We start from the raw sequence: 205,007 nt of genomic DNA on the forward strand, positions 1-205,007 counted from the left end.
ATTCACACAACTATCTCCTGCACAGCTCATTTAACCCCAAACACCAAATACTTTCCATTTTTCACAGTTCCTTCGGTTACGACAACTCTGTAGTGATGACTTGGATTTCCAGAACCAAGCACTCAAATGCACTCCCTTTTCCATAAACAGAGGATACCCCACCCATGTTATTGACAGGACACTCATCCGAGCCAAAAACAGCCCCCGGACCATCAACTCGATCAGGAGCCCCCGGCCTAACAACCGTATTCCTTTGGTACTTCCCTTTCACCCTAACACACTTTCTACCCCCAGGACCATTAACGACAACTTTTCCATCCTACAGGATAATACCTCCATTGGGGCCCTCTTTTCTGACCGCCCCATCATCTCATATCGCCGACCACATAACCTGTGTAACCTTCTTGTTCACAGCTCAGTTGACCACCCTCAACAATCATCCACACCAGGTACTTTTCCCTGCAACAGAGCTCGTTGCATCACCTGCAAGTACATATCTACATAAGTACATATCTACTGACCAGCTGCATCACAGTCTGGTACAGCAACTGCACTGCATCCAACCGTAAGGCACTACAGCGGGTGGTCAAAACTGCCCAACACATCATCGGCAGTGCCTTACCATCCATCCAGGAAATATACAACACCAGGAGTCTGAAAAAAGCCACCAAAATAACACCCAGTCATAACTTGTTTGTTCCCCTACCAGCTGGCAGAAGGTTCCAGTCACTTCAGTCGCACACATCTAGACTCCAAAATAGCTTCTTCCCCAGAGCTGTCAAGTTGGTGATGCCCCCACTCCCTCCCATCATATTATGATCTCTCCTAACGTCTCCCTATACCCACAAGGACTGTACTCCTACACAACTACACGCACATGTAAGCCGAAATTGTACTGTCCCCTCGATAGCCCAGTAAAACTGTACTGGTCGTAATATTTATTAATTAACCATTCTATTTTTAACCATAGTATTTTTGCACTGTTCCAAGAATTACCTTGCACTGTTTTTGTCCTGTTATATTTTCTCTGTTTGTGGAATTTTGCAAAGTTCTGATTACTTGACTACATGTTATTTATGTTATGTTATTAACACTTTTCATTATACTATGCACCTGTGTAAGTATAATGACAATAAAGTTGAATTGAATTGAACTGAATTGAATCTACCACACTTATTCAAGCAAGGCCCCTCGGGACAATTCAGGATCACCCAGGCGACCTCTTGTAGCTCTAGCAGCCTCATTTACTGAATCTCTCGCAGGAAATGCCCAGCTATCTAGGTTGGGAAAAGCTGAAAGGAGACTAGGAGACTACTTCAGAGAACATTTTAGGGCTGTGAAGATTAAGGATTTCTCCAAGCCCATAGTTTCTCATTTCACCTCAGAAGGCCATGATCACACTGATCTCTCAAAGAAGGGTTTCTTAACTCCCACAGCAGAAAGACATCAGAAACAAAAATTATCCTGAAACTTGGTTCACACCTTCCCTTTTCTCTCAATGACAGATTTGTTTTTTATGTAATCTTCTCTATTCACATGCAGGTTTCAACTTCACACCTCTCTTCACCTCTCTCCACTGCGCACCAGCTGAGTGGCCTCTCTGACTCTCCCCTGCTCCCGCCTTCTCTGCTCTCCCAGATTTTGTTCTCCTATGCTATTTAATCTTAGTTGTCTGCCCTGTCTTTCTCACACCCAAAGAAGGCTCCACAGTCGAAACATTGTGTTTTTTCTTCTCTTTTCAGCATGGAATAAACCAATTACTTGTACCTTTAGATTACAAGTAATCTTGTAATCTTTCAGTGAAAATATGTATCCCTTATAAACAGCACCGGTGAAGAACACTTCATTTTTACCACCACTGCTGAACAATTGGTGAACAAATTACTAAATCATATTAGAAAGCCTCATGTTGGACTTCCGGTTAGGATGCGGACGGGAATGGCAGCATAATACGGATCACCGCCCGACAATTTTGTAATAAAGCCCTGAAAAAGTTTTTTTTTTCTACACTACGTTTGAAAAAATAATAACTATGGCTGAAGGGACCGTCAAGAGAAGCAGGAGAAAACTACTGACTTTGGAAAATGTCGAAACTGCGACCTCTGACTGCAGTCGGAGCAGCTCAGCGAGTTCTGAACAAGATGGCGCAGACACCAGTCTTCAGAAAATATTATACGAACTTAGAGACTTCAGACGGGTCAATAAATAGTAGTTTACGGATATTAAACAGGATCTGAGCAAGATTAATAAGAGACTAGATAAGGCAGAGGGAGGGATCAAGGAGTGGAAACAAGGGTCTTAACAACAGAAACTGTGATAAAGAAACTCTTGCAATGACAAATTACTTTTGAAAAGAAATTAACAGACCAGGAAGGAAGATCGCGAGAAAACATTTGGATTTACAGAATCTCAGAGAATTGGAGGGTTGCTCCATGGTCACCTTCCTTGAAAATTTGCTGAGGGGGGGGATCTTGATTTACTGAAGGACGTGGAACTGGGAATTGAAAGGGCACATAGAGCATTAGCGCCAAGACCTAAAGGCCCTGACGGCAAACTGCGCTCCATTGTCACCAAGTATTTAAGCTACAAGGTTAAAGAGGAAGTGTTACGTAAAGCTTGGCAAAAGAAGGAACTTTTCCGTAATAACAAACGATTTTATGTGGATCATAATTACCCACCGACAGTACTAAAAAAACGTATGGAATATTCTGAAGTAAAAACGGTGTTGAAATCACAGAAAACAAAATTTTAGACTCCATTTCCAGTGAGGCTACAGGTATTTTACGAAGATGGAACCCGCCTATACCCTTCAGCAGCAGAAGCCACAAAGGACATGGCAGAGCGGGGACTTAAAGTACAAGTTATACCGCCAGCACCTTCACTGGAAAAAGAAATCGAGTGACTGTTAACTTGGCAGAAGGCTGGCAGACAGGGTGGCCCTGGGAAAGACCAGTCCTCGAAAAAGCAATATATGGAGGAAATACAGAGTTTCAGGCAGAGATCCCCCTCGCAAGATTGAAGAAAATGGATACAGTGAGTTGTTAAAAGTCAGTTGGGATTTAATTGTTTAGTTTTTTTTGGAATAAGTTTCCTGTGATCTTTAAGAGAATTTGTAAATGTCGGGATAGATATCTGGTGATTACGACTAGAGTCACTTTTTATTTTTCTGGTTACCCTCTTTTATCTTTTTATAATACATGTCTGGATTTGCCATCGTGCCGCCTGCTTGCTCTCCTCCAGAGGAGAAGGACTTCCCTAACGGACTTTCCTTTTCTTTTTAAAGAAAAAAAAAGAGAAGCCCATACAGGGTTTGTTTGAAAAGAACCCCACAGTTGGAAGAAAGTACTGTGAACGAGACGGAGATGGATACAGTTTTAAGAGTCTTTGGTTAATGTTTTTGTTTATTGTGTTTTTTGTTTGTGATGCATTATTAGAAATAAATGATGGGAAGAGGATGTTTAACAATTTAAAACATATGTCTTATGGGAGAGAGTTTGAAAGTTCTACCACTTACATAAAATATGTCCAAGCAAGACCTTAAAATAGTTAATGGAGTACTTAACCCTATTAAGAGAAGTAAGATTTTGTCTAAAATGAAGAAAGAAGGGGCTCATATTGCATACATTTGAGTGTACTGGAACATGAGAAATTAAGGAGAATGGGTTTCTCAAAAATCTATTTCTCTTCAAATAAATTTGGCCATAGGAGAGGAGTGGCTATACTGATATCTCAAAAGGTTCAATTTGAGTTGTTTACAGAAGGTAAAGATAAGAAGGGGAGATATGTATTAGTATTGGGGAAAAATGGAAGGGGAATTACTTAATGTATATGCCCCACCTGGTCGTGATTTAAATTTTTATTAAAAAATGTTCTATTTCATGGTTAATGCACAAGGAATACTGATTTGTGGAGGTGATTGGAATGTGCGTCTTAACCCTGTAGCGGCGAGGCTTATTAATAAGAAAGAATTAAGTGTTCTGAGCCTTCCCAAATGAGGCCCCATTTCTCTGTTCATCTCTGTGGTGCAGCCACAGAGAAACTATTCATGCAAGATGTTTTCTTTTGATAAGGACAGCTCCCAAAGGGGGATGCACTTAGCTAAGCCTGGCTATCATGATCAATGGTCATCCATTGGCGCCTATCTGTCTAGGGAGTGCCAGTTGGACATCTGGACTGCATTACTAAGTGTCAGGACTAAGTGACTCATATCTCACCTTGATCAACCAATCAGGGACTGGTAGGGCCGAGTAACCCACGTGGGACTAAAAACAGGCAACACGGAGATTCCGATTCAACAAGATTCAGATTCAACAAGATTCAGTAAGATTCTGGAGAGGATTCTGTGGACTGTTCAAAGGAGAATTCCAGGGCAGGACGGCCCAGGAGCAGAAGGCTCCCAAGGGCAGGACATTCTCGCAGCGCGCCTCCTGACCATCCTGAGACTCAGCCCGGACAACCACGGAACGGCCAGTGTGTCCGAGTGCCAGAACTTTCCTTTGTTCTAAGAGTCTAGAGTGGAGGTTGCCAGAGAGTAACCAGCAGCAGGCCTCGTGAACAGGTCGGAACTGTGGACAGCTGAATCACTATTCAGAACTAGCTCTTCATCAGGAATGAACCGGTCCTCTTCCTGACTTGCTGGGACCCACAGTCATCTTTTCTCCTGTGCACAAACTTTGCTAGTTAAAGCCAACAGTGAGCATCAGCAGCGCACCGTCGCAAGCCGCACAGCACAGCCTGGCACGGAGCCAGAGAGCGCGGGTTGGACAGCAACAAGCCTGCAACTGTTTCTTTGTGCCCGCAGGAGATCTGAATCCCCAAAGATTGGATGAGTATTCAACTTCAATGCATTACAGCTCGAGAATTCAATTGTTATCCAAACCAGTTGATATCAATTTAATTCCTAAGAGTTATGTACTTGTTTGAGTATCTAATGTAGAAGTTGTAACCAAGTTCATTTACCAAACGGTCTTAATGAATGATATACTGAACGTATGTCCTCTCGATATATGTAACTCTTTGTAACTGACCGAATATATACCTTTTGTATTCTGATAACCCTCTCGATAAGATCTGTTAGGTTTACATGCATATTCTATGTATTAATAAATGTATCCTCGTGTATTAGTACCTGTGTGTGCACGTTGTTTGAGTTATGTCGCATGGTTGGATTCTTAAGCCATCAAAAGAATCAACTTTGTGATTTACTGCTACAATTAATAATTGTCTCAGTAAATGCCCAAACCGTACAGAACTGGTGCCTTCAGAGAGCCACTTTGATTACAGATTTGGCGTCCCTGAACCGGTTTTCCCTACATTATTTGGCGTCCCTGGCACGGGCGTGGCAAGACTGAAATGAGTCAACCAAGCGGAATAATTCAAAATTAAACGCCGCGGGTTTCATACACGACAATACAGTGTGCTGAAAGCCGAAAGAAAAAGTTCCCCTTGCTCTTTAAGCAGTGCTTGATTGTTTTGTGATCTTTTGCAATCTACCGGGTTGATTGCATACTTGATCTTGTGGTTTTCTGTGGTAAAACTGTGATTTCGTACTTTAACCTAATACTCTTTAAGTTTAACGATGGTTGCAAAAAGGTCTGAATTCGAGTCGCTATTAAACACTCTCTCTAGCAGCGACAGGTCTGACCACGATCTCTTCCATATCTCCGTCAGCGGAGAAGCTAGGAGAATAAACCTCCATTCTCTGAGAGAGCTAGCGAAGGACATAGAGAGATTTGACCCCGCAGTGTCAGAGAATAATATCGAGAGTTATATTCAAGACCTCAGGTATACCCTGCAGTACCTGCCAAACGCCACAGAACAGGAGAAAGTGTTTCTGGTCAGGAAAACGACCAGCAGAGCTGTACATGAGTGGATGGCTAGGCAGATGAAAGAAGTCTGCAATGACTTTGAGCAGCTATGTCAAGCACTTATCGAAGAATACAGTGCGTTTATTGACCCGACTGCCGCGATAGCCGCCGCACTTAACATTAAGCACGAGAGAGCAGAGTCCCCTCGCGAATATTACGAGAGACTTAGACGAACTTATTTTGCAGGGCGAAATGATGAGGGTTGCGAAGAGAACACACATTTCAAGGGTTTATTCATTGCGAATCTCCACCCATCAGTCAGAAAGATGATCTTAATGCATACAGATGCACAGACCATGAAAATGACTGATATTAAGAGATTCGTGCAGAAAGCCTGGGAGTATGATGTCCAAAGTCGCTCTGAGCAAAAAGCTGTTAAAGCGACTGTGTTCGCCGTCAGAGCCAGCAGGCTTAATTCCCCCCTGCTCGAAGGAGCACAGGCTCCTGAGCTGGCTAAGCCCCGTTCCAAAGCACTCACACAGGACCGCACCCAGCGTCCTAAGTGCCATGAGAACACCGGGGGAGGGAAAGGGCTAGAAAAAGCTGAACAAAAGGATTCAGTAGCCGCCCGCCTGGCCAGGCTTGAACAAGCTTTATTAGGACAGGGACAACCGCTCCCCAAGGCTGCCGGAAGCGTGAATGAGCTGATACTCTCCACTGGAGGAGGCGGAGACCCGCCCCCTCTCCCTCCCTTAGTCTGTCTGATTGAGCGGAAGGGTTCCTGCCTGGATAAGGTCAGCCACTCCCAAGTGAGTGCTGACTCCACCCCTGAAGTCACAGAGCAGGCAGTAAAAGGCAGAGGAAAAGCAAGAAGCTTTTACCTCAAGGCTGCCATGGGAGATGTCTTACCCAGTGAGACACTGATTGACACTGAGGTTGAAAGGTGTTTGATGTCACACGGCAAGCTCAAACGAGTAGAAAAAGAAAAGGGCATGCGACTCAGAGAGGAACCTTTGGTGGATCACCAGAAAGGCAAGGTGTGGAAACAGGTCAAGGCTCCTAAGCCTTCTGTACAGAAGGAAAGGGGGGCCAAGAGGCAGACTGTGCTCACACAGTGCCCACCGAACACAGAAGCCTATGTGGAGATTCCTTCTGTTCCCTCTGGACAAGAAATAAAAATATTTTCTTGTTCCCCGGATATACAGGGAAGTCGTGTCCCAGCTGAAGTCCCAACAGCCTCCATGCCACAGGAGCGGTGCTCCAAGCAGCCGCCTGATCCACCAGGTAAAGCACACACCTTTTACATCCCTAAAGAGGAGCAGATCTCCCCACCTGGCGATGAAAAGGAGCTTTCCCTGTGCACCCTGGCACCCAAGAGGGGTCAGGACCACCACCCTGCAGTGGTGGAAGGGATCCGGATGGCAGGAGAGCAGGTTGGTGATGTAGCCCTCACCCTTAGCCCTGAGAGGTCCTCTATTAGTGAGGATCTGCTTGAGTAGCTGTCGCTGGGCCACCGCCAGGTGCCCCTGCTGCAACATTCACAGGTTAGACAGGAGGTCCAGCTGGACGCTGAGACAACTGCGCTGTGGACACACCTGATCCCAGATGCCGATTCCCTCTGCTGTGACCCAGGGAACCTGCAGTCAGGTAACATTATTTCTCACAACTACCAGGTAGTGAGTGAGACTGACCTGATTGTTCCTGCCTCAACGGCAGGGTTGCCAACACACCCAGTCCCCCAGAAGGGACAGGGAATGAAAGCCGAGCCGGTTTTCTTACAGCCACCAGCTCAGTCTGTCAGTCTGAGTCTGACCAACAGTGGTTCAGCCAGACTGGAGCTGGATGGTCAAGTCACCCACCTGCCAGTGCAGGACATCGCAAAGAGGGGTGTCAGAATCCCCGCCTGCACTGACATGGGCCTGGTGAGTGATAGTAAGTTCAAAGACAGTGAACTAGCTATCCCAGTGCTGGGGCAGCTCCCTGAACCCCTAGCGAGGGAAGGGGGGAGCGAGCAGGTGTCTTACACCCACGCCCAGCGAACGATTGTAAACATGCCGATAGAAGGATTCCTCAATCAGGAAGTGTGCAGGGTGGACCTGAACAGTGAGAATAGGGTAACAATCCCAGATCACCACTCAGCCGAGGGTAGGCATGCTCCACCGCTGCACCGCCCCCTGCAGGGTTCCTAGAGCACAGGCATGAACAAATCGAAAAAGCAGATGCCCTGGAAAAGGAGGAGCAGCATCAGCAGCTGCGTCAGATCTCCCCAGATTTCCAGGATGTTGGTGCCCAAGATGCCACAGGGCATACTGAGAAAGACACCATGTACACGCTGCGCCAGCTTAGAAAGGCAACAGTCACTCAGAAGGAGATGACTGGGATCAGCCACCCGAAAAGACTGTTGGGAGGACTGATTGCTGCTGCCACTGTTGCACATTTGCTATTTCTGGTAGGTGTGTGTGCTACTGGCACTCTCACCCTGACTGCCCCAAGAAGGCAGGTGTCAGAGATGCCAGAGGGTAGTGACAGACTGTATCAACAGCAGCAAAAGTTGGAAAGCTTAGGGAAAACCCTACAGGCAACTTCCTATGCAACAGGGTTAAACCTTCCCCAACCAGTGGACATGATTGTTGGTGTTATACAGTGGGTTTATGCTTGTGTGCAACAGGCCAGAATGTTGACACAAGACCTGTTAAGGGAGTTTAGTGCCACTGTAGCCAGTCTAACCACGGCACAAATCCCAACCCACTTGATTCCACTCTTCTCAGTAGAGGAGTGCGTGACATTAACCCCATCGCTCATAGCTCACCCAGAAGGCAATCCAAGATTGAATTCGGTTCCAAATCTTGAGATGGGTATGGCTACCAAAGCTATCCATTGGCTGTGTCTAAACGATTCACCAATGAAGGGTGTAAAGCTATTAACGAGCAGAGGGAGGTTAATGAACCCCACGAAGAGCAGGTGGGAAGTAAATGGCTGGTCAGCACACCACATTTAACAGACACTGTGACTTGTGACAGGTATGATACAGCTACCACAATGCAGCTACCTAACCAATAGTTTTCCTGTAAGTTTCCGAGGAGGCCATAGTACAGCATGGTAACTTAACACTGTACGGTCTGGAACCAGACAACATAAGACCAAACTTGAGGTCTTGGATGCCTTCAGGTGCCACACTATTGAATTGGATAGAAATCCAAGAAACAGTAAGCCCTGAAGAGGTACAGGTAGTTAGTTTGCTTTAATGGAACAAACCTCCAAATCACCCTAGCAGATACCCAACACAGGTGTTGTGGTTTATCGGGGGCTGGGAACAGGAACTGGTGTTATTGTAACACTGCTGCCGGTTAGCTGGATCATGACTGACAGTGTACTCTGAATGATGTACTCTCACATCAAGATGTACTCTGGGTAGCATGAATGAGTCAAAGGTAGCATGTCAAAAGAAAGGAAGTGACTTCTCCCCAAATATCTACTACAGAGGTATCAGATACTGACAGTGAACTTCCTGATGTGTAATTCCTAGACTGAGATAATGTCTCCTACCGTGTTTGTACATACTCCAGATGTTATTGTAGCGGCGAGGCTTAATAATAAGGCAGAATTAAGTGTTTCTGAGCTTTCCCAAATTAGGCCTCATTTCTCTGTTCATCTCTGTGGTGCAGCCACAGAGAAACCATTCATGCAAGGTGATTTAAGGTCCAAGGACAGCTCCCAAAGGGGGATGCACTTAGCTAAGCCTGGCTATCATGATCAATGGTCATCCATTGGTGCCTATCTGTCTAGGGAGTGCGAGTTGGACATCTGGATTGCATTCCTAAGTGTCAGGACTAAGTGACTCATATCTCACCTTGATCAACCAATCAGGGACCGGTAGGGCCGAGTAACCCACGTGGGACTCTGATGCCCATGGAACTTTCAGCCAATCAATGAGCTGAAGTTCCTCCAGGTAAAAACAGGCAACACAGAGATTCAGATTGAGATTCAACAAGATTCAGACAAGATTCAGAAGGAATTCAAAGGAGAATCCCAAGGGCAGGACATTCTCGCAGCGCGCCTCCTGACCATCCTGAGACTCAGCCCGGACAACCACGGAACGGCCAGTGTGTCCGAGTGCCAGAACTTTCCTTTGTTCTAAGAGTCTAGAGTGGAGGTTGCCAGAGAGTAACCAGCAGCAGGCCTCGTGAACAGGTCGGAACTGTGGACAGCTGAATTACTATTCAGAACTAGCTCTTCATCAGGAACGAACCAGTCCTCTTCCTGACTTGCTGGGACCCACAGTCATCTTTTCTCCTGTGCACAAACTTTGCTAGTTAAAGCCAACAGTGAGCATCAGCAGCGCACCGTCGCAAGTCGCACATCACAGCCTGGCACGGAGCCAGAGAGCGCGGATTGGACAGCAACAGCCTGCAACTGTTTCTTTGTGCCCGCAGGAGATCTGAATCCCCAGAGATTGGATGAGTATTCAACTTCAATGCATTACAGCTCGAGAATTCAATTGTTATCCAAACCAGTTGATATCAATTTAATTCCTAAGAGTTATGTACTTGTTTGAGTATCTAATGTAGAAGTTGTAACCAAGTTCACTTTACGAAACGGTCTTAATGAATGATATACTGAACGTATTTCCTCTTGATGTGTAACTCTTTGAATATATATCTTTTGTATTCTGATAACCCTCTCGATAAGATCTGTTAGGTTTATATGCATATTCTATGTATTAATAAATGTATCCTCGTGTATTAGTACCTGTGTGTGCGCGTTGTTTGAGTTATGTCGCATGGTTGGATTCTAAAGCCACCAAAAGAATCAACTTTGTGATTTACTGCTACAATTAAAAATTGTCTCAGTAAATGCCCAAACCCTACAGAACTGGTGCCTTCAGAGAGCCACTATGATTACATATTTGGCATCCCTGAACCGGTTTCTTACATTATTCATCCTGTTTGTTCCCAATGCTGGTTCCGGTATGAATTCTCGAGGAGTAATGTAGACATTTAAGATTAATGTTCTAATGGCAAGGGACATCACTTAACTCTGTTTTGTTTTGAAGGCAACAACGCCTCAGGACCTCGTGACCTTCAAAAAGGGGGGATATGTAGCGGCGAGGCTTATTAATAAGAAAGAATTAAGTGTTCTGAGCCTTCCCAAATGAGGCCCCATTTCTCTGTTCATCTCTGTAGTGCAGCCACAGAGAAACTATTCATGCAAGATGTTTTCTTTTGATAAGGACAGCTCCCAAAGGGGGATGCACTTAGCTAAGCCTGGCTATCATGATCCATGGTCATCCATTGGCGCCTATCTGTCTAGGGAGTGCCAGTTGGACATCTGGACTGCATTACTTAGTGTCAGGACTAAGTGACTCATATCTCACCTTGATCAACCAATCAGGGACTGGTAGGGCCGAGTAACCCACGTGGGACTCTGATGCCCATGGAACTTTCAGCCAATCAACGAGCTGAAGTTCCTCCAGGTAAAAACAGGCAACACGGAGATTCAGATTCAACAAGATTCAGTAAGATTCTGGAGAGGATTCTGTGGACTGTTCTAAAGGGAATTCAAAGGAGAATTCCAGGGCAGGACGGCCCAGGAGCAGAAGGCTCCCAAGGGCAGGACATTCTCGCAGCGCGCCTCCTGACCATCCTGAGACTCAGCCCGGACAACCACGGAACGGCCAGTGTGTCCGAGTGCCAGAACTTTCCTTTGTTCTAAGAGTCTAGAGTGGAGGTTGCCAGAGAGTAACCAGCAGCAGGCCTCGTGAACAGGTCGGAACTGTGGACAGCTGAATCACTATTCAGAACTAGCTCTTCATCAGGAACGAACCGGTCCTCTTCCTGACTTGCTGGGACCCACAGTCATCTTTTCTCCTGTGCACAAACTTTGCTAGTTAAAGCCAACAGTGAGCATCAGCAGCGCACCGTCGCAAGCCGCACAGCACAGCCTGGCACGGAGCCAGAGAGCGCAGGTTGGACAGCAACAAGCCTGCAACTGTTTCTTTGTGCCCGCAGGAGATCTGAATCCCCAAAGATTGGATGAGTATTCAACTTCAATGCATTACAGCTCGAGAATTCAATTGTTATCCAAACCAGTTGATATCAATTTAATTCCTAAGAGTTATGTACTTGTTTGAGTATCTAATGTAGAAGTTGTAACCAAGTTCATTTACCAAACGGTCTTAATGAATGATATACTGAACGTATGTCCTCTCGATATATGTAACTCTTTGTAACTGACTGAATATATACCTTTTGTATTCTGATAACCCTCTCGATAAGATCTGTTAGGTTTACATTCATATTCTATGTATTAATAAATGTATCCTAGTGTATTAGTACCTGTGCGTGCGCGTTGTTTGAGTTATGTCACATGGTTGGATTCTAAAGCCATCAAAAGAATCAACTTTGTGATTTACTGCTACAATTAATAATTGTCTCAGTAAATGCCCAAACCCTACAGAACTGGTGCCTTCAGAGAGCCACTATGATTACATATTTGGCGTCCCTGAACCGGTTTTCCCTACAACCCCAAGCTCAATTCTACAAATATATCTTCTCAGAGAAATAAGTTATTGCATAAAGGGATTAATGTACTGATAGGGTAATGGGAATAATAGCTCTTTGGAGAGATTTCTATCCAAGTGGGCGAGATTACACTCACGATTCCTTCCCTCATTCAGTTTATTCAAGGATTGATTATTTTTTTTATACACAAGAAAGACAGACATAGGATTCAACATTGCGATATTGGTAGAATTGATTTTTCAGACCATTTACTGTGTCATTGTCCATACGATTAAGTAATAATCGTGGAAATACAACATGGAGGATTAACTCCAGTCTGTTGAACGATCCACAATGTAAAGCACAGATAAAACAAGAAATAAAAATATTTTTGGAGCAGAATGATAATGGGGAAGTGGTACCAGAGATGATATGGGACACATTAAAGCCATATTATAGGTTATAAGGGGGAAAATTATTGCTCTGAGCAGTCATAAGAAGGTGAGGCAGATACAATTATCTAATCTGAATATTAAGTTAAAAGAGTTAGAGAAAAAACATCAAGTAAAACAGGATTCAAAAATCATGCAAGAAATAAAGAAGATTAGAAACAAAATAGATGTCTTATATACACAGGACATTGAAAAAATATATATATTTACTAGACAAAAATATTACGAGTCAGGGTCAAAATCACTTAAGCTGTTGGCAAGAAAATTAAAAAAACAACAGACCGATAATACAATATATAAAATAAGAGACCAGAACTGTAATGGTGTATTATATAAATGGGAAGAAATCCAAAACACTTTTATAAATTATTACAGAAAACTATATACACAACCCCATTCAGAAAGTGAAGAAAAGATGGATACTTTTTTGGAATCTCTCAGTTTACCAACTCTTACGGAAGATCAATATAATATATTAAAAGAGGCGATAACACCAGAAGAAACGAATTCAGTGATTACGAGCCTCAGAGCTAATTAATACCAAATCTTCTTTCTGCTTGTAACTTGGCATTAATTGATGGAAAAATGCCCCTCTAGCGGCGAGGCTTATTAATAAGGCAGAATTAAGTGTTTCTGAGCTTTCCCAAATTAGGCCTCATCTCTCTGTTCATCTCTGTGGTGCAGACACAGAGAAACTATTCATGCAGGCTGATTTAAGGTTTCCTTTGATTTAAGGTTTCCTAGGACAGCTCCCAAAGGGGGATGCACTTAGCTAAGCCTGGCTATCATGATCAATGGTCATCCATTGGCGCCTATCTGTCTAGGGAGTGCCAGTTGAACATCTGGACTGCATTCCTAAGTGTCAGGAGTAAGTGACTCATATCTCACCTTGATCAACCAATCAGGGACTGGTAGGGCCGAGTAACCCACGTGGGACTCTGATGCCCATGGAACTTTCAGCCAATCAATGAGCTGAAGTTCCTCCAGGTAAAAACAGGCAACACAGAGAGCCTGAGAGATTCAGGAAGATTCAGTGGAGAATTCAGTGGACAATTCTAAAGGGAATTCAAAGGAGAATTCCAGGGCAGGACGGCCCAGGAGCAGAAGGCTCCCAAGGGCAGGACATTCTCGCAGCGCGCCTCCTGACCATCCTGAGACTCAGCCCGGACAACCACGGAACGGCCAGTGTGTCCGAGTGCCAGAACTTTCCTTTGTTCTAAGAGTCTAGAGCGGAGGTTGCCAGAGAGTAACCAGAGGATCCACCTGAGGTTAGCACCAGCAGCAGGCCTCGTCAACAGGTCAAAACTGTGGACAGCTGAATCACTATTCAGAACTAGCTCTTCATCAGGAACGAACCAGTCCTCTTCCTGACTTGCTCGGACCCACAGTCATCTTTTCTCCTGTGCGCAAACTTTGCTAGTTAAAGCCAACACTAACTAGCTGGCCAGTGAGCATCAGCAGCGCACCGTCGCAAGCCGCACAGCACAGCCTGGCACCGAGCCAGAGAGCGCAGAATGGACAGCAACAGCCTGCAACTGTTTCTTTGTGCCCGCAGGAGATCTGAATCCCCAAAGATTGGATGAGTATTCAACTTCAATGCATTACAGCTCGAGAATTCAATTGTTATCCCAACCAGTTGATATCAATTTAATTCCTAAGAGTTATGTACTTGTTTTGAGTATCCAATGTAGAAGTTATAACCAAGTTCATTTATGAAACGGTCTTAATGAATGATATACTGAACGTATGTCCTCTTGATATGTGTAACACTTCGTAACTGATTGAATATATATCTTTTGTATTCTGATAACCCTCTCAATAAGATCTGTTAGTTTATATGCATATTTTATGTATTAATAAATGTATCCTCGTGTATTAGTACCCGTGTGTGTGCGTTGTTTGAGTTATGTCGTATGGTTGGATTCTAAAGCCATCAAAAGAATCAATTTTGTGATTTACTGTTACAATTAATAATTGTCCCAGTAAATGCCCAAACCCTACAGAACTGGTGCCTTCAGAGAGCCACTACATTTACATTTTGGCTATAGCAACATTACACCCCCATCATAGAAAGAGGCTATTATCTCAGTTATCCCTAAGGAGGGGAAAGATAGATTAGATTGTGGATTGTTCAAATAATCTCAGTCCTTAATGTGGATTATTAAATTTATACAGCAATACTGGCTAAACGAATTGAAAAGATTCTCCCTCATTTGATACACTATGATCAAACAGGGTTTATTCAAGATAGACAAACCCATGATAACATTCGACGCACATTGCATATCATGAACCATATTCAACAATATAATTTAGAAGCTTCTTTGATGAGCCTAGATGCTGAGAAAGCTTTTGACTCTGTTAGTTGGAAATAACCCTATAGGGTCTTAGGTAGGTTTGGTTTTTGTGAAAATATGATCTAAGGTATTCAAACCTTATATGATAGACCAACAGCATGAATTAAAATAAATGGGTACTTATCTGATAGAATAACTTTAGAACGAGGGACTAGACAAGGCAGTCCTTTATCTGCATTGCTTTTTGCTCTATATATAGAGCCACTACCTCAGTGGATATGACAAATTATCAAAATAAAAGGTATTTCTATACAAGGGAATGAGCACAAGATAGCACTGTACGCAGATGACGTTTTATTATATCTGGGGGATCCCACTGGTTCATTTCTAATGAAACTCTTAGATAGATTTAGTTTGCTTGCAGGCTATAAGCTAAATGTTCAAAAAACACAAATTCTAACTTTTAATTACAACCCTCCCGATTTTTTAAAAAGCAAATACCACCTTAAGTGGGACCAAAGTTCAATGAGATATCTAGGAGTATATTTACCAAAATATATTTCTGTATTATCCAAGAGTCATCCAGGTGGATGCTGCACATTGGTGGTGGTGGAGGGGAGTCCCCATTACCTGTAAAGCGCTTTAAGTGGAATGTCCAGAAAAGCGCTATATAAGTTTAAGCAATTATTTATTATTATTATTATTATTATTATTATTATTATTATTATTAGCAACAATTAATTATGGACCCCTTATAACTAAACTTAAAGCAGATATATTGAAATGGTACCTAATCCCTTTTATGAGTTTCAGTTCTAGAATTGAATCTGTAAAAATGAATCTACTGTCCCGATTACTCTTCCTATTTCAAGCTCTCCCTGTAGAAGTCTCTGCAAAACAATTTTCAGAATGGGATAAGATGATTTCTAGGTTTATTTGGCAGGGATGAAAACCTAGAATTATATTTAAAACATTGCAACTTTCAAAAGATAAAGGTGGTATGGCTTCACCAAATTTGAAAGATTATTATTATGCATCTCAAGTTAAACCTCTCATTAATTCTTGTAATCCAGAATATCAAGACAGATGGAAAGATATTGAATTATCCTTTTTAATAGCCCTCAAATTCAGGCATTATTAGGTAATAGGAATTTAGACAAAATTACTGAAAAAATATTCAATCCATGGATAAAGTTTCAACTAAGGACATTGAATACGATTACAAAAGAGTATAATTTAGATGAGGCAATAAAGATACTCAGATGGTGCGCCTATGGTACAGAGTTTAGACCAAATAAATTGGATAATAGATTTAAAATTTGTATCACAAAAGGAATAACTGCATTTTGTTATATAATTGATAAGAATCAGTTACAAAGTTTTCAGTATTTAAAGGAGAAATGCAATTTTGAGAATTCAGATTTATATAGATATCTTCAAATGCACCACTATTTTAATAAGATTAGAAGGGGAGATTTAGATATTGTTAATGATGGGGTAGTGAAAATAGTTACAGAAGCCTACATATCAGAATTAGGTAAAGGTATTATATCTAGATTATATAAACGTTTTAGGGGAAATAAATCATTTTCTACAGAGTACATAAAAGTAAATGGGCGAAGGAGAGTGAAGTTAGAATTTCGAATGAAGAGTGGCTTAAAATTTGTGAATTTGTGAGATGTACTAACTCGCATTTATAGTGAGAGTTTTGCTGAAAAACATTGTTCCATTTTTCATTACTCTGAGTCAGAAGGTGCACCATACTGAGAAAAACTCTAATTTGTTGGAGACTCTAATTTGCGGAAACCAAGGTAATCATTGACATATATTCTGGAACTGCCCTAAAATAAGGCTTTTCTGGAAGGAGTTACATGAGGCCCTGGAAACTACATTTGAAAGGAATGTACCCTTTACATTTGAGGCTTTATATTTTGGTAAACTGGATTTTGATTGGAGGGGAACTGACAAATATTTGTTTGGAATCCTTATATCAGCAGGGAAGAAAGCTATAACAAGAAAGTGGCTTCTCACAGATCTACCAACAATGAATGATTGGATTGAATTAATAAAGGAAATATATATAATGGGAAAAATTCACTAAAACTACAAATGAAAAAATGTGTCAAATATTGGTCTACATGGGTTCAGTACATTAAACCTTTAAGGTTGGATTTTGTTGAGATACAAAACAACTGATCTCCTCCCTTTTCATATTCATAAATGTATACATCTTCCTTCTTTTGAATGTATATAGTTTTGTTTAAAAGTTATATAATTGTAAAATACTAGGGGAACAAACAGGAATAGACAATTTTTGCCTGTGATGTAAGGCTGAATAATGGTGGGTTTTATGTAAAACACTTTTGTTTTGTTCTCTAAAATAAGAAATAATTAAAAAAGAAAGTCTCATGTTAAGTCTACACAGACTTCCAAGCACATTTCCTTATCATGAAACACTATAAGAGTGCCACTCACTACTGTCTAGCATCAGATGTGCTGAGCGTCTTTGACCTGATGCATTAAATGATAATAACTGAAATTAGTAACAGGAGGAATCACGATTAGAGAACAAAGAATGAAGTCATGGAGATTTGCAGTCTCACATGGAGGAAGGGCTAAAAACTTTAGTTACTAGTGAAACAGCAATTGACTTCGGAATGAGATCAAACATCAAAGATCAAAACAAAAGTGATGAGTGTGTCCAGGCGCAAAGGCAGATAATTAAAGATTAGCACTGAAGGCAAAAAGGAGGAAGATTTGTCTCTATTTAGTTAACTTTATTACATCAGATGGAGGATGCTCTAAGGGTGGCACAGTTGTTAGCATTCCTGCCTCAACCACCATCATCCCAATACCAAAGAAAACCACAGTGACATCTCTTAATGACTACCGACCGGTGGCACTAACACCCGTCATCACGAAGTGCTTCGGGAGGCTGGTCATGAAGCACATTAAGGACACCATTCCAGACACACTGGACCCGTACCAGTTTGCCTACCGGCCCAACAGATCCACAGATGACACAATCTCCATTGCCATACACACGGCCCTATCCCATCTGGACAAAAAGAACACATAGGCAAGACTACTATTCATCAACTTCAGCTCAGCTTTTAACACTATCATTCCAGAGAAACTAGTCAAGAAACTCGGTGCACTGGGTCTCAACACCACCCTCTGCAACTGGATTCGGAACTTTCTTACAGGCAGACCTCAGGCTGTCAGGCTTGGAAACCACACCTCCGGCACACTAACTCTAAGGTGTGTGCTTGGTCCATTACTCTACTCCCTCTACACCCATGATCCCCAACCCCATCATCGAGTTTGCTGATGACACCACAGTTGTAGGTCTGATCACTGACAATAATGGAAGGGCCTAAAGGGAGGAGGTCAATCCCCATACAATGTGGTGTGAAGACAACAACCTCACCCTCAACTTCAGCAAATCCAAGGAGCTGATTGTTGATTTCAGGAAACTGCAAAACAGACATGCCCCTATCCACATCAAAAGGACTGAAGTAACTTCAAATTCCTTGCCGTCCATATCACCGAGGACCTCACATGGTCTCTCAACGCCACCTGTCTGATCAAGAAAGCGCAACAGCGCCTGTACTTCCTAAGACGGTTGAAGAAGGCTTAGATATGTCCCCAGATCCTCACTAACTTTTACAGATGTACTACAGAAAGCACACTGACTGGTTGCATCACAGTGTGGTACAGCAACTGCAGTATTGTTGACCGCAAAGCCCTATAGCGGGTGGTGAAAACTGCTCAGTCCGTCACTGGGGTTGCCCTCCCATCCATACAGGACATTTATGACAGATGGTGGTTGAGGAAAGCTCTAAGTATCATCAAAGACCCCACACACCCCAGCTACCGACTGTATGACCCTCTACCATCTGGAAAACGATACCGGAGCATTCAGGCCCGGACTACCAGACTCAGAGACAGTTTTTACCCCTGCACTATCAAACTATTAGACTCCCAGCCTCTCTCACCTCACCTCTCACCTATGATCTGAACCTCACAGTGCCTTCCTTCTTACCAAAAAGGATCTGGCGAATGCTGATGAAATTATGTTGGATGGAGAGAAAAACAAATGAAGAGGTTCTACGCCAAGTGTGAGAGAAATGTGAACGTGTCTCTTCGTGAAGAGAAAACAAGTCCTGACTGGCAATATGAAAGAAGCAATTGAGGAAAAATTCCTAGGAAGAATGTTAATGTTCAATAACATCTAAAGAGAGAAGAGAGCTGCTGGAGAAAAAGAAGATGTACTTCATGCTGATGATGTGTTACACTCACAGCCCTTGTGTTTCCTCTGTTAGCTCCTGTAAAAGTATCTACTGTATCTACATGGAGTCAGTAAGCTCTCCCTATGTTCACATGAGTTTCCTCCAGGTATTCCTGTTTCCTCAAGTCAGTCTGGCTATTAAATTGAAAACACAGACACCTGGCATCCATTCAGGCTTGCAGCCTTCCTTCTGTAACTGCAGTCATCTGAGTATCCTAAGTGATTTTGCTGTGCTAAACCTGTATTAGAGCTTTTAGTAAAACATAATTTAGCTAAAATGATCACTTTTTTTTCTCGGCAAACCTAATTTCACTCATGTTTCCAAATGAAGTTGAAGAATATGGAGAATTACAGAGCGTACATATTTCTCTATACTGCTGTTAGCCATTATTTTCTGATTGTCTGCAACATGCAATACGTGCTAGAACTGGATTTGATTTAAACAGTTCTTTGATTCGAGACAAACATTTACTGTATACAAGCAATAAACTATAAGAAGCAGCTAGATGCAGATAATACAATTAAGGCAGCATGGTGGCACAGTGGTTAGCATTGCTGCTTTACAGCCTTGGAGTTAAATTCCGGACCTATCTACTGTATCTGCATGGAGTCAGTATGCTCTCCCTATGTTCACATGAGTTTCCTCCAGGTATTCCTGTTTCCTCCCGCAGTCCAAAGTCCAAAGGCATACTGGTAGGTTAATAGGTTTCCAGGAAAATTGGCCTTGGTGTAACTGTGTGTGTGTGTGTGTGTGTGTGTGTGTGTGTGTGTGTGTGTGTGTGTGTGTGTGTGTGTGTGTGTGTGTCTGTTTGCACCCTGTGTTGGACTGGCTTCCATTCAGCACGTACTGTATCCTGCTTGGCTCCAGCTACCTCATGTCCCTAAATTGGATGAAGCAATTAGAAAATGTATGGATGGAAAATACAATTAATATAGTGATGTGAATGTTACCATAATTCACAAAGTTGGAAAAAAACAAAGCTAGAAAGAAGTTAAATTAAACCCCAGTCATTTTCCAAAAATTAAAAGAGTCTTTAACAATTTTTTTATCATTTTCAATTTCATAAGAGAAAAGAAAGCATTATGATAGAAAAGGAAAGGTCTAGTTTTTCAAAAACATTTTTGAGACAATGACCTAAAGTTTTTAACACAACACAAGAATTCACAGCTGAACTAAAAGTGTTAGTTTCACTTACAGTGAAATCTTTGAAGAGGTGAGCTGGGTCAAACTCAATGCTATGAGTGATGAAATAATCATTGACACAGGACAGAAGAGTCATTTCTGGAAGAGAAAATATATCCATGAATTGTTTGATGGAGGGACCCTGAACATATAAATATCAAGGCTCTGTTACATTGCTCTGGCTAGATTTTCTCTAGATATCCAGTGCAACCTAACAACCTTCATGATCCTGCTTTCCATACCGGTCAAAACACAGGAATTTCAATAAACAAAGATTACATCTGGAATAACCAATTCTTTTTTAAAATATGTACAAGTTTCAATGTAAGATTGTTCATATGCACAAAAACACCCCTAAAACATGGATTTTGTAATTGAAAATGTATCAAAACTACTTTAATCAAAACTGCACTTAAATCAATATGTAAAGCAAGTACCTGTTTGTATTACATGTAGATTGCAAGCTTTTTTTTGTCACATTTCATCATTACGCAAAATGATATACAGTATACCTTCCCATAGAAATCGCTCATCTGATACAAGGGGATGTGCTGAGTCCCTCCACACATCTCAGCAACTTCTTCATCAGATACAGGCTGCAAGCCCCTACCAGAGATTGGTACAGGAAATAGCATCTGCTACTCAGCACATGGTTAATAATAATAATAATTAATAATAATTGCTTATATAGCACTTTTCTGGACACTACACTCAAAGCGCTTTACAGGTAATGGGCTCCCCTCCACCACCACCAATGTGCAGCATCCACCTGGATGATGCGACGGCAGCCATAGTGCGCCAGAACGCTCACCACACATCAGCTATCAGTGGGGAGGAGAGCAGAGTAATGAAGACAAATTATAGATGGGGATTATTAGGAGGCCATGATTGGTAAGGGCCAATGGGAAATTTGGCCAGGACACCGGGGTTACACCCCTACTCTTTTCGAGAAACGCCCTGGGATCTCTCCACAGAGAGTCAGGACCTTGGTTTTACTTCTCATCCGAAGGACAGCACCTGTTTTTACAGTATAGTGTCCCCGTCCCTATACTGGGGCATTAGGACCCACATGGACCGCAGGGTGAGCACCCCCTGCTGAACCCACTAACACCTCTTCCAGCAGCAACCTTAGTTTTTCATTAAGCAGATGTGAACTGACCAGTTCTGATTTGCAGAGTGATATGGCTGCTGGTTAATGTACATCCTGTCCTCTTCAGGTACCACAAAAGCTATTTTAAGAGACATAGCTGATATAGTTCATGCAGCCATTATATTCCGAAGCTTCTCAGTTGGCTTTTCATTTCTTTGGGTCAGCACATAAAATACAGAGCTCTGATGAGTCATGTCATGGGGCTTTTTTTCTTTTTTATCCCAATGTGTATGAAATGATCCTCTGTTGGCTCCTTTAAGTGCAATTCCTTTAAGTGCAAGTGGGCGGAACAGTGTCTTTGTAGCAAAGGATCTGCTCTTGTGGCTGGAATTTGCCGGTTCAAATCCTGTGGCCGGCAGAGGAATCCTACTCCTTTGGGCTCCTGAGCAAGGCCCTCAACCCCAGCTGCTCCAGGGGGTGATGTACAATGGCTGACCCTGTGCTCTGACCCCAAGCTTCTCTCCCTGTCTGTGTGTTTCATGGAGTCAAAGTTGGGGTATGCGAAAAGGATGAATTCCTAATGCATATAAGTATAAGTCTATAAGTTGCAAAAAACTAATTGTTAGATAAAGCTGCAACTCAAAACTATTTATGTCTGCTTAGCAGTAAGTGGCAATAAAAAGGAAAATGTGTATCATCATGAAAGGCAAACTGAAGTGAATTTAAAACATTAACAACCAAGGAAAACATTCAACTGAAGTAGCAGGCAAAGAGTTACCTATATGCCGTTCCAGACTGAATGTAGTGGAAAGCATCGATCTTCATCAGAAGGCTCTGTAAAGAAGACTGTTGTTATATTGATGGAAAAGTATTTCTGATCAAACATTTAAATACAATAACCAATGAACCTCAGAGTTTCTGCCACTATGCTAATATTTGCTACAGCTTTTTCACTTACGTGACAGCTTGTTGTGAAGGGCTCTTTAAATATAAAATTTGATTGGAACGTTTATGTCACTTGACAACTGTAGCACCTTTGATGCATACAGAACATGAGTACATTTGTACATTTGATAAACAATGAACCCATCAAGACTTGTACAGCTTTCAAGACTCAAAACCCATCCAGAGAACTTATGACCTAGCAATTGAAAAGTCAGTTACCTTCTGCACATCATAGTGGAGACCTCTTATAGCAAACATAAGAATATATTCATAGGTCCTAATGCCTTTAGGATACTGCAAATAAGAGAAAAGTAACTATAAATGCAAAACAGATTAACCATATTTAATTAGCTTATTCTGAAAAGACAAAGACAAAAAAAGGAGCATGCCCAAGGCTGTTACTCTTCATTAGTGCTGAGAGTGTATTGTACCTTGAACTCTTCAACCAGGATTTCTTTGGCAGTACTGAAGATCATTTTGTGCAAGGAACTTGAATACTGAGTGAGGGTGTAGTCATATTCGAAACCATAGATCTCAACTTCACCCAGGCGGATCTCATTGTTAGCGTATATTGTGGCTGGATTCAGGAGGTTACACACACCAGGGGGCAGATCTGAAAAGTAAAGCATTTTACAATTAAAAGCATTTTACAAACAAGTCCATAGACCTGTACCGAGGACACAGAATGTTTTTCACATATTATGGAGAACAAACTTCAAAAATATGTTTAGCTAGATGTCCTGAGAAACAACAATTTCACTTTTATCAAACAATTGTTTCAGCATATACTTAAAAGAGCACTGGTAGAGGTCATATCAGTGACTGTTCCCAGCAAAAACTAAACCACTTTATGTCAAGGCTAACACAGTTTCACAGTTAATACCAACTGTGGGATTTCATCTCAGAAAGCCTAAGGACAATCTGAAATTTTCTCCATAAATGAAGATGAATTAGAGGGCAGGGAACTAGTTTTAAAATCTGAATTGAAGATTTTAAAATATACTAAACAGGGTTGCTGTATATGTACTGTAGTTATGGACAGCAAAATTGAAAACTTTGTCAATTTTGTCAGCACATAATTACCACTTTCAGTTCAGGCCTGCTGACCCCAGTGTTTCTCTCTAACTACTGTAAAACCGTATAGCCTTTTGACATTGGGATAACAGTTTGCTTATCAATGATTTATAACTATTATTGTTCTCTAAAACACTGCAATAAATACAGTGAGCCATTGTGTACTTAAAGATCAACCAGAATACTTGCAGAAAGTATTCAGCAGTTGACAAAAATGTGCCTACATCTGTATTTTTATCTCAATCTTAAAAGAAGTATCCAAAATCTCAAAAGAACCCTACTAAAATAAAATAGTAATTTACATTGAAAACGAACATGGAAAACAGACAAAAGTGCTCTGTATGTTCTAACTTACAAAACTGTGGTTATGTTTAGTCACATATCCGCTGCGGCACGTCCACATCGCACAAAGCAGCACTTTGTCCAGCACACCAGTTGTTCAAACCCAACATAATAACACGCTCTCGTCTACTGTCCTCCAATGAAATGGAAAACGCTACCAACACTCCAAAATAAATAACACTTAAAGGGCAACATTATACTGTCTTTAAACATCGTCGCCTGTCGAGACTTGCCATAAACAAGCCTTTTTATTTCATTATATCTTGCCCAAAGATACGTTGTGCTGTCTAATCTTTCAGCTGCACTGCTAACCGAGCTGCTGTAGTCGCCAGCCTTCTTCAAAGCAGGGTGGTGGTGATGATGCCGAACGCACCCTGTACACTTTCCTTCTGCAGCAGCTGGGCGGCAGGCTTTCGTGCTGCATCCCGCAGCAGAAAACGATGGAACGGCTTCAACACCCCAGTTGCCATTTCTGGGTATGAAGTAAAAGGAGAGCGTGGCACTTTTTACAGCATTATGCTTTTAACTTGATAAAGGCACTTTCGCTTGAATGGGCAATACGTGGCACAACCCCCTCCGGTTCGGGCAGCCTGAATGTTATTTGACAGCAAGCACACAGAGGCTAGAAAGGGTTTCCAGTTGTTTATCCAACAAATTGCAGCACCCAATCAATACCTCGTGGTTCAACAGTATCCCAAACCAAGAAGAGTCGAACACGAGATCTCCACCCTGCCCTCCCTGTCCTGCAGTGACTTGCAGTTCCTCAGTCAACAGACAAAAAGAAAACATTGATGGAAATTTCTGCAATTAGAAAAACTCACCCTCAGAGAGCTGCGTAACGTTAGACAGCATTCATGATAAGTATTCTGTTTCTGTGCGTTTGAGATAGGCACCATAGGTCTACTTTAATGTTCCGTCTTATTTGATTAATTTGAAAAATGCTGTCTTGTAAAGCCAGGTTTAAATTAATGCATTAATGTAATGAATTAATGTAAAGCCATTTGAATTAATATATAATGATTTATGAAAAATACCTAAGTTCTTAGTTTAAAAAATTGATCCATTACAATATTATGTTCAAAATATACGGCCGTGTATTTTGTGTCATGGGGTGCTCCTTGGGGGCTGTGTTTACTTGAGTTATGCAATCATGTTCTGTGTTTTCCTAAACACAGCAGAAATAATATAACAGTCATCACAGATTGGCAAACTGTTTGCCTGGACACTCATCACTTACCACACAGTTACAGGCAGATGGAGAGACACAAAACAAAGGAAGGAGGGACAGTGTGCTGTGATCCATGATAACTGCACTGCATACAGCCATTTTATGTGTCCCCTATTTAAGTCCTGAGTTTTTGGCAGAAATATAATATTATGGGGACATCCAGGGGAAGGTGGAACCAGGTCTGTGTCTTTTCCCCCATTTCTTTATTTGTTGCAGACAGTAGAGTAGGGGGAGTATAATAGAAGATATTGTTTGGGACTGCTGGAACTGAAGAGGACGCTATATACAATTGAGGGACTGTGCTGTGTTGTCTCTGTCTTAAGTGCAGAGGAAGGATGTACACTAAGATACCAGACTGATCTGAGCTGGTTTGGGACAGGGGTGTTGCTGGATGTTTTGGTTACTCTGCACCACAATGTTCATGTTTTTGTGTATATGTCCCTTATGAATCTTTTTTTTCCTGCATTCTTTATATTGATTACACTGTGATAATGTTTTGTGGTTGATAGAGGAATAAAAACTATTATTTCATATTCCTGCCTTGGGTGTGCTGACAGTTCTGTAGAATCCAATGAACCTGCATGGGGAGAAGGGCCCCAGCACCTTTAAAACAGCTAGGTGGTGAATTCAGGACTATATGTGGTGATACCTTTAGCACAAATGCTTATTTCTCCAATAAGTGTACAATTCCAAAAGATCTTTACAGAGTCTTGTTCAAATCAAAATCTATAGTCACTCCTGAGGGGAAAGCTCTATACAGGCGCCGCACTCCATGCGCCCCAATAGTCCTGGGATGCTCTTCTGGAGGTGCAGGAGGATATTCAGCTCACATTGGAAAGCCTGTACACATCTCCCCTCCCTGTAAGAGCTGGCAACCTGCAGTGGAAGATCCTGCACTCCACCCTGGCTGTTACCTCCTTTAAATCTGTAGCTAGAGATTTAGAGGGAAACTCAGTTTTCCACAGCTATGGCATCTATTCTCACCCAGCACCCATATTTAGTCTTCTTATCTGGCTCTTTATCAACCCCGACCTAGTCTTCTGTACTACTATCTTTTCAAGATGGGTTACATTTAAAAGAGGAAGAAAGCTACCCATTTCTTATCACAATGGAAAATCTTACGATATCAATACAGCAGCAGGACAAAGCTGTGGGGGCGGTCCATGGTGTTTAGGGCCCCCAAGGGCGGCACAAACGCTAAAAGAAGTGCTTCAGCAGGATATCAAAATATCAAATGACTAGCACGCCTCACTGAGTAATGAAAATGGGCTTCAGTGTACTTGAAACAGTCTTCTCCAGGCTGATATTGTCCATAGTACCTATATTAAACCAGGTTCACCACAGTACCTATCACACCTAACCATGCTTCAAATTGTTTTGTGCAATCATATGAAAGCTTGAGCAAAAATATCAGTACTTATCTAATTTAAATTACACAGCCTTTAAAACAAGCAAATGATTAAATCTGAGAAATTATTTTATTAAAATCAACTGAGAAGTTAATTTCCATCAAACCTCTTCAGTGTACAAGGTAAAACATTGTATTACAGAGAAAATAATGTGGAAATTAAGCATCTTTTCTTGACCAAGGGGGAGACATGCTCTCTGAGAACTGATATGTAGCCAGGCAGTTCATTTATCCATTTGCTTGGTTTGCCAGTCCCTCCTCTGTCTTCTTCTGATAGTTTCTCTCAGACTGTTTTCTCCTGTAAACATCATCTGGAAAACAACAACCAAATGCACCTTTATGACAGTAGGCGACTTGCTGCATATTGCATTATTAAACGAAATTTAAAAGTTAATTAACATCAGTTACATCAAAAACTCAGTTGAAACGTTTAAAATTTTAAATTTTGATAAATGAAAAAATGATATTTCTCGGATCATTGCAAAAACATCGGATTGTGCAGTTCATCACTCAAGACAAACGCTCCAAATAAACGTAGAAATGTTTTAGGATAATTAGAAAAGCGGAGCGGTACACATTAAAATGTATACCTGACGTGCTATTACTAAAACTTTTAGTAAAAGAAGCTTTATGTGCTTTATGTTGACTTACAGAAAGTCTCCTTCCCGATCCTCACATTGATCATAATCCACTCCATCACTCCTCCCAGAACGAAAAATAGTGGCAGGAATCTGTACGTACCAAAGCGACGCTTTCCCGGAACTAAGCTTAGTACATATCTAATGCTTTGACTGTTCAGAAGCATTTTCTATTTTTAATACACTTCAGGAAACTCTGAATCTTACGTCGAGACAGGAACCGTAAATAATAAACACTGAAAACACTTGTTAAAACATTTTAGTGGGTAGACTGAACACCATGCAAAACTTCCATTGCTAAGGCAGACAAGTTCGGTTTGAATCAAACTGCAACTAAAAAAACTATTCCCCAGAACGCGTTCTCTCTCTGAAACCTCTACCACTTACATCAACACCACCACCACAAAGAAAACGCTTTCTTTCACTTCCTAACAAACTAGTAGAAGTAGCTACGGAACCTCTACGGGGACAAACATCCCTTTTTCTCCTTTGTTATTGAATTCGATGATTACCATAAGCACCAACATGTTATGTTAAAAATGTTTGTCGTTACCCTTCGTATGGAAGCCTATGGAAGCCCGTTTCCGCCAGGGAAACGCAATTCTGAGATACTAAGTCGGAATTCTGAGTTGCTAAGTCGCAATTCTGAGATACTAAGTCGGAATTCTGACTTACTAAGTCGCAATTCTGAGATATTAAGTCGGAATTCTGACTTACTAAGTCGCAATTCTGAGATACTAAGTCGGAATTCTGAGTTGCTAAGTCGCAATTCTGAGATACTAAGTCGGAATTCTGACTTACTAAGTCGCAATTCTGAGATACTAAGTCGGAATTCTGAGATACCATAGCGCGTTTTTTTTTTACTCCCTGGCGGAAACGGGCTTCCATACATACTTCAGCAATTTAATTATATAAATTTATTTTTTCAGCATGTTTTAATTAAATAAGAAAATGTTAGAAAATGTTCAACATTTTACTTTAAACCTTGTACTCATGATCAAGTTCCTCTTTTTAGTGGAGTTTACTGATGGATGTTTTTTTTGTATATGAAACTCCTCACATTTATTGGCAGCCCTTTCTCTCCGTTGTTCATCATAGGTAACTAGCACTGAAACAAATTTGCCAAATACAATATCACAATAGTATATACTCTAGTGCAGTTTTTCTCAACCTGCGGCCTTCAACGTCCGACCCCTTTTTAATAAATTAGATTTGTTTGCAGTCGATTCCTTCGATAAAAAATAAAAAAATAGAACTCGCAGCACCAATAAGAGTGTGTTCTAGTCACGTAAACCCGCTTTTGAATAGATTTGCTGGTGATCAGATTAATTTTCATTCATCTTTAATTTCATTAAAGTGCTGCACGTAGGCTATAACGTCCTGAGTCCTGAGCTTTGTCACCAGTTGGCTGGGTATCATGGAATTTAATGCTGAACTGTAGTCCACAAATAACAGGGAGTGGTAAATTGTTTCGGAGTGAGGTTTTTCATGTATGGTGTTTTTACTTTGTGTGTTTCGTTCCTTTGTTGTTCCTTAGGTTGATTGTTATAAAAGAAGAACCTTTGGATGGACCTGTTTCACATGCGCTTTATTTTTCTCTATAGGTATGTTGCTTTGTTTTTTTATTTTCAATAATCAGTGCACGAGTCATATGTGAAAAAAACTTTTCTGGTGTTTTTGTGTTAGTGAATAGTTCTATTTCTGGAGTTGTATCTGTAATTAATGCTTCTTTTACTGTATGTATGGGAGACCTCCTGGGAAAAACTAAGGTTGGTGCTGGAAGTTAGTGGGGCCTGCAGGTCCATGTGGGTCCTAATGCCCAGTGTAGTGACGGGAACACTATACTGTAAAACAGGCGCCGTCCTTCGGATGAGATGTAAAACCGAGGTCCTGACTCTCTGTGGTCATTAAAAATCCCAGGGCGTTTCTTGAAAAGAGTAGGGGTGTAACCGCGGCGTCCTGGCCAAATTTCCCATTGGCCCTTACCAATCATGGCCTCCTAATAATCCCCATCTATGAATTGGTTTCATTACTCTGCTCTCCTCCCCACTGATAGCTGATGTATGGTGAGTGTTCTGGCGCACTATGGCTGCCGTTGCATCATCCAGGTGGATGCTGCACATTGGTGGTAGTGGAATGGAGTCCTCATTAACTTTACTCAAAGTAAAGTGCTTTGAGTGGAGTGTCCAGAAAAGCGCTATATAAGTGTAAGTAATTATTATTATTAATCGTTATAAAACAAGAACCTTTGGATGGACCCATTTCACATGCGCTTTATTTTACTCTGTAGCGCTCTCCTGCTGGTCCAGGTAACTCATTTACGTAGTGAACACAACGCAGAGCTAGGACATTGATTTTGGCGGGTTTGCATCTGCTACACTAGTTTGTATAAAATAAGAAAGAAAATGAATCAGTTTGTTGTAAGGGGTTAAAAACGACATGGGCCAGAAGAAGAAAATGTCAATAAAACAAATACAGACAATGAAACGTGCAAACAGAAAAAAAAGAGTCGGGGCATCAGCGATGAGGAAAGGAAAGTACTGGAAGAATGAAGGAGCAAATTTGCCTTGATTGATAAGAGATTGGCAGCCTTTCTGTTTGCTTTGTAATAAAATTATTGGCGCTTGCAAAATGTACAATGTAAAAAGATATTTTGATACTACTCGCAAGAGTTTTGACCAGCAATACCAAGTGATAAGTCTCTCAAGATAAGTAATCTAGAAAAAGCTGCTATTGCTGAGCAGAAAATCATGCAAGCTACTTTAAAAGTGTCCCAAGTGGTGATGCTAGCCGCGTTCAAAATGTCATGGCTACCCGCTAAACATGGCAAACAATTCAGTGATGGTGAACTAGTAAATTACTGTTTTCTTGAATCACAATGCCACTTTGAGGACTTGAGCAACAACAGAGAGATAATTCACAGGATAAAAAGTTTACAGCTAAGCAATGACACAGTTACGTGATGAATTGCAGAAATGTCTGAGAACCTGACAGCACAGCTAAAGGATAAAGTAGCCGCTGCTTCTGCCTTAAGTTTAGCTGCAGATGAATCTGCGGATATATACATGTTTGAGAGACCTTCATCTGGAATCTCAACTTTGTTGTGCAGTCACACAATTAGAGCCCGACTACGTGGGTTTGGTCTCCTCCAGGCAGTATTAAGTATCCCATTCATGTGAGTACTATACTGTCAGAGTTAAGAATGTTAAGAATATATAGTGCCTTGCGAAAGTATTCGGCCCCCTTGAACTTTTCAACCTTTTGCCACATTTCAGGCTTCAAACATAAATAAAATTTTTTATTTTATGTGAAGAATCACCAACAAGTGGGACACAATTGTGAAGTGGAACGAAATCTATTGGATTTTTGAAACTTTTTTAACTAATAAAAAAAATGAAAAGTGGGGCGTGCAAAATTATTCGGCCCCCTTGCGTTAATACTTTGTAGAGCCACCTTTTGCTGCGATTACAGCTGCAAGTCGCTTGGGGTATGTCTCTATCAGTTTTGCACATCGAGAGACTGAAATTCTTGCCCATTCTTCCTTGCAAAACAGCTCGAGCTCAGTGAGGTTGGATGGAGAGCGTTTGTGAACAGCAGTTTTCAGCTCTTTCCACAGATTCTCGATTGGATTCAGGTCTGGACTTTGACTTGGCCACTCAAACACCTGGATACGTTTATTTGTGAACCATTCCTTTGTAGATTTTGCTGTATGTTTGGGATCATTGTCTTGTTGGAAGATAAATCTCCGTCCCAGTTTCAGGTCTTTTGCAGACTCCAACAGGTTTTCATCCAGAATGGTCCTGTATTTGGCTGCATCCATCTTCCCCTCAATTTTAACCATCTTCCCTGTCCCTGCTGAAGAAAAGCAGGCCCAAACCATGATGCTGCCACCACCATGTTTGACAGTGGGGATGGTGTGTTGAGGGTGATGAGCTGTGTTGCTTTTACGCCAAACATATCGTTTTGCATTGTGGCCAAAAAGTTCGATTTTGGTTTCATCTGACCAGAGCACCTTCTTCCACATGTTTGGGGTGTCTCCCAGGTGGCTTGTGGCAAACTTTAGATGAGACTTTTTATGGATATCTTTGAGAAATGGCTTTCTTCTTGCCACTCTTCCATAAAGGCCAGATTTGTGCAGTGTAAGACTGATTGTTGTCCTATGGACAGACTCTCCCACCTCAGCTGTAGTTCTCTGCAGTTCATCCAGAGTGATCATGGGCCTCTTGGCTGCATCTCTGATCAGTCTTCTCCTTGTCTGAGCTGAAAGTTTAGAGGGACAGCCAGGTCTTGGTAGATTTGCAGTGGTCTGATACTCCTTCCATTTCAAGATGATCGCTTGCACAGTGCTCCTTGGGATGTTTGAAGCTTGGGAAATCTTTTTGTATCCAAATCCGGCTTTAAACTTCTCCACAACAGTATTACGGACCTGCCTGGTGTGTTCCTTGGTCTTCATGATGCTCTCTGCGCTTTCAACAGAACCTTGAGACTATCACAGAGCAGGTGCATTTATACAGAGACTTGATTACACACAGGTGGATTCTATTTATCACCATCAGTCATTTAGGACAACATTGGATCATTCAGAGATCCTCGCTGAACTTCTGGAGTGAGTTTGCTGCACTGAAAGTAAAGGGGCCGAATAATTTTGCACGCCCCACTTTTCATTTTTTTATTAGTTAAAAAAGTTTCAAAAATCCAATAGATTTCGTTCCACTTCACAATTGTGTCCCACTTGTTGGTGATTTTTCACATAAAATAAAAAAATTATATCTTTATGTTTGAAGCCTGAAATGTGGCAAAAGGTTGAAAAGTTCAAGGGGGCCGAATACTTTCGCAAGGCACTGTATATATTATATATAAGAAAATCCAGGGAGTAACTGCAGTGTACTTCAGTAGTAAATGTAGAGGTTGGAAAAGTTATGGTGTAGTGCACAAGGTTTCTTGAGAAATAGGATGTTTCGAAAGGAAGTCCTTCATCAGCTTTGCATGCAAAGTGCTTCTGAAGTTGCACAGCTGATGATGGACTTCCATCCGAAACATCCTATTTCTCAAGAAACCTTGTGTACTACACCATAACTTCCAACCTCTCTCTATGTATATATACACATGATTAATAGCTATTATGGATGCAGATAAGGTAGGCCTAGTTGTGATTAATACAGTTGCAAGAAAAAGTTTTTGAACCCTTTGGAATTACCTGGATTTCTGCATTACTCATAAAAATGTGGTCTGATCCTCAACTAAGTCACAACAATAGACAAACAATCTGCTTAAACACACAAACAATTGTACTTCTTCTTGTCAGTACTGAACACATTGTTTAAACATTCACAGTCCAGGTTGGAAAAAGTATGTCAACCTCTAGCTAATTGGAGTCTGGTGTTCCAATCAATAAGATGAGATTGGAGGTGGGTTGGAGGTGCCCTGCCCTATAAAAAAGGCACACAAAGGCTGATTACTGATAGAGTCTGCTCTTTTCAAGAAAGAGGTGTTCATATGATCCATGCCCTGATCAAAAGAAATACAGACTGTAGGAGAAGAATTGTAGAGATGAATAAAGCTAGAAAAGGCTATAAAGGCATGTCTAAAGGCCTGGGTGTTCATCAGTCCACAGTAAGACAAATTGTCTACCAATGGAAGAAATTCAGTAATGTAAAGATCACGGCAAGACCGCAGCTTGCAATGCTGAAGGAGGTAAAAAAGAACTCAGTTGATAAAAAAGGTTGAGAACCACTGTTCTAGTGGCTGACAAACCTTGTTCTACAAAGCTGTAGTCTAGCAGGTCTTGTAGGTCTCCCTTAAATCATAATATGTAATTAATATATAAATAATAAGCTTCTCAAAATGCTTTACAGAATGACAATAATAAAACAACACAAGATATGCACAATGAGAGTAGATGGGGAGGACTGAATACAGTAGGGGGAGAGGGGTAAAAAAACATAACCAGTTAAGTAAAGGCTCTTCTAAAGAAGAAGGTTTTGAGTCTAGATTTTAAGGAGTTTAGAGAAGGTGACTCTGTGATATCTCTGGGGATAGAATTCCGCAGCTTTGAGGCATAACAGGAGAAGTCCATGTCACCCATAGACTGTAGACGGGCTTGGGGGACAAATAGGAGGGGACCAGAGAAGTGAAGACTGCGAGGTGGGGAGTACGATAGTAGCTCAGACAGGTACTGAGGTGCTGGGCTATACAGAGCCTTATAGGTGAGCAGGAGGATTTTTGAAGTAGACTCAAAACTTGATAGGAAGCCAGTGCAAGGACTCCCTCAGGAACACCACTTAAATCTGCCAAGAGAGACAAGGTTACAGTGATTAGTGAGTTAAGACCATCTGAGAGCAGTGCAAGAAACTCCAAACAGTCTCAAGACGAGAAAGTCTTGAGTCTACTTGCTCGTCTTAAGACTTTGGAGTTTCTTATACTGCTCTCAAATGGTTCAAGTCTTACCTCACTAATCCATGGCTAGTTAACAGTGTCAAAAGCAGCACTGATATCAAGAAGAAAAATGGTAGAAAGAGAACCAGAATCAGATGCTATTAGAAGGTCTTTAGTGACTTTGACCAGGGCAGTTTCTGTTCTGTGAAGTTGTCGGAAGCCAGACTGGAGGGGTTCAAAAAGGTTCATTGCAATGAAGTGTTTATTTAAGTGAATTGTAATAGCATGGTCTAGAATTTTCGGTTCTGGCTGAGACAGAATGCTGGTGCGTTTGGCTGCCGTTTCTCTCGCCTATTTTCATTTTTATCTACTTTTTATTTACTTTTTTTTTCTCTGCCATCCTTGTCGATGCCGACCTAAAAAAATGTAATTTCTCTAACGTGCCTGGAACCCACTCCGCTCCCCCCTGGCTCCCCGAGACTGGCCAGATTAGCACTGCTGAACACCACCTCTGTGAACAATAAGGCTCTTCCCATATGTGACTATATTACAGAAATAAAATTGACTTTTTGTGCTTTACCGAAACCTAGGACAGACAAAATGATCTCCTATTCAACCAGTGTGTCCCTCCTGCGTGTGGGTTGTTCGACCTCCCTCATCTTTCAGGCAGAGATGGGGGCATTATTGTTAGCTATACAGTAATCTTCTTTACAATTCAAGTCTATGTTACTGTTCATCTTATCTCTTTTGAATGTCTTGTTTTAAATGTCTCTATTCCCCACTCTACATCATTGCCACAGTTTATAGACCACCTAAAGCTAATGAAACCTTTTTAGGGGAGTTTGCCGATTTACTTTCATTTTTATGCCTCAGATTTAGGAGGATCCTTATACATATTGCCTCATGGTCTTCCACTTTGGCTAAGGATTTTCTAGCTCTGTTGGGATGCTTTGTGATCATCAATTTGTAAAGACTTGGAACTCATGTGAGTTTTGATAAATTAATCAGCTTAAATGGCTGTTGCTTGTTTCACTTTCAAATACTCTGTGTAGTTAAAAGTGAGCAATTCACTTGAAGTGTAGAGAAAATACGGGACAGTGTCTCTTCTGGACTAGAGATGGTCACCCTGAGTCTACATGGTAATATCTGTTGCTAATGCAGCTACTTTATTGCACAGAGTTGTGGAGTGATGGAGCCTGCTGTTCACTAAATCTTCACAAAGAAAATGGATTACATTTTGGCATCTATTACCTTTTTCAGTCCTGGTCCTAAAGAGTCAGTGGTATCATTTGGTTTTCTATTCAGCTGAGTTCTGAATGCCATAATTGTGTAAATAAGTTAATTAAGAGTTACTTAACATGCTTTCTTGATCTCAGCTCATTGTCTAATAAAGAATGCAGGACTGGGTATGCAGATCCATGGCCTTCTTACAGAGTCTGAAGTTTAGACTAACAATATAATTATTGCTGTATCAAAATCAAATCAATTGATTTTATGATAGTTGTATTCTGCACCTACAGTTTAGATGGGCTGAAAAAATTAGATTATTTTTCTAGCTGAGTTTATAAACACCTCACATAATCTGTAATAACCAGAAGTCAAGAGACAGAATTTTCTCTTTAAAGCCTTTTATGAAATGTTTATTCCATGTTTAGTACAACATACTAAGCATTTTGACCAAACACTAACCAGATAAGAAATTAAACATCAATACAAAACAAAAAATAAAAGAATGCTGTTTGGGGGGGAGGGCAAAAACATGAAAACCAAGCTTATTTTGTCATCTTAAAAAAAATCAAACCAAACGGCTTTAATAATGTACAATATAATGTTACTGCTTTTCGTGACCCATATATCTCATATAGAGCTGGTAGATGGAGACATTTAGACAGAATTGCCTAAACATTTTGCAGGTTATAATTTTGGCGGATGTTTAAAGTGTCTCGTAGCATCAGGTCCCGGAGACGCCAAAGGGCGTCTGCCATTGTAGTGTGAGCCCCCTTACTCTTCAGCCAGTGTGAGGGGAGACGGCTTTCCTGCTCTTTCGTCAAGTGTACGTCTTTCCTCCGAGCTGAGGGAACAGCATACATTATATCAAGCAGTCCAGCTGAATACTGAATACCATGTGGTGTTCATTTCATCACCACGCTTATTATCTATGATAGGAGCTCTAACAGTTTGCCTCTATATAGCACTGTTATTGCAAAAAGCATCACCTGCACTTTACACATAGGAGGGGACCCACTTACCCATCAGAGCTAGGCCTAGTCAGAATACTACTCTTATGAACTGTATTGTCATTCCTTGTTCACCAAGAACTTGAAATACTTGTTGACAAAGTACTTAGAACCCTGGTTTAACACCCAAACCAAAGGACTCCTATGGCAGTGTCTCATTTTCATACAGGTATAGAAATTCAGGTCCAGAGGAAGGGGCACATACTCCTCTAGCAATACCACTTACAGAAGCAATTTGGTGTAGGTACCAGCCTGGTTTAGCTTCTGAGACATGACTACATCTGTTAACAAGGTAATAATGTGCTGTGTGTTGTAGGTATTCCATTAAGCTGCTAATGTATTCAATACTAATAATCTAAACAACAAAATATACCAGTGGCAGTACTGTCATATATTTTTAATAGTATAAAGAAAGTCAGTATTTGAATTCACAAAGCTATTCAATGATCTCATGTCAAATGGTGCCTGTTTAAAGATAACAATAATCTAATGATAATGATAATGAATCTAGGATTTAAAAGTGAAACAAAAATCTAAAATATTTAACAAGCATTTTATTTTGTGCGCGGTTTAGTCTTGCATGAACTTCATCTCCAAGTGGGAACATGAAATTACATGTGCTCTTACCTGTAAGAGTGTGGTCCCATCTGCTCACTGTGCCAGACTCGGCACTGAGCCCCTCAATGTACTTCAGATAGGCCTCAGAGTGCAGCAGGCGCTGTGTCTTTGGAGGCGGAGCCACAAACATGGGAGTTGAAGGCTGCTGCAGAGCCGGTTGTCCTGGCTGACCCTGCCCTGGGTATGGAGGGGGTGCCTGCTGGCCCTGCCCGTGAATTCCCATCTGAAACAGTCAAATAAGCAGTGAGACCTTAAGCCTAAAATGTAGTTGGCTCCACATGATTTTAGGATAAGAGTATTTGAGAGAAAGAGAACCATAAAATTATTTGCTGAAGTGTAAGACTTTAGTAAGGAAACATGTTCACAAATGAAAGAACATATGTCTGTGACACATGATCTTGTGCTTTTTTAAATAAATGCATTAGCTGTTCTTTAAAAAGGTTTCATCATGGAGTTAAAACAGATAGTCTTTCATAAAGCTCATCACCTGCACCATAAAAAAAACTTTTAGCTTTTTGTTTTGCTGTATACAAGATGCTTCCACATTACACTTAATGACCACAAAGTGCATATTCCTGTAAAGTACAACGGTGCCTTTACATGCTCCACAGTGCAGTACTTTTAATATAAAATGTAGTCTGCACCCATTTTCACACTCAAACAGGTCATTGTTTGAGGACCCCATTCTCCACCTCGCAGACCCTCTTTGTCATTCAAGGACGCCAAGCGGCTCCACATCAACCACAGAGAGAGATCTTGCGTCAAACATGCACTCCAAACACAAGGATGCTTAGTTGGTTGGTCGTCCGCCAACTGTGCAACTAGTGCCTCCTATCTGTGAAACATCTCCTGCCCCAAACATAAGAATTCATGGACTGACTATGACTCCCCATACACAATACTGTGAACCTTACCCCTGCCTGAGGGAGCTCCTTTTGGCTGTACTTTTGGTGGTATGAAAGATGCTATTTAAGTACTTTCAAAGTGGGGCTTGGAAGGTGGGCCAATCTCTTAAACACCCATGTACCAGGATACCCTCCTAGACAACCTTTTCATGGTCTTATACATGGCATGGCAGATCATATAATTCTGAAGTCTGAAGTCCCCTCAATATCCAAAGTGCATCTTTGTGGGCTTTCCAGTAACACATTCCAGTATGAGAGTCACCAATCCTCCCAGACTTCAGAAGTCTATAGATCTTGGCAGGCATCAGTGCCTATCTCCACAAGAGCAGTTGAGCAGCTGTCCATATCCATAATGTCAAGGCTCTGGGATCTGTGTCATTTTCTGCCCATCAAAGTCTTAGTAGCAAGTAGGCTGTAAGGTCATCAGCATGAACATTGTGTTTCCAGACAAACAGTGCTATATGTCATTGACACTTGTCCTGAAGGCATATTTGGTATCAGGAAAGAAGGGTGACCTTGGAGGAGCTCAGACACTACTTATAGCATAGATGGCACTCCATATAGGAGACCCCACTTAACATCTCCTGTCTTCTTTATGGCCAGAAACCCAAAGTGCTACTCTACCACTGTTGCCCAGTACTAAAGTACTAAAGTAAAAATGTACTCATCCAGACAGAGAAAACTGAAGTACGTTAAGTTAAGTCAATCAAAAGAGAGGTGATTCTACCCTATTTCTCTGGGCACATAATTGTTTCCTGTCCCTTAAGGCCATTTGTCTACCCAGAGTGACCAATATGGTAGCAGACATATTATATAGAGGTAGGATGGACCCTTTGTTTCCGAGGAGTCTACAAACTTCACACTGTGGTTCTCCATCAAGAACAAGAAGCATCCTATAGGAAACTTGTATTCATGCTGATGCAGCAACTGTGGCAGATACCCATCCTTCAGGATCAACTAATCCAGTACCCCCTTGGGTCTGGAGCCAACACTGAGTCTTGCTCCTGAGCATCACAGACACTCAGGGCTAGGGTCGTCAGAATCTTCAACATCCCAATTGTTGAAGACTGCATTCTTTTTCAGGGGTCCAACCTTTTCATGATGCAGATATTAAGTTCAAAAGATGTTATAAGAACCTTTTCTTCAAACGGACTATTCTGTTCATGGCAAAGTTTACCTGCTGGCTGTAAGGATTTCCACCGCCGGGACTTCCTCCCATAGAGTTCACACCCTGGCCTATAACACCTACAGCAAAGGGCACAGCAGACATGGTTAGAGACAAAGAGCAATTACTTCTGGACCTAAAATCACACAATATTATGATACTGCAGCAACAGCAGCTATACTACATTTCCTACTATACTGGTACTGATATGTAAAAACACCTTGGTTAAGAAACTGTATAAGATAAATAAAATATATTCTGAAATGGCGATTTCTGAATGACCTAGACAGCAAAGTAGTCCCCCAAACACAGAGTGAGCTCTGGAATCCAATGTCATTCTCCAGTTGCCTGCAGGATTGTTGTGGTGTCTGTAATGGATGTGTCTCTAAGTGGCACTAGCCGTGATGCATGTGACTATGTTGTGTCTTGGACTGGTTCCATTGGAGTCTTCATTTCCTCTTTCATCTAGAGTGTAGCCACGGGGTTCAATGTCATGTGCCAATCTGTGGAAAATCTATCAAAATTGAGTACTGAAGAAGAAGTAGCAGCTTCAAAAATATTTTAAAAATATTTCTGTAAATCAAAGTTTGTCCTTAGGAATGGTAAAAGAATGGTTAATGGACAATGCATGCACACATCCTACAGTATAGTCTTTTTTTTCATAGGATAAATTCACAATCTATTTGTTGAGCCTTTGGCCCAGCTGGTCAATAGTTACAACTGCAGAGGGTAAATGAAGAGCAAGGATACATCTTACTCAATTAATGGAACACATTATAAACTTCAGACCCGAATGTCCTCAATCCACACTACTGTTTCAAACAAAGAATCACAGAAAAAAATAATAGCATTTTGCTGTTGGTTCTATGAATGGCTCCTGTTTTTTAAATCTGTAAGAAGAATGCTGTAACTCCAGTTTTTCAATGGGCATTCAAAGCTTAAAATAAAAGATTATAGAGCATGTATTAGCAATGCCTTTTCACATGCCTTTGATGAGTTTATCCATTCATTATCAAAGAGCTGTTCAATCCTAACGAGAGCTGCTGTAACCCAGAAGCACAGGACGCAAGCTGGGACGCCACCTTGGATGGACATCAGTTCATTGCAGGTACACACAGGGATAATTTAGAGACAAAGATTAAACCTAGTCAGCATGTCTTTTGGCAGTGGGAGGAATCCGGAGAAGGTGGATAATATAATCCATGTAACTCTGGGAGAACATGCAAACTCCACACAGATGGCACCTCAATCCAGAAACAAACCCAGGACCCAAGGATCAAACCACAATACCACCCACTAGAAGAGTACATGTAGCAATCAAAACAAATTACTTCTGAATAACAAAGATTTGTCTTTTATGCTTTTGGAAATTTAGATCACTTTATTAGCCACATACAATTTCTTGCATTAGGAATTTGTCTTTTCACATACTCTAGCTTGCTCTCCATGAGACATACAGACAACACAGACAGGGAGAGAGAAGCTTGGGGTCAGAGCGCAGGGTCAGCCATTTATACAGCGCCCCTGGAGCAGTTGGGGTTAAGGGCCTTGCTCGGGGGCCCAATGAAGTAGAATTCCTCTGCCGGCCACGGGATACGAACTGGCAACCTTCCAGCCACAAGTGCAGATCCTTAGCCACAGGGCCTCCGCTCTGCCCAACCTTATTATAGGTCTCCATTAAGTTGAATGTGCTAGTCTAAACAACTGCAATTTACAAAGCTGTGACTTAAAGATTTATTAGTACAGTAAGTCTACATTACAGGAAGCCCCTAACAGAGGTTTTAAAAAGAGAGGTAGAAGAAGCAACCTCCTGGTGAAAATGATTATGTCCTTACCAGAGAATGGGATGCCTGGGATTACTGGCATACCTGGAGGAAGATGGTGGGTTAAAGGAGGTACCCCCATGTGATGTGGCTGCATGCTGCCCATACTGACCATGCCGTCAACTGAGCCCTGTAAGGGCAGCATAGGTGGCCCAAAGCCACCCATCATGCCTTGAGGGACAACACAACAAATCCATGCATCAGTACCATGCACTCACTATCAAAAGTCATGCACTAGAAACAAAGATAACAGAAGTTAAAATATGGTTAGTGCGTAAGATGAACAGACTTGTTAGCTGTAACATAAGTTAGCAAAAAAATCAACACAAAGGTTAAAAACATGATTACTTTATGCACATGCTGTTGATGATATAAAAAAGGAAATGGTTGTCACTCAAATTTCAAATGGTGAAAATGACAACATGTAGCATTAAACTGTTTATTTGGGTGATGTGACAGCTGTGGGACCTTAAGAGGACATAATTAAAAGACACTAGAGATGGGCATTTCACCTGAGGATACAGAAGCAAGTAGACTCGGGAAAACCTTGTGAGCAGTTTAGCCTGATCCTTTAAGGTAAAGGGTGCAGCCGTGTTAGTGAGTGGTTACCTGACCCAGGAGTTATGTTCTGATTAAGCATTCCCATTGGTGTTGGTGGGGGCACCACACCCATGAGTGCCCCAACAGGGGTACCAGCTCTAGGTGAAGCTCCCTGCTGCTGTTGGGCTGCACGCTCTCTTTCCTGCTGTTCTGCAACTTTGGCTGCCCGCTCTGTAAAGCGTATGAGAAAGACAGTGACCTCACATAATCAACAATCATACATTTTAACATTCTACATAAGCAGCTCTAGTAGGTTCGCAAGTGTGTGGCTTCCTTCACTTTGGAAGTCAGCTGGCTGCAGGCTCCATTTACCTTCGTACTCAGCTTTCTTGGTTGCCTCCAAGTTTCTCCATTCAGTGCCTACCAAGCGACTCAGCTCTCCAAAAGAAAAGTCTGGGTGCTGGGCCTTTATCACTGCTCTCATCTCGCTGCTGAACAGGATGTACCCACTCATGTTGATTTTCCTTTTAGATCCCTCCTTCTTTACACTGCCTTTTATAGACTTCGGAGTTGACTAGTCCCAAGAGAAAAAAGGAGATCAGCTCAATGTCTGTACAGTTCTAAATGTCTTGAAGCAAATTAAGTCATTTTTCAAAAGCATAGATGATCAACACATTCCCTCACAACTAACTTTGCAGATGCTGCATGTGTACTGATGTGGACACAAACACACAACAAGAAGTAAACCAGTAATCTTTGAATGCAAGCATGACTACATTGTGGAAAAAAAGCTTTTGAGGTATCCTTAGATAAGACACTCACCTGAGGAGGGGTATAGGGCATGATATCCAATTCACTGGCTAACGGGGTTTGTAACTGTGGCATGGAAGGGGTCTCTGTCACCTCTCCATCCTCTTCCCCTATCTCCTCCATCTCATCTTCAACTCCTTCCAGTTCTGCAAACTTGGCCTCCAGTTCCTGGATCTTCTTCTCTAGCAGAGGAGACGGCTCTTTCTGAGGCACAATCGGCTTCCTGTCGGGCAAAGAGGAAACCATCTGTCACTACAATATATGGCACAACACAACATCAACACAACTTACATAACACCAGAAATGCACTTGGACTGGATAAGCTGGCCCATAGCACATCTTATTTAAAAAAAAAATCACAATTTTAAACACAACAAAAATGCAATGTAAAACACTGGCCCAGTGCTCATTGGTTGGCCATTGGTCACCAGTAACTTAAACCTGGAATTATACCTTTTGCCCAATTGTTACATGAGACTATCTACTGATTTCAGTTACATGGGACTCAAACCCCTCAGTTTATTTCATGAATGGACTAGCTCTGGATGGTTTTAAATCTAAAACATGGTTCTCCCTTTCTGTGTAACTGACGTTGATGTTGGTTCTGTTTTTAATTATGCAAAACATGTAAGGTTTCCATTTAGTAAATGAGACCCCAGCCAGAAATAAAATCCACAAAGAGGTCCTAGAGAATAGAATTGGGAAACTTTTGAAGTTCCAAACTTAATGCTTCCTACAGATGCTAAAAAAACCTGAGCCTGTGTCTCACTGAAGCCTGGACCATTAAAGTACACTCTGTTACCAGATGATTCACAGGAAAATAAAAAGAGAAAGCTATTACAATAGAAGGGTCACTAGAACATTGAGTTATAGAAGTGTATACTGTGAACAGTATTACTTCTTGACAACTGAAGGCATAAAGAAGACAAACAAAAATATAGATTTGAAGGCTGAGTCTACTGCACACCTACACTTCAGTCTTAACCAGAAAAACACCATCTAATGGAGTGCATTGAGCTAAAACATCAGCAGCAAAGACCATATCTGATTATTGCCACCAAAGTACAAACATGCTGCAGGTAATCTAAGTGAAACTGGTATGAAGATTTTCACAGCTTTTAAAGATTTTGTTGATGAATACTAATACTGAAATAGAAATGTATATACAGTACCTTACAAATATATTTTGGCAGCAAAATAAAAACAATTTATTGATTTACAGACATGCAATTTGTATTTATGGTCAAGAGATTAAAATGAACTATCTTCAATATAATAAGATTATTTCAGGGTACTTTCGTGCATACCTTTGATTATATTAGAACAAGAATACACTTTGTGGTAGTTGTATTAGAGTTTTCCTTGACAGCTCTCATCATTTTTTCATCATTAACTGCAGAAGCTTTTCTTTTTGGATTACAGTCTAAGATGATTGGTAATTATACCTGAGGTTTCTTTGTTTTTCAGTACATTCTACATTGTTGATTTTATATGCCCGATTACCATGCTCTGTTTCTGAAAACATCAGAAACATTTTTTCCTGCTTTTATTTAACCAAAAATCTGGATTTCATTTTTACTTTTGACTCCAAACACTAAAGGCAATGCAAGACAGATTCACAGATCTTCATGAGTCCAATTACCCAACAAAAAACATCTGAGCAGCAAGAGACATTCTTACATACAAAATAAATAGGTTTAATACTGTCCGTTTAATTTAAACAGTACAACTGAAAAGGTTTTACTAAAAATAAAATACTTAGTAGCTGTACATATCAACAATATAGGCCAGAATTGTTGGATACTTAAACATGTATATTGATGAATATTAAATTAAAACATGCCATAATTATACATAACACTTATAATGGTAAACTCACAGCCATATTGAGCAGTAAGTTTTTTTAACCCCTATTACATACATGTTCTGATATTTAAGAGAGGTGTGTCATCAGATGATTGATAAAGTATTTTAATCTCAGGCATAATGTTACACAGCCCATTTTAGCTGCTCACCTAAAATAATAGATTTCATCATCAACCACTTTGGCAGAGAGGGAGAACCGCTTCAGCCCCTTAAACTTCTTCATCTGCTTATCCGTATCATTGTAGCGACTCTCACAGAGTAGGACATCATCCTCTGACACTTCCGTGGGCCGACAGGAGAGATAATCCTTAAACGAAGACACCACACACTTCCCTGGGGAGAGGGGTGGAGAAACATCAGTGACAATCTATCCAGACTCATAATAGTGGATATAGTTATGTACACAAGGAACAAGAAGGTATATTGTAAACATTATACATAACATATCGCCATTCTTTTTCTAAAAAAAAATAGTGGTACTATTATTATAATACTATGTTCCCTAGTATTATACCAATAGTTGCCGGAACAGCCTTCAGGAAGTGATACCCCCTATGAGGCCTATATACAGTGCCTTGCGAAAGTATTCGGCCCCCTTGAACTTTTCAACCTTTTGCCACATTTCAGGCTTCAAACATAAAGATATAAATTTTTTATTTTATGTGAAGAATCACCAACAAGTGGGACACAATTGTGAAGTGGAACGAAATCTATTGGATTTTTGAAACTTTTTTAACTAATAAAAAAATGAAAAGTGGGGCGTGCAAAATTATTCGGCCCCCTTGCGTTAATACTTTGTAGAGCCACCTTTTGCTGCGATTACAGCTGCAAGTCGCTTGGGGTATGTCTCTATCAGTTTTGCACATCGAGAGACTGAAATTCTTGCCCATTCTTCCTTGCAAAACAGCTCGAGCTCAGTGAGGTTGGATGGAGAGCGTTTGTGAACAGCAGTTTTCAGCTCTTTCCACAGATTCTCGATTGGATTCAGGTCTGGACTTTGACTTGGCCATTCAAACACCTGGATACGTTTATTTGTGAACCATTCCTTTGTAGATTTTGCTGTATGTTTGGGATCATTGTCTTGTTGGAAGATAAATCTCCGTCCCAGTTTCAGGTCTTTTGCCGACTCCAACAGGTTTTCATCCAGAATAGTCCTGTATTTGGCTGCATCCATCTTCCCCTCAATTTTAACCATCTTCCCTGTCCCTGCTGAAGAAAAGCAGGCCCAAACCATGATGCTGCCACCACCATGTTTGACAGTGGGGATGGTGTGTTGAGGGTGATGAGCTGTGTTGCTTTTACGCCAAACATATCGTTTTGCATTGTGGCCAAAAAGTTCGATTTTGGTTTCATCTGACCAGAGCACCTTCTTCCACATGTTTGGGGTGTCTCCCAGGTGGCTTGTGGCAAACTTTAGACGAGACTTTTTATGGATATCTTTGAGAAATGGCTTTCTTCTTGCCACTCTTCCATAAAGGCCAGATTTGTGCAGTGTAAGACTGATTGTTGTCCTATGGACAGACTCTCCCACCTCAGCTGTAGTTCTCTGCAGTTCATCCAGAGTGATCATGGGCCTCTTGGCTGCATCTCTGATCAGTCTTCTCCTTGTCTGAGCTGAAGGTTTAGAGGGACGGCCAGGTCTTGGTAGATTTGCAGTGGTCTGATACTCCTTCCATTTCAAGATGATCGCTTGCACAGTGCTCCTTGGGATGTTTGAAGCTTGGGAAATCTTTTTGTATCCAAATCCGGCTTTAAACTTCTCCACAACAGTATTACGGACCTGCCTGGTGTGTTCCTTGGTCTTCATGATGCTCTCTGCGCTTTCAACAGAACCTTGAGACTATCACAGAGCAGGTGCATTTATACAGAGACTTGATTACACACAGGTGGATTCTATTTATCACCATCAGTCATTTAGGACAACATTGGATCATTCAGAGATCCTCGCTGAACTTCTGGAGTGAGTTTGCTGCACTGAAAGTAAAGGGGCCGAATAATTTTGCACGCCCCACTTTTCATTTTTTTATTATTTAAAAAAGTTTCAAAAATCCAATAGATTTCGTTCCACTTCACAATTGTGTCCCACTTGTTGGTGATTCTTCACATAAAATAAAAAATTTATATCTTTATGTTTGAAGCCTGAAATGTGGCAAAAGGTTGAAAAGTTCAAGGGGGCCGAATACTTTCGCAAGGCACTGTATGTGTAAGCAATGATATCAATGTAGTGTTTTAAATATGTACCATTACTCCTAGGAAAGAAAACTCTGACAAGTGCATAGAAATAAACATTTTAGCTATTGAAGGTAGGTCCCATCGACAGACTGCAGCTCAACTTTGTGTTTCATCTAGTGCTGTGTGTTTTACATCTGGGGAGTGACTACTCTTGAGAAGAACTCCTAAACAGATGTCAAGTTTTTCAGGAGAAATATTTATTAATATGATGGTCCAATATGGATCTTGGGAATGACTCACTGCAAGTGAAAGAGATAATGTTTTTCAAGAACAGCAAGATACACATTAGTACAACATGGTCTTTGTGAACCTGTAGCCGATAAGAGGAGAGAACAAACAAAATGAGTAAAATGGTGGGATGACCAAACCTGAAAATGATGTTAAAGATCAGTTCAAGTTTGAGCTGTCTGGCAATAATCAATGCTAGCTTTTTTAATACGAAATGCAGGGTAAAATAATCTGTGTGCAACGGCTACAGTGAGGCATGGGGTAGATCAGTGTGGGGCTGCATCTGACCCAAGGCTATTAGATTTTATTATAAAAAACAAGGGTTCCTTCACTGCTGAGGGGCACAAGCATGCTTTGATCCAGAATACAACTCCCTGAGGAATGCTTCTTATAGGGCAGGGATTCATCTTCTTCAAGACTAAAACCCCAAATACACAGCCGATGTGGTGAAAAACTATCTGGAATATAAGCATGACTAACAAAGATGCCTTCACCTGTCTGCTGTCCTGATATGAGCATTAGAGGCCATAAGGGGGTTTACACAGATGGATTTATGGCAATGAAGCAATGTGGATGAATTGTGTTTCCAGGATTTTGGAACTCCATTCCATAGCCCTGAAGTAAGATACAAGATGTGAAGACGAGGCTAATTTTAAGTCCTTTCTGCATGAAGATTAGACTTCTAAGGCTGGAGTTTATGGCAGGAAGGGGGTTAACTGATGAGGATTCCAGATGCCAGCTAGGAAAACCCCTGGGGACGTAATCCCTGACCATTTGGCCAAAAGGCTGTAATCTGGCGAAACACATTACCTCCCCACTTTACCATAATAACAAGTGACATCAGAAGCGTCAGGAAAACCCTATATAAACTGGAAGTTTGTACCGGCACTTGGAACAATACTTCTGTTTTGTTGTTTCTTGCACGAAACAAGACTTCGGTTCTATTGTTCCTTGCATGCAATAAACTCATCTGTTTAACTTCATTTCGCGATCCAGAACCTTATTCTTTCTGTTACAACAGCCCTTTACCAATAAATTGGGTTTTAGCATGAGAACATGTTAAGGATCTGAAGAAAGCAAAGGCTCCTCCATTTACGAGGCAATTAATCTGTCTTTGTATATTTTCTGTAATAATACATTGCATGCACATATTATTCATGTTTATACTTATTTGCAACATATACCTGGTTTTCCCTTTGTATCCATAATCAATACAAAATGTGACCTTAACTTTTGAAATAAACTCCAGTCTTTTTGGTGTAGGTGAGTAATAAATACTATGTAAAGGACAGTTTTAATAAGGCTGCAATTCTAAAACTGTTAAAGAAAAAAGGTAGGACTCTATGATCTATGAGAGGTACGCTGCTGGCTAAGCACTGTTGAAGACAGAGCCACCATGTTCTTGGCTCCCAGCAAAAAGTCACCACTGAATTTCCAGCAAGTCTCTGCGGAGCTTGGAATTAGTCAAAAAATATGACCAATTTGGGCACACTGGTATCACTTGCAGTGCTGTGAAAAAGTAAGTACACCCCATTAAAAGGTGTGTGTTTTTCAACATATTTGCATGTATCGATATTTGATCTTCATTTCAACAATACTGATAGATAAAGGTGATCTCATTTAACAAATAACAATTAAAAGTATTCTTTGCAATCATGTATTCAACAAAATAAGTCAGAAATGCAATTGTCTTTTGTGGAAAAAATAAATAAACCCCCTAGCTACAATAGCTGGTGTTGCCCCCTTTGGCAGAAATCACTTCTTGAAGGCATTTCTTGTAATTGTCTATCAGTCTCCTACATCAACTTGGAGAAATATCTGCCAGTGGTTTTAAATTTTCTCCATTTGTAGATGATCATTCAGACAGTGGAGTGATTGGCTACAAATTGCTTGGAAATTACTTTAAAACCCTACCCAGACTCACTGGCATCAACAATATATCTTCTGAGGGCCTCAAAGAGCTGTTTTGATCTTGGCATGATATAGCCACAAACCTCAATTGCTAAGACCAAACCAGACTGCAGGTTTCTGATGTTTATATAAGGCAGTTCCCTCCAAGTTACTCTCTAATGATGTTCTAATTATTTGCACCTGTTTTGGTGTACCTGATTCCAATTTTAGGAATTTCAATGCAATGATAAAAGCAGGGGTGTACTAACTTTTTCCCCACAAGGAAATTGCATTTCTGTTGATTTAAATATTAGTGGGACAAATTAGTGAAAAATGTGATGTTTCAATGTTATTTTTTAAAATTAGATCACCTTTATCTATCAGTACTGTTGAAATGACAATCAAATATCCTTTTGTCCAAAAATGTAAAAAAAAGACAAACCTTTTCATGACGTGTACTTACTTTTTCACACCACTGTATTGTGCCTTGGGATCACATCAAATTGGGTATGTGTATGGAAAAAATAACTGGAGAATGTAAAAAAAGCCCTCTGAATTCAAATCGATTCCCTAGTACCTATTGGACCTAATGCAGAATACCTATTACGCAGGCCATAGGGCAGGTTTCCTCCAGGTTACTCAAGAACACCTCCTTCTTGTAAAACATTTTTGTTGGCTCATGCTCCGTCTCTTCTGGGTGGATAAAGATAGGTCCTAAAAAGTATGCAGCACCATCACGAACCCACATCTTCTCAATCCTACAGTTGGAAAGGGAAATTCAAAGTCACTACTAAACAAACCACACAAAAGCAAACATTTTCTAAAAAAATGATAAGATATGCAAAAAAGCAACAAATAAGAGATTGATACATTATAGTGCAATTCCAAAACCAATGTCTGTACACCCACAGAATATAAATCCATCAGTCACCCAGGTGCGTGGACAGCCATACCTTCCTACTCTGTGGCGCACTAAGCCATGCGACTTGATGAACACACAGTCACCCACTTTCAACCACATGTCATTATAATGCAGCTGTTCGTAATACTGGCAACCCGGCTCCCCACTGGGCATTTCTACTGGTACATCTTCTCTCTCCTAGAAACAGATATTAACAGGGACAAGTAACACCTCAGTGCTGTTTATTGTGCATCTTGATTTTCAACTTTAATCCTGTAGTATTCAAGATAGGTACAGAAACATTTCTTAATACTTATTAATTTCTAAATATACACAGCTCATTTTGAATTACCTATTGCTTCTCAATGTCTTAGCTCACAGCAACGACTCACTGTGAAATCCATGATGTCTTATGGCAGACTCTGGATGACCACATATCTCACTGATGTTAATGGAGGTCTGCAGGTGCCCAAGTGCCCAACAGACAGGCACTCTGTTGAGAGTAATTCTAACTGACTAGTTGAATCTGGATCAAGTGACAAGTAACTTGACCCAGGTCTAACATAATGTCTGACCCACAGAACTCAGCCTGTGAACAGGGTAAGTATCTTTTCTAGAAAAACAGCAACCTCTTAAAAACATAGTATTATTTTAGTTAGTAACATAGGGCTTTTCAAAGACAAAACTATAATTACTGAAATTCTGTATAGCAATTATGCATTTTCATGCATTCAAATTAGACAGCTAATGATTTTGTTTCTTACAATAATACTTTGAAGGACATTAGGTATGTTCTATGTAGCATGCACTTTTATCTTACAGCCAATACTGACCTTATCGATGATCCCTTTAGCATCCACTCCTCTACCTTCCTCGGCCATTTCAGGAGTTTTTTCCTGTTCATGTTTTGTAGCATTAGCAAACATTGAAGCCACTCGCACAACAGGCAAGGGCACATCCCGAGGGACAAACCTCACAGAACTGACTGGCATGGTCCACATTTTGATTTTCTTAAAGGATTTTGTCTTGGCTGAGTAACGGGACTCGCAGACAAACACATCCTCTGGCCTGAAGCCCTCTGGGTGTAGCTTAAAGTACTCCTTTAAAGGACAGAAATGCTCTGGTGTTATTAACACTTAAGAAGAAATTGAAATGTAAATAGGCACGTTTTAATTAAAATTAAGCAATTTTAAAATTCCTAAATTAGTACACAAAAGTTTGAATTAAGCAGTGCTTAAATACTAGTCTTATTTCAATATTTTCTAGAAAGCATTTCTACAGAACCGAAAAAAAAATACATTGTTTATACAAGGTAGTGTTGCATTTAAATGAGAAAATTGAGTTTAAACGCAATAATCACTTTGTGAAAATATTGCTACTATATAAATATATTGCATTATATGTCAATAATACTATTCTGTGCAAAGTACAATTGACTAATAACAGCAGAATATTGTCACACTCCTCGCAATAATTATACTTAATAATTTTCTCATATAAACCCAATACTAAACTAACTAAACAAGATTTAGTTTTTCTGTGGCGCTAATAAGCTTCCATTCAATTAGTTGCAAACACACAAGATAAATTCCTTTTTACTTGAGAACAGAAAATGTAGATACTAACCACACAATTCTATACATACCTGCACATCTAAAACAAGAAACAAGCAATAGTTTGCCAACCCCTATAACCGATAAATTGAATTGCCTACTGCCAAGAAAACCCAATACTCTTCCAATGAAGTGTCATTATAACTGTGAACTGAGCTGCATACATTTGTCTGACAGGAAAAATGACAAACTTCTAAAGGATAGTCAATCACTGAAATAAGCATATTAAAAAGAAACAAGCTAAATCAACTGACAGAACCTTATATACTGTATAAATATATGTATATCCATTTATAAACACATATATGTGTACTAATGGAATACCATGGGCATCTCTCTGAAAACGCAGAATGCAACTACATTTACCTTCACAAACATCACTACACATTTCCCAAGTATTTTGCTAACAGGCACTTTGTTGTAGTAATCACTCTTGAAAACCTCCTTTTCCAGGAACTTCCGTGTAGCCAGATGGAAAGTTTCATTCGGCCTGTAGAACCAACAACCATACAGCCACTTCTCCCCTGCATTGTGACAAAACATTAATGGTTATTAAGTTTGCATTAACAATACATTTTTGTCAAGATAAAACGGCAGAAAGCATTTATCACGCAAAGACTTACCAGCATCATCCTGCCAGAGCCGCTCAATACAGACAATATGAGGCTGCAGGTTTGGCTCAGCTGGCTCCACGTACACGTAATCTCCGACATGGTACATGCTGTTCTTAAAGCTGCAGTCCTGACTGTAAGTGCGTTGTAATCCAGACTGCCAGCCCCCACCGGAGTGCTCATCACTTTTCTCAGCTTCTGAAATGGCAAGAAGGAGACTATGGATTTAGAGCTTGTTTTAAAAAAAACATCAAGAAACTTTTTTTATACTCAGCAACTTCCTAAAACTACTGTATTCCTGTTGTATTTCTTTTCAAAATGGCTCTTTGATCACACCCACCTTTCTTTTCTTCTTCTCTCTTCAGTTTGTCTTCCTCCATCTCCTTGGGCAGCTTTTCCTTCTTCTCTTTCTCTACATCATTGTGCAAGTGCTTGGTCGTGTAGCTTAGGGCTGGTGACAGTAAGATCTCTCCATTCTTGCAGAGTTCATCTCTGATCTTAATGAAGAACTGCTGAAGCTCTACAGCATCTTCAAAGATCTCAGAGTCTGTCCTGCAATACAATTCACAGAGCATACAAGCTTGCTATTTAGCGCTTTTCCATTATCAGCTATCCTTTGGCCCTGAACATGGCAAACTGTGAGGTGTCTAATGTTTCTTTGTCACTTACCTGTAAAGAAAAATGAATGTGTATCAATAAAGCTTGATAAAAGGGTTGTGATATCAAATATTTTTACCTGTGCAATCTTCTTGCTTTCTCCAAAACCTCAAACATGTGTTCTTGAAAAACATCCAACCTCCTGTAACGATTGTTCTCAATGCTGTTGCGGATGATCTCAAAATTCAAGAGAGGCTTGTTGGGGTTTCCAGGGTCTCGTGACGGAATCTCTGCCAGGGAGTCACTGTAACAGCGTCCTTCATCGTCCTGGTGGCTCAGCACAGACACGAACAGGTTATGGATCAGTTCCTGTATCAACATTGTAACATTGGGAACATGACTTTCCTCCCCTCCTTCCAAGTCCCTCCTGGTCTCCAAAAGGACCTTGTGAAGCACAAGAGCATCTTTGTAAATCAGAGACTCTGGCTCATTGTAGGTACAGGCATTGTTGAACATGAGAACAAAGTCTTCCACCAAGGAGTCCACATCCTGGTACTTGTTGGCCATCATGTGGCTCTTGATCTTTTCCATGTCAATAGGCTTTTTGATTGTCACATAGTAATCCGGCAGCTCCTGACGTGAGGGCAGCCTCAGGAAGATGGCACTCAGCCGGCGCCCTCGCTTGTCTGTGTAGTTTTTCACAGCTTCATACAGCTCGTTCAGCTTCTGCTGGAGAGGTGTCAAGTATTTTGACTTTTTAGGAGAAATGCCACTCTTCCTGCCTAAAAAAATGGAATAGATGATGATCAGGTATGCTGAATAAGCACCAGATAGTATTTAGTTAGTAGTAACAGAAATGTAAATCATGCATCAGGCTAGACCTGACAAATCTATAATAAAATCATTTTAAAATAATAGATTTTGTTTACTTGTAAATTTAAACATTTGTAAGAAAATCTCTGAAGACTTATTCTATTATTTGTTTTGTCATGTTCTGTTTTTAGGCAAGTAATTTATTTAGTAGATGCATTAACGACTCCAAACATACTTATTTTCAGTTTTGGAGAAGCCATGTCTTCATCCTCTGGTAACGGTCCCAGCTCTTTCCTTTTCTCCTTCAGTATTTTTTCCAGAAAGTTGGCATCATTATAGACCTTTTTCAATAAAAATAAATCAGTTATTACTTTGATAACACTACATGACACTTTATTAGTGCAAAAATTGTGACACTGTGGTCTGTCCCTTGATTATATTCAAAACCATTAGTTATCACTTCCCATTTCTTTCTTTGTCTGTGAGTTCCCATTTTCTGTTCGTATTTATATTTGTTTTTCTTTTGTGTTCTTTCTCAGATTAAATAAATTTGTTAAATAATTACATTTCATACAAGAAAAGTTTAAATTAGACAAAGTGTAGTTTCTCTCAAGAAAATGTTCCAAAAAACAGCACACAAAGGTAAAAAATGTTTAAAGACATTATAACCTGAGACAGGAAATGAGGCAAACACAGTTAACAGCAAATTGGTTGGGCTATATTTTTCACAGCTTGTTTTTTTAACACTGCAAGACAATTAACTTTCCAGGGGATCTGTATTCCCACTTATACTTAACAATAACCAACCAATCAATTCATTAGACAGTTCTATTGGTAATCATCCCAAATAATTATGGGCATGAACACAAAAAGGAGATGTATTCCCAGGGTACATTTACTATGTGTGAAGTTCTTCATCTGCTGCTTTGGAATTAAGTATTCTGGGTGATTTTATCAGATAATTATCTTTTAGCTCAGAAAATATATTTAGAGTTACATGTGGTTGAATGTTTTGTCACTGTCCCTTAAATCTTTTATGCCAATAAAATATACAAAAAAACAGTAGTAGAATTTCTTGAAAGAAATTTTGAAGAAATGCAAGATAACCATTTTTCCAGTTTAAAAAGGCTAACAGATATTTGAGAGTTGTTACCAATTTTGTTTGTTGATGAAGTGTACCTGCTATGGACAAACTTTAACAGTGCATCATTTACAAAACAAAACCAAATTAACACACCTGATTATGCTTACATTTAACAGCCCACAACATGTACTTTATTTATATACCTCTTTATTTTCACAACATATTCATAATTCAATAAATATAATTAAAAATCAGATTATATGTTAAGGTCCTATCAAATCCATACAGTTGCATTTTAATTTCCTGAATTATTCTGCGCAGGGATCAATGCCAAAAGTTCAGAAAGAAATACCACAAATATTTTAACTAACAAGGAGCTAATAAATTGTTGAAATGCAATGATGAAAATAGCACACTGAAATAAGTGTTTAATTGAATTCATGCAAGATTATATTGGCCATTTGAGGTTCGTAACTGCATTACTGATAAAATGGTATTGGATCTGTAGGGGGTGATGGGCATTTAGCCATTCTTCATCAGAAAGCTGCCTATTCCTGTGAAAGGACTGTGGCAACCTAGAGTATATCCAGGAAGCACATGGTGCAAAGTAGGACTACACTCTGGGTCCATCACAGTGTGTACACACATGGGGGAACTGATCTCGCCAGCATGCCCCTGGGAGGCAGGAATAAACTGCAGCGCACACATAGAAAGGCCATTCAAGCACTCTAACTGCCATGCCACACATGAAGAAGATAAATCAGTAAGCACTTTTCAACTGCTCATTGAGCTCTTTTTTAGAAAGATGTCTTTCAATAGTACAGATAAAAAATCTAATCATCTGTATGTTTCTTGGTTTCCAGCCTCAAAAGTTTTTTTAATTAAAAAAATCTATCACTTTAAACCCCCTCAAGCAGGAACTTGCCAACACATACCTGTGAGCCCTCCTCGTTGTAATGGCGAGCATTGCGGAACATCAGCTTCATGTCTTCCATGAATGCGTCCTCGGTGAGGTACTTATCTGAGCGGATGTTATGCTCGATTGTTTTCAGGTCCACGGGCTCCAGAATGATTTTGTAGTAATCTGGGTAGTCCTTCTTGGAGGGCTTGACCATGAAGAGATCACACAGTCTCCTGCCAGTGGAAGCCTCTCGAGCCTCTGTCACAGCACTATACAGGATCTTCAACCGGTGTTTCTTAGCATTCTTCTTCATGCTAACAAACACACATTGCAAAACTGAATCATCAAAAAATATTGTCACAGTTTTGGGATTAGCAAAATGTTTGAAATTTCTAAGATGTTTCTTTCTTTCTCATTCTAAAGGGGTGATACAATGAGCACGGTTTAAGCATTTCCTTAGACTCTATCTGTCTATCTGATCCACTCACTTGAACCCGGGCACATTGACCAAAGGACCAGGTGAGCTAACAGTGAGCTAACAGTGTTACTAATACATAAATTATCATTCTGTGTGAAGTCATGAAGCCAGTCTTCACGGGGCTGGGTCAAAGTACAAAGCAGGGCTCAAGGCAGGAGCATGGAGGATAAAAAAATAGCATATACAATAAGCACAGGGGATAATCATCTCCTGAGGAGAGAGTGACTAAGAGGTAACTGGGCCACAAGAAAGAAACTTTCTACAGTCTGTCCAGGTAATCTGAGCACTGGAGGAGAACTGGACTTGAGGCTTAAAATGAAAGGATTGCTATCTGATATTGACGGAATTACAGATTTCTTATATTGTAGAAAGATAAAGGATTTTAGTTGGTGATGCATTATTTTGAATAGTGATATTGGTTCCCATTTCTTTATCAACCATTCTAGATAGAAAGTTAGTCCTGGGCATGATTCTTATTTGTTAGGATTCAGATTCCCATTTTTGTTCTGTGTCTAGATTCTAGATTCTAGAGAAAGTTCTACTGTTATGACTGCTGAAGGCAGGACTCTGGTACTAGCGCAATTGCAAATGTCTTTATAGAGTTGGAAAAACTGTGTGCATTGTATTGTAAAAAGTATGAATTTGACTTGTTTAAACCTGTTGCCTTATTATTACATGTAACCAAGTTGTGCTGAAGAAACCAAGAACACATGTGCTGAATAACAGTTGGTTTTACTGACTGTAGGGGGTTTCATTATTCATGATACTTTTCAAATCTGCTTGCATAACAAGCGGTTGTCGGGACTTGACTGATTTTTACACTGATTTATCTTTTCTACTCACAGCCCCATTTATAAAATATATTTCTCATACAAAAACTTGGTAGTATTAGATTATGTCTTCAAATGATTGCATTAATGTTCTTTCAAATAGTTCAGTTCATCTGAAAGCATGGCTCTAGTTTCATGTACCAGGGAAGAATATATCAGTGCCGTACTGCCTCTCCCTTACCTGTGAGTTAGCAATAGAGGAATTATCATTCAAGTGCTCTGATTAAATATTTTGAATTATGAACAATACCAACTTTGGAGTTACTCAATTAGATTAAACTCCAATTTGCATATTTGGTAGCAAGACAATTTTAGCTTGTTGAAACACAATCCTGCTGTTTTTTTCTAAGTTGTTCCCTCACTAAGTACTAAGTACATGATGACAAAAACAAGTTATGATAAAGAATACCTATTTAAAAAAATACCTATAAAAAATAGTACCTCTTTCTCTTCGCGCTGCCAGTGTCCGATGTGGCAGAAGACAGCATGCTGTCTCCATCCTCAGCCTCCTCTCTCCTAGACAGCTCCTTTCTTTTTAACTGAAAATAATTATATTCCAGGAGTTCCGTTCGCTCAGCGCAGCGCAGTAACATTAAAAACTCCAGCAGCAACTCTGCTGCACTAACAGCTCACAGAGCTGAAAATTTAAAATACTCTCAACTTACACCAGAATGATCTGTAAAAAGTACATTTCTTAAAAGCAGGAGAATCCTTGATTGTGTCCTTCGCTGGTAGTGATAAACATTTGAAAATCACACCATTTTTGTCATGACAACCTCTACATTTTATAGAGGGGCCCCTCCATGTCAGATGAGAAGACACTTTTGACTATTGCTATGTACAGAAAGCAATGGAAATCATACGCTGAAGTAAACTAAAACATCTTTAGAATTATTGAAAATAGAATACTAAACAGCTATCTATAGGAGAACAGAATAGATCCAATTACTGAAATTCACTGGTATCAGATTTAAGGTTGAAATTTGTGAGCATCTGATGCAATAATATGCACTTCTAAAACAGACAAATGTTTTAAAACAGCTAGCACACATAAAAAGGAAACAGTCCTATTATAAAATTGAAGGGAGACCTATTTAGACAGAATCATTTAGCAGAAACAAAACTGAGCACAATACATTTTGAGGCTTAAACACTAAGTTCTGTCTCAAAGCCCACTTGCTTAGTTTGTAACATTACCTGCAAGATCTGCTGCAGTTTCATAACACGTTTGTAGATAGCAGAGTTGGGCAAATTATACCGTTTAGCATTCTCAAACATCAAGTTTAGGTCTGCATCGATCTGGTCCACACTTTCATATTCATTATTCCTCATCTTGTTTCTGCGGAAAACAGACAATATTTAGGAGCCTTATACAGCACTTCCAATGCCTATATTACCAACATTTAACATTTACATTAACATTTACACACCATTCCTGTGCTATTATCTGAAATGTTTCATGTCACTGCAAAGCCTGAATACATTTCCTATTTTATTTATATGAAGGAAATAAAATCTTAAACAAAAAACACATTAAGAGGTCTTTACTGATTTAATATAAAGGTACAAACTGTAGACAACTAACAAATGAATAAAAATACACTAAGTATTTTGAGAAATACTACTGACGCTGCACATTAGCATGCACACCTTATTTGATGGAGGGAAATGGGTTGCTTTATTTGGTGAAAGTAATCTGGATATTCCTTTTTGGAAGGCAACTGAAGAAAAGGCTCAGCGATGAGCTGTCCCTGGCTGTTGCGACCTCCCCGCACTGCTTCATACAGCTGGAAAATGGGGTTGTTTATGTTCATGCAGGAGTTTATGCTCTCTGCCTCAGATTCCACTTCATCGTACCGCACTGCTCCTGTGGAGAGACCAAAAAACATTTGCCGTAACAATTACATGGCCCTTGCACATGTAAATCTCTACAATACCTTATTTGAATTTAAAAAACTAAATTAAAAAAATAAAAAATGTAAGTGTTTCAGTAAGTGCATATACTGAATCCCAACAAAAAACAATGTTATTAATTAATATGGGAGCATAAACTGTGAACATTTTAAAGAGAAGTGGAAACTAGAACTTCAGAGAATCATGGAGCCTGATGATGCTCTTCCACAGAAAGGTGTTAGGTGTTTCTTACCAGCTAGAAGGGCATCCTCGTCGCTCTCTGAGCCATACTGCAAGGCCATGGTAATAGCTGACAATCGGTCTCCTTGCGCAGATCTCCTGTTTCTGTCAAACACATGATTAGTCTTAGATGGATCCACCTATCGTCCAGTCAGAGATCTATACATCTCACGCAGCATTACTGGAATGTAAGACAAAGGCACTCACAGTGTCTTTAAAAAACCTGCATCAGATTTATGAATGCGATTATGTTATACCTGATTCGGATACTTGATTTAGTAGGTTCTGCATGCTCAAGTTCAGCCTTTTTCTGAATGAAGAGCTTCTTTATATTGTTTGCATCCTTGTATTAAAAAAAAACAGAATAAATACAATATATTGAAAAGAGCATTAAAAGAAATCATATGTACACTGTCAGTTTAAATAAATGTAGTTAAAATCTGCTTTTTAAATACCATACTACTTACTGTACCTAAGCATAAGCTTAAGTACAAAGTTTAATATAATGAGAAAATAAATCTTTTGAGAAAAAAATCTACAAACCTTAAAAACCTGTGATCCTGGTTCATTGTATGTTTTGGCATTTTTTGTTAGAAGATCTATGTCCTTTGCCATTGCAGTCACACTCTTATAGTGTCCCATCTAGAAAGTAACATAGCCACTGTTATCCACAATACAAAAAACATTCATAAACAAAGATAAGATAAGATCACTTTATTAGCCTTATACAATTTCTTGCATTAGGAATTCGTCTTTTCGCATACCCCAGCTTGCTCTCCAAGACACATAGACACAGACAGGGAGAGAAGCTTTGGGTTAGAGAGCAGCGTCAGCCATTGTACAGCGCCCCTGGAGCAGCTGGGGTTAAGGGCCTTGCTCAGGGGCCCAACGGAGTAGGATTCCTCTGCCGGCTGCGGGTTTTGAACCAGCAACTTTCCAGCCACAGGCGCAGATCCTTAGCCACAGTGCCACTGCTCCCCTCCCCCTAACCAAAGGCTGTGCTTTCAATAAGAATTAATGTGCCCATCTTAAATGGGCAGCTGTGTCAGTGTTCAGGGAGCAAAGTAACAAGTAGATCTTAACTAAACACTGAAAAGTCGAAAGAACACGAAGTGTGAACACAATACTCATCAGCCAAAATGTCTCTTCTTTCTTTCTACTTTTAAGTGTGGAATTAACTTTGACTTGTTCATCAATGTCCATCACTGACACGTTAAACTAAGTATCAGAAAACTCTCACCAGGCTCTTACATACCTGTATCCTCTGAGCAATGGTCTTGAGATCTATTGGCTCCTTAATTATGGCATAATAGTCTGGGTAGTGCTATAAAAAACAGGGTTATATTAAATTCTGGTTCAAAAAGATCACATTCATCATCACACTAATCATTAGTGTGATTAGTGGGAGCCCAATGTACAGCATCTTACCACTTTGGAGGGCAGTTTCTGAAAGAGTTCACTGATGAGACGTCCTGACGGCTCTGTGTGTGTCACCACAGCTTCAAGTAGTTGCTCTAGAACCTCCTTCAGACTGTTTGATGCAGTCTACCAGGAAAAAAAACATAACAGACAAAATCTATTCAGCTCAAAAGAGTATAAAAATAAATTCAAACATATTCCCCCAATAAAATGTTTTATACAGTTGCAAGAAAAAGTTTGTGAACCCTTTGGAATTACCTGGATTTCTGCATTAATTACTCATAAAAATGTGGTCTGATCTTAGACTAAGTCACAATAATAGACAAACACAACCTGCTTAAACTAATAACACAAACAATTGTACTTCTTCTTGTCAGCACTGAACACATCGTTTAAACATTTACAGTCTAGGTTGGAAAAAGTATGTGAACCTCAAGGCTAATGACTTCTCCAAAAGCTATTTGGAGTCAGGTGTTCCAATCAATAAAATGAGATTGGAGCTGTGGGTTGGAGGTGCCCTGCCTTATAAAAAAAGCACACAAAGCTTGGTAACTGACAGAGTCTGCTATTCTCAAGACAGAACTGTTCACGTGAACCATGCCCCGATCAAAAGAAATATCAGAGGACCTTATAAGAAGAAGAATTGTAGAGATGCATAAAAGGCTACAAAAGCATGTCTAAAGGCCAGGGTGTTCATCAATCCACAGTAAGACAAATTTTCTACCAATGCAGAAATTCAGTACTGTTGCTGCTCTCCCTAGGAGTGGGCGTCCTGCAAAGATCATGGCAAGAGTGCAGCTTGCAATGCTGAAGGAGGTGAACAAGAAACCTAAGGTAACAGCAAAGGACCTGCAGAAATCTCTTAAACTTGCCGAAGTCTCTGTTCATGTCTACTATAAGAAAAACACTGAATGGTGTTAATGGAAGGACACCACAAAGGAAACCACTGCTCTCCAAAAAAAACATTGCTGCACATCTCAAGTTTGCAAAAGACCACCTGTATGTTCCACAACGCTTCTGGGACAATGTTCTGTGGATGGATGAGACAAAAGTTGAACTCTTTGGCAGAAACGTGCAACCCTTGGAGGAAAAAAAGCACTGCACACCAACACCAAAACCTCATCCCAACCGTGAACCATGGTGGAGGGAGCATCATGGTTTGGGGCTGCTTTGCTGCCTCAGGTCCTGGACAGCTTGCCCTGAGGCATAGAAGGAACAATGAATTCAAAACTGTATCAAGCAATTCTACAGGAGAATCTTAGGTTAGCAGTCCTTCACCTGAAGCTGAGTAAATTAACAACAGAAGCAGAAGACAAGTCGTGTTCTGGAATGGCCAAATCAGAGTCCAGACTTCAACCCAATTGAGATGCTGTGGCATGACCTGAAGAGAACTGTTCATGCAAGGAATCACAGAAATATCAATGAACTGAAACAGGTTTGTAAGGAGGAATGGTCTAAAATTCCTCCTAACCGTTGTGCAAGTCTCATCAGCAGCTACAGGAAACATCTGGTGGAGGTTATTGCTGCTAAAACAGGTTCTACCAGTTACTAAATACAAGAGTTCGCATACTTTTTCCAGCCTGGACTGTGAATGTTTAAGCAATGTGTTCAATATTGAGAAGTACAATTCTTTGTGTGTTATTAGTTTAAGCAGGCGCTGTTTGTCTATTATTGTGACTTATTTGAAGATCAGACCACATTTTAATGAGTAATTAATGTAGAAATCCAGGGAATTCCAAAGGTTCACAAACATTTTCTTGCAACTGTAGCTATCTCACAAATGCCACTCACAAGGCAGACACAGAAATGAAGTTTGTTAACAATTTTAAGTTGACCTCTTTGTCAATCACCTTTAAAAAATATTTTTTTCATTTTTTACTATCCCTACATACCAATATGCTGTCCACTGTTTCTCACTCTTTACTTCATTTACTTACATTAGAGAAGAAGTCAAGTGCAGCGTTTATTACAGTTTTTCAGGTTGTTGAACATTCCTTTCTCCCATGGCTGTCAGAATCCCCCCAACAAAGACTCTGCCTTGTCCAATTTGCACATCCCCCCGCCCTACCCCCAACAGAGACTCTGTCACATCTGAGTGCACTGCCCACTGCCTCCCACACCACAGATCCTCACACCTCCTCTTCTGTAGATGTTCCTGGATTTTCCTGGGTGTCCTCTCCATCCTCATCTTCCTCCTCATAATCTCCTCTTTGAACAAACTCATTCTTTGTGCGCAGGTACAGATCCCACAGTCTACAGGCAGCTTTATACTCTGGGCTATCGGCCTAAAAAGCCAAAATTCATTTTAACACATCCTGAAAACCATTCAGGTATTATAACACAAGACCACACACAGACCATCACAAAATTCATTACACCTAGGAAACATTTAAGGTTAAACCATTCATAGACAAAATACATAACAATAATTCTTCAGAAGAACTCTTCCTAAACTGTACCTTGTAGTAACTCTTTGCATTGTTGAACATCAACTGAAAATCAGAAGTTAGCTGCTCAACATCATCATATTCCTCCATTTTCAACTTCTGCTGTATCTTCATCAGATCTATGGGCTGTGTGACTACTTCATAATAATCTGGCTGGTTTCTGCAAAAAAAGGGAAAATTAAAGACAGCTCCACTTAAACACACTGAGACCATCTTTCTGTAACAATAACAAATCTTGTTCAAATCTTGTTTGGCCAGCAGCCATAACACTCTGCAACTTACAACTGACAGCCCACTGAAACTAAGAAGGTGTGAGTCTGGTCAGTACCTGGATGGGAGACCTCCTGCGAAAAACGAAGGTTGCTGCTGGAAGAGGTGTTAGTGGGGCCAGCAGGGGGCACTCACCCTGCAGTCTGTGTGGGTCCTAATGCCCCAGTATAGTGACGGGAACACTATACTGTAAACAGGCGCCATCCTTCGGATGAGACGTAAAACCGAGGTCCTGACTCTCTGTGGTCACTAAAAATCCCAGGGCGTTTCTCAAAAAGAGTAGGGGTGTAACCTCGATGTCCTGGCCAAATTTCTTATTGGCTCTTACCAATCATGGCCTCCTAATAATCCCCATCTCTGAACTGGCTTCATTAATCTGCTCTCCTCCCCACTGATAGCTGATGTGTGGTGAGCGTATCATGCAGGTGGATGCTGCACATTGGTGGTGGTGGAGGGGAGTCCCCATTACCTGTAAAGCTCTTTGAGTGGAGTGTCCAGAAAAGCGCTATATAAGTGTAAGCAATATTATTCTTATTAAATCTGCACAGAAAATATTTCTATTTTTGTAGTACTCAACAACAGGAATAATAATAATAATAATAATAATAATAATAATAATAATAATAGTACATATTTCTACTTAACCCACCTTACACAGTATAAATGAAATAATAAAATGAGCCAAGTTTCATTGACTGAAAATCAAACAAGAAGCTTCCTTAGATTAGGAAAATAATGTTTTTGGAAAGATCAATTTATGCAGAGAACAAATGCTTTTTGGGTTGTTTTTCTGTAACACTTCATATTATTTATGTTACTTAAGAGAAACTTCCTTGGCACTTGGCACGTTATGCATTTAAAATAGGCAGTTAAGCCAGCAATATCAGCAAGAGTAAAGCTTCTACCTTCGTTTCGGTGCTCTCAGAAAGAGCTCACACAGCAGTCTCCCATGGTCATCCTTGTAATCTCTAATCGTGTTATAAAGTTCATGGCACACTGCAATCTGCGAACAGACACATACTGTAAAACTCGAAGAAATACTAATACTTAAAAGGACTTTCTGATTGTGCATAAAAAGCAAAAAAAACATCACAAAGTCACAAAATATACCTTGTGCAAGTAATTAAACTGATTATAGCTCCAAATAAAAAAAAAAAAATTAGGTCGCAAGGAAGTGGAGCATAACCTTATGAGTAAGGTTCACAGGTGCAGAGAACTTAACAATTAATGTTTCAATGTTCTCTTACTCCCCAAAAAACTATATCTACTGTGTTTTATACAAAAAACATAGGGAAACGGTTTTAAAGTCTACATTTAACAGAAGCCAGTAAATGATGTGCCATTTCTTATACTGCGAGTTACAACAGCAGTGTAATTTTGAAATGACCCAATTCACCCCTTAACTCAAGGGCTCTCAATCTGTGTAATCAGCTTCGGTGCATGTAATTGTACCTACAGCTCATAAAATTGGGAAGTCTCAATGTGCCAAAAGCACAGTTGTTTTATTATACACAGACTTTGGAAGGTAAGTAGGCAGCAACAGTGTTTCCGCTGTGCATCACATTTGTAAGGCTATTTCTCAATAGTGAACAGGTTGAGAGCCCCTGACTGTTTGGCATCAGCTTCATTAGTGGAAACCTGAAAGCAGATCAAATTAAAGCAAAGCCAAGACTGTCAACAAAAGCCAGGACTGTTAGGGGGAATTGGAGGAGAAATGCTAACAACTGTGGGGTCACTTTTCATGATCTAAACCATGTATTTAACAAAAATCTCTGTTCTCAAATAATGTATTTCCATTTTAGTTTTTTCCAATATTTAATTTGATAAAGTTCCAATCAAAATTAATGAATAAAAAAATAAAACATATTGTCACATCAGGTTTTGGGTTAATGGAGTGATCTCTAGACTTGGTATGATTTAGAACATTAAAACTGACCCCATTAAGTCTTATGCGCTATACAAGGTTAGACTATTGAATGTAAGACACACCTTTTTCCGCCTGCTGTGCTCATTGTCTCTTTGTAAAGGCGCAACAATACTTGGAAATCCACTTACTGGATCTACAGTAGGAATATTGGAAGCTCTTCTCCTTTTTCTGCTGCTTCCAGGACCTGGGGTTGAAGTCTGCGCATCATCAAAGTCCCCCCCACTTATACTACTGGAAGGGGAAGTCGCCCTTCTCCTTTTGGACCCCATAGTAGCAACACCTTCAAATTGATGCACAGCAATCACGAATTACATACAGAGGGTACATGTAATATTTATGGTTTCTTGGGTAACAAGGTAGAAAAAAAAGTGTTTAGATCTATCTTTTATCGGCTAGCCACACGAAGAGCTGACAGATGCAACATATTTGCGGATCTTCCATTCATTAAAATTAGCCTAAACTCACAACTGATGCAACCTCAAACCAAGTCCGAATCTGTAAATTTTCAACAAAATACAGTACTGGTAAAAAGCGAGTACTGACACCTCAGAATTAACTGAGAAATTAAACTGTTTCAATGGTAAACAGTGAGCGAATGCTATCAAAAACAGTGAATAAGAAAAAAAAACATAAAAGTTGAGGTCTCTTACCTCTGTGAGAAAGTGATTTCATTACTGTACACAAGCGTCAACCTATTCCTGTATACACGAGTTTCTATGTAAGTTGCTCAAACGCGGTTTTGACAGCTACAGAAACACGCTCACATCCATCGAGAAAAACTCTTCTACATGTAGAATACTGTAATAAAAAAAATGTTAACTACAAATATGTACAGCATGAAAATAAAGAGCACGCGGCCTGTGTATATGATTGTGTTTGGAAGAAAAAATAAAATGCTAAAATTTAAATTAAAAATATACATTTAAAACAACCATTTGGATTTTACACTGGCGAGTCACATTATATTCGTACGTCAGGAATACAAGAATCTACATTATTGCATGGTTGAGGTAATTTTAGAAAAGCAGTTTTTTTCAGAATCTAAAAAAAAACTCGCGCGTTTACGTGTTAATCGTAAACTACATATGACAAAACGAAGACACAATTTCAGCATTTGGGCTAATGCTACACATCGGTAACAAAGACAAAGGAAAGGCCGACTGTTTAGCAGTTTAACACCGTGAAATGCGAATATACTCGCATCTGATCGTGTATTTTGAAATACAAAACGATGACGAAGACTTCTATCGATCTTACCTGTTATCTAACAAACGTAAATAAAATGGGCCGATTAAAAATGTAACTGTTAAACTATTCAATTAACAAAACAGGAAACGCGAAGGAAAGCAAAGCCAGTAGCAGTGACTCCTCCCCAGCAATCGCACACCGGATCAGGAAGTCGGACATGTTTCTGCAGTAGAGCAGTAGTTGAGCACGTGTTCGCGTTGGACTCAAAATGAAGAGACCGAGTATGTGTAAATGTGTTAATATTGTAGTTTTACACGCTATATTTTTTTTATAAATCCTGTTCTTTTTTTTACGAAGTGTATCCCTTTTAAAATGATATTTGCTTAACAAGTTGAATGGTTGATTGATATATATATCTGGTTCTTCAAACAGCGTTTACATTTTCGTTTAACTTTTTGCTTAAGATCTTTCTGCAATGTACATGATGTTAAAGTTGAACGTAATTTTAACTGTAAATAAGACTGATAATAAATGGCTATGTTAAAGATATGTGATTTTTCAAGTCCTACCAGAGCTCAACTGACTGTGTGTTTTACAGAATTGAAGAAGGCAAGTAAACGGTTATCATGTGCCAAGCGTTACAAAATCCAAAAAAAGGTAGGTGCACATTTATTTATATTTTATTACTTTTCTGAAGATTTTTAGTTATTTTAATGAAGGCCGTCAGATCACGTTTCTCTTGTCATGCACGCTCCCGGTGTGCTGGCTATTTGTATTCGTTATCTAGAATGAACGGCCATAGGCAATATTTGGTTTAATACATTTCATTCTTATTCTAGGTTCGCGAACACAACAGGAAGCTACGGAAAGTGGCAAAGAAGAAAGGAGCAAAACGTGCTAAGAAAGATCTTGGAGTACCTAACAACGCTCCTTTTAAAGAAGACATTCTGAAGGAGGCCGAGCAGAGGAAGCTAAAGGCAAGATTACTCACTTTTATCTAATATACTTAATATACTTAATATCTAATATATTTTATCTAATATACTTAATATCTAATATACTCGCTTAAGTACCAAGACAAGTATTACATGTTTTAAGTTAGTTTCAAAATGTTTTGGGTAAAGTTGTAATTAGCCCGTTACAGCAAGCCATTAAATGAAAGCCCAGTATGATACAAAATGAATTATAGAAAATCAAGTAGGTTGCATAGGCTGCAAAGGAACAGATAAAGGCTTATTCCGTAGTGAAAAAGAGACACAACATTTCGGCTGTGGAGCCTTCTTTAGGTGTGCGAAATAAACTTTTTCTGTTCAATGGTCACCTTGTTCATGGAGCAAAATATGTATACTCAATTGGTTCCTGGATTTTTTTTTTCTCTTTTGCTTAGCTTGAAGAACTTAAAGAGAAACAGAAGCTTACCAAAAAGAAGGAGCGTGAGAAGAAAAGAAAACTGGAAGTTGCCAGTAATGACCCAGATGTCCCAGTTAAAAAAAGCAAAAGGGTCAGGTTTAACACTGTATTATGTGTTGTCCTCTTTATTGGGCACTGTCTTCCATCAATGTGACAATGTGGTTTTTTCCAGGAGGCCCCCGGGAAACTCACAAAAGGCAAAGACAGAAATTCCAGAAAGGTTTTGTGCAGAGAGCTGAACAAGGTGAGGGAGACTTGTGGAAAGTGAGGTGGTTCTCAGTGATCATTTGCTGATTATATGTAATGTAATGTTTCTTTATTAGCCCTATACAATTTCTTGCATTAGGAATTTGTCTTTTTGCATACCCCAGCTTTTCTCCATGGAGACACAGACACACAGACAGGGAGAGAAGCTTGGGGTCAGAGCGCAGGGTCAGCCATTGTACGGCGCCCCTGGAGCAGTTAGGGTTAAGGGCCTTGCTCAGGGGCCAAACAGAGTAGGATTCCTCTGCCGGCCGCTGGATTTGAACCGGCAACCTTCCAGTCACAAGCAAGATCCTTAGCCAAAGAGCCACCGCTTCGCCCATATTTGCTGAGCTAGTGAGCTTTTCAGAGTGGTCTGTGCTGACGAGTCCACCTCTGCTCCCTTCAGGTCATCGATGCTTCAGATGTAATTTTGGAAGTTCTGGATGCCAGAGATCCCATGGGGTGTCGATGCCCACAGCTGGAAGAAAACGTTTTAAAGCATGAAGGGAAGAAGCAGCTTCTCCTCGTGCTGAATAAAATCGGTTAGTCACAGATCTCTTCAAAAGAAATTTTTGCAGCTTCCCATTCTTGTTTTAAGTTAACATCCATTATTGTGAACAAAATAATACTGCTGTTTTTTTCTTGGCTTGTAAAAGTGAAATTCCATATCCTGGGATCTTCTTTATCCTTAGATCTGGTACCGAAAGATAATGTGGAGAAATGGCTGCAGTGTCTACAGCTTGAGTTTCCTACTGTAGCCTTCAAGTCATCAACTCGGGTTCAGGACAAAACCGTGGTAAGAAGTTGTCTTATTTAGGATTTCGCATTACATAGCGAAATAAGGACATATAAGTTACATAAGTTAACATAATAAGTTACAATTTGAAACTTAAGAGAAATTCATTTCTGGACAGAAAATAAGAAACACTTTTTTTTATTTAAAGAGCAGGGCGAATCTGAAAAAGGTTTTCTTTGGAGGTGTTTGAGTCCCAAACTCTGGGCACTTTTAAGAGGTAATTAAGTTTACCTAGCTACCATACTAGGAAATGAGCAAGATGTTCTTGATTGTCTTCTCCTTTTGTTTGAATTTTATAGCAGGAAAAGAAGAAAAGAGCTGACAATGGAGTAATTGATCTAACTAGAGGGGTCACTTGTGTGGGGAACACCTGCCTGCTACAGCTTCTTGAAGACTATTGTCAAACACACAAGCAGGGGAACACAGTGAAAGTTGGCATTGTTGGTAGGATGTTCAGAGACCTATTTGTACCAATATTAGGCCACTTGGCCAAATCTTTTGTTGCATTCTGTGAACTGCGAACAATTTTTGTAATGTTACTTTGTTGCCTGTACCACTGGTTTGCACATTTTCGTTAATTTTACAGTGTGATACGTGAAAATGGAGACTTTTTAAAATGACCTCTAATCCAACACCATTATCTGTGCTTTTCAGTGCAGCAGTGATGTCTTTTTCTTCTGTTTTTGTAATATTTCAATTTTTCCCCAGGCTTTCCAAACGTGGGAAAAAGCAGCCTGATCAACAGTATGAGGGGAGTACCTGTTTGCAATGTGGGAGTACAAAGAGGGATTACAAAGTAAGTTCTCTGTTTGGGAAGAGGGAGTAAATTATATTAATCTGATTAAACACAGGAAATTGTGTAACCTTTTTTAGTTCAGATAATTTTTTGTTGCTGTCTTCAGGTTTGACCAATGGGGGTTGATAATGAAGCATGATGACATTTTTGCTCTGACTCATCCATGGAGTCTATGTTCAATCCAACACTGAGCTTCATTAACCTCGACATTTGTATTTAGTGTCATGGGAGAGTAGTGGCTCTACAATGATGTAGATTTTATTGTATCACTTTGAGAGCTTCATAATTGATAGGCAGGCACACAGTAAAATTGACCTGTTTTTAATACTCCACAGGTGCATGCAGGAGGTGCACATCAGTAATCATGTCAAGATGATTGACAGCCCTGGTATCATCGTGGCTCCGTCTAGCTGTACAGCAGCTGTGGCACTGAGAGGCCTGCCAGAGACTCACCAGCTACAAAATCCACAAGATGCGGTCGCATCCCTACTGAAGAACTGCAATAAACAGCAGGTAAAAGAGCAGGTGGAGACTGGAGTGTACTGTGTTTGCTTAAGTGTTTTTTGCACTTAAGATTTAAGTTGGAATATGTGCAGATAATATGTTTGAAAGATCAGTGAGTGAGAAGTGAGGAGAATTCTTATCAGTCTTTCATGACTGTTAAAGATCCAACTCTGATATTGTCCTCTCAGTAATTGGACTAGATCTTCATCCTGTGTTAGATAAAGCAAACAATTTCTGAATTGATTTTGTTGATTATTCTCCCTCATTTAGATAATGCTTCAATATACAGTCCCTGACTTCAGGAACTCCCTGGAATTTTTGACATGCTTTGCAAAGAAAAGAGGTTTTTTGCAGAAAGGTGGTATTCCAGACATGGAGAAAGCTGCTGCAACATTTTTGAGTGATTGGACTGGGTAAGACTCAGAACGACTATTACATTTAACTTACTCATGTTTACAAAGAACTTGCTGAGTGAGAGGTGAGGATAATCCAGCATGTCTTGAGATAACCCTAATCACATAAGATCCAACTCTGATCTCACTACATACAGCAGTGTAATTTGTAAACTGGACATTGAATGGATTCTGCACAGGAAATAGTAGTCCAGCTCCATGCATCCATGACGTTAGTGAGGGCAAGACTTTTTCTGTAGAGATTAGTTCGTAGAAATAATTACAACAGAGAGGCTGAAATGGACTTACTGTAGGTACCAACTAGTAATATGTGCATACTGCTAAGCCATTAAAAAATGTAACTTTTGATCAGAATGAAAGCAAACTGAAAATAAGTCCTCACCTAGATTATGTGGTTTCAGTTTTCCTTTTGTTTTGATGTTTTGTATGCTTAACTTTATTTTGCATTTTTAGGGCTAAACTTAGCTACCACTCTAAACCACCAGAAGGATACAAACTTCCCTTTTACCTCTCTGACACAGTTGTGGCAATGATGCAGAAGTCCTGGGAAAGGGACAAGCTGCAGAAAGGGAACATGGCAACCATTGCTGGTGAGTTCACATCCAAAGGCTACTTTTGTGCAGATATGATATGATTATTTTTTATATGAAAATGTTACATTTAAGAACTAAAAAAGTGCAATTCTGAAAATGTAACAATTGAGAATAGTTAATTTAGACATTGAGTAGTCATTTGTTTTGCATATTTTTAGGAACTGATGTGAACCTTAATTGTTTGACAGGTGTGAAATGTCCCACTTTGGCCAGCAGTGTAGTGTACCTCTCCCCAGGAGCCACATCCGGACTTGTAAATGAGAGTGATCTGGGAGAGAAGGAGGACTTTGAGCTGTATGGGGAGGAAGAGGAGGTATTGCATCTTCAGAGTTATCTCTATGCACTTTGAAATCTATGAGGATTTCAAGACATTTGCTTGCTGTGAGAAATGAGGATATTATATAGTCTGGATTTATTGATGAAGACTACAGATCCAACTCTGATCTCACAACTGGAGCAAGTATCTGAGATCTATAAGTTTTTTTTTTATTGTTAATAGTGTTTAATATTTACAATCTAAGAATGTAATATATAATATTGTTTCGTACAAAAAGGCATAAAAAGAAAAGTACAGACCTGGAAATGAAAATTCAGAATTTTTGCCTAGTCAGTCAGAATTTAGATTACAGTAATTTGCATGATGAATTACAAGAACTGCTTTTCATTTTAGCTTGAATTCATTGACATTGTTCCTCAACCCAAGAAGAGCTTGAAGGAGAAAAAAGAAAGTGGAAAATTGCAAGCAAAGACTTTGACTAAATCAAACAAAAAAGCAATCGGTAAGTAACCACCAAAGAATTTTATAACGGGTGAATTTTGTAACTGAAGCACTGCATTCTTTCTATACTCGTTGTAGTCTTCAACATTTTCTGCCTATCTTCTGTTGAACAGACAATTCTGCTTCCAATTCCATGCTGATGGTTTGAGACAATTAGAAAATAGGAAAGTAGAGGGGAAGGAAAAGATTAACCTTTTACTTTTCCGAAGGATTTCTGAAGACCGTGTCCGCCCGTCATGCTTTGTGTAGAATATTTCACATGGCAAATGTAAACAAGAGATCTCTGCATTAGATCTCTCCATTAAACGATGCAATATGGATGTTAGTTGTCTAGTGTATTGGTATTTAATAGACTATGTTGAGCAGTGCATATCTGAGTTTCCACTTATTATCACTGTCACTTTGTACTGATGTTCTAGGTGGAAAATGGCCCAAGTCTGTTAGATAACAATTGACCTCATTCCACCATAATCACAGGCTGCAGATGAAATCCTTTGAGATTATAAAGAAGGTTAGCTCATTTAATGTCAAGCTCATTTACAACCCCAATAGTTCAAATATCTGATAGAAGTATAGTTTAATGATGCACTGTTGGTGTTAATGGTGTTAACTGATATTGCTGTTTGCAGTTATGAATAGTATTTTTTAAAATATTCGGGCTGTAGGTTTAGGAGGCTGTAGGAATGAGCATTAATCAGAGGTTGAATTTAAAGGCTATGCAGAATGAAACCATAACCTCTTATGAGTACTCAACGCCACTCTCTTTCTACAGGAGTTCCTTCACAACAGCAGTTGCCACAGATTCCTGTTCAGGTGGACATTTCTACAGCAAAGCAAGATGATGATATGTATGACTTTAATATAGATTTTAACTGAATTTACATTTAACTCTTATAAGCCTCTTCAGTTATGTGCTGATGCTTGTGAATGAAAGACTGACTAAGTTTTAATTGTGTGATGTATCATGCAATTCTGATCCTAACAATAGAATCTGTACATATACTGCATCAATGCTTGTACATAAAAGTGTAAAATATAATGGCATTCAAAATCTCGTGTTTTACAAGTTATACGAGTGGTCTTCCATTGTAATACATTTAGAAAATATCTTAACATCTGTTTTTTTATTTACTTGAAAATAAAGCAATTTAAAACCTAAGTTTATTTATTGAACTTGGTTGAAAAAAAGTATTAAAAATCTACCTCTACCAAAACAGAGGTGAACCAACAACCTAACTCCCATAGGCATTCAAAATGTAACCAAGTTAAGCTCTTGACACTAAAGGGTACTTTTATTGTTATCTGGGGACAGGTGTGCTCACACTTCTTGGGTTAAATTGGTCTTTTAGTTTGTACTGGATTAATTAACAGATACACAGCTGGATTACATTCTTTTACTTTACTAACGTCATCCAGTACCTAAATCATCACTTAATGAATCTGAAAAACCTAATATCAAAGCTATAGGGTTATTAATCCAGAATGCATACTAGTACATGCTGTTTTCATGCTCAAAAAGTGATGTTTGGTATCATAAGTGGTTACATTGTTTAAAATAAAGATAGTAGCTATAGGGAAGGCATCTACACAATATACACAATAGGTGCCTTCTGCTCACTTCTGATTTCTCTAAAGTGTTCATCTCTAAAATGCAACCTTTTACATTTCAAGTGAAGATGGAAATCCATCCTTGAAAAAATTCTGAAAAATTGAAAGACAAAACAAAAAGGCTTGAATAGCACCTGTGACCTGACCGAAAGCTCTTTTTTACCACATAATCCTAAAAGCTGGGTACAAAACTAGTTTAACACTACATTACAAAAGGTTAAAGTGCAAGAGCCAACAAATACAAAACAATTTGGCAAACAACTCTATAGCTGAAATAATCCCTTAGAAATCAGTCACATGTGTGTGTATATATAGTTCTTAAACTGAAGCTCTGGTTCACCTCCTCTACTGCCATGCAACTCGGCAAAACGTAGCTCTAAAGTGTTGCATGGAAAATGGTTCCTTTGAATACAGTACTGAAATAACTTTTAAAGTCCACGTTCCTGAGATTTTACAAACAAGTCATGCAGTACGCGCTTCAATGCATAGTCCAACTTGCTAGAGGTTTTATCAGTCTTCTGTGTGTCTTCGTATAGGATGAAAGTTTCCCATAGGGTCCGGGAGATACCATTTGTCCCATATCTCTGAAAAAGCCGATGCCCTTCCCCAAGGCTTGTAATGGCCATTCCAGTGTAGCAGTTTGGCAGCTTTTATAAACTGAGATGAATAACGATTTCCAGCTCCAACTAAACCTTACAAGATAGAGCACAGGTATAAAAGACGAGAAAACAACCATTTACATCTCCAGCTACTACTGTAAGTACTGTCAGTGTGGCTTTTATAATAACCTTATGACTTACAATGGCAGATGCAGAAATTTTTTTTGTGTTAAGCCACTGAAATTTGGAGACCATCCTTTTAAACATCTTACAGGCAGAGATACACTATAATTATAAAGATAGCTGACAAAGAGTCCTGGGTGGGATTATAGAAGGGATCAGCATATCGATTGCCATATGCTTCAAAGTCCCAGAAATAAGGATAATGGATAAAGAAAATCTAGATTAATGTATATAAGGATAAAATTCATACATATTTCAAAGTGAAATTACACATTAAATCAAGTTATGCCAACTTATTCAGGGCCACAAGAAAGGTTAATGACCACTCTGTCAGAGCAGTAGGACAAAGTTAAACCTACCAAGGTGTCTGACGTGCCACATGGGATCAATGCTGGAGTGCTGTTTGTAAAACACGATTAGTAACGGTGGAGTCGTAATACTGCCAGCTAAGGTTCTACTGTACAGGTGTTCTCTGCAGAGAAAAACAAAATGGGGAAAACGCTGCAGGTTTTCAATATTATAACTTCTGAATATTCTGCATTGCTACTTTAATCTGAAAGGACAGCATCGCTACTTTACATTCTTGAGGGTTTTAAACTTACACCACGTTCAGTTCCATCCATTTTTCCAACTGCTTTGTGATGTTCTGTTGTTTCCACTCTGTGAGGTTGGCAACAAAAACTCCAGGGTTGAAAGAACAAGTGTTTGCCCGCATTCCAAGTTTTCTTATACTCTCCTTTTTAAAGTCCAAGAAGCCAATGTAGTTCTTCTAGGGAAAATATGCCAGTAGTATCTTAAGTAGAAAATAACATACCCAACATAAAACTGCCTGTTTCCTGTAATAAGTCATACAGTGCAGCAGGGAATTGATCATTCTGTTAGTTTATTGATATTCAATACATCATGAACATATGTAACTCAAAAACGGCAAAAGAAAACAACAGGGTCTGAAGCACCCAGAGCAATTCTGTGTGGAAGAACAATCATAAATCCCCCCTTCAGAAGTGCCAGAACCTCAGCACATGGAAGAGTCCAGTGGGTGTGATCCAGTGGTTCTCAAATCCTGGTCCTGGAGTGGCCCTGTGTCTACTGCTTTTGCACCAGCTGAGTACTTAATCACAGGTTAGATTATTTCAATTTTCGATCTGACAATTTATTATTAGTTTTGTTTTGGATCTTCAAGGGGAACTATAGTCCCAATTTCTCAGACCGGTTATTAAATCTCAGTTACTAAATTGACAGTATTGCAACATTTTACAAATTTTGAATTAAGCACAAAATCATGAAATTTGTAAAGGAATGTAAATTGCCACATTTTCGCAAACCCCTGGTCTCCCTGGAAATAGTTCTATTGGATTAAAAGATGCATTTAAAAACCTGCTTTTTCTATTTCTAGGAAGTGTCTATTTTGTCATTTGAATTGGAGGTTTTAAACGTTATTGTGTACATTTTACATGCTGATTCTTTCTAACCCCAAATATAAAATAGCATTTCAGTTTACCATTAAAACTGAATGAGATTTGTGCATGGTACATGAACCTGTGCTAATTTGTGAATTACAGGATTGTCCTCATTCAGATGTGCCAAGACAAATATAACCAACTGGACTTAAGCAAAATTAAAAAACACAGACTCACTATTAAAGATGTCTTATAGGATAATTCCCAATTGTATTCATAATTCATTGATCACTGTTAAAAGCTGTTCAGATAGAAATAAGTGAGAAAACTCTTAATTGTCAAGTTGAGGACAAACTGCAGAAAGTTCTGTGTACTGAAGGTGCCGGAAATAATGCATTTTAGAGTAGTTTCTGAATCAAGGACTGAGTACAGAAAACAGTCCAAACAGAAAGCACTGGTGATTAAGGCTCCAGTTAGAACTAGTAAACCCTAAAGACACAGGAGACCACAAGATCAGGATTGTGAACCACTGATCTAATCCCTTCCAGAGAAGGATCTAGAAAATATTATTTATAGGAGTGTAATGTGAATGTGAACCTCTTGATTTACAAATTTCAATTATACTTACGACCAGTGATTTTTAGATGATTTTGCTGTATACAGTGTTAAGAGTAAACTTCTCACCTTTAGTTGGGTAGCTATTGTGCACTCAAATCAATTACAGTAAGCCCCCCTCAAACAAGTTTCACTATATATTTATAGAAAAATACATGTAACCAAAAATTCCATGATCCCGGGGGGACTTTTTATAACCTAGGGTTGATCCAGGAAAATAATTCCTCTGGGCTGCATGCCTGCACACAAGATCTAGTATTTTTTCTCACATCTATGCTCTTCCACGGCTTTCATGAGCAGATTTGTGCTACAACCAGCATCCAGTTTCCCAGTCCATGCCTCGCTTCTCTTGTGCTTTAGTGTTTTGTTGTACATGAACCTTTGTGTCATCTGTTACAATTTGTAGTATCTTATTCTCTCATTATGTCTGCTAAATGCAAGTTATCAACCAGCAAGAAAAACAGAAAAATGACTTTGGCTGAGAAAATGAAGATTCTAGATAAGCTATAGGCTGGAGCATTCTGCAGCTTGGTATGAATCTACCCATACAATTCGAAAAAGTGCTACCATTAAAGTTCTAACTTCTATGAATGCTCAGTCAGAACTAATAACAACTTCTGCATCTCCTGATATTCCTGTGGCTGCCAAAGAGTCTGAGGATATGGAACAAGATCCACCAGTCTTCAAAAACTGACAAACCGCAACAGACATCATCATCATTACTAGGTAAGTATATAAAATTCATCATAATCTTTATGAGCAAGTGCATTTCTTATTAATGTTTACTGTATGGTTAAGAAGGCCTTTTCCATATTATTTTCATATATTACTGCATGTAACAGTGCTATGTTCTCCAACAGTACTGTATGCACTGTTAAGAGATCTTTTTTCTCATAACAGGTGAACAAACTGTGTATGATTAATTTAGTGTGATAATGCAATATTGTTATCAGATGTACTTGATATTGAACTTTTTTTTTATTCGAATTTTTATTAGTAAAATTAGTTTGTAAATGTGTAAAAAAAGACAGGTTTGTAGGCTTAAATGGGGACTTTTTACGGCCGTGTTCCCCTATCCCAAAATTTGGAATAAGGTCTTACATTCCAATGTAGACATCCACTAGAGGATGCCTGAGATCTTAAACACATGTAAATAATTTCACCAGGTGTCTGTTGGAATGACAGTAACCCCCCTTCCAAAGCATGTATAAGAGGAATCTACATTGGAAGGGGGCTAGCAGGGGACGCTCACCCTGCGGTCCATTTGGGTCCTAATGCCCCGGTATAGGGATGGGGACACTATACTGTAAACAGGCGCCGTCCTCCAGATGAGACGTAAAACCGAGGTCCTGACTCTCTGTGGTCATTAAAAATCCCAGGGCGCTTCTCGAAAAGAGTGGGGGTGTAAACCCAGTGTCCTGGCCAAATTTCCCATTGGCCCTTACCAATCATGGCCTCCTATAATCCCCATCTATGAATTGGCTTCATTACTCTGCTCTCCTTCCCACTGATAGCTGATGTGTGGAGAGCGTTCTGGCGCACTATGGCTGCCGTCGCATCATCCAGGTGAATGCTGCACATTGGTTGTGGTGGAGGGGAGTCCCCATTACCTGTAAAACGCTTTGAGTGGAGTGTCCAGAAAAGCGCTAAAAGTGTAAGCAATTATTATATTATTATTAATATACTCTAATCCAGACACATGCATGAACATACCAAGGTCAAAACCAGTCTTGAAATGTGCAAGATCCAGACAACCACATACAACCCTTGAGCCGCAGCGCGCTGAGTACCTGGCTCCCCGCTCCTCGTACGATGCCCTTGGCAGCGGTGGAGTCGCAGTCATCAGAGAAGGCAGCAGCATGCCCAGCCTTGAGTGGCGTGTTGTACAGCTCCTCGATGTCTCCTGAAATGGAGCAAAGGGTCGACTAGTGTCAGAGGCGCTGCGTTTACAGCTGTTTCCATTCTGCTTTGTACTCCAGATTGCACACGCACTTCTTTTGAGCTTTAAACCATTGCAACTGAACTCCGTCAACAACTCAAAATCACAGCGGCCCCTATATGAAAATATACCAATCCATTCACTTCCTCTCAGCAGTTCTAGAAATGTGCTTTCATTTGAAGTCCTCTTTCATTTTCAACATAACTCTTCTTGCCGTTTTGATTGTTTTAAAGTAAGCACAACTTTCAGTTTTCTTTTCTACCAGTACCTTGAACAATGACATCATCATCCATATAAATTGCTTTCTCTGCATCCGGCACAAATACAGGGAGATAAAATCTTGCAAAGGTTAACTGTAAAACAATAATCAGAAAGACAAACATTGACATTCAAAAATCTGAGGTCCAGTGAATTAGCGTTTAGAAAGCAAACTATCGCCTTCCTTCCTCATGGTGGAAGGGTGAGGCAACTCATTTTGCATGAGAAAACTGCAGGGGTTTCACTACACATTTTCTGGTTCAGGTTCTCCAAACAAATCTGTAAGCAAATGACATCTGAAATACACTGACCGGTTTAACTGCTTCCGTTTCTTGGGGATTCTTGGATACTTTCCCCTCCAAAATACGAGAGTCAAATGGTAGCATTTTGTACTTAACAGCTTTCAGGGCAGTTTTGCTGAGCCATGCTCTGAAATAAAACAATATTTAAAAAACATTTTATATTCAAAAGACATTTGTAATCCCCCATTATTGGAACACTATTAACAGTAAAGCCTGCAGTAATCCACAGCATATCCTGGAGGTATAAGGGGCATGGTGGGACATTCTGGCATACTCCGAGAAATCCCACATTAATACAGAACACACAAACTACAAATGTGAGAAGGTATTTCAACACTTAAAATTCAAGTACTTACTTTAAATGATCTACGGTATCATTCATTGTCACAATATGGAAGACGATGTTGGACTTGCTGTTGCTGTAGATACTGTTCATTGCTGCTATCAAGGCTCCCAGTCTCTCCTCCACAGCAGTGATAACCACCGGAATTTCTCTTCCCACTCTCGCAACCTCAAACTTACGAGGAGCCTCAATGTCAAACTCAGACTCGTGCGGTAGTCCCACGTGAGCCGAATCTACGAGAAAAGAAAGCAGGTACAATTACTCCTTTCATTGATAATGTATAATTACGCAATGAGGTTTTCCTAAAGTCGAACACCAAGACGAAACGAGTATAGAATTCCTAGATTGAACTGTGCTTACCGGAGCCTTCCCTTCTTAAAAAATCATTCAGATTTATGAGGTTGCGGTGCACAATTATCAAAAATGCTACTGCAATCAGCACCAGAATGACAACGTTAACTGCAAAAGAAAGGGAATAAAAAATAAATTACAGTCGCACGAAAAAGTCCGAAAAAATGCATTGATGAGTGGAAGAAAAAACTTACCTCTTCGCAACGTCATACTCTCCCACTGAAGTGCTCAACGCCCTAGGAGGAAAATGGACATTCCAGCACTCTATCAGCAAACTTCAAGAACCCAACTTCAAAGCCAGATATCGATGCCGAATACTACATGCTACACAAATGACTGCAACACAACGTATCGAAAACAATTAAAAACATAGGACACGGTTGTCTGTCTCCGAATCGAATGCCAACTACATTTCGTCTGTAGTTGTGAAAATTCATAATGATCTCACACTTGGACAAGAGAGAACTTGGAGAAGAAAGAACTTGGCCGTACCATCAGTAAGGAACAGTACAATCACATGCTGGTTGATCTCTAACATCAATCATGAACGTAAAAATAATACATTCGTAAAAACTCTGATATTGCACTGAGTCAATGCAAAGTAAAGTCTGAATTTTTACTTACCTTACACAATACATAAAACCACTACTAAGCCAAAGTGCCAACTCAACATCAACAAAGCCGTTTCGGCTAGCGTGCAAAAGCCTAACAAAATTAGTTGTCCACGAAGTGCCTGAATCTTTCTAATACATATAAATCCATAGCACTTTTACTTTAAAATATATTAAAATAATTTATCATCAAGCATACTTAAATTTATTTGATCATTTTATTGACCTTTTCACACAGGATATTTACAGACAGTCATAAAGGGACCTTTGCTTTATTACGTACCCTTAGTAGACACCGCAGGCTTGGTTTAGGATACTCAACCTCATTGAGGCTGTGTCTCTGGTGCTGTACTGCGGACGCTTTTGAACACGGCATTATCACATTTATCGGGACAGACACAAGTCGTGGAAAAATGGGAATCTGTAACCTCATAATCTTCATCAGTGCAGTACCGGACTGTTACATACTGTGTAGTATAAAAAAAATTAAAGCGGTTTTTATTTTAGTGGAAATTAATTAAAGCTTGCATTAACAAAAATTCTGGCGCCTAACTTTATTTAATCAGAATTCTTCCATTAGTAGGCTTCCCGTAGTCTGAATTTCGGATTGTTACAAATCTCATATTGAAGTAAAAAAAAATAGAAATAGAGCGTGTTTGTTAAGCAATAAAAATGCTATGTAAGACCAATAACCGCGTCTGTGTGGCAACATTTGCATCAATGAAATGCAATGAAGAATGATATATTTTCTATTCACGTATGTTATTTTTTACCCCCCCACACCCACTACCAAGCCAGTCCCTAGTATCTCTGGAACAACCTATGAGGGAGCAGTTCATGTTTTAGCGCTCTTCTACAGTCACAGCAGATCTTGTTTTGCACCTTGTATTTTAAACTAGAGCATTTGTTAATATGACCACTGAATTCTATTTGTTTGGCAATACCTTTTAGTCTAAGACAGATGACAGCTAAAGATTGATTAGATAAGAACGTAATTAAAAAACAAAAGGAAGTGCGCCCAAGAGCTCTGGTGTCTAGATCCCTGAATTCCATGTCATGTATTCTTTTCTTAGGATGTCCCATGGACACAGCGTTCAGCCAGCTGTCTTGGGATTTGGTTCCCATCTCCCAAACACCTCGGTGTAAAGATGGTTCTACAATTAATATCCTTAATTCTTCTCAATTAGGTGTACAATTATGTCCTCAAAGAGGTTTCAGGATTTTGAATACCTGAATTAAGGGACCTCTGCTTCCCTGATCCCTGAACAGAGGTTCAGGTTGTGCAGTCTGCCTGTATATTTATCCCTTCAAGCATGGGAGTAGTCTGGTTGCTCTGTTTTGAACTGAAATGTCTTTCTTGCAGCACAGTCATTGAAACTCATCAGTTTTTTTTTTCAAATAAGGCCTAATTAATATACAGTGTAATTATAACATGATTTGTTTTCATTTTCTAGACTCCTAGTTAGAGGCCAGTACCTAAGTATTTTACTGACCTTTTTGCATTGTTACCCCATCCAGGCCAGGAGTCCCAGTCTGGGATATTTTTTAGGTGACACATCATCAAGTTTCGAAGATCAGTTACCAGATCAGTTAACCAGGCAGCTTGTTAAATATATTAATATAGAAATCTTTTGGAACAAAATTCTGAATACTCCTCAGTCCTCAAGGACCAGAGCTTTCTTAGTAGAACAAATTACTTGATTAATTGATCAAAATCTTTGAGGATTCCTAATCTTTGTTTGACCAGTGATTTGGGGTGAGATGCGGACTATCTGGATTGGGACTGTCCAGATTCAGTTTAGAGACCCTTCCTCTATTTCAAAAAATGATGAGCCACATGATGAATCACCATAAACTCCTAAATACCTTCCCTACACTTCTGGGCTGCTGTGTCTGCAGGTTTTCAAGTTTTCAAGGTGTCTTTAACAGCAGAAGTTCTTTAATTGGTCCAAATTAACCAATGTTGGGATAATTTCAGATGGACTTGTGGATTTATAGGAGTTTAGGGTGACTGTGCATGTCTGTGTAGTGGGGTGATGGAGGGAATTAATTTTCAGATTCTGGTAAACTGGGGGGAGCCTGTAGGACTTGTGTGTAATGACTATGTATGTTTTTTATGTTATGGTATATTTCTTTTTAATGTAAAGTTTATTTGTACTGTTCCTATGTTATAGGTAATAATAATAATAATAATAATAATAATAATAATAATAATAATAATAATAATAATAATAATAATAATAATTGCTTACACTCATATAGCGCTTTTCTGGACACTCCACTAAAAGCGCCTTACAGGTAATGGGGACTCCTCTCCGCCACCACCAAAGTGCAGCACCACCTTTTTCTTCTGCGTGTGTAAAACAGCTGCTGCTTGGATGCCAAACGAATTACTGAGAAATCAAACAACGAAGTACTACCGTATCACATCATAGAACAGACTACCAGGACAACAGGGGAACTCCTGGTGTATAGGAAAGATCCGCACCTCCTACCTCACGAAACCTTCCGTTGATTACCGAAGTTGCTGCGAAACGACACGACATCTTCCGTTGTTTGCCGAACGTCGCTTCGGAACGACACGTAATATTCCGGGGACAGAAGAGTTGTCAGTGCGTCTTACACTTCAAACGGATGTGGTTCGCAAAATAGTATTGGTTTTTACATAAAATTGTACTTCCTTGTTTAGTGATTAAATTAATCGTACGTTTTATAATCTTCACGGGTTGCAGGATGCTATCTATATTCAGTAAAATTCCTACACATATGGTAAGAAGTTCGTTTTCCGATTGTTGTTTTCCTCAACGAAATTTGCGAGCAAGTGCAGGTCATTTTTGAAAAATCCATCAGCGACTAGTAATGCTGACATTATTTATCCTCGGTAGTTAATTACAGATACCGTTGTGGAAAATTATAAGTCTAGTAATTCATACTTCATAATTCATTACATTGAATTCTTAAACAGTTTCTTCATTTTATTGGTTGTGAGGAAGCAGACATTGAGTTCAGAATATATTCGGTTGTGTGAAAAAGACTTTCTAAAATGTATGTTTATGATATTGTATTCAAGTTTATCTACAAGAAATACTTTTATTGTTTTACTTTCAGGATTACAAAGGACAAAAATTAGCCGAACAGATATTCCAGGGGATCATACTTGTCTCAGCAGTAAGTACTCGCCAATCATTGTGCAATTTGACTGCAGTCTGTTGATCTTTATTTAAAACGTATTATGTAACTCAAACGTCCGTTTTATTTTGCAGATTGTCGGCTTTATTTATGGACTTATTATTGAGCAGTTTGGATGGACAGTTTACATTGTTTTGACTGGGTTCGCCGTTTCTTGTCTGGTAAGCTAAAAACTGAGCAATCTGTGAACTTCCAAGGCAACGTATTACCAGAAAAAACAATAAACTTTAAAACAACAGTGTAGAAATATGTACCATGGAGTGGTATTAGTAAAACTAAATAAACTAATACAATAACATAAAGGGAAGGCTTTGGTAGTTTATTTTTTATAGTTATGAGTGATCATTAAATATAATCAGGTTTACCTTTAAACTAAAGGTAGTGGACAAGAAAGTGGAAATTCCTGGGTAAGTGGGGGACGCCACGTGTATTGAAAATAGGATCTCTTACACAAATGTAACATTCCTGCATGCTGAGGGTCCTGTATAACACTGTTGGATAACATGTATAACAATCGCCTGGTTGCCTATACTTATGGCTGGAAGAGGGGACCTTAGTATCTTTGTCTGGGGGCTGTTTGATATGAACATCTGAGATTAAGACAGCTCAACTTGCGGAAGTCTCATACTGTAGGAAGTGGTGTCAAAGATGATAAAAATGAGTTACATTTTTAGCCAGGGTACAAGCAACAAGTTTAATCAGAAACAGTCTACCGAGAAGGTCAGGGATTATATTTCTCCATGTTCTCAATGCACAGACAGCTCTAATCTAAAAACCTCTTCAATCCTGAGTGATTGGTGTCAATAGTGAAGGGCTCTGGTTATACAGTAATTTTGAGGGTGAACTTTATAAGCATGGTTTTTGTACATCTATTGTCAGCACTAATTGCTACTTAATGGTTTTCAGTGATCATCTGCTCCCCATGTAGCAGCCTTTTTATTCCTCCTTGGGGGGTGTCTTCCAGGATGATAATGCCCCCATCCACAGATCCCGTGTTGTTGTCCAGCGGTTTGACCTTTTGTAGCGCACACTACACGTCTTAGCCTAGATCCTTATTAAGTGACTTTAAATTGTTTTTTTTTTCTCCATTTTGTCCACTACCTGTACAATTACTGTAGTGAAACAACAAATCATTTTCCAGAAACTGTCACTTTTGTAACTTTATGAAGGATGGGTCTGTTAAACCTCCCCTGTGTTGCAGCTCACCCTGCCCTCGTGGCCCATGTACCGCCGACACCCCCTGACCTGGCAGCCTGTGAAGCCTGAGCCATCAGGTGAGAGCAGAGAGAAGACACAGGAAAATACCAAGAGGCCAAAGAAGTATAAGTAGATGATGTTACCAATTTATTCTGTAATATCTTTGTAAAAATCAGATCATTTCCCTCATATGAGATAAATTTGGCTGTAGTTCAATAAATTGGTGTAATCCTCAGATGTTTGTGGCAGATTCATTTTACTCTTTTATTATTTTTGGCTGTATCCATTTAAAAAAGCTAAGTTATTTCAATACATGGTCTCTGGAGTCCAATACAGTGTCATTTTGGCCTAGAGCCTAACGTGGCAGACACTTAGCATGGGGTAGGATACATGCTGGGTGGGAAGCCAGTCCAATGTTACACAACACGTGGGGGTCAGTTTTAGAGACATCAGTTAACCTAAACTGCTTCTCTTTTGCTGGAAGCCAAAGAGGGAGAGAATGTACAATCTCGACTCGGAAGGTGCCCCAGTCCAGCTTTGAACCCTGAAACCAAGAGCTACGTGACAGCAGCGCTGTTTTACGACTTTGTGCAGGAGCCTCAGTAAATCCAGACAGAAAGTATAACAAAGTATTTTCTCACGTTAGTAGTAATTTAACCCCTCTTACCTCCATTATTTTACTTTAACTTAACATTTTATATTTTTTCCTTTTGAGTGATACAGTAGGTGTTTTGTAGTAATCATACATAAGGTTTTTTGAACATGTGGATTTTTATTAAATTACTTTAAAGATGAGTGATTTCATATATATTTCCCACCATTAAATTGTTTTTTTTTTCACAATGTCTCAATGAAACCCAAGCACGGTCATACAGCATAAAGTTAATAAAGTCTCTGAAAATCTGGAGTGACTGAAACTGGGGATTATAACATTTGAAAAGGAGTTCTTAAACTGTTGGGGTACCTGTTTTGTATAGTGTGATATGTGTGTGTAAAAGGGTCATTCTTAATTTGGTTAATTTCTGTGCATGTTGAAAAGAGGCATGTGGAATGTTTTCAGAGAGAGTTTGTGACATTTCAGAGCAATTGAAGAGTGGAAAATGCTCTATGTTAAAAATACTGTTGTATTATGTACCATGTATGACAATCTTACATCTAAATACATGCTCGAGAGTTTTTCTTTCTTAAACACAACATTTATCATGACTCAAAAGGATGTTCTTAGGCAAGACGCTGCTTGAAATATGCTTCTGTTCAGAGCATAGCAGGAGAACATACAATTGTATCCGTTTTGCTCTCGGGAAAGGTCACATCCACAATTATTTCAAAATAACTCATTTCAAAATTTCTCTGAGCTGTACTTTCATACTATTAAAGCGTTTAGGAAATGCATATTAATGCAAACTGTCAGATACAGGTATTTTTATGCGTGGGGAAAAAAAAGACAATTGAGGAAATTAAGCAAAGCAAATTGTTTTTGTTCCTACAACTTTATTAATTGCAACCATTATACAAATAAAGAAACAACCAAGTGTAAAAAGATCTGCATTACAGTCAATATTCACGTACTGTATGAAAAATTAGTTCAGAAATACAGATGGACTAGTTTATCTGCTGTATCAATCTGTAGTATACTGTACATCCAGAATCCACTTCTCCAGAATCCAGAAAGCATCTGCTGTCTCTAAATGCATACCTAATGTTTTCATAGCAGTTAAAAAAGTGGTGAAACATTAAATTTCCAGATTATTATAAAAATGCTACCCATACTCCACAATTATTCACAGTATATCAGATGTCAGAGAAATTTATTAAGAGAGGAAATTTGGTTTAAAATACTGTATCAATTCATTTTTCCACTTGCCTGTATAGATACAGGCAATGATTTACTGTATTTTTAGATGTTTTAATAATATTCTTTGTATCTTAGAGTCATTCTTGTGTTGCTTTTGGTTTGATATTTACAAAGTTTAAAGTGAGAATTCTTATCCACCTCTCAGTGAGTGATATACAGTACCTTGTGTAGTGTGAAAGAAAAACTACTCTAAGAACAATTCTAAAGACAGGGTCCAAGTGCGGAGCTGTATCAGAGTGGGTTGGCTGCAGAAGAGCAATTAAAGTTGAGGTTAATTACATACAAAAGTTTCAGCATGTCCTTACCCTTGTCCTTACTACAGTAGTTCCTTTGCATATAAAACATGGTTATCTCTCAGATCTCTCTTGGAGCATATCCAGTGCTCTAAGAGGTATTCATTAAATTTATATTTTTTTTAAAATAAGAGTACAGAAAATATAACATCCATGATCCTGACAGGTATTGGGGAAATATAACCTCAATACATAATTATAAAAGATATAGATGTGAACAGTCCAAAAATAGCTGTATGTGGAATTAATATAGTTTCTAACAAAATATTGAAAGGAATACTAAGCTATGAAAAAGACTGACCTTAGTTTTGCTGCTAAGCTTCAGGTGAGATCAAACAGTAGCAACAATATGTTGCATGAATTTAAACAAATTTCTAATTATCTCTAATAATTTTAATTTTATAAACATGTTTTCAAAAATGTATTTTCTACTTAAAATAATAATTAATCTACATTAATAAATATACACCAAACCATTGCAAGTCTTCAGCACAATGAGTACTGCTTAACTGAATACAGCCTCTATATTGATAAAACCACATCTTCATCCACAGTGTATTTCAAGGTCTTTTTCCAGCACCATGCAAACTAACAGGAACGTTTCCCTTCCTTATTATTGTTATTATAATTATTCCTTATTATTGTTTTATACAAAAAACATCACTCTTTAAAAATGACATCTTCGAAGAACTTGAGCTGTCGAACCATCACAGCATACTGTTTATACTTGTCTTCTCCCATCTGCTCCCGGAGGTGCAGCTGAAGAAAGAAAGAACACATAAACTGCTACCACAAGGCACTTCTAACACATGCCACTAGGAATTTTAACAGAAGTACAGAATGCCTATCTGAATATATTACGTTTAGAATTTAAGGTAAACACTGCATAAAAAATCCTTTCTACTATTTTTTCTTGTTCATGGCTTTTGAACTAAATGGGTATGAAAACATTAGAACACAACATACAAAAAGCTGCAATAAAGAAAGGGCATTGTTTGGTAGTTTAGTAGCTATATTGATCGAAAATTTCATCCAGTTCTAGAATTGTATATACTTGGATCATATTTCCTTTCTGTTCTAGAATGAAAAAATAGCACCTTTAACTAGTACATACATGACAATCCCTTGAGGTCAGGAATCATCCATGTTGCAGTTCTTTTAACCTCTTTGCTATATTTCTTCCTAGTATCATCACACAGAAAGTGACTTGCATCTGTGTCTGCTTTAAGTGGTCTATATCATCCACCAACTGGTCTGCACAAAGACATCTCAGTTTTGCATTTTAGGCCACATAGTTCTAAATGGCCTGTACACTCTATACCTCAGATCAGTAGTTTGCAGGAGACTGTTAAATAGTTTCACCCCTTGACCATTTTTTCCTTAATTCATAAATCTGTTGAACAGATCCTGATCTTTGTTACTGTTTACAGCTGTAATCTATGTAGTTTAATTACATTTACTTGCCTCTCTCTTAACTTCATCGTCCTCTTCCATAATATCAAGGACTTTGTCTAGCAGTTTTACTCCCAGCCCCTTTACTGCATCAGTCCTGAGACACTCAATCACTCTTTTGATCTTAGCAGGTCCAGAAGTAGAATCTTAGAATGAAAACAAAAAATAATAATATTGCAAGTTTTAAAACATGTAACTTTTTTACTTTCAAATTACTCTTTTCATATTCACCAACTGTAAAAGCACTTCATTAGCAGAGAATGTTCCTAAACATTTATTTATTAAATTTGTTATTAACATTAAAAACAGAATGAAACGACATACAAGATGTTGCACAGTGATTCAATTGTAAACATTCAGTTAGGCCAGTAAGCATGTCATACCACTTTTAACGTATCTTGCATGAACTGTACCTTTTCGTAGATTAAACTGTTGAACAATATCGTCCTTACGCTGCTACACAATACTTGGAAGTGAAAAGCAGAACCAGACCTGTAGGAAATTCTCTGAAGTAGAAATTTTCTTGCTCCTCTTTTGCTTTTCCATGCAGTATAAGTGTGTCTCTGTATTTCCTGTTGAGTTTGAATTCACGCAGTGGTATGGGATGTTCGTGTACACAGCCAGTATCTCTGGAATCCATTCTTAATGTCTGGGTCATTAGTTGTACAAGATCCTGCATCTCACTGGAGTCACTCTTTCTAAAATATAACATAAACAATCTAACAGTGATACCAAGTTTAAGAAGAAAGCATCAATGTGTTTCAGTTCAGACAGAGAAGTGGTGAAATCTAAAAAACATTTACATTGAAGGCACTAAGTAAGATTAGGCCAGTACTTGCAGATTAATAAACACAGCTGCACAGCTCCAATCATTTAAAAACTACAATCCAGCAGATTTTACAGGGTATGTTCAAATCAAATGCCTAAAAACATATTCATATTATTATTAATAATAATAATGTGATTAAAAGCTCAAGTAGAATGAAATGTACCAATGGTCTCAGTAATGAAAATTAAAAAAGTAATTTGTAGTTGCTGAATTTTGGTTCCATAAATCATAAATCATTTTAATGTTCAAATCAGTTTTGTTATCACCATCTTGTAAGAAATGGATATTCATGTCTCCATAAACCAGCAAAGATTGATCAGAGAAAAGGGTGATGTGTCAATGTCAAGTCAATTAGTGTAAAATGGGATAACAAATTAATATGTGTTCCCAAACCTCTTACTCCAGTGGCATTTGGAAAGATAACTGAAGGCGGTTTCCGTCATCCAGTTCTTTGTACAGGACAAACTTACCCCTCTCTGCCGTCTCCCTCTAAACGCTCTGTGGAGCTGGTGGAAGAACTGCACTCGTCTTCATCAGAATGGCGCTGGGCTAACCTACTCTGGGGCTGGGGAAAGAGCAGACATTTTCCTCCTCACTAACTCACACTGAGAGCCACTCTCAGTCTTGCAAAGAGGTACCGAGTATTACAGTACATAACTTACAAAAGAACATACTGGAACTATGTTTTTCTATTGTTGGAAACCTACAAAAGTATTTTGCACAGTAGATAACAACAACAGCAATTACAATAAGAATAATAAACTTCATTTTATATAGCGCCTTTAGAGGTGGCTTCTCAAAGAGATCAAAAAGATGTTTTTGATGCAACAGGACAGGGCTGACTTACCTTCTCCACCTTGGTAACAATGTCTGTTGCAGAAGAGCTGCCTGCTACACTATGACCGATTGGATGCTTGTTCTCAGTGACTGTGCTGCATGAGGCCCTTCTGGATGCCGGAACTGCTTCAAGAATAAACATGGTCTCTTTAATTCATTTACAAAATAAAAACCTATCAGTATCAGGGAAGAATTTCTTTAGAAAATGTTTGAAATTGCATGCCAATTAGTTTTACTGCCCTTATACCTTTTTCAAAACATGTCTTTAATAAGGTTGTGGGGTGTTCCAGCACCAAAATGAGACAGCTGTGCAGAATAATGGTTGGGGGTTTGGCCTTGTAACGAGTCGTGGGTTTAAATCCTAGATCTGGCACTGTTGGGTCCCCTTATAAAATGTACAAATAGGTACAAATAGGGGTTGGTTTGGATAAATTCATCAACTAAATAATTAAACAATCATAAATCATTTGTCTTACAGGAGTCATAATCCAGTAGTTGACACAGAATAGAGAATAGTGTAAAAAGAAAATTATTGAGGCAACTGTACAACTGTTTCTGATTTTCTATATAAAATCAAGAGAAAATTTAGATATTGTAACATGTTTAATGAGTGTTTGTTTAATGTGATCTAAAACATTTTGACGCTGTGGTCAGCTTTACACTGTAGTTTAAATTCTGGGTCTACAGCATCTTTACCAGAGTGGGAGATCCCTTCTTGGGACTGTTTGAGTCTTCTCCTTTCTCTAGCAGACAGTGGGCGATCCTTAACCAAGCATTTCAGAAATAACATGTTGATTAATATGAAGAATGAATAGTCTTGATTGCAGCACTAAGTATTAAATAAAACAAATAAACATGGAAAATACTTTGCATAAAGCAGCATAAATAAATTCTGTTTACATTATGGGCTTAGCAAATTTCAGGACAACTTACAATAAACATCTATGAAATTTACGTTAGAAAAGCAACAAGATGAGCTGCAGAACTCTGGATAAGTGGGAGTGGATAGGTTTAGCAGGGAGTATGGCCAAGAGGGAGCTACAATAGTCTAGGCAAGACAGTACCAGGGAACAATTCAATTCAAAATACTTTATTTGTCTCCAAGGGGTTCAATTTAAAGACTGAATTATGCAAATGTTGCTAAAGAAGAAGCAGCAGGATGATGCTGGAGGAGAAATGAGCTGGGAATAGAAGAAATGAGCTGGGAATAGGAGAGAAAGAGATGAAGAGTGACACCAAGGGAGGGACAGAGCAAGAGAAATAGAGAGGATCACAGAGTTGAGGACAGAAAAAACAAGATCAGACTTTGACAGTCTGGGCTTGAGATAGTGTGCTTCTAGGAAGAGATGGCTGTGAGACAGGCAGAGATGCAGGAGGAGACTTGGGCATCAAAGGAGAGAAGAGAGATAAAACATTGAGAACTGTCAGCATAAAAGTGAGACAAAAAGTTGTTTGAAGAGACAGAGTCCTGAGGGACTACAGAGACAACATTCTTTTTTGTACAAACAAAAAAAAAGGAAAAATTTTGAGATACTTCTCTATGTCAGGCCAAACAAGATGATTACAATGGACCCCAATAATCTCTTCTAAAACCCTCCAAACATTCTTGAATTAACACAGAAGCATACAAATTATGAAACAGCTGTAACAAGAGCTGACCTGTGACACAGCTACTGCACTGTCACTGGAGCTGCAAAGATGAGAGCATAGTCCATGTTTAGGGTTTTCCATATTTCCTTGACTCTTCTTGACATCTGACAGGTCAGTGCTTCTAGGGGGAGATGGCAAAGGCCTGGGTGGGACAGCTTTAAACTAAAGAAAGAGGAAATTTCAAAATGTGACACAGAAATATACTAGTCTAAAAAACAGATGTTGAAATGGGTAGAAGGAAAATTCTATCAACCTGGTCTTTGCTCTCCTGAGCCTTCTCTCTGTTCCTTTGTCGGCGCTGGCGGGAGAGTGATGGCTCGGAGGTTGAAGAGTGAGGCTGCAGCTGAGGAGCACCCTGACCTGGAGGAGGAGGGGCACCCTCATGGGAGAGCTCCTTCATTTAGGAAAGAGGAAAAAGAAACAAGAAGAAATAAAAAAGAAAAGAAAATCAAAACACTTTCCAGGAAAGATACACAACAGCAAAGAAAACATAAATTTCTGTAGATGCCACTTTTATGAGAAATGGGAGAGTAAGGTCACAAACTATTCACTCTCTTATTGATGCTGTAAGTGCAGATGTACTGATTTAACAGGCCATTAGAACATTAGAATAGAAAAATGGTCAATATAGAATTTGTCACCATGATAAAGTTCTGGGACCTGAGAGAATTCCAATGTTTTGGGAAAACAAAAAATAGTGATTATGAGGACAAAATATTTTAAACAGGAATTAAAATAACATTAAGACAATAGATAAGTTATATTTTATTTATTGCTTTTTAAACGATCAACATTATTTGCTGGTGTTGCACATCATAATTAGACTAAATAACTTATTGATTTACATAATAAACAAGTGGGCCCTTCTTCTAAAGGAAATTATACATAAACTCAAAGAAGCAAATATTGAACACTGGAGTAATGTTAGTAGACCTGACCAGAGAAATATGTCGGATTTCCAGAAAAAGGAATTTTCTACATCTTTACTTTAAGCTCTAAGCCAAGGTATGAATGCAAAAGTCCTACCGGTATTATAACAGGGACAAAAGGCTCAAGAAGCTTTTCTGTGTCCAAGGTTTCCTTGAAGAATAAGACAGGACTACTTTCAATCTTTTCCAAAGCAAATATTCTATGAATATGTAAGCAATTCAGTCAAAACATAATAAATAAAAACATGAAAGTATGAAGATTATTTTCTAAAAATAAAGATAGATTTGTATACTGATTGTAACAAAAACATTAAATTTAAATAGATATTATATAAAGGTAAAATATATGCTATTATAACATTATGCTAAACATTCAGTAATGAGAACTGAAATAGTATAGAAATAGCTACAGAGAACTGAAAATTAAATTTAAGTTTAAGTTTTATCCCAGTTCTAACCTTCAGTTCAGGTAAGTTATTTTTCATACTGATGCTTTGAAGAAGCTTCAATGTGTTGTCTTTGTCAGTCATATCATCAGTCCAGTCTGGATGGTTGACAGGAACTGTTGTTTTGTTTGCTGTCTTTAGAACCTGCTGGGGCTGAGCATCTTGAGCTGCAGAGCCATTCGACAGCCTCTTTAACTCTTCACTGCCACTGCCACCTGAGAGCTCTTTCAGGCATGTATCAGGTGTCAGCAGCTCTCCTTTCTTATTCTTTCTTTCTTCGCTTGGCTTGACATCAATATCAATTCCGCTAATGGTAGCTAATGACAGTCCTGTACTGTGGAAAATATCTTGGCCAAGGGCCTGCTGAGGAAATGGTTTTGGGCAAGGTTGTATTCCTGAGGCAGTGGTGCTTTCCTTGTTTAGCCGTGAACAGCTTTCTTTCTTCTGCAAAAAGAGATATTTTCACACAACCAAAGAAACATTGCAGTTGAATGAGCAGCAAGTTCAACAATTTCCAAATGAACCAACAGATTATTGTGTAAGAAACATATCTAATTTCCTGATCATTAACTAAAACCAGTATTATCTGTTTTGTATATTTTAAAAACAATGTATTTCTTAATGTAAACCCTACCATGCTCATTAGCAACATAAAAATTTCACATTTCAATTTTCATCGGAGAAAATTTGAAATGTTTTATTATTACAGTGCCACTGTCCACTGTGGACAGTGGCACAATTTTTGTTGTTTTACCTCTGTACTCCAGCACATTGGATTTGAAATGAACCATTCAAGCCTTATTTATACATAGCACTCCAATTCTAGTAACTGGACAATTGGCTGGTCAGTTGTTTCTTGGCCAGCTGTATGTCACTGCATCATTATTTCATGCAAAAGAGAGCTAACAAAGGGTCCAGAGTTGATTCTAGATGTGGGATTGGTATCTGGAGTCTGTTGCTGTTGTCTCTCGACATAAGGAACAAAGAAGTGTCAATGCCAGTAAAGTGGGCTATCATGAGGCTGGAAAATCAGAATAAATCAATCATCGCCATAGCCAAAACATTAGGTGTGACAAAATCAACTGTTTGGTACATTGTTAAAAAGCAAGAGCGCATTGGTGAGCTGGGCAATAGCAAATGGCCTGGTAGACCATGGAAGACCACAGTAGTGAAGAAAAACCCCCTTTTGACTGTTGAACAGATCAGGAACACTCTCCAGGATGTAGGCATAGATGTGTCAATGACTACCATAAAGAGAATAATAAACCAGCATAACCTCAGAGGGTTCACCACAAGATGCAAACCACTGGTAAGCCTCAAGAACAGGAAGGTCAGGTTACGGTTTGCTAAAAAGTACTCAAAAGAGCCTGTAGAGTTCTGGGACAAAGTCTTATGGACAGATGAGATTAAGATTAACCTGTACCAGAGTGATGGAAAGAGGAAAGTGTGGAAAAAAAGGAACTGCTTATGATCCTAAGCATACCACCTCCTCTGTAGATAGATAAGACTTTATTGATCCCGAAGGTAAATTGAGGTAAAACATGGTGGAGGTAGTGTCATGGATTGGGCATTTATGGCTGCCAGTGGAACTGGCTCACTTGTCTTTACTGATGATGTGTCTGTCGATGGAAGCAGCATGATGAATTCTGAAGTGTACAGAACCATCTTATCAGCTCAGATCCAACAAAAAGCCTCAAAACCCATTGGACGGCACTTCACCTTGTAGCAGAACAATGACCCTAACATACTGCTAAAGCAACTATGGAGTTTTTCAGGGCCAAAAAGTGGAATGTTCTTGACTGGCAAAATCCATCACCAGACCTGAATCCCATTGAGCATGTATTTCACTTACTAAAGACAAGACTGAAGAAAAAAAGTTCCCAAAACAAGCAGGAACTGAAAACGACGGCATGACAGGTCTGGCAGAGCATCACCTGGGAAGATACCCAGCGTCTGGTTAAGTCTATGGGTCACAGGCTTGAGGCAGTCATCGACTGCAAAGGATCTGCAACCAAGTACTAAACATGACAATTTTATTTAAGGTTATGTTAATATGTCCAATTATTTTTGGTCCCCTGAAATGGGGGGAATATGTATAAAAAGGGCTGTGATTGCACTTTAACCTCATAGTCATTGTTTCATCACAAGTCCAATGTGTTGGAGTACAAAGCCAAAACACCAAACATTTTGTCACTGTCCAGGTACTTATGGACTGCACTGTATATAGTGCTTTTCTGGACACTCCATTCAAGTGCTTTACAGATAATTGGGACTCCCCTCACTACCACCAATGTGCAGCATTCAACTGGATGATGTGATGGCAGGTTTACTTTTAAATGAGTAAAGATTAAATATTAGTATCATTACACATTCATAAATATATTTTTATCTTTTGGCATAAAACCTAATAATATCATTCACTTTAATCCTGAAGTAAATCACTCTCCAGTGCTGTGCAGCAGAATTAAAGCCTCAGACTCACCATCACCTTCCTCTTGTTGGGCTCAGGGGGTCGCTGATGTAGGCTGTCTTGGTTTAAATGTGTAGAAGCCACTGAAGCTGCATTACTGGGCCTACAATTTGAAACTTTTTTCCTGGATTTAGCAGTTTTTCTTAAAAAAAATGTAAAAATAATAAAATGTTTAATAACTTCAAATCTAATTTCCATGAAGCAGAAAAATCTGAAATTTTTTTAAAGAAACTGGGGAACAAAAACAGTTCTAGTAACAGTTTCAGGCACATCTGGTGTGCATAATATACAGTAATATATTATTCTTATATTACAATGTGACCTTATGCAATTGGAATTATGCAACTTCTATTAAATAAAGAGCACAAAGTTTAAGATTTTTTGCATAGTTCTGCTTACACATAGAAGTGGAACTATAAAGTGAAAATACATACTCCTTTGTGGCTTCTAAAAACACAGAAATCTGGTGCTTTATGTAAGGCTGTCTCAGAATATGCTTCACTTCTGGTCGGTCCTCAGGTCTTTTATTGAGCATGCTCCTTATTATCTCCCCAAGCTGAGGATTGTACTCTTTTGGCATCGGTGGAAGCTTAAAAAAATCAAATGTTTTTTTATAAATACAAAATATTGAATTTCAATAAATCTTCATTGCCAGGTGTAACCTGTTTTTGGCTATACTTCAGTTGGAATGCCCATTTCTTTAAAGTTACTTGTAACATGTTCAGTGCACATAAGAAGACATTTGAGGTCTCACCTTTCCTTCTACAATACGATAAACTAAAGAGTTCATATCCTTGGCATTAAAAGCATGCTTCAGTGTGGCCATTTCATACACACAGCAGCCTAGAGCCCAGACATCTGACTGGAGAGAGAGAAAGAATAAGAAGCAGCAGATTAAGTAAACTGAAGTGAACTCATCAGGGCCAGCGAGCGAGCCATTTGTAGAATTCTACACAATGATGGACAAACAAAGTAAAGGACACCACTCATGCATTTCACATATAGTTGTGAAATAGAGTGATGATCTAACCAACAGTTTCTGCCAGAATAAACTGGGGTGGTTAGCTTTGGGCTAAACTAAGTGGATTATCTAAAAATATAAATATGAATTTGAAAGAAAAGATGTAGCTCTTAAGATTTCAAATGCTGAGCGTTGAAAGGTTTACTGTAAGCAAACAAGTATTCTCCAGCTGTCTTTACCTTGTAGTTGTATGGTTTGTTAGAGAACAGCTCTGGGCTCATGTAATACGGTGTGCCGATGAGCGTGCTGGCCATGTCATTCTGATTTTCCAGAACCCTGGCGATTCCCAAGTCTCCAACTTTGATTATATTTGTTTTTGTCAGGAAGATGTTCTGAGTTTTCAGGTCCCGATGCAAGATGTGTTTCTCATGCAAATACTTCAGGTATATATGAACAAAAGAAAAAAAAAACTACAATAAAAATACCCATTTAAAATACAGGTTCCAATATTTCCCCATTTCTAATACGACTTCATATAAGTTTTAAATTAAGGTAATTCTGCATGGCTTATTTAGGTAAAAAATCAATTTCTTCGTTAAAGGTCCTATCCATAATTCCCATCTTTCTTTTGAAGTGACTCTTAACAGAGCAGGGATCTCAGCAGCTACATGTTGACAAGAATGCAGTTGCTGATTCAAAGGCCATTACCTGTAATGCCATTGCAATCTGGACAAACCACTCCACAACCTGTCTTTCAGTGAGGAGCCTGCCCTTCTGCTCCTTCAGCCTATGATAGAGGTCTCCTCCCTCACAGAAGCCCATGGCGATGTACAGCTGGCAGTCTTCTCCCTCCCATGATTCCCTGTAAGTTACAATGTTGGGGTGGCGGAGCTGTGACAGCAGCTGGGCCTCCTGCTCTGCAGCCTTACGCTCACGCTTGGATGAGTTCCTCAGGTTCAGCTTCTTAATGACGTACTGTGATCACAAGAAAAGCAGCAATTAGAGGAACATCAGAATATCTTAAGAGGTTCTAGAGCATCATTAGACCCATCTAGCTCATTTGGTTGCAAGTTGTGGATTGATCCCAAGATCTTTTTTGACCATTCCTTGTTTTGCATTCTCACAATCCTGAATCCAATGAACTTCCCTTTGTCTCCTCTTGTTCAAGTTTCACTGTAGATTCAGGTCCACTGAGTTGCCACATGGCAACTCAAGGTTTTGTTTGAGGATAATGAATATTTGAAAAAAAGTCCCCTCCCTAGTCCTAGATTCTTCTTTTAAGCCCAGGAATGTATCAAGTTCTTACACACTATTTTAAATGTAGTCTTGTAAGCGTTTTATACAATTTTAACATAAAATCTATTCAAGTAGGTAGTCGCGTCAGCATGCGTAGGCTGCAGAAGAACAGGTAAAGGTTTATCACATGCTGAAAGGAAAAAATGACATGACATTTTGGCTATGGAGCCTCTTCAGTTTCTTCTGCCCTCTTTTTCTATTTATATTTTAAGCTTTTAACTTTATATCCTAACATCCCGTTTGCTTTTTACTTATTGTTTCCCTAGAGTCGTGATTATATAAATAATGTCAGCATAAATACTTCAGTCTTTTTCACATATAGCTTCTTCAAGCTTAGTGCTCCCATCTTCTATTTGTAGTTTTTTTTTTTACCTTCTTGCATGTTAATCTTGTTTACACTAAATGTAATCAGCTAGGTGATTTGAATTTTCTGTTAGTAGTTCTGACTTTTGTGTTAGTAGAGTTGTTAACAGCCTATGAATAATATATTGTTTTTCTAGGTACAATTGGTAGAACACCATCAGGAGATTCGAACACGTCCGCCTTCATGATGCTAATGCTACAGGTAGTTGTCTTTCCTTAGCTTGAGGCATGTTGCCGATTTTAACTTTAGTAAAACTGTTACATTGTTACCGATTTTTACTACATAGTTCAGACTTGGAAATGTTTATGAACCCCACAAAAATATTCGTGCAATGATCATTTTATTTTTAAACCTAGATTTAAATTTGATAGTTGTAATATGCACGTTTAATGCATGTAATCCTTGAATTATTTCTTTCATGACCTGTCACATAGTGTAATGATATTATTCAGTGGCATCATCTCAACCAAAGAAAACTCACACTCACAAACACAGTGAACATTTTTTCACAGTGAAACATCTCGATTCTATTTAGACTATTATGTACAGTATTTTCTGCCTTTTGAAGTAGTGCACTCAATGTACGTATATCATCTAGCGACACTTGGTGAAGTAGATACGAATTTTATTTAAATGTTTCACATATTCTTACATGCAATGTATTGTTAGATAATTAAATACCTCACTGCAAAGTTTAGGTAAATAGGTTGATTTATAACTGGTTTGAGAAAAGCCGTTTATCACTTATCGACATTTAATTAGCGATACTGATGAAACTCAGAGTACAGGCAAGGTCTCTAAAAAAATCCCAATACGCGTTTGAAAGCGCTTACTACCGCATTTCAAATTGCAAATCTACAAAGTTTATTATTTCAATCAAATAACTTAGCAAAGACCAACCTTATGAAGTTTAAATTTAAGTAACATAATTTGGGCAAGGTTGTCTGAACTAAATGATCGGTTATTTTCATACACACTGAACCATTCTGTAGCTAACGAGGTGGGGAATACATCAGTCCAACAACAAAAATGAAGTATCAGCTTCTTGAAAAATACAGTTTTTAACACATAACATTTTTCCTGTTTGTTTTACCTGTTTTCCATCGACTTTGTGCCTGACCAGAGTCACCTCCCCGTAGCTCCCCTTGCCCACCACTCTGATGAAGGAATAGTTCTCCATGCTGCGGCATCAGGCGGCCTGATTTCGCCCTAACGGAAAAATGCTTTCCTATCCGGATATCTGCAATTCCACATTATTTAATAAGAAATGACATTATGGAGACCCTGGACCAGTCCCATCTACAACAGGAAATCATCCACGGCTTCCTCGTCACCAGGCAACCACCACCGACTCCACCACAGACTGCCGCACGGCAAAAGAGAGTGGAGCCTAAAACATTCTGAGAAACGAGGAGCCCCATCTACTGTTTAAAAGGAGAACAGCAGGACTTTGAAAAATGATCAGTTATTTTTTAAAACAAATGTCAATACACCTGGACACTGAACATAGACGTTTTGCAGACAAAATTGCAGTATACGACTCAGTGCACAGCCACGAATACCAACCAGTGTGTGAGAGATTTAAGTACAGGGACTACAGTGTGGTACTACTTAGCTGCATCCAGAGAGCAGAAAAATGAAAGACAAACTGAATATATTAAATAACTTTATGGTTTCAAAAGGTGTTTGATAAGCTTCCAAATAAATAATTATTTCTCAAAATATAAGCAGTAAGCACTCAAGGAAAGATGTATGTCATAGATAAAACTGGCTAATTAATACAGGATAGAAAAACACAAAGGAAACAAATGGGAATAAGAAATGCATATTCAGATTAGGGTATTGCAGACAATTCCCAAACAAAAGGATTAGTAAACACTGTAGAAGATACAAAAAAAACTTAAAAATTTAGTTTAAATTAATCTGGCAGACAATTTTTGATGAAGAGGTCATGGGGTGATAGCAGTGGGAGAAGGGCAGTGGCCTGGGGTTGTGTTTGCTTCAGTTATGCAATAATGGCTAGTGTGTTTGTTAAGGCTTGGTGTTCTTGTTTCTTATGTGTGTCTGCTTCCCTCTCCTTTTCTGGTCTTCTGCCTTTCTAGCACAAACAGTACAACCGACGACAGTCATCACAGATTGAGTGACATATTGTTTGCCAAGATACCCATTACTTATCACACAGAGTCAATAGTCAGAGGCTAAACACATAAATCATAATCATTAATTATCATCCCTGTACTAAAATTCCAAGACTAAAAATTCCCCCTATATTGTTGTCACATTTAGATTAAGTGCATTGTTCTGCAATGTTAAAAAGCAAAAAAAAATCAATAGACTTATCTTGTGCCTGCATCTGCCTTGCTCCTCGCATCTTTGTACATATTGTAGCGTTTGCAGGTTCATTTTCAGAACTAAAGAACAGTGGAGACGCGATTAACCAAGCACTGACTTTATTTAACAACCACACAAAAACCAAACACAGGATCTACACACACATGAGGAGACTGACGAACACGGACACACATTTAGGGTGGTAATTACCTAACAACACACTATACTTTTACAGGACTACACAGGGCACTAGAATTACTAGGACATTACTGTATTTACACAGGTAGGGTCAGCCGCTGGTCATCGTGCTGACCCTCAGACTCTTCCCGGCTACCACCCCCAGCATGCCCAGCGGTACTACGAGCGCCTAAGGGCGCTTCCTCCTCACCACCAGGCGAGGGCGTTACAATATAAATGGATTCACATGACACTTCAAGTTGAGTTGAAAACGTTTCGATCATGTTCAAATCAATTACAAAACTCATTCTCGTTTCTTACCGCTAGATGGTAACATTGATTTGAAATGAGAACGTTTGCAAGCTCGTTTGGTATTTAAGACCCAGTTATGTTTAAATAACACACTCAAACCTGTCTTGACCTTGATTAGAAATAAAGTAGAAAACAATTCTCACTCTTTAAAATACAAACTATTAAAAAAATTAAAATAGTTTAAAGATAGCTGAAAATGGTCTGGAAGAATGTTATATTCTTTACATCAGATTCAAAAGCCACTCCAATTCAAAAGTAAGAATCCGCAGTATCGATTTTACGTAGATTTTATGGAAGGAACCTGTTATCATGACTTCAGAGAACCGAAACATCTGCATCGTTTAGTATGGCCATAGATGAATATCATCCACAGAGAATTGATCTTTCAGACCATTTGAGTTTATTTGACCCAGATGGAACCATGCCAGTTCTGAATAGCAGAGAGCCTAGTATCGATCCTTGTGGAACAGTGGATTTACCCAGCTCATACCCAGAAGCAAATCCGCCAAGGGAAATGAAAAGATAAAAACATATTTGAGATATTTAAACTGAAAAACAGGGATGCCGAACACTCTTTAACTGAGCACATAAAGTCCTGAAACAGGTAAATCAGTCTATACAAATCGAATGTCATTTATTCTGTTTAAAATATGAAAATGTTATTTTTAGATTGTTAAACTAATACTTTGTAACATTTGTTAGGTAAAATATTAACATAAATTATACATTGGTGCTCGACAACTATGCCAAGACGTTTTTGAGGTTTCCATGTTTTTTAAAAAATAAATGAGTGATGAGTGAAATTCATTCTTTCAAGAGTTTTCACATCACTTAAGCCTGATGTTGACTTAAGTCTTTTTTGGACGCTGTTATTCAACCTCCTCTGAAACCTGTACGTACAGCGTTCATAGCAAACTTTCACTGAGCACTACGCGAAGCTAAATTTGATATTTTGGGGCTCAATACACCCTGTACAAGAATGCGCCATTAAAATTCTAAACCCCATCTACCAATCACACGGCGCAACTGTTGTTACCTGAGCTGCACGACGTGCTCAGCGATTAGTTAGTCCACTCGTTCTGGCGATGTAACCCCACCCATCTCCGCCGAAATGCTGACGTCAGGAGGGTGCTGGAAGCAAGAGTCCAGTTTTGCGCGAGAGGCTGAGAAACGCAGCGAAGAGCGAAACTGCGGAGATAAAAAGGGAAGGGGATAGAAGACTTCGAGCACTAGAAATTGTAGGTAGGTGCATTTTACAGTTTTGTGTCATCTGTAATATACGTTAAGTGTTATACCAAGCGAACCTGGGAAATTCAGTGTCGTATTGCACATCTTCGTTCAAGATTTATAAATAGAAAACATATGTGAGCGCTGCTGCAAGATAAGACAGCATGGTGGTTTACGAAGCGCCTGTAAATGCATTTTAAATATGATGTTTTAGTACTTTGTATATTTAACCTTTAAAAGTAAGCTTCTGTGGGCATTTGTTGACAGTCACGTTTAAGCTGATTGCTTACATATGATGTATGTATTAACGTCCTGTCGTGGTGAAAGGACCGGTGGGTAAAACTAATGCTAAGGCATTTCAGCATAAATGTGATGACTGTCATAGTAAAATACGCGTCTTTTAATTTAATTTTGTTGAGGGGTGTGTACAATGAAGTCTTTATGCAATTTAACATATTGTCTGGTTATTTGAGCCATCATTTCTACCTAAAACCATGCAAATAGAATTAGATAATGGTAGGTGGATTCACAAAAATACCATCTCAGATAAAAACGAGCGATTCTTTCTGCGTTTGATATTAGACATTAATACGTCTGCTTAGAGACAGGTAAATGAAAGACTGTACTCTGTTGAAAGACATGGACACCAGCTTTAACGAGACGAAGTGTGAGATCTTGGCATCACGTTAATAAGTCTCGGATGCAGTGCTGTTACGAAGACGGCTCGATTAATTTGGATTAGACTGCATTATATAAAGGCACCAGATGCGTAAAGTAAATGTAAAATTAATTTTAAAAAGTTGGATACATTATAACTGTGTATTCCATATATATAAGTGTGTCCTCGTATGACAGTTAATTTAAGATTTAGGTCATTTTGACCTTATTAAAAAGAAAAATACATACTGGCTGGCACTGGTGAATAGATGACCCTGTCGAACATGCTATGCTCTCTCTCAATGAAAGAGTGAAAAGTCACTCTAATATGGCGCTTTCATTTCATTACCATTCTAATATAGATCAGAAAAGGCTTCTGTGACTTCATGGCAATTATTAATATGTCAATAGGTTTCTAGAAAAGTAAACCTTTTCCAGGGAGCTCAAGTGATGATGGAATTTACAGCTCCTTGGCTGAGAAGGATCTCCTCTTCAGTAGCTTAGTGCACCTACATGATACACTTGTCAGAATGACCCGGTTCAGCTGTGCAGTCTCACTTTAACGCCTTTATAGTGAAAACAAACTGTCTCCACTGTTCTACCTCACACACTTATAAGGGTAAAACTGTCAGCATCTGATCAGTCAAGTCAGGGGTAATATTTTATTATATAATGTTAAATGGTAAAGGAAATAATCGGTGCCTAGGCTGTTTACCCATGCCATGCTTTGCCAGCTCCTCATCCGTTTGCACAGTGTCAGTAAGTAGAGCTCAGTGTAAGTGCTGTTTCTCAGTGTCAATGACACTGCCTCTCTCCAGCCATGACTGTGGTTTGGGTCTGCTCTCGTCAAACTGAAAGTGAAAAGCACATTGCAGCTCAACAAATGGTGATCTGTTAATGAGGCACTCTGTCACACTGCTTTAATTATGGCGATTTCGGATGTCCTTCTTGTACTTGATGCTTGAAGGGGGATGTTCAAGTACTTATTTTTTAGTTTTCTTTGGGTGTTACATCACATTTCTAGAAATGCGCAAAAAGCTAAATTAGCAAGGTTTGTTCCTTAAATCACCTACTTAATAAAATGTTTTACTGTACTATGTTATAAAACCCTGCCTTGGTTAAGATTTGAATGTTCACTTCACAGCTGGGTGTCACTGACCCTAAGCCTGGACCTTTGTGTTGAGTGAGGTCATAATATTTTTTGCTTACACATGTTGGATAACAGCAGTTTTAATGTAATTTACACTGTGAGGGGTTTTCCTGGTTAACTGTGACCTGTTTGCACTGTTTATAGATCTATCAGCATCCAAGTAGAGTCTGAAGGAACTTTGTCTTTCTGTTTTATGGGTTCAAGGTTTACCGTTTTGGCTTATTATTAAATATAATACCTAATAACTAACTTTTCCTTATACAAATTACTATCAGGAATGGTCAGCCAGTACTATTCTGCATAAATTATTCTCTCATATTGTCTTTACTTTTGAAATGTAGTATTTGCACTGTCTCTCTGAGGATTCCACAGAATTAAATTTAAGTGTTATGAATTAAGGAAGTAGTTTTTATTTTTTAGATCAACTAAATTGTTTAGTTCCGTGTTTTTTTTTATTATGGATTTATGAGCTGTTTTACCTCTAGTATGCAGAGAACTGCAACAGTAATTTATACCAGTGATAATCTTGGAATGGATTAGCACCTGTATCTGCTGACTGATTTGTTGTAGTTAACAGCAGGATAATCGTCCTTAGAGGAGTCCTGACAGCTCTCTTCAGCCAGTGTCAACTGAAGCAGAAGACAAAGATGTTGGAAACAAGGCCTTTCAAAGTTGGCCATTGTTGAAAGGGGGGTGTCTTGATGAGAAAACCAACAGAGTTGGGAAATGGTAATGGATTACTTTTGTATTAAATGTTACTTAAACCTATCGCATCCAAAAAACAACTGTCGTCTCCAGTTTTATTAAGGTTTTATCTTATAAAGGCAATTAAAGTAAAAGAAAATGTATATTCTGAATTTGTTGTAGTCATTTTAGGGATGAGTTTAAGGACCAGAATAGATTCAGTTCTTAGACATAAAGGTTTAATTTTTTTTGTCTCTCATCAGTCTTGTTGTATTTCTGATACCTTTTGAGAATGTGTGACAATTACAAGCCAGGAAGGAATTGTCTTGCTGCTATCAAGTGCTTTACTACTCGATGTGACAGAATGTGCAAGTATTCAGACATAATTAGCCTTCACCTTTTCTGTACCAGTGCTCAGTAATGTTAGAATACTTATTGTAGCCAGGGAGGTATCTTTTCGCATAAATTGATTTCATAACTAGGAAATCACACTTCTCAGTAAGTTAATATAAAAAACTACTGAAGTAGTGTTCTACTGGAGGTCACGTTTATTTAATTAAATGCTTATAAAGTCTAAAGAGAAGCATGGCTAGTGAACTTTGCAACAGAATTATGAGTGTGATGTACATAGTTTGGATTTTCTGGTTTTATGAAGTGACAGCTTTCTGGTCCTTACAATGTGCCACTGGGTGTTTCACTCCAGACAGATTTTATAGACATAGATTTTAATAGTTCCAGTCTGTAAGAAGTAGCTTACTAATTATTTTTGTCAAGAAGAAGGAAGCACCAAACAAAAAAAAAGACAAAGGTGAGTGAACCGCAGCGGTTTTGTAATTCTGAGTAGAGCTGTGTAAGTGCAGTAGAGACATGGTTACCACTTCCTGTTGGGGAGTGGTGGTGCACCCTCAGGGGAAGCCTGAGCCTTACTCTTAAGCAACAGAGTAGCTCAGCACAGACCTCCCATCACTACATCTCTGGTACTGACACCATCCGATCTCACTCAATGTCCATGATGGTTGTACTAGACACTGTCCCAGTGCAGATTGTGGAAGACAGGATTTTAGGAATTTCTTTAGGTAGAACACTAATTTAGCAAATGAAAATGAGGTAAATAACACAAATGAATGTTAAAGGCATAGGCCTACATGTATGATATTGTAGCTCTTTAGTTTATAAAGGGGAACAGCTCTAGGTTGTTCCCATGTTGTCATGGGGTCTTTCTCTTTGTCTTTTGAATATGACTTTATCTTTTCATTATTTGTAATATTCCATGTTTTAGATTAATTGGTAAGATTCTGTATTTAGGCTGTATTGGAGCTAAGTGCAAGAGTGCTGTAGTCCTGAAAAGAAAGAAAACTAAAAAACTCATTATGGCTTCTCTCATTTTTTCTTAATTTTAATGTAGAAGTTTTGCTTTAGAATTCCAGAGAGAGGTATAAAAACACTTTTATTCTCAACACTTTAAATTTAAGATAAGATCACTTTATTAGCCCTATACAATTTCTTGCATTAGGGATTTGTCTTTTCGCATACCCCAGCTTGCTCTCCATGAGACACTTAGACACACAGATAGAGAGAGAGAAGCTGGGGGTCAGAGCGCAGGGTCAGCCATTGTACAGTGCCCCTGGAGCAGTTGGGGTTAAGGGTCTTGCTAAGGAGCCAAACGGAGTAGGATTCCCCTGCCAGCCGCGGGATTTGAACCGGCAACCTTCCAGCCACAGGAGCAGGTCCTTAGCCGCAGAGCCACCACTCCGCCCTTTTTTAAAATAATTTGTTTTTATAAAACATTTTTGCTTCTCCTTTCACACACAGGGAGGTTAAGTAACTAAAAGGTAAGATTACAGTAAAGAATCCAGAAGACTTTTCTGTGTTTTTAAGACTTTGAGTCGTAGCTTTTGCATGAATGTAATAGAAAGATTTTGTAACTGTATACAGTAGGTACTGTACCTGCTACCATATAATATGTTTATTTTCTTTTCAGACAAGTTGTGGTATCCATACAAGTGCCAGTTTTTGTTTATAATTTCACCTGGTGTCGTCTTTTTTGTCCTTAGGAAAGGACATTGCCAAGCCATACAACATAGAATCTAGAAGGATTTGAAAACACCATTATTGAAGTCGGACGTTTTATGGTGGACAAAATGTTTCTCAGTGAGAAAATACAAAGCCTGTATTATTAATTTGGCCGTAGTAAAGAATTGGTTATTTTTTCATCAAACATACTAGAAATATGGCATTTATTTATTTGAAAAAATGTTGGAATTTACCAACTTCCTTTACTTTATCTCCACTACCAGTTTGAAAAAATCAATTTTAAGTCACTATCACTTGGCTAATTTCTGTATTCCTTGTGCCAGTTCAGGAGGGATGATCATCCTGCATCTTATGATATAGCACTAACTGGAACTGGTGCTGTGTGAATTTTAGGATTCAACCTGACTTCTGCTTTTTAGACTTCCTATCAGGGGCTCATTTCTTCCAAGGAGTATTAAGGCTTTTTTTAATGCATTAGGTGCTGAATGGTGCCAGTACCAGAAATACGGATTCATCTAACACTGTAATGAATAGGTAAATTTAAAAACTTGCACAGCTGTTTTAAAAACACAGAAACTGTTCGGTAAATCTAGAAAGAAGCAAAGACAAAATCCAACGTTTCTGTTTCGCATTTTAAAAAATACTGAATTTCTGCATTAATTTTCTTCTGATGTTATTCTGAGCAACACTTTGCAGAAAAAACAGAAGGTTTTTCATTCCCTGGGACAGTCATGTTGGAAATAAGAACTGTTCTTATTAGTAGTGTTATTCATACTTATATTGTAATTTTAAGAACAACTTACAATGATAGATGGAAAGACCAAAGGCAGCTTTTACTTTCAAAAGGCTATAGGGAGCACACCTTCATCATAACTGAACATTTGTGTTACTTTGCTTAGCCTGTGGACCAAACCAATGTGTTATGTCTCTTGTTCTGAAAATACACCAAGGTTTGTTTTGCTTTTAAGCTGTTTAGATTGACACAGAAAATAGTCTTTTTGCTGCAGTTGTTTAGTGAGGCTGGGTTTTTTCCTGTTTTGCTGAGTTCAGGTTCTTTGCTGATCCACATCCATGTTGAGCAGGGCTGCTTTGGAAAACTATTCAAGCAGAAATATTTAACCATTTATTTCACAAGTATTTTCACTTTGTAACTTTTTTGTAATCCCTCAAAAACTGTACATTTTCTTCAGGTCTTGCAGAATAAATTAGCTTTTGGTTCAGACATGATGCTTGTTTTACACTGCTTTAAACCAAAAGTGTACACAGAACTGTATGACAGAAAACATGAAATATTGCTGCAGTTAAGAAAATTGCAATAGGGAGGTACCTAAGAATACAGAATACTTGATTGAAACCATTGCTATTTGTTTGGGCTTTTGGCTTGTGATTTTACATTGTTGGGTGTAGAACTTTGAACTGGTGTGGGATCAGGTTCTTGGTGGTGCACTACTGTTGTGCCCATGAGCAAAGTATTTTTGCATGGATTGTTCCATTAAAATGTCAGCTGGATACATGGGTACACATTTAATTTACTTTGGATAAAAGCATTAGCCAAATTAATAATAATACAGGCTATGTTTTTCATTTTCCTTTCAGGTATTGTGTAAGAAAGGTTTAGAAAATGGCCTTTAATAGTTAAAAGGCAAATAAAATAGGTACTGCCTTCTTCCTGAATTGACCTGAGAAAACTGTAGGAAGATTTGATTAATTTAATCATGAAATGTTTACTGCCTTGGTTTAATTTCTAAAGAAACATAATCATATAGAAATGGTTAATCATGGAACATCCCTGATGGCAACTGCATGATAATAAAAAAAATCAGTGGGCTTCTGTCTCCAATTTCTGTTTGTCTTCTCAAGCAAAGCTTACACATACAGTACATGCATACAGCATATTATTTACAACAAGTTTAAGGAACTGTATGGCAGTAGCTACACTCAAAATAGAAAAAATACTTAGTAAACAAAAGAGTCTTACTGCTTTAGACAGTAGGAGCTGTATATGCTATTGACCATTTCCCTGCATCTCCTTTTTCAGCTAAGATGCAAACTAGATAAAAACATCTAAAAACTGTATTACCAGGACTTGGGGTCCATCTCGACTGGGTCTATAGGTATAGTAAAAATAAGGAATATACAATTTCTAAGGATTGATTTTTGAGAACTGTCAAAACATTGGGTTTAGAGTAGTTTTCCTGTGTAGTAGTAGTAACATTAGGCAGTTGGTACTAATGGTGCAGGTGGTACTAATTTTCCACCTTTATGAACGATTGGATGGGATTTCTTCAGCCATCAGTATTTGGATGCTGCCAGTTGAGTGTAGTGCTAAACAATGAAAACGACACTGTTCTTCCTCTATCTCTCCTTGATGTGGACAGTAGTAACTTTTGGTGTATGTACAACAGCTCTCTCTGGAGTTAAGTTGCAAACCAGTAAAAAGGTGTTAAATTAACTTGTCTGAGGTTTTCTCTTTTTGTCCTTATAGATGTCTTTTAAGGAAACGCGCTACTATCTTCTGAAAATACCACAGTGCCTTTTTAAATGTCTTACTCTATATACAACTACTATCAGAGCTCAGCTATTTAAACACAAGATTACACACATATTTAAAAAGAATTTCCATACAATATCCGCATATATTTATTGCAAACCAGGTGTCTAAAAATAACAATGTCAGTGTAGCTTTTTTTCTGGGGTGCAATTTGGTTTTGCAGTTCCCATAATTCTTGTTCAGTTGCCATGGAAACATGTGCAGTGCCAACTCCAGGCAAAGGAAATAGAACGGACCTCAGAGAGCATGAGTCTCTGATAGCAGCATTTCTTACCTTATATTAACTGTAGTCATGGCGAGAGCACTGTGCTTGTTTGAGTAATCCGGGCAACGTCCTCAGGAGTGAAATTCTTCAATTAAAAAGAAGGCAAGTGTTAATGGAAAAACATGTTATTTACCTTAGATGTTACTGTTGGCTCAAAAAGTAAAGATTTGTGCTTTTGCTTAAAGAGTGTATGGTAATAAAGGAGCATGAAATTCTAGAATTATATGCCTCTGATTAGAACATGGAAACACTGCCTGAAGAAAGCAGCACAGATGACTGTGTGCTTTTCTCTTTTCTCTTTTCAGCTTGACATTAACCCCTACTATTGCATGGTGATGCAGTCTCACTCGCAAACCTATAGTACAACATGACTTTCATATGCCAGCAGAATACATTTTTATGCTTAAAAATCTAAAAATGCTATACTGTAATTGCAATAGCATCGCACAGAGGAAAGTCATATTTGTTGGAAATAATTCAAGAAAACATGACGATAACACCTTTCATTACTTTTAAATTAAACTCAGTTAAAATAATCTACAGTAACGTTCAACTCTTTGGAAGCCTCTCGGGACTATAAAGAGAGCTTGGAAAGTTTCTGTGTTCCCTGGAATATGAATGGAGGTACAGTACATTCATTTAGCAGCTGCATCATCCTTGTTAAAGTCTTAAAGCTCTTTATCATTGACCTCCATAAGTTATGGGAATGGCTCTTAAATATTTCACAAAAGCTGAATCTTCCACTTGCCCTAGCAGTGTGGATTTTGAAGAATTGAATACCACTGTTATTATGGCCACCATGCCAGGAAGAGCTTACAGGTGTATCTTGTCCCCAAGGGCTGTAAGACAACTGGTTTGGGAAGCAATCAGAATTCATGTGGCCAGGTTCCAAAGAAGAAACCTTTTATGTGTGCAAACCATAAAAAGAGGCAAGAAAAGTCAGACTACATTTGAATGGCAACTGGATCTATTAAATAATAGATACATACAGGCAGTTCAAAAACTGAAATCTTAGGGTCTGAGAATTGTAGAGCAACTTTGTCTGGAAGAATGGTTAAAATCCCACTGCAGAAGTGTCAGAGCCTCATTTACATTTTTATATATCTTTTATGTTTTTTTTGTTCTTATTATCTGGGGGGTGTATGAATAAATATAGTGTATAACTTGCATTAGTATATTCTCCCATAAGACTGGACATGGGAAATCGGTTTTTATTGCAAATCTGCACTAGTTTCTCTACAGTCTTCAGTGCAAGGTTTAAATATACTTTTACATATAGGCTCGAAGAAAACCACATCTATTTTAAAATTGGTTACCCTTCTAATCCATAAATAAGACACGTCATCCATTAAATACATCTTTTAGCATAGCTAGCACCATGGTAAACCACAGTGCATTGCCGTGTGTCATTCTGTATTCACTGACTGGAGAAGCACTTTGTTTCTTGTTTCTATGAGCTGGACTCTTATGCTCTATGTCTGCTAGGAATCACTCAAGCAGAGCAAAGAACATGATGTACATGTACAGATTAAAAAAAATACAATACATAATTTCATTGAAAAAACCAAATAAAGCAAGATAATGTTATGATAATATCTGAATTGATCTGCTGTGACATACACTAATGGGAGGCAGATCAGTTATTCAAGAATTACAAGAGATACTATTAATACAGGGTTAAATACATTTACTGTAAAACTATTAGTCACCTTTGACTTGAGTTTTATAACAAGTATCAAAATTAGTACATTCTTAGATGTATATTCAGTTGCTTACATTAATTAATCCTTATCAAAAATATACCCATTTGGAATATTAGCTTAATTGCCAGCAGCCATATCACCCTGCAATTCACAACTGGCAACCCTGAAGCTAAGCAGGTGTGAGCCTGGTCAGTACCTGGATGGGAGACCTCTTGGGAAAAACTAAGGTTGCTGCTGGAAGAGGTGTTAGTGGGGCCAGTAGGGGGCGCTCACACTTGATTTTAGCCAAAAGACCAAGAAGCTAATGCCCAAGTATACTGACAGGGACACTATACTGTAAACAGGCGCTGTCCTTTGGATGAGACGTAAAACCGAGGTCCTGACTCTCTGTGGTCATTAAAAATCCCAGGGCGTTTCTCTAAAAGAGTAGGGGTGTAACCCTGGTGTCCTGGCCAAATTTCCCATTGGCCTTTACCAATCATGGCCTCCTAATAATCCCCATCTATGAATTGGCTTCATTGCTCTGCTCTCCTCCCCACTGATAGCTAATGTGTGGTGAGCATTCTGGTGCACTATGGCTGCCGTCGCATCAGGTGGATGCTGCACATTGGTGGTGGTGGAAGGGAGTCCCCATTACCTGTAAAGCGCTTTGAGTGGAGTGTCCAGAAAAGCGCTATATAAGTATAAGCAATTATTATTAATGTAAAAATGTGAACATTAGGTGTATACTCATCAGAATTGATGCTTGGCCAGGCATTGTTCTGATGAGGTTTTGAAAAATCTGCTGAACCTGGGAACAGTTGGATGCAATCTTCTTCCACTGTTTCTAGATGTCCTTTTGGCACAGAAGAAGGAAGGGTTGTGTTAAGTTCAAGTCCTCTGCTGGAACATGAACACAGCTGCAATTTGAGGCTTAGGTAAGGAGAAAAGTCCATTTGCCTGCTATGCTGAATATTCAATGATATTCAGTGATTCAGGTGGGTAGCTGCGTCAGCATGCGTAGGCTGCAAAGGAACAAGTAAAAGGTTTATTCCATGCTGAAAAGAAAAGAGAGAAAATACAGCTTTTTGGCTGTGGAGCCTTCTTCAGGTGTGAGAAAGACAGGGCAGTACGCAAAGGTAATGTAGCGGGAGAACAAAAGCTGGGAGAGAGGAATAGCGAGGGATGTGGGAGCAGGGGACAAAAAGAGAGGCCAGTGTGAAGTCAGGATAGGTGAAGTGAGGTGTGAAATGAAACCTTCAATGCATAGAGAGAATTTAGGAGAAAAGTAGTTTGTCATTAAGAGAAGGGGGAAGGTGTGATCCTGGCTGCAGGATAATTTTGGTTTCTGTAGTCTTTCTGAGTTTGGAAAACCGTCTTTGAGAACACAGAGAGATTAGAGTGGTCATGGCTGTCAGAGGTAAAATGAGAAACAATTGGCTTGGAGAGATCTTTAATCTTCACAGCCCTAACATGTTCTCTGAAGCGGTCTCCAAGTCTCCTTCCTGTTTCTCCAATGTAGATTGAGAAAGAGATACAGTAAATAAGGTTGCTGGAGGTACAATATGCCATCTGGGTAATCCAGAATTGTCCTGAGGGACCTTGAATGAGTGTGGTGTTAGACGTGTACTTGCAGGTGATACAGCGAGCTCTGTTGCAAGGGAAAATGCCAGGTGTGGATATTCAGTGATGTCAACAAATGTCCAACTGTGTTATAATCAACTTGTAATTTACACAGGATTATGGGTTAGGTTTTTTGAGTAGCATGTATAGTCAAATTATGCCATATAACCCTTATAAAAAAAACCTTACTAACTTCAAAATATTAAATATAAGTATAAAAACAGCAAATAAAAGTAAATTATATTACTGTATAGGCTCACTAACTATATCCCGTAGGTGTGCTTGATGAATTTTTCAATATTTTTTATTTTCCAGAACCAACCTCGTAAGTTGCAATTTAATGGTACTGTATTTCAGTAATCAGGTTTAAGCTCTTGACAAACCGTCATGTTTGCTCCTATGGTGGTCGTGGTCACATGATTAGTTTGGTGTCAAGTTGCCAGGAGATCATCAAAACTGCTTGCGCAGCAACTTTTAAAGTCATCAGGTGTAGTGGGCATCCCCATGTGGCATGTTCCTCTTTTGTGGATCATTCTAGTCCTTTCAGTGGACCAGGAATTGGACATATAACTTTAAGCCGGTGTCTCTCTCTTGGAGCTGCAAGATTTAGTGTGGTCACTTACACTTCCAGTGTAAGGATGGGCAATTAATCTTTGTTTGTTTTGGCTTTGGAGAGGGGACCCAGCTTATCAGAGTCCCATCTCAACAACATTCGTAGGAAGCCTCACAGTAGTTAACAAAGTCCAGATTTAATCATTTAAGTCCAGCAAACACTTTTGTACCTTTATTCACACCCCTGTAAATAGTACATTGCAAATCCTCCTCTGACATGGATTACACTTGTAATGTGTCTCCTGTATATATTTTTTGTCATTCCCCAAAGCAGAATTTTATAGACTTTTAAATAACAAAAGTTAATTTGTCATTTGGTATGGTGATTGAGATGGCCAGTCAAGAACATTTATTTGTGTCCGGTTAACCACTTCTTTATCAAGGTTGGATGTATGCTTTGGATAATGGATAATGTTCATTTTCAGCCAGGCTGAAGCAGAGGGAACCCAATGCACATGAGCTTCATCTTTTTTATACCTGTCATAACACTGATTTAATTTTATCTAACCATAAGGCTTGGTTCCAATTAAAATTCAGATATACTGTAGTTTATCAAATTGAGGCTGCAAAAGAGGCTTCTCAGTTGAAAATACCGGTTGGAGATCTGCAGTTGTTTTGGATTCATGGTTGGCTCTTGATCCACTTGTTTCACAGCCTACTTTGGCAGGATACACTTGCACCCTCTTCCTGGTAAAGTTACTAGTACTAAAACGTTTACAAAGAGCAGATTGTTATTGTTGATTTGTTCTTGTTGGATTTTGCTTAAAGGAATACTTTAGAGTTGTAAAAAAGTGGAACACTGTGTTTTATAGAAACAACTAATTATAACAATTGTATCTTCACATGCTGCCCTGATTATTGTAGTTGAAAATTGTCAATTGAAAATGCAACAAAATATATTAACAAACAAATTTAATAAATACCAGAAACATTCCCAAATCTGAAATAGGCAAAACATGGTCACAGAAGGGACAAATGTTGAGGAATAGTCTGTCCAGTATAACATTTTTATGATGGTTCTAAGCAATAAAACTGATAATAACCTATACATTATCAAATCTTTCGATTATTATTTTATAGGATAGTTTTTGTCAAAATTTAATTGGGGGTATACTTAAATCTAGTATGTGCTTTCCAATGTGACTGTACTGCTTAGCCCTCAACCGCTCCCCAAGTAACTTTCAATTTATAGGCATGACGTTCAGCTGAAGAAAAACCTAGTCTTGGCTAGAGACTGATATTTGTTTGAATCACACTTGCCTATGTATATATTTGCAGAAACTTGATACAAAAACACCTAAATTTATTTTTGCTAGTGCAAGAACTGACAGCCTGGTCATCCTTTAAAACTTGTTCAATAACTCTGCTTTTTGTTGTGTTTTGTTGATTTGTTAGAACTGAATGAAAAGATGTTGTCTGTGAGTACAGCAGAAGTTCAGGCATGCAGTTCCGTTTTCTTTATCCTGAATGTGGGAACTCTAAAGCTACAGCAGACAGACAGTTTCATTTGTAGTTTTAATGATCCTTAGATTTGATTTAATATATGTATGGGGAAAAAAAATGAATTGTTATAAACTCATAAGTGAGATCATATCCTTGATATGGCTAAATATATGTATATATTTTTGCCAAAGTTAATTGGCTGTGTTATTAAAATCTTATGATAGATTTTCTGATCATAGACTTCTTTTTCTCAAGACACTGTCACTGTATTAGTTTCTCTTTTGAACCTGTTAGAATGTGGATGATAACATCACTTTATTTGTACTTTCTATGCATTTTTAATCTTTTTCTATTATTTAATTTTAATATATCAGCAAAATAGTGGCATACTAAAATGCAGGATGGATAATTGCCAACAAAGGCAAACAAACAAAGAAAAATACAAAACTTTACAAAACTTTACTTTACATAAAAAAGCCCCAGAGTGAGTGTTATTTTTTCCGGGTTTGTGTGTTTGAGAGAGAGGATATTGCAAGAGCTTCATTTAGTTATTAATGTTAAAAGTAAATGGGACTCCCCCTACACCCCTCTACCCTGGTAACCAAGTGGTTGACCAACCTGGTGTCTTCTTTCTGTATCCTTCCCTCTTGGCATTGTCAGTTAAAATGAGCAGTGTCTAGTACAACTGAAAGATCATCTTCCTGAGAGTGATACGGAAGTTAAGACTCTTCAGTTTACATTACAAACTGTAAATAAACTGTAGTGTAGGAATTTACAGGCCACCTGTATTGATTCACAGTTAAAATTTAACAGGATAGGTTACATTCTTCTGTCATATGACACAGGATGTTCCTTTGCCTTGGCAGTGTCTCCAGTAATGCAAATATAAAGGTGTGACTGCATTCAGTGCCCTCCAAAAGTAAGTATTGGGACATCAAAGTAAAAAAAAAAAGTTTATTAGTCAAGCAATTTGTTTTTGTGATCATGAGACTAATATCAATGTTAATTACATTGATTGTTAATAATATTCTGCAAATGTCCTGGAGGCAATATCTGCGTGAAGTTTGTAACCTGCTCACCAAAATCTTAGTGTACATCTGAGGTTGCCTGGCCCTTGCTGCAGCCAGGATTCGTGCCTATTCTTGGGGTGCTCTGACGTCAGTTTTTTCAAATGAAATTTGCTTCTGCATCTTGTCCTAGCTAATCTAAAATTTTACATTTCTGTTTCCATTAGATGTATGTTTTGGGTCATGCTACATGGTGTAGCAAGGTCCAATTAATAAGGAACCATTTTGTGTACATAAGCAAACAAAATGTCTCTAAACCTTAGAATGGATTCTGTTGTTGCCATTATCGGTTATATCATCAATAAAGACAAGTTGCAGAGGCAGCCATACTGTGGAGTCCATGACATTATTCCACCATACTTGGCATGGAGGTGGTGTTCTTTGGAGCATTTGCAGTCCCTTTATTTCTCTACACTTTACCCTTTCCTGATTTTCTTATCCTTGTACTTCTGAACAAATCAGAATCCGTCTTTTCTGTTCCTGGTGCTGGTGAGAGATTTACAGTACATCTTGCAGTATAGCCTTTGTAATTTTGCTGTCTCAGTCTTTTGCGAATTGTGGATTTTGATATCTTCATCTTGTGCTCTGTAGATTGTTGTTTTAATCAATTTTTGTCATCAGTTGCAAGTAGAATGTATTGTACGTACTGTATATTTCTTGGCTGACCTGGTTTTAGCCAATTGGCTGTGGTTTATTTCTTCTCCTGTATTTTGCAATATGTCAATTGTGGTATATCCACTTTCAATGCTGTAATTCTGCTAAAGTTTATTTTTTTCAGTTTCATCACTGCATTTGTATTTAACAAACTTCTTTGGTTTTCCTTTTAACATTCTAATATGGACTCTAAACACCGAAGTCATAGTGGCACAAGTTGTTAGCCTGCCAGCCAATTGTACCAGTAATTTTGCTAAGTAAAAAAAAGGTTTAAGGGAATATAAAAAGAATTTCAACATTATCCATTTCTTTAATTAACCCAAGAAATGAATTAACATTACTAACATAGAAAATAATGAGCAAAAATGTATCTATCAGTCATCTTCACATAAGATGATAATTATTAGAGTTTATAGTAAAAATCCCATATTAGACTTTACTGTCCCAATACCTTTTGAAGGCACTGTATATGTCCATTGCTGTCCTGTGATAGTTAACCTGAGAGACAGGAGAGGCTTGGGGATATACTGGTTTAGTTATTTATTTGACATCTTTATCCATGACAACTTACATAAGTCATAAGTGAATTACACAGTGTAGTGAGAGATACAGTGAAGGTAGGCATACAAGAAAACCTACTGAACTCATAAATACAGCTCTGCTCTAGCTACGCAAGGAGTAATTTTGAAGAAAATGAGCTAGATAAAATTAATTATATTGATGGCTTATGAATTCACAGCAGAAACATGGTGTTTTTGGAAAGAGACTGTGTAATTGATATCCCTGGACTTATCTGTTAAACATGCTGCATATAAATAGTATTTCAAATCTTAAGTTTATGACATCTGAAAGAGATAAACAAATGCTTGTATGTATCTTTCCTCATATCTGTATGTATCTGTATCTAAGTAATTACTTTTTCCATCAAGTACGATCATAGTACCGTACAGTCCAATAACTATCAGTCCAAAACTGACTGTGATCTATCAGAATATTGCAGTGGTGTTTAGAGTGTTGCTCTTTCTCTAATGTTATTATAAATTATAGTGGACAAAGCACACTACTATTGTATTGCTATAAATAGTGAGGTTTTTAGTCCCTAAAGAAGCAGGAGTCTCAGGGCTCATGGTACTATCATAAGTTTTGCAGTTTGTACGTAAAGCAAAATGAAATGCTCTATTCAGGCTGTCTCTAAAAATGCTGCTGATGTATTTTCTTCTCTAGAGAAGTAAGGCTGTTTCTGATCAGTACAATGTACATCATTTAAAAAAAGGAGGTTTTGAAAAGAATTGGGCAATGTGTTTATTTTCAGGTGCTGACTATGCTAAATGTATGCCAATATATTCAAGATGTGCAACAATAGCACTAATGAGAGTAATGAGATGTGTGTTATTCAAAAGTCAAAAGAGCTGAGGCCTTCTTTGCCGATAGAGAAAGATGCCCTTTTTAAAGGAGAGAGAAAGAATTTAGGTGGAGAGCCTGAAGGACAGTGATACTCCTTTGTGGGCCAGGCACACGGTTTGATAGAAGAAGACATTCTTACCATACTCTGACAAAGCACAGTCTTCACCACACTCAGATGAAGCACAGTAAAAAACAGTTTTGTTTGTTTGCCTCAGGTGTTTGAAGCTAATTTATCAAAATTGGCTTTAATGTACATTTTTCCAGCAACATTTTTGTGCTTTTTAATGGACATAAAGTATTTTAAAGTATTTTCTATTCTACAGAAAACTATCGTGTCCAAATGCTGTTGTTTACACTTCCTGAATTTCTTTCTTATATAGTCAGGACACTCAAATTTAAAGTGCCATTCCATATGATGGCCTTATTTCAGAATCACGTAGTGTTCAGGCATTCCTTATAAGGGCTGTGGCACTTTTTGACACAAGGCCTCCAGGAGTTCAGTTCATGCTTCTTTGTCTTTTGAGGAAATTTGTTTTATAGCACACTCCCAACATAACACAATGACAGGCAAAATTTAACAACCAAGAACTACCAGTGTTACAGCAAGTTAAGGGAGAAGAGATTTGCAATACATTATTTGAAAGAGATATTACAGTGGAAATGAAAATGTTCCTGTGTCTATTAGTATAAGACCTGGTGACACAGTGGCATCTCCCAGATGGGAGAAGTGTGAACTTGCAGTGGAGGAGTTGAGAGGCACAATCTATAATACACTTTGCTTTCTTTGCTTTGGAGCAGGATATTAAAGACAGTTTGATTTGCCCCAATTAATCTGCTACTTATTTTGACTCATTTTCCCAAACTAGCAAGAAAGACAGTATGTAATTTTCAATAACTTGTATATAATAAAGTGAGTCTTGCTGTACAAATGTTATGCTAATGAATTCAAAAGCACACAACTTGATAAGGGGCATTCTTCTTTGTGAATACCGCTTCCTTATGGGTATATGATGCATGTTACAGGACAGTGTTGATTAATCTTAGCTGGCATTTAAGAAGCTTTTTTGGAAGAAGCACAGTAAATATTGTGTTTCTCACTCACTAAAGTGTCTGCCCTCTGCTTGCCTACAGTTCTTCTGCTGTTCATTGCAACACAAGTAAGATGCCTTTGGGTGATGACGGAAATGCCTGGAAAAAGAAAACTTCAGATATTAAAGAAATGTATGACTTCAAAGAAGTTCTGGGAACGTAAGTACCAACTCCATAAGTAAATTTCTATATTCAGTTGAAAAAAACAATGCTGTTTCCATTTTTCTACATAACTCTTAAATGTTTTTTAAATTGCATAAATGGGAATGGGCTGAGTTTGATGTGAATGTTGTGTGACTGCCTATCAACGGCTAGGATATTGTATATATACTTTCTGTGATGTCCTGAAACTTATGTGACCTGTGACCTGTTAGTATTAGAGCGACCATATACAATTCTATTGTTTTTTTTCCAACATCCCTTATGAAAAAGTTTCCTCCATTGTCTGGTAGATTCTATATTGGATGGTCCTGGCAAAGCATAGTGAATATTTATGCTTTTGAGGTTTAATTTTTTCTTCATATTTCTTGAGTGTTGTAATAATAATACAGTATCTCCTTAAATGTTGTACAGTGCTTTGTCAGTCTTGGGGATTCTGATCTTTTGCCTCAGGTAGGGAATTCATGTACCACCCAAGTGCTTTTCACTGGTGACACACTACAGTCTGTTCTATATCAGCAGCTCCAAATTAGAACAGTGGAATGAGTTTAATTTGTGGGGAAATTTCAGTCCGCAGAATTGAGCCCATAAGAGGTCTGTATCATTAATTGGACCAGTGCTGTTGGATATTGAATGACCAGCATAGGTAGATCTTGATTTATGTGGCACTCCTAGCCAAAAGGTTGAAATCCTACATAAAAAACACGTATACATATTTGTTCATGTAAAATGCTTACATTTTTTAAAATAGCTGTACAAAATTTTATTTTAAAACTAAATATATGTTAATGTTTATCAATTTTATGAAAAACATAAAGGTAAGTGGTGGGTGATAAACACTATGAAAAAAGCAGGAGTCATGTACCCATAGATACATATGGATGGAGCATCTATGGTCATTTTGATCTTACTGAGTTTGTTCTTTGCTGTTGATTTTAAAGTTTTTTTTCCATTATTTTTTTACAATTACTAATTGCCTTATTTAATAATGTAATTTATATATTGAATTTTCAAGTTCACGTTTATTTGTTATTCCAGCCATTAGCAAGCATACAGAGGAGCGAGATAATATTTCTACAGGTCTACAGTGGGAATACAGACAAGACAATGCCATAGAAAAATGCTGATATAGACATTTTCTGACAGGGTACATTAAGTGCAATTTACTTTACAGGATTGTCCAAGAATACATCAGACAGTATGCCTGACATTAGGCAAAAAATAACTTAAGTTTGTAGATTTGGAGTAGGTGCAGTAGGTACCAGGATGTTGAAGAGCCTGGCAGCCTGTGGAAAAAATCTGTTATGGAGTCTGGTGGAGCTGGTCCATATACTGCAATACCAGATGGTAAGATGGCAAAGAGGTTGCACGAGGGGTGGGAGGGATCGTCCACAATACTGGAGGCTTTTGTGTGTGCCGTGGTTGTGGTATGTGTCCTGAATGGACGTCAGTGAGGCTCCAATGATGTTTCCTGCCGTATTGACAATTCGCTGCAGGGACTTGCGGTCTGAGACCTTACAATTCCCAAACCAAACAATGATACAGTTCGTCAAGTTGCTCTCGATGGTACCTCTATAGAATGTGGATAGTATGGGGGAAGGAAGTTTTGCCCTTCTCAGTCGCCGCAGGAAGTGGAGACGTTTTTTAGCTAGGGAGGTGGTATTGATGGTTCAAGTGAGGTCATCTGTGATATGCACACCAATGAAACTTAGTACTTCTAGCTGTCTCCACAGGGGAGCTGTTAGTGTGCAGTGCGGAGTGATCAGCGCAGGCCCTCCTGAAGTCCGTTATCATCTCTTTTGTCTTGTTGTTTAAGCACCAGTCTGCTGGTTGCTCCACCTCCTGTCTGTATGGTGCCTCATCTTTGTTACTAATGAGGCCCACCAGCAAACTTGATGATGTAATTTGCACTGTGCTTAGCAGTGTGGTCATGAGTTATCAGTGTAAACATGAGTGGGCTGAACACACAGCCCTGGGGGGTTCTGATGTTCAATAAAGTGGTACTAGAGTGTTGTTATCAATCCGGACTGTCTGAGGTCTCTGTCAGAAAGTCCAGAATCCAGTTGCAGTTTTTCAGTCAGTTTCTGGAGGATGATTGTGTTGAATGCTGAACTGAAGTCAGTGAACAGCATTCTTACATAAGTGTCCCCCATATCCAGATGGGACAGGGCAAGGTGAAGGGCGAGGGATAAGGCATCATCTGTAGACCGGGTGGGATGATAGGCAAACCGGAGGGGGTCCAGAGAGGTAGGGAGTCTGGACTTAATGTGGCCCGTAACTAGCCTTTCGAAGCACTTCATGATAATTGGTGTGAGTGCCACGGGGTGATAGTCATTGAGACAGGACACAGTAGTCTTTTTTGGCACTGGTATAATTGTGGTGGTCTTGAAACATACAGGGATGACCACCTGGCACAGGGAAATATTAAAAATGTCTGTAAAAACATCAGCTAACTGTGCTGCACAATCCTTGAGCACGCAACCAGGTTAATTGTTAGGTACAGCGTGGGTTACCTTTTGCTAGTGTCTTCTTCACATCAGCTGCGGACAGGCAAAGCACCTGATCACTGGGAGGAGCTATGGTGTTTTCCGCAGGCACTGTATTTAGTGCTTCAAATTGCGCATAGAAGTTATTCAGCGCATCCGGTAGGATTTTAAAGATTTTGATTAACAAGGCTTTATTTACTGTGCCCTGATTTTTACTTGTAAGATTTGTTCACACAGAACCTTAATTACTTTTATATTTGCAATCTATGGCAAGGACATTTTACTGTTTTTTGTGAGCAGCCATATCACCCTGCAACTCACAACTGGCAACCCACTGAAGCTCAGCAGGTGTGAGCCAGGTCAGTACCTGGATGGTACTCTCTGCGGTGACTAAAAATCCCAGGGTGTAAAGTAGGGGTGACATCCAGGCAAAATTTCCCATTGGCCCTTACCAATCATGGCCTCCTAATAATCCACATCTATGAATTGGCTTCATTACTCTGCTCTCCCCCACACTGATAGCTGATGTGTGTTGAGCGTTCTGGCGCACTATGGCTGCTGTCTTATCATCCAGGTAGATGCTGCACATTGGTGGTGGTGGAGGGGAGACCCCATTACTGTAAAGCGCTTTGAGTGGAGTGTCCAGAAAATGGCTATATAAGTGTAAGCAATTATTATTTATTAAGTAAGTGTGAGACTGGCTGATGAATAGTAGCTGGAAGACACTGAGACAGCGACTACAACAGTTGCTTCTGTGCAAGTCAAGTGACTCTATTCATTGCGGTGGGCACCTGGTAACAGTAGCGTGTATTGTCTCAAACACTCCTCCCAAGTTGTCTGTGGCTAGTTGCCAAAGTGCGTTAAATTGAGAATGTAGCCTAAAATAAGAAGTGGTGTATGTTCTTGAAGTATTAAGAGCGCACATCTTAAGAGTGTATAGTATTACTGATTCTTTTATCTAGAACAAACTGCATTTTTACATATTGATACAGCTGGGAATTCTGATAAACAAATCTAATGAAGTACCCACTTGAGATCTGAACCGATGGCCTTTCAGTTGCAGCACATAGAGAGCTGTACTTGCTGTTCCACACTGTTCAGTTAAATGATATGACTTCATAAATGCCATTTAATACTTAAAAAAATGCAAGAAATAGAAAGTACTTCATTGGCATGCAATTAGGATGTAATTGCAATCACTGAAACATACTGTACAATAATTGAATACAATATTAGAGGATACACAGCATTCCAAAGAAATAGACAAGATGAAAGAGAAAGAGAAATAGCACTATAGAAAAAGTATTTGTGCACAGGATCTAAAATTTGAGATGTCAAGGGTCTCAGAATACATATGGGTCACACTAAAAAAAAAAATTAGAAGCATAGTGTAAAGAGTGTGCTGCAGATTGGAATATTCAGATATGAGTTGTAGTTCAGTCTTATATGACAATTTTCCGCAATATTGTACGTGTGAAGGAAAAAGAGGCTTTCATGGGATATTTTAGCTTTCCTCACATAAACTAGGAAAAACCAATGGGAATGCAAGCAGCTGAAACGTAAATGGCTAATGAATGCTTTCTCACCCAGTTATCTCTTACCCAGAGAAAATGTGTGTATTGTTTGAATTTGTTTCATACAATTATTAAGGTGAGAGAAATATATGGGGAAGAACCATTAGGAAACTGGATTCATGGTATGGTGTCCATTGAAGTTTAGATGTAGCAAAGTACAAGTAGAGTACTGTATGGTCACCATGTTGTCATACACCCCTGGTCTCGCTGTGGGTGAGAGTGAAAGTTTGCACAAGTTGTGACTTGAAGAGGGCCCTTTCTGCTCACTAGTCACTGTAGAAATAAGTACAGGTTGTACAGCAGAGATTTCACCTCAGAAATATTCCAACATCCAGAATGCAGAGTTAACAGGTAAGTAGTGATTGTTGGCAAAACCATCTTGAAGTTGTGAGCAATATTTCTATTGGATTAAAAGAGATACATTCACAAACCTGCTTGTTTACAATTTAATAGAGCCTTTTCACGTCACTGGAGGTTTTGTAGCCTCATTCTGAATTGTTCAAACTGGCAGTGATATGTCACTGCACCTACCTGGAAATTTAGTCTATTTTATGATGTAAATTGAAGGTTTTACATGTTACTATGTACATTTTACTTTTCGTTTTGGTTTGAAATGCCCTCATCAATACTGATTCTTTCTAACCCTGAAATAAAAAAGTAGCATTGCAGTTCCTCTTTGACTTTTGAGAAAACTGGCCTTGGTGTGAGTGTGTGAGTGCGCGTGCATGTCTGTTTGTGTCTGTCTGCCTTGCATTGGACTGGCTTCCCATACAGGGTGTATCCTGCCTTGTCGCCTGTTGTTTGCCGGGACAGGCTCTGGCTCCTCCACGACCCTGAATTGCATGATGTGGTAAGAAAATGGATGGAAAAGGAGAAGAAGTTGCTTTATAAAGCAATCCAAAAAGAACAGAACCCAGTTAAAGAAAAAGAGTTTGAAGAACTAAAGTACACAGTAGAAAAGATATTAAACTAAGAGTAATACAGTGCCTTCAGAAAGTATTCAGACCCCTCCACATTTGACATAATGACAATGTGAAAACACATTTTTAGGATTTTTTGCAAATTAATTAAAAATGAAAAACCGAAGTTTCCCATTTACAAAAGTATTCAGACTCTTTATTCAGTACGTTGTAGGGCAACATTTAGCAGTAATTACAGCTGCGATTCTCCTTGGGTATGCTTCTACCAGATTTAAACTCCTGGATTTGGGCAGTTTCTCCCATTCTTCCCTGCAGATTCTCTCAAACTCTTGTCAGATTGGATTGGAATATCCACAGATATTCTGTAGGGTTCAATTCCAGGCTTTGTCTGGGCCACTCGAGGACATTCAGAGACTTGTTCCGAAGCCATCCCAGCATTATCTTGGCTGTGTGCTTCAGATCATTGTCTCACTGAAAGGTGAATCTTCGCCCTAGTCCAAGGTTGTGTGTACTCTGAAGCAGGTATTTCTGTATTTATCTCTCTGTATTTAGCTCTGTTCATCTTTCCCTCAATCCTGACTAGTTTCCCAGTCCCTGCCTCTGAGAAGTATCCGCAAATCGTGATGCTGTCACCTCCATGCTTCACTCTAGGGATGGTATTAGCCAAGTGATGAGTGGTACCTAGTTTTTACTGGACATGGAGTTCAATTTTTGTCTCATCAGACCAGAGAATCTTTTTCCTCTTGCTCTCAGAGTCCTTTAGGTGCCATTTGGCAAACTCCATGTGGATTGTCATATGCCTTTTACTCAGGAGTGGCTTCCATCTAGCCACTCTACCATAGAGACCTAATTGATGTAGTGCTGCAGAGATGGTTGTCCTTCCAGCAGGTTCTCCCATCATTCCACAGGAACTCTGAAGCTCTGTTAGAGTGGCCATTGGGTTCTTGGTCACCTCCCTGACCAAGGCCCTTCTTGCCAAAATACCCAACCAGCAAGACAAAAGAAATGATCTTCGACTTTCGAAGGAATAAGTCTCCGCTGAACCCTGTTTCCATCCAGGGTGAGGACGTAGAGGGCATACATTCCTACAAGTACTTAGGGGTACACCTGGATGATAAGCTGGAGTGGTCTGGTAACACTGACGCCCTGTACAAAAAAGGTCAGAGCCAACTCTGTTTTCTTAGGAGACTCAGGTCCTGTGGTGTGTGTGGAACATTGCTACACATTTTATATGAATCAGTGGTGGCGGCGGCCATCTTCTATGCTGTTGTCTGCTGGGGCAGCAGCATCATGACAAAAGATGCAAATAAGCTCAATAAACTTATCAAGAAGGCTGGCACTGTGTTGGGGATGAGCCTTGACCCCATGGAGGTGGTGGCTGAGAGGAGAATGCTGACCAAGCTCACAGCCATCATGAACAACACCTCTCATCCGCTTCATGGGACTGTTACTGGGCATCGGAGCACTTTTAGCAACAGACTGCCCCAGCTACGGTGTTCAAGGGAACGTTTCCACAGGTCTTTCCTCCCGGCGGCTATCAGGGTGTATAACGCTGCCCTAGGCTAGGACTGTTAGCCCTTCATTTGCTCGTCTATGGACAGCATGTTTGCTTCATTGTACTTTTTGGACAATCAGTCTATATAAACCTATGCACATTTTGCACATACTTTATTGTTTTTACAGTGACTATGATCAGCACATTTTGCACACACCTACAGTATGTATTTATTTTGTTGTCTTTTGTTTTATAACTATTCTGATGTCTGTTTTGCTTGTCTTGGGCTGGACTGCTGTAACACATCAATTTCCCTATGGGATTAATAAAGTATTATCTATTTCTATCTATCTATAAATTTGGCCGGACAGCCAGCTCTAGGAAGAGTCTTGGTGGTTCCAAACTTCTTCCATTTGAGAACGATGGAGGCCACTGTGCTCCTGGGAACCTTCAATGCATTGCCAATTTTTTTATACCCTTTTCCAGATCTATGCATTGACACAATCCTATCTCAGAGGTCTGCGGAGAATTCCTTGGACTTCATGGCATGGTTTTTACTCTGCCATGCACTGTGAACTGTGTGCCCTTATAAAGACAGGTGTGTGCCTTTCTACATCATGTCCAATCAAGTGAATGTTGCCACAGGTGGATTACAATCAAGTTCTAGAGACATCTCAAAGATGATCAAAAGAAATAGGATGCATCTGAGCTCAATTGGGAGTGTCATAGTAAAGTGTCTGAATACTTTTGTAAATGGTTAATTTCAGATTATTATTTTTCAAACTTGTTTTCACTTTGCCATTATGGGGTATTGTGTGTCGATTAATGACGATTAATGACAAAAAAAAAGAATTAAATTCATTTTGAAATAACAACACAACAAAGTGTGGAAAAAATGGAGGGGTCTGAATACTTTCTGAAGGCATTGTAAGTAATAGAAAGAAATTAAAGTTTTTTTCAGTGTTTTTTATGGCACAAAAACAGTTAAATATAAGAAACTCCAAAATAAAAATCTGATTCTTCAAGAAGATGACATTAATTTAAATCTAATGTCTTAAATGATTATTTCATTCAGGTGTTTACCAAGAAGGAATAGACAACATGCCTCAGGCTGAGCAAACAGAGTCCTATATCAAATATTATTAGCATAGAAGAGACCGAAGTATTGCATGTATTAGAAGCACTAAAGATAAAGAAATCTCCAGGGCCCAATGGTATTCTACCCGTTGTACTTAAGGAACTGAAATTATTCATAGACCATTAACAAACTCCTTCCAGCTGTCTTTCTAGAAAAGGGGGATACCCACTGAGCATTACAAAATTGCTAATGTAGTGCTGGTCTGTATAAAGGGTGACAAATCAGCCAACAGGTTATTAACCAATACATTATTCTTTATTATATGCAAGGCAATAGAAACAATAGTTCATACTAAAGCAGAGGATCATCTGTTTGGCCCTAAGATTCTTAGGGATAGTCAGCATGGATCTAGAAAAAAATGGGGCGGAGCGGTGGCTCTGTGGCTGGGCGGTTCGTATCCTGCAGCTGGCAGAGGAATCCTGCTCCGTTGGGCCCCTGAGCAAGGCCCTTAACCCCAGCTGCTCCAGGGGTGCCGTATAAATAGCTGGCTCTGACCCCAAGCTTTTCTCCCTGTCTGTGTGTCTCATGGAGAGGAAGTTGGGGTATCCTAATACAAGAAATTGTACAGGTATATGGCCAATAAAGTGATTTTATCTTAAAAGATCTTGCAAAAATTACTCGCTAGAGTTCTTTGAGCAAGCAAAAGCTGTAATGGATGGATACAGGTCTTAAGGTATGTTGTATTTAATATTTCTGAAGGGTTTTGGTAAAAATGAAAAAAAATGTGTTTGGACTGTGAGTTGGTTAAGATATAGAAAAGACTGCAGATAGGGAATGAAAGCTCAAGTTGGATTAATGTAATTAATGGAGTGCCTCTGGAATCTGTACTGCACTGTCCTTCCTAATTTACAGTATATCAGTGATCAAGATAATGCTATAATTAGATCATTCCTAAAGTTTGCATACACATCATTTTTATATTCTTGACCCCATGAGAAGACAATAAACTCTTCTATATTGTACAATGTTCTTGTTTAGAATACTCTGGACCATTTTAGTCATTAACATGCAAACAAGATATTGCTGTTCATTCCAGAAAAGAACAATACAATGCACAAAGTTCAGTCTTTCTTTTCCAGTTTGGACAGAGAAGACTATGATGTGACCTAATTTATACATTAAAAATTCTAAATAGCGTTTAAAGTGCCAGTTCAGAGTCAACACTGAAACAAACCACAGGACATAAATTGAACCTACTGTATGACATTGAAAACTGGAAACCATTTTTTTAACTGGTCTGTGTAAATATGGCTCAAGCTGCCCAGCTGTTGTTGAAGCCAATACCCTTGGTTCTTTAAAAAATGACTGGATAAGATTTTTGGCAATCACCTAATGAAAAAATGTACTGAACTAGATGGGTGACTCCCTCTTGTTTATAGGTGTTATGTTTTTTTGAATTGCCTTTTTTTGTAAAACTGTGAGTAAAGGCAACGTGCACATCTTTGTTTTGGCAGGATTAAGGTAAATAAGGCTAAGCTTTATAGGTGGTTTTAGGATAATCTTGTCAATAGTTTGCTGTGGATCAATATTTAAAGCCCTGCTCTTTGCATGAGTAAAGCTGGTAACTAGACCTTGGGGTTACATGTGAGTTAGACATGATTTTCTTTAAGAATTTATTTAGGACATTTTTGACTATTTAAAGTGCCTTTGATGATCACTCAGTTTTCTCAGTTGAAGCTGTGGTATCTTTGTTCTTTAAATAGATGCATCAATTTGTATGGCTTTAAATAGCCTGTGTGGAAATCTCTCTGGGATTTAGATTAATGTATCGTGTGCTTGTAGCCTGACTTTTTCAGATACAGTATATAACAAGTGCCTCTGACATTGATCCACAAAATCCTACATCAGTCCCCATCACCGACTTCAATTCAAATTTGAAGGTACTGTAGATTCTAGCTGTGAACAATAGCAATAATCTGGAGATGTATTAGTTAAAGGTTTTGATAAATATCTCAGTGTTCTTTGCTTTACTGACTAGTTAGGACATGTAAGAAAAGACTAATTTAAAAGTCAATCAAACCTTTGATCCACCATCCAGTTTCAGGTTCCCACAGGAAGATTTTGGTTTATCAGGCATCTCTTAATGTTCTCAATAGGAAACTATTTTCAATTACTGGTTATGGAATTTGCTGATACCAGCAATGTTTTAGATCTAGGTTTTCATGTATATATGGTGTATACCTTTTCACATTTGTGAAAGTATGAAGAAATTTCACTGGATGTTAACCAACCTCATTGTAATCCAATTTTCAAACGACTTACACTTTTTACGCCCAGTGCAGTCATTGTCAACAAAGCAGCCTGAGCTGCCCATGGTGATTTAAATGTAAATCCATGGTCAGTTCAGGGTTGGGTCTGGAATGTAAATTCCCAGGTATACAATAGTGGCTCTGACACTCACCTCGCTAGTTGTTTACATTTAGAATTATCCATATCAAACGACAAATTCTGTAATTCAAAAGGCAAATTTAGAAAATCTACAATCTCTCCAGAGTTGCACACTTTGGGAAGAAAGGCTCTTACAATGGAAAGATTAGCCCCTTGTCTGTTGTTGTAGATTTGTTTTGTATCCATTATTTAATGAACGTGTTGAGTATTATTTGTGTTGAATCCTCTGGTGGATATAAGTACCCTTGTATTGTTTTCTTGACTACATCTTCTATGTTTTTTGTTAAGTGAAGTGAAGTGCTCCAGGCAAAGGCTAGTGCACAAAGAACAAGGAGTGACCCCAACATCCTTTCCCATACCAAAAGAGACACCTATTGACCTCCTTAATTCATTTAATCTGAAAGCCCTGAAACTCACATACATACATTTTTCCTTTTAGGAATTTAAACAGTGGTCCCCAGAGGCTAACGGAAATGAACAGCTGGAATTCTTTTAGCTTGAGATAAAAGATAAAATACTTTGTCAAGTAGGTCTGCCACAGCTTAGTTTTAACAGGCAAGCAGTTTGTTTAATCAGCACATACAGGTTTAGAATGTGATACCTTTTTAGAGAGCTGGTGTATAAGTACTGGTAAATCCCTGGAACAAGGTTACTCAACAGCTTATTTTACAGATTTCAGAAGCTGTAAATGTACTGGAAATTTAAACTAGGGCATTTAGTTGGAGTTTTCTAGTCTTCTAAACTGACACAAAAATAATTCTGAAAGAGCGCTGTCTTGATATAACGCCAACCTGACTACACTGCGAAGCCTCTGTTTTTGAAGATTGTAGTGCTACTGTATATACACTTTGCCTTATCTGGCACAACACTTGCTATATGGAAAAACTGGAGGGAAGGAACTTTGAATTTGGAGGATTGTAGAGTGGTGGAGGCGTTAGCTTTTTTAACCCATCTTGCTGCCAACAACAAATTTATCATGCTTTTGAAGAATATTAAGGTATTTCCCCAGTGCCTTATGAGCAGTTTGTCTGCTGAGAGTTCAGCCCAACATATGAAATTTATAGCTGTGAAAATGTATTTCAACAAATCATCTTGTTTATTTGCATAATGTCTGCATTATGGTTTAACCTTGGTCTTTGTTCTTCTTTCACCACTGCTAAATATTCAGCAAAAATCAAATTGTCATTAATGCAATAGTTCTATAGTTTCATATCTGACTAATCACCAAAGCATTTGGTCTCTTCTTTTTTCCAGTAATAAACTTTTAATGTTAGTTTTTCCTGCACATGTGGTATTGTTTAAAAATTCTTGCATGATGAATTGGCAGAATTTTTCTTAAGTTGTAATTTTTGGTGAATCCTTCTGTTGTTCCTTGGCAGTTTTGTCTAAACTCTCATTTTCAAATACAGTCTTAGATGAGGTGATCCAAATGGCCATTCATCTCTCCTCAAGGAGAACCTCTTTTACAACTGGACGAAAATCAGCCATGACACCAGAGGTCTTTCTGTCAGGAATAATGATTTGCTGCTCTAATATTTTTTAATGCCCATCTGCACCAACATGCATTCTCGATGAGTGAAGAGCATGGTAGCAAAACTATGGCACCTACAGACACAAGAAGCAGCTGAAATGTTTGACGAAAAGGCAAGGCTTGTGTTTGGCATTCCTAGATTAGCAGGAGTGCAGAACAGATGAAAATACTGTTTTCCACATAAGAAATTGTTCATGCAAGTTAAAGCTTGCTACATTTTTGATGATGTTTCCAAAGGTTGGTTTCTCATGACATCCCCCTCAAACTGGTCCTAGAGATGTTCTAGAATCTTTGCTGAAAAATCTTCAGAAGGGAAAGTTCTGCTTCCTGCAGATTGCCGAAATTCTGCACTCTTGCCCAACAACAAATGTAACTTTGTAATTTATTTTATCTGTAATGGCCTGGGTGGTGGAATCAGTATGAGGTTTTATCATCTGTTCAGATGAAGTTTGCTTAGGTTTACTTACTGAATGAAGACTTATCCTGTATGCTTATTTGTAGATTATTTAGCAGAGTATGTTTCTTTTGTATTTTAGAGATTAAATATCTTATTTCTCGGATCGCACTTTTAAAAACATATCTTCTTGTTATTGAGAGGGTCTCTGTGAACTTAACATTGTCCAAATGCTTTCTGTGGATGATGACATACATACAGTACTGTATCTGCTACACTTTTCCCATACTATGGGGTGCACAGATGCCTGTGGTTGGTTAATAAACAATTTTTTATGGGGCTCATTTACCTTCTGAATATTTTCTACTGGTGTTATTTTAATTATATAAATGTATTTTGGGTAATTAAATTATGTAGTGAAATAATTTAAAAACTGTCTTCTGTTTTTGCAATCCCTTTGTCTGTACTTGTGTGTCACTCAGTATCTCAAAAGGGACATTATATGCACAAGGTCAATTCTAGGGTTGGGTACTGCCTCTGGAAAACGTACCACGGTATACTATAAACTGTTTTTTTGTTTATATATAGAGACTCTCTAATAGTTTGATTTTGTGATTAGTAAACATATTGAGTTGTATACAATATAAAGTAATGGAAATTATGAATTAGAAATAACACTGAACAGTGTAACAGAATTTAATGACATGCAGATTTTTATCAATTATTAAATGATTAAATCTTTTTTCACAAGGTATTGGAGGTTAATTGTGCTTGGAAATTCAAAATATGACAGGTGCTTGTAAGTTGTAACATTTTTTCTTTACAATGAATAAAGTTGACAATCACATCCTTATGAAACGTTTAGTATGTTCGATTGCCCTTGGCTAGTTCATATAAAATTTCAAAGAATCCTCAATACTTGCTGAGACAATACATTCTATATTGGCTTAAACAGCGGTAAGACAGTCTTACTTGCAAAAAAAAAAACATAAAACATGATCAAGACTAGACTTCCTTCCCAACTAGAGTTACAGTAGAATCAGAAAAACTAGAAAAAACAGTACATGTTCAATAGGTCATTGGGAATGCCCGTATCGATGAAAGTTGAGGTAGTTCTGAACCAATCAGCTGCGATTATTTCTGCGATTTCCAAAACACGTTGCACATTTCTAAACTTACTAGCCAATGATATGGGGGAAATACCTTTAGTATGACTTTTTTCATTAATATTAATAGTAATGCTTATGGGATTTTTAATGACCACAGAGAGTCAGGACCTCGGTTTAACAGCTCATCCGAAGGACAGAGCCTGTTTACATTATAGTGTCCCAGTCACTATACTGGGGCATTAGGACCCACATGGGAGTGCCCCCTGCTGGCCCCACTAACACCTCTTCCAGCAGCAACCTTAGTTTTTCCCAGGAGGTCTCCCATCCAGGTACTGACCAGGCTCACACCTGCTTAGCTTCAGTGAGTTGCCAGTTGTGAGTTGCAGAGTGATATGGCTGCTGCCTATTTCACCCTTTTAAAGTTTATAACATTTTTATCGCAGTCATTTTGTTCTTTTGAGTCGCGTTTGATTTTATGAATGTAAATAGTAGAAAGTCTTTGTTAAAATTGAAAAAATACAACCGCTGGCGGAAATTAGAAAGCTTACCGGTACGGTCTAAAATGTACCGCGGTACATACCGCGCGACTGAAGAACCGCGGTTTACCGGTTTACTGGTTTTACCGCGCGCCTCTAGTCAATTCACAGAAAGGGTTGGTCTAATTATAGGTCATCTGCTTCGCTTCAGGTTTCCCACATGGCTTTGTATTCCTGCCACACATTGCTCTTGTGGTTGCTTATGAAACAGTATGCAGTGGTTCTCCTATCGTTTTCTAGAATTAAGTCCTTTTTAGTAAGTTTTTCTTTTCCATCTTGAAATAAATGTTTTTTTTGTGGTTCACATTATATTGATCTCACAAAATTATTGTGATGTTTTTAAAGAGGGCATATTACAGAATAGGGTGATATGGATTTGTCTGTGACACATTAATACTTTAAGAAAGATGTGAGGCGTAGCCCTTCAAGGTCCTGCACACTGCACTTTAACAAGGGGTTTATATGTTGATAGAAAGCTCCTTACTTTTGTAAGCAGATTACAGAGAGTTTGATAATCCAAAAATTCTTCAGCAAACATTAATTGATTTATTCTGACTGCTATTCTGTGGATAATCCACTGTATTTACTGCTGTTTCATGTCTGAAGTTTGCGCAAGAGATCTCTTCATTGATGGTTAATTCATTTTTATGGGAATAGTTCCAAATTTTATTATTCTTTCCTGCTCTTGAATCTGGTTAAGGGTTGCCAGTGCTGAGTTGGTTGCAGATTTTGACCCATTGTGTACTGTAGATAAAGTAGGTTATATTGTGTAACAAGATTTTCTAGTACAACACAGCTGGGGGTCATAGTCTCTGTTTCCCCCCCAGAGGAATGTTGATGTGTAATCTGTAAAGATGTAAAAAGCCTTGACTAGAAATTTGACCTATCAATGTATTAAAACGATAATGGATTGACCACCTTTCGCTTTTTTTACAACTCTCTTGTTATTTAAGCACAGGTATAGTGTAGTAAATCTTTTTAGAGCTGATGTATTTGTGGGTTTGTTTCGGTTGGCTGCTGCCATGTAGGCAGGACTTGCTGACATGTGAAAACCTGCTGTGTACACTGGAGTCTTTACACCATATCAGCTGCTGAGATATTTTGGAAAGAATTGATCTTATCTGACAAAATGTATGTGTAGCTGCTCAAAGGTTGAATACAAAGCAGTTTCCCCCTTCTCCCTATAGCATTCCTTATTTGCATCTTTTCTGCCCAAACGTATAACCCATGTCTGTACTTATATACTCTCTAAGTTTGTTTTTGAGGGTTGGATTCCACTGGGTGACAGTGGACACATTTTTGTTGTTTGTTCTATTACACAATAAGTGAGGTCCCCGGTCTCATTCTCATGACTTCCTTCAGAAATTCTGTTTCACTTTGTGATCAGCCTTCTTTTCTTCTTTAACAGTTGCACAGCTGTGTGCTCAAAACCGCTGTTACAGGGCCTAACCCCATCATTTCTGTGCATTGGTTTATTTTAGCTGAAGGTTATTTATTTGCAAGTTTATTGATCAGTTTTATTGACCCATTCTAATGCATTTTTGGAATTTTTGTCTTATAATTAAACTAGCAGTCAAAACTGTCCCAAGTATTTGATCTTACTTGAGATAACATTGAGATATTAATTCTGATTCTTGTCTTTTCCTAGTATGGGTCCTTCTGATATAAATTAAATGAGTAGTCAGAATCAGTGTGAAATCCATTTTTTTCCATGCTCTGATATTAAGGTGGTTTCTAACCTTTCCTGTAAACCCTTAAAATTCCATATGCATTCTGTAGAGATTGTTTTATAAGCTTTAAGTTATGTAATTTTGTCAGTCTTGCCCAGGTACAGGTTAAGACTAGCATGTACGGTAGGCATTCTCCATTTCAAGATTTCTGCCAAAACAAGTTAAGTTCTTTCAGTTTATTATGCCATGATAGGACATGTATTATTTTCTTTTTCATGTTTCCAGAATAAGGACAACAAGGCTCCTTAAGAACCAAAGAGAATGCTGGATATAAGACCATATTGCATTGTCTTTATATTTTGTAAATCCTGTGGCAGGAATTGCTTAGAGAACCCACCTCCTTTAGTGTGTTGTGAGGTTCTAGAACTTCTAAGGGGGTATTTTGACCATTCCTCTAGACAGGATTTCTCTAAGTCCTTCAGACCCTTTGGTGTACATTTGCAAACTACCTTTTTGAGATTCAATTACAAATGTTCAGTTGGATTGAAGTTTGAAAATTGAGGTCTCCTCTCAAGAAAGTTTTTTGTGTAGTGAACAATTTCTTTGTGATTTTATATCCATGCTTTGGATCTCTGTCATGCTTGAATGTTATTTCTGAGCTTGCGGGCAGAGGTAACCAGGTATCTGGCCAAAATGTCCTCATATGTGTTGAAGTTCATGATTCCCTCTGATTTAATAAGGGCTCCAGGACCCACAGATGCAAACCACAAGATAAAAGATTCCCCCACCTATTTCACAGGAGGCCTGAGGCTTTTCTTAAAAGGAGCTGCTTCTTTTGTACGCCAAACTTAATGCTGATGAGCATGTCCACAAACGGGTGACCGGGTTGCTGGGCATAATCTTCGTGACAGGGTCCAGAGCTTGAAAATCTGGGAGTACCTTGAAGTAGAGAAGCTGCTCCTCTGGATCGAGAGGGCAACTGAATAGAATGTCCCCTGGGTGCCTCACACTGGAGGTATACAGTACCAAGCATGGCACACGGGGAAATGGCCCCAGGGCAGACCCAGGACATACTGGAGGGATTATATCTCTTGGCTGGTTTGGAAAAGCCTGGAAATTCCCAAGGAGGAGCTGGAGACTGTTGCTGGGAAAGGGGAGTCTGGTCTGACTTGCTCAGCCTGTTACCACTGTGACCCCCACCAGGAGTAAGTGGTTAGAAAATGGATGGGTGAATCATCTGTAACCTAGGGCAATGTTTCTCAAACTTTTTTGGACCAAGTACCACCCCTAACCAAAGTACCACCTACAAGTCATCATCTCATAGGAACCCCAGAAATTCTCAATGACCAACATGAGCGCACGTGCACACACACTCACACATACATATAATAAATATTATAATAATAAACTTTATTTGATATAGTGCCTTTAAAGGTGGCTTCTCAAAGTGTTTTAAGAAAAAAACAATAACAACAAATAAAAATAATAAAAAGGCACCATTTCAGTGAGAGGGGTGAGCCTGTTTAGTCGAGTAAAGCAGATGTGAATGAATTTTTCGAGCCTTGATACAGTTCACAACAGAGTATAACAGATGTCTCAATGCGTCCATTAATTTCTGCAGCAACCTCTCTAATTCGTGCATCTACACCGCTGTGTCAGCCTGTCATCGCTCTAGCACCGTCTGTACAAACTCTGACGTGTTTTATCCAGTTGATGCCATTCTCTTCGATAAATTCATTCAGAAGCTGAAATATGTGCTCTCCTGTAGTTCCTCTTGGTAGCGGCTTACAGAACAGAAAGTCCTCATGGGACATGTCCTCAAACTCGTATCTAACGTAAACGAGCAAATTGGCCAAATTGACTACAGACTCATCTAATTGCAGTGAAAAACATCTGCTCATCTTAACGTGCTCTGTCAGCGTACTTTTGATATAATCCTTCATTTAAATAATTCTATGACTGACTGTGTCTTTCGGGGGGCAGCAGGTCGAGCTGTTTAGCAGCTTTTTCTCCACACATAATACGTGTCAGCTCTTTTGCCAACAGTAAATAAGGTTCTTCAAAAATAGTGTGGGGCTTACCTGCTTTAGCAATCCGCAAGCTTGTATTTTTCAGTGTTTCCGTTTTGATTTCCGTATTTATTCCGTATTTAAGTTTTTGTTTCATACGCATGGGAGCAAAACACAGAGACGCTCGGTGTATTTTTCTCAAATTAATTTAGAACAGTTCTTAAATTTTTTATGTTATCTATCACGCTTTTCTGTGCTCACAAGATTACCAGCATTCGTAGCATGTATTTCTATGCATTCCTGTGATTACAACATTGGCATTGTTCCAAAATCACACACATTCTCCTATCTCCCTATTTGCTGGAGGTATAGTAGCTTTTTTTAAAATACAATTGGTCACTTGCATCCATAGCACGCATTCCTATAGAGTGGTATAGAATTACAGAGTATCTCTTGTGTCCACTGAAGTATTAGCGCGCACTCTATCATAGTACGTAGGCTGCGTATTCGACACGTATTAAAATACAAAATATGAAAACCTGTCCCGATTTTTCAGCGCACACAACATAGTTCCAGGGTCATTTGGCGTACCACCTGGCGGCACTCCGCGTACCACTGCAGGTACGCGTACCACAGTTTGATAACCACTGACCTAGGGGATTTTTGGACCTGGTTTTTGCTTTAGCATATTTTAGGATGTGTTTTCAGTTTTTTCAACTCTCAAAAAGGTCTATGGGACTAGTAATTTTCACCCTTTTTTCTATTCCTGGGTTTCACAGTGATTATCTCTAATGTAATCCATTGGACCTAAGCAGCAGGCAACAACTAGCACTCTTTAATTCTGTCCTTTAAGTCAGAAATAAGGTATTTTTGTGAATAGAACTAACATTTTAAAGGCCAGCTTGCAGGTAGGCCTATATGCATTTTTGTAAATATAGCACTGAAACTGAACATCGTAAAAACATTTTTTTAAATTTTTCCATGATTCTCTAAAATGGCATTTTGTGCAGTTCATACTGTATATATCTGCCCAAAATGCCAGTATACATTAAAAAATAAAACTTTTTATATATATATTATAACTTTTTTAGATTATATTGAACTCATATTTATAGAGTTTATTTACAAATTGAAGATTAAGTAAAATTATATTCTCTTTTGTATGCAGAAGAAAGGCAATTTGATAAAATTGTCTGACTTAAGATAAGTTATAGACTGAAAACTCAAAAATGTAGTACACCTCAAAATGGTTGTGGTAATATTACCACAGCTTACCAGTTATTTAAGTGTTTTTGCATTATATATTTTATTATTATGTAAACTTACATCATGTAAACTTAAATTCTCCATATGATACGTTGGTCATAGCCATAAATCACCTTGGGGTAAACTTGATTTTGTTCAATTTAATTGAACAAGCAGTAGTAAATACCAACACATTGATCTGAGATTAGTTATATTTAGACTCAATTCAAACTATAAAAGATTAAATTTCAGACTAAAAGGGAATTTAGTGTATCCATGCAGATGGAAGCAGAATTAATAAATGTGCAGTGCAGAAAATGGTATTGATGAGAGCAAAAACTTAAGAAATAAAAACGTTAATAATAATGAAAAGTTTTCAGGTGTTTATAACTTCAACTTTATATACATATTACAGTATATACTATATGGATATACACATATTGTAGCAGCCTTTTGACTTTCTCAAGTTTAATTTTCTTAAGAAAAAACATGCTGGATAGAAGTATTTTTCAAGACTTATTTCTCACATGAACATGACTACAAGCATTCACTTTTTCATAACATTCCAAGGTTGTTTTTTTTAGTGGTAATATACCTGTTTATACATACAACAGGCATAATCAGTGACACTTAACTAATTTGGTATTATACAGAGAGGCTTTTGATTCTAGTATTAATTTGTTATATTTTTAAGGCCTCTAATAATATATCTGAGTGAGCAATGGCAGTAAGACTAGCTCTTGTTCCAGCTTAAAGTTGCATTACGTAAACAGTAAAATTTTAAAAACATAGGAGTTGACATTACGATACAGCATTGAATCTTATAGTTTGTGTCTGGAGCCTTTAAATTTGCTATTCAAGTTGACACATTTTTTAAATATGAAATAATGTTGTTAAGTTAAGGCTGTGTCCCATAAAACACAAAGGGTTATGCTTTCAGCAGGTTAGAAAAAGTAGAAAGTCATTAATTCCAGTTTTAATGGTCTCCATTGGATCATAATACAATAATTTTATGACATTTTGGAAAGTTTTTAGCTGCTGTATAGGGAACTCTTTATTTAACGCATTCATCCATACAGTTTTATTTCTAAATCATTGTAGTTTCTTTCTCCTTTTTAATCTGTCATTATGAACAATATTGTAACATCACAGTTTGGAGTCTATCAGGCTAGCTGATCCCTTTTGTCCAGGGTGACTTGACATTAAATTTGATTACTAAATAATAAAACATCAACCTCATGATTGCAATAACTAAGTGTTATTATAATGTAGCAGTTGCCATTGAGGCTGATAGCCCCTGTCTGTACCAGAGGCGAAATGAGGGCAGTAGGGGGCGAAACTGCTCGTTTCTCTTGTAAGCTTGGGGGTCTTAAACTCAGAGCAGAGGAGCATTTGCAACAGAATTCCTCTGGACTTTAAACAATTCAACCTGCTCTTCAGTTCTCAGTCCATCCAAGTTGAGCACCCCATCGAAATAGTTAAGGGCAATAAAGTTGTTTTTCTACTGATGTTTGTTATTTTTTACAATAATCTGGTTACAATATGTTTGTTGTTTAAAGCAAGGATTTATAAAGCAATAAAATTTACAATAAATATTGAGTTATGGGTAAATATAGCATGAGCTTCAGCACTAGTATTAAATATCAAATGAAATATGTAGGCATTTCGATCTCCCATAGTGGAAGAGGGAAGCACCACTGCAACTTTGACGAAAATGTACACATTTTAAGCAGAGATGGGTTATAGGTTTGTTTCAAGTAGGCACCAGACAGCAGGTAAACATTATGTCCAGTTAAGAGTAGAGAAGGAAAGATGAATTCCTTTCTGTTTTCCTCTCAACTAATATTTTCTGTTTTGCTTCAGCCATACTAGAGAAAAAGGCATACATTTTCAGACATAGACATTTCAGTAGATGATTGAATTGACCTTTGACCCTTTTCTCTGTGTCATTTCCAACCAGCACACAACACCATGGCTTTTCCGTATTAAAATTATACTGTACATTTATTTATATATTTGACTGATTTTTAAAATAGGAATTAGTGGCATCAGTAATTCCATTATTGAGTTCTGTGATTAGACTTGAGCTGACAATCTTGATGTTTGATGTCACAGGACAATTTCCCTATAACTTAACAAAGCCTGTCTGTTATTCTGTATATGATAAACAGACACAGCTGTCTTTGAATGGATTATGATTATGGTTGATGGGAAAATGTGATTAGAACAGTTATAGATAAGAAAAATATTATTTATCTCATGTGTTCATTTTACAAGATTAAGTGAATTGCATTGTGTTTTCCCCAGCTCTTTTTCAGGCTTCCACAGAATTATTATTTTTATATCTATTGTTTTCAGCACCTCTGTAGTCCACTATTGTTTATGGAAAGAACTATGGCTCAACACATCACTCTTCTGTGAGTTAATAGTGGGCTGGTTGTCAGGGCAACAGGAGAAGACAGTTTCCATATGGATGGCAGAGTTGCTATGGAAACAAAGTTTATTTTCTTTTCATAATTGTAGGCTGGTGAATCTGTATTATTTTTACAGCAAGACTTCTTGTGTTGTTTTTCTTCTCATAGAAAAAATGAGAAGCTTTGGGATGTTTAAATTCCAAAAATCTTCTCTCCCCCTCTAGGAAAGTTTGGCAGAGGAAGTCGAGTAGTGGAAATGACTGGAAAACATTCTGTTCAGCGCAGTGCAGAGATCAGAACTCAGAGCTGCATCTCAGTTTAGCCTTTAACAGAATTAACCCCCTGGCATGCTTCCAGTAACCCAGGTTCAGAAATCAGTTTCCCAAACAGTCGTTTCATATGTTTACTTCAAGTGTGTCTTTACTGGCATATATTTTGGGATTAGTGCTTAAAAACAGATTTGTTAACGGGTTAATTGATTAATGCAGAAACAAATGCATATTCCAGACTTGTCAGTAGCATACACAAAACAAAACTGCCATCGCAGTTATTTCCTTTTTTAGGTTTATATTGCCACACACTTAAAAAACAGCTTAGGTTTTTTGTGTATCCATTTCCTTCAGTAGTTACATAATAATGTGGTCATATGAAGAGCTCAGAATTCTCTACATGGAAGTTCAAAAGGGAGTTCAGTAACATTTTTGCTGTTTTCTTTGTTCTTTGACAGCACAGTAAGGAAGTAGATCACAAAAGACATATGTATGTTTTACGGCACTAATCCTTTACATTCAGGCTAACCCAATGTCATTAAAAGTTGTCTGCTTTTTAATGATGTACTGTATACAGTGCCTCTGTTTGCTTTAGTAGTTCCTCATTAGAACTTCTGTTTAATGAAGTTCTTTAAAATGGAATCTTGCTCACTACTTTGGTATGAGGGCACCATGTTTGTGGTATGAGTGTATTTGGTGTAGTCACATATTTTATAGTCTGTTGAGTAAGGTAGTTTCCGTGTATAGTGCACTATCATGGTGAATTGTAAACAAACATTGTCAGAGCTACTTTTTGCTTTTTCAGTGGTGCGAGACATTTTACGAGGTGCAGATATTTCTCTGATATCTACGCACGCTAAGATGTTAAATTTACGATGTTCACCATAAATGTAAGCATGAAGTTTAAGTTTAGATTAAGTTTTCAACCAGCAAATCAGCTACAGATAAACTCCATACAATACATACTGTACATTTTGCTGGCCAGAGATTACTTCCTCCTAAGCAGTGAGTCTGGAATCAGCAACTGTCACGTGGGTTGCAGTTTAGATTTTATATGAGGTTTAGTCTACTACTTGTGTAATCAAAGTATTTGGTTTACAAGCTACTGTATACATTTGGTAACTTGAATAAGGTGCTAACTCTGCTGAGTTTCATAAATTGCACATTCAAATAAAGTCTTTCTTTATAAACAAGGAATCTATTGGAGCTAGTCTTATATAACTAATTTAACTATTTAACAACTAGTAAAGCGGTATGATTGCAATAAGTGTATGATGTCCTGTAGTGATAGAATTGTAATGCCACAAATTAAGATGTCTCTCCTTAGATTACTGTGAAATAAGATCAACTGTGTAAGATCAAAGTTTATGCTGAAATCGACATTGGTTAGCGGACGAAAGAGCCTACTGTACACATTCGCAAAAAATCAGTAGCTGTGTCTCTGCCATTCACACCACCGTTGCAGCTTAAATGCTGGGCAGTTTCATAATCTTGGATCCACACCACAAAGACAGAAGTTATATTTTTTATTTTAAAATGACAGATTTTAAAATGAGACATCTTTTTGTGTTTTGTTAAATAAGACCTCAATATGTTCACTTAATAGTAGTAACAGTATGTAGGGGTCTGGTTTGTATTGCTCTCTTTATTATGATGAACCAGTCTAATGGATTGTCTTTTCTGGACACCATTCCAGTTAGAGGCTCTCAAACTGCCATGCAATTTCCTAATAAAAGCAAGAAGCAAAAAAATCTCCCATCAATATCTGCATCAAGCAGTTTGCATTTTTTATACTTATTAATAACAACTGCTAAAAAATCTGTGTTTTTCTTCATCAGGATGTTTTTTTCCTAAAATAAGCATCTCTTCTCTTCAGTATGGACTTACAAAGACCTAATATTCACTGGTAAAGATAACTACTTTGTGTTGATTTTTAAATAGGTTTTCTTTTAATAAAGTATTGAAAATGTGGAATGTGTTCTTAGTAGTGAAATTGGTAAAATGCATTATTATTAGAATATCAACCAGTTTTATGAACTACTGTTTTTTATTCATATTTTGTATAGTTTCGTTTATAAATGTATATAATAATGTGTTATTATTACTAGTACACTAGTAGTGTTAGGATTGTAACTGTACACTTCTTCTCTGACTTTAAAAGGATACAATATTTTTTGGTCTGCTTTTTCTCAGCTTTTCTTGGCTGATGTCCATTTGAAAGCAGCTGGCTCCGGTTTATGGTCCTGCCCTTATAACTCATGTTTTTTTTTAAAAAAACAAACCGATATTGTTAGGTTTAGCTGCCTGTTTAAGCAGAATTTCAACGGTATGAAAGTGAAAGTTTTCAATTTTTCATTATTGAGGTATTCTGTGAGAAAGTGTAGATTTGTACACAATTTGACCCTGTTGCCATTTTTTGCCATATTTAATTGGGATTGGGAAGGCTTGTCTCAAGATACAAAGATTTTCTTTCCTAAGGGTATATATTTTGACTTGTATTTGTGTGTAGTCACCAGTTAGTTGCTAAATTGTTGTTTCATTTAGCACACATATTATATGTGTGGATGTGTATATACTGTACATTACTTTTTTCTGAAATCCTCCATCTTTAAAAATCTGTAATTAAGCAGTTGTACAGTATCAGTCACCAATTCAGGGGTCAGCCTATATGCAAGGCCCTAAAAATATAAATGACTTATATATAAATTGACTCCTTATAATCAGTTTTAAAAACATATTATTTAAATGTATTTTACCAGTGTGTAAGGAAATTGATAGTATCGCAAAAGAAAATGGTTATTTCCTCCCCCTTTTTCTCTGTCAGAGTAAACTGATGTGGAAGAATCCACATTAGTATATATACAGTAGTCCATCTTGGTCACATGATCCCTTCATCCACTCATTCATTGCCAAAAAGCTGCCTGGCAGCTGACGGCATGGCAGACCTTCAATCTTACTCCTGGGACTGGTTCTGCACATTGTTTGGAACAATTCTTTCGCAATCGCTTGTCCTTTGCTTTTGGCAGAACTCATTGAGATTCATTGTGTTATGATTCAGATGACAAAAAGACAGTCTTAGTTTCTCTTTTTTCATTTTTAAGCTTTAGTGAATTTTGTTTTTGAACAATTTAAAAATTACTCTTATATAACAATTAAGCAAAATAACACCTGTGTGGACATTATCTTCAATGATGTAACTAAAACTGAAAATTAGTTTATTGTCATGGATAATGGGTACAACAACATTCTTTACATCTGAACTCTGACAAGACTATGGTTATGCTGATTGGCTTCAACTATCACTCCACGACTGACAGTTTTAATTAGACTGTCTTAGAATCAGTCTAGGTAGTTTATTCAGGTCTGGAGTAGTGGAATGTGAGTCTAGGCTCATGCTCACAATGTTGATTGTATAACCTTGCTTTTGTTTTTGTAACTCTGATGCAGAGAAGCTGCATGTGTTTTTACCTTTTGTGCTTTTCACACTTGATTATTGCAATGCTGTACATTAAAAAGTGTCATTAAAAACGTGCATGATCTTCAGAACTCAGTTGTTCATACTGTATCTTAACTAAAACAAAAATGCATGAGCTGATCTCTCCCGTTTGTCAGGTGGGTAGCTGCGTCAGCATGCGTAGGCTACAAAGGAAGAAGTAATAGGTTTACTCCTGCATGTTTTCCTTATACCAGCTTCCTGTGGATTTAACATGAAAATTTTAAATGCTACTGCTCGGTTATAATGGTTTGAATGGTTGACTTCTTCAGTGATCTGTCATCTCCCTGTACACCTTTACACTGTTTCCAGTAATGGGACTGTGTTAATTGGATTTTGCTTTTGTCTGTTTTATTGTAAAGCATCTAAGGAATCTATATATAAAAACAATAATAATATCAGATGATGTTAGAAAGATAAGAAAATCTAATTTTGTAATGCAATCAGTGTTGCACTATGAAGCACTAAGTCTTTCCTAACACTTTACCTTACTCAGAAATACCTACATGAGATTCCAGTTGATTCCTGTTAGTTGTCTAAATTGTTTTATGTCCAAGATAAGATCAGAAATCTGATGTTAAACGTGGAGGTGTGACATACCTGCTATTATGGCTGGGCGATATGGCCATAAACATTATCACGATAAAAAGTTTCATATCAGTCGATATAGATAATTATCGCGATAAATGTCAAATCATTATTTCTTTCAAGTTTAAAGGCAGATTTTTTCTCCTAAGTAAAAGTTGAAGAAACCAGACAGTTAATTGGTAAATTAAACAACTTTTTATTTTATGAACACAACAAACACTTGCCAAACAGCAGAAACATTAAACAAATCTGTTGGCTGCCCGGTCTGCAACATGCACGCTCACTCACGCAGTATTTTGTGCGCATGCGCAAAGCATAAACATATATATTGAACATTTGTTAAAATTATATCGAGGAGAATTATATCGCAATAATTATCGTTATTGAATTATCGCCCAGCTCTACCTGCTATCTGCAAAAGTGTTCATTAATTCTTTAATAAATTAATGATGAAGTGGAGACTAGATTTCACCTCGGGGTTTGTTTGGTTTTTAGTTTGGCATAAGACTTTGATATATTTGTACTTGGAATGAGACGGATGAGGAAGGTAGTGAATAGGATGTTGAACTGTTTAATTTGTTAGGAAATTCATTTGCATGTCTTTTCACGCTAGGGAAGACTATTTGGAATAACCACAGCCCATGAGCTTAGCATGTTTACATTCATTTGCATCCAGGTGTTTGTACAGTAGGAGGAACTGGATGCTTTTTGTATTGTAACTTTTAGAACTCACATCTGGTTTAAAGTAAATAATGGTGTTAGTTTGAGTAATGGTGTGAGTTTGCTTGGAAGGTTATGATGATTATTTAGGTTATAGGTTATAGGTTATTATAGGTTATTTTTGATCCAGGAATATAACAAAACATGCACATTTTGTGACCTCTACTACCTGAGAGAAATCGGAGAGAGAAAGAGCTTCCATCCCAGGAAGGGTTAGCCTGTTGCATTTCTACAATTTTTAACATTTGCCTTTCAATGTGTCCAGGGACTATGACTTTTTTTTTGGCCTGTGCCAAAGAAGATGGATAACACTTATTCCCCTTCCTGTTACTTAAAAGAAACTTGCATATAAACAGACTTAAATTATAATATGAGAAGTTGTATTTCACTTCTCGAAACAGACAAATAGAAAACATTTCTTCAGAAAATCTTCCTATCCACTGAGGTTTCCATTAGAAAATGATTAAACTCTGAGATGGAATCATGCTCCACAATTTTTGAACTATGCCAGGCCAAACGTTTTTCATATTAAACACTTACATGTTTTTTTGGTTAGATGGCATATCCAACTTTTAGGTGTTCAAAGCATTTGGAGTGACCTACAGTGGAGTACTGCGCTCTAAATGCCAGTATTGTGAAAGAATGCACAACAGCCCTTCAAAACCCACAGCCTCTCTGCCAGAATCGGAAAGCCATTTGGTACCCCTGCATTCTCTCCAGCTCCGTGTTTAAATATTTTATGTAGTGGGAGGTCGGCAGCAGCTGTCTTGCTCAGCACTGTAAATATGGAGAGGTTTTTAACCTGATCAATAATTCAGCTGCCCCTTTCATCTCAAATGAATTCATATTGATTTAGCTGTTGAAGAGCTACATGCCTGTAATTTCCGTCCCTTTGAGCACTCATGGGAGAGGCCAGGAATGGCACCCTGTAATATTGTTATTGGATTAATTGCAACAGGGCCTGAGGAAGGAAGAGATTACTTTCCCCAAGATAGATTTTCTAATAGCAAATACTAAAATATTTTTCAGGTCTTTGCTGAATTTCTTTTGTATTTCTGTGTTCTGCAGAAAATGACGGGAAATTTTTTGGTCTCAATGACTTGCCTTGGAAGTGATTTTGTTAGTTCTTTTAATGTTGATATTCGTATTTTGGAAGAAAGTGTATGGTTTTGTTTAAAAATGTTGCCTGCTGTGTTACTGAGACGACATGCAATACTGGACCTACATAGTTACTTTAGTTTCTTCAAATAAGTTTTGAAAATGTGATATTGTTATCTTCTGTCATGTCATCATTTTTAAACTTTGTTTCAACGTAGGTGGTGAGGTTTGGACTTCAGTGTGACTATGAATACTAGAAATTAGGAAAATTGAGATGAGTCACCATATTTAAAACAAATACTTCAGTCTGTATGCAAAATATTGTTGATTATTGATCAGCTACATTTCAGGTACTGTTTTACAGCAGGAAATGCAGCCTTTTTGTTACAATAAAATTCAGTATTCTTTGTTGTATTCTATTTATATTTGCATTGGAGATCCTAGCACACATTTCTTAGTAAAATAATTTAGTGCCTGGCAATTCATCTCAGTTTTGTATAATTTCCCTGGATGTAAGCAATCCCATGACATTGTGACTTGAGCTGAGTTTCTTGGCTGATAATACATTCCTCTCCAAGGCAAGAAATGTATTCCTAACCTTATATTGTTATTAGTGAAACAGCAGTAGAAAAATCTCATTCATTTCCTCAGTTTTTCTTTTGCATGTGCTGCTTCTCACTGCATTGCAAAAGGGTTTTATTTTTAAGACATGACTCCCATCTTTGAAAAGAAGCATTTGAATGTGAAACTAAATCTGCAACACTTTTTATATGTTGGAAGATTTAAAGAATGCCAGCAGGTCTTTTCAAATAAATGATAGGCCATTAGTATTTTCCGTTTTAAGAATCATAAATATTTTATAGGCCTTTTAAAAAAGAAGTGTATTCAGCACTTCATTCTCTTTCTTTATACCCTCCAGCTTTGAATAGACAGTTGGGTCTTTAACCAGGCTTTACCACAGCGATTCCTCACATTGGCTTGGGAACCGACTGTCCTTGTGCACTTCTTTTTACACTGGGAACGCAGAATGCAGATAGCAAGGGTTCAACATCATTAAGAGGAAAGATGCAGGCACACTGATCCTGGAAGTGCTTGTTACTTCCGACCCCCTCCTCTGCCACCTCTGGAGGAGCCTCAGTGCCACAGAGCACTTGCAGAATGATGAACTGGTTTTAGGCTGGTGACCCCACTCTCTCTGGAAGCTTTGGAAGCCCCTAATTATTATTTTTTCCGGATTTATTATGTTAATTTAAACAAAACAACTGACTTAAATATGAACTTTTGAGTAAATTCTCAGAAATGCTTAACAGACTAAACCAAGGTATTGCGTTTCTGAATGATGAAATAGAGAGCACCTCGGTTGTATTTGCAGGTGCCTGAAGTGTGTTAATTTCCTTGGAAAAAATTACTCTTGCAGCTTTCCCTTTGTTGTGTATATACTTTCTTGCAGTTATTTTGAGGCTTGTTAGTGGATAAAACTGTTTACAGTGACAGAAAGGCAGGCTCTTCTTTGTTTTGGTAACGGGGTCAGCCAGGGGACTTGAGGTTTGCCTACTTGCGGAGTCACATCACAAGGGATCTGAGAATAGCTGCGCTCTACAGTGCCTGTGGCCCCCTGAGTGTTGTGGAAGTCAGGGCTCTCGCAGATTTCAAGGAGTCTGGGGTGCAGAGATCCCCCAGTTCCCATGTTCCTATGCTCTTTTCTTTTGTCAGCTGATTCTCAGGAGAGAATCGAAGAGCCATTCTTGTGAATGGCTATCGTGTCAGCAGAAGTGCTGCTTCACATCAATTTACATGTTGTTGTTTCTACATGCAGCTTTAATGGAGTGTTAGATAAAACATTGTGTTTTCTGCACCACTGTGAAATTCTGTCTGGGTTTATAGCTAACGAGAGACACGTTGACAGAAAAGAAGCACTTGATGTTTAGATCTCAGAATTCTCTTTTTTTCCCTTCTGTGGATAGTAATAACATTTGAGGAAAACAAATGCTTGTGCAAACTGAAAAGCGATTGTTTGTTCTGATGCCCTTGTAAGAGGTTTCTTACTAAATTCCGAATCTAGTCAGGTCTTTTATATTCACACTTGGGCACCAGTAGGTATTTGTGTTGAGACCATAGGAAGAAATCCTAAATAGCCAAGTGTTTATGTTATTATAATTATTATATAATTTTCTTGCATTACAGTATATTTATTTTAACTCTGATACACTGAAAGGACCTGACAGGACCTGACCTAACAGGTTCTTTTACAGAGTAGACAAACGGTTTTATAATTTTTATATCACCTGATTATAGGTGACTAAATGCTTTCTACAAAAGAAGATGCTCAGCTTTTCCTGGAGAGGATTTGGATTCAGCAGCTACTGGATTCCCTGAGGTCTGTCTCATGCCAGATCTTAGTGGACTGAAACATGAAAAGCCAGTCCATGTTTTTATATTTCTTTTTTAAAGAATCAATTCCAATATATGGCCACCTTTTTGTGGTGAGCAATTGCATATTGCTTCAATCTGTAATTGAATACTGTAATAGAAAAAGAAGATACACTACAAGATGTAAATTGAGTTACAAGATTAAGAAACTAATGACCGTGAATTACGTTCACACTATTTGGTCTTGATTGACACAGAAACTGTGTGTCTCGCTTGTCCACTGAAAACAAGTTGGTCTACTCAAGATGAGATATTAGGTGGAACTGAGAGGTTGTGTGGAGAACAAAAACACAGCCCTCACCAGGAAATTGCAAAAACCTGATGTTTTCCATCAAAACACGTCAATCTGTCGCCTTGAAATTTAGTTTGTAACTTAATATGTTTGTGAAAAAAAAAACTATTTTTTACTTAACATTTTATCATGATCACCATAAGAAAACAAATTTGACTGGTTTTGATGTGTTTTAAAATACAGAGAAACTGTTCTTAACAATGTTTTAACATGGTTTACATACATTTTGTCTCTCTGGTTTTGCATCATAATCTGTGATTTTGAGATGGGCATGGTAAACTACAGAGATAAAGATGGGTTTGTTTATTTGGCCTCTCTCCTGTGACTGTTTTACATCACACTTTAATTTTCGTGTTTTATTAGGTTGCCTACTGGTCAGTGTGGAGAGGGTTTGGGAGGATAGATGGTTAATCTGCAAGCAGTGGTACAGAATGTATCTCTGAAAATGTGTGTTGTGGTAAGTGGCCTGGGAATTGGTAATTAGCATGGTAGAAGTGTATTTCCTGCCAGGAAGCAGAGATTGTTTGTTCCAGAAAGATGGACATCAGGCATGTGTGGGACTGTAATCAGTGGAGCTTTTAGACTTTTGCTTCTTGTATTTTCTGTTCAACAGAGATAGGGGATGGAAGTCATAATTTAATCAAATAGCAAAAATGAAGATTTTTAAACAGATGGTAATACTAACAATATATTCAAGAAATACCCCTAATTGTGGTGGGTTAGACCATATCTGGTAATGATTGTACCTACTGTACAATAGATCATGACATCAGTTCCACCAGATCTACTAGCTGTCCATGGTGATATGGAGCCACTCAGTGGTATAACATTTGCCATTGATCCTTTTGGGTTAGTACATCTTATTTCAGCCTGAATTGCACTTTCCTGCTGCTGTTTTTTATCTATGAACTATTGCCTGTGCACCCATGAGGCTGACTGATTTGGCTCATGGGCCAAGTCTGTTCCCTTCAGCAGTGTGCCAGTGCTTGTGTCTCATTTGATATCGTCTCACATCAGATCAGTTTTTTGTCCCCTGTCAGCTCCAGACTCATAGGTAAAGAACCAAATTTGCTACTACTTAACTGTGCTCAGGAATCATTGGAAACTCCAGGTGTTAGGCTGTTCCTAGGTTGTATGGCGTAACCCCACTTTTTAATATTTATGTAGAGTAGCATATTCAAAGATACAAGAATGTGTGTTTATTTTCAGCTGTAAGATGGTTCCTTGAGATGCTCTCACTGAAGTGCCATATGTTTTCACAAGATACACTCCTGTTCAACAATGGTTAAACCTGTGGACACCAAGAAGAGGAAAACAAAAATTCCTAGTGGGTGAAAATAAGTCTGTGGGTGTGAAAGACCCAGTGCCCTCCCCCCCATAGACAGTGAGCTTGTGTAATGTTAAATTCTTATACGTCATGGAAGGTCTGTGCAATATATGGTTTTGGTATTCTGCTGTCCTGGGTCTGTTATTTATGGATATCTTGCAAACCCCCTCTGCAATGTTGCCGATCCCTGATCTAAGAAAATAGTAGCTGAGAAAATAATTTTGGAACCATGAATTAAAGGCTGAGACCATATGAGTATGTCTTCTGTATTGAGTTCTACTCAGGCTTTATTATCCTCTGGGGGAAATTTTGTTTTAGGGCACAGTCCAACACAACATTACAACAAAAGACAAATGTTACTATAAGAGGATTTTGCTGAGTCTGTTACTGTTATACCTGAGGACAAGGGAGTCTTCAAGATGGGAGTAGTGTTTACAATGGAGGGGGTGAGACTCACAGTCCAAAAGACCTCTCTACAACTCTGTTTGTAGAGGATATTCAAGTTGGTTTGTCCCAGTAAATTTGCTGCATAATTAATGGTAGTGATGTTGTCATACCATGTGTGACACTATGTTAAGATACTCATAAGTTAGTTGCAGAAAAGTGTTAAAATAGTTCTGTCTACCTTAAAATATCTGAGTGCCATAAGAAAAAAAAGCCTCCTTTGGCCTTTTTTATAGATTATGTCACAACATTTGTCACATCTCAAATGGGACAATGTCTATGAACAGTCCCAAGTACTTAATTACCACTACAGTCTGACCATTAATTATAAATATTAGGTTGAAGGGGTGTTTAAATTTTTCCTTAAATCATTGATAAGTTTTTAAAACATTTAACATCAAAGAGAACTCATTACACCATTTAGTAAAATCATCAAGAATGGACCCGTGATTTTTTGGAGGGTCCTGTAATAAGCAGAGCAGGGCTGTGTCCTCATCAGACTTAACGAGGTGTCTGAGTGTTTGTACTTCTCTGCATTACTATACAAAATGTGCAATAAGGAGCACAAGACACAGTCCTGTGATGATATAGTATAGGTGTAGTGTATATCACACAACCATTACCACACTAAAAATCCCAGGATGTTCCTCGAAAATAGACGGGGGTTTCACCCTGGTGTCCCGGCCAGATTTCCCCCTGGCCTTTTATAATTCCTTATGGCCTCCTAATAATGCCCATCTATGAGTTGGTTTGCTCTGTGCTCCTCACCACTGATAGCTGATGTGTGGTGAGCGATGTGGTGCATTTTGGCTGCCGTCGCATCATCCAGGTGGGGTGCTACATTATGGTGGTGGAGGGGAGTCCCCATTGCCTATAAAGCGCTTTGAGTGTCCAGAAAAGCACTATATGTGTGTTAAGAATTAACTATTATTATTAAAACAAACTGGGAGGGAAAGTATAGACTCCTTAAGACTTAAGAGGCATGCAAGCTTTTACAACAAGCAAAAGCCTCATTACAAGACAATAGCCTGTTACAATAGTCTAATCTAGACGTAATGAATGCAAGTATCAGATTCACTGTGTCCTGCGAAAGAAATATATTTTAGAAATATTTCTAAGATGGAGAAGAGCTAGTCTAGACATGTTTTTCTTTAAAATAGATATGGTATTCAGTAACATCTAGTAATATTTGTGGATGAATATTTCATTTTGATTTCAAGATCTGTTTTTTCTTTCCATTGGTTTTCATACTGGCCTTTTGCTGTTACTGTAGGATAATATCCTTCTGTATATGTGCCTGATTAATTCTGCACTGCAGTCTGCCTCCACAGAGTCACCAGTCCTATAATAGCTGATTCTCTTCCTTGTGCATTTACTCTTTTGTATCAAAGTCCTGTAGACACTGAAATTCACTAAAGGGGTGGTGTCCTTGAGGCTTAATTGGGTGACCTGGAATACATTGTTTACACTATAGCTAAAAATAAACACAGGATCATAGATTATTTCTTGCATTTCGTTCCAGTGTCTTTTAGTATAACTGTAACATTCTAAATGGAATGATAAAAGAAGAGTATTACACTAGCAATAATTTTGTCTTGACCTATTTTCCATTACCTGTAATATAACTCAGACGTTCATTACATAATTACATAATGTGACAGTCCCCTTCAGGCTACATGTCAGAGCAGCAATGTACTCATCTTACCAATCTCAACCTGGAAGACATATGTTTATAGTTATATAATTCAAAATATATTTAAACTCACTGTAGGTACTCTGATTAGACTACAGAAAATTATATTTTATAATTATAAATTATATAATTATAAAATAAAATCAGCTTTGTGAAAAACTGCGGAACAACAGATGCCATACACGCAGCCCGCCTACTGATGGAAAGGCACCACGAGAAGAGGAAAACTACCCATATGGCATTTCTCAACTTGGAAAAGGCATTCGACAGGGTACCGCACAATCTCATTTGGCTGGCGCTGCGACAGCACCATGTCCCTGAAGCCTATGTCAGCTGGACAGAGCTCCTGTACCAAAAGGCCACTAGCTCAGTACATTGCTCAGCTGGAACCTCAGACACCTTTCCGATCAATGTTGGCGTCCACCAAGGCTTAGCCTTGTCTCCTCTGCTATTCATACTTTGCATGGATACAGTGACCAAAGGTATCCAAACGAGGCATCCATGGACGATATTGTATGCTGACGATGTTATGATAGCAAGTGAAACGCGACAAGGCCTTGAACAACAAGTACAGGAGTGGAAGACGTGCCTTGAATGATTTGGGATGAAATTGAACATCAAGAAGACGGAGTACCTGGAATGCGGTGATCAAACTGATGGCACAATTGCAGCTGGTGTGGTCCAACTGAACAAAGTGACACAGTTCAAGTACCTAGGCTCAAACTCCGACTGCACTACCCTCCAAGATGCCAAGACGCGAGTCAGCGCCGCTTGGATGAAATGGCGGCAGGTCACTGGAGTACTATGTGACAAGATCCCTTTACGCATAAAATCCAAAGTCTATCGCTCAGTGGTCAGACCAGTGGCCCTGTACGGAACTGAATGTTGGCCAACGACAAAAAACATGAACGGGCACTCCATACGATGGAAATGAAGATGCTGTGTTGGACCCTCGGCTTGACAAGACTAGACCATGTCATGAATGAAGGGGTTACGAAAAACACTCAGAGTCGCCCCAATCACTGAGAAAATGAGGGAATCACGCCTGCGATGGTATGGACACGTGCTCCGCAGCAATGACACATCAATGGCAAAGACCGCCCTCAAATTGAATGTGGAAGGGCGCTGGCCCCGTGGACGACCGTTTACGCGCTGGCTGGATCGGCTGAAAGACGACATATGCCTCGCAAAAGTCACCTGCCGAGATGCCGCAGACCGTACGAAGTGGAAAAATCGGTGCAAACAAGCAGACCCCACATACAGTAAGTGGGGAAAATGCGAAGAAGAAAAAAAAATTATATTGTATAATCGGATAAAACATACTATTTCTATTTTGCATTGATTCTAGGGAGAAAAATATGTTTATCAATTGCACAGATTTAGGCCATCTCCTTTTTCCTAAACTTTTTAGAACTTTTTGTTGTAGTAATGAGAGGAAAGATTTTTGAAATAAAGAAAAAAGTTTGAGCTCGTTGGACTAAGAAATCCCTTTGTGTCCAGACAGGAGTGGTCAAAATAAATAGTTTCTTTGGTTAATCATTACTAACCTGTTGACCTAATGTAATTCCAGCAAGCTCAAAAGTTTTGTAAAAAGTATTGAATATATTTTATTATTAGAAACAAATGAAATATTTAGTTCAGTGATTGTTTTTCATTGTGTTTTCACTGTGATTTGTTTTCAGGATTAATGTATATGCAGTGCAACATTCCTATCTAAATTATATGATATACTGAACATGGGGCTGGGCAATATGGCCAAAAACATTATCAAGATAAACATTTTAATATCAGTCGATATCGATAATTATCACGATAAATGTCAAATCATTATTTCTTTCAAGTTTAAAGGCAGATTTTTTCTCCTGAGTGAAATATGAAGAAAGCAGTTAATTGGTAAATTAAACAAGTCTTTATTTTAAGGTCACAACAAACACTTGCCAAACTGCAGAAACATTAAACAAATCTGTTAGCTGGCCGGTCTGCATCACTCATGCGCACTCGAGCATTATTTTGAGCGCATGCGCATATCATGCGCAAAGCATAAACGTATATATCGAACATTTATCGAACTTTTGTTAAAATTATATAGAGGAAAATTATATCGCAATAATTATCGTTATCGAATTATCGCCCAGCTCTAACTGAACATGGAACTGCCTGGAGAGAAATTAATTTTTAAAACACCAGTCACACTTGCCATTCCTCTGTCTGCAGCATTTGTTTTATCTTTCTGTTGTCATAATTTCTATCTCAAATATGAAGAGTTTTCTACGAGTGCTATTGTTACTTTAATTTGTAATGATCTAGTTAGACAACAAAGATATAGGTTTTGCTGTATTGTTTTTTGCATTGGATTATTTAATTTATTTTGTCTATTTAAAACCATCGTATAAAGTGCCAGAGAAAACTGAAAACAACTGGACTCTACTGTAACTTATTAAGGAAGATGGGAAAAGTATACTGCATTTTTTTTTTCCTGGCAAAAGCTCTCTTGCAGTGGATGGAGTTTTCCCTAAATCCATTCTTGCTGTTGGAAGGTTACAGATACAGCATCTGTAGAAGTGATGAAAATTTGAAATCAGAACCCATTTGTAATGGGTATGCACTGTTTAGGGGGCTGTGCCCACTTAGCCCACTTGTAGCTTACCAAGACCAAATGATCAAGGGTTGTGAGTGGGAGTAAATAGTAAAAATAAAGAAGATAAAGAAGTTTTGTATTTCAGCTAGTGTGTATATGGCTGATTGAGGAACGAGTAAACAGCCTGTGAATGCTCCTTCTGCAGCTGAAATATGCATGTCTTATTAAATGTCATGTGTTTCATAGAGTAAAAAAAAGCAAATGTCTGAAACTATTAAACTTAAAATAGAACCTCTTACTGTGGTTCTGTAAAAACCTATTAGTCCACAAATTTAAATATTCAATACATTTTTAGCATTTCACTGTGAAACACCCCAGTTGTAACACTTTTGTACTGTATGTCATTAATCTCCTCCTTTATCTCCACAATCTGTGGACTGTGGCTGGAGAAATATTTGGAGGAAATATTAAGCAGCCCTCTCTCTCCTGACTTCGAAATGTAGATGAATTAATCATGATCTTGAGTCTACAAGAATTACAGCACTGCTTTGTTAAGTAATTTCTTATGGCTCCCCCGGTCAGTTGGTTACTTCTGCTAGAGTGAGGTTTGTTTTTGCTTTAATTATTCTGTTTATCCAATCATTATTTAATTATTATAGTTTTTGAAGTGATAGAAACCCATCTTTCATTTATAATTTCAATTGAAATAAATGGATTTTTAATATCTGTATATCTTACATTTTCATATGTGTAATACTGAGTACCGATTCACTGTTCCAGTCGAGAATAATGTCATGTGGATAGCCAAACAGTATTAATGATTTATTCAAAAGTATTATACTTTGAGACTTATCGTGAATAGCTGATCAGTTTTACACATTTTTGTAAAGGCACCAGTGTTCATCTCAGCCAAGGTGTAATGCTGACTTTACAAAATGAATACATTTAAATTTAAGGGCAGTTTAAAAAATCCTGTCCTGTCTGTGTGTCCTGGTGAGTGTGAAGTCATATAAACACCCTGAGTAACAAAATATTTAAGCAGCATGGAATGAATGCACAAAAACTACAATGGGAGACAAACAAAAATAGAATACCTTTAAAAGTCAATTAGTAAGTTGAAACATAATGTTTTATAATATAACAGTATGTGCATTATATATGCCATATGTGCATGGTCTCTTGAAATCATTTTCATGTATTGTAAAATGATTTGTGACAAACTATGTTAAAACTGCACAGGTTATCTTGTGACAAACTGATAGGTGCCAGCATTTCCTGATATACTTATCTTTTTAGTTGTTTCAGTTTGGAACATTCTAATACAACTGAGAGGTTTGTCTGTAATAGCAAAGGAACATCTCTACTATAGTGATTAGTGACACAACAAAAATTCTCAAGACTGTTGTTTAATGAATTACTTGTGGTGATTTCTTAAGCTGTATGTTTGACGCAGAAAATAAGAATTGCCTTCCATTGTTTGATTAATTTAGAGTTATAAGCTTCTTCAAAAGCTGATTCATTTTGAAATAGCTGATGATCATTTTGTTGACTGCAATTTGTGGTTGGTCTTCTTGTTGGGCTTCAGAATGTACTCCAGTAATATACTGAGCTTTCCGAGGTTAATCTCAGAAATCTACTGAAAAAAAAGACCTCTACATACTAAGCATATTAGGTGTCTTATTCAGCACTGTGGGTTTATAAAGGAAAAAAGCTTTTTGTAAGTGGACCTGTGATGAAAAGTTGGAATAGGCTGTGTCAAGAGGTTTAAGGAAGAATTCACCTTTTGTCCATGTGAATCACTGTGAGTAATGTGAATGTTTAAGTGACTATAGAAAGCTTATTTTCATTGTGTGAATAATAAAGTTAACCACATAGTTTAAAGTTAAAAGGTTATGGGTTTTTGCACATTCACACATTTGCATTTCTATCTATATATTTGAGGACTTTCTATGGCCTCTCATTCTGTTTTTAATAGCTACTCCAATGTCCACTAAGGTGAAAATAGACCTAAAATGAATATTTTGGCAATTTGAGATTTACAAGAAGATGCTGTTTGAAACAAAATTTGTGTAAAATGCTATTTATGTGGTTTGACCCCACTGCGTCTGTTATTGCCGGCGTCACACTACATGACTCATCATGACTGCAGTTGCTGAATCTTGCTGCCAAATTATACAACTAGGAATCGCAGGGGGTGACTAATTACACGATTCCCTCACGTTTTTTTAATCACGGTTCCAAATCTTGGATTGCGACGTGAAAGTACTGCGAGATCGCCTCATTTTGGCAGCCAGTTAACGTGGAACACACCGGAATAAGAAGAGGAGCACAGCATGAAAGTAAACAAACAACATGGAGAACAAGCATGTAGTTGCCTCCATTGCTGTAGGCTGTGCTCTCCTTTTTGGATGAGAAAAAAAAGAAGAGGATACGCTGAAAAACTTGGAATAGACAACATTTGTTTGGTCATGGACAATATGGTTTGACTGTTTGTTCTTCACTGTTTGTGGGCATTGTGTGCGTTGTACTTCCGGTTGAGCACTTATTGGCTGTTGACTTTCGCAGACATAAGAGCCCACACCTATGACTTGCAGCTCGCTGTGAGAAAATCAAACCAGTTTGATCATAGCAAGTGGCAGAGAGTCGTAGGGGCTGTTAAAAGTGTTGTGACTGAGTTGCTGGGGATGTCGCACTACACAGCTGACAGTAATGGGCGCATGCTGTGACTCTCTACAACTCGCTGTGATTTTCTTACGATTATGTAGATGAAGGCTACAGATAAAAATTCTAGGAAAGGTTGTGTGGTGTGATGCCGGCATAAGGAGTTACTAGCTTTGTGGAAATATTTTCTCTCTTACACACACAACAAAACAATCTGTAGGTGAACCAAGACTTAAACAAAATGCCCAGCTTATGCTGTGGTTCTCTGAAAAAATGGCTGAATTAGATTCTAAGATCAATAAGATACTAGCATCCAAATGTGCAAGATGGGCCAAATAGCTTGCTTTTATTTTTAATCCTTTCTAATCTTCTGAGGTTTGGCAAATAAGTGCTTGGGTCTCTGTTTTGGTTTCTTTTGATATTCGTCCTAGGAAAATTACAGGAGGGAAAGGCTTAAAAATGGATAGATCCGAATTGTGTATAAAATAATTTACATTGATTAATTTGTGTTTTTGTTAGGAAATTAATTGTATTTTCAACAGCTGTAACTTACCTTGAGAGAAATGCTTCTGAAAAGTTTTAACACAGATCCAGAAATAGCTTAATGAGTGCTTAAGTGTCTTGTCACAGTAAGTACTGAACCCCAGAAATGAGAGCAGGAGACATTGTCTGTTCAGTTGAATATTAACAATATGCAAGGATAACATTTTAAGAGATAATAAATTAGTAATAAAAGACTGATGTCATTGTGATACTCCTATTCCCTGTTGGCTTTTTGCAGAGAAAAAAACATAAAACATTAACTTGTGTTTCTCCTTCTTGTTTTATTTTTCTGTTGCTAATAAGATAAATATTATTATTGAAATGTGTAGTAGTATCCGTCTGTCATGCTGCAATTTTTTTGTGTTTTAATTAATTTTCAGAACTTATGTTTTTGGATTTTACTATCCCCATATTTAAATAAAAATGTTTAGTGTCAAATGTTATATTCTCTTTGCTTTGTACCCAAAATTCAACCTGCTTTATGTCCAAGTAGCAAACGGAGATTTGTCAGTGCCCAAAGCACTACGGGAGCTGGAGCCTATCTCAGCAAGGGTTGTAATGCGGGATACACCCTGGACAGAACACCAGTCCATCGCAGGACAGGCTCACAAACACATACACACTCACACCTAGGGACGATTTTCCCAGAAGCCAGCTAACTTACTGTACAGGAACAAGTAATAGGTTTATTCCATGCTGAAAAAAAGAAGAAAGAGAACACAACGTTTCGGCCGTGGAGCCTTCCGAAACGAAACGTTGTGTTCTCTTTCTTCTTTTTTTCAGCATGGAATAAACCTATTACTTGTTCCTTTGCAGCCTACGCATGCTGACGCAGCTACCCACCCTAACTTACTGTACAATGACTTTGGGCTGTGGAAGGAAACTTGAGCACCTGGAAGAAGACCCAACACAAGGAGAATGTACAAGCTCTGCACAGACAGCACCTGAAGCTCCAGATTTGTACCCTGGACCCTTAACTCTGTGAGATAGCCAACTACCATGCCACTCCCTATAGGAGAGACACAATTGTTATGTTCTGAATTTTTATGTTTTGAAAAATTAAAACTAAAAATGTTCATAAACAGTGAAGTCTGAAACAGTAATCTCAAAAACCTTAAAAACTAAAAGTCATTTATTTGTGCTTAATGAAGGATCTGTTGGATTGGTCTCAAAGGAATGATATGTTCTATTATGTCTGGAGTTTAGATCTCAAAACAATCCACAGGTGTTCACATTTTAATGCAGTTTACTGAACTTTGGAGTATTACTTAAAATAAACACTGCAGGATTTCCCATATAACCTGTTTTTTTATACATACATGCTCTGAGATCATCAAAATGACTCCATTCAGAACTGAAGCATAGTTCTGCATCTTCTGCTCTGAACACTGGAATGCTGCCAGCTGTACTCAAAGCACTGGGTTTAAATGAATCATTCAGCTTAGCTGAGGCACATTGTGCTGCAAAGCTATAGATCAGTGTGTTGTGCTCAACCATAAATATGTGGAAACTTTTGGTTTTTCTTTTTCAAACTAGTGTTAGTAGCCATCAGTGTTTTGGATTTACTTCAAACTTCCCACAGGGACTGTTTCACATGTGCTGTCTAGACTCTTGTATTCCAAACATGTCTTTTGAATAATTATTACAGTGACCTCCACTCAGTGCACTTTTATTGCCAGGTATCATCAGCCATCATAATTGAAACATTTTCCATTGAGGAGGTTGTTAATTTTTTTTTTGCTTTTCATTTACTCTTGGGAGTTCTAGGGCATTTTAAAAAATATCAAATCCTTTTCCTTATTAAATTGCTAGCTGGCTGAGTGAAACAGTCTTTGGTTTTCTTATCCATAATAGCCATTTCTTATGTACTATGAATTTAGGCTGAATAAAATACAAGTTAAGTAAAAGGAAAAAACCATTGTACCTAGAATAAGAATTTGTTCCTTTCAGTGTTCGGCCTTTTAAATGTTATATTAGCCCACACTTTTATCAGATAGCCTGTGTCAATCTGCAATGTTTTAATGACTGACATAAGATAACGTCTCTACAAATCACACTGTATTCGTTGTTCTTGACTTATTTCTTAAATTATGGTGAAAGCATGGCAGAGCCGTGGTGTAAGAGAATGTAGGGCTAGACCCCAGTCCAGGCTCCATTATTGTTCGTTCTCTTTAGGCCCTTCCTGTGTTGAGTGAACGATGAAAGATGCAGTGAAGTCCAAAACAGTCCCTTCTGCCAGAGACCTCATTGCCCTCTTTTTCAAGAGCACAGTGTAAGTGATAGTTAACAGAAGGGTACAGATAAACCTTCCTTTGTGTGGGTAAAATATTAATGGGATCAGCTGATGTGAGTGACAACATGCTATTCTGTTTTGGAAGTGGAAAGGGGAAAAATTACAACTCTGCTTCAATTTCAGCAAATTTTACAAACCCCACAAACTGTTAGCCTCAGTTAGCTGAGTACTTTTTCCCGACAAGTAATCTAATCCTGCCTTATCATTTCAAGCTAAGGTAATTGTACATGCAAATACCTCCCCAGTGGAATGCTGTTCTGTATTTTGTTTTTAAACAGTTAAGATAAGCAGGCATATCAGGAATAGAAGTAACATATGTCCTTACACTGTAAAGGAGTTGTTTATGCACATAGCAACACTTCCGAGCTGGAATGAAGCATGTGGTACAAAAGACACTTGTAATCTATATGAATAACACACTTTTACTCTGTACATACTTGTGCATCTAGGTTCTGTGCCCTTTTTGTTGTAGTTTATTGTATTCTATTTCTGTTGTACAGCCTGGACAAGCATGTTCCTGTTCATTGTGTTCACTGTTCTCCAAGCCTTAGATGCTACACATTATCCTAGGTGATGCCAGATTTCAGCCCAAGCTGAAGAAATCTGGCAAGTATGACATTGATGGCATAACTGTCACATCTCAGAAGAAATCAGTGTTTACAAGCAGCGAGAGGAGGTGTGTCATCCTGCTGGAATGTTGTTACATCGGGATGATCCCACATGAAGAACTTGATCAGTGTAGTACCGTGCAATCGGCGACTACAAGGAGAGTTCCTTTATCAACTAGATACTTCTACTCAGACTGTCACACTTGGATGGTAATGTGTTAGTCTTGGTGTTCTGACTCATGGTCTTCTGGATCATGGCCTATTATTGACACACTGTAATGTCTTGCTAGGTTAGATATTGTTGGCTGTGAGCGCTCCAGAATGCAAGCGTCAGTAAGCTAACTAAGTCCAGCATCCAGCATACCGCTGGCATGACGGTGTTGTTAGGGTGTATTAGGGTATATTGTATACTTCTTGAGTTGTTCTTTCTTGATTATGAGCACTTCAATGTTAATTGGCAAAATTAATCTGAATTTGAATGTTGCATGAATTCAATAAAATGTGCACTTTTCATTGCTGGTCATTATAGTCATTTTTCTAATGATACTGTTACAAATTGGTTGTTATACAAAATATCTCAGACTCAAGAGAAAGATGTTGACAATGATTTTGAATTTTCATTAACAATTTATTTCCAAATCATTTGCATTTACAGAGTATTTTGTTTTACTGTCTGGCATAAATCTCTTACATACAAGGCAGGTTAGAACTGCTGTTTGTTTATGCCTTTCATTTTGAAGCAGGTGTTGCCAGCATTGTTTTAAAAGATCTGAGTTTATTCACAGGTTTAGTGATAATTAATGAAAGCTATTCTGATTAGGAACAAGATGTGGGAGTGTCTCACATTTCTGTTACAGTGTTTTCTGGTAGTTTTTTGCAGCTTCCATGTTGTTATATCTTCAAGCCTTATTTTCACATGCATGCCAGTGCTCAGACCTGTTCTTTCTGCAGTGCAGGTTAGGACTGCAAAAACAGCAGAGAATTTCCCTGTCTTCACAGCTGTTTTGTTTCCATGGCAACCACACACTCCTCCTCTCTTTTTAGTTTTATGCACTAAAAGGGACCTAAAAACATCAATCTTACGAACGCAATAAAGATTGTAAATGAGAGGGGGCATTCCAGTCAGACTTGCTCATTTCATAATTCACCAATAAAGTTTTGTTCAGTTATTTCTTAATCGTGCCCACAGTTTGGGCCTCAGCCACCTGGCTGGGAAGCCTATTCCACAGACCCATTACTCTTCATGTAAGGAAATTACTTTCCAATTGTGGCTCCATGTCCTTGGTTCACCACTGAGAAATAGTCCATGGGATGACCTGTCTGAACAAAATACTGGAGTGTTTTTATATAGCTGGGTTAAATTTCCTCTCAATCTCCTTTGCTCTAGACTGAAGAGATTTAGCTCTTTCATATCATGCCTTAAACAATCCCGAGACTAGAAATCATTTTTGCTTTTAGCTCTTTTTAAGGCTATAATCATTTCATTTTACTCTTACTCCTGCATTTCAAAGCTCAAACATAACTTTCCTGGATTTAAATTCAAAAGTTGCTTTATTCCCAAGCATTGTATTTGCTTTGTTATTGCTTCCTCTTTGTCTTGCTGAGGATATGTCTGCTTAAATACCTAAGTGCTTTTCATGTACAACTTCCTGTAGTTCATAATCACGCATGCAATATGTATACAGTGTATTCTTACTGTAGATTGCTTTGCACTTGTCAGTGCTGAATTGCTTTCGCCATGTGTCTCCAAGAAAGTGGTTTTTTTTTTAATGGAATTTGGGATCTATTAATGCACTATATCAAGTTAACAAGTACACAATAATCATTAAATGCAAATCATAATAAAACATTACAAAAAACTAAATAGCTCAACAGTTTGTAAGTAAGCTTTATCAAAATGCATAAAACGATGGAATGAAGTGGCTGTGAGGCAAAGATCAGGAACCTTTATGCCTTTAAGTATGGTGAATCATAAATTAGTGTGCATCATAGGCATTACTTAGATCAGGCTGCCCATCCAAACTGCTGAGGGAAGTCACTCTGAAGCCAAATTTGCAAAGTTCAATGTCTTTTACACATCCACAATATCCTGGTTGCTACACAAACCTGATCCATATTGGAGAGTGGTGAGAAAGAAACCATTACTGAAAGAGGCAACTTAAATCTCATTTGAGGACTGAGCAACAGCTGAGCAAAGTACAGGTGTGTCCTCAACGAAAACGTGCTCAAATTGGCCATATACTGTACCTACCGTAGAACCAAGTTGAACATTTACATTTAGCAGGACAGTGACCTGAAGCACTAGACCAGAGCCAAGCTGAAGTGGTCTGACAAGAAGTGGGTGAATGTCCTTGAGTGTGCCCCGTGCAAGTCCTGATTCCAGTAATAAAACAGTGATAACCCTTTTATTCAACTCAATTCAATTCAAAATACTTTATTCATCCCCAGTGGTACAATTTAAGCAGCAAGTAGTCCAACACATGACAAAAAACATTTCTAAGCACAAAAGTATATATATAGAGTAAATGGACCACAGAAGTAATTGAAAGTTGAAATTGAAAATTGAACAGTGTGTAGTATTAAGGAAGGTGTTAAAGTACAAGCACATTTGTAGAGAGGACTCAGTCCAATACACATCATATTGATAAGACTTCTTTACAGTCATTGTTTGCAAGCCTGATGGCCTCTTGAACAAAGCTAAATTTCTTTTTATTTGCCTTGCACTATGGACAGTGAAAACATCTTCCTGAAGGCAAAAGTTCAAAAGGCTGATGAAAGATGTGGGAGGGGTCTTCAATGATGACACAGGCCTTTCTCAGGATCTGCTGACATAAAGCTGTGCCAGGGGTCTTAAAGGCAGCAGCCTGTGATTTAAGAGCTGAGGTTTACAACATTTTGAGTGAAGTGAACCAACAAATAAAAAGAAAAGTTAAAGTACTTTCAATAAAAGATTTATAGAATGTTGAAATAATTCTTTTTTGGACTAAAAGGAACTCAGTTTTGTTGACGTACAGTGCAACTATTAGACACTTGATATTAGTATATACATTTTTTGTCCTGGATATATCTGCAAGTTAAATATTCTCTGTTTTTTAAAGAAATATGGAGTGTTTCAGAATTGACATACAGTAAACTTGCTGAATTAACTTTAATTGAATCCATAAATCCTTTATTTTCAAGAAACTGTAGTTCTTTTTTGATCACTGTGTGATCACCTAATATCTCATGTATTATTATTTGTATGACTTTAGGTACACAATCATATTGTAAAGAGCAGTTTAATTTCAATAACTTGCTTGTGTTTAATTAAAACATATGCTTTTAATTCCATCCCATGACCTTTTTTTTCTTCATGGAAGACCTGTAGACCCTCATTAAGTATATTTCTAGCCTTGCTTTGAATTCTTTTGATGCCCCCAAATGGCTCTACCATGGCAGAGTCATTAAAAATCAGATAGTCGTCTAGGAGAAGGCCCCTTGCACGCCAGGGGTTGCTATTAGCAATGGGTGCTAAGCAACAAGAAGTTTACATTTTTAAATAGCATCTGTGGATGAACAGCAATGAGGACTTGCAACACCTCTTTTGTGACTGTAATTTACAGAGGGATTCTTTGTAACATTTTCCTTTAAATTTGTGGCAATAGAAGATTATTCTTTGTCATTTTACTGTGTGGTCTATAAAATTAATACGCTGATGTGGAGAACATTTCTGTGTATTCAGAACACCGACAGAACCCTTTACTGTATGAGATGACATGTAATGACCCAATGAAGGCTGCCAAAGTTGCCTTTGTTTTTTTAATTTACAGCCATGAAGTGTTTTTTCTGTGGATGCTTCAAGTAAAACCATAATAAATCTTATAAGTAACTTCTGAACTAGAAGTTCAGAAGTTACTAGAAGTTCACTAGACTAAATTAAATGTCTTTTAAATTTATTAGCTACTCCCCTGTGGTTAAAATTATGTACTGTGTGCTGTAGTAGCCTTTCTGACAGATTTTGGGCGTCGGACTAGCATGTTCTTGTTTGCTCTTTGTTCAGAAACCTGTGATAAGTATTTTAGTGAAAAAAAGTGTTGGAAAGTAAGCTTGATTTGAGGATAAGTATACAGCTTGTATTTAGTCTGTTTGTGTTCAGACTGTAATGCTCATTAAAACAGGTCAAACTGGTGTTAGTTAGCTCTTGTTAAAATACCCGCTAGACCTTCCTGAGAATATGCTCTATGTTAACTGCATCCTGTTGGGAGAAGCAAAGCCAACAGCGTTATTTACGGTATGGTAGTGCTCCTCTTGGAAAGCAGAGCCATGATAAGTTTGTGTGTACGTGTTCTCATGTCCTTTATGCTTTCTAATAATCAGCATTTTGGAAAACACAAACTATTACTAGTTTATGTGGCAACTGAAATAATAGTTGATAAATGGTTGTTCCACAGTGCCTTTTATAACAGCGCTGTGTTTTACACAGGAAGTTCTAAACCCATGGAACAGATTACAGTTCTTGTTTCAGCGTAGCCATGGAATGATGTGATACATCACCTTGACAAAACACAGACACACCAAGCCACAGGCCCGCTGAACAGGCCTGCTGTTGGTTTCTCTCTCCTTGCAGGGAGTGGATTTACTGCTTCAGGCAGAAGCAACCAAGACTTTTGTTACACAATTTATTTAAATTTCATTCATTTGTTCATTTAAATTTATTTAGAGATATTTTGTAGGATATCAGTCCTTGAGGCAACTGGGACAGTGATGATTTATGATTTAAATTTGCAAGTCTAATTCATATATCTGTTAAATCTGTAGTAAATTCCTAGAAATTGTACTTCCTTATTTAAACTTTTCTTATTTAAACCATCTTTTGCTTACCTGCTGCAATTATGTAAGTTGAAGTAGACATGCTGATTTTAAACCTCGGATTATCTTCTCTTGATGGGGGAAGCATAGTGTCGTTACACTGACTGCATAAAGGCATCTTCACAAGAAATCAGTTGACATTTGTTTTATATGCTGCACACCTCTACCAATAACCACAGACACCTTTGAAAACACATTGAGGTTTTCATGAAGTGTAAAGTGATGAGAAAAAGCTTTTACAAGAGTAGTCTATAAAAAGTGGGCTTAGGAAATTAGAAAATTGTTATTAATTATTACTTTTGTGAGAGCACCAGTGGGTGAAGATTCTGCATTGATCTTGTCTTTTAAAGTGATTTAGGTAGAATGAGAAAGGTAGAAGGGAGAGAAGCACCTGGAAAGTTTGGCTACAGCACAATCGCTTGTATTTAAAAACTAGGGCACGGGCTAAAGGAATGTTTTTTAATTTTTAAAAATACATTAAGGGAATGAAACAGCCTAAGAGAAACAGATTATAGGAATTAGTAGAAAATACATGACTGCTCCTAAGAAACATGGTAACAGAAGCACAAAAAAAAGAGTTCTACCAAAGGTTAAATCACAGTGTAGAAGGTGGTGGCCTAAATAGCTTAATAAGAATCTAAATGAAACTGCCTTTAAGGAGATAGCACAGCTTTAGAAAAGATCAATTCTGTCTAGCTAACTATACCAAAAAGAATATTGAATTAAAACTATATAAAAAAGCAGATAATAGAGGGTACTAATAAGGGGATGTTTCCTTAAACTGGGTGAGGTCATCAGTGGGGTACAACAGGTATCAGTTCCTGGACCACTGGTTTCCTAATCGATGTCAATGATCTATCCTCTGGTATTGTGAAGAAAAATTGTCAGAATTGCAGATTTATCTACATTTATTTACTTATTTATGATACAAAAAACACTGAATATTTTACAACATTTACACACTTTCAAAGAATACACAAAAGACTAGATTAAGATTAAATGGACACAGATTCACAAGCAGAAGCAGTTGCATATGCAAATCTGTTATAATTTGTACGGTATGTCTCTGTGTAATAAAGGCATCAGTGTTTTTCTAGCACTGAAATTTCTAGGAAATGAATTACTTTTGTATTGTACGGTGTTTAGAAACTATAGATCCTGCAGGACACTGTTCTGATATCAGTCATTCACCACTTCAGAAATCAATCCTTGTTTGTGATAAGAGTATACTGGTGTAATACTGGTGTAAATTCCAAAGCATTCAGAGCTTCTTATTTATTAAGTACAGCATGCTGATCTCCCTTTTATGATTTTCTGCTCTCCTTTTTTCTAAAATTCTAATCCCCATTAGTTCTTGAAAAAACAAAGTACCGTAGTCTGAGAATCCTGGTCCTCCCTTCTGGGAAACCTGACTCACATGTAGGGATGAAAGAATAACCCTGAGCTTGCCAAGGCTCCTGGCTGGACACAGTATCCTTGGCATCATTTTTTTTAGTTTATTTTACAGGGAGATTTCAGTCCAAGTTGTGACTGTTTTTATCTGTGTCTCAAGTCTCTTTTTAGAAACTGAAAAGAAAATATGAATTTCATTGTACCTTATTAATTTTGGAAAAAAATCAATTTGAAAATGACAGTGTAAGAATATATGAAAATATAGTTAAACTGAAATATTAATATTACCGCATGCTGAATTTTACAATGTATGATTTTTAGAACATGTTAAAACTAAATTGATTTGCCTTGGAATACACAGATGCTTAGCTGTATTTGTTTAGATTTCAAGGCCTGTTTCAACCTTATATTATTGTGGTATTCTGTGATTGTTTCATGATTGTTTTTATTCTGTGCTTTAGTGATTAAGGCCACCTCACTGAGTCACCACTGCGAAATAACATTTTCTCAGTCAGTTAACGTGGTTAAATAAAGGGTCATTTTTTGATTGATGGCCCCGTTTTGGAAGTTTTTCTCAGTTTAGTTTGACTGACTTTGTTCTTCATCTTGCCACCCTGTGTCTCGGTTTCAGATTATGTGATGAATACTAGAAAAGAAATTGGATTTCAGCAAACAGTAGAAGTGCAGCGCAGCGGTATAAGGTGCAGGACCTGCTTGTGGACTGCTTAAGGATGATTAATTTGAATCATAAAAAACGCAAAAGATTCTCTCATGATAATGCTTAATAAAATGAGAATCATCAATATTTTGGTGAGATTTGCTGGGTACCCAGGTTACCCTTTATATGCTGTCAATTTGTATGTAGCAGCTTTGTGACACAACACTTTAGTATACTTCAGTAGATTATTGTGCATTCATATTATGGTATATCTCCAATTATTATATTCTCTTAACACATGGTAAAGTATATTTGGCTTGAATCTAGGTTGCTAGCTTGATAGTTTTTCAAATACCTTACGTTTTTTGGCTTTTGTTTTTTTTCTCATTTTTATGATTTGAAACAATTTAGTACTTCATTATTTAATAAGCTGTGAATTAGGTTTTGTACAGCTTTCTACTATGAAGAACATGTGCAGTGTGTGCTGTATCACAGGTTTAATGTGCTAATAAACAACACCTCTCATCTATTTGTGGTCCTGTTATTTCAGGGGAGCCTTCTCAGAGGTCATGCTGGCAGAAGAGAAACGGACACAGAGACTTGTCGCCATAAAGTGCATTCCCAAGAAAGCTCTGGAGGGGAAGGAGAACAGCATAGAGAATGAGATTGCAGTCCTCCACAAGTGAGTGTATGCCTGAGAGATACGGACTCTCTTCAGGGGAAACTGGAACTCCCCAAGATTTGATGCAGAGGCTGTACTGTTTGCAGGAAAAAAATAATGTAGTAGCAACAACCATGCTATAAAATGCAAGCAGACTAGGCTGATTTTTAGTTTTGTAAGATCTCTTTTTTAGTATTTTTATGCATCTTTCTAACATTAGTGGTGTTGGGCTAATAAAATCTAATAATACTGGTTATAATAATAGTAACAGTATTTATCATGATGATTAAGTAGTATCTATCATTAAAATGTCTGGAATTATGTACCGGAAATGTCAGAACTACCGCAGATTGTTCTATTTTTAGTTGTGCTGTTGTCATGGTTACAGAGGATACATGGGCCTGGCTATTGTGTAGTTTCTCCCTACAGCTGTGTTATGTGTGAAAGGGCAAAGACAGCTGAATAGCTATTACAGCCTCTTAAAAATCAATCCATGTTTACTTTTTTTAAAAATGACCTAAGGTTTTTATAAAGATTTTAGATTCAGTTTCTCCTGAGAGAATGTGATTGTTCGTGTTGTATACTCGACTGCTTGTTCTGTTCCTGGGTTGAAGATTGTGGTGCTGCTTATTTTATTCATGAAACCATTGTACTGTGAAATTCCACCACTCACCTCTCCATTAAAAAATCTCTTTAAAGTAAAATAAAATGATCCCAACATGTTATGTATTACAGAATATTGTTCAGTAGCTAAACTCTTGGTATAGCCAGCTTGGTGCTCTCACAGTAAAACAACGCATTATAGTTCAATTTTATATTTATATTTTGCTTTTGGTTTCTTAACATCCAATCTGTAGGAAGCTATTTTGTAAAAGAGCAAGAAAACAATCTGTGGTTAATTCTGTTGATTTTCTTGTGAAACACTGAACATGATTATGATAATGATTAGAGTAGTTGCTCTGTGTATGGCAAGACTTTCTGTCTTTTCTATGAATGAACCAATTACTTAAATTTAACTTAATTGTTTTTAAAAATCTTTGCTGGAATAGTTACATATTGGTAAGTAAGGCTATATGAATTGCGCACAATGACTGCGTTACTACAGTGTGCTGTTGTAAGACATTCATTTCCAGCCAGTATGCTGCGTACTGTGTAATCTCTCCCAATCTGGGTTTGGATCAGTCTGCCCACCATTTGTGAAGGGATTATTTTCTCTGTTATTTTATTAATTGAAGAAATAATTAGATTAAAAGCCTTTAGTTCTTTCTTGAACACAGCAGTTAACTGGGACTCCTGCCATTCGTTTAAATGATTTGCTCCTTCATGACACCAGTCTGACCAACAGATGTGAAATCAATATACCGTATGCAGGAGTATTATACCCAAGATGGCTATTATCTGTTTCTTTTTTGTGAGCTCAGTAGCTCTGGCAGGGGGCCTTAGTCGCCACCCCTAAACACCACCAGCCTCATAAGCATGGAAGGGTGCAATTAATCTGCTTCAGTTTGGGGATTTACTACAGATCTTAGCTGCTGGTATCTGGACTAATATTAAGTGCCATGACAAATATGTTTGATGCAGATCTCACCTAATATAATTTTATTCCAGTGTGCTAGAACAGAGTCATTTGATGCATTGAAACAAGTTTTCCAATAGAATATCAGAAGTGTGGTCTTCAGGTTTCACTGGCTAATTGTTTTCTTCATTTTGATTTGGTTCATATTGGATGAGTGAGGTGATGTATCTGTGTTTTGTTTTGTCAAATAAAGGCTGTTAAGTTTTCTTTCTGACTGGATTCATAGTGTTCACAATCATTTAGCCTTGACATGGGTCTGGAGGTACACAGGATGCTGAGAGATTAGACATCTTTGTGTTCCAAGCATAATACTCCTGTTTTCTTTTGCCACTCAATCAATAAAGTGCAATTAAAGCACTGTGAGAATCTGCATTTTTACAAACACCTGAAGTCCTGCTGTTCTTGTACTTTGTCGTCGTCTCGGGCTTCTCTGTAGACAGGATAGCCAGTATATCCTTTAACACTACTTACTGTAGTTTCTATTGAAAACATTCTTTATGTAAAAAGCATTTCCAAATCATAAGGAAAAAGTCAGCTGTAGATTACTTTTTATTGTGACAACGTTTTACACAGAATTTTTTTGGCACACTTAATTTATGTACCTGACCCCAGTGCTCATTTATTTAGAACACTCATTAGCAAATGGTAATGCCTATTGCTCTACAGTAGGTGCCACTGTGCAGCTCGTACTGGAATCGACACTTAGATATTGGCTATGGATTGCACCGAAGCTCACCAGAATTCTTTCCTGGTCATTAACATGAGTAGTTAATATATGTTCCTTCAGTTATGTTTTATGTTATGTTTTTGACCTTTAAACAATTCCTAGGTGTGTAGATAAAAAGGAGGGACTGCAATGCATTTATAAAATAGTTACACAACACTGCAACAAACCTATATCTTATGCATTTTAACACCATCATGAGACCTGGGGCAGTTACATTCAGTTAGACCTTTTCTTTATATAGTTTTTTCGTTCTGGTGCACCGCAAGGCGTTGTTACACAAGGATTTAACTGTTGGTGCAGTATTGTGGTCACTGAGCCTGTACTTTGTTTCTTCTTGTTTTCTCTTCCCCTGGTCAGGTACTTAGCAAGTGTCTTTTTGTGTCATTTTAGGCCTGGAAACATTCCAATTTGTATTTGTTTTGTGTTTATGTGTCCCAGTTGGTGATTTGTTTAACTCCGGTTTGTTAACTATGGTTTGTATCAGTGTTCCTCAGGGCATAAGGATCAGTTGAGGACTCCTAGAGGACTTAGAGGACTCTTCTCTGGGTTCATCATATTATTAATGGATATCAGCTAAATTCAGCCCTCTACAAATTATTTGTTGATTTATTTCTGCTCATGTGCAATGTTTTATAAAACTCTGTAAGCTGGGGTTTAATGGGGAATTATGTCCCATCTTATGTAATTCTGGTCTGTAATTGAGCTCCATTTCACTGCCATATAATTGTAATAGGTTGGAATACACTTTAAAATATTAAGAGCAAGATTTTTGTGAGGGGTTGATGTTGTAAAGCCTTCTGGCATAGCTGTTCTGTAGATTGTAGGTAGGTAGGTATAATTTTAAATGGACTCAAGCAGTGAATGGAACAGGCACATTGTATGATACAATAAACATCATCATCCATGTGATTTCTGTGCTGAATCCTGAACCTACATGATATTATTATTATTATTATTATTAAGCCTTTGATATCAGTGTGCATTCCTGTACCCCCATGTCCCCTGGTACATAGAAAGAGCAACTCTTTCTAAGAAGGCTTCATCGTTCAAGTTTAATTTCATTAAACTAAGCCTGTTTCATACTTCCTATTACTCAAGAAAAGTGATACATGCTAAACAAAGTTTTTGTGTTGTGTATATTTTTCCCCAGTGCACTCCCATCCACTGATCTATCTGTGGCCTAATAGTGACACCAGCTGGCCAGAAAAGAATAAGGGTTTTAGAGTTTTAGTATTTTAAACTGAGTTTTGACACAGTTAATTACTTGAAAGGCTGAGATCATCCATTGTAAATGAATAGTTTTTTTCTAGATGTGCCACCTCTCCTTCCCTCTGCTTGAATGGTGTTTTCATTATAACCAAATTCATGTCATATATCAAACTTTTAGTAATTTCTCTTTCATCTAATTGCTTAGTAATTTATGCTTTCTATTTTTATGATTGCCTCAATGCGGTAAGATGTAAGAAGCAGTAAATCTTGTCAGAAATTTCCACCACAAGCTACATAGTTAGGGACTTAAGGGAAAACTGAATTTATGAAGGGAGACTAAATTTAAGAAGACAACAAATTTGTCTACACTGTGTTGTTGGACACATTTATAGGTTTGTACGTAATGACATTCCTGATTTCATTTTTTCAGCACGGATTTGCATAACAGAAAAATAATATCAATCACTGTTAAAAAAAAAAGTTTGGGGACATCTCACTTTTTTCCTGTAACCGAAATTGTGTGAATGTGGGCTGGAGATAATGATCCTATAACAAGTTAATTCACTTTTAAAGTCCTATTCCTGTAAGCCCTGCCTTGTTATTATATGAAACAGCCACAATTATATACAGTATTTGAAGAAGCAGGACAAAAGGAGAGTGTAGGAGTGTAACACTATTTTAACTCATTGTCGGTAATGGCAGTTTCTGTAACGGCAATACAAAAAACACATATTTGATAGCTATTTACAGAATCACAGATTTTGAATTCTGGATCTTGTTTATGATGATATGTCTTATTCCTGTAAATGTGTTAGGTGTGTGTTCCAGTGATTTTTCTTGTTTCTTTTAGAGTCCTGCTATAGCTATCAGATAGAATTTCATGTTGAGCTTGAATTCTGATGGCAGGTTTTGTTTGCCATTTTGTACTACTTTATGTGCTGGTGATAGTTGTCTTACAGGCCTTGTTACAGGCAGTGGCAGATAACAAGCTCACAGTACTTCACCTGTCATTCCTGCTCGTTTCATATCCATGACAAGTGTTTTGTATTGGGAAATACAATTTTGTGATCATTACATTTCTTTTTTGCTGTTTTTTTCTGGGGTGTCCTTTAAGAGCCAAATTATGTTGATTGAATGGAGTCTAATTTTCTGGATCCTCCAAATCAATCTATAATCCTGATGACTTAGGAACAAAACACCATATAACAATGAATTACAGATTGTATAATGTCTTGCATAAACAAATCTAAATGGTTTGTGCTGCAACTGTAATAGCATTAAAAACAACTATTTGTTATAATTGAATTCCAGACAAAAACAAAGGTCACATTTATTCACACTTCTGAGTGTTACTTATGATTACACTGAGGTTAAGTCTGTAATAACATTCTGCACTTTGGAAGTGCAATGGAAGAACTCTGGAACTGCATAGAGACCTCCAAAGGTGTCTTGTTTCCCTGGTTTATAAAGGGAGGTAATACACAAGAGAAATTTTGTACAGTACTAGCATTCATCATCATGGCTATGGTCAGAGAGTTCTTCGAAGGTAACCTTCAGAAGTTGGGAGATGGCTATGGGCTATGAGAGATGGGAGATAGCTTTCCATTGTAGGGTTCAATATTAAGACTTTTAAGACATTATATTAAAATAATGGGAAAAAGATTGAGTTAGTTTAGACATCACCTGCATGAATAAATGAGGTGACAACGAAGAAGCCTTGAATTTGCATGACCATTGGAACCATGTCTTATGATCAGATGAAAAGAAAATTCATTTTTTGGATATCCTCAATACCATTAGCTTTGGCATACACTTATGCTGACAGTAAAATATGATTAAACTGACTGGCAAGAACAATATTCATTATATATTGAACCTTGGCTTGATGTCTTATCAACAGCAGAAAGCACATGTAACTCTTCTGATGTCATAGTGAGCCAGTGGCAGAGGCCTGATCAGAAGACCTTCCGATATCAAATTAACCCACTTGTCAACCTTGCAATCGACATTGTTGATATTTGTATTGTCCACTACAGCCACATGCAGTAAAGGAAGTAATTTCCAGTCACCGACATTTGGACCTAGAGAGTGGTATTTGGTGCAGCTTAATTTCCGTGTCTTTGGATTGTACCTTTTGAAGATTTAGGAAGCGTACTTTAAATGCCTTGTTATTAACTGTGCTCTACCTCCAGTCTTGGCTTAAGTTGTAGGTAGCTTTAGTTGTGATTAGTTTATATCTTTTCTAGGTCCTTTACATTTTTGCCTAACTTTACAGACTGTTAGTCATAATGTTAGCCAATGTCCTCTGGTATGTAGTTGCAGATTGTCCTGAGTTTGTGTCATGCCTTTACATATTACACAAAAGCTCATAGGTATTGAAGGAACAAGGACATGACTGCTGTAATTTCATGACAGCACCATTCAGCAGGAATAAGAGTGGGCGTGCGAGTCAATAATCTGAGATAAATACTGACACCTACAAAAGCAGTGACTCAACTCTGCAGTAAATTTCTACTGAAAGCCAGTTTGCTTTCAAGGAGTGTTGAGCTAAGGGGTCCAAGTGATGAAAGCAATGAAAGCTTATCAGCTTCAAAACTCATGTCTGAATTGTGATATTTTCAGGTTAGATGGGTTTGTTATACATTTAAAAAATAACAACATTTAATCAACACGTGCTCAATATGAGAGTGTTCAGCATGTTTTTCAAGTTTTTTGTAGAACTAAAAGAATTCAGAAGAATTCAAAAGTATTAAATTATTGGTGTTACCAAATGGTTCAGTTGGTCAAAGCATGTGGTTGAGCTTTATGATCCAGGTGTCTCGGGTTCCCTGATTGTAATTGGCATTCCCCAAGTGGCAGTGAACAATTATCTAAGTGCTATCAAGGGAAGGGTGGGCCAAGGTTCTCCCTGGTATCAACAACACAGTGATCCCTGTAATTGTGATGTGGTCCCTGAGGGATGCACCTCTCTTCCAATTGTCACTGAACCTCCTGTGATGTTTTAGATAGATGTAAGACAGGCAAGTGTGAAGAGTCTGACTACATTCTCATTATTCCATTCTTCCTCATTCTCCACTGTGTGCGGTCAGTGGGTTGCCACCGGCAAGCTGAGACGTGAAAAACACACTGCTGGCAATTCCTAATCAGGTGGTTATAACCAAAAATTACTGACAATTCTAAATGTATGACATTAAACAAATTGATTTAAGCTCCAGGTGGTATCAGTTTGAAAATGCATATCATGCTGGAATATCCTGTTATCTGAGGATGAAATCTCAAATGTTTTCATTTTCAAGAGTTGTTAAGTAGTACAGTATATGCGAAAATATAATGTTATTGGTCTTTTATACAGTGGATATCAAAAGTATACACACTTTTTGAAATTTCAATTTATATAAATTTGTTGATATAAAGGCTGAAAGCAAGACAAATCATGTTAGACCTTTTTTCAACTTTAATAAGATCTTCTAACCAACAATATTTAAGTGAAAAACAAATGGATAATTTTTAGGAAAAATAATTAAAAATAAAAAACTTTCAATGCCTTGGTTGCATAAGTGTGCATACCCTTTATTCATTATGATTCAGCCTTTTACATGAACAAAAGCTGAAATTTGAAATTTTGTTATCCACTATATGCCTGTTTTCAGATGATTTCACAGTATAATGTAATTCATTTCACCAGTTCTTCTGAACATCAAAAAACTTTAACATGGGTGGATTTTTGTGTCCTGTATATCATAATTGGCCATGGGAGTGTGCTCTATGTTGCCTCCCTTATATGCATGCCTGATTGTTCTGCTTCATGGGTAGTTTTCACTGAACAGATGTTTGAGTAAGCCAACAAGCTTCACAAGCATCCTGTATACAGTAGTATACTTTGTCTAGGCAGTCACTGCTTTATGTACTCCATTTAACAAAAAACAAAAAGCATGCTGGCAGTTCCTTGCTCACTTGTCAAACCTATTTCAGTGTTCTTTATAAGATGTGGCCTAATGGTGATAATGAGACAAAAGAGGCAGCCCCTGCAGGGATGTTGTCCTTGTCTCCACACAAGGTTCTGAAGCTCAGGAAGTGTCATTTGAAAGCATTTTGCCTGTAATTGCCTCCTATTGCTTGATTTGATCTTCCTGTTTGGGGGAGATTATTAGAATTGTCAGTTAGTGTATTTACCAACGGCCATGTGTTCCTAACAGCTAAGCAATCTTTGTTAGACTAAGAAAACCCTTTTCATTTTTTTAAATTATTGAATAAGAGGTTTATATAATCAATGGTCAATACCAGTATTTTATGACTTCATTGTAAATCTATACCTACTGAGCAGAAGATCTTTACAGAAGATTTAATGTAATTCAAATAATTTCAGCAAGAGCCTTTTCTTTTCTCTTTCATTTGAAAATATAAGGAATGCTGCCTATGGGTTGTTTATGTCTTTGGTGATGGTTTAATTATTCTTTCTTTCAGAATAAAACATGCAAACATTGTCACGCTCGAGGACATCTTCGAGAGCAAATCCCACCTGTACCTTGTCATGCAGTTGTAAGTGCTGCTCTTCTCTTTTGTTTTAAGCTTTTCTTAGCTAGATTGAAAGTCTGAAATCATAATGTTTTAAGATTTTTATGTGATCATATATGGGCAGTTTGTATGTTGTATAAAAACACACAATAATGACAGAGTGAGAGACAGGACCATCTGAAAATGTTGATTCACCAGGCCTTAGTAAAATGAATTAATTTCCAAGGATGCCCAATATTAGGGTAAGTGAGAGTGACACTTACAAATGTAAAATTCAAAAGAAGAATTGAAAGAGAAGATGCAAGAGACTCAAAACAGACCAGATTTTAAGAGATTAATTTATGTAAATGACACATTTTGTGTGGAATCCTCTTAGATGGAAGACTGCTGCAGAGAGGTGTAGTGAAAACTGTGGCTTTGCATCACAGATGGTATTACGTCTGTCAAGGCAGGTAGTGGAGAGAGCCAGGGAACAGTTGGCTCCCAGTTTGGTGTGGCATATAATTAGTTACACAGACTTCTGCTGATTCTTTCTACCCACTAAAGGAAACAATAGCATGATTGTGTTTGGAGAGTCCTCCTGATGCCCTTGTGCTTTGTCAGAGTCCTTTCTTTGTTTAGCCTTTCACGAAAGACGGGAGTAGTAGTACGAAAGAAGGGCCACAAGGGGTGCTGTCAAGTGCACATTTCTCATGTATTGCCTTGTGGTATGAGTATAACAGTGGACAATTTTTCTCTTCTATGCCACCACTGGTGTTGGTGCTTTTAGAGATGCTATTGTATTTCTCCCCTGTTTTAGATCTCCTTAATGAGTGGTGAAGTGTTTATAAGCAATTTTCATTAAGATCCAAGGGTTATATCTTTTGGAGTTTGCTATATTTTCTGTTAAAAATGCAATATTTGTTCTTCCAGGTCCCTGGAAGATTACTTATCTTTACTGATTTCCCATTGCATAAAAAATAGAAGTATTGAAAACATTACACTATGCAGAGATCAAGAATCACAATCAACAGTATCACAAAATCTTTACCCTTTTAAGATAATTACTGCAATTTAAGAATAAATAGTTTAAGTGAAACTAATTTGCACTGACTTCTTATACAGTTTATATTTTCTATTTCAGTCTGTTTTGCAGTTTTACAATGCTAGATATATCAAAGTTACATAAAAGTTAATTAAGATGAATACATTAATTAAGATTAATTCAGACTGAAGGTAGATCAAAGAAAGGTAGATCTTTGGTAATCATATTTCCTTTTTCAGCTGCCTTTGTCAGCAACCTGTAGTATTATTGTCATATTTGCATACATAATGGAAAAAAAGCATTTTGTGGTATCACCAGTTCCATTTCTGATTTGTCAGGCAGTGGCAGGCAGTATTGACAAAGAAAATCTTCAAAAGATATGATTCTAATTAGGAACATTAGAAAGCTTCTGATGGCACAGGTGCTACAAAACCATTTTCCTGCCTCACAGAGATCCAGAATCCCAGATTGACGATGATGTTTGTGGGCAGTGAGCCACAAATCTGCATTCAGCTGACAGCCAGAATAAGAATTAATGTTTGGTGTTTTACTGTACTGAGATTTAAAGAGCCTCTGGGGAGAGTGTTCGAACGAGTCCATGAATTAATTACTGATTGTCTCTGCAGCTCTGTCCACTTAATTATCCTTCCTTCAGCAATAATATTTCCCTGGAATCAAAGCAGTCTCTCTCCCTGGAGCGGGGGGCTGTGCTGAGCCACCACACTGCCTGTTAGCAGAGTTTAGAATAGGGGTGGGGATGACACTCTTTTTAAATCTAGCAATCTGCTATTTTTCCTGCAGAAGAGAGCATGTCACCAGCTGTAGGCAATTTATATATATTATACCTGTGTAGATAATGTGAAGATGAGAAATTTGTGGGAGGCAGTCTGACCACTTTGTCCAATACAGAGTCATGGCAATCTTCAGGTCTTAGAATTGAAAGTAGTAGATTTTCCATGATTTGATATGCTTTTAAGAGTGCAAAAGTATTTAAAATCAAGTGTAAAAGTAACTAAAAATGTGGACTCTGCAAAAAGGTTTTAGACACAGTCAGAGGAGTTACAATATACAGTATGTACTGTCTGTTGCAAGCATCAAGAGTTTACTCAAAGCATCCAGTTATCTTTTCTACAATTATTTCAACTTTGGCAGTTATTAATGCAGCTTATTTTGAGTAAGAAGAAACCAACCTTGTCATTTAGCAAAAATCGCAAATTTGTGTTTATTTTCAAAACATGGACAACAACAACTTAGTATCAACTAGACATGACCAGCCATAATGAAGTTTAGTAGCTATCTTAATACAAAATAACTACAGTTTCCATAGCAGATTGACAGAAAATGTTTCTGCATATACAGTAGAGGAAAGGAGTTCAAATCAAGCAAAAAGACTTTTGCATACAAGTGAATAAGCCATTAATTTAAAAGTGCAAAAAAAGATAATAATACACTACTGTATATGTTTAATATGCCACTATAAATCATTATACTTTTCATTAAAATCAATTTTCAAAATTTAAGGCAGCAAAATGCTAAGTAAAGCAAATGAAGAATTTAACTCTGCCTTCATATTATTCTCAGTTTGTACAACTTGGACACCTTCCCTAATGCCCTGAATATCTGTCAGCTGGCTAGACACATTAGGGATTAGGGCACATTAGGGCAGAGAGCATCATTAGCACAAAAAGCAGGAGGTGTGTAAATTTATCTATGAAGGGGAATCTGACATCCTGCCTCTAGACTGATGATTCTACAGGGATGTTCACTTTTAGATGGCACTGCTTACAACAGACTTGATTCAAAATGTTCATTGACCAGAGTATGGATGTATAGTGGTTATTGTTCATCCTGTTTCTTTCTCCCCAATATTAATTTAGGTAAAACTCTGTGTGTTAGTCATGATCTACTGCATCCTCTTTCACACACCTGCTGATTTTTTGTTTAGCTGTTTGGGATTTGGGGGGATAGTGCAGGGCCCACTGCTGACAGTTTGCCTACAATTTCACTGCAGGGATTTGTGTCCTCCAGAATAGAACGGCCCCACTTACTGTTTTTTGATCTGTACAGAGTCTCTGGAGGGGAGCTCTTTGACAGGATTGTGGAGAAAGGTTTCTACACTGAAAAGGATGCCAGCAAACTGATTCGACAGATCCTGGATGCTGTCAAGTACCTGCATGATATGGGTATCGTGCATAGGGACCTGAAGGTAGGTTGACTTTTCGTTTTCTCAGCAGTTCAGCACTACATTGATGCGTTTAAAACTTACCTCACTGATCGCTGTCACTTTGTCTCTCTCAATGGGTACAGGTCTGAAATTGGTCTTGGTCTTGTTAATTTTTCATGAATTAGATTCCAAGACAAGGCAAAAGTACAGTTCAATTAAGTGTACATTTTCTGAAAGTCAGGTAATATCTGATCTTTGTTTCTTTCCTTTTTCTACATTTGTACTCTTTAAAGGATCCAGGGCTATTTGTTTACTTTTGCTGGCTATTGGAAGCATATCTAAATTAAGCCCATTAGTTTCCTCTTGTAAAAAAGCTAATTTAATTACATGCAGTGCATTGCAGTGTAAACAAACGGATCCTTGGTTGAATTACTAATTAATTCCTTCTAAGATTGTATGCACAAAGTGGAGTGTTAATCAGTACTGGAATACTTAATTTTTATTCCACTGTACAGTACTTTGCCTAGAAATGTCTCTTTAAGGATTTAAGTAAGCAGTCATTTAGCTTTAGCTGTGTAGTATGTGGCAGGGTAGCATGGTTCCAGACGCCCACCAACCTCCTGTTCTCGGTTTATGTTGCTGATTAGATGTGCAAGCTGAAATTCAGTGGTATAATATGCTCTGTATTCTCCAATACATATGTTGATCCCGATGTGTACAAGGAGAATGTTATCAATAAATCTTTAGTAGGATCTTTGATGTCCTGTGCCATTGTTTTTTGGGTGAAAAGAATAAAGATTGTGTGGATTAACATACAGAAATGTGTATTTATATATACACATATAAGTCAATAAGTAAAGTGAATTGGTACAGTACACAATACTCCTCACAGGTGGGATATTCCATTATTGGCCCCCTCTGCATTGCATGCTGTAATTTTCTCACTGCTTAATAGGGCTAGGTAGCCTTTTCTGCATTGCCTTTTGGTCCTCAGTGTCATCCATGAATTTCCAACCTTTGACGGTTTCTTGGATCACAAAGGTCAAAATCAGGCGTGTGCCCCAGACAGTAAGATGTGAAAATACATAGCCACACAAACAAAGCATAATCCCTTGAGGAGCTCAGTTTTGAATGTTATTCCCCCACACCATCACTACTACCACCATGGTTTTTGAATGAGTCACGTTCCCTTGGATTTCCATTTCCTCGTCTCAATGAATATGTTCAAATACCATGTTTGTAAGGTGTATTTTTTTACCTTCTCAGCCAGAGAACCTGTTGTACTACAGCATGGAAGAAGACTCAAAGATCATGATCAGTGACTTTGGACTGTCCAAGATTGAGGGCTCTGGCAGTGTGATGTCTACAGCCTGTGGAACTCCAGGATATGTAGGTAGGGTGATGTTGTTTATTGATTTTATATCTCTCCTTCCATTTTAAAGTTTCATGTCCTGTTGATTTTCAGAGTGGCTTCTAAAATAGGGAGTAAACGTTTGCTTCTGGGATTGAAGCTACATTTGGCTTGGCCAACTAATACCTCCCAGCCAAATTGCAAATCATCAGTACTGCTTTAGAAAGTTACTTCTTCTACTTGACAGCAACCCTACTACTGATGTCCACCAGTGGATCCAAGTATTGCCAAGTTGTGACAGGTACCATCCTTCTTGAGGCCACAGCCTTTTATAGCCTTCTTTAGGAAGACTGGGGTCCTCTTTATGGTCAACTCAGACTCAATGTCCCCTACTGCAATGTAAGAGTTCTTTCACAGGTGAGATGTGAAACTTTATCCCATAGGGTCATATGTCAGATTTTTGTAGGTGACCGCCAACTGATCATTTGGGCCTCCTTGTCTGTTGGGGTCCTGTACTTCAGATCCAACATATCACCTGTTCTGTCCCTTTCTTCATTGAATGATTATGAGTGATTATGAGTTTGATCATTGATCTTCAGGCACTTTGTTATAAGTTACATCTACAAGCAACCTTGTGTTAAAACATGTTAATCCATGTTTGGCAATCCATAAATAGCACAATGGTCCAATATCTCACCACTGTGGGTCAAATTACAGTGGCCATTCTTTCCTGTTACCACCATTTAGGATTCGACTGACTATATAGTCGGTACCTTTCTACCTCTTTCACCCGTTGTTTTCTAACCAGATGTTCCCAGGTGACCAGCACCTGACCATTTTGGCCTAATTTGCCTTGTACTAATGTACCTCTGTGCTTATTGTTGCTCTGGCTAAATTAAATACCTACAGTACATGTAAGTAGAAAAAATAGTAGATTGTTTCTCAAGTGCAGCTAATTTATAACTCATCTGAAAGTGTTATGATTTTATTGTTACAAGGTTAAAGTTGACATGAGATTTTGAAACAGAAATAATTGGAAAATACCTTGTAATTGTTGTTTTACAGCTCCAGAAGTCCTGGCACAAAAACCCTACAGCAAAGCAGTAGACTGCTGGTCCATCGGAGTCATTGCATACATTCTGTAAGTAAAATGACAAGCATGTAACTGTCACTTTGTCTCAGTCATTTCTGTTACTCTAGGATTTTATACCAGTCCCTTGCCTTACAATAATACAGATCTTCTAAATTTCATTTGTATAAGGAAAGTACAAAATACTTATCAACTGGAAGAATAATTGGGGAAAAGTGGACCTTCTCCAGCATTTATAACAGGACTCATGCACTGAGCCAGTTACACAGTGACGTCATCCTCTCTGAAAGCTGAAGAGCGTGAAACTTTGTCATGGCAGAGGACTGGTCTTGGCTTGGCCCAGTTATCCACTGTTCAGGGAGTGGCGCTTTGTGGCTCAGAGCCTGGAAATGCTGAAAAAGGCATAGAGAACTGCAGTTGTGCGTCACTGAAAACACACTCAGAAATAAACCTGGTACATTTAGCTTTTTCAACACCCAAGGATCTCAGGGAAATAGCACCATCTAAAACAAAAGCTATATAAAGACAAAGGCACGGCTATATAAAGCAAATCTATCTATCTAAAAGTACTTTGAACAAAAAATCTGGTTAGATTTATTTTTAAAGAATGTACACTTGCTAATAAGAATTGATATTTTTATTATACCCCACCATAACTGTATTATACTGCAATAGCCAGTTGCATGATTTTCACATCTTGGCTCAGACAAGGTAGAACAAAGATGACTCCTCCAAGCAACCCATCATTCAGCCAAATGTTACAAGTAGCACAGCCCAGTAACGGCAGATCAGATTGGAAGATTTGCACCAGCAGTACTGAATGCTTGCAAGCACATGGAAGGGCACACTTGATGCTGAAAGCCATGGCCTTTTAATCCCACATGACCCCCTTGCAGAATACTGGTCAAAGCTGTTATTTATTAAGATGGAACCCAAGAATAAAAAACTAATTGAATATCTGAAATATTTTAACTGTCACATATTTTTAATATCCATATCGAAATCTGTTTCATAATGATATTTTTATCCCGTACAGCTTATGTGGGTATCCTCCATTTTATGATGAAAATGATGCAAAGTTGTTTGAGCAGATCCTCAAAGCAGAGTATGAGTTTGATTCTCCGTACTGGGACGATATCTCTGACTCAGGTAAGTCACCACGAGGCACTTCTCCAGTATAAAAGAAGTAGAGGGGCCACAGTACAAATGAAGACCTTCTATAGTTTGTATATTTTACTTGACACAAGGAGTTCAATGAGGAAATTTTCTTTATCTTGAGTTAGTTGAATTTAGAAGGATTTGCTCAGACAGCAAAAATTGTTTTAAGGTGACACCTAGTGACATGTTGTGGTAATCGCCATTCATCAGTATACTCCAGGGTGCATAGAAAGAAGCGACAGTCCTATGCGAGTGAAATGTGAAACTCAGAACTGTGCGATGTGCTGTATTTATGGGCATATGTTTTGTTTGCAGCCAAAGACTTCATTGTTCACCTGATGGAGAAGGACCCCAGGAAGCGATACACCTGTGAGCAGGCATTGCAGCACCCCTGGTATGTGAAATTTCTGTCACACTTTCACATGTCCACTTACTGGACATTCAAACAAGAATCAATGTTTTTTCAGGAAAAAAAGGAGAATCATGAGCCTTTTAAAGTAACAAAACCACCATAAATTTTAGACCCTATACTTGATTTTGAGATTCCACTGAGTAAAAACAAGAAGTTTCTGTCAAAAAAAGTGATCACCATGTAATGGTTTTTGTAGCTACATCTGATAATGCATTTATAAGCATTTACTGTGGTTCACCATTGTAAAGGTGCTGTGAAGTGTTTTAAGGACACATTAGCCAAAATGTGTTAATGATAAGATTTAGCAAATTAAGAACAGAGTCACAGCAATTCTTCTATGTTTACTGTAGTTTGTCAATGATTAGTTAAACAGTTGATTGCATCTGTTGCTAAATTAGAGTAAACTGAGTGTCACTCTGTGGAGAAGGTGAAACTAAGTCTCTTCTATTGTTGTCATTTGTAGGATTGCTGGGGACACAGCTCTGGACAAGAATATCCATGAATCTGTCAGTGCACAGATCAAAAAGAACTTTGCCAAAAGTAAATGGAAGGTGAGCTTTTTTGTTCTTAATGACAGCAGTGACAGTAAATATTGTACCTCCTTGGAAGCATTTTTGGTTGGAGGTGTGCACTACAACTTACACAGGCTTATGAAGAATTTTTCTCATTAGGGTTTTGCAGGAGCCAGTAGATCATGGAGAGGTTAGCTTGCAATATGATGAAGGAGGACTTAGCCCCAAGCAATAGTATACCTTTACAGTATGGGTGTAGCCCAAGGAGACTATCAAGTGTAAGAAAAAAAGGACTGTTTTTTGGCTTGACTTAAAACATTGTGTTTTTTCATACAGTGGTGTGAAAAAGTGTTTGTCCCCTTCCTGATTTCTTGTTTTTTTGCATGTTTGTCACACTGAAATGTTTCAGACCATCAAACAAATTGAAATATTAGACAAAGATAACACAAGTAAACACAAAATGCAGTTTTTAAATCAAGGTTTTTATTATTAAGGGAAAAAAAATCCAAACCTACATGGCCCTGTGTGAAAAAGTGATTGCCCCCCCTGTTAAAACATAAATCAACTGTGGTTTATCACGTCTTTGGAAAGCTAAGTTCAATTTATCTAGCCACACCCAGGCCTGATTACTGCCATACCTGTTCTCAATCAAGAAATCACTTAAATAGGACCTGCCTGACAAAGTGAAGTAGACCAAAAGATCCTCAAAAGCTAGACATCATGCTGCGATCCAAACAAATTCAGGAACAAATGAGAAACAGAGTAATTGAGATTTATCAGTCTGGAAAAGGTTATAAAGCCATTTCTAAAGCTTTGGGACTCCAGCGAACCACAGTGAGAGCCATTATCCACAAATGGCGAAAACATGGAACAGTGGTGAACCTTCCCAGGAGTGGCTGGCCGACCAAAATTACCCCAAGAGCGCAGCAACGACTCATCCAAGAGGTCACAAAAAACCCCACAACAACATACAAAGAACTGCAGGCTTCACTTGCCTCAGTTAAGGTCAGTGTTCATGACTCCACCATAAGAAAATGGCAAAAATGGCCTGCATGGCAGAGTTCCAAGACGAAAACCACTGCTGAGCAAAAAGAACATAAAGGCTCGTCTCAGTTTTGCCAGAAAACATCTTGATGATCCCCAAGACTTTTGGGAAAATACTCTGTGGACTGATGAGACAAAAGTTGAACTTTTTGGAAGGTGTGTGTCCCATTACATCTGGCATAAAAGTAACACAGCATTTCAGAAAAGGAACATCATACCAACAGTAAAATATGGTGGTGGTAGTGTAATGGTCTGGGGCTGTTTTGCTGCTTCAGGACCTGGAAGACTTGCTGTGATAAGGAACCATGAATTCTGCTGTCTACCAAAACATCCTGGAGGAAAATGTCCAGCCATCTGTTCGTGACCTCAAGCTGAAGCGCACTTGAGTTCTGCAGCAGGACATTGATCCAAAACACACCAGCAAGTCCACCTCTGAATGGCTTAAGAAAAACAAAATGAAGACTTTGGAGTGGCCTAGACAAAGTCCTGACCTGAATCCGATTGAGATGTTGTGGCATGACCTTAAAAAAGCGGTTAAAGCTCGAAAACCCTCCAATGTAGCTGAATTACAACAATTCTACAAAGATGAGTGGGCCAAAATTCTTCCACAGCGCTGTAAAAGACTCATTGCCAGTTATCGCAAACGCTTGATTGCAGTTGTTGCTGCTAAGGGTGACCCAACCAGCTATTAGGTTTAGGGGGCAATCACTTTTTCACACAGGGCCATGTAGGTTTGGATTTTTTTCCCCCTTAATTCATTTAAATCATCCCTTCATTTAAAAACTGCATTTTGTGTTTACTTGTGTTATCTTTGTCTAATATTTCAATTTGTTTGATGATCTGAAACATTTCAGTGTGACAAACATGCAAAAAAATAAGAAATCAGGAAGGGGGCAAACACTTTTTCACACCACTGTATATCGTCTTATTTCTTACTTCACTCCTGTTTTTAGCAAGCATTCAATGCCACAGCTGTGGTGCGTCACATGCGAAGATTACAGCTGGGGACCAGTCAGGAAGGTCCAAGCCAGAACACGCCCACCAGCCCCTGCCATGGTGACCTTCTGGTGCCTGAGGGCGAGGAGGATGGAGGTGAGTGTAGGTGGCATATTGAGTGACTATTCCTGCACATTCCAGAAGGGCTTTGAATTGTTGTCTCCCAGATACTCTTCTGATAAGTCTTCTTAAGATGTTGAGTAAATATGTATATTCAAGCCATAGAGAATCTTCAGCGGAAGTGTCTTCCGAGATCAGGGAAATTCAGTCTAACAGACAAAAGGGTCTCATCAGGTGTGTATCAGGGGAAATACTCAGTTACTTCTTATTCAATTATTAAAATCATCACAAGGTTGTTACATTGTCCTCAGTATTCTAGAAAAATAGTTTGTTACCTAATTGATGATATTAAATTAAATAAACCTTTATACTATAATGGGCTTCAGATGTACTCAAAGCGATGTAGACAGTTCAGAATTCATAGTTTTTTTCTTTTTTACTTGATTGTAAGTGTCAATACCCATTTTTGGCCACAGTTGTGTATTATTGGTGTTATTGTTTTAAAAGAAAAGTGAACAAATGTATTCTTGCAAAATCCTTGTGTTTCTGTACTTTTAAGTTTGCATATGCAACTCATAAGTTCCAGAGTGTCAGAAGTGCAGAAGGCTGTTGTGTCTTACATGTTGCACACTTGAGCATCTTCTCAATAGCAGTCACTCTGTTTGTCACTGCAGGACCGCTCTGCGACAGCAGCTGCTCCAAGACTGCAGATGGGAGTGAGGAGCATGACGGGCTGCTGAACTGCACATACCGCTGCCATCCAGCCAGCCGGGTCTGAGCAGGAAGCTGTCATTGTCATTGTGACAATCACTTTCACTGGAGCCCAGAACCCCAGTCTGGCTAGGAATACAGAGTTATTCCAGCACCCTCCAGCAGAGGGAGCTGCTGTTTATAGATTCCAGGGATGGGGGAGGGACATTATGCCAATGAAGATGTAGGATATCGGGGCCCCTAAAAGGAAAAAGGGTGTTATTGTGGCAATAGGGTGATTGTTTTTTTTTATAAATGTGTTTGGTTTCATGATTAATATTTTTTATTTCCCCTTCAATCAGTTTTTCCCATATTTTAAGATTATTGGTGTTTAACTTTCTGGATCTAGAATGTATGCATCTTTGATTTAGGTGAAGTACTGGAGATTCTGCTGTTCTCTCATGCCACAGCAGTTGAATGTCTGCTGCAATGTACTATGAGCTCTCCATTTAGGACTGACATGCAAAGAACAGATGGTGTGAAAGAGTTGTTGGACACATACCATCAGATCCTCTGTAAGTCTGATACACCTGCTGCAATGGCACTGCTTAAACAGGCAGCTCAGGTGGTGAGCTCCTATATTTTAAAATGTCAGTTAATCCATTTTTTTTCGCTTGGACCCTTTTTTCCATGACGTGTTTGAAGATTTCATTAATATTAGATGTAATAACAGTTAACTTCAGGGTGTCACTGGACTCAGTGAGATTTTAATTACAGGTTAAACGGTTTAACCAAGAACATTTCACTATTTAAAGTTTTTAAAGTACCTTCTTGTGTTAAAGTGGTGTAAACCTTTTATCTCTTGGTGCCTTTTGAATTGAAAATAGCAAATTACTGTTTTTGCTATTTGTCTTTTTCAGATCAACAGATCAGATCAGTTCAACAGACTTTCCTGTTCCTCCTGTTCCTCATATTTCATTTACTGAAAGTCCAGTTTATCTGCTAATTAAACACAAAGAGACATGCTGAATGATTTTTGTAAAAACATTTACAACTCAGAACCATTAGTTTTTACAATTTATTTTCTCTTCAGATTTCAGACCCTTCCAATGCGCATCTATCTATAAAATTAGTCTGAAAATTTCCAGTCACTGTAGGCCCAGTTTATTTTCAGTGCTAATATAATGATTTTCAGGCTGTTTATGAAATTCAGTACCTTGTCAATCATAGCTGCTTTTTTATTTCTTATTGTCTTGAGACAGTCAATGCAGTGCCCAGATACTGTATATTCTTGATTCAGTAGTTTCAGCATTTCTTCTACTAGGAAGTCTCATTTCTCAGTTGAAATTTTTGCAACAAGGTACAAAACTTGTGCATGAATCTCTTTGCCAATTTACAATAAAGAATAAAGCATTTTCCTTTTTAGAGCTCATTTCATAGGGGATTAGCTTCATTTTCTATGTTGCCATTGGCTTTACCTTCAACTCTTGCATAGCCCTGAAGTTTTGACAATTTTCATATTCATAAGATGTAAATGTCTTGCTGCTGAGGTTTTCTTTGCGAGAACTGGGATGATATTTTTCACATCATTAATTTCAGACTTTCAGATGCATTTAGAGGCAGCTAAGTGAAAAGAGCAATTCTGATGGTGCCTGAGGACACACTCAGACCTTGCGGGGCTCATATACTTCCTGTAAAGGAAGGAGAACGCTGTGCACACCTGAAATTGATCGGTCCTAAACAGAAGAAATTTAGCAGCTAGCATAATAAAGACATAGTAGTACGTTGTCCAGAGCCATGAAAGTGATCTTGATTGCGTCATGCATACTCACAGTAAAACGCAAGGAACCATTTTGTTTCAGTTAATATTTTAATTCTTTGATCTGAGATAACATTGCATCTGTATAATTAAAGATTATATTAATGATTTTAAACATCTGACTGTCTCATTTCATCATTTCCCCTTTGTGTTTCACTTGAGTTCCTGCTCAGTAATTTGCAGGCAGATATAAAAGTTATTTGAATCCTGAATTTTGATCTTACTTGATGCATATCAGGACATTGTGAGAGTGTGAATATGTTATCACTTGTATTTTTTATCTCTTTCAGAGATTCAGACAAGTGCCAGTAACCCAATACCATTTATCTTTTATGACTTATGATTTACGCTCTCAACTTGTAGACTGCAATTAGTATCTTTTGAGCTTAATGTTATTGGAATTATTTTTTTTAATTCTATGCTAGAGATGCATTATTTTTGGTGTTTCAGAGATTTCTCATCATCCCTTGTTTTATTGTACATTGCTTGTAATCTGTATTGAAGTCTAGGCTCAAAGAAACACGTTAAAAATTAAGAACCTCTTTTTAGTTAAAAATAATCTTAATTAACTGGCCCATGTATGTTTTCATTAGTGACATCCTGGTTCCACAAAGCAGTTATTTGTGCTTTAGGAGCTGGTTCTTTGACCCAAGTACCAGGGCCTGAAGGATCTGTGCTAGCACAGGGAATCTGATTTTGTGCATCTGTGTGAGTCTTCAGGAAGAAAAAAAAGTGCCAAACACATTTATGGGGGAGATGACACCAGAGCATGCAATTGTGGTTAGAAGGCTTTTTATAATTATGATTTCATTTATTCATTGTCTGCCTACACACCACCTCACTGTCTGGAGCTCTTCTGTTATATGTTCAGAAGGTTTTTGTACTTGACAACTGCTGAGAAGCGTGGAGTCATATCCACACTTGCGTGCAGCTCTCACTGGGCACCATCCTGCATTCTTCATGGAAAGACTCCCAAGAGGGTCAGGAGGATTGGGCTGCCCGTCCCTGCCCTGATTGGCACAGACCTGAGCCTGGCCTCGAGAATAATCAGTATCTCAGCTCTCATTCTTGTGGTATCACTGGGAAAGAACATACGGATGTTTTAGCATGATCGTTTAGAGGAAGCTTGGTGCTTGCCATAGGGTTCTGGGAAAGGATTGGATTTTACTTTCTCCTGCTAGCTAGGCCATGTCCCCTGTGCTCAGTGCTCCAGTGGGAGCTCTGTTGAATGTCCATTGCCCAGACTCTTTATTCTGCGTCAGACTGGGTCCTGAGGGGTTCACAACATCTGCATGCTATTGCAGGACTTTCTGAAATGTGGAAAAACAAACAAAAAGCTAAGGTCTCTATTTTATGGCTGTTTATTGTATAAAAAGAAACCTTTCTACTGCATCACTTTATATTGTACAAAACTGAAACCTCATGGTTGTTGCTGGCGAGTCTGTGGTGGCATGCTGTTTGGCTGTGAGCTGGAGGACTCTGGAGTGTGGCTCTTTGTGCAGGAGGGGCCTGTTCAGGACATTCGGAAGTCAGGCATTGCAGCCTCTGCTGGGATATTCTGGATTAGGGCATCTGTGCACATTGTTTTTTAAATCTCAGAATCATCTTCTACACCAAAAATTGAAAGTATCTTAATGCACAAGCATTTACAGTATAGGTTTTTGTCTGTATAGATGCTCATGTGCACATTTTCAAAAGAAAGGACCCCTTCAGTTCTTTTATATCTTATTATTCATGATGTAGTCTCAATACAATAACCTGATTATTTTTAATTGTTATTGCATTTTTAAAATCAGCTGGAAGATAATATGCAGATATGTTCACATCTATCCATCCAAAAAAATGACTTTAGAATTATGGTGGTCCTGCTCTTTAAAGTGTGGATGCATTGATTTTTTGTGCAACTGTTGGCATTGACCAAAAAGTATTTAATACTGAGATTTGCTTTGCATTATATTTTATACGTGGGTGAAAAAAAGAAAATGTAACACAAAACTATAGAAGAAGAGGTGCATACAACTTTGTATTGTAACCTCACACAAACTGCTTAATTTCATTGTAGACTAAATGAGAGATGTGACAAAGTACAGAAGCCTCCTCCTTCAGAAAGAGCTGCTTTGACTCCCTGTGAGAGTTTGTAGGTGAATTCATTTATGCGCTTTTTGTTTGCTAATGCTGTGTACCTCTTGTGGAAGAAGTAATGATCTAATGTTTGCATGACCTGGTTTATACGTGTAAATTAATGAAAAAAATATTCTATGTTGTCAAAAATATTGTGAAGTGAGGAATTTTCACATTAGAAGCCTTTTTGTGTTTGTGGGAATCCATAAAGAAACAGGAATGCAGAGAAGCTGTTGCCTGGGCTGGTATAATAACACACTTACAGGTCATATCTGGCAGCAGTTCTGTAGTATTTATCAATACTCTTTATGTTATATTTCTACATTTTCATATAGATGAATAGCAGGTTATAAAGATAAGTTATATGTACTGTTTCCAATTCTGTTAGCACTAACATCCCTATTAAAACATTCCATTTCTTGTGGTGGCCATTGTGATTGTATACAATTTTATTTTAAAATGTTGACAATAAATGACTGAATGCCTGTCACCAGGTTGCAGACAGTCTTGGCATGATGTGAAATCTCAGCTTCCATCTCATTTTTTATCTTTTTTTAGATGTGTTTCAAACTTGTAAATGTTGTTAGTAGTGGACTCTCTCTTCTGAGAACTATGTTATGTCTTCATATTAATATAAAATCTGCTTCTTAATTTCAACATCCACTATGTGAGCAAAAGTGGCAGCCAGTGAAACTACTTTGTTGGTATAGTTTATTGAAGCACTTTATCTCGAGTTTACTTCTCTCCCTTCTAAAATGCTGAAATGTTGCAGTGTGGCCATCAGTATACATTCACCATCTCCTCTTTCTCCTTTAGGAATGTTTTCTTCATTGTTTTGGACAGGTCTGGACTGCCATTCAAACAGAAATGCACCCTTAATTTGGGAACAAATTTAGAACAAGATAATCATATCAAAGTAGAATACCTCCAACACCCAGGTATTGACTTTTTCATGATAGGTCACATTCATGAAAGTATCACTTTATACAATAACTAAATTCACAGGGCTTGATTAGTGTAGTATTTTTATTCAATTTTGATTTTTTTAAGGAATCCACCAAAATGTCATCCCTACAAATCAAAAGTGCCCCCATATATTTTCATGTTTGAAGAATATTTGCACATGTAAGGCAAAGTCATTCTTGCCTTAAAATGAAAATAAATTATTTATGCAAAATATTTGTAAAGGGCTTTCTTGTTGGTTATTTCTGATCTGGACATGTATCCTCACCATCCAGTAAAGGTGTTTTTTAAGCAAAAGTGCTTGGCTTGTGAACGTTCCTCTCTTTAATTGCTTTTCTATCATTTTCCTTCCATTTTTATTTTGCTAATTTTACTGAGAAAAAGTCAGTATATTATATAAATACATATATATAAATATGTATATCCTTTTTTTGTAAAAGCTGTTCTGAGCTACTAATGTATGGATGCAATGCATCGTGGGTTATTGAATATTACTATGGATTACTGCTCAATATTAAAGCCAATGATTTGTACCTTTGAAGATTTGTTAATGGCCAATAAAATAAAATTTCCTTGTCTATGCACTGTGCGTTCTGCAATCTCAATCTGAATGAGCCTTATGTGCTTGTGTTTCTAAGCAGTATTTTTGTTTTTTTAAGAGTGACACTGAAGTTATTGCTTGACCCCAAAGTAATCTGAGCAAAAGCAGGCAGTGGCCACAATGTCCATTTAGTGGCTGTTTTAGGACCAACTAGATCTTGATCCATTATCGCAATGCCACATATTCCTGTTAAGGGTTGTGGTAAACTGCAGCCTGTCCTGGAAGCTCAGAGCACAAGGCAGGACTACATCCTGGATGGGATGCCAGTTCATCGCAGAGTTCACAGACCCAGAGACATGTAATAGACACATGTAACCCAGCCAGCATGTATTGGGATTGTGGGAGGAAACCTGCGCACCTGGAAAAAAACATTGCAAACACAGGAGACCATGCAAGCTCTGTACAGAACTGCCACAGAATGGATTTGAACACAGAACACAGTGAAGTGTGAGGCTGCACTGCTGTCTGCCATGCCATAATGTCACTCCCAAAATATTAAGAAATTTGTTTTGCAAAATTACTGAATAGTTTTCACCTAGTAGCCTGTGCTGTGAATGAGGGTGCTTAGGTGAAGCATGATGCAGAGTTTTTTTTATCCATCTTCTATAGCTGAAGAAGTAATGTGCTCACACTGAGGGATTATCACTATTAGGTTTCTTGCATTCCACTGCGAGTTAATAACTTGACTGATATATGCAGTACTTCAAACAAGAATTGTTTAAAGACCACAGACCATAGTTTGAAATCCCCTTGAAACCTCTTGCCCCCCCCCCCCCCCCCCCCCAAAAAAAGGGTTAGTTTAAAATAGCCAATCAAACCTTACCCACATGCCTCTGTGAGGTGGGAGGAAACCAAGGTGCTCTGCGAAAACTAACATGAATACAGAAGAGAACATGTAAACTGCACATTGACCACTACCATACTGCCCATTTTTCTTTGAGGAGAGGCTGAAACTTAAACTGGTAATTTATTGCCGCAAAATATCAAACAAAACAGAACATCAGAATATACAGTACATACATTATGAAAAAAAGAGATGTTATTCAGTGTAACATCTGACCTGAAAATTCAGGGACTGATTGCATTTTGCTGTGAATGTGCTGAGGATAGTAATAGTGACAGGGGATAATAGTGGGTTTGGAAGCTGTCTTTGTGGCTTTAAGAAACTGCCATGTCTGCTATGTAGTTAATCTGTGGTCCGCAATGGAATCAGGGAAGGTGGGTCCTGGAATATTTTTCCAGAGACAGTTTGTAGGAGGTACTTATGCAGAAATGAAAGAAGTTTGGACTTCCTTACTCCTTCAAATACAGTACTTGAGCTAGAAGAGAAGAAGATATTTCAGTGCATTATCTATACAAATAGTAACCAAAGGAAAGCAATATTATATAAATAACACTCTGTCTGCCACTCTGCAAATTCCTTTAAGACATCTTTACATAAAGGAGAATGTCTAGAATGGGCTTTCAATTCTGGAGACTAGTCTCAAATGCTGATTACTTTTAAGACTCGGATGACAATTTCACTTAGCTACTAAACTACCAAACACTTAAGATTGATTGAATGATGTCTTCTAATGTTCATCTTTTCTCATGTCCTTGATACCAACAGTGATAAATATTGTGGCAAAATACTTGAAGACATTAGGTTACTCAAGAATAGCTTTAGAGAGTGCTTCGTAATAGCAGTGTAAAACAGGAAGGAGAGCCAAGACATTTAAATTAGTCTTCCTATCCCCAGGACCATTAACCAGAACTTTTCCATCCTACAGGATGATCCCTCCATTGGGGCCCTCTTTTCTGATCGCCCTATCATCTCATATCGCCGACCACCTAATCTGCGTAACCTCCTTGTCCACAGCTCCCTTGACCGCCCTCAGCAACCATCCACACCAGGCACTTTCCCTTGCAAAAGAGCTCGCTGTATCACCTGCAAGTACACAGCCACCACCACACTCATTCAAGGCCCCTCAGGACAATTCCGGATCACCCAGACAGCATCTTGTACCTCCAGCAACCTTATTTACTGTATCTCTTGCAGTAAATGCCCAGCCATCTACATTGGGGAAACAGGAAGGAGACTCGGAGACCGCTTCAGAGAACACGTCAGGGCTGTGAAGATTAAAGATCTCTCCAAGCCTATTGTTTCTCATTTCACCTCTGACGGCCACGACCACTCTAATCTCTCCGTCTGTGTTCTCAAAGACGGTTTTCCGAACTCATACATCAGAAAGACCACCGAAACTAAAATTATTCTGCAGCTAGGATCACACATTCTCCCTTCCCTTAACGACAGATTACTGTTCTTTTAAATTTTCTCCATTCATTGGAAGTTTCATTTCACACCTCTCTGCACCCATTCTGACTTCACACCTCTTGATTGGCCTCTCTTTCTGTCCCCTGCTCCCGCCTCTCACTCCTCCTCCCTCTCAACCTTTGTTCTCCCGCTACTTTACCTTTGCCTACTGCCCTGTCTCTCTCACACCTGAAGAAGGCTCCACGGCCGAAACGTTGTGTTCTCTTTCTTCTTTTTTTCAGCATGGAATAAACCTATTACTTGTTCCTTTGCAGCCTACGCATGCTGACGCAGCTACCCACCTGAACTACTACCATTTAAATTAGTCTACAGTGCCATGGAAAAGTATTTGCTCTAGTTTGACTTTCTCCAAACTTAAAGCGCGGTCTGCTGCCTATAAAAAATCATGGTACAACCTGGAGAAAGATATTAAACTAGCAAAGCAGGACTACAAGGACAAATTAGAAAAACAGCTTGGGGGTGACTCAAGGCACATGTGGCAAGGCTTGCAGGCTATCACAAATTACAAAGGCAACACCAGCAGTACTTTTTGCACTGAAGCATCTCTGCCAGATGAGCTGAACACCTTTTACTCTCGTTTTGAGGTTCAGAACACAGAGTCCGCTATCAAGGCTCCCTGTGAACCAGGAGACTTTGTGTTAATGCTCTCTAAACATGAGGTGCATAGAGCCTTTAAGAGAGGGAAAACCTGTAAAGCAGCCAGCCCAGATGATGTTTCCCCTCATGTACTTAAAAACTGTACAGGTCAGCTATCCCCATGTATACAGACATTTTTAACCTCTCTCCGTCCCTGTCAGCTTTACCAGAATGCTTTAAGAAAAACACAATTGTGCCACTTTCCAAGAAGAACAAGGTTCTTGCTTGCTTGAACGATTACCGCCCAGTGACACTCACTTCATGAAGTGCCTGGAAAGCCTAGTATTGTCGTATATAAATTACTTTATCCCAGACTCCCTTGACCCACTTCAGTTTGCTTAACACTCGAGGACACGTCGGTTGATGATGCCATGTCTCTAGCACTACATACTGCCCTAGAACATTTAGACAGATGGTGTACCTATGTTAGTTTTATTGTTTATTGTAAACAACTGTTTATTGTTTACAGCTCGGACTTCAACACAATTGTTCCCCATAAACTGGTCCTAAAACTCAGGAACCTGGGCAGGAAAGAGCCTGGAAAGAATGGTATGAGAAACTTGAAACAAAGGAAGGAGAGGACCAAATCTACAAGATTGCTAAACATAGAGCGAGACAGAAAAAATATTATTATCAGGGTGGCAGTACTCAAGGATGGAGAAGGCAGAGTCTTGATTAAAGAAGAACAGATCAAGCAAAGATGGCTGGAGTACTTCAAAAATCTGTTAAATGTAGAAAATGAGAGGGAGAACCTAGTGGAGGCAGAAGGTAGTGTGTGGACCAATCCAAGAAATTTCAGTAAAGGAAGTGACAGAAGCTATCAAAGAGATGAAAGTGGGCAAAGCAACTGGACCATCAGGAATAGCAGCAGAACACTTTAAGAACCTTGATAAAGAAGGGTGAATTCAGTGGCTGACGAGATTTCTAAACAATATCGTAAAGGAAGAGAGAATTCCAGAAGAATGGACAAAAAGCAGTATGGTTACCATCTACAAGGAGAAAGGAGACCCAATGGAGTGTAAAAACTATAGAGGAATAAAACTTCTGGAACATGGATTGAAAATCCTGGAAAAAAAATCCAGAGACTCAGGACGATAGTCAGGATCCACAACTCACAATTTGGATTCTCAGCGGGGAAAAGTACAACAGATGCCATTTTTGTGATGAAACAGTTACAGGAGAAGACACTAGAGAAAGGGAAAAAGCTGTATGTGGGCTTCCTGGACTTGGAGAAGGCATATGACCGTGTGCCCAGAGAGTTGGTGTATTGGTGCTTGAGGAAGAAAGGAGTACTAGAAAGCACGGTGAAGTTAGTTCAAGCAACCTATAGAGATGTAACTACGAAGGTGATGAAGGTGAACTACAGAAGAAAGTGTTCAAATGGCAGAGGAGTCTGGAAAAGGGTGGACTGAAAATGAATGCAGAAAAATCTGAAATAATGGTAATGGAGAGAAGAGGAGATACTATGACCAATGTTGAGGAGACAAATGGAGGAAAACTGAAACAGGGTTATGGCTTTAAATACCTTGGATTAAAACTGGTAAAGGGAGGAGAAACACTGGAGGCAGTAAAACAAAGAGTGAAAGCTGGATGGAACAATTAGAGAGAAATAACTGGAATAATCTGTGACAGGAAAATTCCTAGAAAGTTAAAGTGCAAAATGTATAAGACTGTGATTAGACCTGTACTACTATATGGAGCTGAATGCTTGGCAGTTGGAAAGAGGGAAGAGAACTTGATGAGAAGAACTGAAATGAGGATGTTGAGATGGATTCTGCAGAATTCAATGAAGGATAAGATCAGAAATGAAGAAATCCTTAGACGATGTAGGGTGGTGGATGTGGCTGAGAAGATGAGAGAGGCGAGGTTACGGTGGTATGGACATATCATGAGGAGGGACATTGAGGAAGTAACTTAGAGGGTAATGGAATTTGAGGTGGAAGGTAACAGGGGAAGAGGCAGGCCTAGAAAGAGATGGATAGATTGTGTGAGAAAAGATATGGAGGTATGTGAAGTGAGTGAGGAAGATGTGCTCGACAGAGACAAGTGGAGAAGAGCAACCAAAGCAGCTGACCCCAGGACAGTCTGGGACTAAGGCTGTGAAAAAGAAAGAAGAAAAGGGTCTCAGTACTACGTATTTATTTATTCTTTTACAACATATTTATTGTTCCTGTTGTCTACATTGTGTGGTGTTGTCTTTTGTACTGTGTATGTCCCGAGAGATCAGTGCCATTAAGACTTCCAATGTATGTGTACATATGGAAATAAACTACTCTACTCTCTAGTGCATGTTTTTCACACCGAATTTGGTCTTTTCTTGAGGTTGTAGTAGTACAGTATATAGAGTGGAATTTGAGGGATAAAGTGACATCAAAGTTTGTTGCCTTCATTTGTTTGGTATGCAAGGTAATCAAACACGCAGTCTTCATGTGTGAAAAAGTTACCCCCCAGGAAATTCAATTAAAATTCACAATCAGGCCTGTTGAACCTGGCTGACTTGCTATCGTTGAAGAAACAATGAATTCAGCTCTCAGTCAGGAGAATACAAGAGAATGTCAGGCCAATCCATCCATGAGCTTAAACTGAAGCACAAATGGGACAGTGCAAGAGAATAATCTGAAAAACACAAGAAAGTCTACATCTGAATGGTTGAAAAACAAGAGTCTTGGAATAAGCTGGTCAAAGTCCAGACTGAAATGTTGTGGCAGGACCTGAAAAGATCAGTTCGTGCTCGAAAACCCATAAATGTGATTGAGTTGAAGCAGTTCTGCATGCAAGAGTGGGCCAACATTTCTCCACAGCTCTATGAGAGACTTATCAGTTACTAAAGGAAACATCTGGTTGCAGTTATTGCTGCTAAAAGTGACATGAGTCCAAGGGGGCAATTACTTTTTCATATGGGGCATTGTGTGTTGCATACATTTCTTAAATAAATAAATGAAATAAGCATAAACATATTTTTTGTTCACTCAGGGTCCCTGTTATCTAATATTAGGTTTTGGTTAAAAATCTGATAATATTCACTGTAAAAAATATAAAATTATGCAGAAAATACTTTTTCACAGCACTGTACACTAGACGCTAGTCGTAGAGGAACCTGTAAAAAAAACCTATGATAAAAGAAACCAAGTCTTCACTTTAGCTTGCAATTTATTTTTACAAGATTTGAAAGATAAAGCACTATTCTCCAAATGTCTATATATTTATATACCAACTCCAGGTTTCTATTTGGTTAAAGTAAAAATGTGATAATTGCTAGGGGAACAGTCTGAGTTATTTTTCTTGAATAACATCACTTTGTTTTTATTGTAGCAAAAAACAATTCACAGAAACTCTTAGCAACAATAATATTCGTATAGAGAAGGATGTAAATGACTATTGCTTGAAAACACTTATACAGTATATCAAATATAATATACTGTACTGTATATAGAAAGAGAGAAGGACTGAGAACAACACATTTTTGGACTGTGAAACAAATATGATTTTATACACTATATAAGGTTTGTGTGTAATCCCAAACCTACGAATGGGTGTTTTACGACCAGTTCTATTGAGTGATTACTGATTGTATAGGTATTCATCCCCCTAAATCAATAGCTGGTGGAAACTCTCTTGGCAACATTTATAGCTGCAAGTCCTTTTGGATAAGGCCCTTCCAACCTCACAAACCAACTTTACAAAAGTATGATGCAATTTTCATCCATTCTTTTTGGCAAATTATTCCTGAAGCTGGTTTGGGAATCTTTGATGGACCATAATTCTCCAGGCTCACCACAGATTTTCTAACTATTCAGACCATGACTTTGACTGGGACTGTTACAGGCATTCACTTTCTTCATTTTCTTCTTGTTTCTTGTTCAGCCACTCCATTGTAGCTTTGGCCTTGTGATTTGGAACTTTGCCTTTCTGAAAGGTTTTCCTAGTTTTAGGTTTTTAGCAGGTTTGCATCTAAGATTTGCCTGTATGTTGCTCTATTAATTTCGCACTTAATCTTGACAAACTTTTTAGTCCCTACAATTGAAAAGTGGAATGATAACATAATGTTGTCAACACTGTGCTTATTAGTAGGGATAGTGTTGACTAAGTGATGTGCTATGCACCAGACATACCACTTTTCATTTAGACCAGAAAGTTCCCATTTTGTATCTGACACAATAACTTCAGTAATTACCGCCTTTTTGCCATTCTGCCATTACAGGCCAATTTTGTAGAGTGGATATTATTGACTCATATACATTTTCTCCCAACTCAGCCATTACACTCTGTAGCCCTTTCAAAGTTTCAAACATTGAGTTAACAGTGACATCCCTCAGCGTTTTCTTTCTTGCCTAGCAGTTTTTCACACCCTTCTCTGGATCTGTGTCTTTCTACAATTTTACGCAAGTTGTTTGGAAAGCTCCTTGAAATTCACTAAATCATTGATAGAACCTACTGTACAGAGACCAGAATATTTATGCTGTAATAATGTGAACCAATATTATTGCACACAGAGGCTACTGAACTAATTGTATGACTTGTGCATTTTGTGCACTTGGAGTAATTTTTATATTAATGTTTAATTTAGAAGTCTATAGTTTTGAATGTAGAAAGCAAAATCATAAACTATAAATACAAATGTAAAACAAGCAATCAGGACATCACTTTAACATATCCAAAGGACAGTATCTTCTTAAGCTTCTACAATAGTGTACGCTGTCAGAATACTGAAAGTTGTTTTAGAAAATATTTTTGAGCAATGGTGTTTTGTTTTATATTACTTTTTATAAACACTTTAGAGTAATTTAAACATCTATGATTCTTTGAATAATGGGATGAACAATATGTCTGCATTGTTTCTTCCATCCATATAATGAAAATCTCTTCACTGTCATGCTCACCCCAGCTGCTCCTCTGGGGCGAGATAGCATTGGTGTGGCACCCATCTGTCACACTCAGCGCCAGTTGCCATGTACACTGATTTGACAGGAGACCTGGATCACCTGGTGACTATTTACTGTCTAACTCACATCAGGTACTCCAGGAATATATAAGAGCTTATCTGAGTCTGAACTTGATAGAGTTCTGTCTCTGAATCTCTCAAGATATGTATCCTCTGAGTACAGAACTTTGGGAGTGCCTCTCCAGGCCTGTTATCTTAATCTACAATTGTTTTCTGCTGGGGATGAGTCAATCAACAAATCAGGGCATGAAAAAATATGACAGAAAAGGCTAAGCAAAACATGCATTCCTTTTTGTTTGTTTTATAGTGGATGTAATTAATAATATTACTTGCCATTGGTAAGAAGGTTTCTGCTGGGTTTACAGATTGATTTCTAAGGTTTCTGTTTGATCTTCTTACTTAACTTTAAAACGTTGATTACTCCCTTTCCTGATTGAACTCAACTACTTGAGAAGCAAAAACACATATGATCAGATGACTGTACTGGTGTATTTTTTTCTTTTCTGTTCAGTTTTTGAGTTTTTTAAAAATTGTTGACAATTTTTTAATAATTGTGGTAAGAACATTGAAAAGCAAATTGTTTTTCTACATGCTAGGCAATTTGATTTTTGAAGTATGAATTTATCTAATTTATTTTTAAGGCCTCAAAAGAAAGCTATAATTAAAAAAATGAAAATAGATACTTTTGTTAAATGCAAATGTTTATTCCTGGCAGTGTTCCCTTTTCAGGAATAGACAGCTTTCAACAGTCATCATCTGAAATGTTATGGAACTAAATTCACCAATTATTTGACAAACACTATATTCTTTTATTTGAATTCAAACTGTATCTGTGTTTTACTTTTGCATTGGTGTCAAAGTCACATAAATCTGTCTTATCAATCTATTGACATTATTAGAAGTAGATTTAAAATTGAGAACAGGAAACACACTAAGGGTTTAGTAGTATGGAACAAGCTGCTCACCCACATTGTTGAAGCTGATACCATAACTTTTTTCCACAAATTATTGGATAAGATTCTTGGATCAATTATTATGTGACTGTCAAATAAGCTAGACAAGATGAATGGCTCTTTCTCATTTTTAACTTTTATTACCTGTTGGGGACAACAAGCAACAAACAAGAGAAATGTTTTTCTCTTATAGACTAACATCTGCTTTGAACTATTCTCTAGAGAGCACTGATGAGAGAAATGTAAAAATTAATAAAAGAATAAAAGGAAGAGCATGATTCACTGCATGAAGCTGCCATTGATTAAGGTTTCCCAAACATTTTAGGTTGTGTTAGGGAACTCATACAGTATGTGACATACATATTCATCAGAACTACAGTAAATGTTTGAATAAAAAAGTTTTATGATAAAATAAGTCTCAATTAACAATATAAGCTTTCAACATTCATAGATTGCATTTTCTTCATTTTAATCACATACCATTTTTGAAGAAATAAGAAATTGTCTTTATGGCTATAGATTGCTCATTGGAGAATGATGCACATAACATGCCCAGTGCTAAAAAATGGTGCCTAACTACAGTATGAATGTGGACTTTGGTCTAGCATGCACTGTGTGTAAGCAGCGATGTAATAACTTAATAACTCAAATATTCAATGGGTACATTTTTTTGCAGTGTAAGAGCCTTGTCAATGTTCGCTTTTAAAGTTTCATAACTGTTTCTTTAATAATAACATGGAAAAAAGGAGAGCTAAAATCTTTAATTAAAAATTTATAACTGACAATTGAAAATGTCAGTGGGACAATGAGACTCTTAGTATTTTAGCTTTGTGGAACAAAGTCAAAGTCACTGAAACTTTGCAAAAGCAAAGCTAGGTAATAAGCAAATTAGGTAATTCAATTAATAGATCCAAAAAGTTTTGAGCCTGCCAAGCACATGTTGGCTGCTTAAATACAGTAAATTGTTGCTTTGAACAATAATTCACTAAAAAAACAAAAAATATAATTGTCAGTGGCTAGAGTCAGTAAGAGTTTAGTGCCAGATCTTTACATTTTTCAAATCACTAGCTGCATCTCATCCATCATTGTGGCGTATTTGGATTAATGTTGAACACTTGGCCTAAAGCAGTTCTCTGTTATGCATGATGGGAGTTTTCTTTGTGTTTACTGCAGTTTGCTGAGGGCATTCTTGTGCACCATGAAGCCTGTCAGAGCAGATTCTTTCACATGATAAATGAACTCTGGAGCTCAATTTTTGTCTTAGCAAGTGCTACTACAGGTATGCTTAATCAATACATACACTGTAAAATGTATTAAAATTGGGGATCAGGCCTAGATGGATAACAAAAACTCCATCCATCCATTCTCAATATCTGTTTAGTCCACTATACTCTCAGAATGAACCAAAGCTTGACCCAATACAGGGCAGGATATGCCATGGATACAGGATACTATGAAGGACACCTTCATTCACAAACAGATACAGAATATCCACAATAACTCCACACAGGATAGAAGCAAACCCAGGACCCAAGAGCTTGGAGATAGCAGTTCTAACCATAACACTAACATTACTGCAATTGACTATAATTGACTCTTTTTTGTTAGGTTATATAAAAGTCTACCTTGACAGAATAATACGTTTGCATAAAGGTTAACAATATAAAACAAGAATCCCCTCATATGTTGTGTACATATCAGCCTTATCTTAAATGCAGATGAAATCAAGATTTCATGAGGTCTATAAAAGGATACTAGAAGACACAACTGGAGAAGATTCCTGGATAAATACGTGATAAGCAAATTCACAACATGTCTGGTACATTTCTTATGTTCATAAATATTCTAATGGATACAACTCTGTATTTCTTTGTATGTTGAACATTTAATAAAGTGTTGAGTCCAGCAACAGGAAATTACAGTTTAATTTATGTATGTTTCTAATGTGAGGTGAATGGGGTCAGAAATCTTATTTAGAGCATCGTGTTCCAGCAAGACACAAGCATGTCATTGCCAGCTCTGTACAAAGCAGCTCTCGCAAAAAGAATTTTAATACAACTCAATGCTCTCACCTGACCGCACACCCTTTAACCTCCCCCTCATCAATCACTTGGAGGTGCCCTGGGGATAGTCCCACCCCTGAGAGGTCACAACTTCTGAAACGTAACTCCACACTTGTCTTGAATTTGTAAAACCAAAAAAAAGTCTTCAAGGGATTTCTTGGTGTGGGTAGTAGCATTACTGTTGCTTCTTTAATAGATCAGCCACCTAGCAGTCATGCTTCTCTAATTTCAGAACTTTTAGTTCAAGTTCAAGTTCAAGTTTATTGTCATTATACTCATATACAGGTATATGGTATAACGAAATGCCATTTAGCTAGCTTTCGGACATAAGTAGTACAAGAAAAAAACAACAACAATACAATTGTATAACAAAAGAAAGACAGAGACAACAGGCAGTGTGCAAAAAACAACAGACGATGTGCGAAAAACAACAGACGATGTGCAAAAACAGCAACAGGCAGTGTGCAAAAAAACAACAACAGGTAATGTGCAAAACAACAAAAAGGTAACAGGTTATGTGCAAAAATATGCATCAACAGAATGAAATAAAGGGATAGAAATTATGGGGAGTGAGCTTTTGACATATATGGTAGAGGTAGATTTTCAATGTGTGTTTGGGTTTTTGGTAAGAAAGAAAGAAGGAAGGCACTGTGAGGTTCAGATCATAGGTGAGAGGTGAGGTGAGAGTGAGAGAGGCTGGGAGTTTAATAGTTTGATAGTGCGGGTGTAAAAACTGTCTCTGAGTCTGGTAGTCTGGGCCCGAATGCTCCGGTACCGTTTTCCAGATGGTAGCAGATCATAAAGTCTGTAGCTGGGGTGTGTGGGGTCTTAGATGATGCTTAGAGCTTTCCTCAAGCACCATCTGTCATAAATGTCCTGGATAGATGGGAGGGCAACCCCAGTGATGGACTGGGCAGTTTTCACCACCCGCTGTAGGGCTTTGCGGTCAGCAATACTGCAGTTGCCATACCACACTGTGATGCAGCCTGTCAGTGTGATTTCAGTAGTGTGTCTGTAAAAGTTAGTGAGGATCTGGGGACATATCTTAGCCTTCTTCAACTGTCTTAGGAAGTACAGGCGCTGTTGCGCTTTCTTGATCAGGCAGGTGGTGTTGAGAGACCATGTGAGGTCCTCGGTGATATGGACGCCAAGGAATTTAAAGTTACTGACCCTTTCCACTTCAGTCCCATTGATGTGGAAAGGGGCATGTCCGGTTTGCAGTTTCCTGAAATCAACGATTAGCTTCTTGGTTTTGCTGACGTTGAGGGTGAGTTTGTTGTCATCACACCAAGTTGTAAGAAGATTGACCTCCTCCCTGTAGGCCCTCTCCTCATTGTCTGTGATCAGACCCACAACTGTGGTGTCATCGTCAAACTTGATGTTGTGTTTGGCCTTACAGTCGTGGGTATAGAGGGAGTAGAGCAATGGACTAAGCACACACCCCTGGAGGACCCCAGTGTTCAGAGTTAGTGTGCCGGAGGTGTGGTTTCCAAGCCCAACAGCCTGAGGTCTGCCTGTCAGAAAGTCCCGAATCCAGTTGCAGAGGGTAGTGTTAAGACCCAGTGCGCTGAGTTTCTTGACTATTTTCTCTGGGATGATAATGTTAAAAGCTGAGCTGAAGTTGATGAATACTGTAGTAGTCTTGTGTATGTGTTCTTTTTGTCCAGATGGGATAGGGCAGTGTGTATGGCAATGGAGATTGTGTCATCTGTGGATCTGTTGGACCGGTAGGCAAACTGGTACGGGTCCACTGTGTTTGGAATGGTGTCCTTAATGTGCTTCATGACCAGCCTCTCGAGGCACTTCATGATGACAGGTGTTAGTGCCACTGGTCGGTAGTCATTAAGACATGTCACTGTGGTTTTCTTTGGTATTGGGATGATGGTGGCTGTCTTGAAGCAGGTGGGGACTACGGTTTGGGCCAGAGACATGTTGAAAATGTCTGTGAATACACCCCCCAGTTGATTAGCGCAGGCTCTGAGGACGCGAATGGGTATGCTGTCGGGTCCTGCAGCTTTGCGTGTGTTCACTTTTAGCAGAGATCTCCTCACCTCATCTGCAGACAGTGAGAGTAGCTGGTCAGCTGCGGAGGGTGCAGCTCTGTTGACTGGTTCTGTGTTGCTGGCTTCAAACCGAGCATAGAAGGTGTTGAGCTCGTTAGGCAGGGAGGCGCTGTTGGGGCAGGTGCACAGATGTTCTTCCTCTTGTAGTCTGTGAGGGCCTGTATACCTTGCCACATACGCCTTGGGTCATTAGTGGTGAAGTGTTCCTCTAATTTCTGTTTGAGTGTGTTTTTTGCATGTTTAATACCATTGTTAAGATTGATCCTGGCTGACCTTAGTTCTGATTTATTGCCCGATTTGAATGCTGCATCCCTTGCTTTGATTAGGGTGCGAACCTCACTGTTCATCAATGGTTTCTGGTTAGGAAAAGTTCTTATTTCTTTTGTGAGTTTGACATCGTCAGCACATTTTCTGATGTAGCTAGTATGTTGGTGTATGATCCCTGTGTGGCTGCCTCTTTAAACACACTCCAGTCAGTGCATTCAAAACAATCCTGCAGGACCGATTCAGCTCCTTCAGGCCACACTTTCACCGTCCTGACCACTGGTTTCACTCGCCTGTGCAGCTGTCTGTATGCCGGGAGGAGAAACAGAGTGATGTGGTCTGAGTTTCCACAGTGGGGGAGGGGTACTGCCTTGTAAGCATTCTGAATCTTGGTGTAAACATGGTCCTGACTGTTTACTCCTCTCGTTGGGAAGGAAACATGCTG

The 205,007-nt window shown here is 38.3% G+C and overlaps 7 protein-coding genes, 1 long non-coding RNA gene and 3 other non-coding genes across 20 annotated transcripts; 6 read left to right on the forward strand and 5 right to left on the reverse strand.

Annotated features, from left to right (window-relative positions):
- Positions 1-26,668: 26,668 nt before the first annotated feature.
- LOC102690394 (ubiquinol-cytochrome c reductase complex assembly factor 5) lies at positions 26,669-27,763 on the reverse strand. The gene is made up of 2 exons (XM_006630670.3): positions 27,269-27,763; positions 26,669-26,928 (listed from the first exon to the last, which is right to left on the reverse strand). Exons 1-2 carry the CDS (start codon positions 27,420-27,422, stop codon positions 26,846-26,848), a joined length of 237 nt encoding a protein of 78 aa, XP_006630733.1. The 5' UTR covers positions 27,423-27,763; the 3' UTR covers positions 26,669-26,845.
- Positions 27,764-35,241: 7,478 nt separating this feature from the next.
- On the reverse strand, positions 35,242-65,326 carry pbrm1 (polybromo 1). 5 transcript variants are annotated; one of them, XM_015347177.2, is made up of 31 exons: positions 65,226-65,326; positions 64,619-64,766; positions 64,097-64,248; positions 62,947-63,044; positions 61,784-61,931; positions 61,460-61,609; positions 59,334-59,450; positions 59,161-59,229; positions 58,449-58,547; positions 58,163-58,248; positions 57,919-58,010; positions 57,423-57,639; positions 56,970-57,111; positions 56,214-56,311; positions 54,499-54,778; positions 52,715-52,820; positions 51,806-52,448; positions 51,410-51,621; positions 51,082-51,267; positions 50,825-50,982; positions 49,679-49,945; positions 48,898-49,043; positions 48,545-48,702; positions 43,744-43,927; positions 41,741-41,951; positions 41,291-41,492; positions 40,988-41,149; positions 40,391-40,549; positions 38,568-38,635; positions 36,495-36,708; positions 35,242-35,701 (listed from the first exon to the last, which is right to left on the reverse strand). In XM_015347177.2, exons 2-31 carry the CDS (start codon positions 64,638-64,640, stop codon positions 35,529-35,531), a joined length of 5,019 nt encoding a protein of 1,672 aa, XP_015202663.1. In that variant the 5' UTR covers positions 64,641-64,766; positions 65,226-65,326; the 3' UTR covers positions 35,242-35,528. The 5 variants fall into 5 exon arrangements, with proteins under 5 accessions (XP_015202663.1, XP_015202662.1, XP_015202661.1 ...); XM_015347176.2 differs by having other exon boundaries at positions 40,424-40,549; positions 64,031-64,248; XM_015347175.2 differs by having other exon boundaries at positions 64,031-64,248.
- Positions 65,327-65,336: 10 nt separating this feature from the next.
- Positions 65,337-71,851, forward strand: gnl3 (G protein nucleolar 3). Its single transcript, XM_006630668.3, has 15 exons — positions 65,337-65,437; positions 65,755-65,813; positions 65,996-66,133; positions 66,544-66,657; positions 66,739-66,810; positions 67,219-67,354; positions 67,505-67,608; positions 67,908-68,052; positions 68,317-68,404; positions 68,740-68,917; positions 69,179-69,321; positions 69,775-69,911; positions 70,103-70,227; positions 70,585-70,693; positions 71,465-71,851. Exons 1-15 carry the CDS (start codon positions 65,425-65,427, stop codon positions 71,566-71,568), a joined length of 1,665 nt encoding a protein of 554 aa, XP_006630731.2. The 5' UTR covers positions 65,337-65,424; the 3' UTR covers positions 71,569-71,851.
- Positions 68,530-68,605, forward strand: LOC138238491 (small nucleolar RNA SNORD69). The gene has a single exon (XR_011189542.1). It is a non-coding gene; the product is annotated as a small nucleolar RNA SNORD69 (small nucleolar RNA).
- LOC138238490 (small nucleolar RNA SNORD19) lies at positions 69,382-69,456 on the forward strand. The gene has a single exon (XR_011189541.1). It is a non-coding gene; the product is annotated as a small nucleolar RNA SNORD19 (small nucleolar RNA).
- LOC138238489 (small nucleolar RNA SNORD19) lies at positions 70,298-70,370 on the forward strand. The gene has a single exon (XR_011189540.1). It is a non-coding gene; the product is annotated as a small nucleolar RNA SNORD19 (small nucleolar RNA).
- On the reverse strand, positions 71,836-79,024 carry glt8d1 (glycosyltransferase 8 domain containing 1). 2 transcript variants are annotated; one of them, XM_015347180.2, is made up of 10 exons: positions 78,915-79,024; positions 78,485-78,526; positions 78,300-78,398; positions 77,953-78,172; positions 77,606-77,723; positions 77,305-77,389; positions 76,888-77,000; positions 73,685-73,848; positions 73,442-73,554; positions 71,836-72,992 (listed from the first exon to the last, which is right to left on the reverse strand). In XM_015347180.2, the coding sequence occupies exons 2-10, from the start codon at positions 78,498-78,500 to the stop codon at positions 72,811-72,813; spliced, it is 1,110 nt and encodes a 369-aa protein (XP_015202666.2). In that variant the 5' UTR covers positions 78,501-78,526; positions 78,915-79,024; the 3' UTR covers positions 71,836-72,810. The 2 variants fall into 2 exon arrangements, with proteins under 2 accessions (XP_015202666.2, XP_006630699.2); XM_006630636.3 differs by having other exon boundaries at positions 73,685-73,851.
- A 2,455-nt stretch (positions 79,025-81,479) lies between these two features.
- Positions 81,480-83,522, forward strand: spcs1 (signal peptidase complex subunit 1). The gene is made up of 4 exons (XM_006630635.3): positions 81,480-81,670; positions 82,010-82,069; positions 82,165-82,251; positions 83,292-83,522. Exons 1-4 carry the CDS (start codon positions 81,635-81,637, stop codon positions 83,418-83,420), a joined length of 312 nt encoding a protein of 103 aa, XP_006630698.1. The 5' UTR covers positions 81,480-81,634; the 3' UTR covers positions 83,421-83,522.
- A 1,219-nt stretch (positions 83,523-84,741) lies between these two features.
- Positions 84,742-100,613, reverse strand: nek4 (NIMA-related kinase 4). Of its 4 annotated transcripts, none has more exons than XM_015347184.2 (17): positions 100,526-100,613; positions 97,763-99,080; positions 95,718-95,984; positions 95,249-95,446; positions 94,803-94,910; positions 94,483-94,637; positions 94,061-94,190; positions 91,591-92,022; positions 91,230-91,283; positions 90,457-90,597; positions 90,213-90,365; positions 89,250-89,316; positions 88,564-88,676; positions 88,187-88,281; positions 87,380-87,585; positions 86,900-87,033; positions 84,742-86,194 (listed from the first exon to the last, which is right to left on the reverse strand). In XM_015347184.2, exons 2-17 carry the CDS (start codon positions 97,847-97,849, stop codon positions 86,096-86,098), a joined length of 2,439 nt encoding a protein of 812 aa, XP_015202670.1. In that variant the 5' UTR covers positions 97,850-99,080; positions 100,526-100,613; the 3' UTR covers positions 84,742-86,095. The 4 variants fall into 4 exon arrangements, with proteins under 4 accessions (XP_015202670.1, XP_015202669.1, XP_015202671.1 ...); XM_015347183.2 differs by having other exon boundaries at positions 88,564-88,679; XM_015347185.2 differs by lacking the exon at positions 95,249-95,446 and having other exon boundaries at positions 88,564-88,679.
- Positions 100,614-100,628: 15 nt separating this feature from the next.
- Positions 100,629-187,761, forward strand: camk1b (calcium/calmodulin-dependent protein kinase Ib). Of its 2 annotated transcripts, none has more exons than XM_015347186.2 (12): positions 100,629-100,727; positions 117,674-117,790; positions 167,185-167,316; positions 175,272-175,346; positions 178,414-178,552; positions 179,777-179,903; positions 180,927-181,002; positions 181,988-182,100; positions 182,425-182,503; positions 182,985-183,072; positions 185,031-185,169; positions 185,808-187,761. In XM_015347186.2, exons 2-12 carry the CDS (start codon positions 117,705-117,707, stop codon positions 185,909-185,911), a joined length of 1,158 nt encoding a protein of 385 aa, XP_015202672.1. In that variant the 5' UTR covers positions 100,629-100,727; positions 117,674-117,704; the 3' UTR covers positions 185,912-187,761. The 2 variants fall into 2 exon arrangements, with proteins under 2 accessions (XP_015202672.1, XP_006630729.1); XM_006630666.3 differs by having other exon boundaries at positions 100,631-100,731.
- Positions 108,100-114,062, reverse strand: LOC138238435 (uncharacterized). Its single transcript, XR_011189472.1, has 3 exons — positions 114,036-114,062; positions 110,551-110,595; positions 108,100-108,142 (listed from the first exon to the last, which is right to left on the reverse strand). It is a non-coding gene; the product is annotated as an uncharacterized lncRNA (long non-coding RNA).
- Positions 187,762-205,007: the final 17,246 nt, after the last annotated feature.

Source organism: Lepisosteus oculatus, chromosome 4 (assembly GCF_040954835.1).
Source record: "Lepisosteus oculatus isolate fLepOcu1 chromosome 4, fLepOcu1.hap2, whole genome shotgun sequence".
NCBI classification, from domain to species: domain Eukaryota; kingdom Metazoa; phylum Chordata; class Actinopteri; order Semionotiformes; family Lepisosteidae; genus Lepisosteus; species Lepisosteus oculatus.

Bases quoted from the DNA above. Each gene is read 5' to 3' on its own strand.
- LOC102690394 (XM_006630670.3), bottom strand. From the start codon at position 27,422: ATGCTTCTGAACAGTCAAAGCATTAGATATGTACTAAGCTTAGTTCCG. The intron at 26,929-27,268 runs GTAAGTCAACAT...GTTGTTTTCCAG, and splicing joins GATCGGGAAGGAGACTTTCT to ATGATGTTTACAGGAGAAAA.
- pbrm1 (XM_015347175.2), bottom strand. From the start codon at position 64,640: ATGAAATCACTTTCTCACAGAG. The intron at 64,249-64,618 runs GTAAGAGACCTC...ATCAATTTGAAG, and splicing joins GAAATCACTTTCTCACAGAG to GTGTTGCTACTATGGGGTCC. The intron at 51,622-51,805 runs GTAAAAATATTT...ATTGTATTGCAG, and splicing joins AAAGCAAGAAGATTGCACAG to GACAGACTCTGAGATCTTTG.
- gnl3 (XM_006630668.3), top strand. The intron at 66,658-66,738 runs GTCAGGTTTAAC...GGTTTTTTCCAG, and splicing joins CAGTTAAAAAAAGCAAAAGG to GAGGCCCCCGGGAAACTCAC. The intron at 68,053-68,316 runs GTAGGATGTTCA...ATTTTTCCCCAG, and splicing joins AGTGAAAGTTGGCATTGTTG to GCTTTCCAAACGTGGGAAAA.
- glt8d1 (XM_006630636.3), bottom strand. The intron at 77,001-77,304 runs GTACTGGTAGAA...GCTCCATTTCAG, and splicing joins TGATGATGTCATTGTTCAAG to GAGACATCGAGGAGCTGTAC. The intron at 73,555-73,684 runs GTAAGTTTAAAA...TTTTCTCTGCAG, and splicing joins TGGATGGAACTGAACGTGGT to AGAACACCTGTACAGTAGAA.
- spcs1 (XM_006630635.3), top strand. From the start codon at position 81,635: ATGCTATCTATATTCAGTAAAATTCCTACACATATG. The intron at 81,671-82,009 runs GTAAGAAGTTCG...TTTTACTTTCAG, and splicing joins GTAAAATTCCTACACATATG to GATTACAAAGGACAAAAATT. The intron at 82,252-83,291 runs GTAAGCTAAAAA...CCTGTGTTGCAG, and splicing joins GGTTCGCCGTTTCTTGTCTG to CTCACCCTGCCCTCGTGGCC.
- nek4 (XM_015347183.2), bottom strand. From the start codon at position 97,849: ATGGAGAACTATTCCTTCATCAGAGTGGTGGGCAAGGGGAGCTACGGG. The intron at 91,284-91,590 runs GTTAGAACTGGG...TTATTCTTCAAG, and splicing joins ATAACTTACCTGAACTGAAG to GAAACCTTGGACACAGAAAA. The intron at 89,317-90,212 runs GTCAGCTCTTGT...TGCTTGGTTAAG, and splicing joins GTGCAGTAGCTGTGTCACAG to GATCGCCCACTGTCTGCTAG.
- camk1b (XM_015347186.2), top strand. From the start codon at position 117,705: ATGCCTTTGGGTGATGACGGAAATGCCTGGAAAAAGAAAACTTCAGAT. The intron at 117,791-167,184 runs GTAAGTACCAAC...CTGTTATTTCAG, and splicing joins TTCAAAGAAGTTCTGGGAAC to GGGAGCCTTCTCAGAGGTCA. The intron at 175,347-178,413 runs GTAAGTGCTGCT...TGATCTGTACAG, and splicing joins CTGTACCTTGTCATGCAGTT to AGTCTCTGGAGGGGAGCTCT.